This window comes from Ursus americanus, chromosome 36, assembly GCF_024610735.1.
Source record: "Ursus americanus isolate L20-20 chromosome 36, mUrsAme1.1.p, whole genome shotgun sequence".
NCBI lineage: Eukaryota > Metazoa > Chordata > Mammalia > Carnivora > Ursidae > Ursus > Ursus americanus.
In genome coordinates, this window is record NC_142162.1 from 19,706,540 (window position 1) to 19,994,897 (window position 288,358).

General features: G+C 35.8%; 1 protein-coding gene across 2 annotated transcripts; it reads right to left on the bottom strand.

The window, feature by feature from the left end:
- Positions 1 to 235: 235 nt before the first annotated feature.
- Positions 236 to 165,779, bottom strand: DPH6 (diphthamine biosynthesis 6). Of its 2 annotated transcripts, none has more exons than XM_045815932.2 (9): positions 165,689 to 165,779; positions 162,120 to 162,214; positions 149,358 to 149,551; positions 73,719 to 73,792; positions 69,409 to 69,527; positions 35,852 to 35,913; positions 18,704 to 18,798; positions 11,768 to 11,855; positions 236 to 3,560 (listed from the first exon to the last, which is right to left on the bottom strand). In XM_045815932.2, exons 1-9 carry the CDS (start codon positions 165,709 to 165,711, stop codon positions 3,531 to 3,533), a joined length of 780 nt encoding a protein of 259 aa, XP_045671888.1. In that variant the 5' UTR covers positions 165,712 to 165,779; the 3' UTR covers positions 236 to 3,530. The 2 variants fall into 2 exon arrangements, with proteins under 2 accessions (XP_045671888.1, XP_045671881.1); XM_045815925.2 differs by having other exon boundaries at positions 236 to 10,429.
- Positions 165,780 to 288,358: the final 122,579 nt, after the last annotated feature.

Below are 288,358 nucleotides of genomic sequence, written 5' to 3' on the forward strand. Positions count from 1 at the left end.
TGCTACAGTAGTTGGATTATTTTCTCCATTATTTTTTTATTTTTGTTGAGTCTTCTACTTTTCTTAGTCTAGCTAAAGGTTTGTCAATTTTATTGATCTTTAAAAAAAAACACACCTTAGTTTCATGGCTTTTTTCTATTTTTTCCTAGTCTTTCTTTTGTTTAGTTTTTTTTTTTTCTTTCCCTGCTTTATTCTTTATTATTTCCTTTCCTCTGCTAGCTTTTGGTTTAGTGTGTTCTTTTTCTAGTTCCTTGAAGTATAAAGTTAGGGTGTTGATTTGAGATCTTTTGTTTTCAATGTATCTGTTCACTTTATAAATTTCCCTTTTGGCACTGCTTTTGCTGTATCCTATAAGTTTTGGTATGGTTTTGTTCTTTGTCTTAAGATATTTTCTAATTTCTTGTGATTTTTTTCTTTGACCTATTGATTGTTCAAGAGTGTAATTTTTGACAGATTTATAAATTTTCTAGTTTGCTATTGATTTCTAGTTTCATTTCATTGTCATTGGAAAAGATACTTGATATGATTTCAATCTTCTTAAATTTATTAAGATTTGTTTTGTGGCCTAACAGGTGATCTATCCTGGAGAATGTTTCTTGTGTGCTTGAGAAGAATGCGTACTCTGATGTTATTGGGTAGAGTGCTATTTTTATGTCTATTAGGTCCAATTGGTCTATAGTATTGTCCAAGTCCTCTGTTTCTTTATTGATCTTTGAACTGGTTTATCTATACATTATTGAAAGAGAGGTACCAAAATCTCTACCATTATGGTGTTACTGTCTATTTCTCACATCAGTTCTCTCAGTGTTTGCTATATATATTTGGGTACTCCGCTACTAGGTGCATATTTATTTATTATTGTACCTTCCTTGTTAATTGACTTTTTTATCATATTATGTTCTTCTTTGTCTCTTGTGACAATTTTTGACTTAAAGTCTATTTATCTGATATATATGGCAACTCCTGATCTCTTCTGGTTACCATTTTCATGGAATATCTTTTTCCATCCTTTCATCCAGTTTATGTATGTCCTTATATCTAAAATGTGTCTCTTGTATACAGCATATAGTTATACTTTATTTTTTTTTTATCCATTCAGGGACTCTATGTCTTTGATTGAAGAGTTCAATCTATTTACATTTAAAGTAATTACTGATAGAGCAGAATTTGCTACTGTCATTTTGTTAATTGTTTTATGTCCTGTAGTTATTTTGTCATTCCCGTCTTGCAGCTGTCATTGGTGTGTTTTGTTAATTTTGGGGGGCTGGGGGACATGCTTTGATTGCTTTTTTACTTTTATGCATCTTCTATAGGTATTTTCTGTGCAGTTACTATGGAAATTACATGAAACATCTTACAGTTATTATAATCTATTTAAACTGATAACATCAGTCACATATAAAACTCTACTCTTTTACAATTTTCCCCTTCCATTTTTATATTACCAATGTCACAAATTACACCTTTGTATATTTTGTATTCTTTAACAAAGTGTTATAGTAATTTTTTACTTTTATTTGTAAAATTCCACATCAGAATTAAAAGTAGTTTATACACCACCATTACAGTTATTATAGGATTCTGTATGTCTATATATTTACATTTATCAGAAGGCTCTACATTTTCATATGCTTTAGTGTTGCTGTCTAGTGTCCTTTCTTCTTCTTTTTTTCTCTTTTCAACTTAAAGAACTTCCTTTAGCAATATTTTTAAGGAAGGCTTGTCTAGTGGTAATGGACTCCCTCAGCTTTTGTTTGTCTGGGAAGGTCTTTATTTCTCCTTCCTTTCAACTCTTCTGTATGTTTAAAATTTTCCTTAGTAAAATGTTGGGATAAAGCAAAAATGAAATTAAGAAAGTTCCAAATAAAAACTAAGAAAATTTATTACTAGCAGACCCACACCAAAGGACATTAAAGACCTTAACATGAATGTTATTAGCTAGAATTAAATATTTGCTTATTTCTTGAGGAAACAAATTATAGTGAAATGGACAAACCATAAACATACCATCAATGAATTTTGATGAATCCATTACCGTCATCCTAAAAGTATCCTCACTTTTATGTCTGAGGAATATTTTTGCTGGGTACAGAATTCTAGGATGACAGTTATTTTCATTTAGTATTACATAATATATGATTCCATTGTTTGGTTTCTTTTCTTTTTTTTTTTCCTGTTTAAAAGTTAGGTTTTATTCTAACAGTTGGTTCTTTGAAAGTAGCCTGTTTTTAACATATTTTAACTGTTACCAATTTTTTTACCTTTCGTTTCTAGCAGTTTCATCATCATATGCCTAAATATGGATTTTTAAATTTAGCTTAGGGTTCATTAAATCTCTTGAATCTGTACCTTGGTGTGTTTCATCAACTTTGGAAAGTTCTCAGCCATTATCTTTTGAAATAGTGCACCTTTCCCATTATCCCTCTCCTTTCGTTCTGACACTAATTACATGCATTCTAGACCACTTCATTGTTTCTACTTCTCTTAATCTCTAATGTATACTTCCTTTGTTTTTCTCCATATTTCATTCTTAATATTTTCTTTGGAACTTTTATCCAATTTACTGAATCACTCTTTGGCTGTATCTACAGGCTTCTCACAAGCTCACTACCACTATCTCTCATATGAACAAAAAGTTTGGTCTTATTACTCTCAATCTGGGTTTAAATCTGTCACCATGGAAACCCAGGATTCTCAGGCTATGCTTACTCCATAAAATCTAATCCCCATTTCTATGGACAGTGAGGCAACTTTCTCACTGTCCCCTTTATTTTATACATTTATTTGTTTGTCTCATTCCATAAGATAAAAGGTTCATAAAGGAAATGATTTTTGGATATTTAGTTCACTATTGCATCCCTCGTGCTAGGCATATCGATGTAAGCACTCAATAAATATGTGTTAAATAAATGAACAGTATTCCACTTTTCTTTTATAAGAAATCACCAAAGCGAAACTTTATAAAAACATCAATTGGAAACTTTATTTTTAAAACAACAATGACAATAACAATAACAAGTTGCATACAAGAGCTTAACAACTAAATAAATAGTAGGACAAAATATATAGACAACTAGAATTTGAAAGCAGAGAAGAAAATCAATTGATTGGTTATTTTTATTATCCTCCCCCAAATTGATAGGTCCACAACAGATTTTTGGATTAAAAAACACTTTCCCACTGTTCAGTATGATCCTCTTGACAGAGTCATATGTTGTCGCTACTACTGAAATCCATGCATTAGCGACAGAAATGAGTCAAGTAGCTCTCTAAGTGTGAGTGAATGTGATGCTTGATTTATTACTCTGCTCCAATGACCACGTGCAGCAGCAGTGACTTAGTAGTACCCAAGGCTGAAATCTCTCTGAATCTCAAGTTGTATCACTGAGGTTTGTAGAATTAGGATTTAAAGCTTGTGAAATGCTTTGTTCCTTCTTACCAAATCATTTTTCTGCTCTTCAGCTTGAGGACAAAGGTGGGGGAGAGGGTGGGGTAGAAAAGCTGTACTCAACTCGAATGTTGGTAAGTCATCATTCATCTTCCTTCTTCCTTTGTCCCTTCTGTAAGGAAATATTTTTGAAGTAGCAAAAAGACAATGGCAGCATATCTCTCTGGATGGATCTTCAAGTTTATACATGTTGCTGTGAGTGGTGAGAGCAGATTCCCATGCATAACAAACTCAAGAGTCATGCTTTCGGTCCTCTTTTATTTATATACATATAAATATATCCTTCCCCCAGCATTCTCTGCGCAGACTTTACCATAGGATCAACTAGATTTCAATCCACATTGTAGGTACTGTTTTCACTTGAGTTCTATGGAAAATTTTAAAAGGCCCTTTTATGTCTCTTTCTACCTAGACTACAAAAGTGTTGCAGAATAACATTTACATATTTATTTAGCACTGGAACTCACTACACCCATCTTCACCCCCTGTAGTTAATTTTCTTAATCAAATATTTTAAAATTTGCATGTATATGCTCATTTTAAGAAATCACAAATTATAGATATGTAAATATTAAGGTTTTCTGTTTTTCCTCTTCAGGCCCCTTGCCCCCAAGATACCTAGCCAATATTATCACTCTGGTTATTATGTGCCCACCCTTACCATCCTCATTCAAATATAAATGAATAGATAAGCTCCTTGAATCCATCAATATTTTTCAGAAAAACAGGATCATATCCTACACATCACTCTAGATAGACTAGATATCTGTCACTGTAATCATCATGCTGGGAATAATGATTACCTGTAATAACTTTGACTTGAACTTAGATTTAAAATTACTCTGTAATTTATCCTTATTTATAGTGAATTTCACGGGGGGCTAATAGTTTTTTTTAACAGAGTAGGTGGTCATAGGTATTTGTTAGACTGAAGTAAAAGATAAAACCACAGAGATAGCTTAATGCTGTAAAGTTTTTCAAGGTATTTGATGGTATTTCTGAAATAAAGCCAAATAAAATGAAAAGAGCCAAGAATGGGCTATGAGACTATGATAGCCTTAAAAGTTACAACTTCTAGGAATGTGGACTTTTACAATTCTGTAAAATATATAATTGTCCCATGAGGTTATTTCAACAAAAATCGAAATTAAGTACTAAGCAATAGTAGTCCATTAATAAAACTGGGGCTAAATTTCTGTGAACCTGTTTCTTTAAAAATGCAGTGGCTTTGTCAACAATTAATTTGAAATATTATTCCTCATAAAGCTGTTTGGAAAATCTAAAACAACTATATAAGGAAGAAAAAGCTTGTGAATGGTGAAAAGTAAAAGTCTTGATTCTTCTGTTAAAGGTTATGCATTTTAATATGATCTTTTGGCTGATTTATGTAAAGCTTTGTATTTTTCATTTTCTCAAGCCTGTCACTGCAGTGATGAATGGTACATTTTAGCATCAAGTTTGCCATAAGCAATAAAGTCAAGGCCCCAAAGAAATTTTAATATATTTCCCCATTTTAAACCTGGAGCTTTCCATTATTCAGTTATTTTGTTTGGGATCCCCTGTTTAGTTGATACAATTTTATACTCACATAAATAGCTACAATTTTAACTTAAAGATAAAATTTAAATAGATTAAATATTAGACAGATATGTTTAAGGATCATCATATGTAAAGTGAAAATCTTAGTGATAACTTAAATTTTACACTAACAACCTGTCTAGAGGTTGTATTTTACATTCTAGTTTGCTTTAGGAGCATTTTTCTCTAACAACAAGAGAAAAGAAAAAGGAACAAGAAAGTGACTTTTGTTAAATGGTATGCAACATGAAAGGAAGCACATGTCTATAAAATTCTGTAAGAAGAAAAAAATGAAATAAGAAAATAACAACCAATTATAAATTCAAAAATCTTATTCCAGAACTAAGAGCTGTTACAGAGAGTATAAAAATGAAAAAGGAACGGTCCTCAAGAATTTTACAACTTAGTGGAAATAAGTCCTTAAACATAAAGCTGATTAAGTTATTTGTCACAAGAAAGGAAAAACAAAGCATTAGGACAGTATATCTGGTGTGGCTAAATGTATGAGTATTTGATTTCAAGCTTGCATCATGGGAAGGATGTAACAGTTAAAGAAAATGAAGAAGAAAGGAAGACATATAAAATCGAATAAGCAAAGGCAAGGGAGGAGAGCAAGGCAGAGTAAGGGAATATCCATCCATCCAATGGTTCTGTACTACTGAAGCAAAAGATACATGTAGGGGGTTTCTGAGAGCAAGACTGAGAAAGGATGTTATGGTACCATGTTAGACAGTCTTCAATTAATGGCTAAACATCCTGTTTATTTAGAAAACAATGTAGCTGTATTATGGTTTTTTGTGCAGAGACACAAAAACTAGGAAGAAAAATCAATATGGAAGTGGAATAGAATATGGGGATAATGAAAGCAAGGTGTTCACCTAAAGAAGTTGTATGTTGTCCAAGAGTTTGGGCAAGACATGACTTTAACTAGAGAGATGGGCATGGAGATGGAATGGTGTAAAACACATATTAGAGAATTAGCATGTAAAGAATTAGATAACCAACTGAATGTCATGGTAAAGGAGAGATAGCTGTAAGAGATTATGCCAATATTCTGTTCCTGAGTTACTAGGGGGACAACAGTTGTGTTAAGGAACAAAAACAGGCAGAAAGTACACTTGGAGAAGAAAATGAGTTAAAGGCTTGTACACAATGAACTTGATACATATTGGCAGTGATGTCCAGCAGCCAGTCAGAAATAAGGATCTAGAGATAAGGAGAAAGTGTAGATATCAGCAGGAAGACCAGAAAGAGAGTGACTTTAGAATCATCTGCATAGAGCTGAAAAGTAGATTGTGGGAGAAGACAAAATCCCAGAGACAGAAAATGGAAAAAGAAAAAGAAAAAAATGGAACCTTAAAAAGAATGTTGGGGTATATCACTTGTTGAAGGTAAGAAGCAGAGAAACTACTGATGGAGACAGAAGAAATCTTGAGCGAGCAGAAGAAGTCAGAATGGTACAGTGACATATAACCATTACAGGGGAATTTTTCAAGGAGATGGTGGTCAATATTATCAAGGAAAAGGATTAATTATGGATTATGAACATTGAGAAAAGATCAACAGCAGTTTATCAAAGTAACTGAGGTCAAGCTAGATTGCAAATGTGTTATAGAGTGAATTGAAATTAAAGGAATTTAGGGAACAGATACATATTTTCAGAGCAATATTCAAAGTCCTACATTCTACATCTCATTATTATTTGGGGTGGAATGTTAATTAATTTACTATGAATTTGCAATAGCAATGTAATTTTGATAAAACATGTAAAAAGTATCTGTAATTTTGTCCTCCAGCATTTATTTATCTTTCTTTTGGAAATTACACTTTGTTTTCCCACTAGAGCATACCCTTCTCTATTACCTGGGTGAGGTCAAGAGTAAAGATGGTGACTTAGCCCAATCTTTGCCCAAGCCACTGAGACACAACGGGATTTCTGGGAAAGACATTCTCACTGTTTCCCTCTGGTTCCACACTAAGAATGCCATATCAAAGCTTGCCATTTGCAAAATAAAATAAAATAAAATCCTAAATAAGGCAACATTTAACAAAAGTTATAATAATGAAGACAAGTAAAATGTCTTAGCAAAACTAATGAAAGAAATCACAGAACTAAATAAATAAATGGAGAGATATTCCAGGATCATGGGTAGAAAGACAATATTGTCAAGATGCGTTTTTTCTAATTTGATCTATGCAATACCAATCAAAATGTCAGCAAGTTACAAACTGATTCTAATGTTTATATGGAAAGACTTAGAATAGTCTAAAGACTTAGGATAGTCAACAAAATATTGAAGGAGAAGAACAGTCAGAAGGCTGACATTACTGACTTCAAGACAAACTATAAAGCTACAGTAATTAAGACATTGTGGTATTGGTAAAAGAACAGACAAACAGCAAAAGAACAGAATAGAGGGTTCAGAAATAGATACACACCAATACAGTTAACTGATCTTTGGCAAAGGAGCAAGGCAAATAATGGAGAAAAGATGGTCTTTTCAACAAATGGTGCCAGAAACAGCTATACTTCTACGTACAAAAAAATGAATCCAGACACAGTCCTTATACTTCTTTATAAAAATTAACTCAAAATGGAACACAGACCCAAATGTAAAATGTAAAACTATAAAACTCCTAGAAGATAACATAAAAGAAAATCTAGATGACCTTTGGTTTGGTGATGACTTTTTAGATACACTATCAATGGCACGATACATGAAAGAAAGAATTAATAATTCATGAAAATTAAAACTTCTGCTCTATAAAGGACAATGCCAAGAGAATGAGAAGACAGCCATAGACTGGAAGAAAATATTTGCAAAAGATATGGCTGATGAAGAACTACTATCCAATATACAACGAGCTCTTAAAACTCAATAATAAGAAAACAAATAATTAAAAAATGAGCAAAGATCTAAACAGACACTTCACCAAAGAAGATACAGGAATGGGCAAATAAGCATATGAAAAGACAGCCAACGTCAAATGTCATCAGGAAAATGCAAATTAAAACAACTATGAGATAACACTGCACACCTACTGGAATTGCAAAAGTCCAAAATATTGACAATATTGAAAGCTGGTGGGGATGTAGAGCAATAGGAATTCTCATTCATTGCTGGTGGGAATATAAAATTGTACAGCCATTCTGCAGGACGGTTTGGTGGTTTCTTATAAAGCTAAACATAGCCTTAACCATACGATCTGGCAATCACACTGCTCAGTATTTACACAAGGGAGCTGAGGACAAAAACCTGAACATGGGCAGCTTTACTTGTGATTGCCAAAACGTAGAAGCAACCAAGATGTTCTCTGGTAGGTGAATGAGAAGTAAACTGTGGTACATCCAGACAATGGAATATTACTCAACACTTGAAACTAATGAAGACATGGAGGATGTTAAATGCATAGTCCTAGGCGAAAAAAGCCAGTGTGAAAAGGCTACATATTGTATGACTGCAATTATATGACATTCTGGAAAAGGTAAAACTATAGAGACAGTAACAAGATCAGTGGTTACCAGGCGTAAAAGGGAAAGAAAGGATGAATAGGCAGAGCACTGAGGATTTCTAGGGTAGTGAAACTATTTGGTATGATGCCATATGGTGGCTATATGTCACTATGCATTTGCCCAAACCCATAGAATGTGCACTATTAAGACTAAACCATAATGTAAACTATGTACTTTGAGTGGTGAAGATGTATCAATGTGGGTTCATTGATTGTAATAAGTGTTCCACGCTGGTGCCAGATGTTGACAGTGGGGAAGGCTGTGCATGTGTGAGGGCAGGGGGCATACAGGAACTCTCTGCTCCTTCTGCTCAATTTTTCTGTGAATCCAAAATTGTTTTAAAAATATTAAGTCTACTCAAAATAAAGTTGTCTAAGATCAGCAGAGATACCAAAAAATTGTGTTTTTTTATAACTTGGCTATTGTAGATAATGCTGTTATAAACATTGGGGTGCATGTATCCCACTGAATTAGTATTTTTGTATTCTTTGGGTAAATACCTAGTAGTGCAACTGCTGGATTGTAGGGTAATTCTACTTTTAACTTTTTGGGGAATCTCCACACTGTTTTCTAGAGTGGCTGTAGCAGTTTGCATTCCCACCAACACTGCAAGATGGTTCCCCTTTCTCCACATCCTCACCAACACCTGCTGTTTCTTGTGTTGTTGATTTTAGTCATTCTGACAGGTGATATCTCATTGTAGTTTTGACATGCATTTCCCTGCTGACGAGTGATGTTGAGCATTTTTTCATGTGTCTGATGACCATCCGTATGTCTTCTTTGGAGAAATGTCTGTTCATGTGTTCTGCCCATTTTTTAATTGGATTATTTGTTTTTTGGGTGTTGACTTTGATAAATTCTTTATATATTTCAGATACTAACCCTTTATCAGATATGTCATTTGCACATATCTTCTCCCATTCCTTAGGTTGCCTTTTAGTTTTGTTCATTGTTCCTTTTGCTATGTAGAAGCTTTTTATTTTGATGAAGTCCCAGTAGTTTTCTTTTCCTCTTATTTCCCTTGCCTCAGGAGATATACCTAGAAAGAAGTTGCTACAGCCGATGTCAAAGAGGTTACTGCTTATGTTCTCATCTAGTATTCCTATGGTTTCAGGTCCCACATTTAGGTCTTTAATCTCTTTTGAATTCATTTTTGTGTATGGTGTAAGAAAGTGGTCCAGTTTCATTCTTTTGCATGTTGCTATCCAGTTTCCCAAACACCATTTGTTGAAAAGACTCTTTTTCCCATTGGATACAAAAATTGGATTTTTCAATGTTATAAAATAACCACTAAGATTTAATGATATTCTTCCTGATTGTCCAATACTATTGATAAAATGAATACTATATCAAAACAGAAATGACAAGTCACATCAGTAACATCTAGTAGAATAAACTTGATTGGCTAAGTAAGGTGATTGCCTTTTCATCCCGGTTTTCAAATGCTCTCTGCATCATTATATAATTAGCAGAGATGAGAGCATGAAAGAGAGAAGGAGGAAAATAAAACAGTGTGATGAAAGCAAAGGAATGTTACAGAAATGAGAACTGGAGATGAAGTAGAAGGGGGAAAAAGGGCACATATCATGTACAGGTCATGGATAGGACATGGTAACAAAAGTCAGAGAATCCTCAGAAGTCACCAATAATAATGACTGAGGCTTTCACATTTTCCCAATTAATCAATGTTTCTATTAACTTCTTCTGATAAAGATCTATATTTCTAAGAATAAAAATAATCCGGAGAAAGAACTGGATATAATAGTTGAGAAAATGCTATGTAGTTTTTTTCAGATAGAAATGGCAGCTTAGTAAACAAAGTCCAAAAATGTTCTTCAAGAATTATGTATATAATTAGATGTTCTGTAGTTGCCAGTCACTGGGGACACCTAAAAAAAAAAAAAAAAAAAAAAAAAGAGAAGAAAGAAAAAAAGAAGGAGGAGGAAAACACACCGTATTTATTCAGTGTCAGTGAATATTCCACCTTAAAAAAATAACATTCTTTTCTTAGAGAGGGCAAATGGGCTGTGAAAATAAATGAAATACTAAAACAACAAGGTGAACAATGACCTATTTGGGTAAAGCTGAACATAAAATGGCTGATGTGTCTAAACAAAAATTCAATGTTTTTTACTTTGCGTGTGTGCACATGGCAGCACTAGTAGCAGAGAACTAGAAAGTAAGAGGTTCCTTTCATTAGATATGAAGGATGTTTGAAGAGTAGAGCTTCATTTTCTCAAGGATTACCAACTTTTTGGGAAAAGGTCACCAATGTCATCTTCTAGCTTAATTCAGTGACCTACTTTCAATCCTGTCTATCCTAATTTTTCTAGACACTGATAATTATTTTCTTCCTTTGGAAACTCTTTCATCCTGATTTCTGGAGTTACTATTCTTTTCCTTCCTTTGCCAGTCTTCATTAAACCCTCTGGGTTCTACAGATCTCCTATCATAGATATAGACACAACTTGGGTATGCTCAAGACTTGTTGATGGCGCACCAAAGATGCAGAAAACTTCTTCTATCCTTTATACTTCAAGTAGCAGACTTTTAGAAAGTTTTTTGTATAATTCTAGTTAGTTAACGTACAGTGCAATATTAGTTTCAGGAGTAGAATTCAGTGATTCAACACTTACATACAACACCCAGCAGACCCTTTAATCAAAGGGTCTAATCCAGATCTTTACAAGACATCCTTAAATTGGCATTCTGTTATATCTTGACAATTAATGTATTTAAAATTCTGTATCACACTTTTGCTTCACTTTCCATCTTTCACTTGTACTTCTGTTCTCTTGGATGTTTTTGGAAAAGCTTTTATTTCTCCTTTTCCTCCACTCTTAAACTTTGTATAATGAAGCTCCAACTCATTCTCAAACCTTTCCCTTCGTGCTTATGTACAATGAACTAATTCTTATTTTACTAGGTGATTTAATATTTGTTATATACTCTCTTGTCTTCTCATTGCTTAATGTATATATGATTCCCTTTTTAACTGAATTGCAAACTCTTCAGAAATGTAATTTCTTAGGCATCATATAGAGTTCTCAAAACCATAAACATCTGCAAAATTCTTACTGACTGAAGATCTGGAAAAAAAATCACTAATGATAAAATGACTTTTTTTTTAACCCTTTTTATCTGTTATAGAATTATAGATACAGAGCCAATGCATATATCCCAATTTTCTCTTGAAATCACTGAAAGTGAATCTTAGATTTACTTGCCTTGTCCTCCAAGTGCAATTCCAAAAAGCGTAGATAAGCAACAGGTGCAAATGCATCAGCTGAATGTGTGACCACCTCTGATGAATCCCTAAAACACAAAAATTTTATAATGCGCTTATTTACTACATAAATTGTGGCAGACTGCTCTCTGCTAGTGACTAGAAGAGACCAAAAATCCTCCTTTTGTATTTATTTCCACTTAAAACAATATGTAGTGGTTAATATCTGTTTTTAATAATCCAATATTTAGTTGGGAAAAGGATCGAGAATGCTAAATTTACAAGAAAAAGTAAGGAAGCTTTTGTCTTTATAATGACACAGTTCAACTTTCAGGTTCACTAAAGCTCTCTGAACAGTTTTGAGACTTAAATTCCTATTCAATTTCATTTTCACAAATTTGCTTGGTAGGGGCTAACCATTAAACAATAGCGCTTTATCTTCATTATTCCTTTCATTTTCAAAAGGTAATTCATTCAGTGTTTCACACAAAATCTCAATTATCCTTCACAAAAGCAGTACTGGTGACGGTTTTAAGCTCTAGGTGAACTCTTCACACTGCAATATCATTGCTATTAAAATTGATTGTCTGACATAGTAATTACCACATTCAGGTAAAACGGTATGAACTGCTTGCTGGCACCATATGGATATATGTAAATTAACTCAACTTTTATCAAAGATACCCTGTAAAGCACATATGAATAACTAAGATTATGTGTGAAGTTCTAATAACTAATTATTTTTTATTGTTGTTTATTAAGAAAGCAATAGTGTTTTGCATTTCAACGGAAATTTTAAAAATAGAATTTCCCCATATCTCTTTAATGCCTTAGGAACTAGTTCTATTGTTTATATTAATACATTGTTAGCATTTTAACCTTTGTAGAATAGCAAAACAAACTGTTACTTTATTTGACTTTGCCATAATCTAAGGTATTTTTCAGTCAACTTTTGTAATGTAAAGTTATTTAGTGGCAATAAAAGGAACCTCAAAATACTTGGCTCCAAAATATTAAATTTTCATGGACAAATTCTGTTTATTTTCCCCTTTGAAAGATCAGAGATAGAGAAAAAAATGTTTGATGATTAAAAAAGTCAACTACCATTCATGAACCTTTAATATCAAATATGCCTCTGGTTAATGCTTAGGAAAAAATAACATTAAGAAGGGCTTCTGTGACATTACAAGGGAAGCAACTTATGTTATAAAAGAAACAGAATTATTAAAGAGTCAGGATCCTGACAGAAAAATATAACCTGCCTTCACAGACTACATCAACCAAAAGATATCTTTGGTATAATGAGGAGGAGGAGAAAGACAAAGTAAAGAGCCCTTGCTTTCTCACACCTGCCCCTCTGGCTTGCTAGCCCTAGTCTTGTTTTTTCTACTCACTCCAAAATTGCTTGTTCTGGTTGTATCTTGGCTAATCGATCAGATTCAAATTCCAATTCCTATGTACAACCTAACTCTTACATTAAATTTCAATCTCCCTGTTCCTGATCTCAGCCTTGGAAACTGTCCTTGAACCTTAATTATGCCTAATCTAGGCAGCCTGGTTTTGATATCCTTGACAATGGAGTGCACCAAAACTATAATTAACCTGGAACCAATGCTATGTCATTAGAAAGGGTTTCAGGCCCTCCCTTCTCATGCCAGTTATCTGCACTAGGAACAGAAGGTTGACAGCAAATAGCTCTTTTAATTAATGTAATTATTGCATTCTGAGTAAAGATTGTTATCCAGAGAAAATATAGAATATTCTAAGCACTAAATAAAGAAGAATATGATTTTTATGGATCCTATTAAACCCATAATCTCTAATTGACTAACACCATTTCATTCATTTATACAAAGCCAGACAACTGGAAGAGACTAGATCTCAAATGAACAGTTTTTTGTTTCAAAAAGAATAATGCCACTTTTGCTCTTCTTCTCCCTTTCAGAAACTCAACTGAAACTCAACTTTCAAGGATCTTCGGCTTCTGTCTGCTTCATGGATTTCTCTGAAACCTAGAGTAGGCTCTGTTGGAGTATCCTCAGAGTGACCCAGAAAATTAAGACAAATTGTGCCACGGCAAAAAAGCTTTTCAGCTGGCTACTCTCCTCCCCTTTCCCTGTTAATGCAAATAGTCAGTCGGGGCACTACCTCTTATTTAACCGAGGCTTCTCTGTAGCCAAGGGGGTTAGCCCATGTTCCCTTTCACTGCTGCATTAAGCTTACCCCTAGATACAACTTCAAAAGGACAGTTGAGTCAGGTCAGGGTCCCAAGGTGTGAGGTCAGGCCCTATCCCCCTCACTTAAAAACAAAAAAACCCTGATATTATCTCTTGAGACAGCCATGGTGTTTGTTTCTACCTTTCCTCTAAGAAGACACCTGTATACAGATATTCCCTGTGACTCACACTCATCCTCATAGACATCCCCAGTATCATTTCTGTGAAGCCTTCCTTGACATTTTCCAACAGTCCTAGTTTTCTCCTTTTATGTGCTTTCATAATGTGTTCACAGCCTTTTCATTGCACATCCACTACATTATAATTATGTGTTTGTAGGCTTGTCTTTCTTCTTAGAGAGGGACCAAGTTTTGATCACCTTTGTCTGACCCTCCCCCACCTCACCCCTCTCGGCTCAGTACAGAGTACATTGCCTGGTATTCATCAGACATTTGTTGAATAAATGGCTGTACAGTGAAACTTTGTTAAGTATCTTCATATTACACACTAACTATTGAACTCTCACAAAGCCACACTGATTTTTTAATTACCTATCTTCTCATGAATACATACTTCCTCATATGTGTACACTGCATGTATACATGTACATATACACATATAGACATGCTCACACACACCAAGAATACCATATGCTATCGCCAGCATAATAAAGATAACATTTAATAGGTCTAAAAATTTAAATATAAGGAAAATAGTTCATAAATTTCAATAAACCCCAGGTAATACAGGATAGATGTCAGAAGATAGATAAGCACTTGATTCATCCCCACTGCTAAATGCCACATTGTGATGCCCTGCACTGAGTTATGCCTTGAGTGGGTAGAAAACAGGAGTAGGTGGGAAAAATGAATACAAAGTGTTTAACCATAGAATTTAGTACTTCCTTCCTTCCCTCCCTCCTTCCATCCATCCCATGTATAAAAACTTTACATTAGTAGTATAGTAATATTGATAACTCAAATGGAAAGATAGGGATGTATCAAATACTGACATTTTGAAAATATGTTCATTAATAGAAATCACTTTCATTAATACATTAAGAGTTCAGTTCTTGTGTCTGATAAACACACATATGTATTTTAAAGTAAGAAGTAATAAGAAAGTAGGCTCTTTATTTGAGGACCTACAATTGTCCCACAATTATCCTCCTTTCATAAAGCCTAAGCTGTAATTCTTCTCAAGTCCTCTCAGAAAAAAATAAAATAAAACCCCAAAAACCTTTACTTTCTGATCTAAAAAATCTCTATCTAGAAGTGAGTAATCACACACTAATTGACATGAAAAGTGAATTGTAAAATGCTCTAGTTAGAAAATTTTTAAATTTACTTCCAGACAAAGACTGCTATATCAGTCTTCCCTACAAGATTTTAAAAATGTTAATTGGGGCAAAATGTGTCTTGTAATAAACTTCCAGAACCACCCCGATTTCTCTAAATTACTTCATTATACAAGTAGTATTCAATCTGTGTTTTTGGGGAAAAAAAGCCCTAATAATAATCAAGTCATTTTGCAAGTCAAAGTTTATTTTGTCTCCCCTTAGAGGTCATCTTCTTTTCATCCAAAAAATTTGAATCAGGGGCGCCTGGGTGGCTCAGTTGTTAAGCGTCTGCCTTCGGCTCAGGTCATGATCCCAGAGTCCTGGGATCGAGCCCCGCATGGGGCTCCCTGCTCAGTGGGAAGCCTGCTTCTCCCTCTCCTGCTTCCCATGCTTGTGTTCTCTCTCTCACTGTCTCTCTCTCTGTCAAATAAATAAATAAAACCTTTTAAAAAAATTTGAATCAGACATTTGAAATTGGATTCCTCGTAATCAATTAGTTTTATGCCAATTGTGGCAGACCATAGAACAGGAGAAATTTTAATTTGTCCAAAGAATGAATTCAAAGTTACAGGATCCAGCATTATTAATGGTCAATTATTAACAAACAGTTACAAGAACTAAACTTATCTTTTAATTGTTTCATCTCTAAATAAAATAACTTTCATTTATATACAGTTTTAGAATGTACAATATATATTGCTCTCGGTATCACATTTAGTGCTTATTAGGTAGCTATGATAAGGACATTTTCTATTTAAAAGAGGAGAAAAGATTTTATATGTAATAGGTGACATGCTTTCTCCACTAAACTAGGATATGTCCCACCTATAACCTCCAATTATAACCTAAAAAGGAACACATACAAGTAAGTGAAAATGGGATAAGTAAAAACAACTAATAAATGACAAATTAATTCAAAAATATTTAACAAATATTTATTAGTGACAACTATGTGTTCTAAGAGTTCAAGAATGAGAACATGCACTAGAGGGAATGGCAGCAAAAACCTTTAAAAATGGAGGGATTTTTCCAGCATAGGAAATACAGCCAGTAGTCCTGCAGTAGCACTGTACGGTGACAGACGGTGGCCACACTTGTGAGCAGAGCATAACCTATACACTTGTCCAATCACTATGTTGTAGACCTGAAAGCAGTGTAATGTAACATTGTGTGTCAGCTATAGTTCAATTAAAAAGAAAAGAAAAAAAAGGGAAGACTTAGCGAAGAGCAGAAAAACAGGAAGGCAAGCTAGAGAAAAGGCATCAGGTAAGAAAGTTATGAAGATAAGCTGAGGCATAGCCCATGAAGAAAAAAGCACAGAATATGCTTAAGCATCAAATTAGATGAGCGATGAACTGATAAATGAGTACGAATGAAAAGACAGTGCCTCCTCTGTGTTCTCAAGATACACACCTGTATGTTGGCACTTATTTAGTTGATTCTCCTGTCTCTCCTGTTACAGGAAGAACTTCTACACAGCAGAGCAGTAGCTTACAGAGTTCCATCCACATAACTCACCTCAATGAATGATTATTCAATTGAACCGAACAGCTCATTTCAGCACTAGAGGGTTCTAACATACCTCCCCCGACATCCTTCTCTATAATAGCATGACTAATTTCTCTCATGCCATTGTCTCGGCCAAACTTAGGTTTCCCTGCCTACAAATGATGTCTACAAAAGTTTTTGTTTTCAGATCTAAAGCACTACAATAAACAGACCTTCTGCTTATGTACTGTAGAGCAGTATAACTCTTATAATTCTAGGTTGGTCATAAAGACTTCTAGGACCTCAAGTTGTCAAGTAAATGGGAAAAGTTGTGTTCTTTGGCATTTTTCTCTTACCATGCCTTTTTTTTTTAAAACAACCAATTTAGTTAGTCCCACATTAATAAGTAAATATACTGCAAGTTCCCCATTATACTGTAATTTCACCCTTGCATGGAAACACTCTTCTTGAATAATGAAAACAGTATTTTCTTATAGAAGTAAGACCTAATGTACACTTTATTCATTCATTATTTTGTGATCACAGTAGCCAGAAGAAATATCTCCCACATATGAACTTATAACTTTTATCCCTTACCATCTTCTGTCTTCCACTCAACCTCTGAAGGCAGGAGCTATTTTTGAACATCAATGGTGCCCAGTAGAATGCTTTAGACACAATAGGTACTTGATAAATATTTGCCAAATAAATTATTCTGTCAATGATTATTAATGGAAAAGAAGTTAGAAGAACATGAAAGAAGTATGAGTGGATGAATATTACATATTTGATAATGAAAATGTCTTGGCCATGTTTCAGTATATAAATGTATTTTTTAGAAAATTCACCTAGAGTTGTCTTAATTTTTTTTTCTTTTTTTAAAAAAGATTTTATTTTTTTGTCAGAGAGAGAGTGAGAGAGCAAGAGAACACAAGCAGAGGGAGGGGCAGAGGGAGAAGCAGGCTCCCCACTGAGCAAGGAACCGGATGTGGGACTCAATCCCAGGATCCTGGGACCATGACCTGAGCTGAAGGCAGACACTTAACCGACTGAGCCACCCAGGTATCCCATTTTAATTTTCTTAGATCACTCCTCCTCTCATTATTAATAAGTACAAAGAAATCGCCCCTTAGTGGTGAACATGTTGAAAGTGTCCCCTCGATACAGGATGCCAATCTTTCATTACATGGAGTTCCTGAAGTCAAGCATATTTCTGCCAATTTTTCCCAAGAATAAGAGTTTAGGAAAAGTAGATAAAGTGCTCTCCTAGCATAGGAAAAGAGCAACACAAATTAGAGTACAGATAACAATGTTAACAGACTGAAAAAAGTACGTCTTGTTTTTCACTACACTAATTTTAACAATCTATGGCAAAGAAATCACAGTGCTTGCCATAAACTGAATTCACTCAAAAACAAAGTTTATATGTAAAAATAACCCCAAATAATAAAAGAGAAATGTTTAGCATTACTATTCCAAGTTTAAAAGCCAAGAAAAAGGAAAAAGAGGATGGAGTTAATGGAACCCACAGGCTACTGATGTGGCAGTTTATCAAATGTAGCTGTAATGAAAGATAAATAATACAGGCAATTCACGCTTCATGAAAGGATGAAAGTGTCAGTGTGTAGGTACCAGGTTTACTGCAGGGCATAATCAGCAAGTAAACGAAAGTGCAATGTCTAAAAAGTTTATAGCCTTCTATGAAGGCCTCGTCTTGTCAGGTATTGATTTAGGTATTCAGACGACTTCACTGGTATTAAACAAATTGAGTGTTTGTGAACTTAGAGGACACGTTCTATTTCTCCCAACAAAAGTTGCCTCAAGCTTAATGTTAAAGTTGTTTCCATCACTTAAATTTAAGGAAAGGGAAGAAAATGCCGAAATGATATCTTACACAATTATTTTCTTCTTAAATAGAGGGCAATCCAAAGTGAATGTTTCATACTCTCCACCTTCTCCACAAACATGGACTCCGTACTTCTTAGAAAGCTGGAAATAAGAGAACAACAACAACAAGAACAACAAAAACAGGAAACTTAAAATTAGACAGCAGAAATTCTCAATATTATTTTTTCCTAAAAAAAAAAAAATCCATGCAACAAACTTTAATTCCAAAGTAGATCACGAGCTACAGGAAAATAACTTTATATTTCTACTTAAAACATGTGTTTAAAGCCATTTGAAAAATGTTATCATTAAAGCACAGGAGTTTTAGTAATCCCCAAATCCTTATAAAAAGATGTAAAGGGCCAACATTTTATGTATAACGAGAAAATTTAGAGATTACCATAAATTTTAGGAATGACACTAGCTTTAGATTCAAAGAAGACTAAGGAGAGTCATTGGGTAGTAAATGAGGCTGTATGCAGCCAACTGTGCTTCCCACTGCCCTCTGACCTACATGTGAATGGGGGAAAATAGCTGTGTTAAGAGCATTTCTTGGAGACACAGAGAAAGCAATCTAAGGACTTTCCTTCGGCCTGTGAACAAAAGGGAGTCACAAATATGGTAATTACGTTTGAGGTTATTATTAGTGAAGTTCCAAAGGTACTGAGAACTAATGAAGTTCCAAAGCTGTAGATAAGCCTTAGGAAGGTCTAACTCTAAGAAAGGTTGGGCTAGCTTATCATGTTGTCTAATTAAACCTGAAATTAAAAAACAAGCAAGCAAGCAAAGAAACAACAAACAACCTGTAATCTGCATTAAATATAAGCTATATTATTTAAATAATCCTGAGACTGAGAGTAAAATAATTTCTCATTTGGCTGGTATACGGCTGGAATCAGTGCCGGGGAACACTCTCACTGACTGTGTCAGAGAATCTTCCTGTTCTTGTGTTGAGGCTTTATTACTATGTTCCATCTCCTTCATTCTGAATTTCATAGCTTCCCAGCTTACAGCCTTTCCTAGCCCAAAGTCCTCATTGCCCAAAGGAAGAGTGACTCCATTGATGTTCACTATTACTGCCAGTGCTGGCACTATGGCCTAAGTCTTCAGTTTTATTTGAATAGTTATGCATTTATTTCTCTGGTTATTTTTGTGGTTGTCCTATAATTCTGAATCCATTACATTTAAACTCTTGACTATGTGCCCTTAGGGACTTAAAGGATGGATCTGTGAGAATTCTACTGCTCTTTTCAACGATCAGCAGTAATATGAACGACACTGTAAAGCCAAACGGTAAGAAAAGTGAGGGAAAGAAAGCTGGGTGGCATTTTCTATATGAGTTCACAAGAGCAAAGCAGAAATTTTCACCATCTTGAGTCATGAAGTAGAGAAGCAACAAGACAGAATTATGGCAGTTGGTCCTTATGGGAGCAGATAACAGGAACAGATTACTTTACCATATTAAATCAAATTAAATTAATATCTGCTCTGCAATAAAAATGTAGAAATAACAGGATATGGGTTTCAGGGATGTTTCCTTGTTCTGCTAACTGGAGTTTGTCCTCTCTTTTGCTGATATCCCTTTCACTGGTCTTCCCATTCCAGCAACTTCCACCAAATGAACCTTCTGATCTCACCTTTATGGTTAGTCTTTTTATGAGGGAGTATACCTTGTCAATTATTAGCTTCCTTTTACTGGAAAATTCTTTACTTAAGCTTTGCATAATTTCTATAATCTACCACCAAAGAATAACTGGATATTTAAATTAAAGTTGGCATGGCTGTTATCCTACTGAAGTAGTTCTATTAGTCTCTAGTAAAAATAATATAAGCTGCTATGTTAAACCAACATATTATCATTATAAAAAGACTTCCAGTACTCAAAATCTAAAATTTGTACATATCCAGTGATATTTTCAGTTCACACAAAATATTTCCATAATATTAATTCATATCACTTCTTCAACCAGTATTTACTGAACAATAATCATTAGGCAGGTCGTGTGAGATGAGGAAGATCTGAAGGTAAGCAAGACAACCTCCCTGGTCTTTTGAAGCTTATCAAATATACTACACCCTATATTTCAACACCACGTGATAATGAAACAGTGATGTAGCTTCTATAATAACACAATCTCTTCTCCCTTTCTGTTTCGGATCAGCAAGAACACAGATTCTAGGTCAAGAAATCTGAATAAAAAGCTCAGTGGTTTCTATTGCTGATGAACCAAGAAGTATTCTGACTATGTATCCTTAGAATGTCTTTTGCAGCCACTCTAAACTCTACTAGCTTCAAGCTCTAATGGACGTAAGTCTTCAGAGAAAAATCCATCTTTACTGGCTTACTTTCAGCCAGCTTCAAGACCACCTGATGTTCTGCGAAAAGCTTCTGAAGAAGTGAAGCCCATGCTAGTCAACCACTTGCTGTAATGCATCTTCTGCTAAGACATAGCACTCTCTTAGAAATCAACATCCTTGTAGCACAAAAGCATGATATATGCCCGTTATAGAGAGGGTCCGTTTAGGGAAGTAGAGAATCAGATGTGCATATTCCAGAAACATGTTTGTGGTACAAAATATTCAATTTAGTTTTCTAAAGCCTATTAAGTCTGTGTTCCTAATACTTAACACTGTTCACAGAAAGTTGCAACTTTAGTCCTAACATGTCTCAGGTCTGTGTCTGGTTTCAACTCAAAATTGCCCTTATTGCATGCTAACACTTAATCATTACAAATACAGTTTTGCAATTCCCTTTGATAAGTTTCTCTATCAGTCTTAACTGTTATTGAAAATGCTAAATAGGTAAAAAAAAAAAAGAAAATGCTAAATAGGTAACAGTTTTTCTAAAGTTTAGTTTCTCACTGAATTGTCATGATTTTTTCCATAATTTAAATACACAAAATAGCAATCTATATTTTAAAGTAAGACACAAATATTTTTCATATTGTCTATTTCTTCACCAAGGTCTAATATTCATTAATGATTAAAATATACTTAAGTTTCAGTTAGTATGTAAAAAGTAGAAGTAGACAGTTATTCTCACTGTAACAAGCAAAAGTACGCCAGACAGGTTACAAAATAATGCTTTTTTCTTTTACATATGGAGAGCTGAGAATGCAAAGAAGTCTGAATGAACTGAACTCCAGATCAGGGTGAGGCTTTCCTAGGTGAGTTAAGATCAGTAGCCACCTTCCTAACGGGCAAACAGCATACTTCCACAGATGAGGGATTTCTATCAGTGTGTGTAGAAAGCAGCCAAACACATGACCATCTGTGGACTTCTGTGATGGCTTATTAGAGTCCTGAGGAGACCCGGAGAGTCTCTATAGCCTGCCAGTTCTTTCCCAAAGGCCTTAATCCAGTGCACATAGCGGCTACATGCAGAAAGCTGGGGCCAGGACAGAAGAGGAGAGAGAGATTCCTTTGGAAACATCTGCTCCTTGAGTCTTTTCTACTGAGCTTTCACGTGTCAAAGGCTGGAGACAGGGAAGAAGAGTAAGATCTTTTTCCAAGGCTTGGAAGGTCAGGAAGAAGGCAAGGAAAGGCTCAGAGCAATAAACCTGTGAAAAGGCACAAAACACTGGTGGCAGGATAGTAAAGCAGGGGGAGAGGGAGGGAGGAAAAAAGGAGAGAGGGAAAGGAAAGAGACGGGAGAAGAAGGGAGGGAAGGAAAAGGAGAGAGACAGACAGACAGAGACAGGGACAGAGATATCTAGACTCACTGAAGCATAGATCACAAGCCCTGATGAATGAAGAGACCTGGTTACTACTCTTAAAGCATCTGAAACAGTAGTAACCTGAAACAAAATACAACTCAGATCAGACCCAGTTCAACTGGAGATTAAACAGAATAGACACCCCCGAATAGCTGTCAGACAGAGGTAGGAATGTCGCTTTTAAGGGGTAAATGTTATTTACTTTAGTCTCTACTATTCTTTTTTATTCAGTATCTACCATAAAATACGTTAAAAAAAATAAGAGATGTCAAAGAGTGAAAACTGTGACGTATAACCAATAGAAAAACAGAAAAATAGAAACAGACCCAACATTAATCAAATACTGGACTCAGGAGGCAAGGACTATAAACAACTATTGTAAATATGTTAAAGGATTTAGCCAAAAAGATGGATGAAATTCATGAACAGAGAGTAGTTTCAGCAAAGATGGAAACCAGGGATAGACAGATCTAAGTTCATATCCTGGCTCCAACACTTATTAGGCATAGGACCTGGGATAAGTTACCTAACTTGTCTGAATTTCCATTTTCCTAGGTAATACCTACCCTTATGGGCATGTTGTGACTGTTAAAACAGATAAATGATACACGCAAAGCTTTTAACTCAATCCCTAGTGCAAAAGAAACACTCAATACATGGTATTTTTTCTCTCTTAGGTTAATTTGCCCTTCCCTTGGGCCTTCTGCTTTTTTATCTATGTACACCCCTCTTTGAGGATTATGACCACTACTGTATCTATTACTTCTGTGCAAACGGTTCTCAAAGCAAAAATCCTAGCCACTGATGTCTCTCCTATATATTAGTCCCCACTCAAAATTCTTGTCGAGTATTTTACTTGGGAGCCTTGTTGTTTTAAATTTAACATGAATAAAACAAAGATCTTGATTTTTTTTTTCTCATAACCATTTCTCCCTGATCAATTCTCTATTTCTATAATGGTTCAATCACACTAAGAGCTTGAAATACTGAAGCATTTAACTCCTTTCTTTCCTTCTGTCATTCCTTCTGCCACAGAGCCTACATTTTAAAATTTTTCATTAATTCATTTATTGAATCAACAAATCTTTACTCAGTACTTACTAAGTGCCAGATCCTATTCTATATACTAGTGACATGGCAGTAATTAAGATGGATAAAGTGAGCGGCTTCTAACATCCTTCATGATCACTTCACACTTGATCTATTTACAGTCATCTCTTGTCTTCCTGCTTAGTTTTCACACCTCCCAATCTATCCTACATATCATCACCACACTAACTTTCCTTAACTATAAATGACCATGGCACTCATCTTCTTAAAACTTTTTGGTGACTATTACCTATTCAATAAAAATCAAACTCTGTAGACTGACAGTCAAACACTTCAGCCATTTGGTCCCATCCTTTGCATGGCTATAAAGATATAAAGCCAATACAATAGATAAAATAAAATAAAAATTCAAAAGCATCTTGACTGGCTGAAAAAAATACTAAATCTTATAATATGAAATATAAAGTGACAAACCCCAACATTTAGTTTCCTTTTCTTCAACTTAAAAGGAATTGTCCTTGTTACTGTCTGTGGGACTATCCTGTGCTGCCTTGTGATATATTTCTGCACTGTATCACTATGTACCTCCTGAACTTGAAATTTTTCATGTATGACTTTTTCTCATAAAACTATTTTCTAGATCCCTTAGACGCTCCCCTAGTTCCTTCCTAGCAGTGTGTAGCACACAATACTTAGTGACCAACTGGGGGCCCTGCTTACGGTCCAGATACCCATCCATGCTCCCAGAAAAGGGCCTGATAGACATAAACTGATAGTTCTAATCTGAACCAGAAATAAAGCCACTCCTAATCAGAATTACCAAGTAAAAGGGCAGAGAAAGTTACTGACTTCTTTTTCTCCACCCTTAGAAATTGCATTTTTATCCTCTGGTGTTGGAAATCTGAAAGAGTAAATAAAATTCACACGTGATAGTCAGTATTTTCCTTATCTCATCAGCCACTGAACCTGTGATGTCACATTCTACCCCTCCCCCATTTTTAGCCATCTGGGGAATGTTATATAGAAAAAGATCTGGATCAGCTGACCGCTGGGTAAGATTAGCACACATACTATTTTGTCTGACATCCACCATTTGGTCCCAACCTTTGTATGAATACAAAGATATTAAGCTAGTACAATAGATAAAAGTTCTAAAGGATCTTAAACAGTTGAAAAGAAATATGTTGTTGTTTTCTAACCAGTTGGATTATTAATAAAACAAGATCATTTTTTTACTTATTACACAATATAATTTTCATTGCATAAAAGCATGTTCATTGCTTCACATATATCTAAATTGTGCTATGTTCCCTTTTAGATAAAGCTTTTAGGGAAAGTGAACATTGGTTTGCCATCTAACTGTTGTTAAGATAAGCATTTTAAAAAGCATTTTGAACAGATGTGGCTGACTTGGGTCATTTCATGAATTATAAGAATGCCTTGGAGTCTGAACATTTAAAAAGTGAATTCCTAGTAAATAAAAGGAAATTACTTATATGATTCTATTTTTTCTGGCATACTTATTTATATAGATGGATATTCATACTCATAATAATTCCGTTTGAATGCTACTGATTATTGAACTGAAAAAGTTAAGGGCATCTGGTTTCCGTTTAATTTTTATCCTTTTAAAAGATTATAATAAACCCAATTGTGAAAATTTCTTATTAAATCAAGATTTTTCTTCTTTTAAACCTGCTTCATTTATCTGTTAGTCATCTTAAAATTAGAATGAAAAAAAAAAGTCAAATTAAATCACACTTCATCCTTCTCACCACCTATAGAAAACCATGAGGTTTATAATAACTGCTAAAATTTCATTTTATAAATGATATGCTTAACATACAAAATAATTCATGCTGCATATAATAATTCATAGCACTTATTCACAAATATTTATTGAGTATCTACTATAGGTTTGGCATTGTTTTAGGTGCTGGGGATAATGATGGGAGCAGACATATAAATTCTGCACAGAATAGCTTATTGTCTGGAGGTACAGATAGAAAGTTAAATAAGAAATTACAATAATGGGTAGTGATTGCTTTGGTGGATGCATGAGATGCTGTGGGATTGTAAACTACAGTACCTAACCAGAAGGAACCCAAAGGCTTCTCAAAGTAAAACTTAAGCTGCTATCTGAACAATGAGTTAACCAGAAAAGGCTAAAAGAGAGAGGGAGAGGCGAGGGAGAGAGAGAAGGCAGGAGAGAAGGAAAGACTTTTCTAGAGGGAAGAGCATATGTTAAGTCCCAGAGCACATGATGGGTACTAGAAACCGAAGGAAGTATGGCATAGCTGGATCATAACTAGATGAATGGTGAGATGAGGCTGACTAGAAAGAGAACAGATCTTATGGGGCTACATAAGTCATGCTAAGTCATTATCCTAAGGTCAGTGAGAACCCATGATAGGTTTTAAACACAAAGCTGAACTGATCACATTTATCTTTTAGAAACAGTCTGGTTGCACAGTGGAGAATGGGCTGGAGGGGAGTAAATCAAGAAGCACGAAGAACTGAGAAGTTGCTGGAGTAATCTAGGCAGGATGTGAAGACTTCCTGAACTGGGCAAGTAGCAGTGAGGACAGAGAAGAGAGGGAAGATATTTTGAGAGATATTGTTAGGAGGCTGAATAAGTGATTAATTGAACGGAAGAGTGAGGAAAGTTAAAAAAGACTTAAGGAAAATTCCCAGCTTTCTGTGCTGGGAATCTGGATGGATGGTGGTTGTATTTATTGGTACCTCAGTATGAATAGCAATTTGCTGGGAGAGTCCAATGACCTTATCCTTTTCAAATTTTATGTGGCATGATACTATGATATATATACTATACATGCTTCTAAGCTATTGTTAAGCTACTCTGACTCCTTCCTGCTGCTCCTAAATTATAAATACCTCTCATGATTCTCTGTAATATATTCTTCTTAATCAATTTTTTCCCTTGGATATAGCCCATGCACTCCGTGGCTTCAACCATCACCTTTATGCTATTCAGCTCCTGCTAAAACCAACAGTATCACTACTATTTAAGACCATTTATTTTATGCCTTGAAGTTAAGAAAATGATATAATTATTTAATCCTCAAAACAACTTTTAAGAATACAAGAAAGTATAGGTTCTGAAATCAGATGGTTTAAGCACGTGTTCAACATCTGCTATGTCCCAGCTGCGTGACTGTGGGAAAGTAACCCACCCTCCGCATGATCCCTCATCTGCAAAATATAAGTATCAATGGTCACAACCTCTTAGCTTAGTTGATCAAATAAAATAATGCGTAAAAAGCACTCAGCACAGAGTATGGCACTTAGTAAGCGCTTACAAAATGCACAGCTTTACTATAAAAGCAGGCAAAGCACATATTTGTGGAAGACCGATTTAAGAGCAGGAACTTTAACAAACATTGTAAAATATCACAAAAATAAGAATACTCAACAAACATTTAAGGAACAGTTCTAAACCTTTAAAATTTGATGCAACTCTTATATTAAAACTCATCTACTTTTTTGAACAATGAAAAAATGGCCCTGGGGGGAAAACCCACAAAGGATAAAATACTTTTAGAATCCATTTGTTCACATATCAGATGATAATTTTAGGAAACTGCATAAGTGTAAGAAGCAATAACTATGATTATTCCATAGTTAATTTAGAGTAATAAATGCACAATCCTTAAAGTTGTATTTTTTGACCCAGAAATTACATTCCTAGGAATTTATCTAACGCAAGTAATAATCAGAAATGTATAGGAAGATTTATTAGGAAAGATCATAATCATAACATTGTTCATAACAACTTAAAAATAAGTAACACTGTTTATAATAATTTAGAAATAAGAAATATTTCCAACAAGAGGTAACTCACTGAATTTTTCATAATACATTCATATGTAGGATACAAATATGATGGAATCCACACAACCATTAATTAATGTATTTTCTAAGTATATTCAGTTATGTAGGAAAATAAATATGACATAATGCTAGGAGAACAAAGGACACATTGTATGTATAATCAAACCTAATGAAGTAAATAAAGTATGTACAACTATTTAACTATGTGAACTTGTGTGAAAAACAAACTCTGGGGAAATAAACCAACATGTTAGCCATGTGCATTACAGGACAGAAAAAACTATGCTTTTTATACTTTTCTATACTTCCTTATATCTCAAATTTTCAGCAATATGTAGGTATTTTATGTTGTTTTTTGTAATTATGATTTATTTGTATACTTTATCCCCCTTTTTTTCCCTTATCACAGGCAAACATTTTAAAGTATTTAATGTGTATCTTTTGTCTGTGTCTTTGCAAATGTATTATTATTTTGTGTGCCTGTATTTTAAATCATTTCAATGTTACTTTTATGCATTCAACACTTTGCTGCTATATGCACACTGAATATACTTTTCTAACTGCAGCCTTGTATCTCATAATGTGCACTCACTACATTTTAAGTATCTTTCAGGAATGGACATTCATATTGCCTCCAACAACCCCAACACCATCAAAAATAACCCTGCAAAGACTATTTTCACTAATGTCCCCTTATGGAATGATAGGATGGGGATATTTAATTTAGGAACTGCAATAATGCCCTTCAGAATGGTAGCACCAATCTACATTCCTAAGGTTCTCTAAATCCTCATTTATCAACAATTGGCATTATCCAGTTTTCTCATTTTTGCCAAAATGGTATAAGGTAACATCTCACTGTTGCTTTAATTTGTACTTCTCTTTTTTTTTTTTTTTAAAGATGTTATTTATTTATTCAACAGAGATAGAGACAGCCAGCGAGAGAGGTAACACAAGCAGGGGGAGTGGGAGAGGAAGAAGCAGGCTCATAGCAGAGGAGCCTGATGTGGGGCTCGATCCCATAACGCCAGGATCACGCCCTGAGCCGAAGGCAGACGCTTAACCGCTGTGCCACCCAGGCGCCCCTAATTTGTACTTCTCTGATTACTAAATCCATTTGAGCATTGCCTCATATCTGTATTTGCTTTTGAGTATTTCCTGTATAGTGGTTCTCCATAGATTTTGCCATTTTTCTGTTAGGACCGTTACCTACGTGCCAGATACTAAGCTAAGCACCTATTGTTATTACTTCCATTATATACATGGGAACCTAACTAAATCAACATTTGAAGTAAGCAGTAGCATCAGGATTCACACCTGGCCTCCTGAGTACAGAGTTAACTTGCTGATTGCTGTCCTGCCTCTTACCCCATGCAATCCGAATGAACTATGAAGGTATCATCTTTCCTACACCACCTCTTTCACCAACCTGTCTGTCATTCTCACAAATAATATTAATTTATTCAAGGGAAATCATTGTAATACACAAAAATTCCCTTAACCAAAAAAATATTAACTCTTGCATATAATAATATACTAAACGATTAATATATTAGCTGAAATAACTTACAATGTGTCCACCCACATTATACAAGGGGTACCTAACAGGTGGTTCAGGATATCTGAGGTAGGTGAACAAAATGGGTTCCTCTACTTAACCCCTTCTTTTCCTAACCCTACAAGTTCAAAGGTTTTGTTTTCTCTCTTTTTGAATTTCTTGACTATTCAGGAGAGTTTTGTCAACAAGTTGAAAAATGAATATGTGACTGATTTTTTTATCTCACTTAATGAGGTTAATGACATTATTCATAAAGATAAGGACATATATACAGTTCTTAAAATCTGATTTGTCTTAGGCAATGATGGAGAAGACAGAGTCCTAGAAAATAAGTTTTTAAATAATAAAAAACAGCCATACCCTCTAAATGCTGAAAGAAGAGGAGAGTTTGACAAAAGACTCATTTGCTTTTATATTAGAATCATTGTGCTCTGAGTACATCAGGCAATTGATTGAGTCTCCTTTATGAGCATATATAAAAATGAAAGGAAAAAGAGAAAGCAAAACCTGGGTTAAAATCTGGGATGTGTCAGATAACTGCTGTACATGTAGTGAGAAACAAATTGGTAATAAATTAGTGTAAAAATTTATTGGGCACTCACTTGATAGAAAGCTCATGTACACACAGACTAGACTATGCAGAACCAGAGAAAAAGACACTAGATTGTTTTGCATAATCTTCTATAGCCACAAGGAAAAGTAATTCCTGTTCAAAATGTGCAATTAGCCATTAATATTCAATCTTTCCCTTTTGAGTAATTTTTACCATTCTGAGAAGCTACTTGTCAAAAGCGACAAAAATAACTACAGCTAAATCCTATAGTAAAATCTCTTCAAACATTGCTTCTGTTCTTCTCTCTCCTTTACTCCTTCAACTCCAGGTACAGCTCTGACAAACTTCTCTCCCTCACATCTCTTACAGTCTTCTCTTTAGTTTCCGTCCTGTTTTCTTTGTGCTTTAGCCTGGATGCTTTATATCACCCTATCTTCCAGGTCTTTAATTGTCTATACAACTGTTTCAAATCTACTGGTAAACCCATGAATTGCGTATTGTGTTCTTAATTTCAGGTTTTGTATTTTAAGTTTCAGAATTCTATTTGATTCTTTTACATAGATTCCAAATTACCCCTAAAATAGTTCATCTTCTCATCCAATGCCACAGTCATTTTAATGTCTAAATCTGACAATCTGATCATATGGATCTTCTGACACTGTTTCTAGCGTGTGTTTCTCTCTCGCTTTCAGTTATCTCATCAGATCTCCTGATATGCTTGGTCATTTCTGATTGCTGAAAATTGTATGTGAAATATTTTAGAGATAATCTGAGGCTCTGAATCATGTTATCTTTTTAAAGAGAGAAATAGGCAATCTGAGGAGCACAGGATCACTTTAATCCAGTCTAGGACTGATACGATTCAAAGCTGGATATAAGTATTTGCAAGGGCTGGACTATTTCTGGTTTGCCTCTACCCCTAAGGTATAACCCATTCAGGAGTCTGGCTGAATACCTGAAGGGTTAATCAGGTCTACTCCACTTTGGTTTGCCTTGAAGTTCAATTTTTGTCTCTTAGCACTATGAAGCTGCTGAAAGCCCATTCAGAATCTCAGCTGGAGTTTTCTCCTCAGCTTCTTGGTATCCCTGTACCATTTTTTGAATTAGAAAATGTCTTAAGGGGATTAGAGGCTTCGTTCTCACTGAAATTCTGGCCCCTCAAATTTTCTCATTTTTTGTAATTCTCTAATGCCTTCCAACATTATTTTTGTTTTAATTCCATGCAACTATTCTAAGTGTTCTAATTGGGAGAATTGGTCTGATATAAGTTATTCCACCATAGCTGAAAATGGATGTCTTCAATGTCTATTGCAATTAAAAACATACACACATTCTGACCCTGTATTTCCATTCTAGGATTTTATCCTACGGATAAATTCATACATGCCCTAAAATATACGTACAGTAATGTTTATTCTAGCATTATTTGAAATAGCAAAAGACATGAAAGAAATCAGTAAAGGATAAAGCCCACCAATAAAGCAGCAGCTCAGCATTTTATCCACATAGGCTGGTCATGGAAACAAATGCCCTGGATCCTTACATGTTAAGATGGAAGGTGGGGAATAATATGCACAGTATGCTCCAATTCTGGTAAAAATGAAAAAAACACATGCATATATTTACATATGCAAAAAAAGGTTTTGAAGAGATACCTCAGCATAGAGAAGAGTGGTTGGGAAAGAAAATTGGGGGGTATTGGAGCCAGTGGAAGATTTTCCATTACTTGATAGTGTTTGAATTTATTTTTTACACATTATACACTTTAATGCTATCATAAACATTAGAAAAAATGTATAGCATGAGAAGTGCTATATACAGGGAGTCAAAGAAGAAAATGGCAGCTCAAAGAAGGCATATTTAAGCAAGAGTTTAAAGCTTAGACTTTAAGGACAGATTGGATTTAGTTGAGTGAAGGAAAGAGAAAGTCTGCAGAGAAGGGGAGGAGAACATGGAGATACGAGGGAGTACTCACTGTAGGGAAACCATTAATAGTTCCAAACTCATGAAGGATAGGGCGGATGTAGGGGACTGCCTATCTTACAAGCCTCTTTTTCCCCAAGGACAGATTGTGTTGTGTTAAGGAGTTTAAATTTTATTTTGAGGGAATGAGGAACAACAACATGATCAGATTTGCCCTTCACATATATGATGATGACAGTCCTGTGGATTGACGAGGGGTAAATTGGGGAGGAGACAGACTTGAGCTAGAAGACTGTAATAACCTAGGGGAAATCCTAATGTAGTGACAATGAGCATTAAATGGAACAGATTATAAGATATTAAGAAGGCAGAATTAAAAGGAGCTGGGGCCTTACTTATGAATAATGGAACGTATGAAATAATTTATTAGAATTCACTTTTTATTGGTCTTGGACAACTGAGTAGACAATGGAACCCTTCATGTCAGGGAACATAAAAATGGCATAGATATGTCAGGAAAGAAATGGTCAGTTCTGCACAGCTGAGGTTGAAGTGATTGAGTACATCTAAGAGAGGAAGGTGTCCAGCTGAATACAGATTTCTGGAGCATAAAAAGATGGTGGAGGAAGAGACTTAATTGTCATAAGAAGTCATGGGGGGTATTTAATATCACCACCGAAGGAAGGCTACGGATGGAACAACTTATAAGGGCTGGAATATATATGGTAAGCCCCAAAACGAAGCTAAGAAAATACTCAGAAAGCTTTCAGAAGTAGTGGAAGCCAATGGATGACAATGGTTTCAAGAAGGCTTACATTCTTTCAGAGAAACCTAGAAATACAGAGCCTAAAATGCGTTACTGGTATTGAAGAACTAGGGGATGATATATTTGATCACTGTGTTAGAATCATCTAGTGCTTGTTTAAAGATTAGATTCCTGGTCCTTCTGAACTGAGATTTCTTAGGGTGGGAAAAGAGTGTATATTTTAACAAGGTCCCCAATAAACTTCACCCTCAGGTCTGAGAGTAACTATGGTAGACTTTAAACTCCTTTAGAACAAGGATCTTATTTAATTCATCATATATACTTCGTGCTTGCCACAGCATTTGCCATATAACAGGTCCTCAATAAATATGTAGTAACTTAAGGATGAGAGCAGTGAATGGACACACAGACAGATGAACACACAACTGAATGAAAGAACTAGTGTCTTTGCCAAAATCTTGGTCGGGTTATTGGAGCTTACGTTCTGGTGGGGTGGGTGAAGGCGTGACAGATAATATACACATAAGCAGATAGATGTAGAGATATCTGTAGAGATCTGTGTTAGCTAGAGTAGTCAGGGAAAGCTTGTCTGAGGAGGTAGCATTTGAGCTGTCACTTAAATTACAAAAAAAGCATTAACCATGTGGTGGTCTGAGTGAAAAGACATTTGCGGCAGTACAAGGTCCTAAGGAGAAAAAGGGTGAATAAAGTGTGTTTAAGTAATAAGGCGGTATCTGTGACTCTGGCTCAGCGAGTGAGATAGAGGCTGGGGGAAAATGAGAATGCTGATCATACACGGCTTCATCAGTTGTGATCTCATAGGAATACGGTTGTTACTCTAACTGCAATGAGAAACTATTTAAATTTTAAACAAAGCAGCGATGTGATTTGATTTACACTTGAAAAAAATTACTCTGGCATCTGTATGAATAATGGATCTTAGCAGGGCAATGGTGGAAGTAAGCAGACCAGTTAGGGGTTGATGAAATATTCCAGACAAGAGATGATTCTACTGTGGTGGTAGTGACAGAGACAGTGAGAAGTGCTTGGGCTTAGAATATATTCTGGAGATAGAGAAGACAAGACCATGCTAATAGGTTAGCCAGAATAAGTAAGGGAAAGAGGAATCTAAAGAATTTGGATTTTAGCTAGTAAGCAATGGGAACTCAAAGTTTTGAAGTGAATGAGTGACACAATTACAGTAGAATATATTAGAACAGTTATCTTGAAGCAGCAAGCAAAATGAATTCCTTGGGAAATAAAATGGAAGGTAAAGACAAAATTGGGAGTTATTAATACTACTCTAGGTCTGAAGTGACAGGCACTGAACTACGGTGATGACAAAAGGAATGGCAAAAAGTGACATATATAAAGGCCACAATCAAGTTTATGGAGATTTAATTTGCAGTGCCTCTGGACACTAGGGCTTAGAAGACAAATTTGGGCTACAAATATTTGAGAGTCATGAGAATATAGCTAGTTTTTAAAGCCATGTGAGTGACTGAGATCATCCAGAAAAAGTGATAGAGTGAAAATGGAGCCTAGACTAGGAATTGGCAAAAGAGACGAAGACTGACCAGAACAAAAGGAGAAAAACTAGGAGAATGTGGCATCATGGATGCTGATGGAAGCATTTTAAGGAGGAGTGTTTATAACATTCAAATAAGGGCTAAGAAGTGTTGGTTGGGTTTGGTAAAATGGAGATCATGAGTGATCTTGATCAGAACTGTATCCATTTAGAGGTAGAAGGAGAAGCCAGACTCCAGGTACATGAGGCGTCTGAGACGTGAAGAAACACTGACCATCAGTACAGATAACACTTCTGAAATTTTTGGTTTTGAGGCAAAGAAGAGAAGTAGCTAGAGGAATAACTAGAGTGCAGTGAGGGAATAGTTAGAATGGGAGAGACAGTGGCATGTTTCAGTATAACATGAAGGAGACCGTAAAGAGAAACAGGAAGAAGCTACTGGAGGGGGTAAGTGATTTCAAGGTGAGTGACTGCTGCTAATGGGATCCAGGGCACAGTGAGGGGGTTAGCCATATGCAGGAGGAAGTCACTTCTCCCAGTTACAGGAAGCAAAAATATGCCTGGGTGCAGGTAAGTTAGCAGGGGTGGTACTCAGAGACAGAGGGATTTCCAGTATGATAGCTTCTATTTTCTTTGTGAAGAAACAAACCATCTACTCAAAAATGAGGGGAAAGGTGAAGGGGATTAATTTTGAGGAGAGTAGAGAAGGAATGCAATAGCCATTATGGAGAATGGACAGATAATTTTCCCAGAGAAATATGAGATTGCCTGGCCATGTTGAAGATAGAACAAAATGATGTCTGCAATTTTGTGTTGAAATATTCTATGATATCCAGGTTAACTCATAATCGACATCATGGCAATCCCAAGCCTCATATGCCTGTTCTACAAAGAACCTCTACATGCCGGACACCTGCATTCACGACTTTAAATTTATGGAGCAGCTTACAAAAAGCTCTTTTGCCAAAGCCCCAGTCTCTCATTTCTGAGGTTCTCTTTCTTTTACACCTGTAAATTTACTTTCGTTATTTATCTACATTGTTTTTTTCAGAAGAAAAATTTAATCTGACAATAGCGAATAGATGTGAACATAGATGCAATGTTGGCCACAGCATGAACTGCTGTGAGAAAAGTCCTGTCAGAGCAGCATAAAAAGCAACCACATCCGTTAGATCAACTTAAATAAGTGACATCAAATTATCTAGAAATCAAATATAATTTGTGACAATTATATGCTCATTTCATTTTTATTTTTATCTTTACTATTTGCCTCGCATATATTAGATGCTTACTGAAGCTTAGTGAAAAAAGGAATGAACATTTCAAAGATGTCTAAGCATTTGGTACATATTGATAAACCATAAAATAATCAAGTGCAAATAACTGAAAGAAAAATCCGAAAACCATAAAGTTAGTAAAGAAGGTAACTGCTAGCACATCTACAGCAACGGTATTAACAATGTCCAGAGACGGTGTTGATAAATTAAGAGAGGGGGAGGGGAACATGATAACCTATTAGAGGAGTTCTGTTCTTTCATAGAAGCAGGGTGATTTTCTTTTTCCATCATAATTGTGAAATGAAATACTCTCATCATTATACTCCTTTAGTTGTCATTGCCATGTGAATAACATTTGCCCCAAACTCTCATAAAATATAATAGTAATAGTTAATAGAAAGGCATGAAAAGAACTACATCTTTCTTTAAAGTTTAGAACACATTTAGGATTTGACAATGATATGGGTTAAATGGCTGTTACTTGAAACCTTAAAATAATTTTTTTTTTTGCTACTCTGCAAGTTAATTTCCTAATTGGTAAAAAAGAAGAGGTTAGATTAGATATCTCTGAAGGAAGTTCCTACTCGCATTTCTGACTGAAAAACATCTGATCACAGAGACTATCAGCTACTTTAGGAGTATAGTACTTCTTATAATAGCATACAATGTCCGTGGTAATAAAAGAAACCTGACAGGACGGTTTCGCTTTAGGTATAGCTTACTTCTTTATTCAGACCAACAAGCTGGTAATGATTTTCATAATTAATTTTAGATATTTTCTTATCCATTAGTTTAATTTTTTTCACAAAACTATGTCATGAATGTTATCAGAGTTTTTCTAAAATAAAATTAATTTTATAATCATCATATCATGGCCTTATTTTTTTCTTCCTTCAGATGCCTATATTTTGAGAAATAGTATAAATTCTTACCTCTAAGAGATAAGGTTCCATTTGATCCAGGGTTTTTCCAAGATGCTTATCTGGATCTAAACCTGCCAAGAAAGATTCAATTTTTTTTTTTTTTTTTTTAGATAACTATCAGATTGGCAGTCTAAAGATACATTCCCCTTCCCTTTGCCTCTCCTTGCCTAGGAAACCAGTATGTGTATATTTCAAATTACTTTGATCCTAAAGTAAAATGCATTTGGCTAGTATTTACTTTCCTATTCCCCTTAGGTAACTGGTCTTCTTGCTCCTGAAAAATAAGTTCCATACCGAATCATTTCATTGCACTGTGTTAACTTCCAGATGCATTATTTTAATTCATTTTTGTGCAACTGTAATTTGGATGGAAAAACAGGTATCACTTCAAAGATAGGACATTTATGTCCTCAGTATTTTAACTATTATGGTTATTTTACTCATGGACAATAGTGAGAATTTTCTTACGTATCCCTGTTTTACCTAAACTTTAAAATTCTTACTTAGAAAATGAGAGTAGAAAATAGAAGAGTGGTAGACCCTTATGCCTATATAATTAATTCACTTTATAGAAGGATGCAGATATGGACACAAATAACTGTATTATCAAATTAAATGACATTTCATTTCAATAACCACTTGTGTGATAATGTATTTTCTAAGCAAAAATAGAGACAACTCTGAAAAATCATTATTGTACCAACAGCATGTGCACAATCTTAGATAAAGATGTTCAACTATAAAGTAGAGTTTATGTAGGTAATAAGGTATAGGCAGACAACTACGGCAATACTCTTCCTACATACCAAAACTAACTTGCCAGAGAAGAAAAAGTCACATGCCACAAGTTTTCTATGCAGTGAAAGAATTCATTTTAGATATTACATTCATAATATATTTAGATATTTACATATGTAATACATGTATTGACTTAGCCTCATTTAAATAAGTTATTTTTTTATTGGCTTAAATTATTTAGCTTACTAACTACAAAAACTGATTAATAATTTTCTGCTTCTAGTTGGATTCCTTTTTTGGTAACATATTTCTTGTATCACATACCAGAAGAAGGGAAGTCAGACAAAGATTGAAAACTCTTCTGCCACTGAGTATTCTTAGGTGAAACAGACTTCTCATGTCAACTCCCTTCACAGCAATCTTATTCTCACGGTGTATTCATTAAAATTAAAATTTCAAGGAGATGGGTGAACATGTAGATGAACCAATCACTGACTTTGTCCAGTTCCTCTACTTCTACCACCATTTATCAATTCAGTATTTAGAATGAATAAGTAAATGAAATACTTTGAAACACCATGTAATCACCACGCAGATTTAACAAGCATTAACATCATGCCATATTTCCTCTACAACTTTTTTTAAAGAAACAAACACCACCAACACAATAGAATATCACGGTATATCTACTCTTAGTCTACATCCCCTATACTTCTACATGGTAACCACTATTTAGAAGTTGGTGAGTTACTAATTATGCTTTTATAATTTTACTACAAATGTATGTATCCAAACACTATTTAGAATTGTTCATGTATATTGAATTTTTACATGAATAGATATAATCTTTAATTTGATTTTTTCAATTCACATTATTAATGAGATTTACTTATATTGATTACCATGTCTCTGGTCTATTCATTTTTATTATTGTATCCTATTCCATTATATGGATATACCAGAATTTAATTCTACATTTTCCAGCAGATGGGTATTTGGGCACTGGGTTGTTTCTAATTCCTGTTTTGCCACAAGTATTTTTTATGCTGCAGTGAATATGCTTTTATGTGGAATTACTATGATAGAGGAAAATATATACATATAATTGTGTGTGTATAATCTTCAAGTCTATTAGATATTGCCAAATTGCTCTCCAAAGCAGTATTACCAATTTGTACTCCCACTATGAGGACACAGAATTCCTATTTCACATAATGTAAAAATAATTTAGTGGTGTCAGAATTTTAAATCTTTGCTAAGCTGATATATATTGTTTTAGATACTTGTTTTAATTTTCATTTTCTGATTATTATCAAAAGTAAGCACCATACCCAACACAGATGGTTTCCGAGGTGAATTCTACTAAATATTTAAGGAAGAGTTAATACTTACTCTTCTTGAACTATTCCAAAAAGTAGAAGAGGAAGGAAAACTTCCAAATTCATTCTATAAGGCCCACATTACCCTGATAATGAAAATCAGATAAAGAAACTACAGAAAAAGAAAACTACAGGCCAATATCTGATGAACATAGATAAACATCCACAGTAAGATATTACCAAACTGCATCCAACAATACAGTAAAAAAAAAAAAAAAAAATCATTCACCATGATCATGTGGGATTTATTCCAGGGATACTAGGGTGGTTCAATATTTGCAAACCAATAAACAGGATACACCAAATCAGCAAAAGAAAGGGTAACAGTTATATGATCATGTCAATAGATGCAGAAAAAGCACCTGACAAAGTACAACCTTCATTCATGATAAAAACTCTCAACAAAGTAGGTTTAGAAGGAACACAGCTCAACATTATAAAGGCCATATATAAAAAACCCACAGCTAACTTCATTCTAAACGCTGAAAAACAAAGCTTTTCCTCTAACATCAGGAAAAAGACAAGGATGTCCACTCTCCTTCCTTTTATTCAACATAGTACTAGAAGTCCTAGACACGGCAATCAGACAAGGAAAAGAAGTAAAAGGCATCCAAACTGGTAAAGAATAAGTACAACTTTCATATTTGCAGATGACATGATACTATATAGAAAACTCTACAGACTCCACTAAAAAACCTGCTAAAACTGATATACAGATTAAATAAAGTTGTAAGATACAAAATTCACACACAAGTAATCGGCTGCGTTCCTATACTCTAATAAGGAGATAGCAGAAAGAGAAATTAAGAAAATAATCCCATTTAAAATAGCACCAAAAAGAACAAAATACCTATGGATAAACTTAAGAAAGGAAGTGAAAGACCTATACTTCAAAAGATATAAATCAATGATGAAAGAAATTGAACATGACACAAACAAATGGAAAGATATTCCATGATCACTGATTGGAAGAACCTATACTGTTGAAATGTCCATACCATCTGAAGCAATCTACAGATTGAATGTAATCCCTATCAAAATACCAATAACATTTTCCACGGAACTAGAACAAATAATCCCAAAATTATATGGAACCACAAAAGACCCCAAATAGCCAAAGCAATCTTGAGAGAGAAGAACAAAGATGGAGGTATCACAATTCCAGATTTCAAGATCTACTACAAAGCTTTAGTGATAAAAACAGTATAGTATTGGTACAAAATAGGATTATATAGACCAATGGAACATAGATCTATAGTTACATAAATCAATGGAACAGAATGGAGAGCACAGAAATAAACCAACACATTTATGGTCAATTAATCTATGACAAGGGAAGGAAGAATAAAGAATCTACAACGGGGAAAAGACAGTCTCCAACAAATGGTGCTGGGAAAACCAAACATGCAAAAGAATGAAACCGGACCACTTTCTTATACCATATACAAAAATAAAATGGATTAAAGACCTAAATGTGAGACCTAAATTCATAAAATTCCTAGCAGAAAACAGGTAGTAATTTCTTTGACATCAGCCATGGAAACATCTTTCTAGATATGCCTCCTAAGGCAAGGGAAACAAAAGCAAAATCCAACTACTGGGACTACACCAAAATAAAAAGCTTTTGCATGGTGAAGGAAACCATCAACAAAACAAAAAGCAACTACTGAATAGGGTATCTGCAAACAATATATCCAGTAAGGGGTTAATATCCAAAATATACAAAGAATTTTCACAACTCAACACCAAAAAAACCCCCAAAATAACCTGATTTAAAAATCAGCTAGAACTTGAACAGACATTTTTTTTTTAAAGACATACATATGCCCAACAGACACATGAAAAAAATGCTCAACATCACTCATCATCAGGGAAATGCAAATTAAAACCATAATGAGGTATCAATTTACACCTGTTGGAATGGCTAAACACACACACACACACACACACACAAAGTAAGTATTTGTGAGCATGTGAGCACAAAGGAACCCTTGTGCATTGCTGGTGGGACTGCAAACTGGTGCAGCCAATGTGGAAAACAGTATGGAGGTTCCTGAAAAAATTATGCTTTACATATTTGAGAGCTGTGTTGTTATGTGCATACACACTCACAATTTCTAAAACTTTTCGATAAGATTATTCTTTTTATCAACAAGTAATGACCTATTCATCTCCATATATCTTCATATGTGATTTTTATCTTATACTCTATTTACCAGCATTTCAACGCCAGCTTTATTTTGTTAATATTTCACCGGCATATATTTTTCCATCATTTATTCTCAAATTTTCTGTGTGCTTTCATTTTAGATGCCACTTACAAATTACATATAACTGGATTTAAAAATTTTTTATCCTATCTTATAAATACAACTCTAAAGAATGGAGTTTAACCATTTTACATTTTTAATATTTTATGTTATATGTCTGGATCTGTTTCTATCATCTTATTACAGATTTCCTGTTTTATTAAGCTTTATACTTATTTGTTCTTTTGCTATTTTCTGCCTCACGCTGTACTGAAAGGATTTTTGTCTGTCTGTTTTCTCTGCTGATTAGGAAGCTGTAGACTGAATTTCTACTCTTTCAGTAATCACTTGTAATTTTTAACATACATTCAAAACCATACTTTTAAAGTCTAAAAGGTATTATCTAAGGGGGGGTAATCAGAAGGCGGAATGAAGCATGAGAGACTATGGACTCTGAGAAACAAACTGAGGGCTTCAGAGGGGAGGTGGGTGGGGGAATGGGATAGGCTGGTGATGGGTAGTACGGAGGGCACGTATTGCATGGTGCACTGGGTGTTAGACGCAACTAATGAATCATCGAACTTTACATCAAAAACCAGGGATGTACTGTATGGTGAGTAACATAATATAATAAAAATAGTATTATAATAAAAAAAAGAAATCAATAAGGAAATGGAAGACTTGTCTCTAGAATACTCATCCCCAAACAGAAAAATGCACATTCTTCTCATGTGCACATGGAGCATTCCCCAGGAAAAACCACATCCTAGGCCAGAAAACAAGACTCCATAAATTTAAAAGGATTAAAATCATGCAATGTATCATCTTTACCAACAGTGGAACTGAATTAGAAATCAATAATTTTATACATAAAACATCCAATAAAGTCTATTTTTAAAAGTAAAAAATAAAAAAAATAAAAGGTATTATCTAAGAGTTATGAATATTAGAATATAAATTTAACAATTTGTTTAGCACCCTTTTGACTGAGAGAAGTTAGCATGTTTTCACTAGGTACTAAATAAGCCCCACCATTTCAGTTGCTATTACTGTGTTAACTTTAAGTTGCATCATTTTGTCAAGAAAAATTAAGCCCGCCAACATATTTTACAATGTCTATGTTCCCAATTATTTCTCATTCATTTCTCCTGGAATTCAATCTATTTCTAACTGAAATTCATTCTTCACTTTTTTACTGAAGATCTGAGAGTGGTAAAGTCTCTGAGGTTTTAGATGTCTGAAAATGTCCTAGTTCACTCACATCATTACATAATTATTTAGTTGTAGTATATTACTTCTTTAGAAATTAGTCATTCTTAATAAGATTTATGCTGTCAGTCTAATAGTGGTTCCCAGATAAGAAATTTTTTTTTCTGTGCTAAATCGTAGTTTTAAATGTACTTGTGACATTCTGTAATTTTAATATAATGTGTGTGGGTGTATTTTTATTTTTATTTATACTTTATAGCACCTATATATATATTTTTAATTCTAAAACATTTTTCAAGTCTAGAAAATTTTCAGTCATTATATCTGTAAGTATTATTTTTCTGCCTTCTATTTTTTTTTCTGAAACATCTGTTACACAAATATTTCAATTTCTAATCTATCCTACATATTTTTAAATTGCTCTTAAATTTTTTTTTTCTCTGTCTATATTGCCTTTTGGGTCAATTATTTTTTTTCTGCTTCATTCATTCTCTCTCTGACTTGGCCCACCTAGAGTTTATTCTGCCCACTGAGCTTTTTGTTTTTTAAGTGACTATATGTTTCATTTCCAATATTTCTTTTTTTTTTCTTTTTTAAAGATTTTATTTATTTATTCGACGGACATAGAGACAGCCAGCGAGAGAGGGAACACAAGCAGGGAGAGTCCAATATTTCTAATTGGTTACTTTTCAGGTCACCTTGTTGCTGTTTCACTGTGATTTATTTTTCTATTTTTTAAAAAGATTTTATTTATTTACTTGACAGAGAGAGAGAGAGCACACAAGCAGGGAGAGTGGCAGGCAGAGGGAGAAGCAGGCTCCCCGCTGAGCTGGGAACCCCATGAGGGACAATGTGATTTATTTTTCTAATTGACTGCTCTTTTTTTAATGGATGTTTTATTTTTCTTTATCTCTTTGAGGTTCTCTCTCATATGGGGGACTTTCAATCTCTGTTTTCCCCCGGGATTATAATCTCCCCAACTGCTTTTGCTTGCTTCCTAACCCTTTGTATTATAGCCCCATAGTTCAGTTCTGCTTACTATTTTGTGTTTACTCATTTCTACTTCACAGAGATGTTTATTATGTTTTCCAGCACAACTATATCTTTCATACTTTTCCTTCACATATTCATATAAAGCACGAATGTACAAGGCTTGCATGAATGGAAGTCACTGTTTATCTTTCCTTCCAATTTGTTGATTCTTACATATTGGTTTAACAGCATAACCTATCTCACTCAGCATTTGTGCACACAACATTAAAATCAAAGTCTCTCATGATTGAATCTAATAATTTACATTTTGCTTCTTTGTAAGGATCTGGGAAAAAATAAATGCCTGTCTAAAAGTCATGAAGGGAATTTAAGAGCATATGGTTTTACACAGGTAAGCCTGGGAGATCAAACTGATGATCTTCCCATTTTTCTTGTAGTCTTTTAATTCATTATAGAATCATCAAGTCTCAGCTCTGAACTGTAAATGTATAGAAATAGCTGTTGCACCTCATTTCAGCGACTGCTGCATTCCATGATGTAGATAAAGTAATTTGGTTTGCCTTTAGATAAGAGTCAGTAAAATACATAAACATTAGCCACAGAGGGCACAATTTTTTCCACATGAATCTGTCATCATCACACAGGCATACTATGTTAAAAATTAGTTGATTATTTCAAGATTTTTCTTCTGTATTCGTGGAAGTATTTTCAATTTATTTATTCCTGGGCTAAGCAGTGAACATTCTATGGCACTAAAAATATTAATTCAAAATTTAAAACTTAGAGAAGATTTTCAAATATTTTCCTGAAACACATTATAGACCATTTCACTACAGTAGAAAATCATTGTAAAGTTATAAAATAGCTAACATAAAAGAGCTACATTTCTTTTCTCTCAGAGTTAATAATGAAATAAGCTGCAAGTATAAGTCTTTACAGTATGGTAACGGGGTCTGTGTCATGTTCAGTGAGTGTGGTAGGTGCTGCTATGATTCATGGTCTGATGCTTTAGACATTTCACATAGGGAAGACGACCAATCAGTAACATTTCACATACACAAAGCAATAGAAGATTTCACTGGACATATAAAATCAAGAGAATTGCACAACCTGAGAAATAAACAATTTTGACACACTGTAAATTTATTGGAGGTTATATCTGGTGATTTTGGTAGGATTCTTTGGCATGAACAATGATTTAAAAGTTCTTATCTCATGATCTGATACTATTTGAATAGACTATAATTCTTTTCAGAAAAGCGTCTAAGTTTTATAATGAAACTGTCTAGATTCAGTATAATAGTCTACATATTCTCTTGAATGGGTTGTTCTACTTTAAATCAACAATGTATATGATACACACTTGTGTCAGGCTAACATATTCCATTGTACTTGATTATGACTACTTGAGTCCGTTTCTCCTGATGCTTTGCTGGGTACTCTAAGTGAAGTCTGTCTTTGCTTCCATTTTTCTTTTCATTAGAAAGTGACAAATCATTGGGGACCTCATCATCACTGCCCATATGACATGCCCATATGAAATTTCAGACTGTTTTTATAAAATATTTTCTTGGATAAGATCCAGAGATCATTAGAATTCAAGCTACTCTCTTGGCCTAAAACCACCCTGATCTCAGAGATCTCTTCTAAATCAGTTGACACTATTGCATGTGGGATGATATTACTCAGGGATATGGTAGGAAAATTATTCATCCTATCCCAGAATATATTCAGATATGGAACTTTTCTTAAGAAATCTTTACTGCCTAGAACACTTATGATTCCATAAATATTAAACTACATGCAAATGAACTCTTTGTAACTTATTTTTATAAATATAATGAAAGATTGAATATTTAATTTTCTTACACTTTCACATATTTTTTCACAAGTTTCCTCACTTAGAAACATTCTAGCATTGTATGTACAGTCTTTATGATATTTAATTTCTCTAAATGGAACAAGAATATTATTTAAAAAATTTTAAAACGAGGATCTGGAGAAACAAATCACTTTAACATGAAAAACCTGTTAACTTATCTATAATTATGAAGCTCAAGGATGTCAGTCTTTTATCTCATGTATTTTTGGTTTGGGTATTTTTTAAAAAGATTTATTTATTTATTTTAGAGAGACAGAAAGCACAAGCAAGAGGGCCAGAGGGAGAGAGAACCTCAAGCACACTCTGTGCTGAGCATGAAGCCCGATGGGGGGCTTGATCTCAGGACCTTGAGATCACAACCTGAGTTGAAACCAACAGATGTTCAACAGACTGTGCCATGCAGGCACCCCAGGTTTGGGTATTTAAAAAAAATATTTTATTTATTTATTTGACACAGAGAGAGAGAGAGAGAGAGAGAGAGAGGGAGGGAGGGAGGGAGAGCAAGCATAAACAGGGCGAGCAGCAGAGGGAGAGGGAGAAGCAGGCTCCCTAGCAGGGAGCCTGATGCAGGGCTCGATCCCAGGACCCCAGGATCATGACCTGAGCCTAAGGCAGACGCTTAACCAACTGAGCCACCCAGGCACCCCGGTTTGGGTATTATTTAACTAGATGATATGCATGGAGAATTCTGAAGTTCTTGAATGTCTCTCCTAACTGAGTCCTTCATAACTGAAAATGGAAGGGGTCAGATTAGTATCAAAAAATATTTTTATCATTGGACTTATTTTTTAACTTTTGTGCTTTAAATGGTTTAAAGAGAAACATTAAATAATGAAGTCAATGTTTGAGTTAAAATTTAACACAAAGGTTAGACAACATTAGTAACTTCTCAGTTTAATTTCTTGTTTTACCGATAAGAATCCACTTATATTTCTAAGTATAACCAAGGATGCTAATATACCAATATATCTGTATTACATAGAGTCATTTTATGTATGTATGTGATCCCCCATACCCAACATGGGGCTTAAACTCACAACCCTGAGATCAAGAGTTGCACGCTCTACCGACTGAGCCAGCCAGGCACCCCATATATAGAGTCATTTTAAAATATAAGAATATATAGGGGCGCCTGGGTGGCTCAGTCCTTAACGTCTGCCTTCAGCTCAGGGCGTGATCCCGGCATTCTGGGATCGAGCCCCACATCAGGCTCCTCTACTGGGAGCCTGCTTCTCCCTCTCCCACTCCCCCTGCTTGGGGTCCCTCTCTTGCTGGCTGTCTCTCTCTCTCTCTCTGTCAAATAAATATATAAAATCTTTAAAAAAATATATATAAGAATATATAACAATACCTCAGTAATTTTTAAAGCTATCTTATACATTCATTCTATTTTCAATTTTTAAGCAATAGCCATTTAACTTGTATATGTCGTCAGTCCAAAAGGCATATAATCCTCTCTTTCTTTAAATAAACCCTCTATCTAGACCCAATACAATTTCAGTATAATTTGAAAATTTCTCTCCTAATCTTTGTAATGTCATCATTCCCATTTTATTTTATATAAAATCACATTACGTTAAAACCCTTTGAGGGGCTGCGAAAAACCTATGAAAAAGCCACAATGGTTCATGGGCTTTTTCAATGAAATTCAACTTTATCTAAAAGCATTAATTTATCCCAGTCCTTGAAAAAGATGTTTCTTTTTTAGATTCATTCCATTTAGGTGTCTCTTGTGAAGCCTGGGTCATGAATGGACATAAACTGTGCTTCCCCCAAATCGTAACAGTCTGTTGAATTTACCTCCTGAATCAGCGAGTGGTAGAATGCGAGACTCAATGTATATATCTCCTCTATGAAAACCTTTTTAATCATCGAGAAGGTTATATTTATTGTTAACATACATAACAATATCAAGAAATATCAATATTAATAAAGAAGATGATTATAATCCATAAAACCCAGGGTACTGTTATGTTTAGAGTAAATTTTAACTCAAATACATAAATAAGTTACTTAAAAGTTACTAACAGATTTTTCTAAAAAGTGGAGAAAAAAAATTTACTGTAAATCCTGACACCTAACCATTTAATCATGTCTTATAGACATTCCTTGATGGAAGCTGGGTGGATGAATAAACCCACAACAAGACCTAGGCACTGGATAACTCCATGCAGAATTAAGAAATTAATTAGGAGGAAGAACCATAATTTGCAGAGCTGACATCTACTTTACTTTACTTTCATGTATCAATGGGAAGCAATTACAATTCAATTAAAATATTCAATTTTATTACTTTACTGACTGACCTTGAAGTTAATGCCTGTTTTATTTAATTGCATCATCTATGAATAAATGTTAACCCTACAATGTTATGCCCCATTATTTTCAATGCATTTTTCAACTTCTCAACTGAATTATATCAGTCAATTTATTATCTACTGTCATGAAAGCAAGTGGAGGTTTATTTCTTCACGACAGCCCAATATATGATATGAGAGAAACATCACAAAATGTTTGATAATGCTATTTTTAAGAGAGTCAAGTAAAATGAATTGTGTTCTCATCTTAACATTCGTAGCCTAGACTTTTACTGTAAAATCAGTAGATGGTATTAGAAGAGGTATAATCACTCTGAGAAGCAATTTCTGGTTTGCCTATAACTCTTGATAAATTCAGTACAGACAGCAATGGAGCATCCCATGTACCTTCAAAAGCTAAGCGTGTGCGCGCGCACACACACACACACACCCACACACCCACACCCCTAATAATCTCTTCCTATTTCTGCCACATTGACCAGCCACCAGAATAAGCAGATCCCATTTAAAAAACTTTAATGGTTTTGTCTGTAAATACAACTTCTTTTTTTTTGTTGTTGTTGTTGTTCCTAGACTACAGTTGAGCACACCATTATTCTATAATTGAGCATTTCAGAAATGAAATGACTAAATTTATGTTATAATGAACAGATAAGAAAGACTGATTATACAATCTCCAAAGTAAAGATAAACTCACGTATTCTGAAAGTTCAATACTTGGGGAAGGATTTTATTTATTTCACTTTCCAAATTTTCCATTTCTACAGTTAGACCATTAAATGCTTACCTTAGAGGTTGTACTGGAACTCATCTCAACATAGCTTCTCTCTGAAATCTATTACTTGGTACTTTACTTCAGTGTAAGTAACATAAAAGAGACTCAGATACTTTATGGATTCACCTTTAAGATCCATGACGTCCATAAAATGAGTGACCAATAAATCATATTAAGTATAATTATGCAGTTAATGATAATCAATACTTGCTGTTGATCCCACATGGTCCTTTTTTCTACCTTTAAAAATATTATACAGTTACCATGTAAAAAATGGATCAAAAGTAAAAAATATGAGTTTCAAACAGGGGGATTTTTTTTTAAAGGGGGGATTTGAAATTATTTCTTTCAGAAATATCTTTCTAACTTTTCATAGTGGTATTTAACATGATAAGTACTGGAAACTGAAAGAAGCTCAATATAAGTAGGGAGTGTTTGAAGGAGTAAAAGTTGAGGTTAAAAAGGTAGACAAAAGCCAGATCCTATAGGGCCTTGTGTTTCATCTTAAAGAATTTACACTTGAGTATCAGATCATACAGAAGACAGAGAAATGCTAAGCAGAGGAATGACATGATCCAATTTGACTTTCAGAAAGATCATTCTAGCTTCGGTCTAATTCCTTGGCAGGAAACAAGACTGAAGCCAAGAAGGCAAATAAAGGGGCTGCTGCAATAGTGAGAGAGAATATAACTGACAAGGCAATTGGTATGAAAGGAAAAGAACAGGTTTGAGACCAACATATAATAGTAGGATATATATAGTACTTGCTGATGAACTAGGTATGGGAAATACAGGGAAGAGAAGGCAAGGATGATTTTCAGGTTTCTGACTTTGGATAAATTTAAAGATGGTGGTAACATTTACTTCAGGTAGAGGACAATAACTTTTGGGAAGGTAAATAAAGGCAGAATCAATTTAGACATGTATCTGAGGCTCCAGAGAATCACCCAAGAAGAGATATCTAATTTGCAATCAGATATAAGGGGTTAAAGTTCAGCATAGACATCTGGGTTAGAGATAATAATGTAGGAATAGAAGCTGTGAGATAAAAATACTCAAGGAGGATATGCAAAGTAAGAAGAGAAAATATAGGAAAGAGCTTTGAGGAATATCAAACTTTGACACTGTAGTCAGAGAGCAGTCCAAAATGCAAATCTGATCTGGTCATTTTCATTTAAAAATCTTTCAGCCATATTCTGGGAAAGATGTTTATATGAGCACTGGCTTCTGATTCTTTCCTTTCCTTCTTGTGATGGTTAATTTTATGTGTAAACTTGAATGGGTTATGAGGTCTCCAGATTAACACTGTTTCTGGGTGTTATCTGTGAGGGTGTGTCTGGATGAGACTGGTATTTGAATATGTGGTCTCAGTGAAGTGGACTGCCCTCCTCAGTGTGGGTGAGCCTCAACCAATACATTAAGGGACAGGGTAGAACAAGGCACAGAGGAAGGAGGAATCTACCCCCCTTTTCCTGCCTCAGTGCTTAAACTGGGACATAATCACATCTTCTTTTGCCTTGGGCTTGGATTTACATCATTGGCTCCCCTTGTTCTCAGGTCTTCCAACTTGACCTAAATTATAGCACTAGTTTTCTTGGGTCTCCAACTTGTAGGCAGCGAATTGTGGGACTTCTCAGCTTCCATAATCACGTAAGTCAATTCTTCATAATACATTTCCTTTTACAACCTATTGGCTCTGTTTCTATGAGGAACCCTGACTAAACATTTCCTAATACATTTCTCCATTCCAAACTCCACTAAAAAAAAAAAAAAAAAATCACTGAATAAAGGAAGAAAACATCAGGATTGGAACTACCCAGAACTTTAAACTCTGCTTGAGTGAAGATGGAATCAAATTCAAAGGAAAGTCTGTCCTAAGACTTTTCTAGTGAAAGAATAACCTGTTAGAAAAACAAGCAAAGGGGACTCTAGAGAATCCTGATAATAACCCCTATTTCAGATATTGCATTTTGAGATGCAATTCCTCATCTGGTTCCTAATGTAAGTTTATCCTGACGGTGACCTATATACACTTATACAAATTTGAGACATCAGCCAATACAATTGTACCTATCTGAAGGAGAATTCACCAAAGGACAAGCCCTACAAACTTTATAGCATATCCTTGCTCCAAGCAATTTTAATAGATAAATGTTGGGACTCTAACTAAGATACGATAGCCTCACTTTCCAACCATGGCAAATACAGAATAATATTGGTTTTAAGGCACTAAACACAAATATCTGCTTGGACAGTATAGTTATTAAATAGTCTTACAATTGAACAGATTAATAGAAAAAGATTAGTGGACTTACTTTCCAAGAGTTTTCAGTTAACTGTTACATATTATCACGGAAGTTGTTTTAGTGTAAGCTGCCTGACACAGACATAAATGTTACTACAGAGGGCTAACTTTTTAACAGCTGCATTAAATAAGATCTTATTTATGTGTGAATATTACATTCTGTGTGTTTTTGATTTTTATAGAATGAAGAGAATTGGAGCTACTGGTTGAGATGAAGGTAGAAGGATAGGGTTTAGAAATATAGTATATATTTCTTAAAAGGCAATATATTATATATATTAATACACATAGTAGATATGGGATGGACAGGATCTTAATCTATCAAAAAATTCAAAGAACATTTGCATACCAGCACCAAATAGTAATAGACATAACTTATTTTTAGAACAGCCTGCCCTACCTAGAGGAAAAAAAAATGTTAGCCATAAAATGAACAAAATCAGCATTTATTTCCTCTGCTCTTGATCTGTTATTCCCGTTTACAGACTGAGCAAAGGCACTCTATTCAGAGATGGGTGCCTGTGGGACTGGTAGTATTTGTATTTGAATCTTAAGGAAATATCATATCACATATACTCCAGAATTTGATATTCAAATCTTGATTTATTTCCCCCTCAATTTAAAATAGTAGGTAATTTACAATACATTTGGGAAATGTTAAAGGCCTCAACTTTGGATGTTTTAATACTTAAGTCAGAAGTTTAAAAATTCTGTGTTAAAGTATTTGTACAAAGATAGAAGTGTATTTCTAATAGCAATTTAACTATACTTGAATGCACATTAAGTAACCTTTTTTTAACAAAATAATTATTTGAACAAAGTTCAGGTAAAAAAATGATATGTTAACCATCGAATATGAATGAATAATGCAAATTGCTTCTAACCTTTACTGTTCAGCATTATCTCCTAGGAAGGCTATTGCAATGAATGGTTTTAATTATGTCCATTATTATCCAAATGAATGACAGAAGAGCACAGTGTGTAGGAGCAACAATTAATATGCCTTATCTTAGCCTATTTGGGCAGTTATAGAAGAGAAAATAGATTAAATGACACCCAGGAATTACCACAGGTGAGTATGTGTAGGAGTGGAACTCAGGAACCGGGAAGGTTGTACAATTAAAACTCATGTTCTGATTAGTATGAGCGTCTCTGAATGTTAACCCAAAGGGGTAGACCTTAAGAAGTATATGCTAAAAATCTGAGGAGGGAGGAAAAAAAGTCTAGCAGATCTCTAGGAGGCAAGTAAAGGGCAAAAACTATCCAGGCTGCTTGGAAGACAGATAAGGACGCTGGCTATGAGAGACGTACGGACTATGCCATTATCTGAAAGGTCAAAAGAGAAATCTGTGGATAGTTTTAAAAAAAAACAAACTAGAAATAACTCCATACAGACATTTAGGAACACACTGAAAGTATTTAGAACATTTTTTAACACTTAACATTTTTTTTTCTGAAATACTAAAAATATATTGTCAAAGAAAGGGAGAATCTGAAAAATAAAAAGATAAAAGTAACATGAGGACTAGACAGCCAACATGAGTAGTTGGACCAAGTGCTGACTTTCTCCCCATCAATGAGGACTTCCAATGAAGACAGCAAGTAAGAGGAAGAGAAGCAGCCGAGAAGTTTAATTCAGTTTTATCTGGCATTGACCTTGTCTGTACAAGATACTAGGGAAACGACTATTCCAAGGGCACGTTCTGAGAAAATCAGTGGGGCAGAAACAGAGAGCAATCTCCTAGGAGGAAATAATAGAGCAACTTGAGAAATTCCACAGCAATAAATCACCATGACCAGATGGTATTCAACTGAGAGTTTCTGAAGTAAATAAAGTGTGAAATGGCTGAGCTACAGATGAGGATATGCTATGTATCTGGAAAGCCAGAAACTGTTTTCAAATATTACGACTTTGCTAATATGGTCGCTTTTCTATAGGAAAGAAAAAAACAATCAAATTAAGATTTATAGAATTACAGACCAGTGGCTCTCTTGGTGATAATGGAGAAACTGATAGAGTCTAATTAAGAATAGCTTCCTTCGACATCAGGATAAGGTTAACCTGCTAAGGTCAAATCACCCACTGAGTCTATAAAGAGAACACTGTTTTTCTCCATCCTATTAAACTTATCTGGAAATGTCAATAAAATACTAGATAGAAGTAAACCAGTAAATGTAATTTATTTGGGAATTACATGAAGCTTTTAACAAGGTCACATGAGACTACTGGGGAAAATAAATAAGCACAGTCTTTGGGAGGAGAGGCCACAAGAGAAACTTCTGTCATTAATTGTAAAACTTGCTAAGTATTGAAAACAAAGTTTCAGGGACAATTTCTCTTTTCTTCCCTAACACTAAGTTACCTCTTCCGAAAGTATGAATCACCTTCAAACTAAAAAAATAAAAAGAATAAAAAAAAATAAAAAAAATTCACTATAGACAAGATGCAGAGTAACAGAGTAGGGAAGAAAGGTATGCTTTGAAATCAAGAAGAAAACAAGAGACCAAAAGACAACAGCAAGATAAGCATGTAACAAAATTTTTACCTATCCAATGGATAATGAAAACCATAACTGGGTTTAAGTTTCTCATCACCATGCTCTCTGTAATCATCAGAGTTTAATAAAAACTAACAAGTAGTAAAGTAATGAGATGGACTTTGATGTATTCAAATGAGGGTTGTCACCCTCAAAGTGGCAGTCTTCGCACACTATATGCTTATTCCAATAGTACTATATATTTGTCATTAAACCATTTCTAAAATTTTCTCTACAGAACTGCCTTCAGAGCCAGTGGCATACTGTCCTGAAATTACCCAATGGTGACAAAGCTTCATCTTCAGCAGTGGTGCCAGACGCCATTAGGGAAGGATAGCATTTCCCCCCAAAAGCAACCTTTGTTAGCCCAATTCTACAACCTCTGATTACTATCTCCGTTACATACACCACAGGGGAGCCATATTAAATGGGAAAAGGCAAGGGCCATACAATAGAGGGTTGAAGAAATCACACAAAGGCCTGAGGCAACCTCCTATGCCATTATTTGAGAACTCTCCAAATGTTAGAAAGTTCTCATACCAAACCAAGACATGTTTCACCATATAACTTCCACTTATTCTTAGAATTGTCCTCCGAAACCACGAAAAGTACCAGCAGCCTTTCAAATATTGTGGGTTGCTACAAAAATGTCCATTCTCCTTGGCCCAATAACCTGCTACACCTTCACTTCAGGCTAAATATATAGTTCCTTTCAATAGTCCTCCTATGGCCCCACTGCTTGTCCTTTCATTGTTCTGGTCACTCTCCACTCACTGAACTATAGCTGCTTCTGTGTCCCATTTTAATGCAATCCTTCCCTCTGCTTAAAAAAGCAATTTCTGTTCATTTTAGGAAATATAAAAAACATTAGCAAAAAATTAAAAATTTTCATTTAAACAATTTCTGGTGGTATCTTCTGCTAATCCATTGTCATTTTTATTTTCAGGGTTTGTTTTTTTTTTTATAAATACCTTTTGCATAGATCTAAGATTCAATTATTTATCCTGCTTTTTTCTTAAATTGCTATACCTGTAAACTTCTTCAGTGAAGGTGCTATAATGAGACACAATATTCCACATTAACTTTGTTAATGCAACCCCTCAGATCTCTTTAGCTGCTTTGGCAGACACAGTGTACCACTGACTGACACATACGTGACATCATACAACCTCAAAGGTTTTTCTCTCAAGTGCTAGTGGTAAGCAGTACCTCACCCATCCTGTATTGTGGAGTTGGTTTTCGGGAATAACATTCAGAACTCTTTATATTTACTCCTACTACACTTTACCTGGTCAGATTTAGTTCCTACTCCCAGCCAATGAATATGAATCAGTATTCTAAATGTATCATTCAAAGTATTAGTGATCCCAAGACCCTCTGTGTTATCTACCTATTTTAAGAGCATGCCATTCAAGGGCTCATTCAAATAACTGTTTAAGGAAGAAAACTATAGGATAAAGAAAGAGTGATACAGGCCTTCCTACATGTGATACTGACTTATTATCAACTTCATATTTGTTTTGTTTAACTAAATATGAATTAACTATTACATCATTTGTTTTTATCTTACATTACTTACATACATATATTTTACATATATAATCTGGTATCTTTGAAAATAAGTAAATTAAATCGAATTTTAAATATCAACAGAATTCAATATTGAAAGGACCTGTGTAATGAAAAAACCTATTCCAAATATGAGTAATACTAATACTAATACTGCTAATGCTGTTTTATTTTAACTGTATATTGATGTGTAGTATTTATGAGTTAGGAGTGGTAAAAATAAAAACAGTGATTGAACAGGAGCTAGATCCTAGGAGATCATGGACATAATTGCTAAAACTAGTCTGTGAGGGGAAAAGGAGGGGATCAATTGTTAATGTGGATCTGTGCCTTGAAACACGGTTTACCTTGTTAATATGTAAAGACTGAATTAAAAAAGAAAGAAGCAAAATATGATATCTACTTGTTCAAATATATGTTAAGTGAACCTTGAACCTTTCCAGGGAAAGTGCATAGAGAAAGGGGAACAAAGATGAAAGTAGTTTGAAGTCATGCTAATGCTAATGAATTAGGGACACAGATATAATAATTGCATACTATCAGCTGCATTCACTTCTGACTGGAGTCTATTATTTGGTAATGCATTCATTACCGCTTGGTTTATAAAGTACTACAGTTATTTACCTAAAAGATAAATAGATAACCTGTAGTTTAACTTTTTTGCTACTTGATATGTTAAACAACCTTCATACTTAAAAAAAAAAAATGCAATTATCGAAGCACAGCTGAATGGCCCCAGAGCACACAGGCTCCATTAAATTTGCTTACATCTAATTACTCCTGCCTGAGGCAGGTGAGAAATTTACTCTTATAAGATCTTTCTTTATCCGGTAGCCAAAAAATAGAATGAAATAAAATCAGTGATTTTCAATCTAATTACTATCTAAAACTATTTGTAGCACTTGCTCTTTCAGACCCTATAAAGCAGGGCTTTGTGCAATAACCGTTATAATTATGTTTTTAACTGCTTAATACAAACATTTCCTCCTAGAAAAATTAGTGTAAATCATCATCAATGTCAACTATGAATTCATTTCCTGTATCTTTCAAATTAAACATTTTAGGGTCATTTAAAAACATTGTTATTTAGAAACTGATACTGTTCCAGTTTCCCAAAACATATAACTTTATCTGATCTTAAATATTTTTTAAGAACCAAATAAAAATGTGAGATTAACAAGTACAGCATAAGAAGCCAGAAAGTTCCCAGATTCAATCAACCATAGTTCAGACATTGACTTTTCTGGACCTGTCAAAAACAGAAAAATACATCTCTTAGCTCCATTTCCATTGCAAACCATAGGTTTTAACTGTCTTGTCTGTATTCCATCTTTTGCATGGGAAACCTCCAGTGATTTTTACTGGTGGAGATAGAAAGAGAGGTGTACTGGATTTATGTTGCAGTACAGTTACACAGCACCCACACTTCTTTTCTGCCAAACAGGAAAATGAAACAGCAAATGAAATGCATGAGAAAGCACACCACAAAGTATATTTGTTCACATATGTCACTGCATATCAAAAGTCACTCATGATTACCCCTAGACACATCTAGCAGTAATAATAATGTGTGTAACATGTTAAGCTGTTCAAAAAACTTTCATAGATAGAGTCCCATTTTAGTAATAAATGTTTAGTAGGACAGATGCTAAAACATTTGTTTTACTGATAAGAAAATGGGAGCTGTGAAAAATGGAGGTCCTGGGTATAAGTGGATTCTCTAGACTGCAAGGCTAAGACATGATAAAATCAGGTACTGAAATGACATATTTTGATTCTGAGTCCAGGACTCTTTCTTAAAGATCAAGTTAAACCATAATAAAATAAAAAAAGGTGCCCCTTAAACTATAGTGCATAGGAAGCAACGTGCCACAGCCTATAACAGCCCATATTAACATGGCATACATTCTTAGAACAATTTTGTTATAAGAATTAGAGAAATAAATACCCAAAACAATGGAATATAATGAGGATGAGCATTTTGATATTAGCCATACACTGAAAAGTCTAAGAGGTAGCACAACAGATTACTATAATAGGCACAGAGTAGTCCTCAATCTTGGCTGCCCCTTAGAATCAATCACTTGGGAAACTTTTAACAAATACCAATACCTATGCCTTACTCCAGAACCACCAAATCAGACTATCTGGGAGTGGGGCCTACACATAAGTACTTTTTCAGTCTCCCCAGAGGATTCTAATGTGCAGCCATGGTTGAGAACTACTGATAAAATTTTACACAGGTGGGTGAACAAAATATGGACAAGGCTCTTCCATTTAAATACAAGGGAAAGAAGTACATGAAAGAAGAATAGAAGGAAAAAAACCCTACATGTTTGAAATGAGTACGAATGGGAAATACCTTACAGAAGCGTATACTGGTGATTTATACTCCTGAAAGAGATACAATCATCCAGATACAGTGTTTGCTGCAGTTGAGTTTCCTATCATCATTCACTATCCTCTTGGGTGGTTTTCCAGACTCACATATTTAACAGAACTCTCAGACTCTGCAAAGTCTTACCAGAAATTAGCCCAATGAGCACAACTAGAAAGAGAGAAAAGGGGCCTGATCATAGGGGAGGAAGTGAGAGTAGTTGTTTAATCAAATTGAAAGCATTTCCTGCATCCCAGGGGAGAAGGGAATAGGTACATCAATAGAAAGTGTAGAATTATTGCCAAAGCAATCTCGAATAAGAAGAACAAAGCTGGAGGTATCACAATCCCAGATTTCAAGATATACTACAAAGTTGGAGTAATCAAAACAGTATGTTATACTGGCACAAAATAGACACAGAGATCAATGGAACAGAATACAGAGCCTAGAAGTAAACCCACGCTTTTACAGCCAATATATCTATGACAAAGGAGGCAAGAATATACAATGGGAAAGAGAGAATCTCTTCAACAAATGGTGTTGGGAAAATTGGATGATGATATGTAAAGGAATGAAACCGGACCACTTTTTTACACCATATACAAAAATAAACTCGAATTAAAAGACCTAAATGTGAGACATGAAATCATTAAACTTCTAGAAGAAAACATAGGCAGTAATTTCTTTGACATGAGCTGTAGAAAGATCTTTTTAGAAATGTCTTCTCTGGCAAAGGAAGCAAAAGCAAAATTAAACAACTGGGACTACACCAAGATAAAAAGCTTTTGCACAGTGAAGGAAACCATCAACAAAACAAAAAAGCAATTTACTGAATGGGAGAAGATATTTGCAAATGATACATCCAATAAGGGGTTAATATCCAAAATATATAAAAAGCTTATACAACTCAACACCAAAAAACCCCAAACACCTTGATTAAAAAATGTTCAGAGGCCCTGAACAGACATACAGATGGCCAACAGACACATGAAAAGATGCTCAACATCACTCATCACCAGGCAAGTGCAAATCAAAACCACAATATCACCTCATACCTGTCAGAATGGCTCAAATCAAAAACACAGGAAACAACAGGTATTGGCGAGGATGTGGAGAAAAAACAACAACAACAACAAAAAACCTTGTGTACTGTTGGTGGGAATGTAAATTGGTGCAGCTACTGTGGAAAACAGTATAGAGGCTTCTAAAAAATTAAAAACAGAACTACCATATAATCCAATAATTCCACTTCTGGGTGTTTATCCAAAGAAAATGAAAACACTAATTCAAAAAGAAATATGTACCCCTATGTCTACTGCACCATTAATCTTATAGCCAGGATATGGAAGAAACCCAAATGTCCATTGATAGATGAATGGATTAAAAAAAGATGTGGGGTATGTGTGTAATTCCAGACACAATGGAATATTACTCAGCCATAAAAAGGAAGAATTAAAATCTTCCCATTCACAACAACATGGATGGACATAGTGGGTACAATGCTAAGCAAAATAAGCCAGTCAGAGAAAGACACATGATTTTACTCATATGTGGAATTAAAGAAATAAAGCAAAGAAAAAGACAAACAAGAAAACAGACTCTTACGTACAGAGAACAAACTGGCAGTGGCCAGAGGGGAGGTGAGTGAGGAGATGGATGAAAACAAAACAAAACAAAACAAAAGTGCTGAATTATTATAAAAAAATACACACATGAATAAACAAACAGGTAAGTTACTTACAGAAGTTGAAAACTCAAGTTATACATTAACATGTGTAAGCTTTCATATGTTAAGGCAAACGAAAGATAATCTGGGGCTCAAGAAAAAAAATTGTTTTTGAGATACAGACAATTCCTGAGACAGGTACTGAAGACATTTTCCACTTGAATGAATTAAGGAAAAGATGAAGAGATCACAAATAGGGAAGTTGTAACATAAAATAATTAGTGGGGAGCACCAAAACCTGGTCAGATATATAATTGTGTCAAAGAAGTTTTACAAATCAGACTGTTAAATGTAAATGTCAAATTCATTTTTTAAAGAAAAGCAATATATATAACTAACAATAATTAGTAAAAATAACAACAACAATATGGGTTCAAACTTCAGGGTCTAGAAAATGGTGGGGGTCCTGGATTGGAAAAAGTAAAGGATGACAACAACTAACATATACACCAAAAGGTATAAGCAAAGGATCCGAATTCCTTTAAATTAGAAGAAATAAGAACTGTATGACTGATATCCTTTCAATGCAGAAAATCAATGGCATTCTCCCAGGCAGAAAGGCAAGATTCGAAGTTAAAGCCCTCAAAGATACTCAGCTCACAATGAAACTGCCAGACCAGGGTGAAAGTCCATTGGGTCTCTCTAGACTTGAGTTTGTAAACTTTTCCTATACAAATATACAGTAAATGCTTTAGGTTTTATGAGCCATGTGCTCTCTTTTGCTAATACTCAACTCTTCCACTGTATCATCACAGCAGCTATAAATAAAAAATGAACATGAAAAAATGAGCATGAGTATGTTCTAATAAAACTTTATTTACATATTCAGGTGGTGGGCCTGATTTAGCCTGCAAGTAGTAGTCTGATGATCTCTGCAGTAGACCAGTAGTTCTTTACTTTAGCTTCATATTAGAATTACCTAAGGAGCTCTAAAAATATACATGTGCCTCAGTTCCATCCCGAGATATTCTAATTTAATTGGTCTGGGTTACAGCTTGGGTACAGGATTTCTAAAAGGTCAACAGTTGACTCTGATGTGAAGCCAAAGTTAAAAACCATTGTTCTAGAGACTTGACCTGGGTCCTTCATGTATTTGTCTATGGAAGGGGGGAAAAAGGAGGGAGAGATGTCTTTATTTGGCTGTGACATTCCCAAATGTACTGCCTCAGGCTCTCCTGTACAATATATAAATTAACTGTGAGAGTACCAGAGCATGTAGTCCCAAAAATATTCATATTCATCTCTATTACTAGCTTATAAACCAGTGCATATCAGACCCAACACAACAAATATATTTCTGAAAAAATGCGGCAGGTCAGTTTGAATCAAAGGCCAATCCTTTGCATCCCTGTGATCTAAGGATCCCCAACAGGACTATGTTTTTGGCCTTTCTATGGGCCTAGCCCCTTAAATTTCTTATATTGATTAGGAAGGACTGAAAAGATGTTATTGCATTTTTATATCGATATTTAAAGGATAAGTTAAAGAATGCTTTTGTAAAGATTAAGCCATCCCTTCCCAGAACAACAAAAAACATTAAAATATTCCATATAGAAAAAGTAAAAAATAAAGAGAAAAGCAGTAAGTCATGAAAAACTGATGACAAACTGGATAAAATAAAAAAAATTGAGAAATAACTTATTAGATCATAAACTAGGTTATAAAACAGCCTCTCAAAATTTCAAAGAACTGAAATACTCCTGAGTGTATTATCTGAACAAAATGTGATCGATCTAGAAATCAATTTTATAATGATAAATACAAAACCCTCATACTTGGAAACTAAGTAGTGTATGAAATTAAGCAATGCATTTCTAAATAACTTATGGGTTAGAGAATAAATTTCAATACAAAGCAGAAAATATTTTGAACTAACTGGTAATGAAAATACAACTACAGCAGCAATTAAAGGAAAAATTGTAGCTTAAACATAGGTACTAGAAAACAAGGGTAAAATTTAGTGTATATGTATGCATCAAGTAATTAGAAAGCATTTCATAACATATACAAATATTGAATCATGTTGTACACCTGAAACTAGTGTAATGTTGTTTGTCAATTATATCTCAATTAAAAAAAAAAGAAGTTAGAAATGACGAACAGCAAATTAAATCCCAAAAGAGTACAAGGGAAGGAATAATAAAGATAGCAGAAATTAATAAAATAGAAAACCAATATGTAATATAGAAAACCAGCAAAATCAAAAGACTAATAATAAAATTGATAAGCCCCTATAAGACTGACATAGGCAAGGAAAAGAACAAATTACCAACTGGAATGAAAAAGATGACATCACTACTGATCCTACAGATGAAAGGACAATGAGAAGACATTAGGAATTATTTTATACCTATTATTTTCACAACTTAGAGCAAATGGAAAAATTCTGGGAAAAACAAAATTTATCAAACTGAAATAAGAAATAGAAAATCTAAATAGTCAATCTAACAAAGAAATCGAATTTCTAATTGAAAAGTTCCCCAAAAGATAGCTCCATGTCCAGATGGCTTAAGCAATAAGTACTTCAGAACACTGAAGAAAACATTAATACCAATCTTACAGAAAAACTTCCAGATAATAAAAAAGACGAAACAATTACAAAGCTTTATGGAGCCAGTGTAACCTTATTATCCAAACCTGTCATTACTAGGAAAAAAAAAAATTATAGGTCAATCCCTTTTAGGAACATATATGCAAAATTCCTAAACAGAGTAATAGCAAATTAAATAAAGCAATACATATAAAAGAAAATTCATCACAAAACATTGCATGGCAATAAAAAGAAATCAAATACTGATTCATGATTTAATATAGATGAATCTTGAAAACATTATTCCAAGTAAAAGAATCCAGTCACAAAAGACCACATATTGTAGGATTCCATTCACATGAAACAGGCAAATGTATGAAGATATAGATTAGGCAAATCCATAAAGACAAAAAGATGCCAAGTATCTTCGTGGGGCCTAGGACTAGAGATGCGAGGGGAAGGTTGGGGAAAAATGGGTAATGATTGCTAATGCATGTAAGTTTTTTTTTTGTTGATTATGGTGATAATTGCACAATCATGTGAATATACTAGAGAACACTGAATTGTACACTTTAAATGTGTGGATTACATATGTTAATTATATCTCCAAAAACTGTTAAAAAAATAGTGTACAGTATATAATAGCTTTATGCTCAGACCAAATAGATATAGAACTAAAAAAAATGGTAGAGGAAATTCAGAAAAACAAATGTAAAAAGTTCTTTTTAGCTCTTCTCAACAATCGTATTGGTGGTAGTAGTAGCAGTATTCTTATTCTGAGATTGTTTCATATATTGCTACATTTTTAATATCTGTATTTATTAATATACTGAATGCTAACATGAGTTTCTTGGAGCAGAACAGATGATTATTACTACTTACATATAGTAAGTAGATAATATCATTCTGTGTCTTCTCTGCCCCAGCTCTTACCCCAGGAGCAAGGTGATGAGAATGAGATGTAATCTTTCAAGTAATTGCATCTACAGAAGGTAAGGAATCCCCCGCAAAATAAACCTGCATGTTTACTTAGGAAAAAGGAGACAGTTGTTTCCCCTCCCTTCTGAGTTTTCTTGAGAATACAAAGGAAAAGATTTGTGTCTTCACACTTCAGAATGTAAAACAAAACAAACAAAATCCCTGGGGGGGGGAATAAACTAGTGTCTTCAGTTTTATAACCCAGATGTCTCCAAGATCATGGCCTCATCCCCCCATCCTTGAAATGCAAACATATACCTCCAGAGAAGTAAATCCCTCTGGAGTTCTCATTGTTCAGTCATACACTACATTTTAACGCTTGTCTTTTAGCTTAGGTCCCAAGTTTCTGTTAAATTTGCTCAGAAAATCCTAATGGTGCAGACACATTTAAAGAACAGAAATCACGAAAAAGCACAGCAAATCAGGGAGAGGTCCAGGACCACAAGAACAGCTTTCCAGGTCCTTTCCTGTTACAGTGGATACACTGAGGCCCAGATTAGCATGCAAGGTAAATTAGAATCATAACATTCTCCATATCTTGCCCAACAATAACAACTCTTCTCATGCACATTCACATTCACATTCACAGCGATGGGTGTGACCATGCACACTGTTCAATAAAGTCTTGATTCCATCTGGTTTGAGAATATAACTATCCCAGACATTACAGAAAAGGCGGTAACAGTCATTGGATTCTAGATGTCATTATGCAAGAAGCTCTCTTCAGGACGACACAGCGTCGTTCCATTATCTGTCCAATCCCAAGCAATGTACCGTGGGAAGGACAAATCCCCTTTATATGTGGTACCTGGGCCATTAGAAAACAAGCATAAGGGCCACACTGCCCAGTAATGTCCCACCATAATCAAGACTAACCACAGTATTCCCATAGTTGGCATCCTTAGCTTGGCTTCTGATACTCCTGATCATTTATCTCTAAAAACATCAACTGCCATAATGATTAAAATATTAAATAGTCTTTCCTGGGCAAAGATACAAGCCCTCCTCCTGTACTGTTGACTGATACGATGTTCCATTAAAGTAAAATACTTTATTAGTCCAGTCATTTAAAGCTTTGTTGTCCCTCCAGGGCCATTTCCAGATGCAGCCAGTCTCCTGGAAGAGAGCTCCCTCTAGTGTCCCTATTTGGACTAGCAAGTCCTCTTTATCACGATGAGCTTTCAGGAACATTATTTTGGTGTGATGTAGTACCCCAAATCCCTACAGAATATATGGCACAGAGGAGGCAAGAGCAATCAAGCTACAACATGGGTTATTACCACAGTATATTAATAATATCTGTGCAATTTAGGAAAATGGTTTGCACACAAAAATAACAAGGTCCAATGAGGTCATCAATTGGTATGTTATACCAAATACAGCTCTGCCTGGGTGTCATAGGTTTTCCATAAATGTATTTTGCATAACTCCAGAAAGGAGTTATCAGTAATATTGATTCATTATATCTCCTCCAAATCTAGCTCCCTCAAGGGTGGTGTTTCCTTAAATAAATTCCACTTTCATTGACACAGTTGGTATTCAAAGGACTAGACCAAACTATGGCAGGCAGTAGAAATCTGTTTTCCATTATACCTAGGTAGATGTCTTAGCAACATACTGTTTTGATTTATGTCCACAAAGAGAGCAAAAGCTCTACTGTTGAGAATCTCCCACTATATAAGTCATTAGTAATTATCAAGTCAGCAGAAACATGATCAGAATGGTAACTATTGCCTTTAAACCAATAACTGAGTGGTGACTGTAATAAACTACTCCTACATTGAGACATCAAGTAGACACTCTGTCATTTAGTTGCTCTAAATTATCCAGGAGAATCTTTAAGTAGAGCTTGTACATCAGAAACTTCCGTTCTCTGCAAAACAGCTCCCGAGTTTCTCTTGACATCAGTTAAGTAATCAGCATCAGATCTGAGAGGGATACCTAAAATTCTCCAGCTTGAGGTCCTGGCACAGAGGTCACTTAACCCCCCTCCCCATGGAATTGTAATCCACTTATAGGTGCCTTTCTATCTCCTAGGATTCCCTCCATTTCCATTTATTACCTGTTTAACCCATATCCTTTCCCCTATGATTGGTCTTTCTGGCTCAGTAGATGTATTATAAAACCACAGGGCCAGTAAAAACAGCAGTCTTGTTAATACATCTCCTTGGACTTACTCCCAGGCTGATATTATAGAATTTGACAGATAAAGAATCACAGGATGCATGGCCCTCTGTTTACAGACAGACCTTAATTTGCCTACACAGATGAAGCTATGACACACCCGAGTCTTTAAGAATATATGTACTGTAAAACTTAGCGGTATTAATATTGTGTTTAGAGTATTGATGATACTTTACTTTGGTACATGTAACTTTAAAGTCAGCCCTGAGATCACCAGATCAAGCAAGACCAAAGAAAAAGTTTGTGAAATAGGACAAATAAATAGTTGTGCAACTGCACTGTACCCCATTACCTCATTCCTACCTCCTAATCCTAGAAACCTTTCCAGTCGAGTCTTGGCATTACTTCCTTTTATAGTCAATGTTAGTACAAAATCATTTAACTAGTTAAGCTAACCTTTAAATCTTTTTTTTTTTAAACCAGTCATTTTAATTAACTAGTGCATCAATTGCCCATTCCAATTTTCAGTGACACCACTGCTCTGAGAGTGTTAATAAATATAGTATGTCCATGAAATGTATTTGTCCATTTCTGTGTATTTGTAGCAGTAAAATATATTTCTCTAATTTAGTTTCTGTGGTCAGAGAGTATACTTTGCCTGATTTCAGTATAATTACATATACTGAGATTTGTTTTATGATCCACAATATGGTCTATCTTGGTGAATGGTCCATGTGCACTTGGAAAGGATATGTAGTTTGCTGTTAATGGATGCAGTGTTTTATGAGTGCCCAGTAGGTCAAATTGGTTGGTAGTGTTGTTCAAACTTCCAATATTCCTAACGATTTTCTGTCTACTTGGTTTAACTATTACTGAAAAGATGTATGTACAATTGTGGATTTGTCCATTTCTTCTTGTATCAGTTTCGTGCTGTATATCTTAAAGCCCTGTTATTGGTATATAAAAATTGTTATGCTCTCTTGATAAACTGACCCCTTTATCATGATGAAATGCTCCTCTTTATCCCTAATAATATTCATTGTTCTAAGGACTACTTTATCTGATGTTAATATAACCAGTGCAACTTTCTTTTAATTAGTATTACCATATCTCTATCCTTTTCTTTTTAACCTATCTATGTTTCTATAATTAAAGCACATTTCTTATAGAGAGCATATAGTTGTTGGGACTTAGTTTTTGTTTTTTGTTCAAATCTGAAAATCACTCCCTTTTGTTTGGAGGTGTTGAGATCATTTACATTTAATGTAATTATTAAAATGATTAGGTCTTAATCTACCATCTTACTTTTTGTTTTCTATTTGTCTCATCTGTTCTGTGCTCTTTTCTTTTTTTATCCTTTCTTGCCTTCTTTTGGATTATCTTACAATAATTCAATTTATTCTCCACTATTGGCCTACTACCTACACTGCTTTATTTTTTTAATAGTTTCTTTATAGTTTATGTTTTACATCTTTTAAGTTACCACAGTCTACCTTCAAATAATATTATAGGACATCGTGTATAATTTAAGAATCTGACACACTATCCTTTCCCCCTTATTTGTGCCACTGCAATTATATATTTTACTTCCGATTTGCTATCAACCCCACAACACACTATTATTTTTGCTTTAAATAATTTTATACATTGTTTAAAGAGATTCAGAAAGTTAAAATAGATTTAGAATTTATCTGCTCTGTTTATTATTTACACTGTTCTTTATCCTTTCATAAGATTAAATTTCATCAATTATTGTTTTCCTTCTGTCCAAAGAAGTCTTTTTAATATTACTTATAATGCAGATCTGCAGGTGATGAATTCTCTCAACTTTTGTACATCTGAATTTTCTTCATCTGATCTTCATTTTGAAATTTATTTTTACTGAACATAAAATTCTTGGTGATTTTTATTGATTTTCATCACTTTAAAGATGTCTTTTCGTCATCTTCCAGTTTGCATAGTTTCTGAAGCAAAGTCTGCTGACATTTTTATCTTTGCTCTCTGTACAAAATTAATCTTTTCACACTGGCTGCTTTTAGGATTCTTTCCTTACCACTGGTTTTTAGCAATTCAATTATGATGTGCTTTGTGATTTTCTTCATGTTTCTTCTGTTTGAGGTTCACTAAAATTTTTGATCTGTAAATTTACAGTTTCCTTCAAATTGGGAAAATCTTTTGGCCATTATTTCTTCAAATATTCTCTCCATTCCCTCTCCTGGGACTCTACCACTTGTTAGGCTGCTTGATACAGTTTAATAGCTTGCTAATGTTGTCTTAATTATTTTTAGTCCCCCTTTTTCCGCTCTATGCTTCATTTTTGACAGTTTCTATTTGTCTTCAGGTTTACTCATCTCTTCTGCAATGTCTAATTGCTGTGCATTGTTCATTTCAGAAAATGCATTTTTGAAGTTGTATTACGTGCCTTTTTATATCTTTTATTTTCCTTGTCATAATTATAATTCTACTTTTTTTGAGCATACTGAGCATATTTATAAGAGCTGTTTTAACTTTCTTGCAAGCTAATTCCAAATCTGGGTCTATTCTGATTTTCTCAGTATCAATCAAATGTTCTTGCTTCTTTGCATGCCTGGTAATTTAGATGCAAGGCATTGTGAATTTTATATTACTATGTATTAGATTTTTTACAGTATTCCTTTAAATAGTTTAGGATTTTGTAAAATTACCATATGATCCAGTAATTGCACTACTGGGTATTTACCCAAAAAATATGAAAACACTCATTCGAAGAGATATATGCACCCCTGGCTTATTGCAGTATTGTTTACAATAATCAAATCATGGAAGCAGACCAAGTGTCCATCCATAGATGAAGATATATACATACATATATGTGTACACACACACACACACACACACACACACACACACACACACACACACAATGGAATATTACTCAGCCAGAAAAAAGAACGAACTCTTGCCATTTGCAATAACACAGATGGACCTAGAAGGTATAATTCCAAGCAAAATAAATCAGTCAGAGAAAGACAAGTACCATATGATTTTTCACTCATATGTGGAAATTAAGAGACAAAACAAATTAATAAAGAAAAAAAGAGATTAAAAAAAGACTCCTAACTATAGAGGACAAACTAATGGTTATCAGAGGGGAGATGGGCGGGGGTATGGGGTAGGACAAAATAGGTGAAGGGGATTAAGAGTACACTTATCTTGATGAGCACTAAGTAAGTATAGAATAGTTGACTATATTATACACCTGAAACTAATATAACATGGTATGCTAACTATCCTGGAATTTAAAAAAATATAAAAAAATAGCTTAGGATTTTGTTCCGGCATGAGTTAAGTTATTTACTAGATCAGGTTCATAGCAGCCTTTACTCTAATACTCATGACTACTAAGGGCTAGCTGTTTGAGGACTCTACTTGAGCTAAATTTACATTTACTGACATGGAAAAAAAATCCCTAAGACACACTGCTGAGTAAAAAAGTTAAGTTGTCAACCAATACAGACTATGATACCATTCATGTAATATTAAAAAACCCATAAACCAATCACAGTATTTCTACTCATACACAATACACATACCAAACAAAAATGTGATCTAGAAAGATGATCAGGTATTACTCTGGGCTGTATCTCTGGGAAAGGAAGTGGCTGGAGGGAAAGGAGAGAACAGAAACACATGGAAACTTTATCTATAAAAATTTAACATTATGTGGCAAGAATATTTTCATGTAATACTCATAAATTAAAAAAAGGTATTTCTAAAAGTCAGGATTGTTCTTAAATACAACGTGCACAGGGTTCTTTAAATTAAGTCTAAAAATCAGAAACTTCTTAAAACACTAAGTTGTTAATGTGCAGATTTCACGAGTTCACTGATGACTACAAGAGACCGAGGTTATGTGACACAATTATCAGACGTACATTTTTTAAAAAATATTTTACTTATTTATTTGACACAGAGAGAGAGAGAGAGCACGTGTGCATACAGGCATGGGGAGCACAGGCAGAGAGAGAGGGAGAAGCAGGTTCCCCGCTGAGCAGGGAGGCCGATGCAGGGCTCAATTCCAGGACCCCGGGATCATGAGCTGAGCTGAAGGCAGATGCTTAACCGACTGAGCCACCCAGGTGCCCTGAGAAATACATTTTTATTCATCCATGTAGAACTGACCCTTTTCTAAGACCACTCTATGATCTAATGGGCCACAAAATTTTGCTGAATCCCTCTCCCTATGGAAAGGTCCTATTGTCCCACTTTTTGATTAAAAATCTTCCTGAAAATGTAAACAGGTAGGGAAGAAAGCCTGGAAACCTATTTCCCATCATTTATGTTATTGCATCCTTAGAAATAATGTCCCACTCAATAAACCATTCCTTAACGCTGTTCTCAAGAATAACTTTTATCTTTGCACACCTTTAGGTAATCAATAGAAGCTATGTGCTATAAATGTTAAAATCAGATCTATGCTTTTGTCATTGGAAAGCTGAAGACAAATTAGCTCAGTTTTATACTTTATCCAAAAGTTTAATACAGTTAAACACCATCTCTACGCCCTCTGTAGAGGCACACACATCCACACAGACAAAAGAAGAAAACACACAGTATTGGTTATACTATAGTGAAGGGTCAGCGAGGTTATATCTTATGGCTCTTTCTTTCTAATGAGGTAGGTTGTCTGGGTTCTAATCCATTCCACTTTTCACTCCATTCCAGTAAAAGTGACAGAATGTGCACTGTCCAGTAAGGTGTCACACGAACTTCATTACAGAAGTAGGCAATCTTAGAAAATCCAAAAGAGGGAGCAACAGACAAAGAGAAAGCAAGAGAGCATACTCTGTATAGATTTATATAGAAACTCATAGGATAAATATATCTATAGCGAGAACTTCAATCATAAGGGTTGCTGAGCAACCTTTTCTCAAAAATGAGAATACCCCACCTCGATCCTTCTCTTGTTAACAGCTGAGGAGATCAACTTTAGGTTCTCTATATAACACTTAACACTGAAGACAACATTTCACCTTCAACAAGGAGAGAGTGGCTTTGTGTTTACCAAGGGGAAGTATTACAGGATCTTTCTTTTAATGTTGTTTAAAATGTGAATTTGTCTTTAAAATCTTCCACAGCTTGAGACCTCGTTATTTCAGAGATCAGCAATGTAAACTTGCAAATGAGGTACATGATTTAGGTTTTGAGAAACCTGAGGCTCCAGGGCATTTACTGTAATAGGTTCGTGAAATAAATGCATTGAGCTCAAACCCTATGGTTTCTTGAAAGTGAATATAATTATAAAAATTCTAAACAACAAATTAAGTGTGTTCGTATGTAATATCCATATTTGAATCACATTACCACCTGCCTGTTGTGTCTATGCTAACCGATCAAATGACATTCTCTCAAATATAATTTTCTTACCATCCCCAACAAAAACGTACTACTCTGCTTATTTCTGACACCACAAAGCCAATCATTCTATTTTAGCAATTCAAAATATGTTTAAAAAATATATGAAAAATATCACATGTGCCAAATACAGATTTTAAGAAGCTTCAAAAAAAAAGGAAAGAAAGACATCAACCTACTTTTCCTGTTTCCTATGATCCTGGGTTCCAAATCCTATAAAGAACTTAAATCAAAGGACCAAAATATAATAACAATTTTAGAGGCAGTTATACATTTAAAAAAGAAAATGATGAGGCTCACTTGTGATCGCTTTGGTAAATGGTCAAAAGCCCATTTTAAACTTCCCCCTACTCAATTTGTTCAGTTGTGACTCCACATTCTTACATTCTAAATTATTCCTCCTTTTCTGTTGTAACTGCTTATTAGTGAACACAGATTATCTGTGTAGTAACAGACAGCTCCCTTGAAAGTCTGGCTACATACCCAAAGCTGCTACTTTGATGATGATTGCTTGAATGTTAGATGATATCATCTCTCGGAGCAAATCTTCCTGGTTTCTCTGCCAAAGGTAAGCTAAAGGCTGGAGATTAAGCCTTTTACACCTATAAAATAAAAAGAAAAAAATCAGATGATATCTTGATGTTTTATACTTGGATCCACAGCAATTACTTTGATTTTAAACATAATGCTTCTCTCAAGGATTTTAGCATTTAAAATGCTTTAAAAAACATGTTTTGCATAATGAAGTTTATATATACAACATAAACATATTTAATTTCCACAGGCTATGCATAAACAGATAAAAATGAAATCTCCAGGCAGATTAGAAATATTAATTTTAGTAAGACTCTAAGTTTAGAAATCTATGCTAAAAAGCTTCCAAATGCCGATGAATGATTATTCTTGTTCTCAGAACTTCCTTGGGTATCAAAATTGTGAAGCATATGCAAAACAGACAAATCAATTTATCCTAATAAAATGATCATATATTAAGTTTACAATACCTATGGTTACATGAACTATTCTTCTCTACTAACTTTGACATTTTTAAAAAGAATTTGACTTCAAGTGAAAAATAATAATAGAACAAAAAGTACAATATATTGAGCACCAAATATGCTCTAGGCATTATATTACATATTTTACATTACAGTGCAATAGAAAGAATATAGGTTTTGGAGTCAAGACAGATCTGGATTTGAAACCTCCTCTGGCACTCACTAGGTGCATGACTTTGACGGGTCAACTAAACTCTAGGACTTTAGTTTCCTAGTTCATAAATAGGAACAAAAATATTTCCTTTCAAAGTTCTTGAGAAGATTAAGAAATTAGAAAGTGAAGTCATCCTTTACTCCTTTTTCCCCCCTTCACATTTCTCATTCAATCTACAATAACACAGAATGTGATCATTCCTCACCAGTACCACTGTTAACACCCAGGTCTGAGCCACCATTATCTTCCATGTCAATATCTCCTTAACTTCTTTCCCTGCTTCTATCCTTGTCCTTTTAAAATCAGTTTTCAATGCAGCAGCCAGTGTGATCCTTTTAAGACATAAAATGGATTTGGGATTCCTTGGCTCAAATTCTTCCCATCACTCCTTGTAAAAGTCCTTGCAATAGACCAACACGGATCTCACTCTGGTTAGCTCTCATAGCTAATCTCCTACTACTTTCCCTTCACTCCAACCCACCACCACTGGCCTGCTCACTCTTGTCTAATATACTAGCCATGCTTCCTATCCTCTTCACTTGTTTCACACCTTTGCTTAAATGTCACTTTCTCAAGCAGGACTACACTTGATTAAAGTAGCATACATAAAAAAAAAAAATAGTACAATGCCTGGATAATATAGATATTCAATAAATGGCAGTCAAAGCCAAGTGACTTGCCCAAGTCAGAGTAAGTGGCTGAGATCAGATTTCAAATTAAAAACATAGCTCTAAAACCCAGCATCTGTAAGTTTGCTTGGCTGACTACTCCAGCCCACAATGATCTTTCTCTCAGAAAACCCCAATACTTAGTATACATACCACATATTTGGTCATTTACTCATACATGGCCTTAAAAATATCACCCTTTTTCCCCCATGTATATATATCCTGACTTTCAAAGACACCAAAATCTTCCTACTACACTCTGTTTTACATACTTTCCCGATGTAAAATGTCTCAGGGCATCTATAGCGATGTTGAGGTGGTTAATAAATACAAAAATAATAAAACTGAAAGTCGCCATGTAACAAAAGCATTATAATTCTAGCTGTCTTCCCACCAGCATTTAACGCCTACCAATCAAACTGGTCTCTCTTTTTTAGCTAAGATTTTTTTTTTTTTTAAGATTTTATTTATTCATTCGACAGAGAGAGAGAGACAGCCAGTGAGAGAAAAGCACAAGCAGGGGGAGTGGGAGAGGAAGAAGCAGGCTCCTAGAGGAGGAGCCCGACACGGGGCTGTATCCCAGAACGCCAGGGTCACGCCCTGAGCCAAAGGCAGATGCTTAACGACTGAGCCACCCAGGCGCCCCTTAGCTAAGATATTTTAATTGAAAAAACCTTATGCTCTTCCTATCTTTATTGTAAAATTCTTGGTTTTGCTTTGATAGCCATAATCTTTTGACTATTTCTACACTTAAGCTTTTCTGCGTATTTAAATTCTTTAACAGTTCAAAATATCATATGGCTCAAATACGTTTCCTCTGTAAGTCACTATTGCATTTGAGCTTGTGACATTTATTAAATACTTTATATCTTGAAAATACACAGATGCAATACAAACTACAAATTGAAGACAGTCTAATTCAAAACTGAGTTTGTAAACCAATGGACTCCCAGTAACACTGCTTTAAAATTTTCAAGGATAAAATTATTGGAGATATGCTTTATGCTATAAAATCTGAGTATTTTAACCATGTGTTAAAGTGCACCTGAACAGTTTTAAGAAAAATCTTATCTATGGGTATGCTCTGGAACCGTCTCTCATATAGATACAAGGCAGCCTCCTAATCAGGAGCACATTTTCATTTGGCTTTTAACTTTCATAAATAAACGTCAGCCCCATCTACAGTTTGGCTACCTATTAAACCATGTGGGCTTGAACTTATTAAAAAACAGAGATTTGTAAACTAAATAATTCTCAGAGAATATGACCTAAAACTTGATGAAAATAGTATTTTTAACATATGGTTTAAGGGATATGCAATCCATCTCCATCTGTAGATCAGTCATTCTCAAATGTAGGCGAGCAGAATGTAAGGAAATCTTTTTCAAACTACACATATGACCTCCCCTCACTTCTACCTCCACTCTCTCTTCTCCAGAGATACTGATACCCCCAAAATATGAGATCATCATATTCCCCTTCATTTAATTTAATTATGCTTTGTCCTATACTTACTTCATTTATTTAAAAAATTTTGGATTTTTAAAAAAAGTTTACATTTATTTATTTATTTATAGTAACTTCCACACCCAACGTGGGTCTCAAACTCATGTCCCTAAGAGATCAAGAGTCGCATGCTCTTCTGACTGAGACAGCTAGATGCCCCTAAAAATTCTGGATTTTTAACTGCCTTAAATTCACTGTAGAATTAGAGGTAAAATAAATGCAATAAAAAAAACAAGTTTTCAAGCCAATTAATATATGTTTTTGATGTGATAGTCAATATGAACATTTCTTTGTTAAAAATATAAAACTATTACACAAATACAACCCTTATCTGATTTCCATTTATCCTTTTGAATGGCCAAATTACTTATTTCTAGGTCAAACTGTGCTCAAGATTAATACTGGAGTCCACATTTTCCTTTTTGCTAGTATAATTATATATAAAGTCTCTAGACAGTATTTTATTTATCCAAATAAAATTAAAGTGAAAAATAAATACAGGTGATGTTTCGCCAAGCCAACAGTAAATAATATTATCATCAGACTTTACAGTTTTTGAGTAGATCGATGGAATTGATTGTTTTGGTATTTGGAGATACAATGTTTTACCAGTGCTACATCTTCTGGAGGGTGAGGAAGATGAAGAGAACAATAATCTAAAAAGGACTTGAAAGTTCAATGGCTTTGTTATATAAGTATTTTAATCACATGAATATTTTTGGCCAAGAACTGAATTCTAAAGACCAAAGAAGGAAAGATTCCTTAAAAAGCTTTTTTTTTCTTTAATATATCACTGTATTCCTGGGGCGTCTGGGTGATGCAGTAGGTTAAGCACCTGACTCTTGGTTTCAGCTCAGGTCTGATCTCAGGGTCCTGAGATCAAGCCCTGCATCGGGCTCTGTGCTCTGTGAGGAGTCCGCTTGGGTTTCTCTCTCCCTCTCCCTCCTCGCTTTCTCTCTCTTGTTCTCTAAAATAAATTAATTAATTTAAAAAATACCGCTGCATTCCTTTTATTAGCTCCTGATTTTTATTACCAATGATGATGAGTTAAAGGGGGTTAAAAAGGTATACGGATTCAAATAAGGAAACACTAAAAACATACTTTTGACTTTAAAATTCTTTGTCTTGATTTTTTATTATAAATAAATAATTTTTCCTTATGGTAAGTAAGTTGGAGTTTTCTCCATGTGTGATATCAGGATAGAAAAAAAGTAAAAGTACAACTTTCATTACTTAGGTAATATAGGTAGTTAGTTTCATGAGGCATGTAGAATATACATTCTATTTATTATTTGGATACAATTATATTTTTAATTTATTCCCATTCTTAAAATACATGTAATTTTAAAATATAGGACAAATTTAAAAAAATAAAATAAGATATAGGACAAATTAATGTTCTCTTACACATTTTCTACTCGAACACGCTGGTAGTCAGAAAGTATAGCACCTACTGATATCCCCTCTACTTCTTCTTTTTCCTGAAAATAAAAGAAAAAAATAACTTCAAAAATGAATAAACATGTGATTTGCATCATACTCTGAAAATTATTAAAGAACTGTGTCTCATCTAGAAAACATCTTGAGGCAGAATAATTTATGAAAATGCAATCCACATTCAGAAAAAATAAATACATAGATTTAAGTCATACTTTCAGCTGTGAGAAAAATATTCTTTTTACTTAAAATCTAAATAACTAGAGACTATTTTCTATGGAGAAGGCAAACACTTAGATAGTACTTTCAAATGTTTTCTCACTTAACATATTTTTAAAGATTCAATGGTGTTCAGTAGAAATTTTTGAGAAATTTCTATTTAGGGACAATATTTTCTCAGACTAACTTAAAAGAAAATAAGCAATGGCGTAAGTAGAAAAGGGGACAAATGATTTTTATTTGTATCCCAGAAAAGGTGATTAACAGGAGCATCCAGGAAGCAGAGATAGTACAGTCATTACCTGAATAACAGTATAGCACAGTGGATAAAAATTCTATGATGAGAAGGAAGCAATGAATCATTATCAATAGAGTTACAACTGAGACTACCCAGCACTATATCCAGCAGAGTCTCATAGGGAAGAGGACTAGTCTACCCAGTGTGTTCACTAGTGATGGTGGAGATGTAAATTCAAATACGATTAGTTTGCAAATGATACAAAGCTAGGACAGATTAAAAAAAATAAAGAAGAGAAGATCAATCAAGTACATGGATGGATACGGAGAACTTGGGGATTTAGAAGGACAAGTGTAAGATGAGATTTAATGTAAAGAAGTGTAAGATAGTACACTTAGGGAAGAATAATATACAATACAGGTATACACTATGGAACTGTTATCTAGAAAACAGATATGAAGAAAGCGACTGGGGAATAATTACTAATAACAAACTGAATAGAAATTCCCTGAATAAGCATAAAGGAAAATCCATCCCAGTCTATGGAGTATAGAAAAAACTACTTGAGAGAGATGACTTCATTATTAATACCCTTTCCATACTTGGCAAACTACAAAGAAAAGCAATAGTGTCTAACATAAAAACAAATGTAATATTTCAAGACATACTGAAATACCGAGTGTGTCCTAATAGGGTGCCATAATACATAAACAACTAAATGCACAACAGGACTCTCTCAGGCCTTTGGAGATAAAGCCAATTTAAAGTTTCCCCTCCAAAATGATAAAGAAATATCTGCCCAAACATCCCCAAAATAAAATGATCCTATTTGATCAGGATGACAGGAAAAAAGCGATTTCCTTAACTTCCCTAGTTTAGCAAATCTGTGAGAGCATTTGCTTATAACCCTCCTCTTCATTTCCTAGTCATTTTCTTTTCATAAAAGTCATTGACTAAGTAAAATAATCCTGATAAATAACAGTGTCCAGCACCTAGTAAATACTCAGTAAATATTTTCTTCTGTCATTATCATAATCTTCTTCATTATTACTGCTACTTCTATAACTACTTCTGTTACTACTTCTGCTACTACTACTACTGACTACTACCACCACCACCACTACTATTACTACAATGAGATGAAGGCCTAACTTGACAGACAAACCCTTCATTCCTGGGCATTAACTTCTTGCTCATTATCACTCCTCAACACTAGCCTACTAACCTGTGATGGTTAATTTTACTTGTTAACTTGAGTGGGCTGGTAAAATATTATTTCTGACAGGATTTTTCTGGAAGAGATTTTTATAATTTGAATTGGTAAACTGAATAAAGATAACCCTAACCATTGAGGTGGGCATCATCCAATCCACAGAAGGCCTGAGTAGAACTAAAAGGTAGAGGAAGGATGGATAAATAAAATACTGTCTAGGGATAAAGGATGAATTTACCCTCTCCTTTAGCTATGATATCCACCTTCTCCCACCCTCAGACATTGGCACTCCTGGTTCTTGGACCTTAGAACTAGCACTGAAATTTCTACAATTGGCTGCCCTGGTTCTTAGACCTTTGGGTTTGGACTGGAACCATACCACCAGCTTTCTGGGGCCCCGAGCTTGCAAATGGCAGATCATAGGACTTCTCAGCCTCCATAATCAGATGATAATCTCTCATAATAAATCTCTTTCTGTACATCTTTATATATCCTTATTTCCCTTTTTTTCTAGAGAACCATGACCAATATATAACCCTTAACACTCAACTCTACAGTCCAGTTACAACAAACTTTTCCAACATAGTGAGTCCTGAATACACCAAAGGTTAGTAAGACTTCTGTTGAATCCTTAACCATTTAGAACATAGTACTAACTTCAAAGAAAGGCAAAATAGACCTCTAAAAGATAAAGATCTAACAGGGTCAATCTATTCCATAAAAAATGTAAAAATAAGCTCAGGCCCTGACCTATAACCTATACCTCCTGGGGAAAAAAGTTACTAAATTAACAATAGTAGCAAAATAACAGCAGTGGAGGTGTCGACCAAGAAACAAAGAGAAAATGACTATTAGAATCAAAGATAAACTGAGACTGCATTAAGACAGACACCCAGTGCCATAAGGGAAAGGAAAAATGAATGTGTTAGAGAAAATAATTAACACACTATCTGGGATCCATAAATCTGGCCACATTCAAACCACCTTCCTATGATACGATTCTATGACCACTGAGCAGCCTTTAGCAGTCTAGAGAGACTGATAACTTCTTGGTACATCGTCAAAACCAAGTTTCTAGTCTGGAGAACTATATACCACAGTGCTCACCAAAGTAATACTGCCAAGCATAACCAGTCATATAACCCTTTCCAACAATAATGCTAATTGTCATTGTTCTTTAGTTATTTACTTAAGCAACAAAATAAGGGGCTTGACATATAAGGGATGGTCAACAACAGTATGGAGTAGCGCAGTGGAAAGCATGCATTAAGAAATGGAAGGGAAAAAAAAGAAATGGAAGGAAAAAAGGCTAGAAAAGGCAGTTTGGGATCAGACTGTTCAGAAATGTGGCCTGCAACCTGAAAGGAATGAAGAGCCGTTCCCCATACAAATTTTTAATAACTCTACTGAGGCACAATTTACATATAATAAACTGTATCCATTTAACGTACACAATTCATTGAGTTTTAACAAATGTATATTCCAGTGAAACTACCACCACGATCAAGGTACAAATCATTTTGATTTTACCCAAATGATACCTTGTGTGTCTCTGCAGCCCAACCCTCCCTTCACTCCTGGCTTCAGGCAACTACCAATTTGTTTCATGTTATTATGCATTAGTTTGCATTTTCTCAAATGTTATCTATATAGTATGATACAATATATACCCTTTTGTTTCTAGCTTCTTTCACTCAGTATGATTTTGAGATTGATCCATGTTGTGTGTATCCATAGCTCATTCCTTTGTATTCCATTTTAATCCATTGTATGGATATACCGCATCTGTTTATCCATTCTTTTGTTGATGAATATTTGATTTGCTTCTAGTTTCGGGGTTCTTGTGAATAAAGCTGCTATGAATTTTCCTATATGTCTTTTTGTGACTATATATTTTCATTTCTCTTGGATCATGCTAAGGATTTTAAGAAGTCAGATATGATCATATTTACAAATAGAAAGACAAGACTGTGACAGTGTTAAGGGTAAACTAGAGAGTAGACAAAAAGAAGGGCTTAGTCTGAAAGATTTCAAGGATGGAGATAAGAAGCTAAATTCCAAAAACAATTTAAAGACAAAATTAATAAAACTTGGGAACCATCAGCACAGAGACCAGAAGCATACCTAGAGGGTGGGACCAAGTGACTACTAGCTAGGAACTACATGTCTTAAACAAAATACTGAGTTTATTTAGCTTTGTTTTCTCAGTTTGCTTGCTCAGTTTTCTCAGTATATGTTTTCTCAGTTTGCTTGCTAGGTATCCAAAGTAGAAAAGACTGTTAGGTATATTGAATACTCTGGTACTCAAGAGAGTATAGAAAAAGATGTGGGTGTTATCAGCATGTAAGAGAACTTAAAGCTGCAGGAGCAAACAAGAAACCCAAGAAGCAGGACACAGAGGTGAGAAGAGGGCTCAGTGTAAGACTGTGAGGGTACAGTAAAATATAAGGACTGTAAATGTAAATATAAGAAAGAGACTTCAGTGAAGACACTGGAAAAGAGTGGTCATGACAATAAGAGACACAGCAAACACACAGTAATGGCACGTGCACAAGTACCATTCTGATGAAAAGGAAAGATATTACCAAGTGCCTAGTATATACCAAAATCTGTACTCAGTAATTTGTATACCTTGTCGTGTTTATTCCTTATAGCAATCCAAAATACTGTTAAACTGATTTTATATGTGAAAAAATAGGATCATCCCATTCAAGTTGACAAAGCTGCTCAACAGAATTAGCAGCCTTTACACTGAGGCCTGTCTGCCAACCATACCTGTGCTCTTGCTCATAAACAGTGTCACACGCTGTACAAAGTTCAACAAAACCACTGTATTCTCCAATTAATAAGTTAGTTATGACCACTGTGGGGAAAGCTGCAGTCACGTTCGATGAAAGCAAGAATGAAATATTTGACACGTACCATTGCCAAATTCTTCAAAAAATGAATCTCAGATCCTCAGTAAAATAAATGACGAATCAAACAATGAATATCTATCGCTAAAATCAACACAATTCATAGAAATCTGAGAGTGGGCACACATTAAATTACATTCTTGTCATCTAGATGAACAAAGGCAGAGAAGATAAAAATAAAAAATAATACTGTCAGTAATAAGTTAGAGACAAAGACTGGACCCTCCAGAGCCGGGCATATTGCTGAGCCACAGGAGCTCTCAGACACAAGTGGACACTACTCAGCTTAGAACATCATCACTGTCAATGACAGATGTGTTAGTTCAACTCGGGAAATAGTCAAGTCAGCATCACTGAGTACTAAAAATAGCAGCACGTAATACCGTTAAACATTTATATTAGTTACTGCTTTCAACAACGCTCTAAGGTAGACTATCATCGTTGTCTTTGTTTTGTAAATATAAAATGCTAAAAGATATTTACAAAGTCAGCTACAAGCCAATTAGCTAAACACACATCACAGGGCCATTTGTTGCCTAGAACACCCTTTCCCCCCAATCTTTGTCAATGTGAGACACAAGCTGAGAAGTGAGTCCAGGCAGCTATCTGACCAATATGGCCAGACACAACAATAGAGGGGACATTTGCAAAAGCAAACACATAATCACAAACTGGTACAAACACAGCTTCATTATTACCAGCATGTGGTATTATGTATATAAGAAAGAACACAGGTATGGTTGATACACAGGCCTCAACAAAAACAAATTAGCAACGTGGAGGACATACCAAAGGTCAAAATCTCCACCATTCTAAGGAATCAGCAAATTGTTTAATATCATTTTTTATGTAGAGAATCCTCCCCACCAATTTTCACTGTCAGCTTTATCATAAACCACATTCCTATACACGTTTAAGTCTTCTGTGTACATTCTCTTCTGTTTCACTGATTTGACTATTTCTGGGTCAGCACCACATTGTTTTAATTACAGCACCTTCAGAATATGTCTGAATACCTGTTAGTGCATGTCTAATCCTTGTCTTTTTAAGTTGGGAGATATTAGTGAGCTTCTTAGACTTTTTTGCAATTATATTTTACAAATCTGTGCTGTGCTCTTAAGGCAGAGGATTGCGGTTTGACCTTCAGCATGTCTTTCCTTTTGAAACAAACTGTATTGTGTTTTTAATTAAGCATAACCATCCAGAATACATAAGTGTATTTTTTCCCTGCTCTTGAGAAAACATTCTAAACATTTAGAAAAGAAAGAACATACAAGCCTGAAAGATCTAGGATCAGCAACTCTATCAACCTACGGGTATCTGCACCTGTAGATTCTAACTCCTCCTATGAAAATGGTCTCCTAAGCCCTAAGTGCTTCCAAGCATCCCCTTGCACGAGATCCCAATCCATCTGGACAGCTGAAGGACTAATCTTGTTTTTGTTTCCCCGCACCATCAATTTTTACTCCTGGTTCATGTTCATCATTGTATAATATGCTGTGAAAGCTGCCAAAAACTCATGTCCTCTTCCAGGTATCATTATTTCTCTCTATTAAAGTAAGACTCTTCAAATGAGCTTATATGTTTTTCTCCATTTCCTCACCATCCATTCTCTTTTAAACCCACTCCAGGCAACCTTGAGTTCTCATCAGTCTATTAAAACCTCTCTTACCATGTTAGTCAGTGACCACTAGGTTTTCCAAATTCAACGGTCAATTCTCTGTCATTACCTTACTTGAATTCTTCTTCCTACCTTAATGGCTATTTCTCATTCTCCCTTACTGGCTCTTTGTCCTCTTCATTATCTCTAAAAATTAAAGTGCCTGGAGTTCAGTCCTTGGCTCTCTTCCCTTCTCTAGCTATATTCATTCCCAGTGATTTCATCTGGTTGTATGGTTCTAAATACAATCTGTAAGTTAATAACTCCTGCTTCTCTGAGGTCCAGAATCCAAATGTCTGCTCTAATGCCTATCTGATTATCTACTAAGTATCTCAAAAGAATAGATTCAAAACAAAACTCTTGACTCAGGCACATATACCCCTCGCACCTAGAGGTCCTTCCATACGGCTCCTCATCTTAGGAAATGACATTGCACATATACTATTGTTCAGACTAAAAATCGTAGAGTCATTCATGATTTCTCTTTCCCTTATGACCTACATCCAATCAAGCAATAGTTCTATTAGCTCCATCTTCCAAAAACTTCCAAAATCCAACCACTTAGTCCTGTTTCCCTATTATCCTCAGCTCTAGAAAAGTACCTGGGACAACACTGAATATTCAATAAATATTTGTAATTGAATGAAGATGATTAAATAAAATTACAATACTTCTATACTTCAACAATTATCCAAAACAAAACTAAGGCAACAAATAAAAATAAAAATACCATTTTGTAACATATATGACAAAGGGTTAATGTCTTTGTCTTTCAACTAATAAGGAACAGGTTAACACCCAACAGTAAAAATGAGAAAAGATATTACTAGGTATTTTTAAGAGAATAAATACCAATGACTAATTTCAACTTTCAGAAGAACAAAGAAAATACAAGCTAGAATTATTTTTTTGTCAAACAAATATATACGTGTGTGGGTGTAATTTGATTAAAATCTGATTGACTCTCAAAGATCAGAATATGGAGAGTCACATAAGCTCATGCACCACAGATGAAGCTGTTACTACTGCATCCTTTCTGAAAACCGATTTTGCAATATGTATCAAGAAGCCTTATTATGTATATTCTATTAGACCCAGCAATTTCATATTTTACTTCCAGAAATTTAGTCTATAAAAATAACTAACTTTGCACAAAAGTTTATTTATAAAGATATTCATCTTATTTACATTCTTCATGTTATTGGAGCAGAAATCTGAAAATCCTGGGGCGCCTGGGTGGCACAGCGGTTAAGCGTCTGCCTTCGGCTCAGGGCGTGATCCCGGCGTTATGGGATCGAGCCCCACATCAGGCTCCTCTGCTATGAGCCTGCTTCTTCCTCTCCCACTCCCCCTGCTTGTGTTCCCTCTCTCGCTGGCTGTCTCTGTCTCTGTCGAATAAATAAATAAAATCTTTAAAAAAAAAAAAAAAAGAAATCTGAAAATCCTAAAATCTCAAATAATAGGATGGTTGAATAAACCATAATACACTTAGAAGAGTGGAAAAAAAAGCAGTCATTAAAAAAATATTTTCAGGGGCGCCTGGGTGGCACAGCAGTTAAGCGTCTGCCTTCGGCTCAGGGCGTGATCCCGGCGATCTGGGATCGAGCCCCACATCAGGCTCTTCTGCTATGAGCCTGCTTCTTCCTCTCCCACTTCCCCTGCTTGTGTTCCCTCTCTCGCTGGCTGTCTCTATCTCTGTCAAAAAAAAAAAAATTTTTTTTCAAAGGATATGTAATATAAGGAACTATTTATGACATAAGATTCAGTGAAATAAACTTCCACAGGTTGTATATTAAAATATATGGATTTTTTTTGAAATATCCATAGGCATGGAAAAAAGAGCAGAAATGGACCAAATTATAATAGTGCTTCTTTCTTTCTTTTCTTTTTTTTTTTTTTAAAGATTTTATTTATTTATTTGACAGAGAGAGAGACAGCCAGCGAGAGAGGGAACACAAGCAGGGGGAGTGGGAGAGGAAGAAGGAAGCTCATAGCGGAGGAGCCTGATGTGGGGCTTGATCCCATAACGCTGGGATCACGCCCTGAGCCGAAGGCAGATGCTTAACCGCTTTGCCACCCAGGCGCCCCAATAGTGCTTATTTCTAAATAGCATTTCATGTTTCTATTTTATTTATAACTTTATACCTTCTCAAATATTTTTATACCATGTGTATCACCTTTTCAATCAGGGGAAATATTATTAAAAATACATCTATCCATATGTGTATTCATCTTGTATCCCATGTGTGGATATAATGGCAGGCACAATTACTCATGTATTTATTAAACATTGATAAGTAAAACCCTACTGTGTGAACAATCCTATATTAGGAAGGGGAAAACACATTTGAGAATAGCATGGTTGCTGACCTTAAAAAATTAAAATCCCATGAGGGATGTAGGAGAATGGATATTTTAAATAAAATAAGTGACAGAAGTCTATACAAAGTATAATAAACTACAAAAGAAGGAATTCATATCTGAGAGGAATGCCATTAGGAAATACATTTAAAAAAATTATATTCCAAGTACTGAACAGTCAGAAATACCAATTCTTTGCACTTCTTGACTATAGGGAAACAGATAACCTCTCCTACTACTGTCTTCCCACATCTTCCTTAATACACCATTTATGTACAAAATCCACCAAATATTTTTCTTCAAAGAAACAACTCTGACTCTAAAAAGAAATATATATTACAAAACTTATCTGCCACCTAACTGACATAATCCTAATTGCCTATCTTCATTTGGTATCTGATTGTATGGTTGGATCTTCTATAATTAAACAACCAATTAATAAGGGCCTAATATGCCATTAGTCCTACTCTAATCACCAAAAGAAATATGAACATGGACCTGCCCATAGTCCTAAAGCCTTATTAATACCTACTCTTACAATCAGCACCCCAAAGTATCAACACTGACACACAAGGATGGAAAGGAACTTCTACCCTGAAAGGTACCAGATCTGATCTTCTCATTGATATGTGAAGCTCTACCATATCACAACTAAAAGGCACCCAACACAGAGGTTGGGATGGTGAAGGCATTCAGCGATCTGGTATTAGTGGTAATTATAAGTTTATAAGGAGGATTTCATGGTAGAAATCCAGATCCAAATTAGATTCGTTCACTCAATATTCACTTGTCCCCATACGAAGAAGAAGTTGGTTCAAAGACAACAAGATAAACTGAAAACAAGCTGTCTTTTTTTTTACAAATGAAAACTAGACCTACTTATTCTAAAGATAAGAAGATATGCAGCTTGCATTTATCAGGGAAATTATTTTCTTTGAAAAATGCTTCAGTTACCAGTATTATTCTGTTAATGAGTTCTTGCCTGTTGAGAAAAAAATGATCTGCTGAATTTAAAGTGTTTTTCATCTGAAAAGCATTCTAACATTTTTAATATGAACCATTCATTAAAGAAGCGCACTTGCATTAGAGCTCTGAGTGGTGATATTTGGACTTCTGGCAACATGACATTATTAAATAAGAAACATTTGTGAATGCCAATGATGTTCTAGGGCTTGGATAACTAAACAAGAAATTAATATGGCCAGTAAAGCACTAGATGCTTTTCCTTAAACTTCCAATTCTTCACTTGAGTAGAATTACACAAGTTCAGGTTAAAAGAAAAATAACCAGAGAAATGAGTACTATTTTATATGAAGAAATTCTGAAAGTAACATTGAGAATTTTCAAATGGTATGATTTCAAACGATACATATTCCGACTAAAAGTTGTGTTTGACTTGTTAAAAAGGCTTTTGTTTTTCTTAGCATCATCAATAGAAGACATTTCTGAAATGGAGAATGATCACTGTCTGGGGCTCTTCCCTTAAACAGTGAGCTCATGACAGAGCATTAGGTCACTAATCCGTAGGATTACTGTCTCCCTTTCTGAGCTTTCTCAGTTCAACAGGGAAAAAGTTGTTAAGGCTGAAAATTAAATGACAAAGAAATTGGGGAAAATCATAATCATTTGTCATTTATTTCCGTTTAAAGCTAGAGTATTATTTTACTTTTGACTCTCCACAGTATGACACTCCCAGTTTTGAATAAATTAACAACAAAAGATTAAATTGTTAATCCTTGTTGGGAGAATAAAGCAACAATCAAAAAGTATTCAATTCTAAGCAACAGCTTGGTAGAAAGTATCTAATCTGTTTAGAAGCTGCTTTCTATACTTATTTTTTAAGCTTCTAAGGAAATTGTCTTTGATTCATTTAAGATAACTTTGAAAATGCAACTCATATAAATGAGAATTATTATTTTTATATGATTGAAAAATTATTCCAGCTTTATTGAGTTATAATTGACAAATGAAATTGTAAGCTATTCAAAACGTGCAATGTGGTGATTTGATATACACATACATTTTGAAAGAATTCAGAATTCTTACTATCAAGTTAATGAACACATCCATCACCTCACATATTTCCTTTTTATTTTTTCTAGAACATTTAAATTCTACTCTCAAAGCAAATTTCAATGATACAATACAGTATTATCAGCAATAGTAACATGTTATACATTAGATCCTCAGAACCTTATTCACTCTACAACTTAAAAAGTTTATACCCTTTTACCAACCTCTCCCTATTTCCCACATCCCCCAGCCCTGGCAACCACCTTTCCACTCTATGAGTTCAACTTTTTTTTGTTTGTTTTTTTAGCTTAACATGTAAGTGATACCATGCGGTATTGGTCTTTCTCTGTCTGGCTTATTTCACTTAGTATAATGCCTTCCCAGTTCATCAATGTTGCAAATGGCAAGATTTCCCCTTTCTTTTAAGGCTGAATAATATTCCACCCTATATATAATCCTATATCTTTATGTTCTATATGTATATGTATATCCTATAGATGGATAAGTACATATTATATGTGTACACACACACACATTTTCTTTATCATTCATCTGTCAGTGGACACTTAGGCTATTTCCATACCTTGGCTACTACAAATGTTGCAATGAACAAGAGAGTAGAGATATCTCTTTGAGATACTAATTTCATTTCCTTCGGCTATATACTCAGAAGCGAGATTACTGGACCATATTGTATTTCTATTTTTAATTTGAGACGCCTCCATACTGTTTTCAACAGTGGCTTTATCAGTTTATATCCCCAGCAAAAGTGCACAAGGGTTCCCTTTTCTCCATATCCTTGTCAGCATTTATCTCGTCTTTTTGATAATAGGCATCCTAAGTGATATCCTATTGTGGTTCTGACTTGCACTTCCCTGATAATTAGTGATTTTGAGCACCTTTTCACATACTTGTTGGCCATTTGTATGTCGTCTTTGGAAAAATGTCTATTCAGGCCATTTTTTAATTGGATTGTTTTATTGCTATCGAGTTTTATGAGTTCCTTATATATTTTGGATATTAATCACTTATCATATATGTGATTTGCAAATTTTTTCTCCCATTTCATAGGATGTCTATGAATATTTTAACAACATGAATTCTTCCAATAGATAAGCATGCAATGTTAAGGACATTAACATTGTTGTATCATTAGACTTACATTTTTTAAAAAATTACATGGGAGTACTGATCAGAAAAGCATAAAGTTAGAAGCAGAACATCTACTCAGGAAATCCTAAAACAAATCTAAGTAAAAATATGACGAAAGCCTAAGCTAAGGTAGTGGTTATGATGATAACAAGGAATGGCAGATCTGTGACATAAGAAAAAACCGACAGGTTTTACTGGCATGTGGCTGAGAAAGGAATCCAGAATGCTCTCAAGTTTTTGGCTTGGTCACTCAATGGAGAGCAACGGCTTTGATTTTATAAGAACTACACACATTTGGGGAGGAATATTATGAGTACTATTTCGGGCACTGAGTCTTATGTGCCTTTAGTCATTCAGTGAGAACTGTCCAGTAGACAGTTGGGTATGGAGCTCAGAAAACAAGTATAATTAGGTGATATAAATGTGAACATCAGTGGTAGCTGAAGCCATGAGAAGAGGCCAAAGAGCAAAGAAGTGTAGACTAAAAGAAGATGAAGAATGAAGCTGTGAGGAAACATAACATTTATAAAGTGGGCAGAGAAAGAAGGGTCTTCAAAGAAAACTAAGGACAGAGAGACAGATGGGAAACTAGAAGGGAGGAATATCACAGAAGTCAAAGTCAAAAAGGTGTTAAAAAGAAGGAAAGCCCACAGTTCTGAATATCACAAAGAGGTCAAGGAAAGGAAATATTAGGGGTAATGGAAAAAAAAAAAGCCAAAACAGAATAAAATGTGTCCATCTGACTTGGTTGTTACTGACCTTAACAAGAGAAATTTTAATAAAGTGATGTTGATGGAAATCAAACTGAAGCAGGATAATAAAATGGGCAATGAGAAAGAAAATAAGTAAAAATCAATATTCTAAAAAGGCTTGTTAAGAAGACATGGTGCAACTGCTAGAAAGGAATGTATACTCAGAGGGGAGCGTAGTGTGTTTAGTACCTAAAGTTCACAGAACATATTGGTGGCACCACTATGGAAAAAATCCGGTACGCCATTTTCCAGTTCAGTCTTACTCCTACTAACATACAGAAACATGATCCAGTTCAAGAATGACGATCATGAGAAAATGTATCCAGCTTCATAATCTCTTAAAGTATGGGTGTCCTTCAAAAAACAAAACAAAAGAAAACCCCTTGTCTTTACTTCAATTATAAATAATAATTATGCTCTAAGATGTTTCCTTTAAAAATATGCACAAAATTAAATTTGCCATGATTACTACAGAAAACTTATTTATAGTGAAAAGAATACATATTAAATGTAACCAAGGAAGCTAATAAAGTGAATTATTAAAAAAAGAAAAACAGGAAAAGGGAAGACCTGAATTAAATGCTCGGCTCCACAGCACCCCCAAAACAGAATTTTGTACACGTCTAACTCTGGTAAGTATAGTTTCTGCATGAAATACAAATGATAATATCTAGTTCGCGGTTGTGTGAGGCAACTAAAAGAACATAAAAGATAGCACTCAAATAAATATTCATAAAAGGCAATACAAATATTGGTTGCTTAATTAACCTCCTTTACTTCATTTCTCTATTTTTGTCACTAATTTCACCCAGCCTCAAAACAGACAAGTAACTTTAGACTCTCCACTCTCTGTGGGTGCTTGCTTGGAGCCGCATAGGCATTGAGATAAAAAGACCCCCCATATCTAGTCATTAATAGGATAAATTAGTCATTTCACCATAGTACTCCCAGTTCAGATCCTCTCAGCTCTCCCTAAAAACATCAGTGGGTCCTCCACTGCTCTCTCCACCTCTAATTTCTTCTCCCTTCAACTGACCCAACTAACAGGTTTATCTTCCCCAAATCAACCCCTTTGTATTCCCCGTCTGCCAAATAAATTTCTCTCTCTAATCTACATTTATTTTCATTAATCCTTTACATAATATCTACTAATTAGGCTGAATACGCTAATTTCCATCTCCCAACCTTTGTTCTTACTCAACTTTCCATTTGCAATTTTTTATCCCGCCTCTGGCCCCAATCTCCACCAAATACAATCCTACTCATTCTTTACAATCCATGAAGCCACACCTCATTCCTCTGATCAGAAATGATCCCTCCCTCCCTTAAACCCTTTATATCTCTTACTCTCTACATTTCTTGAAGCCCTTTACCTAAGTTATTTTATATGTATGTTCTAAATTCTATTAGATTCTTTTAGCCACCACGCAGCACCCAGGATAGTGTCTTCTATTCAATCACCAAAAACTGCATGAGAAGAATTCAGTCCTTTTAAGGGATCCTATAGTTATTAATAAATGTTATTAATAAATAAAGGATGGCTATTTTATTAATTATTTAGCAATATTAAAGTTACACAAGATTAGGACTTTAGTGACTATATCAGTCAAAGCCCAACTAGAAAAACAGAAACCACTCTAAGAATTTAAAGAAAAGTACAGGGAATTGATTACGCAGATGACAGGACTGAGAAGGCAAAGAAAGCATGATAAGGTAACCCAGGACCAGCAGTAACAGAAAGCAGTTACTGTCCCTAAGCTGAAGGGACAAAGGACTTCTTTAGAGCCCAGGAACCAAGAAGTCCGGCAGCAGCTGGAACCTCGGTGATTGTGTCCAACAGGAATTGAAGCAAGAGGCAAGCCAGCCACAGCAGATACTCCACCCAGGAAGAGAAGAAAGAGTCAGGGTTTTCCCCTTCCTTTTCATGGTCAGTCTCCCCAGTGGCCTGCACAGCCCAAATCCAAGGGAAAGCCAGATAAAAGGAACAAGGGAATCTAAGCCCCCCACCACCCCCAAAGGAAACTGAGCTCCCTTGGTATACCAAACAATGCTTAGAGTGGGCAAAGAATGGATATGAAGACAAAGAGGTCCAGGACCAACCAGTACAATGACCTTAACAATATGTAATTATTTAAGAAAATTTAAAGAAAGGGGGGAAAAAAGTACTTACCAAAGTAAAATGTCTAAAAATCAGCAACAGACAAATCCCAACATTTTTTTTTAACTCCGTAAATTATTCATTGAGTTTCTATATGCATTCTAGATTAAGCAATATACAGGCAGACATCACCTGCACATTCGCGGAGCTTACTGTCTAATAAAGGCATTCCAGAATACATCAACCTTTTAAAGAGATATAGAAATATCATAAAATTCAGTGGTTTTCAGCATCACCACATAAAAGGTTAAGAGTAGAAGGTCATCAGCTCTATTTTAAATTTTATTTTTTTCTTAGTGCTAATCTGGAATATGACAGAAACAATTTCACTGACTATACCAAAAATCGAAATTTAGGAGGAACAGTCTTTAAGATGCTTGGTTTCAAATTAAGAAATATTTTGCTAGGAGTCAGGCAGGGATAGCAAGAGAATCTATGTTTATGTGTGCTCATTAATAAATGCCACACAGATTACTAAACAAACAGGAGTTGTCTCATTTTTACATGAAGTCTGGTGACAATCCTGGAAAAGAACGAAGTCATGGTGCCAGCTTTAAAGATGAAGTGAGTGTTGTGATTTTCATAAGCTCACCAAATAAATCAGAGGCATCATTATCAGGTCAAAGACTTAACATTGAGTTATGTGTTCCTTTCATCAAAAAAGTAAAAATAAAAGCCTAGATTAAAAATAATAATATTCATTGTATTAGGAAAAGCCCAGTTCCTCCTGTGTTTCTCCTTCACGCTCACACCCACAACTATCACACCCACAGTACTTCTGATGCCAGATGTACGAGGGTTTTTTGCCCCACACTGAGCAATTCTGCAATACCAGTGTCCTACAGCTTAACTTAATTCTAATACTAGCTGTCTGGAGTTAACATCAGATCCCACAGGTTAATGGCTCAGTCCTATAAGACTGCCTCCCCCCACCTTTAACATGCCAAGTGCAATGCAAGTGGTAAGTCCCTAGGTTACCCACAACTTCTGTCCAACTTCACTACAACCTGGAGGTCCCCAGAAACATTTTGAACATTTTGAATTCTGAACCAGGTGAATGCACTGCCTCCTCAATAAACAAATAAAATTAGCAGCAACATCAACAATAAAATCCTCTAAATCTTTGCCCTTAGCAAATTTGGCAGGAAACTGATTACTAAACCAAGTTAATTTTTTCCCCCTCTCTCTGAGAGAGAGAAAAATTCAAGGGAAAAATTCCAATTAGCTCTGATCTGCATATTATTGCCTGAAGTGCTGTTACAACTACAGAGTCACTAGGTTTAAAACTCTAGCAGAATGCTGCCACATAAACATATGGAATTGCACAAAGGAGAAGCAAACACTGAAGACCAGTTACAATCTTAACAATGCTTTGCCCTCGATAAACACACAGACACGTGTGCATGCACACACATGCGCATGCGCGCACTCACACGCACATTCCCCCCCCACCCCCACCCCCACCCCCCACCCCAGCAATAACAGTGAAGTTTCAAGGCAGAGACTGTACTTTTCAGAATTATTTCAAGGTTAAACTGCTGATGGCCTGCACAGGGTTAGGCTAATTATGACAAAACACTGATCTATTTGCCAATTTTTCGTGGTAGATCATCTTTTAGTTACTCATTTTAGCACTCCTGAGGAAAAACAGTGCTGACCGCTCGCCAAACAGTGCTCTTCTCAAACCATACTGGAATATTATATAAATGTAAAAAGTTAAAATAATTAAAGGATTTTTAAGATTATTGGTCAGCATCACCAAATTAATGAATATCAGCTTTATAACTGCACTAAAAAGTATTAAGGAAATGCATGAAATGTCTTCATTCAGATCTTTGGTATCAAAAGTTGGGACATAAAGGCCCAGTCCTATGAAAGGGGTAGTGAACTGCCCCTCATGCTACCTGCAAACTATCACAATTGAGAGAACTGAAGGCAGCTTAAACAGCACCATTCTTGATTTTCTCTCTCCTTCAGGCTTCACCTCTGCATCTGGATAATGAAGCAGATGCAGTAAAGTACATTTAATCTAAGTGCACGGTTATCTTGGTTCCAGCTTGCAAACACTAGATATTGTATCGAACGGAGATAGGATGGAGAGCAAGAATTAAACGAAACTTGGAGATGGTCTTTTTAAGTCTTCTTTCCAAGTATTAAACTGCACAGACATCCAAGAGACCACTGGTCTGATTTTCTAGGTCAGGGTCACATACCAGCTGTGGGGCAGATCTAGAAATATACCCCAGATCAGTAATGGTTTCAGAAGCTATAAACATCAATATTCATTTAGTTTCTCCAACCTTTTTCTGCAATCAAAGGCCCTCAGAAATGATAAAACTGGAGAACCTAATTGGAGCCAGTATTCCAAACTTGCCAAGGTCTTTCCAGACTGAGAACTGACTGAGATGACATCCGGTTACAATTAATGGAATGCAATGCTATTGGGGACACACTGATTAAGTTGAATTATGTATTTCTTAGGTCAAGTCTTTGATATTCTGTGGTCAATTTTAGAGGAGCAAACTTTTCTGATACAGATGCTAAAGACATGGGGGATTTTAATGTTGTTTTGAAGCATTCTGTACTTTGCCAATGTTATGTTAACATTCAGTATCATTAATTTCTGGACACAAAGAACCAGAGGAACCTGAAATTAATGTAAAAAGACTGGATTTTTAAAAAAAGCCAAGAAGAGGGGTAAGGGTAGCAGAATAATAATAATAATAATACCACCAACATAAATAAATAAATAAATAAATAAATAAATAAATAGGAAGAATATTAAAAAGCAATAAAAGCCACAGTCTCTGCCCTCAAAGCACTTACTTGTGGCTGGAAAAATAGATATATAAATAGAGAATTAATAAAAAACAGTAAATGAAAAGAACAAGAATTTTTATAAAACAAAGCATCAAAACATTGCTGTAAGAGGCTACAAAGAGTACAGAAGAAATGAAAAGGAAAGATTTGGGATGAGAGAAGGCTTATTACTTTTTAACAAGAAGCTTTAAAAATATACAGCCATTTTCAATGATCAAAACTATTAGATGATTTGTAAAAGCAAGAAATATTCCTAACTGACTGAGTTCCCGTAACAGAAATGGTATCTTATAGGATATATATTTCTGATAATCACTAACTATGGATCTTCGGCCAAGATTCCTAACTTCTCTGGATCTCAGTTCCCTCAGTGGTAAATGAGAGGCTTAGATTTCTTTTCATGTCTATTATTTTGATATTGAGCTGTTGAGACTAATAAACATGGTTGCATCTAAAGAAAGGATGATGGAATAACACATGATCTGAAGAGGTACATTGTGACTCAGTCCTGCTGTGTTAAATCAAATAAATGAAACACAGGCTCACTCTTTCTAAAGCCTACCAGAGGTTATCAAAGAAATTAGTATAAATAAATGCTAGCAATGATCTTTAATTTTGAAATACCAGAAAATTAGAACACTCATTTAAACACAATCTAAAAATCTTGATTTTTTAAAAAAGTTCACACAGAAGCACAAAGCTTCTGCTTATTCTGATGATTGTAGTTTACTGCTATCACAGTATACCCTATATTCAATTTATAACAGCAAAAATACCTGAAAACTTTGTGATTACAAAGTCTTCAAGACTGATCCTATGGGATTACTCGGAGGTGAAACTTCTTTAAAACAAAGGACCTATGATTAATCAAGTACAACAGAGAGTGACTAGACTGAATCCCACTTGCCATAATAATGTGTATTATAAGAAATCCCAATGTATTGACTTAGTGTTCAGAACATTCATTATAGAACAATTACAGCACACTAAAAGTGTTAAGAAAAATAATCTATGAAATGTAGGTAGCAAAAGACTACACAGATTTTCAGTTAATAAAACTTCTTATTTTTCATAATGTTTTCTTTCCATGGAAACTACTAAACTTCTCTGTTCTAAAAATGAACATGAGACTTTGAAAAACCAAACCAAACCAAAGCAAATAAAAACAAATGCAATTGTAAATTATGACAAAAGACATTTAGAGGTAGGCACAATGCTTTATCATATCTACAAAGATAAGACTTCTTGATTATAGGTTTTATTTTTCATACAAGCTGAAGCGATATTATTTTAGCTTTTATTATACCCTATGCATATCACTAATGAAAGTGGCAAAAAACCCCTGGAGGCTTACTGCTAGATTAAAATGTACAATTATACAATAACTATATATCAAAGTATAACATTTATTGTCTGAATTACATAAAATTTTAAATAAATCCTTTTTTAGATTTTTTTGTTGTTGTTTTGTTAAGGGGTCTTTGGAGGGGAGGGAGGTTTCTCTTAAATATTAACATGGAGTTACTATGCTTTGTTATACAGCATAAAACATTTTTCCAAGTTAAAAATGAATCATGTTAAGAAGTGTTAAGAGCTTTGTAACAAACAAAGGTGCTGCAAAGGCCCCATAGCATCAGTGTACTTCATCAACCCAGCATATTCATTCAGTAGAGTGGTGCCATCATACACTTGGATAGTAGTGATGTAGTGGTTCCTGGTAGATGTATTACTTTTACAGGTCAGACCAGTGTAATATTTTATAAACTATAGTACATAGTGATTTCATTCATTTAGAAATTTCATTTCCTTGTCACAGCCTAAAATGAGTTTTTCTGAACATTCATAGTAGTTTCATTTTCCGTTTCCAAAATGTCTTAACCGGCCAACTAACCAATTGTTTAAATTAGTGTGACTTACATGGGTTTTCTTCAATTTCACATTCTCACTTCTTATCTAGCCATCTTAGGGTTCAGCAAAAAGAAAATTAGTGATAATGCTTTCAATTTAATTAGTATATTACATGCACTGTAATTATTAGCGGGAAATGTTATATTAATGAATGTAAAAGTTAGCAGTAAATTACCTTGTAGCTATTATCAATTTCCCAAGCTACCGCTCCTTAAGATAACCCTCTCCCTATGGTCCTTCCGGTAATTTTTCTTTGCCTGATAAACATGATGATTAAATAGCACACAGAGCAAACCTTTGATACTTTTTAAATTAAATCCATGCCCAGCCTAAGGGCTGTGTCTGATTTCAACTAAATGTGTCAGTTAATCAGATAAAAAATTATCAGTAACTCAAAGAAACAGCAGCCTTAGGCTTCATCAGTGCCAGGGAAAGCTGAACAAAATAAGACATTCAGACAATATCACATTATGTGTAAAGGTTACTGATAAGCCTATAACTAAACAGAACTGCTTACCACTGTAACAATGTCTGTCTGGAAAGAAATGTTATAGTCAACATTCAAATTCCTCTAAAATTTTAAAGAAAAAATGTAATTTAGAAAAAAGGCTAGGGATACTTTATCCATACATGCAAACACACATGCACATGTATACATATATAAACAAATCCACATAAAGATAGTAAAATTATGCAGTGGGTTAGGAAGTGGAATTCTTAAAACTAGATTCTTGGAGAATTGAAGAAGAACTTATTATAGAACTTACTATTAACCAATACTCCTTCTCGGATACTTCAAAAATTATACCAAGTAAACCAAATAATTCATGGTTTGTTAGGGGAAGGTATATATAAATTCAAGATTATTTACCCACAACAGTTCTACCTAGAGTCTACAATAATGAAATTTCACCATTTTTTTAAAAAACCTGCAGTAGTCTAAAACTATAGCAAAATCCTAAATTAATTAAAAAGCAGATCATTTTTAACCTATAACAATGAGCACCAACAGTCATTTATTTTCAATATTACCAATTAAAATAATACATATTATCAGGATCCCGATTATTTTAATAAGAGGATTTAAAAGCTCCTACAATTATAAGAGAGGCTGGCAAACCCTTAAACTTTCAGAGCATATTATGATTTTCAAAGCATTCTCAGATTCCTAATTAAGATTGCTTTAACTATAGAAGGCTATCTTATAAACTGATATATCAGTAACAACTGCAAGAAAGAAACTAAATCTGAAAAGAGTAGAAAATTATCACTGAAAGACATAATGGGCAGTAGCTATGAAAAATCCATTTATAGAGCAGAAGAGAGTCCCAAACCTTCCGACAAAGAAAATTTCAAATTAATACTCCATTATCTTTATTCTTCTCTTCTACTATAATCAGATAATGTATTCAATGCAACAAGATTCTCATTCCTCTTTATCAACTGCAATTTTTCAGTAAGTAGACCTATGACAGGAGAACTGGGCCAATTCTACACAAAATAAGCTGCTAAATATCAAAGACCCATACAAATTAAAGTTATTCAACAAAATTTCACACTCACTACCCACATAAAAATATAAGATTATTATATCTTTAAGTCTGGATTCTCAATACAATGAAACACTTAACACAGACCCTCTGAAACCACTACTTTATCTAGAAGGGGAGAGGATGGGCAAAACAGGGAAAGGGGACTAGGAGGTAGAAACTTCCAGTTATAAACTAAATAAGTCATGGGGATGTAAAGTACAACATAGGGAATATAGTCAGTAATATTGTAATAACTTCGTATGGTGACAGACGGTAACTAACTACACTTACCATGGTGAGCGTTTAGTAATGTATACAATTGTCAAATCATCATGTTATACACCTGAAACTAATATAAGATTGCATTTCAACTATACTTTAATTTAAAAAAAAAAAGAAAAAGAGTTATCTGAAGTGCAGAGGAAGTGGTTTTGCTTTCCTAACTGCTCTAAGCAGCAACGTACACCCTTTAGGAAGAAACGCTTTTGACGTTGGAAGTCCATCAAGGACTAAAACTGCTTAAAATTAACACAGGCTAATGCTTCTCCAAGACATCTACACATTTCAGAGTTCACCAAAGAGCAACTGAAAAATTATCTTAAGGTTACAAGATGAAATTTGAACTGGTTACCAAGAGGTGACTTGATTTAGATGCTCCTAGCAATCCCCAGAGCTCTCTGGTCTCTTCCCATACTACAAAGTTTGTTAGCGCACGATCCCTTTGACCTCTGCATGTCTCACATTAATGGTCACAACACTGTCCCTCTGAATGTTCCACAACTTCAAATGTAAGCAAGAGTGTTAACAACTTGTTTAAATAAAAAACATAATGACTTGTATTTGAAATTCTAATTGAAAAGAAAATTATCAAAAGTTTAGTTGAGACTCTATAATTGCAATAGTAGGTCCACCTTCTACAAGTGACTGAAAGGAAAATAAGAATAATGTCATTTATTAAAATAATATATTTGTTATTGGATTCTAAATGCATTTTACTGTTTTTAAACGTATTTTCCTAAATAGTAAAAATGTTAAGTCTTTTAAAAAATTACTCTAATGATAATATTTATTTTGGTATGTGATGACTGATGTAAACCACGTTAATCTTAAATAATTTTTTAAATTTTATAACAATAATCAAATTTTGCTCCTAGGGTGGGTTCAAATCAACAAGAAGACTTTATAACAATATTATGTAAAAAAATCTAATATCAGGTAGATGATTACTGGCAGCCCAATATATGCATTTTGTTTTTCACTTTAAAAGTGCAGATATTTACAGAACATTTGCTTATAGATAAATCTTTCAGGAAATCCTATGTCAGGATGACCTCCATCAGAGACCCGACGATGACTTACATTTAAACCTGAATATAAGCTTCTTGAGACTTAATAAACTAAAATTATTCTGTAGTGATGAAGTGCCAATGAGCAACCACAACAATTAAATATAAAGGCTAAAGGTTTTTATCCAATACCACCTACATAAATAGCAATGCCTACAGAATGCCTGTAAAACCTACAGTAGTTAATATTTTTATTCTTAAACAAAATATTTAATGTTTAAAACAAGCACTATCATACTTTACATATACCACGCTAATATTTAACTTAAGAATTCCACTAAAATAATGGAATAAAATGTAAACCACTTTATATTTAAGAGTGGGCACTTTCTTTAAGAAAATATTATTTTTAAGATAAGAAATTAGAATTTGTCCTATTTTTCCCATATAAACTCTATCACTGGGTAACTGCTGGGTAACCAAGCAATAGGCAAAGGAAAGACTCTCTTTATAGAATATTCCAACTAATAAATAAAGAAAGAATGACAGAATCACTAATATCACCATTTTGGAGCATCCTTTTAAATAAATAAATCTAAGTAACAATCATCAACAGTTGTTAACACCACAAAAAAGAGACATAATTAGACATTATATGTCTCCTGATGGAAGAACATAAAACCATTTGTGAGGTACTCTTAAAAGTAAAAAATAATTAAAAATCAAACCTGAATTTGAAGACAACCTACACACAAACTTTTATATTTATGGCCAATTGATTTTTGACAAACTTTCCAAGGCATTTCAATGGAGGAAAGGATAGTTTTTTAATAAATGGTACTGAGACTATTGGATGGTCATACGCACAGTGATTAATATGGACCCTTACCTCACACCATACACAAAACAATAACCAAAAAATATATTTATATCTCAAACGTAAAGGTAAGAGCTAAAACTATAAAACATTTAGAAATAAATGCAAGAGGAAATCTGAATGGTCTTAGCTTAAAAACAATGCCAAAAGCAAAATTCATAAAAGAAAAAAAATACAAATTAGACTTCCTCATATTTTAAAATTTCACACTCAAAAGATAAGCCATGGACTAAGAGAAAATATTTCCATACCATATATCTGATAAAAGATTTGTATACACACTTTATAAAGAATTCTTAAAACTGAATAAGAATACAAACAACAAAAAAGTGAGCAGATTTTAATAAATATTCTATGAAGAAGACAAATGAATGACTACTAAGCATATGAAAAGATGCTCAGCAACTTTAGTCATTAGAGAAATGTAAATTAAAACCACAATGAGATTCCAGTCATACCCATTAAAATGTCTACAGTCAAAAAGAGAGACAATAACAAGTGGTGAGGAGAATGTGGAGAAACTGAAACCCTCATTCACTGTGGGTAGGAATGTAAAATGGTGCATCATGTTTGAAAACAATTTGGCAAGTCCTTAGAAAGTTGAGCATAAATTTACCCTATACTCAGCAATTCCATGAGAAATGAAAACATTATGTATACAAAATTTATATGTGAATGTTCATAGCACCATTATATATATATATATGTATGCCCCAAACTCGAAACAATTCATTTTCCATTAATTGTTGAATGGATAAGCAAAATGTGGCATACCTATATGATGGAATGCCATTCGGCAATAAAAAGGAATGAAATAATGAAACATGTACAACATGGATGAACCTAAAAACCATCATGATAAATGAAAGAAACAGAACACAGAAGATCACATATTAGATTTCATTATATGAAATGTTCAGAAGAGGCAAATCGATAGAGACAGAAAGCAGATTAAGATTAAGTAGGTTTCCTGGGGCTGAGATATGGGAGCAAGGCCTGAATGCAAATGATACAGAGAAATTCGCTGGAATAGAGATGTTCTAAAGCTGGATTATGGTGATGATTGCACAACGCTGCAGATTTACGAAAATCATCATACTATACAGTTATGGGTAATTTTATATTACACAACGGGTAAATTTTATAGCATATTGCAAATTATGCCTCAATAAAGCTATAAAAACAAATCATCAACAAGGAATAAGGAGTAGGGAGATATAGATGAAACAAGTTTGGCGATATCCTGATAATTTTTAAAGTTGGTTATATTAGTTTTCCATTGCTGCATAAGAAATTACTCCAAAACTTATTGGTTTAAAACAAGAAGTATTTATTACTTTGCAGATTTTGTGCTTTAGGAATTCAAGTACAGCTTAGCTGGACACCTCTGGTGTAAGGTCTTCCATGAAGTTGCAGTCATGCTGTAGCCAAGGCAATGATCTCATCTGAAGATACAACAGGGGCAAGATCTGTTTTCAAGCTCACTTACATGGTTACTGGCAGAATTCAGTTCCTCATGGACTGCTACACCAAAGGTGCCAGTTTCTTACTGACTGCTGCCAGAGGCTTTCCTCAGTTCCTTGCCATGTTGATGTCCCTCAAAGTGAGAAAGAGAGCAGGAAAGGAAGCATACAAGATAAGCAAAACAAAAACAAAACGATATATTTGTTTAAAGATTTTATTTATTTATTTAAGAGAGAGAGTGACAGAGACAGCACGAGCGGGTGTTGGGGCAAAGGGAGAAGGAGAAGCAGGCTCCCCGCAAGGCAGGGAGCCACACGTGGGATTCAATCACGGGACCCTGAGATCATGACCTGAGCCAAAGGTAGACACTTAACCACCTGAGCCACCCAGGTGCCCCCAAAACCAGTCTTTTCAGAACCTAAACTTGGAGTGACATCCCATCACTTTTGCTGTATTCTTTCAGTTAGAAGTAAGTCACAAGGTCCAGCCCACATGCAAAGGAAGAATATTACATAAGGCCACAGACACTAGGAAGCACAGATCATTCAGGGCCATCTTAGAGGCCGCTAAATGCAATAGGCGACTGGTAATTGGGTAGTCACACTATTCATTCTACTTCAATGTAAATTTTCCATGACAAAAAGCTCCAAAACAAAGAGAAAATACTATTTTCAGAAATAAAATATAAGGAAGTTTCTACAAAGTAGCAAGATAATGAAAATATCATTAAATGAAAAAAACCTGATCATTTTAACATTTATTGACCACTTAATCACACAGGCACAATGTTCTAAATGCTTAACATGTATTAATGTTAATTTAATTTCACAACAATCCCCTGTGGTAGGTATTGCTATTATCACAATTTTAAACATGAGAAAATTGAGGCACAGAGAGGTTAAATAATTTGTCCAAGGTCACATAGCTAGTATGCAGTAGAACCAAAGAGTTCCATGGTGCTAGGGAGGGGTATGGGGATTGGATGGCACATAGAGAACACATCAAGTTTATAGTTTATAATTAGAATTCTTGGTGAAGGGGACTTAGATTTTTTGTGTTGTCATACTAATGTTTAAATCATTACTATACAATTCATGTGTCATTTTATGTTACTATCAAAATAACTGAATGGTCTTAACTCTCCTTTGTCAATTCCATTACAAGATCAGGTCATTATGAAGATAAATTTATTTTGTGGTTCATCTTCTGCTCAAAACATCAGCATGGATATCTTCAGATATAAACAATCTTTAATAGCCAATCTAATTTCACATTTATACATATCATAATGTGGCCAACTATTCTTTTCAACTATCTTTTGTTTTTTTACCAAATCACATGCCTTCATCAGGCTCTGATCAGTTGGCAAGATAAGACTTCCTTTTCCCATGCTTCACTCTCTCTGTGTCAGAGTCAAATGTCTAATAACTTGTTTGGATAGGACACCTCTGAATTTATGAAGTAAGCTCATACATATTATCTTACTCGATCCTTCTCACAGTAGCCTGTGATGAATTTAAATAGTTTACTATAGGACTGCTAAATTTAGATCCTGCTAAATTTAGATTATAGTGATAATGATGAGAAGGTGGTGAATTCAAAGCTCATCCCCAGACTACTGCTTCTTAGTCCAGGGCCCTTCCCAGTACCCACTGTCCTTCTTTAGATAGTTTTGGAGTTCAGGAGATCACAAATCACTAGCTACCTTAAGTAATTAAATATCAGAAAGAAAGAAAAAGAAGTACATTTCACATTGTATACAATATAGTTCTATGGAACTATAAAAGGGAAAATGATAAGGAAAGGAAATTATAATAAAAATGGAATTAAGAAATCTGGTTGAGCACCATAGACACTGTAATTCAGAAACAGTGAGACTTGAATTTTACTAAATTTCCTAAAAATACAAGATTAATACTGCGACTTTGTGCATAGCAAGATATAAAATCACTTAAAGACTTGTAATTTCAATGAATGTAGTAAATACGTATTTATTTGCCTGTCCAGCATCTCTCTTCTGCAAACTGCACACCCACCACCAATGTGGTAACCACAGTGATTTTATTTTTTTATTTTTATTTTTTTTTTACAAGATGATTCAGTCCCCATGACAAGATAACTAATTGGTTCAATAATGGGCACGCCAAGCTGGGCAGCAGTTGATTTCTCAGAAATTTGAAATTGGAACTAAGAGATTTCAATCTCAGCCTAAAATGGGCTCTTGAAAAGAGAATTATACCCTGGAAACTATTAGCAGCCATGTTTTCTACTACATGACCTGTGGATCTGAGAAAACCAATCTACTGAGAGAAAATAGAGTGGATAAACAAAGAAACAGAAAGTTTTGAAAATGCTCCAAACCCTAATCCTAGTTTCATGAGATTCCCTTCTCTCCTTAACTTTTTTTCTAGTTTAACCTAGCTTAACTTGGTTTCTGTCACTTGTAACCAGAAACCCAACTAACATATTACATACACAGAATATTATGCATATTAATAAATATTGACTATAGTTACAACCAAAACTTATACTCAATTCCTGCAGGAAAGGGCCTGTATCTTTCTCATGCTTAAATTTCTCCAAAGAGATATCAAAAGTATCTACCCCAGAGCAAATATTTAGAAAGATCTCCTTAATATATTAAGTGGGGGGAAAAAACTGAGGTATTTAATAGTACATAGAGCGAGATCCCTTTTGTTTACAAATTAAAAGATTAAATATGAAAACCATTCTTCCTAGTGCAATATATAAAAACTATTAAATGTTTGGCTCTGGGAGGATGGAAAACAAAGTCTATCCCCTCATGTGTAGTTCTATCGTCTAATAATGCATCTTTTTAAAAATATATCAACAAGGGTTATCTGGGTTATGGGACTCCAAGATGTTTTTTATCCTCTGATTTTAAAAACCTAATAATGATTACTTTTAAAAAACTGCAAAAAAGAAACAAAACTATTTTTGGCAAATAAACAATTAGAAAAAACGGTTGAAAATGCATAAGCCCAGAAGGAATGCCCTTCATGCAGAAGGGCCACCCAAACTTAAAGAAAACAGTCAATGCTAAGAGAAGACTGGGCAATTATTTCTCTACTTGGACTAAATCTATTCCAGGCTCACTAGCCCCTTTTCAACCCCACCTCAATTCTTGGGTTAATTGGCACTTCATTTACCAGTCAAGGCTGAGATTTGTGTGGCTCCTTCTTAGTCCTCTTAAAGAAAAACAAAACTAAAAAACAGAAAAGACAGCCTGAATTGCCAGTCATGACGAGAGATGTGCAGTAGATCAAATGAATGTGGAATGTAGCTAATAAAGGAACTATGTTCCATCACTATAAAACAAATACCTGCAGTATATCTGACTGAAAAAGGAAAAAAATATGAATTATTATGTATATGTGATCACATGGAGCCATATAAGGATAGCAATCTGTTGTGTCAACATTTCCTCTTCTTTAGGTCCAGTATTATATGAAAGAATATTTTCTCATAATAAATTCTTGTGTGCCACTTCATTCATGCTATTTTATTTAGAATTTCTCTTTTCTAAGATAGCCTCCTGGGACATGCATCTCATTTTCATGAGGGTCCCTGAGAGACTTGAGCATACAGTATTTACTTCAGTACAATGTCAACAACATATTGCAGAACATTTCATCTAAAATAATAATAGAAAATGTTGAGCCATCTTTCCATTTGGAAAAATATAACTGGAAGAATGTGATGTCTGACGAAATCTACATTGTTTAAACACACTGTGCCATCTCAGCTTGCTTTGGGAATTTAAAGACATTTATATATATATATATATATATATATATATATATATATATATATATATACACACATATTTTTTAAAAGAATGGAAGAATGCAGACAGATAAAAGTCTGTACAACACTAGGGAAGAGAAAATTAATGGATATCTGCATACTGTTCCTGGCACAGAGTAAACAAGAACACCATAAGGTTAGCTGACTATCTGACTTGGCCCAAAGTAAAATGACTAGATTTGCAGATAAAGAAAAATTTTCTACAGAGTAGACTGTTTCTGAAATTACTGTCCTAAACCAAGTTCTTTAAAGTTCTTCCTATAATCACTTTCTCAGTCGCATTATCAATTAATCATCCGGCCTACCATGGTCAACATCAAACATGAGGCCACTGAAAGAAGATAATTAATTCACCTATTAGGTTACTCAAGTTTTTCATTCAGACATGAGAATATTTGCTAGGAAACAAACGAAAATTATTTATCATATGGGTGCTAGGAGGTAATCCATAAAATTTCCCTCCCTCTTACCAGTAATAGCAAACCACAGGAGTAAGATTTCCTAAGATTCAGAAACATTTTTTCTCTCACAAAGGATACTTCCACTACCACCGACAGATTTTCAAGTTTAAGAGCACTGCTAACAATCAGAGTTGTTAAACAAAATGCATGCCCTCTGCTAAGAGTTTTACATGTATTATCTTATTTAATCTTCATTATAACTTCATTAGGTATGTTCTTTTATTTTTAGTTTTACAAATAAGAAAACTGAAGCACAGAGGGCTAAGTAACTTGCTCAAGAACTATTAGGTCCATATGGCACCAGGATCTAAACCCTGGCAGAGGGGCCTGAGTCCAGGCGTATAACCACTACACTAAAACACCTGAGTAAAGGTACTGAAAAAAATGAATACTTAATTCCAGTATTTCGGTTTCCTAGACAATACACAGAACTTTACAAATATAGATCCAAATGTGTAAATTACTTTTATCTCATTTTTAGTGCTATCTTTAACATTAAAAAAAAAAAAGATGGTTCTATTTCCTACCATGAGAAGGCCATTAACTTTAAATTCTTTACCCAAGAATAGTGGATTCATGCTGATCTACCAACATTCTCTCATTTGCAAACAAAATAAAACATATTTGAGATAGTTCTCCTTGGTTAAATTTAATCTATAGTCACCGACAAAACAAAGCTAATTGGCTCACTCACTATTTCTAAATATATGAATTAAACAGCCACAAATATCAAGTGTGTGTGTGTCGTGTGAAGAGTGTATGCAAACTTCAACCCACAAAAAAGTTACACTTTACAAATCTATTTTAAATAATGGTTAGACTCCCAGGCTCATTTGCTGAACTAACAATAATATTCCCACAGATACATGTAATGAAAAAAAAAAAAAGAGTAGAAAGCAGTAGTTAAAATTTTAGTAATGAAACAATAACAAAAAGAATTGGATTTAAAACAACACAAAAAAGCTTTTATCTCATACATATAATGCTTGACGGAAAACACATTTAATGGGATAAAGAGGCGGAAGCAGAATGGGACATTCTGGGATGCCTGAAGGGTCATAACAGGCATTTTAAGAGTCTTACTAGGTTAGATTTAGTCATTCTAGAAATTTAGAGATTAAATTACTCAATTCTATTTTATCATTTGGAAACTTATGACTATGATTCTTCATTATATCTAATTTCACTGCATGACAGCTTTGTTGATATCGAGAGCATGTGAAGTAGTTTGGTGTAGGAAGAGGAGTGTTGGGGCGAGGGTCAGACTAGATGGTCTAGGAAAGACAGGAAGGAGGAGCAGTGTACACAGCACACGCCTGGGGGCAAATAATGACGTCTTAATGTGAAGAGCTCTTATATTTCATGTGGAAGAATTTTAATAACATTTTTGTTGCTCCTGCTGTATTTTTTGAGTCTCAGATTAAAATGTGCTATTATCCAACTATTTTAAGATTCTATTAAAATTAGGGGCGCCTGGGTGGCACAGCGGTTAAGCGTCTGCTTTCGGCTCAGGGCGTGATCCCGGCATTATGGGATCGAGCCCCACATCGGGCTCCTCTGCTATGAGCCTGCTTCTTCCTCTCCCACTCCCCCTGCTTGTGTTCCCTCTCTCGCTGGCTGTCTCTCTCTCTGTCAAATAAATAAATAAAATCTTTAAAAAAAAAAAGATTCTATTAAAATTAAAGATTTCTATCCCAGCATAACATACAACAGCCTTCTAGAGAAAGCTCTGGAGACAACTTTCTGGGGTCGAATCATGACTCCATAATTTATTAGCTGTGTGACCTGAAGCAAGTAACTTATCTTTCTGTGCCTCAGTCTTCTAATCTGTAAAAAGGATGGATAAAATAGTATTGTGAGAGTTATTGTAGAGACTTCATTAATGCATGTAAATCACACAGAACAGTGTTCAAAAGCCGGCAAATTCTTTTTTTAAAGACTTGTTTGTTAATTAATTTATTTATTTGAGAGAGACCAGGTGGGAGGGGCAGAGGGAGGGGGAGAGAATCTCAAGCAAACTCCCCAGAATGGAACCTGCAGGGCTCAATCTCACGACCCTGAGATTATGACTTGAGTGGAAATCGAAAGTCAGATCCTCAACCGAGCCACCCAGGTGCCCCAAAAGCAGGCAATTTTTAATTGTTCAAAAACTATTACCTTTAGTTATTACTACTCTTACTACTCTTATTATAGCTACCATTATGACTACTCCTTGTTATGCATCTATTATCAATGACCCAAAGCGCAGTCTGTGACATACTTTATAATGATTTCCAGATGGCTCTAAATGATAACAATTTGTGCAATGCACAGTTTAACCTTTTGTACATTCTCACTAAGCTGCAATAATTTAAAAAGTGTTCTAGTGAACCCATGGTAGAAATCAGTGAATTCAGAAACAGACTGACACATATATGGTCACCTGATTTATAACAAAAATGACAATGGGATATAATGAAGTCTTTTCAATATACAATACTGGGACCAATGACTTTCCATTTGGGAAAAAAAAAGTGAATCTTTACCCCTAGTTCACACCATATACAAATCAATTTCAAGTGTACATCTAAATGTCTGAATAAACAATAGCTTCTAAAAGACAGTAGAGGAGAGTGTGTTTATGACTTTGGGGTTGGGGAAAGATTCTGTAAACAAGGCATAAAAACACCTTACCTAATCGTGGGGAAAAAGAAAAGAACTACTAATTTAAAATTAGTTTAATCAAAAAAATAGAAGATACTTTTCTACCACAGACTAAACGATATTTGCAATACAGTAGTCCCCCTTTATTGGGATTTCGTCTTCCTCGGTTTCAGTTACCTGCAGTCAACCACAACGTGGAAGCATATGATCCTCCTTCCGACATATCGGAAGGTCAGTAGTAGCCTAATACCACATCACCATGCCTACGCCATTCAGCTCACTTCATCTCATCATGTGAGCATTTTATCATCTCCCACCATCACAAGAAGGGCAAATACAGTTTAATAAGATATCTTGAGAGAGAGACACCATATTCACATGCTGTTATAATTGTTCTAGTAGAAGTTATTGTTGTTACTTTCTTACTAGGATTAATTTATAAATTAAACTTTATCATAGGTATATATTATAGGAAAAAAACCCACATGTATAGGGTTCAGTATCCTCAGTGCCAGGTATCCACTGGGGTCTTGGAACCTACCCCCACAGATAAGGAGGTGACTATAGTACATGTACCTGACAAAGACTTGTATCAAAAACATAAAGAACTCCTAAATCAATATCAGAGAGAGAAAATCAAATAGAAAATTGGGAAACAGACTTTACTAGGCACTACCCCCCCCAAATATCAAAGTGGCAAAAAACAAAAAAACAAAAAAAAAAAGAAAGAAAAATTTTCAAAATCAACAGAGAACTGCAAATTAAAGCCATAACGCCCAACACTATACCAACCAGAATGACAAACTTTTTTCTTTTTAACTGTCAATGAAAAGAGCCGGCAAGGGTGTAGAACAAGTGGAACTCTGATACGTTTGTTGGTGGGAGTATAAGTTGGTACAGCCATTCTGGGAAACTATACGGTAGCAGCTGCTAAAGCTGAACATATGCATACCCTATAACTTAGCAATCTGACTTCTAGACACATTCCTAACAGAAATGGATACGTACGTAACACCAAAAGATACATACAAGTATTCACAGCAGCATGTTCTGTAAGAGCCCTAAACTGGAAATTACCCAAATGACCATCAAGAGTGAATAAACAAGCAAAGTAAGGTAGGTATATCCATACATTAGAATATTATGCTACAATAAAAGTACGCATTTTACCACCATGTGCAACCACAGAAGTATATCACAGCCATAAAAGGATCAGAAGGAGTCAGACGCAAACTCCTAAATGTTGTGATGCTGACTATGTGATATTAGGAACAGACAAAAATAACCTGTGGTGATGGAAGCCCTTGGTAAAGGGAGAGTTGTGACCAGGAGTGGATATAGAGAGTTCCAAGGTACTCTTTTGTATAAAGCTTTGCAGCCTTAAACTGTTCATTCAAGTGCACTCAAACCTCATTTTTGAAGTATAACACACATATAGAAAAGTGTATCCAAGGGGACAGCCTGATGAATACTCACAAACAAAACAACCTAGGTAACTGCTACCCAAATCCACGTCTCCAGACTCTTCACACATCAGTCTCAGCTTTCACTCCATATACTGTGGCCACACTGCCTTTCTCCCAGCCTAACGCTGCTCACCAGGCCGCTCTCCTGCTGCTAGGTGCCTTTGCCCACAACCATCTGTGGGATGGAAACACTTCCTTTCCAGCACTCACTCAGATATTGTCCAACTGAAGAAACCTCTTAACACTCAAGCCTCACTTCAAGAAAGCCTTTCCAGGGGCACCTGGCTGGCACGGTCAGTTTCGTGCCCACTCTTGGTTTCCGCTCGGATGGTGATCTCAAGCCTCACAACGGGCTCCATGCTCAGTGCAGAGTCTGCTTGAGTTTCTCTCTCCCTCTCCCTCTGCCCCTGCCCCCTGTCCTCTCTTTCTTAAGAAAGCCTTTCCAAATCTTTGACTAGTTTAAATTCCTTTTTATGGCCTCTTACACCTCTCCTTTGTAGCACTAATCATAGATGAAATTTTCTGTTTTAGATGGTTTATTTGATTAATGTGTATAGACACTAATAACTAATTATGTAATTAATTAGTAATTAACATAGACATTAATTACTAGACTCAAAGCAGATGCTCACCATTACATTCCGAGCAGTGAGCATGGGGCCTGTCACACAAGAAGTACTCAATGTTAAATAAAGGAATGAGAAGAAATACAATTAAATCAAACTATAAAATTATATCATGCAATCAGGAAATAGTTTTAGTGAGTTCTCCTTTATACTGATATTTTTATGTTTGCTGTTTTTCAAGAGTGGATTTCCAACCAGTTATACATTTTAGAAACCATCACTGACACCAAGATACAAAGCTATCTAGCCAAGTTGGAACTGACTGCTCTCTAAAACGTGTTCCTCTTTCATACAGCATGTGTGCTTGCCCCAGGAAGGGTACTCCCAAGGTTTTTATAACCATATCCATAGTCGGAAGGAAGAGCTCCGTAACATGGTTAACTCATTCCTAGTAAAAACAAACCAAAACAACAAAACCCTTTTCATCAGTCTCTACATTCTGTGGGGAAAAGGAAAAGAAAATGACTACTAACCCAGCCAATATATCAAAATTTCAATCAACTCTCAATAAAATGGAGAGAAAAGGATGACCCAAAAATCAGCTAAAAGTAATAAAACCAAAGCACAAAATGAACTAATTCAAACTTGGTTAAAATTATCCAGTATCATTTCAAAACTATTCATTGAAAGTATCAGATATTTAAAAAACAACTGCTATTCTACTAACACTGCCCAATAGCGTAAGCGTAATACAAGTAGAACAGTTTACAAATACCAAATACCACATGAACTGAAGATAACAGACCAAAAGGACCATCTGTTAAAATGGTGTATCATTGTTCATGATTGGGGAGCTGTGCTCTTCTTTTTTCAACACTACAATAAAGCCTATGCAATATTGGTTCATCACTCCGTAAGCCAAACTCTTTACTTTCTGTAGTCTGAGCAGACACGAGACCATAGAGTCCAGCATTGTGCAAGATCACTGCTGAACTTAACAGCACCTTCTCTCTGTTGGGTTTAGAGACATCTCACAATTCATAAGTTAAAAACCCATGCCCTTATATTATTTCAAATATCTTTCTAACTATGCTCCTGGATATTTGCAAGCTCTCAGGAGGCTTTTTTCAGATAAATCTAGAATGATAAAATATAAAAAGCAAACAAAACCCTCTCAGTTTCCGGTCCCTCATTTTTAACCGCAAGGTTATGAGCTGATACGGGTAGTAGTTTCTCTCTTTCCTGTTCCTCACCTTTCCTCTCCTCCCTATACTCTCAGTCTGAAAAATAAAATCACTTCTTGGGAGAGAATTAGAGAATCCCCATATTCCTTGACTACCATAGGGAACATATTTCTGCACAGGTTGTCACATGGTTATCAAAGCATAAGACTAAGGTTATTCAGGAATCTTCTTCTCATTCCCTCACTCCATTCCACATCTCTCCACTTCCCAAGAAGTACAGTTAAGAAACTGCTGCTAGCAGGAAGTACATGCTTCCTTGGTGATGGGAATGGGTCATTCTACTATAGGATTAGGCACAATATGATCCTTAATGATTTCTATGTAAGTCCAAACAACAGACACTTCCTGATACATTATCACTTTTTTTCCACAAGTCTTACAAATTACAATTTTCCACTCCGACTAACACAGCCCAAATTCTTACATCTTTGTTATCTTCTCTTTTAGTCTCTATCCGTAGTTGCTATTACATAGATGCTGTTAAAGTGTATGTGTAATTTGGTACCTTGTTATAGGCTTGTATATGTTAAAACAGAGGCTTCAGCACTTACTTTAAGGCTGCATAAAATATCCCACTTAATGGGATCATTTATTTAGCCATCCCCACAATGTTATACACCTCTCAGAATAGCAAGTTCCTGTAGTTTGCTATTCCTTGAGAAAGCCACTCTATGCTTATCAATTTTCCTAAATTTGTCTCTTTCCAACTCTAAAATACCAAATGCAGAATCAACTTGTTCATCCTTCTCACACTCCTTTCCAATTCCCTGTGTTATTGACAAGTTTCACTTGAGATGCTATAACCAGAATCAAATGAAATGGTCTAAGGGCAGGACTTTCAGAGCTTATCCAAAAGTACAATCTTTCCTCTCTCCCTTCATTCCTTTCTTCCACCCCCCAAGTTCTTTTCCTGATTATGAGATTTAATGTATCTTTTTGGCTATAAAAACATATTAGAGGGGTGCCTGGGTGGCTCAGTTGGTTAAGCGTCTGCCTCTGGCTTGCGCTGTGATTCAGGGTCCTGAGATCTAGCCCCACATCGGGTTCCCTGCTCAGTGGGGAGCCTGCTTCTCCCTCTCTCTCTGCTGCCCTTGTGCTTGTGCTCACTCTCTTTCTGTCAAATAAATGGATAAATAAAATCTTAAAAAAAAATATTAGACTGATGTCAATACTTCCCTCTGTCCCAACGTACCAAATTTGGGTCAAGTGCAAATTTTATTAATAGCACAGAATACAGAAATATCTCTGTCCATTACCCCACCCCTATAAAAATCTGGCAAAAGGTTTAGATTTGAAATAGGAATTTTCTATGGTGTGATTTGGGAGAGGGAAGATAAGGAGGAAAGAATTAAGAGAGACGGTCCCTGGCTATTACTATAGGGATAGAGGCCTTAAGCCCCTAATGTCAATAGCATGGGTGTTGCAGCCAAATCACTGCCATACCAGTAAGTGAACTTGCTTAAGTTTTAAGGGGAATACCAGTTAGAGCAGCAAAAGGAAATCACAGGTTATGGGTCTAGCAGTTGCTTGCTTTTTTACTTTCTGGAAACTGTTTGGCAGGTTTGCCTGTTGGTCATCGGTGCAAGGGCGTCATACCAGCGAGCTTCCCATTTAACTCAGTAAGTACCCTGCCAATAGCTGTAGCAGTGTCAACAGAAGGAGGAATGATGTTCCTGGCAATAACGTGCCCATAACAACCAGCTTGCTAAAGGGACCATCCAGTCTTCTGGGTGTCAGCAAGATCACAGACTGCAACAGTGTGAATTGTTTTCCATAGTGCCAAGAGGTCACGAAGTTGAGAGGTAAGAGGTGAAGCTAAAGTTGACATACTTTTCTAGGTTCACTCCTATCATTAATATGAGAAACACTGTGTGGTCCTACCCTTTAAGTAAACCTTCTATTTTTACAGGATAATGAATGTTTTGTTTACACCACAACATAATCAGTATCATAATTACCCCTTATGATGCTGATGGATCTTACCCTGCGAAGACAATGATGGGCTATTCTTTGATCAGAAGCTTCTTATTTTCAGTCTGGAACCTCATACTTTCCATAAGTAGAGTCATAGTGTTACGGTCAATGGAAGGGTGCAATATTCCCTACCTTGCAAATATTTTCAGCATTTTAACAAGGAGCCCAATATGATCCAAGTCAATTTAATTTGATATTCACTATCTTTTCTCAGAATTGTATCTGCTAGCAATGCAACCTGGTGATCAAGGAGAATGAGTGCCAGGGCTATTTTTTACAAACAAGTGTATATTGATTTGGGGATCCCTGTCATGATTTAAATAAAAATTCAACCTATCGTCCTACAAGTTATTTTACTACATACTTGTTCACATGAAGGCTAAACTCCGTGTTTTATTCACTAGCATTTATTTACTCACTTAACAAATAACTGGGCGACCCAAATATGGGCAAGCCACCATGCCCACACAAACCTGGCTATCTTCCAGCATCCTGTTTCTATTAGGAATAAACTCTTTTAAGCCAGCAGATTTTAACATGTACTTTTTGTGATAATTAACTTTTAACATTAAATAAAAATGGGTCTCAGTTTGAGCATGCATTGTATTAATTTCCCCATTCAGAAGATTGCCCATTTATTTCTCCCCTTTTCTCCCTGTCTCATTGCTCATTCTCTTTTCAAAAATTGCTTCCTCTAACTTCATAATTATCAATAGTAATAATAAGCAAAGTTATGGAAAAACATTAGAAGCTTCCTCTCACATTTATATCATGTTCTGTTGAAAACTATGCCTCTCATTAATATCACGTTTCCTTACCTTTGAGCAAAGTGGTGCTCATGAATGCCAGAGCAGCCTTGCTGCTGGCATTAATGTTTAGCTCAGTGAAAAACTCAATTAGTTCTCTAAACTGCTGACATGGGTCAATTTCTGACAACTGTAACTTTTTCTAGGAACCTTCATCATGTTTCACATAAAAGATGAAAAACAGAAAAATTAGTTGCATATTACTTTTCTGGAAAGTTAACCCAGCTATTTGTTTGGTTTCAAATAAATACAGTGAAATGTGTTCCTGAAAAATTAACCACAAAATAAAATTCTAATCATATTTTTGTTCCTTCATTAAGAAACTTCAGAAACTCAAACTATTACATTTACCTTCTGGAGAAAAAGTAGAAAGCCATTCTGATTTAAATTTTGTTCATACACTTTAAAGGGTGGCTGTATTTTAAAACAGTTCTCAAGAGTTTTCCTAATCAGGGTAAGAAGGACTATTCAATGGGTCAAAGATGCTCTCAAGCCAGACCTTAACCAATCTAAGTTTAGCATTGCCAAAACAGATTCAATTCTTATCATGTAGTTAGTAGACATTCTTAACTTGACTTTAATTTCTCATCTGATAAATAACCTAGAATTATGGTGCTGTAATGGCCCTAACAGGAAAACAATAAAAACAATGTGTTTTAAAATGCTTCCTAAGAGTATGAGGGAAGGGGGACTTACTCCTCCAAAGCCTGTTTATGCAAATTGATGTTTAATTTTAGATGCTACCATGGGCTTTTCTATGTTTATAATTAAGATACAGCTAATTATCATATCGGCACCAAGATACCACAGGAATCTGTATGCATTAAGTGAAGCATTCTATGTTGAAAATTACTGAAGCTGGAAACAGCTATGTGGGCATTCATAATGCTATCTTCTCTACTTTTATACATGCTTGAAATTTTTGTCAGTCAAAAGTTAAAAAAGAAAAAAAGTTAAGCATTAAATGAGACTTTGGGTAGCCACCACAGTGAGAGGAAATGAAACGAAATATCATCAGAGTCTCTGCATTTCTATTTCCAATCACTTTTCCTCCATTGGCAAATAATCTATTCAGAATTTTGATTGTTTTCTGTTTATGAATACAAATTATAAGCACTCATTTTTCTCACAGGTTAAAAAAAATAGTAAGTAGTTGACACTGGGGTATTTAATAATCCTTTGTAAAATAAATTAATGTATACTAAGTGAAAGTATTCTAAAGATTATTCTTCATGCTAAAAAAAATGGGAAAACTGTTTAATAAATAAAATATAGGGTCAACAGTTAAAGAAAAAAACTAATGAAAGAACTCTTGAAGCAACTTACATAATACAGAAAAACTACAACACTATGTTGTTATGCAGATATTTATTTAACTTTTTTATGGCTGTCTCATTTTGTTTTTAATTCATTTAAGTGGGCAGTCTAGGCACCCATGTCTACTTAGTCTCATTACTAATGCTAGGGTGGGAGCACTATTCGTTTGATTCTATAAATTGTTTTCTGGCATGTGAGTCTTTCATCACTGATACACTAAGTGACCATCATAGAGTGACTGCATCATCTGTTGTTTGTTGCCCAGAAAAGATTGTCTTTGAGCAGCTGTATTTGTTTAAATGCACACTAATGCTGCATTCTCCCCTCCGAAGTATGGAGGGTGATTCTCATAGAAATTTTACTTAGCAGCTGTTGTCCGCAATAATTTCTGAAATGTTTTATTTATATATTCCATAATAAAATACATTTTTTACTTACCTTTGATATAAGTAGCTTCCTAAAAGAGAGCTCTTACTATCAGATATGTTTAATTTTCTTTTCAATTTAACTGAAATTAAATTTGAAAGATTGTCTCCTTTTCAAATTTCTGGTTCCCAACCACACATGGGCTCTGGGCAGTTTGGCAATCCTCAGTCCCCTTTTCCTTTCTCCTAAGAGATCATCCAAATATTTAAAATGCTCTTCAAATCCCTTAATTACTTTCATCATCTCTATCCATTTGAGGGAGATGGCTTTGCCTCTAAGATCATAGAGAAAAATAGCAGCTGCTGGACAGATAGTCCTTTATCATTCCATTTCTTGTTTCTAAACGTATCTATATTCTTCTGTCCAGAGCTAACCCACCAACCTGTGCCCTGCGCACAATCATTCCCATATCTTCTGGATCTTATTCAATCACTTGTACCTTGAGTAACTTTTCTATTGGCTGCTTTTTCTTAATTGATAAACACAACCCAATCTCTCTCATCTATAGAAAACTCTTTTCTTCTATTGATCAGTCATTTCTTCCTCCTTAACAGAACATTTCATGGAGGGAAAAACAAAAAACCTATTCTCAACTCTAAATAAGAGCATGTAACAATAATAATAAGTAACACTATATTAAGTCATTCGATCCTCACAGCAACTCTATAAGGTTGGCAATTTTTTTTTTAAAGTTTACTTATTTAAGTAATCTCTACACCAAAGATGGGTCTTGAACTCACAAACCCAAAATCAAGAGTCCCATGCTCACCAACTGAGCCAGTTAGGCACCCCATAAGGTAGACAATTTTTATCCCCATTTTATGAAAGAAACTGAGGCACAGCGAGGTAAAGTAACTTGCCCAAAGTCACATAGCTAGAAAGTGGCAGCTGGGAAACCAGGTATCTGAGCCCATGTTCTTTCCCACTATGCAACCCTTTATCCCCATATTTACTCACATGATTTTGATTATTAATTATATGCTGACAATCACTACCATCAATTTATCTAGTTGATTTCTCCCTATTTTTTTCTAGTTCCTATTTTAAGATACGTTAATCTCTATATATCTGAAAGACCCAGTCTCTATCTCGCCTCTCCCTATGCTTCTCTACCCTACTACAAAATACAACTCTATCCATTTTGCTTCTTAACTTACAAACCCTCAATGACTCTCCGTTAGTTACAGAATGGGGTCTACAAATTCTTCATTAAGGCACACAAGGTCTGTCATAACCTGTTCCCAAATTACCTTCTTACTCCTACTCCTGCCATTCCTTTACATATCCTCCAGTCACCAAATTTTGAGAAGCATGTGCCATACTTTGTCACATCCCACGCTCCACACGTAATGTTCTCTCAGTTTGGAAAATCATTTTTAATCTCCTCTTGATGAATCATTACTCATCTGTATTATCTCAACTGCCCATTTGCCCCTTCCCCAGGTAAAAGCTAATCTCTCTCTCCTACCTCTATGTTCCCAAAACATTTGTTAAAAAAAAAAAAAGTAACAACTCTATCATCACAATATAAGATCGTATTGTCATTAATAATCTAGACTATGAGCTCTTAGAGAGCTGGGACATTCTCTTATTGATATTTGTATTCAGTACCCAGAACAAGAGCAGTCACTCAGAACACATATGATGAATGAATAGATGTAGCTCTTCTTTAATATTCAAAATCAATGTGCCCTGGACATGGGAAGATAAATTAATATGTCATAGGAAACATCATAATCTTAATTAATCATTATTTGCCCATGAAATGCCTAAAAATTTAGCAACACACAGAGCATATTTTTGTTTAATATTAATACAAGTACAGAGTCTTTTTCTTGAAGTGCCACTGAGCAAAGATCTACACAAGCAATCTTTAAATAAATAATATAATACATGAAAACAGAAAGAAGCCATAAATGTTAGGTCTATCTCTAAGCCACAAGGCTTGATAATCAACAGCCATCAAATTATAAGTACCACAAAGTATCCCCATGAACTAAACAGTGAAGTGTTAAGTCTCAATAGTTTTCTCTGCTACACTAATTCCTTGATATATAAAATACTTTGACTCTGGTATGACACAGTCATGGCATTTACCAAATGGTTTATTAAATCATATTTATAAATCACAATATCAGCTTACATGCCTGACTAAATATAAATGTGGGGTGGACTGAAACTGTTTCGCTGAGCCTCAAGTGTGGGAAACACATTCCTCTTAAGTTTTACTTATAAGAATAAAAGGAAACTGCAAGAAGTATATCTTTAAAGAGAAATTCAACCATAAAATAATGTGATGTCCACTAGGTTTTTTAAAAAAGATTTTATTTATTTATTTGTGAGCAGGGAGCTGGATGTGGGGCTTGATCCCAGGACTCCAGGATAATGACCTGAGCCAAAGGCAACCAATTAACCTACTGAGCCACCCGGTCAACCCTCCACTATGCTTTAAATGGTTGTGTCCTCTGCAAGCATTTCCTCTTAATTTTACTAAGAAAAAAAAAGGTAAAGATTACAAAATAAGGTGACGAGAGGAATTCAAAGTAGCACAGAGTAGGATAGTGATGAAATACTCAAGCAGTTTGGTTATCTACGTTACGATGGAGTTAATTAAATACGTCTTATTTCTTTAAAAACTGATGAGTATCTCACTGACAGTTTTTTTTTCTAATTTATATTAAATTCTAGTATCAACATTCTTTGATTACATTTAATAATGTGAGTGGTATTGAGTGATTCTGATCCTAAAGTTACTGCGTTGTTTATATGCTAGGGTTCACATATGGGCTGGTCTAAGTTCAGAGTTCAAAATAATTCAACTTTTAATACATATAATGAAAAATTACACCTAAGTCACTCACCAGAACACAAAGGCAACATTAATATTGCTGCTGTAGACTAAACAAAAGCAGGAGTGATCAGTCTTTAAACTTCTACTGTTTTTCTAGCCTTAAACCGGAAAAGCATTTTGGAAATATAGGGCTCATTAAAGAACACCCTTTAAACTACTGTTGGAACTTAGGATTTTTGCCTTATAGGTGGAACTCTGAGCAGAAATTTATTAACCATTCTTATTTACACTTGTCAGAATTTTAAGATTTTATACTCTACAGAGAACAGCTGACGTTCAACATAGCAAAGTTCATTATTAAAACCATAGTATGCCAAGTCCAAGACACAAAAGAGAAATAAAACTTTGATTTGTTAAGAAAAACCTTATCGTGCATAATTCACTTTTCCTCCTACATCACCATGTTTATATTTTTATCTTACTTAGGATTGATGGCCTAAAAATACAATGAATTAAAATTAATTAATTAAAAATAATTTAATACAAATATTAAATCACCAAAATACCAGAACACAAACAAATCTCTAGGAATGCTGAAATTAAAATTCTGGAGCTTGAAAAAGAGCTATTTACATGCTTCCCTGCATTAACAAAAGGGCAGGTAATAATGACAGCTTGTATGACAATATTGTCTTTGTTAGTTTAGCCCCAACAGAACTAAAGATTTCCTGATTACAACTTTGTAATCTAAGTCAACTGAAAAGATTTCTGGGGAAGGGAAACAAAGAGGAGTCTGAGTGCTAGCATTAAAGTGGAATATATTACCTAAGTTTACTCTTCAGTGTGGGACACTGTAAATAAGAGGGGCTCCTACTTCGACAGCCCATACTAGGTCATGACCTGAACTCACTGTACTGGTGTAAAAGAGAAAGTTGTGCTAGAGTCTCACATTTGCACGCTTCTCTGCTTCACCTTCAGGATCCTGGAATCACATAGGGCCTTACAATGAATTGTTCACTCTGTACTGTATCTCATTGTCAGGATTTTTAAACAGTTGCTTTTTTATTGTAATGAGCCAATTATGAGCCAGTCACTCAAGCAGTCATTAACAATAGATTTTTTTAATTGCATTTTTAATGAATTTTATTTTGGATAAAAGCCCTTAAAAGTACCTATGGCAAAGGGTAATCATACATTGAATTAACAGCAAAATCTGTTTAATAATGACTTGTCTTTTATTTACTACAACAAAATAAATTCCGGTGAGAACGCTAACAAATTGACAGTGTCAGGGAAAAAAGGCTGGGGTTGGGGGAGGGAGTTGTATCTACACTGCTAAAAAAATTAAAATGAAAACATGCCTTTTTTGCATTTAGCTATGTCCTCGTTCTTTCCTCATTTTAAGGCACAAATAAAACATTATCTGATCAACATAGACCTTGCTCTATATTTAGAAAATAGTTAATATTTTATCCATAAGCTATTAATAATGTTTAATATAATTATAAAATAAGCTAAACTAAAAAAAACACCCAAATTTAATGTATTCATTCCTAAAGATGAGTGTAATATACAGGTAAGATATGTTAAAAGTTAAAACTGTTGCTTAAACAAAACACTGTAGTGTAAAAATCTTCAGTCATCTTGAAATATTTCTGTGCATGTATGGAAATGTCCCTGATGAAGATAAAAAGTGATCCTAATGAAAATCTGAATGAGCATGGTTTACGATCAGATACAAAAATGTATTTTTTAAGTTGACTCTGTTGAAATCTCCTAAATCTTAATGATAATTAAGAGCCCACTACTCAGTGTAAGTTAATAAATCATTAATTAGGAAGTTTCAAGGATGCACACTGCCACTAGAAAAATTCTTTCTTTAGGGGTTATACATGTCCTACTCTGCTTGGATTTTAAAGTTTTTAATCCATTAAAATCACTCACACATACAAAGAGAAAAAATCTCTCTCTATATATGTATACTATATATATATTCCAAGATTCCTAGAATAAGTGTCACTACACTGATTCTGTAAAGAAAAAAACTTTTTTTGAATGTTCAAGGTCTTAAAAACCTTGCATTATCTGCCTCAAGAATGGGCTGACTGAAAGCACGAGCCTCTGCAGCCTCTGGTTAATTAATCTGCGGGCTGAATGACAGTGCGCCTAGGGGCATGGCGCTGGCATCCTACACAGAGTCCCAACGTGCTTTAAGCCTTGGATAGCTACATTCTGCACGCCAAGACTTTGCCCAACAAATAGCAGAGAGGCCTATAGAGGCTTTCTTCTTCTGAGACATTCCATTTAATTAATGTAATCCCTCTTTATCTTAAAGTTTTAATAAATTTAGAAGGTGAGACAAAATCAACACATTTATGACACTGAATGCAGTTAACTAGTTGCTCTGACACTTTTTTTTATGTACCCAAAAGGCTTCTTTACAAGGCAAAAGAAAACGAAAGCAAAAAAAATCTTGTAACACGTTCAGAAATTTTCAAACATGCTACTCGATCTGTTAAAAAATATATTTGTACAACCCAATATTTAAGGATTCGATTAAATGAATCTGGTCATTTCCATTTTGCTGGGCTTAAAGATTTTAATGTTATAAAAATATAAATCATACACCAACCCAAAAACTCCTCAAAAATTACTAATACCTAATCTTGAGCAAGGTAAGGCTATTTTTTTTTTTTTTTGGCAACAGGATACAAAGGACATTCTCCTAATCCCTTTTACTGCCAGAACAAAACATCTCTCAAATCAAGATAAAATCGCTACATCATGAATGTTAATATCATTCTGAGAAAAATAATACCTTATGACTAGAAAAGACCATCCCTTTAGGGAGAAATGTTGTGTTAAAGTGGATTATTCTTTTAGTAGTGTAATAGAATGGCTTCTACCTAGTCCCAGATGGAAAATCAAAATCTGCATTTAAATGGAAATATTTTAAAACAGATAGGAAAAAGGCTAAAACCATAAGGAATACCTCCTTCCTTACATTTTAAAAATCCAAAATGCTTCATGAGAACTTTTCTGGAAGGTATGGCTTTAAGATTTTGTTTGTATGTTTGTTTCATTTTTATCAAGAGCTTGCAGGGCAACATAATTTCAGTTTTGTGATTAACACATATTATTTATGCCTATTTTATAAAATTCATAAATTGGATCAAGAAGTTGAGCTGCACAATTTTTAGCATTGCAAGAAACAGATTTACGGTTTAGGTTTATGCAAAGTTAATAAGAATGAGCCCTCTATTTTATTCCTATTTTTTAACCATGATGTTTTATATGTAATTCTTACAAAGCAATAGCAGTTTGTTGAAATCAAATAAAATCTGAGTTTCTTCTAGCATTTGACTCAAATCACCACCATGGTTAGAGTAAAAAGAAAGCAAAATGTTAGGCAATATTATAACAACTGCTCTTTGCGACCTGAAAGATTATTTTCAGTTCTTCAATAGTTGGGGCAATTTTCTTAAATCCTGAAGGAGCCTGACAGCACTGCACATTTCTTAATGCTTGCATTTACTTTTACATTATAAAACAATAAAACAGCAGGATAATGTTCATGCAGTTTAGAGACTTGTAACATTACCACAAATAATTCTACTGTATTATGGCAAAACATAAGCTTTTTAAATGTAGGCTGACTAAAGAAAGGGCAATCTATATTCATTGAAAGTACACCGACAAATAAGATTGGAAATATAACTTAAATGTGGTACCTAGTTCTAAAATAATGGTTGAAATGGTTTGAAAAAGCAAAAACCAATGCTAGATGAAAATTTTTTTTGGTCATAAATTAAAATACAATTAATTTTCAAGCACAGCACTTACTGGCAAGGGAAAGGCCTCCCACATTTCTTTCTTTGAGTTTGTAACAGACTACGTGGCTTCGGCAACCTCAGGAACCAACTACATTAGATAATTTGATCATTTTTCCTCAACAATGTTATAAATCAAGATACTTTACAATTACCCACTTTAAAGATGCAGGAGATTTGATGGTGACTAATGGATTGCAAATAATGGGCCAATCTGCAGAAGCTGGCCATACATTTCCTTTCTAAAATCAGCCCATCTTCTAGTCACTCTGTTGCAGGTTCTGATACGTCCATATTGCCAGAAGCTGTCCATTTTTGTACAGGAAATTGTGTGGATCTCTTTATTTAAAAGACATGAAACACATCTTATTTAAAAGCATAATGGGAACAACTCCTGTGTATGTTTTGGGTGATTTTCTCACTTTCAACAGGTAATTCGTTTCAATCCAGCTGTCCATAATTCTCCTAGTGCTAACCACAGGGATGAGAAAGAACAAAGAATTTCTCTGCAGTTCTTTACACTTGCGCCTCCAACCCGGTTCCCAATTCCCACCTCTCACCCTTACTTTCAAAACTTGCACAAGAAAAGTTTTTCAATGGGAGATGATATACCACTAAATTTCATCACCAAAAGAAACCTCAAGACACATCATCATTAGTCTGTACTAAGCAGCAAACTAAATCAGGGAAGCTGTACATGGGGCCATCCCAGAATATCCAAGACTTGCAGATCATTTAAATCACCAGGCTCTACAATTGCCTACATTAGAGAACTGTAGAAACACGGCAAATTACATTTTAAAAGAAAATGTACGCCCTCATCCTTGTAGATATTAGATTCTATAGCCAATGTATGAACAAACTGACCTTTAAATTCAAATATTTCTGTTCTAAATAAATGATACTTTCAGTTAGAAGGGAACCAGAGTCTAAAACCTCATTACCCACAGCAGGGCCTCAGACCAGCAGAACTGGTATCACCTAGGCACGTGTTAGAAGAATGTCAGGCTCCATCCAGACCAACTGAAATCAGAACCTGAATGTTTAATAAGATGCTCAGGTGACTCATCTACATATTGAAGGTTCAGAAGCTCTGGTCTAAATTTTGTTCTAGTTGCCCGTTTATTCTTCATTGAGAGACATAAAGCAGTTAAGGACAGAACAGCTTGTACTCATAAAAACACTTAAATGTTACAGATGACCACAATTTAAATAATGAAAGAGAAAACAGGGAGAAAATGTAAGTAAACTTCAGCAACTAAATTAGATCTAGACCCTGCAATCTTTGTTTTTAACACTTGGAGATTCACATAGAGGGAGGTGTGCAGGTGCATACCCAAATGCATGTGACAGATGAGAGAGAAAAATAGGAAAAACAGAATGAAAGTAACAGGAAAAAGAATCAGAAGAGAAGGGAACTACAAAGTTTGCACAGTGCACAGAGGCAGGTATGTTTAGAACCTGGAAGCAGAAGCAACGAAGTGAAACCCAGCTGCTTGGAGAGAAGCAGCAATACCTCCCTCAAAAACTCTCCCACATGCCCCCTCTTATACACACAAACCCAAGCCAGTGTGCTGGAATGCTGGTCATATCAGTAACAAGAAACTACCAAGAAATAAGTATAACATCAATAGAGGATGTCACAGAAGCCAATATCCCCTAATACTAATTGTACAACAATACAAGTAAACACAGAAAGAACTAGTTCTGAGAAAGCAAAGAGACAAACAGCAAAAGGTAGTTATAATACTAAAAATGTGATCTAATATTCTTTTTCCAAAGTCTAAATAATCATTTAGTTATAATTAGCATAAAATCAACATTATCTGTTTTATTCTTACAAATGAACTTACTATTATTGTAGCACTATTGTTATTATACTAAGTCCACTAAATTCAAAATAGTAGCACTATTGTTTTTAATGACATAATAAAAATAGCCAACATTAATAACACAAGGAAGCATAAGATATTTTCTATGGGATATTTAATGAACATAAAGTAATGGCTTACACCTGCAATAATAATTTGCAGAGCGTGAAATATGTCTAAAATATTATGCAGGATATTAAAAATATATACCCATAATGATTAATCTCCTATGATTAATCCAATAGTCTATCGGCATTTATTTAATGAAAAAATTAGAAATAATTTCTAAATACTGCCAAACTTAATGATGCCAATAGAAAATAAACCAGTTGATACCCAGAGAAGATGGTGTGGCTAGTCACAAAACAGAACCTGTCAGAAAAAAATGAGTTATAATTAACACTATATCTAGAACTTAAAAAAAAAAACCATATATGTTACTATGTGTTTATCTGTGTTCATCCACTCGGCACATTATTAGTATACAACATACTAAAATTCAGCCCACTTCGCAACTGATCATCTTCTGAATGTAGTCCCATTAAAACACTGGAAAATGACTTCTCACAATATGCGAGGAGAAAATCACCCTATGCCTTGCATTACATGACTGAGCTGCCCTAACACATATCTCTTTGGTTTTGTTCCAAGAGTAAAACGCAGTCAAAGATGGGCAGAATGCTACTCCCAGCTTGTATTCACCACATGCCAGGAACTGTAAAAATAGAATTCCAAGTTGAGGTTTCAGATACATTAAACAAAGACTTAAAATTTCAAAATATAAATAATGCATGCATAAATAGGTATATTATTTATGGAAATCAAGTAGGCAATATGTATCAATGGCCTTAGAAACAATCATATACTTTGATCCATTAATCATACATCTAGAAATCTGTCCTAAGAAATTAATATTTTTAAATGTAGACAATAATTGATGTACCCATATCAAAGTGCTATAATTTATAGTAAAAATTAAATTCAAACTAATTTACAAAATTAGGGAATCATTAAAGAAATTATTATACAGCTACATGATGGAATATTAAGTAGTCATTAAATTATGTTCATAAAGAGATTTTAATGGCATGGGAAAATGCTCCTGATATTTTAAGTTAAAAGAAAGCAGTCTACAAAGTTATATACACAAATGATTATACACGTGTGTGTGTATGTATCTATGACAGTATGTTGAATATATATGTGCGGAAATATGTCAAAATGTTAACTCTGAATGATTGAATTTTGAGTAAGATCTTCACATTTTTATACTTTCGCATCTTTTCCTTAATTTAAAAAACAGTTGTAAGTATCAAAGAGTATTAAGGAGTAATTTAGATAAAAATACAAGGCATGAAAAACAAGGGTGAGAACCCTGCAGAGTTACAACAAAGCTATTTCGCTAAATAGAAGAAGTGTGTGTCTGCAAGAGGAGTACCAAGAACTAGTCCCAGAGGAAAGAAGCTTTCGGACTACCTGAAAGGTAGGGAACAGATGAAAACCACAGATAGTGAGGTATAAAGACAATGAAAGTAAAATAAAAGAATGGAGAAAAGTCAAATCTATTAGAATCTAATAACTAAACGAAGAAAGCAAAGGGGATATCATCAATGCCAGTGTTATTTTTACTATGCAAAAGCATTAAATAGTTGCAGAAAGTAAAATACAACCATTTTAGGAGGCTTATTCCAAATCTTGGGTCAAATGTAAGAGACTGGCTACTATCAAATCATAACAAAACACAATTGATAGATCCTCATTTTGTTTTCTACAAAGACTGCTTTTTTCTTTTCAGAGTTAAAACACATCTTTAAACTGTGCAGATAATGAAAATTATATGCTCAAAAACATGTATAATCCACAAACTGCACCTTTTCTAAAACAATATTTTAGCTACTTTGCTAATTAGTAAGTTAGTTGTAATTTACTGTATTTTCCCTTCATGTTCCTTGGTTGTAAATGCTTCATAATCATTTCTATTTCAGATTGCTTGATGGATCAGCTGATTCCAAATCAATAAAAATATGGGGTAAAGAGTAGCCACACTAAAGGCATTATATAAAACAGGGAATTCAGTGACTGCAATGATTTTACACACAGTAGGGAATTGGTAATTATCAATTAATCATAAAGCGGAAAACATCAACATAAGTTTAGCATCTTCTAACTATGTAAAATCTTCACAAACTAGATTAGTTTTATCTAGATTCCATTGTTTTTTCTAAAATATACACAAACAATAGTCTGAGAAGAAACTATATGCATAATAGCATGAAGGAAAAATCAGGCTACTCAAAGATGAAGACAGAATTTCTGTGTAAGTATAAATGCTTAAAAACTCCATCTGAAAACAAGACCCACTGATACTAACCTAAAATTAAAGTTTATAATATTACCTAGCCTTTGACAGAATCTAGTCTATGATGGCCCTAAAGAATGCCTGAAATAAATGTGAAGACGCTTCTTTAAGTAATGGTGGGGGCAGTTACTGACTTTCCAAAACAATTAATTTAAAATTGGAAAGTAAATACTGTCTAATTAATGATCTCAGGATATACTGAATTGAAAGTCTGATTTAATTTTAGTATTAAATCATACTTCACATTTTGGCAAACACTTATGATGGAAGCATTAAAAAAACTATGTTAGTATGTAATTATTTGCTCTCTATTGGAGAGAACAAGGACAGGGAAGAAACCTACAGACTTTAAGACTGAATTGACTAAGAATAAATGATAAATTATTTCAAGGTATTAATCAAAAATATAAGCCAAATAAAGAATCAAAAGTATAATTCTCAAACAGGCACATATAGTGCAATACTGAGCCTTATATACCACAGGCTTCTTAGGAGAAACTCAGCAACAATGGCCAGACGAGGAAGGATGAATGCCAAGTCATGGAACAAAGAGGTACACTACAAGAAATATGGAATATTTTTAAAAGGGCAAAGAATTCACCACAAATAATAATTGTGATGAATACACAGCAGTAACCTTCTCCCTCCTCGAGACAGGCACTGCACCTTAATCATCTACATCTCCGGCAACTAGAAAAAAGCCTGCAACAAACCAAGAGAAAAAAAAAAAAATATTTTAACATTCTACAACTCATACAGCGTGTGTAAACATTATGAATAACGGTATAGTGCGTGACTTCTTATCTTTGCACCTCGAATATTTATCATTTTATTGAAGTTCAAAAAGCATATAGAATAAAATCATTTGACAAAGTTCCTCTTCATATTGTTTTCTCATATAAACTTTTCAAAATGTTGGTGATGTGTCCATTTTCTGCCCACAAAGCTTTCCCACTAAGAAGTTTTTAGTAGATGGGCCCCTAGAAGATGCTATAGAAAAACTGAACTGTGGAAAATATTCAATTAATTCCAGTTGGTGTCCAGCTAAAGTAAAGTTCAAAACAAACATATTGAAATGCACAAAATTTGACATGATATTTGCCAATGCCAAAGCAATTGATACATGAAAGACTAAGAGGAAAGACAATTAAAGACAAAAATAAGGAGCAGGAGAATTTCTAGCACACTATTCCTGAATTCACAGAAGGGCATGGTTAGCTTCTTCTAAGAACCAGATCAACAGAGAAACGATGGCAGATAAAAATGATCTTATTAAACTGGTTAAGTATGAGCAATGCTCCACTGCTCCCATGCAAGAGAAACGTTTTATCTAGTGACTTGGTATAATATTATTAATAATATTAACAATACTATTAACATTAGTTAACAGTATTATTATTATTATTAATGTAATAGTTAACATTTATTGAGGCTTCCTCTACGATCTATTTTACATGGATTATCCCATTAAATGCTCATGACAATCCTATGATGTAGGTACTATCGCTAGCCCCAGCTTTACAAACGTGAAAGCCTCAGTGTAGAGAAGTTTACGAAACCAAGGTCATATAGCTAGCATGTGGTAGAGCCTAGAACACAGACACGTCTGACTCCAGAATCCCCACTTATCTCTTGTAGGCAAAAAACCAAAAAAAAAAAAAAAAAAAAGCATTTCTTATTACACACAATATTGATTTCCTTAAATATATGGAATTATAAAGACATCACTGGACAACATTAAAGTAAGAGATGAAAATACACAGTGTAACAGGGGTTCTCAACCTTTTGGTCTCCAGACACCGATAACATGTCGCATACTGCCCCTTCTTACAATCCAGTGATTTAGTTGAGGAGGAAATACCATCCGGTTAATCCTGATATACCCAGAGCTGTCTGTCCCACCCTGAGAATTCCACAACATACACACCTATATCTTTACATGTAAGCATGCTACTTATGGCTCCACCCGAATCTTGCTTGTGGCTCAAAAAGAATGTATATTCAAAGATTTTGCCACGATTCTCTCATGCAAGACTCATGTTAAAAAAAAAAAAATCACATACTTCAATATTAACTCATAATAAAGAAAGCTGAATTAATAAAAAATGTTACTTTTTTCTTGGGTTTAATCTGTTTCATTCAGCAGCAATGATCTCATCTCATATTCTACCACCTTGAAGAAATTTAAAGGATTTCTTTGTAGGACTGCTATAAAATTATCATTGACATTTTAATTAAAAAAAGAAATGTATGTAGAATAAACAGGACATTTCCTCTAACAGTCGGCAGTGGCTGCTCCATTGCTTCTTTGTACAGTCTTGGTAAATTATGCAGGCTCTCACTAGACAGAGCAGCTGTATTTCACTGTCTTCAGTAATGTAATCTACATTTATCATTATTTTAATTAAGCAGATTCTTAATTTGGTACTTTCATTGCAAAGAAAAATACCTTATTCATTTTTTTTTTGGTAGACAGCATCTTGTCAGTCTTATAAACCAGAATTAAATTTTAAACATGATTCTTATTGCAACTGGTCACTATTTGAAAAAAAAAAAATGACCATATTTGGTTTCTTAAAAGCTTGCTCAGTCTCATTCTATTGGTTTAAAACACTGGTTCCTTCTTTATAATGTTCAAAAAAAAAAAAAAAGGTACTTTTACAGTTCTCAATTTTAACCCAAGTAATATACTAAAAACAATGTGATTTATTATACTATTAAATTCGAGATTATTCAAAATTAACATGAAGCACAAATAAGATTTTACAAGAAAAACAATGCTTTACTCAACGTTGAGAAAATTCAATTCACAAGTTCCTTGTGCAAGATTATTTTTATCATCAGGTCACTTGAAATGTCTGAATCTTTAGCTAAATTCATCAGTATGGAAAGCAACGGCCTTTAATCATCTGAAAACAAGTTCTGAATATTTTTTATTCATTTCCCATTATTTGTAGTCACAACAAGTTGATTTCTAAAAAATAAATTAAATTGGTGAATTACACTTGAAATGTACTTGCTTAAATGGTTCACATAGAAACAATTACTCTAATAGTATAATGCCACATTAAACTGTGCATTTTAATACATATGGTATCTCAAATCTTGTATGTCAATAAGGGAAGGCCTGATATTCAAAAAATTCTGTATTTAGCATATATTAATTGAGCATCTTTTATGTGCCAGGTACAGAATTGGCTGCTTTGAATTCAAACTAAGGAAGAACAAAGCCTTTGCACAAGAGAGAAAGAGAGAGAACATACTGTGTACACACACATATCCGTATATGGTACAGTAAAGTGGTTTTTTAAACTTTGTTACTTCAAAGAGACACTTTAGGCCCCCATCTCCAACTTCAACCAGAAAAGCTCCACTTTCATCTATTTTTATAAATCAGTCTTTTTTTGTAACTGGGTAGAGAAAGCAAAATCCACTTACCTAGAAAATATGAAGAAGGGCTCTAGACTACTACTGAGAACACAGGCAAATGAAAAGTATCCTGTTTTCTCAGATACACTAAGAGTGGAAAAAAAAAAAAAGAAAGACTCTTTTCTTGAGTTTCATTTATTACCGGTTTTCACATGTTGCCAAATATTGGTTTGTGGGTAAATGTCCACTACAGTTTATAAACATGGCTTATTTAAGAAGTTTGGGGATGAAGTGTGTAAAGAACTGAAAGTTAATGTGCACCTCATTTTATCAGTCCACATTACCAAGGAATGCCATGTCAGCTTTTAGACTCACATAAATCATCAGAAGTTATGAGACAGAAATTTTTGAAATATCTAAAGTACATTAAATGTGTTTTAGATTTTTATTAAAACTTCCTTGTATAAAATAATGCCATTTACCTTCACGCTATGATTTTGGAACAAAGTAGCCATTTGGGCATTTATAAAAACGTGGCCAGTTAATATACATTATATCTCATCCCTCACAAAAAACGTCAAATATAAGCTATTTTTACTCCCACTTTGCAGATAAGAAAGCAGGCTCAGAGATTTAGAAACGTGTTCACCATTTCTTAGTGAATACATGGAGAAGCTAGGATTTGGGCCCATGCTCTTTTTACAAAAACACTTTCAGAAGCAAAATAAACGTAGCCCATGGAATTATTCACTCCTCATCAAAGCTAAATACGATGCCTGCTTTATTATCATCTCATAACTTCACATAAAGTTGTGTTTACAATGAAAAATTTAGCTATCAATATATATAATCAAATAGGTAACCAATAAAGAAAGGAAGGCAAATCTAAAATGTAAATCAATGCTAATGAATGACAAATACTTTAGACATGGTGTAACTCCCTTGGTTTGAATTTAAATAATGTCCTGTAAAAAGCCTGGGTTGCCCAATTCAGGAACAAGTAAAAGTTAAGTTGTAGGCAGCCCACTTAGGCTCTAATTAAACAGAAGAAATGAGTACAAAGGAACTAAATTATTTTTTAAAATACTCCTATTGGAACTCAACTTCAAAAAGATATTTCATGAGGAGACAGTAGAGCTTGTAAGATTCCTTCTATCTCAAATTACTCTGATGAATGTCTGATAAAACTTGAGATTTACCACTGGGTAACAACAAGAGGTAGCCAATAATTCTAAATGAAAACTCAGAATGGTCCTTTGTTCCCTTTGTTTAAAGTAAAGCCGCTAGTGAAAAACAAGAATGTCTACTTGGGAAAAAGGAGTCTCTTGTCTGAGCAAAAATTAAATTTAAATTTCCTGCTTCCTACCTGAATATTCCAAATCATCTACATGTATCTCCTGTTCACTACAAGACTACAGAGGGCACTGTTGCATCAGCTTTGAAGCTTTACAATAGAAGCCCAGAAAATCTGTCTATAACATATAATTTCTTAAAGGGTCAAATGCATGGAAATCTACCAAGCTTAATATAAGGGATAAAACCAAAATGTACGTTAAAATAGGCTGGACTTCAATGGGGCAAAAAAAAAACTTAACAAAAACAACTGTCAAACTGAAAACACTGCACTGCACACATTTTGCATTTCCTTTTGTAGTGATTTCATGAGAAAGGTAACTAATCATAGCACCTCCTTATCCAATGGAAACAGGAGCCCACTGCAGAATCCTTTTTACAATCAATAGGAAAATGAATGTGGCACCTCATGCAATCCTTCCATAATTCTATCAACAGAAAGAATGCAGTCTGTTTGCATACTTTTGTCTAAAAGGCCAATTCCATTTGTCCCCTCTTTGGGTAAAATGACAGCTACAGATCAATCACTCTTGCATGAAAGTAAACACACTGCAAAAAAAACAAAACAAAACAAAAGGATCAAAACTGAAATCCTCACCGTTTTTAAAAGGAATTTTGTTACACACATAGGAACTCAAACTCAAAGCAAAATAGAAAAAGCAAGTTTTTCCTCATAGACATGCATTTTGTGCTATTGTGCAACAGTACTGGGATACAAAATTTAAAAGTTACAATATTCACAAATATTATAATTAGATATGAATAGCATTCAATTAAGCTTCTGTACATTTTTGGTTTTCTCACATCATTCCTGTTACAGTTCTTTGAAACTAAATTCAATTAAGTATAGTGCCAAAGGTTTTTTTTAATACATATGTTTGCAATGTATTACAATAAAACTAGTATATAAAATATAAAGCTTTTTATTACACTACCACTTAATTTTTTCCATTTGCTTATTCACCAAAAATTTAGATTTCTGATACTGCAAATATACAAAAATGAAAGGAAAGTTATTTTATTTTGGTAATTTAAAAATAATGTCTTGAATTGCTTAACCTCTGTAGATACACTAACATTAGCTGTAAGAATTCCGTCATGACCAGGCACCTAGAGATAACATGTAAAATGAGAAAGGAGGATACTCCATTAATTCATATCAGATCACAACACCGCATCACATATTAGATAAATCAACATTAATACAGGTGCCATCATAAAACTAAGGCCTCTAATAAAGAATCCCAAATTTCCTAGAAAAACAGTATATAACTCATTTTGTCACTCTGAAACTTCCAGAGAGATTAGCACCTTCTCTGAAATCAAAGTGCAGAACTGTGAAAGTGTTAAAAATTCTTCAATAATATGTCAACCTACTCATAAATCAAAAAAAGGGGAAGGGGCTTCAGATGGTATGTAGATTTCATTTTATGACAAAAGCCTCGGTTTAACAAGTTATTTTCAGCCAATAAAAGTCAAAAGTAAAGCACTGTTAAAGTGGGCAGCACTGACTCTAAGGCTTTAACTTACTAAGTTAACCAAAATGCTACTTGAGTATTGCTCCCTTAAATTATTAATTTATGAGTTTTGCTTAGTCTCCTCCTGACGCAAGGTAAGGTCTGTAGGTATGTTAAATGCATGTAAATAAACAGAAAGCTTTTATAATAGTCTAATAATACACCACACATAATAAAACAACCCTGTTTAATGAACACTGAACGCACAATCCTATGATCCAAGTTTATATAAATGGGCTATGTAATCTAATGAAACTGTAAGATCCTCTAGGAAGTAAATGCACAAATTCGGAAAATTAAACACAACCCTATTGGTTTTCATTGATCTGATAAAATGCTTACAACAAAATCAAAATGTTGCTGTGCCTATGAAGAGTATGCACATGCAATTGTGGAGAAATATAAGAGAAAATGTAGCAAACTGTTAGAAAATTTATTTGTAATACTGCTTTCCATCTACTTTAAGTATGATTGCAAAAAAAAAATCAGGTAATGTCTTTTTAATATTCAGTGTATTTAACGAGATATTTTAGTTTACTACTGCAGAAAGAAATGCAGCATATTAAAATCAATTTTAGTTAACTCTAATTTATGCAAAGCTTGCTTGTGAGCAATAGCTGCTAAAAGGATGCAGCATTGTTGATTCATATACAAGCATTTTACTTAACTACATTGGATAATAGCAGTGCTCCTAAAGGAGCATAAAAAGCAAAGTGATTAGCAGTCATTACTGTTAATTAGTGCTCACATTACATTCCTTGGGATGAATCCCCTTTAAGTTGAATACATGGGAAGTTTATTTTTTAAAGAACTGCCAAACCTTGCCTAGGTAAGTATTAGAATAAACCGTCAACTATCAGTAAACAGACTAAAAAACAGGGACAGATCAGCATCCAATTAGTATGTCTAAGTTTTTAAACAGGAAAAGGGTTGAGGGGAATGAGTAAAACTGGAAACTCATACTTCACATTCTGCAATCTCACTGATAAAAGGAGGAAATGTGTGTTTATCAAACTTGCTGTGAGTGCACAGTTCATTTGGAGTCCTGTAAACAATTGCCTGACTGCCCACTTCCAAATGCATGTGAAAATCTTGGGAGATTCGGAGCACATATTCAGCAAGCAAGGTCACTCTAGTGATGCCCTGGAAATGGGAAATTAGGAAAACGTGGCAATCAGAGGTTTAGGGCTGACCAGAAAAAGCCCTCAGGCGGGTTTACCATCTTTCACCACCAGTCAGGCTGTCTCTGCTTATTCAGTACTAACACGACAGGTCTGAGAGTGAATGAAAGAACTCCACACACCCAACTCAGACATTGGCTTTCTTGTTTAGAAAATGATAGGCATTTGTCATAGGAAAAAAAAAAACCCACAAAACACAACAACCAGAAAACTCAAACACGGCTTTCAAGAACAAGCTCTGAAAGAAAAACAGCCTCCTCATGAACCTTCAGCAAAGAACCTAGGGAATGGCGACATCCTGTTGATTCTCAGGTTTCCTCTCCTCCTACACCATTCTGTGCATTTTAAAATGGAGGCCAAACCTTCCACAAAGAAGCTTCAGATACAATGTATGGTCATTAGAGGGAAAACGTTTAAAAACTCTAATGTGCAAAAATTATACAAACATTCTTATTACCTTGTATATGCAGACCTAAAATATGTCCTTCAATTATTTTTCTATGCATATATTCTACAAATAAGTTTTACAAAAATATAATCATATACCATTCAGGGTATTTGGTAATCTATTTGCTTCTCTTAATAACATACACAGATGTATTTCTGCAACTTCAATTTTGATGCTATATATTCCATTATATAGATACACCATAATTCAGTTTGCCAGCCATTTCTAAATCTTTGAATACATCTTTATTTCCTTAGAATAAATTTCCCAGAGTGGAAATACTTGGTAAAGAGAGCCTATTTTTTGTGTCTGATGAGATCTGCCAAATTACCTCAGAAAGGCTGAACCAATTTATAGCGCTGCTGGCAGCACACAGGATACCCACTGCCTCAAAACCAATATCATTTCTTAATCCTGCCAAAGTGATAGCTTCATTTTTGAGTTAGTGAGGTTGCACATTTTTTGGCCATTTGGATTTCTTTCTCTATGAACTGCCTGTTCACATCCTTAGCCCATTTCTCTATTTGGAGGCCAGCTTTTAAAAATCCAAAAAATAGAGAGAAATTCTTCTCGAATGCTACCTTAGAGGATCCCCAAAAAGAGATTAGTTTGAAGAGGTAGATGGCAATTATATAGACATTCAAAGACCCTATTAGGGTGGGTAACTTATCACATGAGACTCCTTTACAACATGTTATATTATAGAAGGAGACTTTCCAACCTACCCAAGAAGAAAAAGAAAAATTAAAAACTGAACTGGTGTAAATACTATCTTATTGAAGCTCCCTTTATTTTCTATAAATAGAAAATCTATTATATTAATCTATTAATCTGGAATTAACAGTACTGTTCTGTTTTCTCTCTCTCTCTCTCTTTTTTAATTTTCTGTTATTCCAAGGAAGTTTACATACACAAAAAATGCGAACTGTCTTATTAGCTATTTTGATAAGTCATGGAGACAGACTGTAACTACGGGTGATGGACAGGTTCCTCACGCTATTATTACCCTGGATCAAGGACTTAATTAAAATGTGTCATTCTTGAGAAAAGTACTAAGCATAAGAAAAAAATGAAAAATGCCCTCTCCCCAAGTGAGCTCAATTAGGGTCTTTTCTCACAGAACCAAGGAACTGACAAAGTAGCCAAATATACTAATTCCTACTTCATCTTCAGAAACAGGTTTAGATTAGAATGTAATTTCAAGCTATAGATCATGTCTTTTCTTTTTCAAACAAACCATAGATTAAAGCTGTTACCTAGAACAGTGCTTCTCAAGCTGTGTTAAAGGGTTTTTTTTCTTTTAATTTCCAAAACTTTGAAGACAGAAATATCTGTAAAATACGATTGAAATGAATTACCAAAAAAAAAGAAGATATAAAATACAAAGCCATTTTTTGTTATTAGACTAATAGATACAAAATTACTCTCAAATAACTATAAAAGTTTCCAAATGCTTAGTTTCCATTTCTATAAATAGCTTACCTTGAACCAATAACAATCACTTCATGGACAAGCACCAGCCCCTAGACCACACTTTGAGTAGCAACAATTTAAAATAATTCTGAGAGCTCTGAAATATGATGAGATCAAACACAGATAGATCACTTTGATCCTTGACTCAATAATGTAACTTCCCCTTATCAACAATATGCCCGCCCTCTGTCTCACTGTTAATTCACATATGCCTGATTGGTTTATATATATATCCACTATATATGTACTATTACATAATATCTTCATGATAACATGCCATAGTGCTAGGAGGCAGAAGAATACAGTGATTAAAAGTACATATTCTAAAACTTTCTAGCTGTGTAACCTTGGACGAGTTACTTAACCTCTCTGTATCTCAGTTTACTTATCTGCAAAATAGAGAAAACAAACCAAAGTTGATAAAGAAAAATTAGAATATAATGTATATAACATATAACAGTGCCTGCCAGATAGTGCTACATAAACAACATCAATTAAATTACAATGCAGAAATAATTGAAAAAAATCACATGGCTCTGGGCTTTCTAACAATCAATATAAAAAAAAAGAACTAGAATGAGTTGCACGATTTACAGTGTTCACACAGTAAAAACTGTCCAACAGTTACAGTAAGGCAAAACTATTACAAAGACCAAGTCACATGAGAAATTACACCTCTGGAGTGTCATAACGTTGAATGTGTAATATGGTAAAAATCCGGGGCACCTGAGTAGCTCAGTCTGTTAAGCATCCAACTCTTAATTTCTGCTCAGGTCCTGATCTCAAGGTTCTGATCTCAGGGTCCTGAGATCAAGCCCAGTGTTGTGCTCCATGCTCAGTAGGGAGTCTGCTTGAGATTCTCTCCCTCTCCCCCTTGCCCCTGTGTGCACACACTCTCTCTCTCTAACAAATAAACAAATCTTAAAAAAAAAAATGGTAAAAATCCTCAATAACATCCTTAGAGGAAATACACAACAAAAATTCTGAGCATCTCATATGGACAAGGCCTCATGGTGAGCACTGCAGAGTATCCAAAATTGAAAAACACAACAGTCCTTGTCTTTAAGAGGTATAAGCTTACAACGAAGATATACTGTACATGCAAATAATTACATAAAACAAGGCATAATGTAATAACTTCCCTCAAAAGTCATTAAGAGAACAGAAATTCAAAAAATGAAAGCTACACTTAAGGAACTCGCCTTTTGCGTCCCTCTTCTCCTTCAACTCAAAACCCAACGGTCTATTATAAGCCAGCTAGACCATGTACAGGTCCCCAAGTCTATCGTTCCCTCTCTGGTCCCCAACGCTTCCTACCTAAAATTTTAAGATACCACTTTGCATTCTATTCTCTTTGAAATCTTAATATCCTTCTTGAGAGATGCATGTCATCCTCATCTGCTCTCAGGTGCTACCTCCTTTCTACTTTCCTCTTCACTCTTTGTAAGACCTAGAGGGCCCCTCAGACCTGGCAGCACCTAGCACAGTTATGTGCTACATGCTCAAAGGACAACTGATTCCTGAGTTGAATAGTCATAAATACCCCCGGCTACAAGGCCTTCTGAAATTGATGGTTAAAACAGTAGTTACTAGACTTTTGAAGAGAAGAGACCAATGTGAGAGTATAATAAAAACCTGGACTTCTCCCCAGAAAAACTGACATATACAAAAAATTTGCACAAAATTTCGGAGTTCAAAAACACCTCTCTCCCCTAGATTAAGAAATCTTATCTTATAATATCACATTATCCTGCACTGAATTCCACTATACTGATTTTTATTAGCTTTCTATGACCAAGTTCAGGTTATATGATCACTCAAAACCAGTAGAACTTTGGTGAGGGTTAAGAAAGTCACCAAAATGACTCTGAGTCCAGTAAAAATTATTAAAAGAGCTAAATTGTGAAAAGCTCAAAAGGGAGACCGTGAATTATTTATCAAATGACAATAATTCTCCCTACCCTCCTCACTTCCCAGCAAACTTACTATGTAGGAAAAAATCCATAAGGGAACTGTTCTTAAAATAGACTTGGGTCATTTCAATGGTTCTGGAACCAATCCTATAGTATGAAGCAAAGAATTCTGTACAAGAAAGGTTAACAAATGTCTGATAAATAATTTCTGCCTTTCTGATTTTTCCATGTATTTTTATAGAAATCTATAAGGAACAATATTAGCTGAATTTTTTCAGGGTTAGATGGGCTTAACTTTGTTCACTAAGTTTAATTTAACAACTGCTCGTTGAACACCCAATGTGTATAAGTATACAAAATAACAACATGACCCAGCACTGTAGATTATGAATAACTGTGATGTAATTCCATTGGCATTGACAGGTAACAGCTTTCACACACAGGACTACACATAATGGCCCTTTTCTATTGCTACTGGACATTTAAAGAACCATTTTAAAAATCTCTTAATTTTTCACATTCTCTTTCAAAAGTTCGAATTCTCTAAAGTCAGTTCATATAACTTTCAAATGGAAGTCTTGCTTGAGGCTTTTTATAAATGAGTTAATAGAAAATACACTGCTTAGATTTTAAAGATAAGCACAGAATTAAATCTTAAAAGAACATGCCAAAATAAGTTTTGATGGAAAGCAAGCATCTACAAATAAAAACCTTTGTCATCTTTGGGTTCACTTTCCTATCTTCTTTTGAAATGACCCATGCATCAGTTTATTCATGTAGGTAACTAGATAGAAAACATCAATTCCACATGTCCTTAGAAAGTTCAATTATCTGAATGAAAGAATCTGAAAAAGACTCAAGGGGGCCAAAAATTAAAGGCAACAAATGTAGAAAGATAAATTCAATCTAATATAAAATACAAATTTGCCTGCATTAAAACCTCTCACAATTTGAACAATTACCATTCTTTTTCTTCTCTGTATTAACTTACTAATAAAGTCAAGAGGAATAACACTCATCTCAATGCGAACTTGCAGCTACTACTTAATATTAATGCACTAACAGAACTTTGTATACAATGGAAAAAAAAAAAAAAACCAACAACCTGACTTTATTTAGCTTCACTGGATTATTTTAGTAAAGGAATAAAGAAGAAAGAAGACCTGGCACTAACATGAAGTTGGCAGGGTACAAAAACAACAACAAAAAATAAAACAAAACTAATTTATACAGCATCTTTCTTCCTAGAAACCTAAAGAGACTCTCGTATACTTTCACCTTTATTCTCAAAACAGATAAATAAAAAAAACCCCAAAAGATATATCCATAGTTTACAGATGCGATAAATGAATTCCGAGGAGTACAGTTGAACACAATGCCTGTGTAGTTCGACAGCTGTATGAAGTCCCATAAAAAATAAAAAATGAAATACAATCCCTGCTCCTCAAGGTACTTAAAATCTTTAAACAAAAACCCACAAAATAAAAAACAAAACAAAACAAAATCTTGGAGCTCTGTATATCGAGACAGATTAAGTACTATAAGAGAAATACAATGAAGGTTCCAGAGAGGAAGATAGTACATTCAGTAGGGGCATTTGAAGGAAGTTATCAAAAGGAAATGCCATGTGAAAGAAGCAAATGGAGAAGAAAGGTTACTTCTGACTATAACACAGCACTATGCAGGAAAGACACGGACTGCAGTTCATGAGTTCTGACATAGTCTAGCATAGATGGAAAGTAGGTTCCATGTAGGCGAATACTGGGAAAAAATGAAAGATAAGCTGAAGTCATACTATAGAGCACCTGACAGGTCAATGGTTAAGTGATGAAGATTTTTGATAAAGAGAAGAGTGTAACTGCATCTACACTTTAGTAAGACTAATCTGGCAGGAGTTTGAAGAATAAATTATAGAGTGAGAGGAAAACCATAAATGGAATATAAGGGGTCAATTAATTTACAGGCCTGAAGCCAGGTTCAATCTGACATGATGCCCAAAAGCCTAAATAAGTATGACAAAATCAAACTGCATAGCTAGAGAAATAATCAACAAAATGAAAAGACAACCTATAGAATAAGATACTTGCAAATCATATATCTGATAAAAGGTTAATACCTAAAATACATAAAGAATTCATACAATTCACTAGCAAGCAAAACAAAACAGCAAAAACAACAACAAAACCCCCCACAAATAAAGGGACAGTGGATGGAATAGGTATCTTTTCAAATAAGACACCCCAATGGACAACAGGTACACAAAAAAGTGCTCAATATCATTAATCATCAGAGAAATGCATCAAAACCACAATGAGATAGAACCTCACACCTGTTAAAATGGCTATTGTCAAAAAGGCAACAGATAACAAGTGCTGGTGAGATTGTGGAGAAAAGGGAATACTTGAGCACTGTTGGTAGGAATGTAAACTGCCGCTATGGAAAAATGATATGGAGGTTCTCGAAAAAAAATAAAACCATATGACCCTGCAATCCCACCTCTGGGTATATATTCAAAGGAAATGAAAACAGGATCTCGAAGAGATAATCTGCACCCCCATTGTTCATTGTGGCATTATTCCCAACAGCCAAGATATGGAAACAACCTAACCAACCAACAGATAAATGAATAAAGAACATATGGTATACATATATCTCATTATACTAAGTGAAATAAGTCAGAGAAAGACACATGTGGAATCTAAAAAAATCCAAACCCAGAGAAACAGAGTAGAGTGGTGGTCACCAAGAGCTGGGGTGGGGGGGGGGGGCGGTCAATGGGAAGATGTTGATCAAAGGGTACAAATTTCCAGTTATAAGATTAACAAGTTCTGGGGATCTAATGTACAGCATAGTGATTACAGCTAATAATACTGTATTATATACTTGAAAGCTGCTAAAAAGGTAGATCTTAAATGTACTCACTACAAAAAAGAAATGGTAATTAAGTGATGGAATGGCGGTGTTAGCTAATGCTAGGGTGATAATCATTTTGCAATTTATAAATGTATCAAGTCAAAGTATTGTACACCTTAAATTTACACAATATTATATGTCAGTTATATCAATAAAGCTAAAAAGACTATATTTTGCACGTAAAGACCAGTAATTTATTGATTTACCAGTAATTTACCAGCAATTATCAGTAATTTACTGGTAAAAACCAGTAAATAACTTTTCAGTGCAATTACTATGATAATTTAAATCCCACTTAAATGCATTATTATGTTAAACTCCATATCATACATTTTGTTTCCTTCTGTTAATTCACACTAGATGATTTTATTCAGAGTTGAGAAATAAGGATAAAATATTTTAGTTGATATGTATTACATATAACAATATGAAAAAAAATTAAATGTTCAATTAAAAGGACCATCAAGGCTAACATTAATTTATTTAAGTTTTTATATTAATCACTAGGTGCTCATCACAACAAGTACACTCCTCAATGTCAACTATTTCACCTGTCTCCCCACACCTCACCCTCACTTCCCTCTGGTAGGTAACCATCAGTTTGTTCTCTATAGTTAAGAGTCACCTGCTTGGTTTGTCTCTCTCTGTCTCTTTTTCCCTTTGCTCCTTTGTTTTGTTTCTTAAAGTCTACCTATCAGTGAGATCATATGGTATTTGTCTTTCTCTGATTTTGCTTAGCATTATACTCTCTAGCTCTATCCATGTTATTACAAATGGCAAGATTTCATTCCTTTTTATGACTGAATACTATTCCTCTGTGTGTGTTTTTGTGTGTGTATGTATATGTATAGATATATCACCTCTTTTTTATGCATTCATCAATCAATGGATACTTGGGTTGCTTCTATAACTTGGCTATTGTAAATAATGCTGCTATAAATATATTGGTGCATGTATTCTTTTGAGTTCGTGTTTTTGTACTCTTTGGGTAAATATCCAGTAGTGCAACTGCTGGATCATATGGTAGTTCTATTTTTAACTTTTTGAGGAACCTCCACATTGTTTTCCAGAGTGGCTGTACCAGTTTGCATTCCCACCAACAGTACAAGAGGGTTCTTTTTTCTCCACATCCTTGCCAACACCTGTTGTAAGACTAACATCTATTAAGAGTTAATCTTGATTAAATGAACCCAGCTTGATATGAAGCATCTTCTATACCATCCTATATCAGATTAAAGAGATGACAAAGATAGGGTGCTATAAAATTTAATATTACAATATTTGTAATATATAGCTATTGTAATTCACTTCCATTATCAACACTGCCCAGTGAAATCTGAATTAATTAGCCATGGAACTGTTAGTTTACAAAATACTTTATAGCGACTCCCTGTCACTTTTTATTTAAATACTATCTTTTTATTTAAGCCACTGTCAAGGCCTATCCACCCACCTCGGCAATGTCCTCTCTTCATCTTTCCCACTGCTACTCCCCCAGTGCAGGTCCTCAGAACTTTCAGCTAGCCGTGTCTCTCAGTTTTCAATTTGAACTCATCTCCAGAATTCCACTTCTCTAATTCATTTCTTGCATCATTATAGTGATTCAACTTAATGTCAAGTTTCCTTCAACCGTAAAATTCTATGTCATTCCTTTTGTAAAGTCCTTCAGGATAGTGGCTTTCAAATTTGTTTAACCATAACAATTTGTTTAACAGCCTAGAATACACATAATATACATGCATACACACGTGTGAATGCACATTTCACAAAATATAATTAACCTTACTATGTACAATGCATTTTGATATTTTCTATTTTATTCTAGTTTCTTTCATTTAAAGGGGGAAAAATGGTATGACTGAGTGTGGAAAATACCACCTTAGGGGCTTTCTACTGCCTAAATAATCCTTGGCCTAAAATTTAAGACACTCTCTTTTTGCTTCATCTTTACATACTGATTTTCTACTACTCTTTAAACTCTGAGCTCTAGCCACATTGAACTTCTTGCTATTTTCCTAATATATCTCATGATTTCCTGCTTCCATGGCTTTGGCTAAGCTCTGCCCCTAATGTGCAACATTCTTTTAGCCATTCGCCCATGCTGCCTTTGTCAAAATCCAAGCAACTTTCAAGGATATCAAATGTAACTTCCCCCATAAGGCCCTCCCGATGCCCCAACACAAGATTTTTTCCTCCACAGAATCCCCATAGCCCTTTAAATTGCATACTCCAATGGTAACTCTACCTTGTAGTAGTTTCTTTGTGTACCTGTCTTATCTCCTAAGGCTCTGTGAAGACTGAGACTGTCTCATACATCTCTTTACACTCTTTCCAATTAATGTTTGCAGAATGAAAGACATAAAAGAGTCTATAAATTGCAGTAGTATCAAGTTAAAGTTAACAGGAAAGGTCCAGATCAATTAATACATCCTTTTGATTCACTCAATTTTTTCTCGTAACAGCATGTCACAGAAAAGGCCTCTATTGAATCATCTCTTACCAATAATAATAATTTTAAAAACTCTAAATATTTACTGATCTTATCTTTGCTTTTTATGGCTATTATATGATTTAGGAACTACAAATCTGCTGAATGAAGATGTTCCCGATTTAAAAGGGAAAGTCATGGGCACCTGGGTGGCTCAGCTGGTTAAGTGTCTGACTCCTGGCTTCAGTTCAGGTCATTATCTCAGGGTCGTGAGATTGAGCCCCACATGGGATTCTCTCTCTCCCTCTGCCCCTTCCCACCCCTGGTTGCATGTGCATACACTCTGTCTCTCTAAAAAAAGAAAAAAAAAGGAGAAAGTAGATGTAAAAAGATCAGTTTAAGATCTACATATTGTTGCGTAACTACCAATAAACTCCTGTGTCACAAAAAAATGTTAAGGATAACAATAAATGAATAAAGTAATTTATATTTGTAAGTTTTGATGATATGTTCTCAGTCATTTAATAGACGATACAACAAACACAAGGTAAACTACAGGTCTAGAGATGAAGTAAAAGACTATAGGACAGAAACATACATCTAGTGTCCTAGACAACATGACTCCAAAGTAGACATCTACAAAGTTTCTTACAAAATAAATGGTAGACTAGTCAGGAAAAAGGACAAAATGTCAATAGGACACAGACAACAGAGGCTTGAAAGACAGGTCAAAAATACCCAACATACTCTAAAATATATAGAGTAGATGTTAAGATAGAAATCTATAGTTCGTAGAAGAAAGGAATATAGGGACATAAAAGTCAACTAGTGAATTTATAGAGAGGCACTGAATCAGGCAAAAAATAAAGTATACATGTGCATGTTTAATATACACACACTATCAGTGATACCAAGCGGAGAAAGGTGATCATTTTGCTACATGAGGGAGTCACATTTTCTAGGCTTTGGGGGAATCTACAGATGAAGACTCTACATCTGTAATAAGTTTACAAACTACAATAACTGACAAATATAATCCAACATTTTATTTCCAGACAGATCTTCCATCATGTGCTTTCTATGCATGCTTGACTTTATTGTCTGAAGGGCCGGTGACAACAGCCTCAATAAAATCGCACCTGGGAGTCGAAATGACACTTGTCTGTGCTAATTCCAACTCTTCTGTTTGGGGTCCAGAATCGATACTAGCAAAACATTTCTTGTGCCAAGGGACCAGGTTTAATGTCCAAAATCTTGGGAATTGACAGGGCTTGAGGCAAGCTGTGCAATGCTGAAGAGCCAGGAGCAATCTGTATAGGGCTATGTGCCTATTTAATTAGCAGTATGTCTGGGTCCTCTCTGAAAATCTTAAGACCCTCTTACATGTTCCTCACACTTCAAATCCTTTACATTTGCTTCAAGCCACCCAACCATCTAGGGTTTTCTTCACCAAGATCCAAGGTGAAAAGAGATCCAGAGAGCAATTTTTCACCATAATAAGCACGTTTTCTAACATGCAAATACCAAAAATAATTTGAAAAACTGTCTGTTCAGCATTTTTATAAAATATTCTGCAGCTGGAAATTATTCTCAGTACACTTAGTGGTTACACTGCCAAACCTGATAGAGTATCTTATTTTGCAAAGTTTCACAATGATGCCTATTCCATGTAAGCTTTTAAGGGGAAAAACAAAAACAAAATGAATTTACCAACGGTTTTACACATATTTTGTAACAGTGTTGTGGTTCCCTGAATTAGATAAATTATTATATAAAATATAATTTGTTAAAGTTTGGACTAATTTGTTCAACAATCCTTTAAAAGTCATCTACTTGCCAGAAATATTGCTGGACACTAGAGATATAAAAATGAAGAGTACTGCCTATTTCTTTGAGGGTCTTACGGTCTAGCAAAAGACAGTCACATAAGCAAGCCTACCAATGTCCTGAGAAAAACAGTAGAGGTATAGACAAGCAGAAAAGGAAAAGATAGGAAGTAAATAAATTAGAGACAATTTCATAGAAGGGTATGAGGTGAGAAGAGGTTCTTCAGCACAGAAATAAGAGTATGGAAAAGCACAGGCAAAGATTCAGACATGAAAAGCAATCTCCTAGAAACCTAATTAGTTCATTATAACTTGAACCCAGAAATTTGTGTGGGAACGACAGGATCAGACAGGTAAGAATGCAAGGGTCTCTTCTTGAAGAGTCTTTTGTGTCAGGCTAATGTGTCTGTAGTTTATCTTAATACTGGGTTATTTAGGTATTTCTAACAATATAGTAGAAGGGCTGAATGGTACACAAAGCAATACTGAAGGCAAGTTGACAAGTTAGGAGCCTCTTGCACACTACAGGTGAAAAACCAGTAATGGTGAGAATGAGATCAAAGGGTCAGATATCAGAAGTCATGGAAGCAATATCGACAAGTCCTAGAGATCTAATAGTGGTGGTTGGCATGGAAACTAAGAGAAAGTGGAAATCCAGTAGTGAGGCTCCAAGCTAGACTCAGGTGATAGGGTAAATGAGGATGATTTTAACTAAGAGGGAAATATAGGAAATGGAGCAAGTTTGTGAAGAAAGAGAATGAGTAAATTTTGAACTTGTTGAGTTTATCATGCCTATAGAATATTAAGGTGGAGAAATCATGAGTCACTGAATACAAGTCCCAGAGTATAAGCTCACTGTTGTGGTTCCGATGATCAACTATTTTTGAAAGAGGGTAAAAGGGAAGGAGGGAGAGAAGAGATGGAGGAAAGGTGGGAGGGAGATACTGAAAGAAGAGCCATTTAGGATGGTGCCCAAGTTTGTAAGCAGCTGAAACCTATGTATTTTTCAGGAAACCTGCTGCTTTTCACCTGCCTGACACAGTTTGCACTTCCACCAGCAACAGCCTGCTTTGTATTTGGAGACCCACTTTCCCCCAATGGATTCTATTCTTCCCACAGAACCATAGTAAAATATGGTTCCAGTAATCATGACTCCATCTCTTGCTCCAGGAATGACACATGACCTAAGCCTATCCAGTCAAATGAAATCATCTTCTCCCAACAAGTGGCTTACAGATGATACAAGTCAGGCCACTAAGTGACAATGAAATACAACTGGGTTTTCCTTCAAGTTATTTTAAAAGACTGGAGATTTTCCTACTAGATTTGAACCAGGAAGAACGGGACCAGGAGCCATCTTCTGACTACAAGGGTCTAGTCAGAGAATGGAATCAACAGAAAATAGAAGAGATGGAAATGGGTGGGGGAAAAGATTTTGATTATATAATTTGTGGCCTGTATCTAGTTTACTTGAAGCCAAACTTATCTTCAGGTTATTGTCAATAAATTCTCTTCTTCTTAAAGGAATGCTTGTGTACTGTTGGAGGGAATGCAAACTGGTGCAGCCACTGTGGAAAACAGTATGGAGGTTTCTCAAAAAGCTATAAATAGAACTACCATATGACCCAATAATTCCACTACTGGATATTTACCCAAAGAATACAAAAACACTAATTTGAAAAGATATATGCACCGCTATGTTTGCTGTAGCATTATTTGCAATAGTGAAATTATGGAAGCAGCTCAAGTGTCCATTGATAAATGAATGGATAAAGAAGAAGTAGCAAATATATTCAATGGAATATTACTCAGCCATAAAAAAATGAAATCTTGCCATTTGTAATAACATGGATGGATCTAGGGAATATAATGCTAAGTGAAATAAATCAGTCAGAGAAAGACAAATACCATATGATTTCACTCACATTTGGAATTTAAGAAACAAAACAAATGAATAAAGCAAAAAAGAGACAAACCAAGAAGGAGACTCTTGTAATCAAACTACATCTGACTAATACAAACAGTAAAGTGGCAACTGATGTTTTCTATAAATATTAAGTTAAAGTCTAGTTTAAAAAAATCAGTCAGTTATTTATAAACTTTTGTATCAATAGTAAACATTCTATTTAAAAAAACGAAGACAACTACTCATTTATTATTGTATTCAAATTACAACACAAGTGTCAATTAAGGAATTTAAGGTCAGCAACACCAAGATAAAATGCTTAGTGAGAAAAAGAATATGAGAGAAGAAAAGTACCAAGGATTAGAAGAGGAAGACTGAGGGGCGCCTGGGTGGCACAGCGGTTAAGCGTCTGCCTTTGGCTCAGGGCGTGATCCCGGCGTTATGGGATCGAGCCCCACATCAGGCTCTTCCGCTGTGAGCCTGCTTCTTCCTCTCCCACTCCCCCTGCTTGTGTTCCCTCTCTCGCTGGCTGTCTCTATCTCTGTCGAATAAATAAATAAAATCTTTAAAAAAAAAAAAAAAAAAAAAAGAAGAGGAAGACTGAAACTGAATATTCAACTTTGGGAAGAATATGAAATGAATTCCATTAGAAAGAAATTAACACAGATTTCTGGATGAAGAAAGTTCATTAAAATGAAAACAAAGGTATAACCTTTAGAAAACAAAGAGAATGTGGGGCAGGCAGGGGCAGACATCAATGGCAAAAAGACTTCAATAAATTTCTTGAGTCGGCAGATCAAGGAACAATGACTGATAAATGAGCATAAGAAACTGCAACCTATTATTTGCATTTAAGAGAAGAAAGCCAAGGAAGAAAACAAACTAGGCTATATTATCCTGAACTCCAGGTATAACAAGTATAAGATGTGGGGCTGAAAAACTCTAAAATCAAAATGTTCAGTCAGCTTTGCTCTTGCCTTATTTTTAGATACGAATAAGCAACCAAAACAGTTGAGAAAGGACTACAACATGAAAGAGAAAAAAATATGAGAAAAAAGACCCTAAAGAAAACATTAATATTTTAGGAAACAAAAGATAATGTTTATTTATTTATTTTTTTTTAAAAGATTTTATTTATTTATTCGACAGAGATAGAGACAGCCAGCGAGAGAGGGAACACAAGCAGGGGGAGTGGGAGAGGAAGAAGCAGGCTCATAGCGGAGGAGCCTGATGTGGGGCTCGATCCCATAACGCCAGGATCACGCCCTGAGCCAAAGGCAGACGCTTAACCGCTGTGCCACCCAGGCGCCCCCAAAAGATAATGTTTAAAACAACTAATTTGTATTTTAAGAGGGATATAAGGATCTTACACCTATAGAAGGAGAAATAAGCTGTTACAAAAAAGAAACAATCAATAAACAAGTAATGTTATTGAATACCGAAAACATGATTGCTAAGAAAGTAGGGTATTTAAAAAGGAAATCTCACATAATGTACAACAAAATGACATAAGGGTAGAAAATAATGTGAGAAAAGACAAGAGACATGAAGATTCAATCTAGGATCTAACATCTGATCAGTAAGAGTACCAGAAAAAGAGAATCGAGAGAATCAGGAGAGCAAATTATCAAACAAGTAAAGGAAGAGGATTTCACACAGCCATCCTCAAACTACAATTCTATTGGCTCTGCTATTTTTTGTGACAGATCTGACATCAGGTTTTCTTCCATCCGAAACCAAAAAGCCATAGCAATTCTAGGTCTTACATCCACACATCCTTCTATACTGAAAAAGTGTTTATCTTCTGCCAACCATCCATCATCCTAGGCTTCATTCTATTTGGTACATATAGGTCAACAAAACCATCACCGATCCAATCGCTATAATCAGGAGAATGCCATGTTGTGAGTGGCTTTCACCTGGAATTATGGGAAAGAGGACAGGACATGCTGCCACTCAATAGGAAGCTTCAGAAGGGATACTGGAGAAGCAACCTTCAATATCCAATGCATTGTTGTGACATTTCAATACACCAACCATTAAGACACAATCATAAAAGTTAACAGAGAGGAAAAACGACTCAGCTAAAAAGAACAAAAATCACATCAGCATCAAATTTCTCATCAGCAAAATGCTAGCAGACCATGGAGCAATATCTTCAATGGTTTGAGGAAAAACTATTTTTCAATCTAAAATTTTAAGTTCAACCAATGTATCCATCAAATGTGAGAGCAGAAAAAGAACATTGTCAAAATGTAAGGATTTCAAAGGAATTTTCTTAAAGATGGACTCTACTGAAAAGAGGAAATAACCAAGAAAAAGGAAGATACCAAAAACAGTAAGAAGTGCCTCCAAACCACTGAAGAAAGAATGAATGTGTTAGTCCTTAAATATATTCTCCATAGGGACATGGTGTTTACATGTATCCTTCAGTAATGATTACATTTCTTCCATCGCTTAAAAAGAAAACACAAAAAATTTGAAAATGACTGTATTTCCAGGAAATAATCCAAGTTATCTATATATATATGCCAAATTAATCCAGTTGAAAACCATGGGGACATTTTAATATTAAATAAATCCTAAAGAATAAAAAAAGGCTAGCTATATGAAAACCAGGTTATCTTGTAACCTTGAGATATACATATGTATCTACTTGTCATAACCACCTGGGAATCTGTGAGATATAAAGGCTTATTACATTTCCATTAGTTTTCAAAACTTCTACAAAATAATTAGGAAATTTAACTCTATAAATTCTTCCAAGTCATTGTGACTTCTTTTCAGTAATTAGTCAATTACACACTTTGCAAAAACTAACATCTCCTACTCAAAAATAAGCTCTAATTTTTTGGGGGAAAAAAGAGACATAAAAACAAAAGATTGACTTACATATAAAAGTCACAAAACTGCAACCTGTTATAAATAAACGTTTACATTGAAAATGAATCTAAATGCTTCCAATGCTCATTAATATTCAAAGGATTAAAAAACGCAATTCCATCTTTTCCTTAGAATGAGTGAACACTAACTTGAAGAATTATAGCTCTTCTAGATTCGTTTTTTTCCATAATTACTCAATTATTTGTCAGAATATATAAGACCTCTATTGGAATCCTTACCCCAGTGTTTCACAAATGGATTTAACTATGAAAGCCTGGTTATACAATATCTTCCACAAAAGCAATATATTTCTAATATTTATGCCCTTAAAATATCCTATAGTAAAATTAATATTTCTATACAGAAAAAGAAGGAACTATTTAGTTCCCGACAACTTGATAACATCTCTTTCAACTATAGTTATAATTATCATGCACGAACTTCCAAAGCAGTTGTCAAGATTTAACATTAGCATTAATTTATGTCGTAACTGACGGTTACTATAAAGATAATGGCAAAGCATCCATTTCTCCAAAGACAGCATGGATCGGAAGGAAAATTTCTTCTTAATTACTACTAATCTGCCCATTTTTAATTAAATTGATTAGTAATTTATTATCTTTCCCTTTCTTGGAAGGCTGTTATTATCACATAGCTTCTCCAAAGTTATCAGTTATCAGTGATTTTTAAGCAATCCAATTACTTCTCATGTGAGTCCCACCATTTTGTAATATCAGTTTATGCTAAAAACGTTTTACCCAATTCTTTGTACCCTGGAAAAGAAATTTTAAAAATGCAGACTTTGCACTCAGTATTTTACACCTTAAAGTGAACAATGTCAAGATCTTATTTGTATAGAGAAGACCATCTAAAGCGGAACTTTTATGCCTTTCTCCCTTGTTTGATAATCAAAATAGTTGTTACTAGTATGTATCTTCCCACAGGAAAGAAAGGAGGTCCCTGCACTTTCCTTTGAAAAATAATCTACTTCTTATGCTATCCATAACTAAACAGTAAATTATGGCATTATTCCAAAAATTTTTCCCATCAGTTTGTTTTTTAAGGGTAAATAAAAATGAAAATGTGCTGACATACAAAATGAGAAATATTTTAATCAAGCAAACTTTGAAAGAATTTAAGTCCTTCATATATTTTTCTTAATCAAAATCCTTAATTGGTATTAAGTTTTGATCAGCATCAAATTTAAAGTATAACACTGAGGTAGCTATTTGAGACCAGCAAATTTTCATGACATTAGTTCATAATATAACTTCTGAAAAGCTGAGCTTCTCTGAAGAATAAGAAAATGAAATGCAATGTCCCTTGGCAGAAAGGATAGTAATCTTTCTTTCCTTTGTGAAAATATCCTAAGACAAGTGGGATTTATTGGCTTAAAGTCTCTATTTCATTAGATATGTCTTGTATGAATTGACTGAATAACTGAAAAAAAATCATATTATGAAGAATACAGAATGTATTCAAATAGTTAACTATCAATGAGAATGAAAAGATAATGGCTTAATATAAAATAATCTCCATGAATTAACATGTACTGAATACAGTATCTATTAGATATATGAGCCCCATACTTTGCTCTCCTAAATTTTCTTTTTAGAAAAATTAACAATGAATAAATGCACAATGGCTGCTAAACTCTTATGTACTGGGACTTAAGTATTTAATTCATACCTCTCTTACTAGATTTAAGCAAGGCTCAGTCTCTCACTTTCATTAGGTCTATTTAAATTTCACCATACCAGAAAGGTTTTGCTTGACCACCCCTTGTCATCGCTCCTTATCACCTTGACTGTTTCATTCTTCTCCATAATACTCCTTACCACCAAGAATATGATTTTCTTGTCTGTCCATTGTCTACGTGCTTCCACTGGAAAGTAAGCTCCAGCAGAACACGGCTTTGTCTGATCTGTTCATTGCCCTATGTCCAGTGCCTAGAACTGTATACCATGCACATAGTAAGCATTCAGTAAGTATTTGCTTTAAAAAAATGATTAAAAGGTCATCAGCTACAAAATCCTAAGGAAAACTTAATTAAATATCATCTGACAATCCTGAATGCCAAACTGTATCAGAAGTTTTGTTTTTAAATCGTACTTAATATAAAGGCACAGTAAGTTTCCTTTCTATCCCAATAAGACAAAGTATCTTTTCAAAGAATAGTTGGGCTACTAACAGTTGTTAATTATGTATTACTAAATAATTCAGTTAATGCAATTGGTCACTGGGCATACCTTAACAAGTTTCAAAAGCTCATAGAGATCTTCCACCTCGTCACCTTCACATTTGGTGTACACTCGTCCTGTATCCACACTCCTTCCACGTATGGTGCGGCGATAGAGGGGAAGGGCCATCGCTTCTGCATACAAATCAATGGCATGATGACCCACTGTCTGATACATGTAGCTATCCAGTTCATCTGACCCCACTGCAACAATGAAAGTGGAAATAATCAGTAAAACAGAGTGAAAAAGAAAGGAGATTTGAAAGTCCACCTGAGTTTTCCTGCCTAGAGACTTACTACACTGTATCTCTCTGCATTTATGAAGTGAAATCAAGTGGAAGAGCTGCACATTTGTCCATAGCCGCATCCAGTTCACATCAGCTCCAGTCATCCCTACCGCTAATTACAAATACACATAAATTTTTAAAACTATATACAATAAATGTTTAAAGAGAATAATAGAGCCAATAAATTTTGATTAGTTTATTCAATTAAAGATTTTATTACATAAATGTTTCTCAAATCATTCAAGGTTATTTACAAAGTCATCTAGAGTTGTAGGAAAAAAACCTTTCTTAACTAAATAGCTACTTGGTTAACACGTGACAAATATTTGTAAAAATAAGTTACATGCTCTTGATATATTTTATATTCAGTATTTCAACAAGATCTATAAAAATATATAAATTATGAGGCAGTCCAAGATGGCTGAATAAAAAGAACCTGAACTCACCTCCTTCCTCAGATGTACTAAAACTACAGTTACATATGGAATAATTCCTGTTGAATTCTAGCTGAATAGCTCCCTCCACAACAAGGGATAAAAGGGCCACATCAAGGTGGGTGGCAGAAGCCAAGACTCAATCTCACCCCAAACCCCAGCAGTGACTTACAACGGGGAGGTATCTCACAATACTGAAGACTCTCTCTGAGGAATGAGGAGTTTATGCCATCTGACACCCCAACCCTGTAGGACCTGCACTGGAAAGACAAGCCCCCAAAACATCTGGCTTTGAAAACCAAAGGGGCATACACCCAGAGGGACTGGGGTTTACTGCAGGGATCTGAGACACTCCTTTTGAGGAGCTTGTGCAATGACTCACTCCTCCCAGGATGCAGCACAAAGCCAGCAGTTTGAGAATTGACTGGATTAAACGTGCAGATTCATTTCCTAATGTAAAAGTGTCTGCTGAAGGGGCAGGGACGAGTAGGGACTTTCTTTGGAGATGGAAAGCACCATTTTCCCACTGTCCATCTCTCTCTACCTTGCTAGTACTGGTGGCAAGTGCAGGTGTCTGGCCTCCAACACTTTTCTCCTACATGGTTAAAGTTATGGGCATGCCCCACCCTCAGTGCTCTTTCCTGGCCTTGGTAAATCCATGGGTGAGCCCCACCTCCAGTGCACTTTTCCTCCACTGCCAAAGTTGTGGGCATGTCCCACCCCAGTGCTCCTCCCACATCTTGCTAAAGCCATGGGCGTGCTCTGCACCCAGCACTGTTCCCCTGCCTCACTAAAACCATGAACAGCTCACCCTTAGCACTCTCCTGCAGCGTCACTAAAGCTGGCCACCAAGCACAGTTCACACAAGGGACATCCCTTGATTACCACAACCTGGTAGCCAGAGGGGCTTCTATTTCTGGGCCTCACAGGACTATAAAAATCAGAAAGACAGCTCTGCACAGGCTACCAAACCCACAGCACTGCACAGACAGCAGACTGAAACCCATCCCAAGTCCTCCTGTGAAAAAGGCCCATCTACTTGTCCTGGAGCTTCAAACTGAGGGACAGGCTTCATGTTAGTCACATATCTAGAGATTACAGAGGTGCTCTCAGGGACCACAGGCAAGAAGACACCTTCTTTGAACCCCCCCCCCCCTTGGCCTTGTCATAGCTCACTGGTACCTCCCGGAAAGAAGCTTATACACTTGCCTGAAGCCCTGCTTTTTGTAACTATTGTCCAGGGGACACCTCCACATCTCCTGGTCTGGCAGCAGAGTTTACACTTGTGGCCCCACAGAAATGTATATATTTGCATTCTTTAAAAGCTGCTGCCTGAGGATCTGGTTTCCAGTCAGCCTCAAACTAGGTCTTGACTGATATCACTCTGTTTAGAACACTGACAGGTCTTGGCACACCTTCAACAATGGAGACCTATCAAGAATAAATCAGTCTACTTAGACAATCACAAAAGCTCAAGCGACAACCAAGAGCGAGGGCAAAGCTGAACAACAAGGTTCATCTCCTAAAGAAGCCCACTTCTTAAAGGTTGGAAGAGGTAGCTGTTTCATCTAATACATAGAAACAAACAGAGGAAAGCAAAATGAAGAAACAGAGGAGTACGTTCCAAATGAAAGAACAAGAAAAAATATCAGAAAAACATCTTAATGAAGAGGAGTTAAGTAATTTACCTGGTGAAGAGTTCAAAGCAGTATTCATAAAGATGTTCACCAAACTCAAGAGAATGGATGAGCACCGTGAAACTTCAACAATGAGGCAGAAAATATAAGAAAGTACTAAACAGAACTCACAGAGCTGAAGAATACAATAACTGAATTGAAAAACACACTACAGGGGTTTGATAGCAAACAAAGTAGAAAAAGGGATCAGTGAACTATAAGACAAAGCAATGGAACTCACCCAAAAAGAACAGAAAAAAAAAAAATGAAGATAGCTAAAATGACTTACAAGACAACATTAAAGGTAATAACAGTCATATTACTGAGGTCCCACAAGGAGAAGAGAGAAAAAACAGAAAGCTTATTTAAGAAATAATGACTAAAAACTTCCCTAACCTGAGGAAACAGACATCCAAGTCCAAAAATCAAAGAGAGTTCCAAACAAGATGAACTAAAAAAAATCTGTACCAAGACACATTGTAATTAAAATATCAAAAGGTAAATATAAAGAGAGAATATCAAAAGCAGCAAGAAAAAAACAACAACTAGTTACATACAAGGGAACCCCCACACCCCCGCCCAATAAGACTATCAGCTGTTTTTTCAGCAAAAACTTTGCAGGCCAGAAGAGAGTATCATAATATACTCAAAGTGCTGAAAAGGAAAACAAAACAAAACTTCCAATCAAGAATAATCTACCCAGCAAAATTATCATTCAGAACTGAAGGAGAGATAACAAGTTTTCCAGAAAAGAGAAACTAAAGGAATTTACCACCACTAAACTGGCCTTATAAGAAATTTTAAAGGGACTTCTTTAGGGTATAAAGAAAAGGCACTATCTAATAACTAGAACACATATGCAAGTAAAAATCTAATCGGTTAAGGCAAATATATAGTACAGGTAGTGAATTAACCACTTATAAAATCAGCTTAAAGGCTAAAGTGCAAAAGTAGAAAAATTAACTATAATTATAATAGTTAAGGGATATACAAAATTAAAAGATATACAACATAATATTAAAAACATGAAATGGGAGGGAATATAGCTTTAAGAATGCATTCAAATTAAAGTTGCTATCAACTTAGAACAGACTACTATATATAGACTGTTATATATGGCAACCAAAAACTAAAAACCTATAGTAGATACACAAAATAAGAAATTAATCTAAATATAACACTAAAAAAAGGCATTAAACCACAAGGAAAGACAGCAAGAAAAGAGGATATTAACAGAGAGAAACTACAAAAAGACAGGAAACTTAACAAAATGGCAATAAGTTATATACCTATAAATAATTACTTTAAATGTAAATGGACCACATTTTCAAATCAAAAGACACAGTGTGACTGAATGGATTTATTAAAAAAAAAAAAGGGGGGCGCCTGGGTGGCTCAGTCATTAAGCGTCTGCCTTCAGCTCAGGGCGTGATCCCGGTGTTCTGGGATCGAGACCCACATCAGGCTCCTCCACTTGGAGCCTGCTTCTTCCTCTCCCACTCCCCCTGCTTGTGTTCCCTCTCTCACTGGCTGTCTCTCTCTCCATCAAACAAATAAATAAAATCTTAAAAAAAAAAAAGCAAATCACAAGACTCATCTCTTTTGCCTAAAAGAGACTAACTTTAGATCTAAGGACACACACAGAAAATAAAGGGATGGAAAAGATATTCCATGCAAATGTAAACAAAAAGAAAGTGGTATTACTACACTTACATCTGACAAAAATAGACTTTAAAACAAAGACAGTAACAAAAGACAAAGAGCATCATATAATGATAAGAGGGTCAATCCCAAAAGATGATATAAAATTTGTAAATATTTGTGCACCAACAGAGAAGCACCTAATTATATAAATATTACCAGATCAAATATTACCACACCCAAAGGAGAAATTAACAGCAATACAATAATAGTAGAGAACTTTAATACCCCTACTTACATCAATAAACAGATCATCCAGAGAGAAAAAGCAACAAGGAAACATCAGCCTTAAATGACACATAAGACCAGATGGACTTGATAGATTTAAACAGAATATCCCATCCAAAAGCAGCAGAATACACACATTCTTCTCAAGTGCACATGGAACATTTTCCAGGATAGAACTCATGTTAGGCCACAAAAAAACTCAATAAATTTAAGAAGTCTGAAATAATATCAAGCATCTTCTCTGACCACAATGGTATGAAAACTAGAAATCAATTACAAGAAGAAAACTGGAAAAATCATAAGAAGGTGGAGATTAAACAACATGCTACTGAACTAATGGGTCAATAAAGAAATCAAATGGGAAGTCAAAAAATACCTTGAGACAAATGAAAATGGAAATATAACAATCCAACATCTACAGGATGGAGCAAAGGCAATTATGAGAGGGTAGTTCATTGCAATACAGGCCTACCTCAAGAAACAAGACAAATCTCAAATACACAATCTAACTTAACGTCTAAGGAACTAGAAAAAGAATAATCAAAGCCCCAAGCTAGAAGTAAGGGAACAATGCAGAGTAGTGTAGAAATAAATGAAATAGAAACTAAAAAGACAAAAGAGAAGATCAAAGAAATTAAGAGCTGGTTCTTGGAAAAGATAAAATTGACAAAACTTTAGCTAGAATTCAGCAAAGAAATAAGAAGACTTCGAATAAATAAAATCAAAAATGAAAGAAGACTTGTTACAACTGATATCACAGAAATACAAGGGACCACAGGAGTTACTAAGAACAATTATATGCCAACAAATTGGGCAATGTAGAAGAAATGGATGTTTTTAGAAACATATGGTCTTCCAAGACTAAATCATGAAGAAACTGAAAATCTGAAGAGACTGATAACTGATAAGTAAGGAGATTGAATCAGGAATCAAAAACCTCCCAAAAAACAAAAGTCCAGGACCAAATGGTTTCACTGGCAAATTCTACCAAACATTCAAAAAAGATTTTATACCCATCCTTCTCAAACTCCTCCAAAAAAAACTTAAGAACACTTCCAAACTCATTTTACAAGGCCAGCTTTACCCTGATAACAAACCAGAGTAGAATACCACAAAACAGGGGTGCCTGGGTGGCAAAGCAGTTAAGCGTCTGCCTTCGGCTCAGGGCGTGATCCCGGCGTTCTGGGATCGAGCCCCACATCAGGCTCCTCCGCTATGCACCTGCTTCTTCCTCTCCCACTCCCCCTGCTTGTGTTCCCTCTCTTGCTGGCTGTCTCTATCTCTGTCAAATAAATAAATAAAATCTTTAAAAAAAAAAGAATACCACAAAACAAGAAAATAACAGGCCAAATATCCCTAATGAACACAGATGCTCAACAAAATATTAGCCAAATGAATTCAACGACACATTAAAAGGAACATATGCCATGATCAAGTACATTAAAAGGAACATACACCATGATCAAGTAGAATTTACTCCAGGGTAGTAAGATGGTTAAACATCTGCAAATTAATTAACATGAGGCACCATCTTAAAAATGAGGGCTAAAAATCATATGATCACCTCAACAGATGCAGAAAAAGCACTGACAAAATCTGGCATCCATTTATAATAAAAATTCTCAGCAAAATGGATATAGAGGGAATGCACCTCTACATAATAAAGGCTACATATGACAAGACCACAGCTAATATCATCCTCGATGGTGAGAAGCTGAAAGCTTTTCCTCTAAGATTGGAATAAGACAATGACACTCATTCTTATCACTTTTTAAAAAAAGATTTTATTTATTTGAGAGAGAGAGAGCATGAGCGGAGAGAGGGGCAGAAACAGAGAATCTCAAGCAGACTCCACACAGAGCATGGGGCCCAGCACAGGGCTTGATCCCACAACCCATGAGATCATGACCTGAGCCAAAACCAAGAGTTGGATGCTTAACCAACTGAGCCACCCAGGCACCCTGCCATCCTTCATCGCTTTTATTCAACATAATACTGTAAGCCCTGGTCACAGCTATTAAGCAAGAAAAAAAATCTACATTAGGAAGAAGTAAAACTGTCACTATTTGCGGATGATATGGTACTATATATAGAAAACCCTACAGACTCCACAAAAAAACTATTATAACTAATGAATGAATTCAGAAAAGTTGCAGGATACAGAAGTCTGTCACATTTTTATACACTAATGACAAACCACCAAAAAGAGAAATTAAAAAAACAATTCCATTTACAATTGCATCAAAAAGAATAAAATACCTAGGAATAAATCTAACCAAGGAGGTGAAAGTCCTGCACACTGAAAACTATAAAGATATTGGTGAAAGAAACTGAAGAGAACACAAATAAATGGAGAGATATTCTATGCTCATAGGTTGGAAGAATTAACAACGTTAAGATATCCATACTACCCAAAGCAATCTATAGATTCAATACAATACCTATCAAAATTCCCATGACATTTTTCACAGAACTAGACCAAATAATTTTAAAACTTATACAGAACCACAAAAGACCCTGAATGGCCAAACCAATCTTGAGAAAGAAGAACAAACAAGGAGGTATCAAGCTCCTGACTTCAAACTATACTACAAAGCTATAATAATCAAAACAATATGGTATTGCCATAAAAACAGACACATAGATGAGTGGAAAAGAATAGTGAGCCCACAAATAAACCCACGCATATACGGCTGACTACTTTACTACAAAGGAGCCAAGAATATACATTGGGGAAAGGATAGTCTCTTCAATAAATGGTGTTGAGAAAGCTGGACAGCCACTTTCAAAAGAATGAAACTACATATACCATATATGAAATGAATTTAAAATAGATTAAATATTTGGACAAATCAGAATTCAAAATGGATGAAAGACCTGAAATCACAATAATTCTAGAAGAAAACACAGATAGTAAGTTCTTTGACGTTGGTCTTGGCATTGAATTTTGGATTGGACTCCAAAAGCAAAAATAAGTGGGACTATACCAATCTCAAAAGCTTCTACACAGCAAAAGAAACTACCAACAAAATGAAAAAGGAACCTACTGAATGGAAGAAAATATTTGTAAATCATATATACAATAAGGGGTCAATAGCCAAAATATATAAAGAACTTATACAACTTGAGAGCAAAAAACCCCCCCAAAGAATCCAAATAAAAATGGTCAGAGGATCTAAACAGACATTTTTCTAAAAAAGACATAGAGATGACCAACAGGCATTGAAAGGATATTAAACATTACTAATTATTAGAGAAATGCTAATCAAAACCACAATGACCACCTCAACTGGCCAGAATGGTAATTACTAAAAAGGCAAAAAATAACAAGAATTGGAGAGGATGTGGAGAAAAGGGAATCCTCCTACACTACTGGTGGGAATGTAAATTGATACAGCCATTATGGAAAACAGTATGGAGGTTACCCAAAAAATTAAAACTGGCACTTATATGACCCAGCAATTCCACCTCTTAGTAATCATCCAAAGAAAATAAAAATGCTAATTCAAAAAGATATATGTACCCCCATGTTCACTGCAGCATTATTTACAATAGCCAGGATATGGAAACAATGTAAGTGTCCATCAATGGACAAATGGATACAGAAGATGTGGCATACATACTGCCACATACAAGGGCATTATGCTAAGTGGAATAAGTCAGACAGAGAAAGACAAATATCAAATGATTTCACTTACATGTGGAATTTAAAAAGCAAAACAAATGAACAAACAAACAAAAAACAAAACCAAAACCATTGAGAATAGATTTGTGGTTATGGAAAAGGAATTGAAAGGGGATGCACAAAATGGGTAAAGGTGGTCAACTGTATGGTGATGGATGGTAAGCAGATGTATTGTGGTGATCACTTTGTAGTTTAAACAAATATTGAATTATTATGTTGCGTACCTGAAACTAGTATGTTACATACCAATTTCATCTCATTAAAAAAATAATAATAAATCACCATGACTCAGGTGGACTCGTAAGTTTTGTAATACATTTTAAACAAAAGTGTTTATCTAAAAAAAAGAAAAGGAATTCAATTTTGTTAGAGCAGTTAAAAATGAATACAGAAACATAAGCTAAGCAATAACACAATCACTGGTTTTGCAAGATTCCACAAATATTGATACAGGTAAAATGATGAGTTACATCAACTTTTTGATGATATAAGGAATCTTACAAATATACTAGAACAGACTTTTGATCTTCTACATTTACTTTTTAGAACAAAAGAATCATGAATGAACAGAGTATTATTTGCAGATACCCATCATAGCATTATTTATAATACACTAAAAATTATAATGTATTCATATAATGAAATACTATGCAACCATTAATATTAGTTTCAGGTGTGCAACATGTTGATTTGACATCTATACATTGCTCAGTGCTTACCACAACAAACAGTCACCATCTCCCACCATGCAACAATATTATAATATTATTGACTATATTCCCATTGTTGTGCTTTACAACCCCATTTTATAAATAGAAGTCTGTACCTCTTAACTTACTTCATCTATTTTACCCATTCCCCCGCCCACTTCCCCAACAACCACTAGTTGTTTTCTGTATTTAGGAGTCTGTTTTTTTTTATTTGTTCATTTGTTTAGAGTCCACATATAAATAAAATCATATAATATTTCTATCCCTGTCTGACTTATTTCACTTAGCATAATGCCCTCTAGGCCCATCCATGTTGTTGCAAATGAAGAAGGAGCATTTTCTAAAGCATGTTCTGTAGAATAGGAATCCCATGAGATATTAATAGACCGGATGAAAAAAAGATTCCATGGTCAAATAGGTTTATTAAAAATGGGGATAAACACGGTAAGTAGGTGTCTTTGCTGAATTCTTCCTAGGCTAAGTATGAGAGAGTATAAACCATCTCTGAAATTTATGTACCCTTAGAAGACTTACATTTCATCAGGTTTTGTGTTTCAAAGAAGATATCTAGGAAATGCTGTGATGGGAAAATACTTAATGACATGGAAGATGTTCAGAATATGTTAGTAAGTAAAAAAAAAAAGGTTACAAAACAATTTGTTTGACATATATGTACGGGTGCGTATGTGTACATATATATGCCAAGAATATCCAGTGAATGTGAGTATGAAGGATAACCTATAAAAAGGGATGAAAAACTGATATTTTAAGGGCCTCTTCTGTAATCAAAACCATCATCATATCCCATCACATTTTGGCCAACAAGTCTGAACCCAACCCACACATCAGACTGGCTTCCATGTACTCACATTATTATTATGTAACTGTCTATTCCTGGTCACAGTAGGAAGTAGAGATATAGCCAAAGTCACCTAAAAACCTTTCTGCTTATCCTCATCTCAGACACACTGGATCTTTAAATGTATTACTTTTAAAGTATATTGATACAACTGAAATTATATATTTAAAGAACTCTGAGCTTCTTAGCAAGAAACCTCCTGATAGTAGCATAATAATTAAAACATTTTACTAACTGGGGTGCCTGGGTGGCTCAGTGGGTTGAGCGTCTGACTCTTAATTTCACCTCCTGTCAGCCTCAGTCTTGAGCCCCCTGTCGGGCTCGATGCTCAGTGGGGAGTCTGCTTGGGATTCTCTCTCCCTCTCCAACTCCCCCCATGCAACCCCCCCAGTCACATGCTTGTGCTCTCACTCTATTTCTCTAGAATAAACAAATAAATCTTAAAACAATAACAACAACATTTTACTGACTTCAGAAACCTAGAAAACAATTTTCCTTTAAGGCTCCATTTAGTCCTAACCACAACGGAACTCGTATGAATGGAACCTACACTGCAACAGTGGTATGAGATCAAACAAAACCAAAAGGCTCCACTGTTGCCTGAAGCACCTCAATTAACATGCCACAAAAGTTCCTACTACAAATTTAAAGAGATCGTTTTGTGAATTTTATGACAAGTTCACATTATCCCCACTGATGGGAATAAATTCCTTTCCAGACTACCCATTGAAAACCCGGTGCCATGAATTCACTTTAACCAGTTTTATACTAAAGTTCTCTCTACCAGTCATTCCTCATTAAGTTTCCTTTTACAACATGTTTGGGGGGGGAAAGAAGTCAATCAATGAAACATTCAATAATCACCAACTTCCTGCTGACTTTAAATCAAGATTAGCTAAACCCCTTCCATCTGCTAACCCACAGCCATCTATTCTCTTTCACTACAATTACTCTAGTTTAAGCTGATTTTCCAGCTTTTACTTCATAAGATTTTAATTCCATTTACTATTGAATTTTTTCTCACTAACAGTATTCGAAGTAAATGTCTCCATACCATTCTGAGGTATAATTTAAAGATACACTTTGCTTATCATCTTACCCATTCTGCCAGTGAACCATGAGCACATGGAAGATTATACATTAATGATTCAGTACAAAGTAACTATAATAATTCAAGTAGAAAAGCTTAAGACAAGATCGAAACTCCCGGGAGGGAAATTATATCATTGTATGTACTATATATTATATAAACTTCTGCTTTTTAAATACCAAGACCTCCCAGACAGAAAGTTTAAAAAACCTACTTGCCTGATTAGCCACAAGAAATAAGGGAATTTTTTTTCCTTTGATAACAGAACATAAGCCTACAACAAAATTCTGCTTCTTCTTTTATAATATAGAAGTTACAGTATAGTTCCCACTTGCCCTTAGTCAAAGAGTTTTCTCTTTATTATTTAAAGTCAGAAAAAGGAGGTCATTTTCCAAACACCTCATTTCTAAAATGCTATTATTATTCATCATTGAAATTCTAGTGCAAAATCATAGAGTATGTGTTTACCCTTGGCCCTCTATAAGACCTGTTTTCTATTTCTTCCTATAACATATTTCTAACCTCTATCTTCCCACTTCAATTCCAGCATTACCTGGGTCTTAACTGTGAAGGAAAGAAAATTCAAATATCTGACTGAAACAACTGCTTGCTCTTCCAGGCCTAATTCTAGTTAGGTCATTATTCATCTGTCCACCAGTAACTGAGTGAATGCCTATTACAGGCATAGAGCTGTTCCAAGTGCTGAGGTGCAATTAAAGAAACATAGAAGATATGACCTTCCTCTCAAGAATCTTATAAGCAATCTACTTGGGGATAAAAATCAAAGACAAAATAAATAGACAACAACTGTTAAATGATATAAAAACAAAAATTCAACGGACTGGCAGCCTTGAGGAAGGAAGGAAGGAAGAAAGAAAAAAAGGACATATTTAGCGCTAGATTCAGATTGAACTAAATTTACTGGATGCTTACTTCATGCCAAGAACTCTAATTAGCGTTTTCACATATACAACTCATTTAATTCATCCTAAAATAACAATAGGGCAAAAGCATGGTCTTGAAAAAAGCTGAGTAAAGGGGATGATAAAAAGATCTTACTAGAAGAGCCATGTGGAGAAACAGTTTAAAGTCAGACAAGTGTTAATCTCTCCCTATTATACTGTAACAGTTAATATCTATAGTTATAAGTGTAATAGAAGATATAAAAGGCAAATTGGTGAATAGTTTCCTTTTTTAAAAAATTCCAATTGGGAAAAAAAAGTATACCCAGGTGTGGTGATAGATGAAACTAAACTTATTGTGGTAATCATTTTGCAATATATACAAACGCCAAATCATTATGTTGTACAGATAAAAACGAATATAATGCTATGTGTCAGTCAGATCTCAAAAAAATAAAAAAAAATTGTTGAAGGTTGAATCCTAAATCCACAGTTCAAAATGTGATCTTATTGGAAACTTGGGTCACTGCACATGTAATGAGTTAAACTGAGATCATTAGGGTGGCCTCTTAATCCAATATGACTCGTGTACTTATCCATAGAGGAAACTTGGACACAGACAAGGACACAGGGGGAAAAAAAATTCTGATGGGGGAAATTTCATTGGGAAGAAAAGTGAAAAACACAGCTAAAATGATGTCTGTGAATTACCTGTGGATGCCCTTGTTATCACAGAAAAATAAAAAGTGGAAATGTGTTGCTTTATGCCTCTCTCAACTCTTACATATTTAGCTTACACCTAAGATGAATCATTTATCAATGTATGTCTTACTTCCCAAGCTCCTAGAGGTTGTATCTTATTTACCTGTATGTTGGTTACAACACTTGGAAACGTGTTAGAGGAACAGCAGTACACTCTGAAGTAAGGAGAATCAAGGGCTCAAGTCTCAGCTCTGCAAGTTTGTTCTAGCTATCTACCTTGGACAAATTTATAAAACTACAAATAAAACTCTCTAGGAGTTCTTACGAGGAATAAAGGATATGTAATTAAAAACATTTAGCATAGAACCTAGCATCTAATTAGGTGCTAAATATATATTAGTTCCATTTTTGTCTTTGCACGCTGCACACAATAGAATGCAATTATGAAGTTGGAGTTCCAGTCATTTAGAGAACTTCCCAATAAAGGAATACACTTACCTTGGTTTTCAGCTGGTCTCAGATTTGCTAAAGCAACAATCTGATGCCCAGCAGCAATGCACTGCATCATATTGTAACAGCTATCCTTCCCACCACTAAAAAAGAAATAGAAAAATATCAGGGTACTGACAATTATTAAACATAGAATCATTAGATATCAAAATATATTCATTCAACTTTTCCGAATATTTGAGGGACTTCTATACAATTAAAATACAAAAAAACAAGTAATTTCCATAGCATAACCAAATTGAGCAAATGAATCTGAATGTCTAAGGCTGCTACTCATAAGAGCTTATGGAATTACGTGCCATTATAACAAAGATCGCTCTAAACAAAATACGATAACTCTTCGGTTTATAATAGTGGCTTTCCTTTATATACAAAGTGCTTTGAAAATTTAAAAAAAATGATTTCATTTTAAATTCTAGCTAAACAGCTATTATATATATTCCTTAGATGAAATTCTCTATGGAAAAGTAGAAAAAAATCTCTTCTACTACAAGAAATCTAACAGTTGGCTACCATCACCAACTAAAGGCTCAAATTAAAGATATGAGACCCAATCTAATGACAAAGTTTGATGTACTTGGTGGGTTCACATTCTGTAGAGATAGAAAACAAAATGCTGAATTACACTGATGAAGTTAAAAAATATATATATACGATGGCAGGCTAAGGCTTGAGCCTTAATGCTAATAAACAGATTGAAAGGAACTTTTAAATTCTACAACCAAATCTACTGAAGGCAGGGGCAAATCACGTAGTCAAGACAAGTAGTTTCATCTATAACAAGGTTGAACGGCAACCTTTATGGAAAGTTCATATATAACAAGGTTGAATGGCAACCTCTATTTTGGATTAAACTCTATTGCTTCTCACCATACATATTTCTTCCTTTATCATCATTGCCTCTCTTTTTCCTCCCTCCTGTTCCATTCGTTCTAATCTTTGCCTAAAATCTGCAAGTGCACCTCCAGGCAACAGTCAGATATATTCATAGCCCAAGAAACTTTTAAAAAGAGACTGCTTGTCCTAGAAGCTGGCCCTTTTGCCTTGTATTTTAGTTCCCAACATTTCTCTGCCTCTACCACATCCAATCAGTAACTACCATTCTAGAACTTCTCATGGGGAGACCTCGAGAGGCACAGTGAAATTATACATCATGTTCCCTTTTCTCAGACTCTGATATTACCCTAATATGTCTTCCACAATTTCCCCTACTGAACTTCACTGCTCTATTTTCTCAGGGCAAAAAGATTTGACTAATTCTTTAGAATATTTAGAATATTAAAGATTAACAGGTATACAACCACAATTCTAATTCTTTAGAATATTAATGGGTATACATCCACAATCAGAGCTTAGCTTTATAACTCATCTGAAAATATGCTAAAATTTCAAACATGGTTATAAAATAGTATTTCCCAGGGGTGCCTAGGTTAGTTAAGCATCTGCCTCCGGCTCAGGTCATGATCCCAGGGTCTTGGGATCGAGCCCTGCATCAGGCTCCCTGCTCAGCCGGCTGTCTCCTTCTTCCTCTGCCTCTGCCCCTGCTCTCGCTCACTCTCTCTCAGATAAATTAAATTAAATTATTAGAAAAACAACCCCACAGTACTTCCCAAACTGTGTTCTATGAACACTAGTGTCCAGCAAAGATCGTAAGAACAAAAGATTTGGGAAATGCTGAGTAACTTACTCACCTCTCAGAACATTACAAAGTACATAAGCATATGTTAGATGAGAAGTCCTATAGAAGATTAGAATTTTAGTTCCCAACTCTGGTATACTAAGCCAAGTTACTCAATGTGCTTGGGTACATGCTTCATTATAAAACTAGAGAATGGTTTAGCTAATCCTCAAGGTGTCATTCAGCTGTAAAACTGAATAATTCTTTTGTGTATAAGGAGAATAATGTTCTTTATGTTCTAAAGATATGTGAGAATCTTGGTTTCACATATTCCTTAGAGCACACAAACATATTCCATCTCTCATTTTAGTATACATACACAACACAAGATATATTACAAATAGATTCACTGTATTTAAGTCTAAATTCATATATATTCAAATGTATATTCATATAAATGTATATTATGTATGCATTCATATTCATATATATAAATTGTCATATATTCACACTTATAGCATTCATTCTCCTAACATTTATACAGATCTTACAATTTAGCAAGAATATTCCAACATTGCCATTTTTAAGTGATTTGCTTTTTTATAATAAGAGTAATATATGCACATTACTGAATATTTACTGTAATGGATTACAGCAATCTTCTTCCTTCCAAGATCTGAATCTTAGTTGGTGTGTCTTATTTCAATGGTTAAACTTTTGGCAAATTGAGTATGACGTGAATCACTCATTTCCTGGACTACATTTTATTCTTGTCTAGTTGATCACATGAAGACCACAGTGGTCAGAGATTAATCGCTTGGTTTACAGAGGAAATGTACTGAATAACAATAATTATTCTGACGTTATAGTCCTAAAAATGGCATCGAAGTAAAATAAACTGGAATATTCCAGGGATTAGAATGTTACATCAATAGTTGTTAATAGGTCACTATTGTTAGTATCAATTAAATAGGGCATTAAACAAAAACGTTTACGAAATCTTCAATGGGCTTACAGAAGAAAACATGGTTGTGGTGTATCTCAGATATGCTCTACAGGTCCAAATCTCATCAAATACTCAAGTACCGCGGTCTAAATTCCCTTTCTAATGTTACTACGTTTACTTTTGCTTCAGTTTACAGACTGCATATGGAAACATTTAAACTGGCCTGTCTTTGGTTATCTTAGGACTTAACTTTAGACACCTAAATATCATGCGCTACTATAGATTTCAACCTTCTTTTGGAATAGACTATGTTACCGTAGGTCAATCTAAAAGCACGTAAGTGTCTGCAGCAAAAGCAACTGGGTTTAGGATAAAACTGACACAACTCCATTTTAACCCCGAGGGAAGCGACCCTTTCCTGTACAAGGTAAAACACACCTTTGCCCTAAGCAGGTGAGAGAGAGGCGGCATTAAGTGGGAGGGGCCTGGAGCTATTTACATTCCCGGGAGAAAGGCGGACCCCCGAGAACCAAGCAGAAAGACTGAAGGAACTACCGAGGAGGACTAGGTGGAGTGAAGCTGTGGCTCTCCAACGTCACTGCCCATTACACTTTTTTTAAGAATGCGACCCTGGGCCGTGTCAGAGTAATGAAACCAGAGCTCTGGCAGAAGACCCAGACATCGGTGGGTTTTAAACTTCCCCCGGTGAATCCAAGTTTGGGGGCCGGAAAAATCTGAGAGGCGGGGACAGGCACACACGGGGAGCGCGAGTCAGGGCCCCGGGACACGCCGGACCGCGCAATGGCCTGAAAACTCCGCCTCTTCCTGTGGCCCGGGGGGGGGGGGGAGCCGCTGGACCCCCCGACACGCGGTTCCCGCACAAACACTCTCTTTTCCGCGCAGCCGAAAGCGCGGGCTGCAGCTCGCACCAATCAGCAAGAAAGGATGAGAGGCTGGCAGGGGAGGAGGAAGGCCGCTCCGGCGCCGCGTTACCTGATCAGAGCAGCGACCCTCATGGCGGGCGCAGTGCGCGTGCGTGCGGCGGGCGGGGGCGGGAGCCGGGAAGTCGCCGCCGTAGCCGCCGCCGCGGCCGCTGTGACGCGCCCCGGGGCCTCGCGCGGGTGTTCGCCTCGCCGCCTGTCAGCGGCCGGGCGCTGCGACCCTTGCGACTGCCTGCAGGTCGCTTGGCCGGGGAGGATACGCCAAATCAGCACGCTGTCCCGGTGACAGGGACTTCGGGGCCCAGAAAAGAACGATGTGTAGGCACGGCCTGACCACCTAAGTGAGGGCACTGAAGCCGCTCGGGGAAGGGCAGGGTCGGCGTCGCCGAGCACGAGTGAGGCGGCTTGGGATTTGTTTCGGTAGGAGAATATTCAAAGTCACTTGTGCTGCAAATTGAAACACTTTGTTGCGGAGGGAGAAGAAGTTTGCTTTTACTTCCTTAGCCACATGCAAAAAACTAACTGCACCTTTTAGTGTTTTTTGTTTTTTACCTTATATCTCCTCTGTATTATAAATCTAAGTCTGGAACTAGCCCCCCTGACCTCGAAGCTCCTGGGGTTTGGCCCTTTGCGTAGCACAGAAGCTGAGAAGCCGGTTAAGGCACCTCACGGAAGAGCCGTGGCCTTGCAGAAAGAAAATCTAGTTTCCAAATTCATTCACTAAGTACTTCTTGAATGCCTGTGTACCAGGCACTGACTTAGGCTCTTTGGGATACATCCATGAATGAAACGAGGATCACTGTCCTGGAGTTTACATAGGGTGGGTAGAGCAGACAATATACAGGTTAAAAAAAAAATTATACAGTATGTTAAAAAGTGATAAGTGCTATGAAAAAAAAAATTAAGAGATTGAGAGGATTCCAAAAGTAGGGAGGATTCAGAGTAGGTAGAAGGGCAAGTGGCAGAATTAAAGGGTAAGATAGGACTTACAGGGAAGGTGAAAGTTGAGCCAACTTAAAAGAGGGCAGTTAGCTGCATCTAACTAGGGATGCGTTCCAGGCAGGTGGAAAAGCTAGAAGCCAAGGCCCTGGATCTGTTAGGTGTTTGTGTAAGAACAAGCCTGGCTGGCGTGGGAACCAGCAGGGTACAGAGTAGCAGGAGACGAGGTTCATGTTATGGAGGGAGGAGGAAGATCACATAGGATTTTTTTTTTTTTTAAAGATTTTATTTATTTATTTGACAGAGAGACAGCCAGCGAGAGAGGGAACACAAGCAGGGGGAGCGGGAGTGGAAGAAGCAGGCTCATAGCGGAGGAGCCTGATGTGGGGCTCGATCCCAGGACTCCGGGATCATGCCCTGAGCCCAAGGCAGATGCCCAACAACTGAGCCACCCAGGCGCCCCAGATCACATAGGATCTTGTCAGCCACAAAGAACTTTGTCTTTTATTTTGAGTGAAGTCAGTGACCACCTCAGGATTTTGAACAGAAGTATGACTTAAAACGTTAAAAAGACTACACTGTGCTGTTTTAAGAATACACCTATTGAGAGGCTAATGCAGTAATGAGGAGAGAAATGATGGAGCCTGGAACCAGAATGGTACTAGTGAATTTGGTGAGAAGTAGGAGGAGTCCAGGTCTATTTTCAAGGTACAGTCAATTGAATTGGATGGATTAAATATGGGATGTGAAAGAAAGAAAACCATGAAGGATGATAACAAAGTCATGAATTAAATAATATATGTAAGAAATTTATAATTATGTCCAGTATATAACAATCATTCAATTTAATTATACTATAATGTTCTCATTAACTCCAGTACTCTTAGTATGAGTGACTACATTGGTGACAGTCTGCATACTAGTTTCAGCATCTAAAATGATGCATTTTTAAAACTACGCATTTGTGAATATTTACCAAATGAGTCAAGTGTTTAAAGAGTTTGTACTCTAGTTGGGGAGATAAGATGAATACATTAACAGATATTCACAATACAAGAGGGCATATTTTGGAAGTAACAAGTTATGTAATGCATATGGCAAGAACCCCATGAGTTAAACTCAGCAGGGTAAATGCTAGCATGAGGACAGGATTTGAATGATGGGCAGAAATGAGCAGGAGGAACAATTGGACCTTACAAACAAAGGTAACAAGACAGGAGGAGTTCAGAGCATGTTACCCCAAAATTTGCTGCTTCTGTTTTACATTAAAGGCCCTTGAGAAACATCAGATACAGGAAGGGCACTCTGACCCTCCTTTTTATTCCTGAAAGGAGGGAGTAAACATCCCCTATAGAAGGTCCCCTCCCTGTACCTGGGATAAAGAAGATATTCTTATTGCCAGAGAAAGGGAATTGAGAAATAGAGGTGATGATGGCCTAAACATTCATTCCTAAGGGGTTGTAGACTTTAGTCATCATACCCTTCTTAGTCTGGGGTTGTTGCATGTGTCCATTCACAGTTACCATTGGGCAAGGGAATGCCAAGAGGCACCCAAGTAGACCACCTGGGCTCTACATGTATTCTTCCTTGTCTCTACTGTGTGAAAGCAGCCCCATTTCTTGCTAGTAAGAGTCAATTATCCTTGGTTGCTGGCCCCTGGGTGCAAAAGATTAAAAGTACCATACTGCTAAATATCTTATATTTCAATATATCACTGTTGTGCCTCCTGGCAAGAAAGAAAACCTTGAAGACTAGAACTTCTAACTGCTCAGCGCAGAGTCGTGGGAAGTGAAGCACAATGTTCCCCCGTGGGTCATTGGGAGTGATTGTAAATGAGACCATTCTTGCTTTCACCCCTTGGTTCCCAGATCCATATTTTTCCTATTGGAAACATAGTGCCATACAGAGATCTTTGATTTAGTGCCTATACTATATCCTGAGGGATGGTACACCATCGTTGAGTATCGTCTTTGAGCTGCTGATTTAGCTGTTACTTCAGTAGGCCTTTCCAGTACTCTATGAGGACAATTTCATGTAAATAGTATAGCATATGATACAACAGTTAGATCTCATGGATATTGGCCCACTCCTATACTTCATTCTCTGTGAAATGGGTATTTTTATGAATGCTGTGCTAGATGGGATTCTGTGCTTATCGAGTTAGCACTGCTAGCAGAGGCATTGCAGACCAGAAAGGCCAGTTAGTATTCCTTCTGTGTTCAGTTCATAGGCTGGGGGCAGCCTGGGGAGGCATGGTGTGCTATGAACTCCACAGTGGATCCAAAAGTGTGGCAGTTGAAAGGTGTCAGTCATCTGTGCTTCCCACAGGAATTGTTTTTGAAAGGATATCTGAGTGGGTCACCTGCATGGCTGCCACACTGTTGCAAAATGACTTTCACAGCATCACATGATGAGGAACAGGAATGTTTATGCTACTTGTTTTACATTGTGTCCATTTGGAGTAAGAAATGTCAATCTGAATTTGTAAAGTCAATCTGAATTTGTAAAAGTCTAAATAATAAACAACAGTATCTTAGAGATGCTTTAATTTACATCAAAACAAATACATTCATCCTGAACGTAGTAGCAAACTAATATTGAATCCTGACAAGTGTTTTTAAGAGGACTCATAAAGTAATAGGGAAAACTTATTTTTAATTAGTAATATCCATTGGCCTATAAGTAATTTGCTCAGAAAGATTTCAAGAAAAGTTGGCTTAGCAAGACCTCTATATGCGTAGTGTTCTGTATGGATAGTGTAAAAGTTACTGCGGACCAGTCAATGTCAACAAGTTAATAGATTTCATATCAGTATAAAGTAATTCCTTTTATAATATATTGAAATGACTTCCCCAAGATTCACATTTTAAGGCATTGTGAGCTCCCTTCCTGCAGTCTCAAGCTCTTACATATGAATGACTATGGATTAATTTGTAGAGCCAACAAAATAGGTGAATAGAAAATCAAACTCAAAATGATTTCAATCCCTTGACAGTTTACTTAAGAGAAATTCTCCATAGCCAAACACTGTTGCTGGTAATAAAAAGTTGCAAGCTGTCACTGAATTCTGCTTCCTTGGCAACACATCGCAGTGATGTACTGATTGATAAAGACTCAGATAATCAAATAAAAAATTCTACACGTAGTTATCTCAGAGACCTTGAGAGGATTTATATCTTAGGCCAGTACATCTCCCTGAAGTCATGCCATATATAGGAAGCCATCAGAAGACTGCTTGGTAAGAATTTAGGAAAAAAAGGAATTAAGTAATTATTTGCAGATAAATTTAAGGGCATCATTGTATGATTATCTGATCCATCTATGTTAACAATGGCAACTTATATGGGCCAGGCACTCTTCTAAGTGTTTTCTATATAGTGACTCATTTAAAAATCGCAGCAAGCCGATGAAGTAGGGTACATCATTATTCCCTTTTACAGATGAGGAAACTGAGTAGAAAGCTGTTAAATAACCTGCCCATCTTAGTCAGTTTGGGCTGCTTAAAAAAAAAATACCATAACCCAGTGGCTTAAACAACAGACATTTATTTCTTATGGTTCTGGAGGCTGGGAAGTCCAAGCTCAGAATGCCAACATGGTCAGGTTCTGGTGAGAGCTCTCTTCCTGGTTTGCAGACTGCTACATCCTTATAGGGTGGAGAGAGTCTCTTCTTATAAGTACTAATCCCATTCATGAGGGTCCAATGTCATGACCTAATTACCTCCTAAAGGCCCCTATCTAAATACCATCACATTGAGGTTTAGGTCTTCAACATAAGTCCATATCACTGCCCAAAGTCCGATGGTAGTAAGTGGCAGAACCAGAATTCCAGCCCAGGCAGTCTAGCTCTAAAGTCTATGCTCTTAACCTCTATACTATACCTGCTACTGAAATGGTCAGCTGGTTTTTTGGCTAAAATATGCTATTTCTAAGATATGTTTGGAAGGACAATGCCATCATTCACCTCCTGAATCTCCTTTTCCTATGCTTCCAAGGCGACCAACCCTTTTTCTGAAAGACACAAATTGTTGTATTATGTGAATTAATATATTGTATGAAGTTATTGTTAAATATTGCAGGCCTGAGAGTCATTCTCTTTTACATATCTTTTTTCTTCATAATGGGTAACATCACATTCAAAAGCTATAGGAACCAGGCAGGTAGCATAAATGAGGAAAATGGCGTGGTATAAGACAATACAGGATGGTGAGGTCTGTGGCAAACCACTACTCACTCATCACTTGTCCCCAGCTGCCCTGTGGAAATGTGGACCCAGTGTTACCAGACCTTCTGATGTTCCAAGAGATGACAGAAATCTTCATTTTAGTTAACTATTTTTTTTTTTAAGATTTTATTTATTTATTTGAGAGAAAGCGTGCCTGCACTTGTTGGGGAGGGGCAGAGAGAAAAGCAGACTCCCTGCTAAGCACAGAGCCCATCATGGGGCTCATCCCAGGACGCTGAGATCATGGCCTGAGCCAAAGTCAGATGCTTAAAAGACTGAACCACCCAGGCACCCCAGTTAACTCCTTTTTTTTAATGTTGGAAACCAATTTTTAAAATCGTGATCACTTGCACACCAAATAAAACATCTGCTTATTATTAATTTTATAATTCAGCTTTACAGAGCAATCTTTATTCCTTTATTCAACTAGCATTGGTTGATGACCTATTATGTTTATTTATCAAGATTTTAAATTCCTATATCCTCTCCTACAGAAATATTTTGTCTCATATATGTGTAAAAATGCACAAGAATGTCCACTGCAGCATTATTTGCAAAATGGAAATCTCATCAGGACAGGGACTTTGTATTATTCATTTCTAGAACAGTCCTGGAATTATAGTAGAAACTATACTATATATATATATATATATATAACTGAAACTTTATCAATAGAACAGGATAAATTATGGTGCCTCTATGCACTGAAATACTGTGTAACAGTTAAAGAAAAATGAAAAATTCTTTAAGACGTGTTTTCAGAATAAAAAGCAAGTTGCAGATGTTTCCATTTGTATTGAAGGAAAATTAAACATATATATGCATAAATATGTAAGTAGATATTAAAGGCTCTACAAAGTTTTATGCTAAACTGTTGTAATGATACTTCTGATGAGAATAATGGGAGATGGGACTTCTACTTTTCACTTCATATGCATCTGTATTGTTTCACTTAGATGAATATATGTGCATTACTTGTATATTTAAAAAGACTAAATATTTAGCCCCATTGTAATATCATTTCTTAACTTTCAGGTTAGCAAAGATTTCAAAAAAAAGAAAAACTGGTGAAGATACCAGTGTTGGCAAGAATAAGGGGAAAGGAACAGTCTCATCAGGAGAAGTAAGTACAACTGCTCCAGAGGGCAATGTGGGACTGCACGTTAAACCTTTATTGTGCATGCACTCTAAGCATTCCCATCTCTGTGAATTTATCTTAAGGAGATAATTGGACAATAATACAGAGATGTCTATACTAGAATGTTCCTTGTGATGTTGTTTATAGTATTAAAAAACAGAGGGGTGCCTGGGTGGCTCAGTCGCTTGAACATCTGACTCTTGGTTTCAGCTGAGGTCGTGATCTTGGGGTCATGAGATTGAGCCCCGCATTGGACTCCGCATTCAGTTCAGGGTCCGCTTGAGATTCTCTTTCCCTCTGCCTCTGCCCCTCCCGCTTGCGCTTGCTCTCCCTCTCTAAAATAAATAAAATCTTTAAAAAAACTGAGTATCAATAATTAGGAGATTGGTTAAATAAATGTACCATGGTAAATATACCATAGTATACCCACACAGTAGAGGATTATGCAGTCATTATAAAGGGTGACATTTATGTATATTTGTTACTATGTAAATGTAAGCATGAGATATAGTATGATAGCATTAACATACAAAAAATACACACATACACATATACATAGGCATATACATGGGAGACAGTGCAGAATCATGGTTAAGTACTTGCACTCTGGAGTCAGACTCCCTCAATTTGAATGTCAGAACTACCACTTACTAAGCTTTGTAATTTGAGACAATTAACTGAAACTTTCTTTTTTCAGTTTCATTATCTGTAAAATGGGATTAGACTATGACCTACCACACATAGTTGTTGTAAGAATTAAATTAAAGAGACCATCATAATCACAGAGTCTATTTTTATTTTACATAAAGAGAAATCTGGAAAAAATCATCAACATGGTGGTGGTCGTTGTCTTTGGGTGGTAAAATTGAATCTTTTTTTTTTTGTTTTGCTTTCTTATATATACCTTTCTACATTGTTCTGATTTTCTAAAATTAACGCATATTTTTGTAATAGAGTAAATGATAGCTGGAAGAAGAGATGATTGGTAGAATGGAAGGAAGGAAGGAAGAGAAGCAGGATACCTGATGGCTTCAGGATAGGTCTCACAGGTAGCCAATTCTCTGATGAAGTTACAGAAGAGTATACAGAATCTACTCTTCAGCTCTGTAGATTCCAAAAATCAGCTTAGCCATTCATCCAGTGTAGATCAGATTGTAGGGAACTGATGGAAGCTACATGGAACTACATTCATATATAGCTACATATGAAGCCACACACCTTCACACACATTAATACACATGTGTATGAGTCAGCTGATTCTTTTGCCAACAGGAGAACACAAATTAGAAATACTCTTTCATTGAAACATTGCTTGATATATGAAAACCACAATGAGATACCAGTACACACCAGAATACCTAATGTTATAAAGATTGGCAATACTAAGTGTTGACAGGGATATGAATAAACTAAAACTTTAATACCTTGTTGTTAAGAATGCAAAAATCGTACAGCCTCTTTGTAAACCAGTTTGACAGTACCTTATAAAGTTAAGCATACCGTACCTTATGACCCAGTAATTCCAGTCCTGGGTATTTACCCCAGAGAAATAAACACATATGTCCACGCAAAAAAAAAAAAAAAAAAAAAATGTTAGCGAATGTTCATGGCAGCATTATTTATAATAGCTGAAAACAAAAGCAACCCAAATCTCCATTATGGGTGAATGAATAAACAAATGGTATATTTATATCATGGAGTACTGCTCAACAGTACACACGACATCATGGATGAATTTCAAAAGCATGCGCGTGAAAGAAGTCAAACACGAAAGACTGCATTAAAGGATGATTTTGTTTGTATGAAATTCTAGATAAGGCCAAGCTACCACCGATAGGGGATCAGTGTTGTCTGGGGTCAGGGATGACGAGGGGTCATCAAGGGCAAACGGCCTTGAGGATACTTTTTAGAGTGAAGTTGCTCTTCTACATATTGCTGATAGCGGTAGTTAGTTACCAAAATTCATCAAACTATACACTTAAAATTGATTAAAATATTTATATGCAATTAATGTCTTAACAGTTTGTCTGTAAGTTATTGGTAAGGATGGAGCCAGTTTTTATTATTTTATAAATGATATTCCATTAATTCACTTTCTCAAAATGAGTATATGTATACGTACTATAGGAATTAAACTTTGAAGGAGACTAGACTATATGTAGCCATTGGTGGGATATTCCTTTTCTTTCATTCTTTTCCCCAAACAATGAAAAGTTCTGAAATTCTATATCCAAGATGTTCTAGGAGAGGCTATGTATTTAAAAGTGGAGACAAGGGGACTTGTCTTAAATCTGCATTTGTATGGTAAGCATATTATTTAAGTTGTGAATTTATTTGAGGATAGTATTAGACATTTTAGAGGAGCTAAAGCCTCCCAAACCATCTTTAGTTGCATTTACAGTTTCAAGTAGTGTATTAATTTCAGGCACTAGTCAGTTATAATATCTGAAAGGAAATTTGCATTACACGTTAATATTATCAACAATATATTTTCAAACTTTGCCTTACGGGTAAGATTTTACTTCTGTAGGTAGCTAATTTCTTCATTGTTCTGTGTTTCTTTTCATTGTTCTGTTTTACTATGTCCAATTTCACAGAGAACGATAACAGTACCATACTTGTTGATTTTATTTCCAAATTCTGACAACCTTTACATTTAGACCCTTTATCCCTTTACAGTCTCTATCTGTATATTCAATAATTTAAAATGTAATACCAACTCTGTTTTTAACTTGTGTCCTTTTTGTGGACTTCTGATCATATCAAAGATTGAAAAGTTATTCCAGTATTTTCCTAAAAATATGTTTTGGAGTTGGGTGTACTTGAGTTTGAATTCTGGTTCTGAGATATTAGTTTGTAATTTTGGCAAGATATTTTTCCTTCAACTGTAAAATAGGGATATCCATGCTTATCTTATGAAATGAAGATTAAATATATATAAATGCACTGGTCACAGTATCTGTCACATGCAAATTCTTAAGCAAACAGTACAAATTATAGAACAGGGATTTATAACTAATAAGACATAAAAGGATGGAAATGGATTCATATAAAAATATTCAGCCCCAAAGAAGGCAAGAATAAAAGAGGAAAAGGCAAAGAAAAAAAAATGAGCCAGAAAACAAATAAGCTGGTAGATTTAAATTTAGCAATATCAATAATCCCATTAAATGTTAATGTTCAAACACCTAAAATGCAGATTGAAAGATTCAACAAAAGAGCAAGACCCAGTTACCCTGTTTACAAGAAACACTATATAAATATGAAGTCGCAGACAAGTTAGAAGTACAAGGTTGGAAAAAAGATATATACTATGCAAACACTGGTCAAAAGAAAGCTGGAGTGAGTGACTATATACATATCAGAAAATGTAGTTTTCAGAGCAAGGAATAAAATTAGTCTCTCTGCTTCCTTAGACCTCCAGTCCCCCAGATCCCTTCCTGTGAGGCAACATATTACCCATTTTTCTGTATCTTTCCAGAATGAGTTTTTGAATATATAAGCATATATCACTTTTATTTTTCACCAAAGGGAGCATACTATATTCACTGTAGTGTACTTTGTTCTTCCAAACATATCTAGGACATTATTCTGTATCACTACATATAGATTTATCTCATTCTTTTTAACTACTGTATGGTAAAGAATGAAGTTTTTTTTTAAGGTCTCCATCAAGAACACTAGGACTCCACATTCTAGCTAACATGGCTAAATGAAACTCCTCCAAAATATGATTAGAAAGTTTAAAGAATTTCCAGTGCATTCAAAACTAAAGTCGATATCCTGAGATGTCATACTCCTACCAGTTACTCCCAAGTCGCACTTCCACCAGTGTGTTATTTTTTGAGGACATCATCCTCTACCTACTTATCTCCAAGCTAATTCTTAACTTCCCCTTCTCCCTTATGTTTCCCCAGTCTGTAACTAAGTCTTACAGATTCTACTCTCTAGGTGTCTCAGCAAGTTGGAGATGGATGATGAAACTCTTCTTAAAGTTCATTGTTACCTATTCAGTGCATTGGAGCTAAGGCTAATAGACGCATCCAGTTCCAAGCTCCACGGCCAGATGTTTTGCCTGTGAAATTGCATCATAGAATTTAAGAGGTTTTTTTTAAGTGATAAATTGATATTTTTCATATTCCCTATTTGAAAAGTTTCTTTCCAGATTCTTTCTGTATGATTGTATTCACTGTTGTTCTTGTTTAGGAAGATATTCTGGTCTGGTGGGATATATAGCTTTATAATTATAATGTGGAATTATGGATCATCTTTGACAAGCTCCAAGTACTTTAACAAGTTCTGTTTCATATATCCTAATAATATCCCTTTGAAATAGGTTGAAGAAAATATTTTTTTTCAATTTACTAACAAAAGAACAGACACATAGATATATCAGGTAATTAGTGCTTGACTGCACAGTGTGTTAGTGACCAAGCTGGGACTAGAACCCAGGTTCCTGACTTTCAAGCCAGATTACGTTTCAGAATCATAAAACTGTCTACTCTGTAATTTAGCAAAAGTAATGGTGTATACTCTCACACATCCTGAATTTCTAGAGCTGTAATAATAATCCATTAAAAAAAGAAAGCAAGTCTTCCTTAGAGAATCTCACTGGAAAAGAACATTTCTTGAGAAATGTAGAGAAGACCTGTTCAACCAGTGATTTTCTTCATTAAGTACTTCTCTGTAAAATAAGCTTAAAATGTGATGACATCAGGTTCAATGTTACACCTATTTTTATTCCTGTAAAATATTGTCCAAACATATAAATGCCCTAGACTCTAAATCAATCATTTGAAAGTGGTTGACTACAGCTTTGAGAATATTGGGAACATCGTAAACATCATGCCCATCTGTCATTTCTTTTTCATCATGGAACATATATAGCCTGCAGTCATTCACAGCAATATCTCATGGTTCTGGAAAAGTCTTATGAATAACTTTCTCTGTCCAGCTGTGTATTTCTGAGTAATTAGATGAATTCAAAAGTCTGACAAACTAAATTCTAAATGGTGACTCAATGGCAGGAGGAATAGTTATATAAACTAGTTTATTTAAATCAAAAACCCATATTTCTTTGAAGTAGAGCAATTTCCAAGAAGAACTGGAAAAACTAGCATATGAAAGGAGAATTTAAACTTGGAACATTTTCATTGCAATTATAGAATATATTAGAATTTGATTGAACAACATTTTATTTATGGCCCTTTTCTCTTTGAGCTTTATTTCATCAAGATTTCTGTACATTGGTGTTGCTTTTTTTTAAATAGAACCCAGGATATTAAAATTTTATTGTGTTTAGCAATGTGTATTTTGGATTATGTGTGTACATAATTCTAATATTTTTTTCATTTCTCATCTATTATCTGAAGATGTGCACATAGATGAAGAATAAGTGATATTTGAGAACTATTCATATGAGGAAGGAGAACATATAGTTGGTATGATTTAATTTATCTGCAATAAAAAAACATGACAAGTGAAATAGGTCATATTTTTAAGCAAGCAAAATTTAGTATATAAGCATCGATGGAATCAAAATAATGAGGGATGGTTCTCTTTTTTAAAGATTTTATCTATTTATTTGTCAGAGAGAGAGAAAGGGAGAGAGAGAGCACAAGTAGGGGGAACAGCAGGCAGAGGGAGAAGCAGGCTCCCCCCTGAACAATGAGCCCAATGCAGGACTCGATCCCAGGACCCTGGGATCATGACCTGAGTTGAAGGCAGATGCTTAACTGACTAAGCCACCCAGGCATCCCTTTAATGAGGTATGTTTGATGATAAATAATAGACAGTGAATACTTAAAATAATTTATCATGCAATTGGCATTATAATTCCAGAAATTAAACAAAAGAATATTCTTCTGTATCTCCTTACAAATATTTATTTTAATTTTTCCATATTTTTGTTTGTACATATACACACATAATTTTAACATAATTATTTTGAGTGGATGTAATTTTGTATTTTGACCTGGAAAAATGAATGGTTTTTGCAGAGCAAGAAATTCTTTGGAAGATTGTAGTGGATATTAATTTGATGCGACATTTTAAAATATTGATAATAAAAATATTTAGGAAGAATCTTTTTCTAAAATCCCCTCAAATATTTTTAAAAATAAAAAGTGAAGTTATAAATTAATAAATAACAAATAAATTAACCTACCTGATTTATTTATAGGATTTTCTTTCTTTTTAACACTGACTCCTTTGCCCCTCTCAAGCAAAAGAAAATTTATGTGTCCTTAATTCTGCTTTCTTTTAAAATGCATAGTAAATGTTGTCAATCAGTTGAAATATTCTAATGCTGTTAGTGTAGAATACTAATGAGTGTGAATGGATGGGAACATTTTGCCCATATAAATTAGACCTAATTTAATATTCAATATTAATTTTGTATCTCATGAAAAAGACTTTTGTTTCCTAAGACTTAATAAGACTTTTCAAGACCACCTGATTTCCATCCATTGGCAAGATTCCGTCTGGTAAATGTAGTAGCTTTTATTACTGTTCACTAAATTTTCTAGTTTCCTTCCCTATGGAATCCCTTGCTGAGAGACAGTCCATCACTGCCCAGTGATCATGTGATTTGTTTTGGCCAATGAAATGAGCAGGGGTGACAGAATTCACTTCTGGGAAGAGCCCTTAAGAGCCAGCACATGGTTCTTGATTCTCTTTTTCCTGTTTCAGAGAGTGGCAATCATAAGCCATTGCTCTAAAAGCCTAGGTCTTGAAACAGAGCCCTCAGTTGTTTGGACACTTACCACGATTGAGAAGTAAACCTTTCTTGTTGCAAACCATGGAGATTTTAGAGATCACTGAAATTAGGAGGCCACTGAGTTATCTCAGGGACGAGATAATCCTGCCAATATACGTGGGCTGCAACCTGGCAAGCATGTGTAGGAATGGCTTCTAAAGGTATTAGATCAAAGAGAATTAACTGTGAAATTGAATAAGGCAAAATTTACCTTATCTTAACACTTACAAAAATAGCAGATGTTTTTCCTTGAAGTCACTTTTCAAGATTCTCAAATAGTTTTAGTTCACAGACCTCTTTGATGCAGACACAGAAGACTCTATTTGCCAAAAGTTAAATACACACATACTTACCTCTCTATTCTTGGCTATGTGATATTTAACATCTCATACAATAAACTTCCTGGATATGGCAGGCTAGGTAAGATACCCCTCCCATTGTACCTTGTGCTTTTGGTTATAACATATTAAATATCTATATTCCCTGCTACAATCTCAGTTTCACGAAGGCAAAGAATGTCCTGTTTTATTGTACCAGTGAAGCTAATGGCAGGAAGTGGAATTTGAAAGAAATTGAATGGAAGGATTATTTTTGTGTGTGTCTTATGAGCAAGATTAAGTAATCACCCAGGGAGGTTGAGATACCCAGGAACTAGCAATACCAGGAAGTAGACAAGGGAAGAAAATGGTATTATCAGGTCTGAAGAGACAAGGGAAGAAAATGGTATTACTAGGTCTTTTTTAGAGACTAGAGCGATGGAAGAGGGGCCACTCAATAGGAGCTGCAATAATGGAGAGGTACAGCCACTACCGCAGTAGTGCACCACAAAAGGGAAATCCCTGGGGAAGAAATACCCTGATCTTTTCCCCCATCTGCTCTGCCATCTCCTGTGAGGGCCTCCCACTGGCTGACTCTCACAGAAAGTCAGAGGATGAGGAAGCCTGTTGATAGAGTTCACAGAGATCATCCCCTTATGGGCACAGAGCAAAGCAGAGAAGGATGAGGGATGAGTCTTGGGAGGGCAAACAGAAGAATGCACACACCTCTTTATTGATGTATTTCCCATTCCTGTTTGTTTGCTTGGTGCATAGGAGGTACTTAAAAATATGTGATGAATGAAAGGATGAATAGCATAGACACTAAAAACAAAGTAATCTGGATGTGTAGACACTAAAAACAAAGTAATCTGGCTGCTCTTCTTAATTTTTTAGGAAATTATTTTACTTCAACGAGTTGTCTTCTCATTGAATATTATCATAAGGGACTTTCAGTTATTGATATTAAATACTTCTAAACCACATTTTGAACTCCTATGAAAAACACTGAGAGGCAAAGTAACTGGGGAAGCAATTATGAAAGAAATCATATTGGTATGCAAAAATGAAGTTACTCAATTTGAACAAGTTTATTGAGTAGACAATTAAGTGAAGAAGGTAAGTCATAAAATGTAATTCATGGCATGCAGTGACAACACAAGTACTCAAATAATCACGGGTATTAGTACTGAGTGGAATGTCAACTGGGGAAAGGCATTAGAAGATAATGTAATTGTGGTATTTGATCACTACTGCAGCAATGATGATTAAAAGATTTAGAGATGGGTTGGCTATCTCTCTGTTGTAAAGCTCATAAGAAAGAAAAAAGTGAAGCTTAGTGCTTGAAATCTTAAACCAAAACATGAAAGGAATATCAAAAAGTTTCTATGGAAGTTTTAAGGAAGATTTTCTAACCTAGGGTCCACATTTAGAATTCATGTCTCTCATATTAGGGTAGGGGCATTTGTTGAGAAGTGAAACACTGAGATTTGAGATGGGACGTTTGGGCAGGTGTAGGTGAGGCTGAGAATTTGGGCAGGCGTAGGTGAGGCTCCAGTTGTCTTGAACCCGCCTTGAGAGTGAAAGCAGCTCTCTTCCATTGTCTGAGAAACCAGTTTTTCCTTGCAGAGAAACTTTTCAGTACCTTCTCCTCAAGACACTCCTCCCTCATTCAACACCCAGTATTGCCTTTAGGGCCATAAAGAGAATTAAATAACAGCGTAACCCTGAGGAAAAATTGCAAGGTCTGCTCTGGGAGGAGATCATCTTACCAATTTGTGTAAGCAAGAATCTGGCAGGCATGAATAGGTTGAATTCTGAAGAGATTGGGTTAAGGTGAATAAACTTAAGATTAAATTGGAACAGTGGTTCTCAAAGTGTGGTTGTTGGGCCAGCCAGGATCAGTTATCACCTGAGAACTTGTTAGAAATGCAAATTCCCAAGTCCTATCCTATACCTAATGAATCAGAAACTCTAGGGCATGAGCCTCGGAAATCTGTTTTAACAAATCCTCTGGGTGATTCTGGTACATGTTAAAGTCTGAGAACCACTGGAATATGCTAAATGTATGTATGTGACCTCTACTGGGGTTTGAGGTTTAGTATTTTAGCTAGGACAGTTGGGAGTGAGTCTTATAGTTGGCTGGTATGGAAGCCTGGACTTAAGAGTTGCCTGTGGTCAATAAGGTTGAGATTAAGACCTACCCTAATATAATGTAGGAAAGGAAATTTGATGCTTCAGAGAAATGAGAATGTTAGAACAGATTTAAAATGTGCCATTGGCTCTACTGTCCTTTCACCTTTACCCCCAGCACACCCTGAGGTCACTTCTTTCATTCAAAACATATTAAAATGCATTGGTGAGGGGAGTAGCCACATCCTTAAAAACCTCCGTGATGGCTGTCTCTCACAGCTAATGATGGATATGGGTAGTGATGGCATGAAAATTAACTCCCTGACTGGAACAGAAAAAAAAAATGAGATACTAGAGTAGTACGGCCAAGTGTCTGTTCTTAACTGTGAGACAGGGTATCACAGTTATCCTAAAAGGATGTAGTTTCCAGAATGGTAATCAGACTGTTTTGACTAGCATGGACATGTGCCAATGACTAAGTGATCAAAAGGTTATTGGGAATTAAACAGATGGGCAAACTTCTAAGGTGTTTCTTGATTTATCTAAAATAAAAACGGACTTAGAATGTCATAGAGAGAATTCATAGCCTCATACCCAGTTCCCAGACTTAAGGCAACATGCTGATCTGAAGCCCTTTAGTTAAGGAGCAGGCCAGATTCTTTTGAGGAAGAATGTGGCCTGCAATATGGCCACAAATGAGGTTCATGGCTTTTCCAAATAAACCTACTGAGTTACTTATCAGGGTAATTTGGGGAAAGTGGGGAGAAGGCAGAATTCCCAGGCCTTCTGGAGATTTTTGATAGTGACTCTGAGATAATGCTAGTTCTTAGGATATAAAACACCATCATGGTCCAGTAGTCATAGTATGGACTTAGGGAGGTAAAGTGATAAATGAAATCTTTTTTTTATTATTTATTATTTATTTTTATTTTTTATTTATTTGGGTTTTTTTTGATAAATGAAATCTTGACTCCATTCTGTCTGGTAGTGGCTCTAATAAATCTACAGACCCATCCTGTGGTTATTTGCACAGTTTCTGAATATATTCTCAAATAGACATTTTTCTCAGCTGAGGCATCAGCTTAGAAACAACCCCTGGTTGGGGTTCCTGAGTGGCTCAGTGGGTTAAGTGTCTGACTCTTGATTTTGGCTCAGGTCACGATCTCAGGATTGTGAGACGGAGCCCTACATCGGGCTCTGCATTGGGCATGGAGCATGCTTGGGATTCTCTCTCCTTCCCCCCACTCCCTTCCCCCCACCCCCAAAAAAGAAAAGAAACAACCACTGGTGAATTTAGGTTGCTGTGCTATAGAATGCAGTTGAGGAACCAAAGAGTGGAGGTGGAGCTATCTTTCTCACTTTTATATCTTATATGAAATGAAATCATTTAAGGGTTCAGAAGGTTTAGAAGTTCTAATTCCCAAGGTAGGACAATTTCTGCCAGGTAACGTAGTCACTATTCCATTAAATTAGAAGCTGAGACCGTCCTTTGGCTATTGGGGGCTTCTCATGCTGAAGAACCAACAGGAAGACCTTACTGTACTGGCTAAGGTAATTGGATCCAATTGCCATGGGGAAATTTGGTTACTGTGATACAATAGGCGCAAGGAGAACATGGTAGAACTAAGGGGTTTTGCTGAAGAACCTTTTACTATTCCATAAGAACAGTCAATGCGAGCATGTGGAAGCTCAATAAAGACAGCTCCACGAAGGATTTTAAATTGTGGGAACAAATGTTTGGGTCATCCTACCAGATACATAAGCCCAATCAGCAAAAATACAGGGCAAAACAAGTGCTGGGTATCACTTTAGGTCTCATGATTAGTTACAGAACCAGATATTATAGTGGCTCTGTCTTATGTTAATTATGTTTTCTTTTTCCTCTTTTTTCTGCTACTAAATATGAAAAGTTTTGATGGGAGGTTAATTATAATTTAAGTTTCAGGAAAGGGCATGAATGAACTGAAATGACTTCGTGATTATAGAATAGCTGATGGGATTTAGTTATCACTTTTGTGTGGAGTGCAAGAGTTTCTTCATGAATGGGCAGAAATAAATGCTGTTGAGGCAAAGGGTGAGCTGTGCTGCTTGTTCTCTGACTTCTCTCTCTTCCCATGTATCAGTTATCTGCTGCTGGATAACAAATTTCTTCCATATCCAGCAGCTTAAAATAACAATTCTTTAACATCTCACAGTTTCTGTGGGTCAGAAGTCCAGACATAGCTTAGCTAGGTCCTCTGGCTCAGGTTCTCTCAGAGGGCTAAAGCTTCGTCCAAAGATTTGACTAGTGAAGGATCCACTTCCAATCTCACTCACATGGATAGTGACAGCATTCAGTTCCTCGTGTGGTTGTTGGACTGAGAACCTCAGTTCCTTGCTAGGCTGGAGACTTTTCTCATTTTCTTGCCATGTGAGACTCTCCATAGGGAAGTTCATAATATGGCAAATGGCTTCCCATAGAATGAGCAAGTGAGAGGACAAGAGAATATCCAAGATGGAAACTCAAGATGGAAGCTCAAGATAGAAGCCAGGATGGAACCATATCATAGAAGGATATTCGAACACTTCTGTCATATTCTGTTCATCAGAAGTTTGTAACTATGTCCATCCCACCTTCAAGGGGAGGATATTACACAAAGGAACAAATACCAGGAGGCAGGGTTCATTGGGAGCTACCTCAGGGGCTGCTTCTTGTACCTCCAATTCATTCTCTGTCCTAATATGAATCTTAGTTAGACTGTATTAGCCAGGTCCTTGCCCACTAGCTTTCTGCTGGGTTTTGCCAATGAGAGTTCTAGGCAGGAGAGTAAAAGACAAAAGAGAAGTCAGAATATTTCTTTCCCTGCTTTCTGTCTTCTTTCTGTGTTTCTGGCTGTATTCTTCTGAGTGTGTGTGTGTGTGTGTGTGTGTGTGTGTGTGTATTCAGAATACTGTTATTTCCTCCCTTACCCATTTTAGGCCTGGTAATGGGTTAGGCTTCCCATAGTTGCCAGTCCTTGGACACCTCAACATCCCTTGCTGATTCTTCACTTGTGCACACACCTCTATAAATGGTCCTTTCACTGAATTCTTTTGTTTCCCTGCTAGCACCTTGAATGATACATGTCTCTTAGTACAAGAGATTGTATATTAATTTTTTTTTTAGTCTTAGTGCTTAACATGTTAGGCACTTAGTCAGGGTTGGATGATTAAGTGGATAGATGGACGGGTGAACCTAGTTTGAGTAATATGAAAGAAGAGAAAGAGAAAATATTTTAAATTATGTGAAAATTCTTCATTGACACAGAATGGGCCTAATGTGTTTTATCTGAGACCATAAATGAGAAAAGAATTAAGTGATTTCTAAAGAAAAATGGTAATTTTAAAGAAGTAATTTATTTTCTTCTGATAGAGAAAGAGAAACTAATAGAGAAACTTACTTAGATCGAGCCACCAACTCTATAGTAGTGGAGTATTTTCAGAGGATTATCAAATTTATGGAGGCAAAATACATACTGCATCGGCTTAATATGAAATAACCATAACTAAAGGATGTGGTTATTTTTATCCCATTCCGAAACAATTAAGATTATTCCAGCCGTATGTGTCATTAAAAAACTTTTACCAATGAGTTTTAAATTGATGCTAATAATCGAGGGCAATTTAGCTGATGTTAGTAAGTATTTAAGAGTTTTAGGCATAAAATACTTCACAACAAACCATACTGTGTTCTAAATATCAATGTACAAAAAGTAAGGAACTTTGACCCTTTGAAGAAAGACAACTAAGAGGATTTACTATGTTAGATGACCTCATTCTGCAACAGGTAATATTGTGGAAATCTGGCATTTTCACAATTTACTTGAGGGCAAAATACCATATCCTCTGAGATGTTGGCTTATGTCCCTTTGCCACTACAGTATGAAATACCCTTAGTATTCTGGGTTTTAATTTCCTTGTTAATATAATGCAAATCCTAAAGACCATCTGTTTTCATTTTGTAATGTGTGTTAAAGCAGCCTTGCAAATAATTTTCAGAAATTGACTTACTTAGTATTTTTCCTACCTGCCCTCCCTTCAGGAGACATTTGCTTGCACAGTAAATTCATAGTCTTTATTATTTCTAAGGCCCACATGGTTACTTTTAGTGGGCAAGTGAATAAGGGAATATTTGCAAGGCCCATGTAAAGACTATCAGGAAGAGCAAAATTTAAGGTAGACTCCAGGCAACTCAAAAACATTTTATTAACAGAAAATTTATTTTTTTAAATGCATTTTTATGTAGCCCAATTACATAGCTAATTTATGTTTTGAAAAATATCTAGGAGTACCTTTTCTTGTCTTAATTGGCAGTTTTCCTGGCACAGCGTTGACAACAGCCCTCATTAATACAACATTCATTGCACTTAAAGAAACCTAAGATGGTACGCTGTAGGGTGTAAAAATATCTCAAACAACTCTGCACCTTCTTCCCAACATTTGCAATCAGTAAAATCAAAAAGTTGAGAGAAATTAATAAAGTGACAGAAACCAATAATATTCAAAAAGAAACTCTAACACTAAAAACCTCAACTTCTTAATTAGGTCCTCTCTTCCATTTCAAACATACATATGCACAAGCCTACATATATCTTAATATCAGCGTATTCGAGGATATGCTCATTTTTGCAGACTTGAACTACCTTACAGATCCCAAAAGAAGCAAAAGGTCTAGGAAATTGTTAAGAGAGAACCAAGAATTCTTTTAATTAAAAATATTTGTAACCAGCCTCCCAAGTGGGTAATAAAATATGTGACTGAATGTGAAATAGGCAAAAGAAAAAAAATCACAAATCCATTTATTTTCCCCAAATCAAAACATTATATTGAGAAATCTGTTACTCCCTCACCTGCCAAGTTCTAAGATTAGAAATCTTTGTTTTTGCTGTAACAGTTGATGCTACTGAAAACTGCTAAGTCACTTGAGGAACCTGTTCCCTGTTCTATTTCAGATGTTTCTTCTTCAATAATTTTTTAATTCAAAAGCTTTACAGATCACTCTAAACTTAGAGTCATAAGAAGAATGCTTTCAGATTTTTTTCCCCCTCTCTTGTGTGTATATGTATACCAGAATTTCTCCAGATCTCTCAAAATAAGTACTGTCCTCCAGGCTAAAACAAAGCTACAAGTACAATCAGTGCCTGTCTCAGGTCTTATCTCTCATGGATTGCTACCATTGTATTAATTAGCTTCTAAACTTCTGACTCTGTTGACCATGTAGTTCCTTTTTTCAGTGTCATCTGCTGCCAGTCTTGTTCATAGTTAAAAAAATAATAATAAATCAACCTTTTTCTGTAGGTTTCATTTGAACATGACTTGACCAGTCACCACAGCCATCAATCACCCTTTCGTTAAGACATTGTTTCTTTATGCATAATATTACCATGGTATATTTGTTTCTTTGAAATAGAGAGAAATGTAATAAACTACTGAGACTATCATGTGTTAAGGGGTGCTACAAGGCCAGAGTCTGCTGAAAACTGTTCTTCCTACCTGGTGTGGTGTATGAGACTCTTACCATCGGGGGCACTCCATTTAGTTAAGCTAAAGGCATCAGGACAATTATGTATTCTGATAATGTTACAAGGGAAGTAATCTAACACAACAAATCATGCATGCTTAGGGTAACTTGAAACCTACCTAAACAAAATAAAACCCATAATCCTTGCCAGTGGGTTTGGATCAAATGTAACTTTTCACTGAGTCTTCAAATTCTACAACTTTTCCATTATTTAAGATACATTCTTCAAAACTCCAGAAAGAAATTCCTAACACACCACCATATAGCTGAGGTTTAAAGAAAGCTCCAAAGATTAAGGAATGTGTGTAAAAGATCTTAAACAACAGAGCTGTTTTTGTTCACTCTCCTCTCCTCTTCTACAAAGAAAAACAAGAACATGGGTGACCTATGAGGATAAGGGAAACAGATCTCCATCTGCAAGCCTGTAAGAGGCCATTGAAAACAAGAGTATGAAAAGAAGTTTTAAAAGTTATAAGGAACACATTCAGAGAAGATTTTCAAATGCAAACAAGCAATTAATGAATTGAGTAACAACAGAAATTGAGCATATGCCAAGGCTTGCCAAGGCCTGCTATCTCATGCTTCTTTGGTGGGAGAAATTACTTTCTTTTACTATGTAACTCTGTCCTGAACTTTGTGCTATTTGGAGGAAAGAAAGGTGCTCAGGAAATAGGATTATCATTACCAGTAGCAGAAGGAGAAACTTAGTGGGTTTATTGTTTAGAAGCCATTCCAAGTAAGAATTAAATTAAAGTTTGCCTGAAAATAACTTTATACAAAGAGCATATTGTAGCTGCCAGTCAATAAACTATAACGTATAGAATAACTACATAAGCAATACGAAATGATATTTTAAGCAGTTTGTTCGTATGTGCAAATATAGTTGACCCTTGAACAACAAAGGGGTTAGCGGGACCAGCCCTTTGTGCAGTTGAAAATCCATGTATAACTTTTGACTTCCAGAAAACTTAAGTACTAGGTAGCCTACTTTTGACTGAAAGCCTTACTGATAGCATAAACATTCAATTAACACATATTTTGTATGTTATATGTATTGCGTACTGTATTCTTAAAGTAAGCTAGAGAAAAGAAAATGCTATTTAGAAAATCATAAGAGAAAATACATTTACAGTACTGTACTGTATTTATCGAAAAAAATCCGTGTGTAAGTGGACCCATGCTGTTCAAACTTGTGCTGTTCAAGAGTCAGCTGTACTTAATCTGGATAATTTATGAAGTAGTTATGACCTTGGGCAAGTTTGATAATCTTACTTTGCGTGCCTCACTTTCACCATCCTTGAAATAGGAATAACAAAGGACCTATCTCATAATTTGTTTTGCTATTATTAACTTGTACAACATTTATAAAATATCTGGAGCTGTGCCTGGTACAAAGTAAGCACTCAATAAATATTACCCTTAAAAAACTATAGACTTTTGGGGCACCTGGGTGGCACAGCGGTTAAGCGTCTGCCTTCGGCCCAGGGCGTGATCCTGGCGTTACGGGATCGAGCCCCACGTCAGGCTCTTCTACTATGAGCCTGCTTCTTCCTCTCCCACTCCCCCTGCTGTGTTCCCTCTCTCGCTGGCTGTCTCTATCTCTGTCAAATAAATAAAAATTAAAAAAAAAAACCTATAGACTTTTTTTTAAATAGACTTTTGTTAAAATATCTGAATAAGTGCTTCAATTCTGTAGTATACCTTAATGTTATGGGTTTTGTATCAATGCCTATAATAGGCTAAAATATATACCCCAATGATATCCAGGTAAGTCAGTCTCTGGAACCTATGAATATTCCTTCAAACGGCAAAAGGATCTTTGCAGATGTGATTAAATTAAGAATCGTGAGATTGTGAGATTTTCATGAATTATCCAGGTGGGCTTTAAATGTAATCACAAACATTCTTATAAGAGAGAAGCAAAGGAAGATTTGCATATAGAAGAAGGCAATGTGATGACTAAAGCAAGATGCTATTGTACTGATTTTAAAGATGAAGGAAGGAACCAGAAGCCAAGGAATGCAGTTCTTGAGGCTGGAAAAGGCAGGAAACAGATTTTCTTCTAGAGCTTCCAGAAGGAGTGTCGTCCTGCTTGACATCTTGATTTTAGCCCAGTGAAACTGATTTTGGACAACTGTAAAAGAATAAATTTCTGTTATATTAAGTCACTAAGGTTGGGGTAATTTTTTATAGCAGCAATAGGAAACCAATGTAGTATCTTACTTTTGTTTAATTGATTGAATGTATTTATTACACATGTACTATGGAGTGAAGTAGTTATAGGAAAGTATTTAGACAGTCAAAATATGAATGTATTTGCTTGAATTTTGCAAACTGGTGAGATATCTCTAGCCTTTTGTTTTTCTCCCAGTGTCCATAACTGTTTTATTTCAACTATTTAGACAGAGCAATGGGCACTTAGTGGGAAGCCCTTTTAGCTTTCTTCCTATGCTTAAGTTACCACTTCAAACACGTACTCTTTAACTTGCTTATCTTGGGTATGATGACACTACTTTTTAGGTAGCTGTTGTAATATAAGCATATAGACCTGCCACATTTCACAAAGCAAGAAGTGGTTGGATGAAACAATGGTGGTGTTGTAAAAAATACTGGCTTTGGAGCCATGTAAATACAAGTTTGAATCTTGGGTCTATTATAAACTTCGAGACCTTTATCATCTTTGGGCTATAGTTTCCTCTTGTGTAAAAAGGGATTTTTTTTAAGTGCCATATATGGTTAAAGTTGTCACATTTACATTTAATAAACATATTACAATACTCCAAGTCCACATTGCTCTTAGTAGTGGGAATTCTAGTCATTTTCCCAGAAGTTCCTCTCATCAGATGTTTCTGAGAATGTAAATCTCTACTCTTGGCAGCAAATCAGATGATGCCTCTAGGTGGACTTCAAAGCTGTTGGCCCCATAAGAGACCTTGGTATCTATTGGTCACAGAAGCCCTGGTGCTACTTCTGCTGCCTGCTCTACCTCTGACACAGGCAGCAACCTACTCTGGTGCCATCTCAGAAGATCTACACTAAATCACCAGAAAAAAGAATGCCAAGAATGGATTCTTTAGATGAGTGGCCAGACAAAAGTGAAAAATGTCCTTTCTTCTATGTTATACTTAGGGCATATTCCAGAGTAGATAACTGGTCTCAAACCAGCATCATGGAGATTTTGTTTCAGCTCTTTTGATTCTCCAACGCGTTGATTGTTTTCCCCTCGGCATAATCTTCAGTACTGAATTTGATGAATCTAGAAGGATGGTGGCAAGAATTTAAATAAACCCACATAGACAAATCCAACAAGTATTTTTTGAGAGATATTAGTTTTATTTAGGAGATCTTAATCTTTTGTAGATGATATCAAGAAAGAACTGTGACCTTCTAGGAATCAGTATAGTGTCTTGACTAAGACACAACATTTGGCCCAGATTAAAAATTTAATCTCAGGCTCTTCTCTGCAGAGAATAAAATTCATTAAATTTGCAGATGTTTTCCTTAGAATTTACCATATTGCCAATCTTCAGAACTTACGTGATCCTTATGAGCCTGGACATGACAAGCCAGTAAACTGTCTCAGAAAACATATAACTTTGAAGGGGGGGGAAGGCTTATCTGGTCCTCTGACAAAATTTTCAAGTCCCATGACTTTCTCCACTGAGTCAAACATCTCACTATGGACTGACCAGATTATTCATTTGATGATAAATGATTATCCATCTAAACCTACTAATAAAAGTATGTAGCATTAAGTTTTATTTCCATTAGGGAATAATCTCTCTTGGCTACTGATTAATCAAATAGAAACAGTGTCCTAAGATTTAAGTGGTTCTAACTTTTGGGGATGACACATTCTCCCCATTATAATGAATATATGCAAAACCTACAAAATATGGTATTCAATAAATATTAAGAGGCTTTTTTTTTTTTTTGTGGTCTGTGGACCCCGGGTTAAGAACTCCTGAGACATAAAGAATTTCAAATATAAAGCAAGATTTTCAGATGACATCTGTGTGTGATAACACAGAATTTAAGAGTTCCGGCTGGATTTTTATTCTATCATGCCATTGAGTTGCTCATAGTCAGTTGGGTTGTCTTTAATGCATTCGAATGGTAGAGTTGGTCAAAATAAATACTATATATGATTTGAAATCACATATGGACTTTTAAAAATTCCCATTTATATCGCTTGGTACATCAGTTTGCTAGAGCTGCCATAAGAAAACAGCACAGACTGGGTGGCTTAAACAACAGAAATTTCTTTTCTCACAGTTCTGGAGGCTTGAAGTCCAAGATCAAGGTGCTGGCAGGGTTGGTTTTTTCCGAAGCTTCTCTCTTTGATTTGCAGATGGCTGCCCTATTGCTGCTTTTTCATTTGGTCATCCCTCCAGGTTTGCACCCCTGGCGTCTCTTCATGAGTCCAAATTTTCTCTTCCTGGAAGGACACTAGTCAGATTGGATTAAGACCCACCCATATGATCTCATTTAACATTGATGACTTCTTCAAAGGCCCTATGTCCAAATACAGTCACATTCTGCAGTACTGGGGCTCTAGGGCTTTACTGTATGAATTTTGAGAGAGGCACAATTCAGGCCATAACACAGTGTCTGAATTTAATTGCCTTTATTTGCCTTTAAAAGTATTATTTCACATGTCCAAATTTTCATAGTTGAATTATCCCTCAGGTTGTATATAAATTGCACCTTATTTTCGTAGGTTAACCTGATGTCAATAAAAATGGCATCATTAATTTGTGGCCCAAAGAAAACAACCATAGACAAAGGCTTTTTAAAGTAAAAATAGTAATAACTGGAGTTTGATGAACTTTTCATGATTATAAATGTCATCATGAAATAACAAATGTAAATACTTCATATATAGTCTTGAAAAGATTTATAATATTTGCTTAATTGTTGTGTTTTTTTTTTTTATGTAGAAGAACTGGTATACAGGTTGTTCTTGGCAATGCAAGGGCTGTACAAATGATATTTCAGTCCTTACCACCCTACTGATTTGGTTATGTTATAAGTACATCAATAACATATTTGCAAATCTTCCAGCGGAGGATGGAAATTACAAGGGAAAAGGAATTGGTGGGTTTATATTACAATAGGTCAAAAGATCAAACATTAGACATTTATTTACAAATAACGTATTTATTGTTAACTTTCACTGTTAAACTAACCTTCTCAAATAAAATATCTTATATTGGTGTGCATGCAGAAATGACAAAAGGTGAATACAAAGAGGGGAAAATGATATAGCTGAAGCATGGCCACAAATCCAAAGCAAATAAAATTAATATTGGATATTAAAATGGTAAATATTTAGGTAATAAATCTTAGTATATCAAGGTTATCAGTAGGTCAGCTTCCACATTTGTGAAAAAGGTATCAGAAAAGAGATCAGTCTCCTTAGTCCCTTTCCCTCACCAAAACAGGAAATCAGGATTTTGTGAAAATTGGGCTTTTTTTTTTTCCATTTTCTAGTTTCTGAACCAGTTTTTAGCAATATTAAAAGCATTTAAATTCAGGAAATATGCAAAATATCAACAGAATTTTAACCCTAATGCACAGTGCGTCAGATGAACGACAGAAATAATTGCTGTCGGTTTGTACTTTTTTGACCAATAATTCTCTGTATTTCCTGCAAGTAACTTGAGTGATGCAAATGACCTTATTTTTACAGCATGCTTTTATTAAATAGTTTATTATTTTGGCAGACTAATAAAGATTTTGGTATTTGCTTTTATTTGCAATAATATTACCACCACATAAAAAAGGATTTTATGTTCTTTTTGAGGAACAAGGAGGATAAAAGTGGTGATGGATAGCGCAACTGAGGCATCAGCAATGAGCTGGAAATGAGACACATAAATATGAAAGCAGAGCTAAGAAAATAGAACTGCACCCTTGGCCTTTCTTAAAAGAACATGCACACTTCATGGTTCATTCACACTGTTACAGAAACTCCTTTTGTTTCCAATGAGTCAGGGAATGCACGCAGTCTGAAACACTGTTCTCACTCCTAGCTGACTGACTCCTTCTATTTAATTAGACTCATTCCAGGAAAATATTTCCAAGCTTTCTGAGGATGTTTTGATTTGAGGGAAAGAATAATCGATTGACTGAAAAGTTGGTGGATGTAGGGGCTGAAGGCGAAATCAAAACAGATTTATTCCTATTTTCACCATTATTTAGCACAGAGCACAAAAATGAAAGCATTGCACACCGTCACATCTTTGTGATTGGGCCGGTGTGGAGTATTTAAGGATAGTCGGGGAAGGTAGCTACACAATTGAACGTGTCTTTAAGGAAAAATAATATTTAACATGTATATAGAAACATTGGACAGACCACATTAGATGGAGGCTTTGGGAATTATAGCATTATATCTTGCCAGCGATGGTACGTGTTTATTCAAAAATTATAATTGTTTGCATGTTGTGTGTTTTCTGATTTAATGTCGGTATGTAAATTTTGCATGTCAAATATTATATATTTATTGTCAGCAGAGTATGTTTGGCATTAATTTTTATCTTCTTCCATTAATAACTTGTTTCCTCATAGCAGCATTTAATTGTTACCACGAGTGAAAGCAGATTGTAATGAAGAAACCAAAGGGAAGGTAAATCTCTTATCAGGGCCAGAATCTGAATTGGCACATAGTAGCTCTTAGCTCAGTAATATTCATATGTAGAACTATTTTTCTTTGCACATGGAAGTGCAGCCAATAGATGAAAGTAGAAAGAAATAATATGTTGTGAACTGAGAAATCCACTGCTTCATTATCGACATAATTCGGATCTTACAGAGGGAGAAAGCTCTACCATTTGGACTCTTGTCTCAAAGGCTTACAATAGACATGATTCTGACAAGAGGTTGGTGGTAGCAGAACAGACTTAACAATTAATGGTATGCCAAGGCTGAGTTCAGAGAATTGCTTTACCCAATGCCAATCATTCATTCCTGGCAGTAGTACTTCACATCTTTCCTGGGATGCCATCCAACCACAGTGGCATCTAAAATATATCAAGCAGTGTTGTTACAGTTGGAGGTGAAATTGAAATTTGCGCCAAACAGAAGTGACAAATTCACATGGCTGAGTGTTGCCTAGCAATCAGGTCCAAGGGGGACGCAGCAATTCTGCCTTTACCCGTGGGGGTGTGTAAGGGGGGAAAGAAACATTTACATTAGAGCCTAGGTGGTCTCACAAGTACAGCCAGGTATATGACAGACTTCATTTCACTTCCAGGGTGTAAGGAGGTAAGGTATTAGAGCAGCACAGGGAAAGGAGGGCAGCAGCTGAAGTTGGTAGGGTAAGCAGCTTTCAAGGCGGAGATTCTCAGCAATTAACCTGGGGGAGGGGGAGAGCAGCAAGATGCCAAGATGCCAGACACGCTGCAGAAATTCATGGCAATTGGCCATCCTGCTGCCTTTTGACTGCAGGCCTCTGATGCACCTCTGTTCAGCTGACACTTGGCAGCTGTGTGGCCCCAGGGTAAACGGAGCAAATGGTGGCTTTCTCTTCCCAGAAATCCACCTGGGAGGAAAGCTCCGGGTGGGCAACCAGATTCAAGAGATTCCTGGAAGGAACAGAACAAGTCAAGCTGAAATTCTTGTCTTGTGCCCTCATTTACTCTTCCGATTTTGGGTTCCCCATTCCATCTATTTTGTACTGGTCTTCTCTTTACTTTGGAGAATACTACCCAAACTCCCCCTATGCTGTCCTCTAAAGTGTGAAATGATTATCAAATCAATGATTAACACACAAAACAGCAAGTGGATATACTAATATACTGAGTCACAGTGCTTGCCTCATAAAATGTTCTCAGGTCACAAACTGAGAAATTTTGCGCAAATACATTTTTTTTTCCACCACTCCCTTATTTGGAAGAAGCATAAACCTGGACGTTTGTAGACTGGATTTAACTGTTTGATGGAGGAATTTATGGAGGTATCACAGCGACCACACCATAGATTGTTTTCCCATTGCCTACATTTGTTGTTATTCTTTTTCTCTTTAACTCTTGGGAACGAGTTAACCTGCTGAGTCTAGTCTTCACTGTTTACGAGAGAGGAGACCAATCTCTCGGCTAAGATGGTAGATACTATCATTTCCTGGTGTGATCTCCCTACTTCACAGGCTTAGGCTTTAGGGAATTGTCAATGTTGCAAACCTTCAATACCATGTGTATGGTATTTGGCTGGATTTGTATGTAAACTGTTGTTTTTCTCAAAGAGACTATAAATTCCTAAGGGCAGGACCATTTCTTCTGAGTAGAGTCAGGTAAGATAAACAGGTGAAACTACAAAGTGCTATCCAATTAGATTTTGTTATTCCTATTATGTGTAGTACGCTCTCCATTTTGCAATGATGTTCAATAAATGGTGGATTGATGGATGGACTGAATAAGTGGATGAACTGGTAATGACTGAGGAATATATGAAACTACACATGAATTTAAGAGATTATATAGATCATAAAACTAATAATAACTAATATGATAATATAATAATGCAATAATAATAATTAATTATGTAGATGCTCATTTTGTGTCATCCTAAGTTCTTCACATAAATTAATTCATTTAATTCTCACAACAATATGAGGTAGATATTATGATTTCAGTGAGGGGATTGTTGCTCAGAAATGTTGATCAATTTTCCTGAACTGTAAGTGAGGAGAAGCTTTCCAACTGGACTTCAGAAGTAAGCTCCATTAATGGTATTAATTACCTATAGATGAAAATGTAAAATTTGGATCTATTCTGTTTGAGTTCTGTAAGCATGAAGAGCTAAGGCAGAATGCAGTCAGTACACTATTGAGGTAGGCAGAAGAGTGGCCCTTCAAAATGAGACATCCTAATCCCTGGAACCCCAGAATATGCTAGTTTACATGGCGAAAGAAGAATAAGGTTGCAGATAGAATTATGGTTGCTGATCAGCTGACTTTGATCTAGGGGAAAGTTAGCTTGGCTTATACACGTGGGCCCACTATAATCACAGGGTATTAAATCTGAGAGGGAGGCAGAGGAGGCAGTGTTAGATGCAATGTGAGAGACTTGACTGGCTGTTACTGGCTTTGAAGATGGAGGCGACCACTACCCAAGGAATGCACACTGTCTCTAGAAGCTGGAAAAGGCAAGAAAATGGACTATACCCTATGCCCTACCAATACCTCAGATTCAACCCGGTGAGACCCATTTTGGACTCCTACCTCAAAACCGTTGGATAATAAATTCGTGTTGTTGAAGTCATTAAGACTGGTAATTGGTTATAGCAGAAACAGGAAACTAATAAAGCTTTCAGATTTTAAGGTTACAGAACAAATTCTGACTCCTTGCTAATCCAACACTGAAATTTAGTGTCATAACTTCTGAGAGTTGAAAGTTGGAAGCCTTGGCCTGACTTAGCTTCATTATTAATTTCATTTTCGTTTGAACTATGTACAAGGAAAATCTTTCCACTTAACATTGGAGAATTCCTCAACACTTTTCTTCTCTAAAACAAGCAATGTCTATTTTTATTACATTTTAATCATATCATATTTCAAATTAGAAACATAGTCATGCAAAATTACTCAGGAAAGAGAGATGTGAAGTGCAATGGACCGTAATTGAAACTTTTCTGTCCTGTTGTTTCACGTTCCTTGCTCTTGTTTTCTCATCTACCTCCACCTGTCCTTTGTTAACTCTCAAAACGATGATCACCTCAAATCTGATAAGTCTCTGGCTAAGGATCCATAAGGATGCATCCTTTTTTTTTTTTTTAAGGCTCAGTATCCTAGTATCTTTATTGTTTTTATTTTCCCATTTAATAATAGTAGTAGTAATAATAATAATAGGTGAAATTTATTAAGCACTTTCTGATGTAGGAAAGAACATTAGGTTTTGAAGCCGATGGCCAAGAAAGAATTCTTGAGACGTCCTTGGCGCAAAAAAGTGATTTCATTAAAGCACGGGGACAGGACCTGTGGGCAGAAAGAGCTGCAGTGGTATCATGAGGGGTGGTGATTATATACCTACAAGTTGGGGAGGGGGTTTTGGGATAGCATAAGTCTCTAAGGAATTTTGGAAACAAGGTTTTCAGGACCTTGAGGGGACTTAGGTATTGTCAAGGAAAGGTCATTTATAACCATCTAATTAAACCTTAATCACGAGACCCTTCAGATGTATATTGGTGGGCCGTATGCTTGGGTGGTGATTGCCAACACATATCTTGGGGGTTTTTAGATGAAGGATAATTTCTGAAGGAATTTTTATGTGTTAAAGCAGATTTACAGGATTGGTGGGGGGGGGGTGCTAAGTGGGCCTTTTCCCCTTAGTAAGGTGTCGACATCGAGGCAGTTGAGTCCCTAGAGGAATGTCACTCTCCCTGTTTCAAGGACTTGTCAGTGGGCTGTAGGTAGAAAGGAAATTTAATAATTTTTCTTCTGCCTTTGTTTCCCACATCACTTTCTACGTGCCATTATTTTGATAAATGCTTTACAGATGTCATTTAATCCTCATAAAACTTTAGGAGGTAAGTACTTTTGTTATTTCTGTTTTTCAGATAAGAAAAGTGAGACATAAAGAGGGTTAGAAACTTGCCTAGTCCCTTAGCTCAAAAGTGGAAGAGCTGAGATTCACCACCAGAGGATGGTCTACCTTCAGGTGAGTGATCATAACCTTACACTCTGCTACCTTATTTCCTGTCACCAGGGGAGCCGCTGCTAGCCCCCCTGCTGGGCAGGAAGTACTTGAATTATTCGCAGTGCTTAAGATAACAAAAGATAACTGTGCTTAAGTGCTCTGTCCTGAGGATAGCCCTGGTGGTGAAGAAATAAATAGAATAAATACGGGGGAGATGGAAATCCTGGCAGGTGTTGTGCACTCAAAAGCCTGCCGAGGTTATACGTATCAGAAAGTAGACCCCGAGCATATCAGTGAAGGACCCTTGGCTTATTTAATGTCATATTTTGAGCATTTAGCATCAAGCTCAGTCTGTAGTGTTTCACTAGTGATTCTAAATCTGGGTTTGCTGGACCACCAGGAATGTGGCGATAATATTGGAGAATCCATGTGTTTTACAGTCACTATTCCAAAATGTCAAAGGAAATTATCCATCTACAATGATAAGGCTGCACAGACTGTTTAAAAAGATGAATTTTTCTTGGCTGTTGGCTAGAATTCTACCAGTTTAGTGAGATTATATACTGGTTACTTCATGATGACCAGAAGCTTTGATTAACAGGTGTGTATGTACAATAAAATGGGAAACCAAATATGGCTTTAAATGAATTTTGTTTGAGAAACAAAAAATTATATATGAGTACAATGAATTATGAACACTTAATGGTGGTGATGGAGGCAGCTGAGTCTGAAAACCTAGCGGTGAGGCCTACAGGACCCTCCAAGAGGGTCCTTGGCTTCATGAAGGATACAAATCCGATGTGAGCCAGAGAACATGCAAACAAAGTTTACTGAATAGTGTGACAGGTAGAGACTAGCAGACAGCATGTCTGGGAGACTCAGGAAGGAACAGGAGAATCTCATTGTTTAGGGTTAGGGATTTATATTGGAAAGTGGTTCTAGGGTTCGTGTTCCTTTGGGAATCCAGGGTAGAGTCTGATCAAAGGTGAATGTCAGGTGAACGATAGGTGTTATTTCATGAATTACCAAAGGTATTGATGCCAGCGTCAGCAGAGATTTGCTCTAAGCGAATGCCCTGGAACTTGTTCGAGATCTGGCTCTTCTTAGATGTTATCAGTGTTTGGGGCCTAGGACGAAACTCAAGAGATTCTAACTTTCTTGCTTCTGCCTTGAAATGGGAACATAGCTTCTTTGGCTTATTCAGAGGCAAAATATGGATCATGAGTAAATGGAGCCTAGCAGAAAAACAGCAGAGATGGAGCCTTTCTAAAATGGAGTCCCTTCAGTTTCCCTGCTTCAGTGGAAACATTGAGAACCATAATGCGTACTCAAGTGTTAGTCACCAAAAGTTGAGTGAATAGGTTCAAGTCTTGTGTTTCCAAATATCTGCATTATACCTGATGCTTCTGTTAATAAATTACTTTTTCTAGTTATCATACTTCAGTGCTAATTACCTCAACTTCGGTGACCACTAACATGTATCTGAGCTTAGGCCACACAGACAGACTGTAAGTTTTGATTAGAGGGAAAATAGTTTTCTAGAAAGAGCAACTTAAGTTTATCTATTAGGAAGTATTAAGGGGCTAGTTTCTTTTGGGTTGGCGTTGTAGGCATAGACGAGAATAACATAAGGAGGAGAAAAGTATTGAAAGAAGAGATGAGACAGTACAGCTAGAGACAAACAGTGTCTACTCTACAATTTGCCTACTGTACAATTTGCCTATTCCTGGCACTTTTAGCCAATACAAGAGCAATTAATGAATACTTTCTGACCCTCTACTTTAAAGGTCTGTGCTATACAAAATAAGTTTCTTTATCTTTGTTCTCAAAGGGAAATGGGACATGCACACAGAGCTGGCACTAGGATGAGGAGAGGAAGGCACTTCGTCTAAGCATATGAAAATATAAATGATGACATAAACCATAATTTTATTCAGCAGTACAGTAGAGATCGTGAGGTAGTACCAAAAGAATTAACCAGAGACAGGAAATGATGCAAAATTTAGAGGAAGGAGCCATCATTATTGCCTGGAATCAAGAGGTTCAGAGCTGCGATTTAGAGGGGGCATCCATCTGACTTGCCCACTATTCCGAGACATGTACTACACTGGATTACCCTTACTAAAATAGAATTTTTTTCACCCTCCTCTTAATAAATAGAAGAGAGCAGGTGAAGCTCAAGGGACTTCTTTTTTCTTTTCATGACACCCTAGTATCCTCAACCTAGCTGGTCCATGCTGTAGCACTAATCAGAGTGCAGGGCCCATTGATCCACTTGATAGATACCTTCTACTTATAAGGTAAAACATAAAAACATTTAACTTAGAGAAGATCTCACTAAATGTTAGCCACTTCACCACTTCCTTGCAGTATGAGCTTGGAGTGGTTATTGATTTTATTTTCCTTATCTGTATAATGGGACAGCTAACTTCTACAACAAAAGGTTAAGTAAACCATAAACATAACTGAAATAACACGTAAAAGTGTCTGATACCCATCAGACCCTCAAATATTAACTGTAATTTTGAAAAGTGACCATATGGGTACAGGCAGATGGAAGCTGACCCCTGTAGTTGAGGGGAGTTGTATGGTGTTTAGAAATTGGGTTCTGCTGGAAATTTGAAGAAATTTCTTGTCTACAAAATGAAGGGATTGAACGAGTGGATTTGGAAGGTTGAGGAAATTCTAATGGTCTCTGTTTCTGAGAAGCAAGATGTTAATGAACCACCCTAATCAAATTCTTTCTAGGCCCCAAAGCATTGATACATTATTGAATATAAAAATAATGAAAAACTCACCACTAACTAAAAAGACAACATCTGTCTGCTCATTGGGCATATGCTCATGGCTTGGATATGTATCAGTTGGTGGCAGACAGTGTCGATATTACTGGGTTGCAAAAACAAAAAGTAGTGAGCATTTTATTAAGCCAAATTATTCAGCTTGATAAGAAGCTACATCTTATTCGGGGATTCTTCCCACTACTTTGGTATCAAATTGTCTTTTCACGATAGGATAGAGATAAAGGATAGTAATTATTTATTCAGATTTCTGAAAGGGAAAATGGAAAGTTGGCAACTATGTCAGTTTCCCAGTTGTTTTTTATTGTTGATTAATTTTCAGGTTCATAAAATTAGAAAGTCTAGAAATCACTGACCTGGACCACCTCCCAATAAATAGTTTTTATTTTTATCATTAGCACTGACATTATTACTAACAATGTTGAGAACAAAGTTTCTGAAAACAATGTTTGATTGTTCATTGAAAAGTACCAAGTTTTTTAAAACCTCACTAGCCTTTCTCAGCATCAAAGCTTAAAAACACATCCTCCCCCTGCCTCCACTCTGAGGAGAAAAAGATGTTAAGAAAGAAGGGGCAAGAGTCAGATTTTTTTTTTTTTCCTGCTCCTGGGGGATCCTACCCAGTGAAATATTTACAAGTGCGGAAATGGCACAAAGGAAGTCCACTTATTGCTGGAGAGGAAGGTCGGAGCAGGCAGGCGGCCTCCTCAGTGAGTCAGCTCAGAAGGCTCGTCTGTTCTGACCTAGCTTCAGGCGAGTAGCTATCGGGACTGTTTGGGGTAAGCGATACAAAGAAGATAAAACATCAACAGCAGTTTTTTGTTTGTTTGTTTGTTTTTTTCAGTAGCAGTTTTAATGTCAGAGCTGTTGCTTGAGTTTCACGCTCCCAGAATAATATAGTCAAGTTCTGGAGGATTTTCACGAGGTGATATTTTAACATACATTAGAAAAACTGAGGGAAGTAATTTTATAGAAGTTGAAAGTTCTTACGTAGTGATAGATTTTAAATCCATAGTAAAGGCTTGGTTTTGACCACCTTCTGACTGACTTTTGAACACATTTCTATTGTAAATTAATAAACTTTTATAATGACTAGAGACATTTTCTAACTTAAGAACTCAATCATGAAATTGTTAATCTATAAATGATTTATCAAATGTAAAAAACTGCTATTGTTGCTACCATTCTTCTGACTTATCAGCAATATTTTTTGTATTCTTATTGTTGTCTCTCTATGGAATTTGACTTGAAAAATAATGTTTACTTGTGTATGTTAACCTTGAGTGTTACATTGAGTTATATCAGACCTGTTGTTCAGACATATTGACATTAAGAGAAACAAAGGGAACTCAAACTGACTTTGAGAGTTCACCATATTAATCTGTTATCAGAACCAAGGACATACATTTAGAAATTTGGTTTGCTCAAACTGTCTCAGACCCAATGATAGTCCGAGATACTTATTTAGTCTGAACATAGATTTATATATAAGGGAACATGCCAAACAACTTGAAGTCAGTCGATGACAGGAATGGCTGCAATAATACGAATAGATTTAACAACAGCAATGATAATATCCTACAAACACGTATTCCCTAGAGAAAGAACATGCCATCCAACACGTCAGTATCCGGTCTTCCGTTAGGTTTGATATTTTATTGCTCAGTAAAGGATCCCACCCTTTGACCTCTTCTGAACTGATCATTATTGATTGTGATTCAACTTGTCTATTCAAAAGTACAGAAAGCAGTTTTAGCTCTTTCCCGTTCTTATGCATCATCTGTGACTTGCATCAAAATACCATGAATGTGGGGCACCTGGGTGGCTCAGTGGGCTAGGCGGCTGCCTCCGGCTCAGGTCATGATCTCAGGGTCCTGGGATCTAGCCCCACCAGGCTCCTTGCTCAGTGGGGCATCTACTTCTCCCTCTGCCTCCTCTGCCCTGCCCATGCTCTGTCCCTGTCTCTCTCTTTCTCAAATAAATAAATAAAATCTTAAAAAAAAATACCATTAATGCATGCACCTGTCTTAAGTTTTATTCTGACTGTGTGTGTGTGTTTGGTAGTGTTGGAAGGAAAAGTAATAATACAGCCAGTTATATTTTAACAAAACACTTGAATGTCATAAAGCAAAATTTATATTTAGTATTTCTCTTTTAAGCCAATAAAAGACCGTACATTTAGTTCATCTATCTCAAGGTGAACTGACTTGAGAAATGTTTATTTTCTTTAGCTGTTTACTTTTGTATTTTGAGTTTGAAAATTATTTTTAAATTCTTTCCCTATCCTCATATGCCTATAATTTTTAAAGATACTCATCAGTATGAGTAGAGCTCCAGGTATGTATTTGTGAAGGGTAGGGAAAGGGGGCACATGCTACCTTATCATCTGTCTAGCCGTTAGACTTACTAAAAAAATCCTTTAAAGGATATAATATTATGTTTTAATCACATCATCAACAAAATTCAAAAACGGAAATTTTTTTCCTAATTGCTTCAAAACTAGAACAGTATGGTCTAAAGAATATTTGTGACCTCCTGCTACCTCAAGAACATAGGTCAGCTATGGTTGTTCAAGTGTGGTTCCCTGACCAAGTCATACAAGGTAGGACTTTTTACTTCTAGACTTTCAGACAAGAAGTTTTAAAGAATAAACACATAGTTTGCCTCTAAATCACTTTCCTTTGGAATCAGTATGAGTTCTTCTGGGAACGTGGGGGCATAGATGCACTACATTTGTGTGCAGGATTTGTTTTTTTTTTTTTTTTTTTAAAGATTTTATTTATTTATTTGACAGAGATAGAGACAGCCAGCGAGAGAGGGAACACAAGCAGGGGGAGTGGGAGAGGAAGAAGCAGGCTCATAGCAGAAGAGCCTGATGTGGGGCTCGATCCCATAACGCCGGGATCAGGCCTGAGCCGAAGGCAGACGCTTAACCGCTGTGCCACCCAGGCGCCCCTGTGTGCAGGATTTGAATGACCACTCTGGGAACAAGCTATATATTTACATGTAGGAGTGTGTGTGTATGTATATACACACATGTTTAATAGTCTAATAAAAAAGAACCCACAGGCCTATATTCAAGCGTAGATGCACATATTCATATTTTATGCTCAAGCACAATTCTGACATCATTGACACTTTGTGTTGGGATAGGACAAACTGGTGTCACCAAACAGGAAAATTAATTCACTCGATCCTTAGTATGCTCATGGAAACCATACAATTCATTATAAGCATATTGCCAATACAAAGACAAACAAACTGTATGTGTATCCTATTAGATCTAAATCATAGAAGGGAGCTGATCTGGTGGAAAATATAGTGCATCCAGCCTTGAGCATTCTGAGTTGTACTCATGAATTACGCACTGTATGCTTAGGTTCCACTCTAGTTTCATATAATTTACACAGGGTTATTATACATTGTGCCTCTTCCCAAACCAGCTATCTCTGTAAGAGGCTCATGCATATGGAGCCAGGGGAACACTCAGGACCAGTCCAAGAATGCTGTGTCCATCGGGGAAAAGACAAAGTAAAGATCAGTCCCTACCTAAATGCACAAGAAACATCAGATATTCCTGAAACCCCACCTGTGAAAAGTCTAATGGCTGATCTCAAGAAGTATGTCACGGAGAGTTCGGGTAGATAATTTAAGCTGTCATGAAGTCGGGGAGAGTGGCTGGTTAAATCTTTTGTGAGCTTGCTGCTTCTTCAAACACTGTACAGTGTCTAACACACAAACACACTTTATTGAGCACCAGAGGATTTTCACCCACCCCTACTACATTACTCCGACAAATATAAGAATTAAAACCAATGAAAGGGAAAAAAGTAAAAGCCTAGATGTCTAAAAGTGCTTTGCTCAGACAAGTTTTTTTTTTTTTTAATTTTAATTTGGATATTGCTGCAAGTCGTTCATGAATCCTTTGCTTAAAACCTATGTGGAAGGGACATTTTGAATTTTCTATGATACTAGGCTAACCATTTGAAAAATAAAATGTTCAGTTAATGCCACTCTAATCAATGAGCATGTCTCTTAAAAAAACAAGATTTTTTTAATGGAAACTAGATGTAAACTCAACAGATGAATTTTATATATTTTGTTCCCTAGTGTATTGTTAGTGACTAGACTGTAGTAAGCATTCAATACATATTTATTGAATGGGGGAAAGAAACCCACTCATGTGACATGTCAGGGAGAACACAGCTCTGAGCAGGTGATATGTTCATCACATGGAGTTTATTTCTCTATGTGTGTTTTGTCAGAAATCCAGAGGATACTACTTAAAGCAAGTTTTAATAAAGGATGTACTGATATCTCTTCTGATCTGTTATCTGTGTATGGTCAGAACAGGGTCAAAGGAGGCCTGTTAGGGGATGTATTTAACTACAAATAACAGAAAACTGCCGCAGTGGCCCTGGCAGGCAGGGCTTTGTCTCCCGTGACAAGAAGTTTGGAGTAGGTAGTCCAGGGTAGGTATGGCAACTCAATAATGCCACTAAGGAATCTATTTTTGTCCGTTTTTCTGTTCTGCCAGACATAGTTTGTAGGCATTTGCACTCAAGCTTGGCATCTTGTGATTGCAAGAAAGATGCTTGTTGCCATGTCGTATGCTAATATTTCATCAAAGAACAAGCAAAGATAAAGGAGTGAAGAAGGAATCAGGAATGGACGGTGACTCTATCAAGAAAGCAACAGCTTTCCCATCAATCCCAGCAGACATGATTAGCATGCCACAGAGTCTGGAAAAGCAAATGTTTTAACTGGACAGTTTGCTGCAGCTTCAAAAAGTCAGGGTCCTATTGAGAAGCAGAAGTGAAAAAGGATATTGGGTAGGCAACTAGCCATGTCTGCCCTGGGGGCTGAATTTAGGGAATTAGTTTAATTGCCAGAACATAAAATCTGAGCGGGGCTCCTCTGATCTCACTCTTCTAAAAAATAAATTCAGACCAGAGTAGTTCTATGAGGCAATTTAAGTGGATTTTCCCCCATGATTGAGTTAATTCAGACCTTGTATTCATAAATAACTGAACTAATAGGCGAAGATTTCTTGATGGATTTTCATCCTGCATTTGTGCCTTAGAATAAAAAAGTTATTGCCTTTGTACTGCCTATATTTAGGGTCTTCTAGTTTCTGGATCAACGTTTTCCTTATTTCTCCTTTCAAAACCATTTTTCCTAAATAGGAAAATAGAAGGAGTATGGTAAAGAAATTCATACCAAAACATGAATGGTGGACAGTGTGTTTATATATTGTCCTCTTTGGAGGCTTTTGGAAGTTTAATGGGCTAATTGCCCAAAAGTTCATCTCTTATTTCAGAAGCGTCTGAAAGAGTGGTTGAGAAAAACATTTTTGAATAGAAGAATCTTAACCTTAGCTATGTAGTCACCCATGTGGGCAGTTGTCTTTCTTATCTAAATATAGGACTTTGTTTTCATTTACCAAGACTGGTAAAAAAAAAAAAAGTAGGAATAATCTTCCTCTCTTTAATGCTTTGACAATATGCCAATAGAACAAGGATTTCTTTAGTAGATGACCTATATGAATCATATCATTTCATATTTCTTTGTTAATAGAAATACGAGAAATTTAATAGTAGTCAGGAGTTGGAGATGTTCACATCTTTAATAAGGTTTTAGCCTTTTTTTGAATTTATGATTTTTTCATTAGGACAAATCTTTTATTAATATAATGTAGAGAGTTATTTGGTAGAAGGGTATAATGTAAACTGATTTTTGTAAATTTAAGAAAACTAGAAGGAGAGGATGAAAAAAGTCATTTATGATAATACGATGGAGACTGTTGTTGCAAGTATTCATGTGTGTTTTATGTGCATCCAGAAAGTCTTTACGGTCTTCAAAACAATTTGTCTGCACCTACAGACCACACAGCCTTGTCATGTATTTATTGCTCACCACCCTACTTGCTGCTATGTTTTCCTTTTCTGCCTGAAGACTTAACATTCTTGGAGAAGAAGCCTTATGGGAAATAGTCGTTGACATCTTACTGAAGCAGTGTTGTTTCTGCATGGGAGCCAGGCTCAAGGAGTATTGCTGCAGATTCCAGAATAACTTCCTTGACTTTGCAAGAAGGACTCAGAGGGATCCTTATACCTCAATAATATGAGCAGAAAGTCTCATTGTAAGGTTTCACAGAAATGCACACACTTCTCTTTACTCATATCACTTGGAAATCTTGCTCCTGGAGAATCAGAGCCTGGGTTCTTGGTATAGCTGTATAAGGGACATCTGAAGAGGCATCATCTTGACTGTTACTTGCTCTAGGACACCCATTCGTCCCCATCCCATTATCTTCCATGCAGGCCTCCTTCTAAAGCTGTGTAGGGCCTTCCTCTCTGTGGGACTATATAATGGCTTCAAACTTTCTGTTCTAGGACAGGAGTGGGGTATGAGGATGTATACCTGAAGTGTAAATGGATCTTTTTTCAATAACCGTCAAGGGACAAGGATCATTAGAGAAGGATTTTTTTGCCCACACATGGAGTACATTGTCCCTGGCTATTCAAAATAAGCCTCTCAGTCTCAGAGAATCCTATCCCTCAGGAATGCCACAAGAATAGCCCCAATTAGCAGAATGTAATTACTTGAGTGGGAATCATATACTTAATGATGAACCTCTCCTCCCAAATGGCATAAGCTCTTGAATAATTTAGAAGGCGAGAACAATTCAATAAAAGAGAACCTTCTTTAGAGTTAGGGGATGTTTGTGTTCATGCCCGTGCACATGCGCGTCATAAGTGAGGGTTAGAATGAGAGAAGTTTAACTAGCTTTAAAGTGGAACAGAGTTGGTATTTTTAATCTATGAAGAGCTCATTGAAATACATGGAATGATTTCAAGACCCCAGATAGATAAATGGACTAAGGTTATGAAGAGGCAGCTTATCCAGGAGAGAATAAAACCAGTAAACAAGAAAATGTACATTTTCATGAGGAATCCAAGGCAATGCATATTAAAACAACTATACAGGCCCAATTTATATCTATTAAAGTAAATAAAACTTAAGAATATGTTATATAATGCTGGTGAGATTGTGGGGAAGCCAGTATCTGTATTTATTGCTGGCTGCATTGTAAAACTTTTGGAGACAAATTTGATCATTTTATTATATCAAAAACCTTAATAAGTGACCAGTGATCCTGAGAAATGATTCAATAAAATCATGAAATTGCATGAACTGAAAGTAATTGCTATATTTCCTATTATAGCAAAAATTAGAAGCAAATATTTAAATAAACACAATAGTGGGGTGCCTGGGTGGCTCAGTCAGTTAAGTGTCTGCCTTCTGCTTAGGTCATGATCCTGGGGTCCTGGAATCAAGCCCTACATAGGGCTCACTGCTCAGTGGGGAGCCTGCTTCTCCTTCTCCCTTTGCAACCACCTCCCCCACTTGTGCTATCTCTCTCATTTGATCTCAAATAAATAAAATCTAAAAAAAAAATTTAAAAAAAGAAAACACAATAGTTACAAATTATAAAATAATTCAATGGAATGGAATATATTTTTATTTTACAATGGATGATTAAAATGTGCTGGGATATGATACAGGAAACAAAAAATACAAAATTTAAATTATACTATGGATGTAACTAAAATTTGTAACTGTATGGGCAAGCACTAAAAAGGAATTTATGAAATAGTAGCAATATGTTAGTGTGGTATGATTTTCAGGGATTGGTTCTTATTCTAAAATGTATTTTAATATGATACAAATTTTTAAAAATCTGTAATGAGTTTGTTGAGGACCCTCAACTTGTTAGGGATAAACATGAATTAGATTTATTTCTCTGATAACTCTGCATTATGCTGACCTTTCCAATTTTTGCTGAGGGACTACTTCCAATTCTATGACTTTCAAGTCTTTTCAGTTATCAGAAGAGTAGCTCCAGTTTTGTTTTTTTTTTTAATTTGTTTATTTATTTATTTTAAGTAATCTCTATGCCCAATGTGGGACTCGAACTCCTGACCCTGAGATCAAGAGTCATGTGCTCTACTGTCTGAGCTAGCCAGGTGCCCCTCCAGTTTGTTATTTTTTTTAAAAAAATACTCAGTCCTGTGTGTTTTGTAACTTATCTCACATGCAATTCAAAACTTTCCTGTTCTCCCTCCAACTTCAATTAGATTTATGACTTGCTGTGGACTGCATGTTTGTGTTCCACCAAATTCTTGTGTTGAAACCCAAACTTCTATTGTGATGGCATATGTAGGTGGGGCCTTTGAGAGGTAATTAGGTCTAGATGAGGTTATGAGGGTGGAGAGTTCATGTTGAGATTAGTGCCCTTATTAGAAGAGACCAGAGAGCTAGCTCTTGCTGCATGTGAGGATACAGTGAGAAGTGGCCATCTTTAAATCAAGAAAGGGGTCCCTCAACAGACCCCAACCATGCTTGCACCCTGAACTCAGATTTCTCAGCCTCCAGAGCTATCAGAAATAATTGTTTCGTTGTTTAAGCTACCCAGGGCATGGTATTCTGTAATAGCACCCCAGACTAAGTAAGACATGACTCATTTCCCTTTTCTCTTTCCTGTATTTCTGCTCTGTTGGACATGGCTTCTGTTCTGATTTTCCCTTCAATAAGTCTATTCTGCATTTAATGCTGACTGTCCATTATCCTTCTTTGGTTCCTCAGAGGGTCCCAGGATTGTCCACTCCATAATCTCCTGGAATGGGAGATCAGGTTAGCTTTAATCTTTTTCTTCTAGCCTCAACTCTTTTCACAAGACATCTACCTTACAGCTTCTTACTGCTGGAGTCCCCTTAGTTAGTAGGCAGTCTTCCTGGGAATGAGTTGATACCAGGAATACAACTCAAGCACAGCCATTCTATTCAGGATTTATATAGGAAATCATGGATCCTGGTTTATACCTAGTAGTGGAATGTGGGTTGTTTCACTGACTTCTCTCAAATATCATCTTCCTCTTACCCTTCATCCATACTCAGCATCAGACTTTCTGCTAGCCTAGTATCCTGGAAACTTTTTAATAATTTATCAGCAATTGCCCATTTAATGGGGGACAGGACTGTTTAGACAGTCACTGAGACTAATTCTCCTGGAGACTTCCTTTCAAGAATTACTCTATATATTTTCTTCCTTGATTTTCAGCTTTATAAGCCTTGCACTCTCCAGGAAAGCAATTCCTCAATTCCCATATCTGGTCTTTTTCCTATGTTAATCAGAGTGCTGGTGGTGGAGGAGGTCTTTTTGGTTATGTAGAGAAAGTGTCTCTCTGTAAGCCCTAGAGGGGAGATGCTGGCTCCAATTACTGGCATTTCTTTGAACTTAGAACGTGAAGTATTTAGATGCCAGTTCTGGCACTCAGCTTCTAACATCATTTAAAAGCAGAGTATTATCATTAAATGGTAGTTTGAGTGTAGTTAATTTATAGAATCAGGGGACTAAGCTAGATATGCTCTAGCTAGTAAATATAGTTAGTACCACCAGTAGTTGTTGTCTGAATGATTAAATCCTTTTTGAAAAGGGCAGGACAATAATTCAAAATATTTTAGAAAGCATTCCTAAAGCGTCCTAACCCAGCCACACAGACATTTTATTTTGAATTATAACCCCTAAGTAGTATCTGCTGAAAACCTGCTGAAAATCCTTTCCCTCTCTCTAAAATACTTGCCATGCATACATCTTCTACCTGGGTTAAAATTGTCACAATTATGGGTAGAGGAAGGGGGTTGGGGTGAAGAACCCTGGAATGTTGGGGCCAACGGGGAGATATGGGACTTCCAAAGCAAACTACTTCCTTTCTTTTTTACCAGGATTAGCACCATCACTCATATGAGGAGGAGGAATTTTATGTTTTCTTTTTAAATCTATTTGTGAGTAGTTATTAACTCATAGGCAGTTAAAGGGCCCGAGGGCAGAAATCCTGTTTCCTCTGTGAAATGCCCAGGTATTGCCTAACACTAAATAATGTGGATACTACTATTTTCAATCTTTCCTTGAATTAGAAGACAATGGTACAGCTTCAAATCAATCAATTTCTCATAGTTAAAGATGGAAATACTAGTTAGAGTTGACAAAGGAGAGAAAGAGAGAGATTTTCTTTTTTTTTTAATGAACTTTTTAAAAGTTAGAAAAATTTCATCTAAACTTAAGTTTTTGGGATGCTTTTAAATTTTACCCAAAACGTTATTCTAGTGGGGTTGTTTGTCTGGTTTCTAACACTGTCCATTTTTTTTTATGGATTTTGTTTGAGATGAGCATCATAGATGTATTTTTAAATTGATCAATTTGACATAGTAGTTTAAAATACAACATGTCCCTTAAGACTCAATGTCTTTGAAAATGGGAAGCTTGAGGTTGAAATAGCTGAAGGCAGAGTTAGAAAAATGGCCTATATTAATATCAGTAAGCTTGTTTTGCTTTTGATCATGCACAGACAGAAAAGCATGTCTCAGAGGTGAAATTGTGTATTATCAACATGCCTTTCCATTGTTCTTATATTCTGTAGTGAAAGTTGCTAATGATGATTCTTTATTTAGAATTATGTGTTCAGTTTTACCAGACTATCCTTAAAATAACATATAATTGGATATAACAGACTCCATAAAATATGAAAAATTACATGTTAGGTGAATCTGTGGCAGCCGCTGTGGTAAACTGACTCCGGAAAGGTAAGAGCTAAAGGGTCTGTTGACTGTCCTTTGGTCTATACATGATGCCTACATGAGTTTCAGATGGGCCAGTGAACAAATATTTGACCTTTCTTAAAAATTATATAGGCTTAGTTATATATGCTATCACCATTCATTTAACATTTAACTGCAAACTGTCTTGTTTTCTATTTAACTTTATATGTATGTAAAACTTTTCTTTTTCTGTTATTTCTTTTCTATTTCTACCCTGTGATCACTTTGGACCATAACAGGAAGATAAAGAACATGGAAGACAAGGGGGCCCCTGGGTGGCTCAGTTGGTTAAACGTCTGTCTTGGGCTCAGGTCATGATCCCAGGGTCCTGGGATTGAACCCTGCATCAGGCTCCCTGCTCAGTGAGGACCCTGCTTCTCCCTCCCTCCCCGCCCCTCCCCCTTCTGCTTGTGCTCACTCTCACTCTATCTCAAATAAATAAAATCTTAAAAAAAAAAAAAAGAATATGGAAGACAATCCCCCTAAACTACAGGATCGATCTTTCCTTGTGTCGTTCTGCTTATTTTTGTTGTATATTGAACTTGGTACAACACTTGGATTCCTGACTTTTCCCTCCTGCAAGCTTGTGATATCTAGTTCCAACTTTGCTGAAGTTTTGGTACTCAGACATGGCCGGTCTCTGAGTTTCAGTCTTACGTTTTCTATTGCCCACCCCATACCTTAGAATTAACAAGTAACAGCTTGGTAACTTACTCATTATGGATAAACACTGGTGGTCTCACTCATGCTCCTTTTACTGAGAGTTAGTTGTCAGAAGGCTAGAAGTAGCTCAGTTTTGTCAAAATGATTTGAGTTGATTCATGGCAAATGAAATGAAATTTTCTCACTTCCTACATGGTTAGGAATTTTGGTTCTCAGAAGGTATGGAATTTAAATAGTGAGAGCTAATGGAAGCCACATCTGTAGCTCTGAGAACAATAGCTAATTATATAGGTTCTTGAAAATACAATTCCAATCTATGTTACTAAAGAAATCTGCTGAAATTGGATTTTTTTCTACTTCAAGAAATCAGTTCAGAAATTCCAAACTTTTGTAAGTCATGGTCTTCTTTGAAACCGCATTGCTCATATGTTTTACATTTTCACTGCATGAGTTCTCTGTTCTTTTGATGTACTCAATAATTTATTACTTTTCGCATTTTTCTGGTGACACAGATCCCAGAGCTATAAGAAACTGGCCATTTAGTTCATATGATTTGGGCTTAAAATATGATAAAAAAAAAGTAAAAATAGTTAATGTATCAAATTGCATTACAAAAGGTGTTCTGAATAACAAAGCTTATTCCATTCAGTGAGTTTTTCTATGAAAGAATGATCTTGTCATAACAAATTTTATGTAACTGTAATAAAATTCTGCTTGTGTCTGTCTTATGATCATTATCACTAAGCAACAGACTTATTTGCTGCTTACAGGAATGATCTATAGATGAATTTATTAGAATTGCTTCATTCTGCCATCAAACACCAATTACACATCAACTCCCCTGAAGTTTTTACTCCTTTATCACTAAAACCAATTCAGACAGAGACGAAGACCCAAATATCTGAAGTTTGATATCACTATCACTGACCCCAAACAATTATAGTATCTAAAGCTTAAAATGATAGATATTTCATAGCATCTTCTATTTTTCCTGACCACAAAACGTTTTTTTTTTTTCCTCACAAGCTAATTCTAACTAGGAAAACTATCAGATTCTTTTCATCTGTACCACCTGCATATGGCAAATCTAATTTCAAGTAAGATGCCATTATGAAACGATTGTAATGCTTCATGTAGTTTGTTACAATGCTTTTGAACTACAGCAACCTGGTAACATTAAGTGAAAGCCCCTTATAATTCTCTCTCTCTCTCTCTCTCTCTGTGTGTGTGTGTGTGTGTGTGTGTGTGTGATTTTGTGGTCCATGGGGAGAACTGGGCAAAGATACTGTGTTTTTCTCTCCACCAGAAGTCAGAAATACAACACCTCTCTGCAATCTCAAAAACATTCATACCTTCTATGAATTGTTAAAAAATAATCACTCACTTGGACTAATACAAAACATTGTAAAAGATTCTAATATTGGAAACCAAATCAGACCCTATTCTCTTTCAGCACTTAAAATAAATGGGATGGAGGGAATATACCAAGGCACAAAAAATCGTGTTTTTATCAAAGCCAGCCATAACTACCTACTTGGAGATAGGCATTAATCTATCATTCTTGAGCCTTTTTGACCCTCCTAGTACTTTCTAAATCTGAAATCCCAAGCAGTAGAAAGCAATCATGATAAGGGTCCTAGTATCCTTCAACTACTCTTGAACATTCTCTCCTCTCTATTATAACATTATGAAGTTTTATTTTTGCCTTTTAAACATAACTTATTAGTCATCATTACTTTTCTATGGCCAGTAATTATTTCTCATAACTAAGATTTTATTGGTTTTTGTCCTCACACATTTTGTAGCATGTATGTTGCCATGTGGTTCACTTTTCTTTTTGCTGAAGTTCATCCCCTAATGTTTATGGTGAGAGCTGCTGTGTGGAAAGCTCTGTCTTTGTAGGTCTGATAATATGTTTCCTTTGTCCTCATTCTGAAGTAATAATTTAAGCAGATGTAAAATTCTAAGTTGAGATCTCTTTTTCCCAACTTTTAAAGATATTGGTCTGTTGTTTTCTGGTTTCTATTGATTTAGAGGAGGTATCTTTGATGGCCTATTTTCATTCCTATGTATGTAAGATCTTTCTATAGTAGATTATTTTAAGATGACTTTAAAAATTTTTGATACTTTACAGTTTAACATGGGTTTGGGTGTGGGCTTTTTTAAAAAAAATTCTCATTATTTGGAGTACATTCTCTATTTCATGTTTTTCTTCAATTTTGGAAAATTCCCAGAAAATATCTCTTCAAATATTCCTTCTCTTCCATTCTCTCTATTTTATCCTTCTGGGGCTTTTATTAGATGAATGTGAGAGTCTCTCAATTTGTCTTACATTCTCAAAATTGCTCTTCCAATTTTAAAAATGTCATTGTCTCTGGCATCCTGAGTGGCTTCTTTACTCCTTCTACTATTGCTAATTCTCTCTTCAGTTGTTTCTAATTTAGTTTCATCAACCCATTGCATTTTTTATTTAGTGGCTATATTTCTAATGGGTCATCTTTGATATAATTGATTTCTTCTTTTTTTAAAAACTAATTTTTAAATAGAAGTTATTAGCCCACTTATCTCCATGACCATACAGCTACCTTTTCTATAAAATTCACTTCTCATGAAGGAAATTCATGTTCTGATTGTTGTTTCATAGTTCCCTTCTTATTGGTAGGCTTCTTCATATGTTTGGAAACATTAGTTTGCAATTTTAATTTGAATGAGAAGTTGTTTGTTCTCTCTCTCTCACTTTTGGCTGACTCCCTTCTCTAAAAAATTTGAGGACTCATCCACCTAGATCCTGTTCAGCACATGTTAATGTACTCCCCCACATTTTCCAGCCTTCCTTCTATTACTTTGGGGTTATGAGACTAGTTCTGGCAAATGGATTGTGAGTGGAAGTAATATGTATCACTCCTAGTCCGAAAGACCAGTAAGGACATATGCGGAATAGCCATGTTTTGTACCTTATAGATGGGTCTAAAGAACACTGGATTGGTAGAGATGCTGGATGGGATCATCCCAGATTCCTCATCACTGTTAGGAGACAGCTGCCAAGCAGAGCCACCCGACCTGCAATGGACTGTGATGTGAACATGAAGTAAAATTTTATTGTATAAATCTGCTAATATTCTGAGTTTGTTTGTTACTGCAACATAAGTTAGCCCTAACTGTTACACCACATGCCACTCTATTCCCTATTCCAGCCTGTACCCGAGAGCCAGGTTATAAAATGACGATTTTAAGTTCCTATGCTATTTTGATATTTGAGATATGATAATTCACCAAGCTAGCAGGCAGATTTCAGTCCTTATTATAAAGCTGGTCTCTACATTCCCAATACCTTATGTCTGAGGTTCTCTTTAGTCTCAGGCAGCAATCAGCAGAAGTTCCCCTAATGTCTGGCTCCCAGTTGTGTCACTGAGTCTTTGTCTGGTATCTTATGCTTATGAAGCTGACCGGCCTGCTGCCAGTTCCACTTCTGGGACTGATGCCCAGCAAGCCAGGAGCTTCAGCCCCGCTCAGCCCTATGAATTCTGGTTTATAGAGATGCTTCTCTTTTAAAAAATATATAGCTATGTATTTTTTTTCCCTTTCCATACTTGCTGTATGTTTGGAGTAGAGGGGTGTGTTGAGGTATAAATTTACTTCACTAGCTTAAATAAGAAGACTTTCAGAGCACAGTTCTCCAATCTGGAGTTTAAAGATTAGCATACATGAAAAGCCATAGTGGTTCATGCAGGCCATCTTAGAGCCCCGTAGGGGTGAGAGAACGTGCAATTGTTTTCAGCCGTGGCTTCTGGAGTCCTAATGGGCTTTATGAAGTTCTTGGCTTTCAGTATGCATTCACTATCAATTGTCCATTTCACACTCTGACAACTTTTATGGTGCTTTTCAGAGATGTTTTGGAAGCTGTGTTGAAAGCAATAAGCTAGGCTAGTGATTTTCAAATCTGAATGATATATGGCCTTTTTTTTAAGGACCAAAGAATTCAAGACCTCCTTAATGTTGATTGACAATATTATTATTATTATTTATTCATTTACTTAAATATATACAAACATAAACTAGATATATGCCTCTTATGATTAAAACTCAGATACAACTAAAAACTAAAACAAATTTATAAATTAAATACAAACAAAACTATAAAACCAATAAGATTCAGAGTAACACATTTATTTTAATGTGACAGATGATGTTGCTTTCCTGAAACCAAATTGATGCTTGTAATACAAACATTGTAATGACCATTGAGATTCATTGTATCAGACAGATCATGGCAGAAAATGAAACACATTTATTTCAGGAGTATTTGAAGAGGGTTTAATAAAGGAAATACATACAAGGTAAAGACAGGGTTGAGTATAGCAATAGTGAAGAGCTATTATCGCCCATGAGACTGTAGAGGCAGATGAAGGAGTAATAATCAGAACCTGGAGTGTGGCTACAGATACAGGAGCAGCATGACTTAGAGAAGCTGTGCTCTTCGTTCGAAGGATACAATCAATTTGTAGGAACCCAGCAGGGAGGAAGCCATCAAAATAAATACCCTGACCTTACTCTTCAACCTCCTGCTATCAACTCCCATTTGCTGACCCCAACTAGAAGCCAGAGGGCAAAGAAGCCTGGGAATGAAGGTTATAGGACTTCTGAGTGGAAAAGAGTAGGGAGAATAATCTGGAGAAGCAAAGAAAAATATACATCCAAGTTCCTTGAAGTGCAGTATGTACTACCAGGTACTTTGTGATAATATAGTTCTCCCATGACTTTTTTTAACAATTCAAACTGGGAAAAAAAAAAAAAAGCGTTTGACTTTCCCTTGGCGTGAATACAACTTTACATTTGAAGTACCCTTTATTCTTTCTTATTAGTTATGACAGTTTAAATTGTAATTAGTACCAACACAGAGATAAACAGAAAGAAGGTATAAGCACTGAAATTTGTGGCAATATTCAGTTATAATATGAGCATCTAGCTGGTCCTCAGTTGCGTTTAAAAATTGTCATCAAAATAGATACATAATATTTTTAAATGTTAAAAAAACAAAAAAACAAGCAAATAACAGCAATAACAAAATCCCCAAAGAGAACTTCAATTTGTGCCTCTGGATCCACCTGAGTTAATGGACCTCATTTGACAATCACTGAGCTAAGCCATTTCATGCTTCAATTTGGATAATTTCTCCCTGTTCCAAAGCTGCTGGGAAAACTACCTGCAGCTTTGTTGTGATTCTGTTACTCTCTTCATAAAAAACCTTTAGTGGCTCCTCATTTCCTACAGAATTAAGTGTAAGGTCCTCAACCTGGAATTCCAAGCCCTGAACTTACTTTTCAAGCTTTATCTTCCATGACTGTTCCCTTAGATATATTGTATACTCTATAGCCAAACTGGGATGTGTATTATGGCCTAAATATCCTCTGTTTTTTTAGTTTCTTATCTCTGTACCTGTTTTTTCTCTGCTTAAAAATGTCAGCTGCCTCACTGCTGCCTTTTGAAATCCTGCACCCCTCTATAAGCCCATTTCAAGTTCCACCTGTTCTCTAAAGACTGAACTAACACTAAATATCAGATTGTCAAATCTGACTCACACAATTTGGAGATCTTATCTGGTATCAAGCTTTCCAACCAATTTTAAGAATACAAGCACTCAGAAGTTACAGGCAAGGCAGAGAGAAGGTTGACACATCCCATATGACTTCCCACATCCTTTTTTTTTTTTTTTTTTTTTGGTACACATGTGCTCTCCATCCCACAACAATAGATGAGGTCTCTAATTGAGGATTGCAGGTTACCTTACACAATGGGGAGAATTTAAGTTAGGAAACATCTCTGCATCATGCTCCAGAGAGTTGTATGGCTTATGTTACATTCTACAAGGAGCCATACATCATAAACCCATAGACTGTAGGCTTATTTACCCTAAGCAATCATAAACCAGAGACATCCTGCATCATTAGTCTATTTTCCAAGAATTCTAGTTATCATATTTGCAAGGATATTAAATTGAGTCACTGCCTACTTCCTTTTTCTGGAATCATCTCCATGGTAATTGAGAAAGGAATGGCTCACTAACCTACTGCTTTAATGCCTTCCTCCACAAATACTTTCTTGATTACTCCAGTCAATATAATCTTTCCCTTCTATCTCTTGTGACTCTATCATAGCACTATTTTTCTGCCTTGCATTGTACTTATTTAAATTATGTTCTCCCCTCTTGCAACTCAGCAGAAGGGACATGATATATTCGTTTTGGGGTTACTAACAATACTTTGCAAAGTGACTTGCATACAATAATTGTTTAATAAATGTTGAAAGGAATTAGGAGAAAGAGAGAATTTTCTATCTTATTAATTTCTGCAGATACCACTGTTGAGTCCTGGACAGTGGAGAGGAATAAGACCAAATTCAAGTGAGTGTAAATACCAGCTTATGTAAATAACTTAATAACAGCCCTTTAAAAGATTGTTGAAAAGGTGCATTATGCAAAAGTCTGCATTAGGTGAAGTTGTTTTCATGGTCTTTGCTTCTCATTCCTGAGCATCTTTCCCTCTCTCCTCAATGCTTATCTGCATCTTGTTTGTAGGGATGAACTTTACCAAGGTGAGATGCTGGCTGGAAGAGTGATTCACAGTTACCAGGGAAAGTGTTAGAGGATGTTATCTAGAAATTCATCCTTAGAGTATCAGAATCAGTGGTAGGAACGATAAGAGCCATGATGGAGTCAAGCTTGGAGGTGGGGAAATTAGAAAGTAGTCAATCAGTCCATCAACTGGAAGGAAAAGGCAGAGACAAAAACCAGTGAAATGCAATGAGGAAGACAGGATAGGGAAATGTGCTAGCTGTTGAAGTGAGTGGCTCAGTATCCAGGTCTCAAAACCTGGAGCATCCTTGGGGTGTTGCTGTATGTAGGTCTTAGAAAGTTTTCCTGGGTGAAAGGCAGATACTTAAAAGGATAGAACTGGCCTCACAGACAGAGTTCCAAATGAGTTCTCTCTATTCATATAAAATTTTATTCTCAGCACAGACATACCTCATTTTATTGTGCTTCTTTTCATTGCACTTTGCATATATTGTGTTTTTTTACAAATTGAATGTTCGTGGCTACCCAACATCAAGCAAGTCTATGGGGCCATTTTTCCAACACCGTTTGTTCACTTTGTGTCTGTGTCACATTTTGGTAACTCTTGTAATATTTCAAACTTTGTCATTATTATATTTGTTATGGTGATCTGTGATCTGTGATCTTCGATGTTACTGTTGTAATTGTTTTGGGGCACCACAAACCGCACCCATATACGATGGCAAACTTTGTAAAGGTGTGTGTTCTGACTGCTCCACTAACTGGCTGTTCCCCCATCACTCTCCCTCTCTTCAGGCTTCCATATTCCCTGAGACACAGCAATGTGGAAATTAGGCCAGGTAATAACCCTACCATGGCCTCTAAATTTTCAAGTAAAAGAAAGAGTCACATGTCTCTCACTTTAAATTAAAAGCTAGAAATGATTAAGCTTAGTGAGAAAGGCATGTAGAAAGCTGAGATAAGCCAAAAGCTAGGCCTCTTGCACAAAACAGCTAAGTTATGAATGCAAAAGAAATATTCTTGAGGAAAATTAAAAGCGCTACTCCAGTGAACACATGAATGATTAGAAAGCAAAACAGCCTTATTACGGATATGGAGAAAGTTGTAGTGGTCTGGATAGAAGATCAAACCAACCACAACATTCCTTTAAGACAAAGCCTAATACAGAGCAAGGCCCTAGCTCTCTCCAATTCTGTGAGGGCTGAGAGAGGTGAGGATGCTGTAGAAGAAAAGTTGGAAGCTAGCAGAGGTTGGTTCATGAGGTCAAAGGAAAGAAACCATCGCCATGACATAAAGTGCAAGGTGAAGCAGTGAGTGCTGATGTAGAAGCTGCAGTAATTTATCCAGAATAACTAGCTAAGATAATTAATAAAGGTGGCTATACTAAATAACACATTTTCAGTGTGGATGAAATAGCCTGATACTGGAAGAAGATACCATGTAGGACTTTCATAGCTTGAAAGAAGTCAGTGCCTGGCTTCAAAGCTTCAAAGGGCAGATTGACTCCCTTTTAGAAGCTAATGCAGCTGTTGACTTTAAGTTGAAGCCAATGCTCATTTGCCATTCCAAACATCCTAGCGCCTTAAAGAATTATGCTTAATCTACTCTGGCTGTGCTTATTAATGGAACAACAAAGCCTAAATAACAACACATCTGTTTACAGCATGGTTTACTGAATATTTTAAGCCCACTATTGAGACTTACTTCTCATAAAAAAGGATTTATTTTAAAATATTACTGCTCAGTAGCAATGTATCTGGTCACCCAAGAACTCTGATGAACTTGTACAATGAAATTCATGTTGTATTTATGACTGCTAACAACCTCTACTCTGCAGCCCATGGATCAAGGAGTCATTATGATTTTCAAGTCTTATTTTTAAGAAATACATTTCATATGGTTATAGCTGCCATAGATAGTGATTCCTCTGATGAATCTGGGCAAAGCAAATTGAAAACTTTCTGGAAAGATTTCACTATTCCAGATCCCATTGAGAACATTTACGATTCATGGGAAGAGGTCAAAATATCAACATTAACAGGAGTTTGGAAGAAGTTGATTCCAACCCTCATGGACGGCTCTGAGGGGTTCAAGACTTCAGTGAGGGAAGTAACTGGAGATGCGATACAAATAGCAGAGGACTAGAATTAGGAGTAGAGCCTGAAGATGTGACTGAATTGCTGAAATCTTATGATAGAGTTTTAATGGATGAGGAATTGCTTCTTAGAGACGAGCAAAGAAAGTATATCTTGAGATGGGATCTACTCCTGGTGAAGACATTGTGAAGACTGTTGAAATGATCATAAAGCATTTAGAATATTATATAAACTTAGTTGATAAAGCAGCAGCAGGGTTTGAGAGTAGTGACTCTAAGTTTGGAAGAAATTCTACTATGGGTAAAATGCTATCAAACAGCATTACATGCTATAGAGAAATCATTTGTAAAAGGAAAAGCCCGTCAATACAGCAGACTTCATAGTTGTCTTATTGTAAGAAATTGCCACAGCCACTCCGACTTTCAACAACCACTACCCTGATCAGTCAGCAGCCATCAACACTGAGACAAGATCCTCCGTCGGCAAAAAGATTACAATTTACAATTTACTGAAAGCTTAGATGATGGTTAGCATTTTTTTTAGGAATAAAGTATTTTTAAATTAAGGTATATACATTGTTTTTTAGACATAATGGTATTGCACATGTAATAGACTACACTATAGTGTAAACATAGTTTTTATATGCTTTGGGAAACCAAAAATATCATTTGACTCACTTTATTGCAACACTTGTTTTATTGCAGTGGTCTGAAAATAAACCCACAATATCTCCAAGGAATTCCTATGTGAAAAGGATCGATAATAGTTTAAATGTCCTTCTGAGGACTATATACATATGCCTAGAACCCTAAGCCATAGGCAAAAGTGGAGAAGGGTGCATTTCTGTTCTTGGAATGAGGAGAATTGGGACCATAGGGACTTTCCTAATATTTTATTAACCCAGATGGATGCCCTGTACAACACTCCTCTTATTTGGCTCCCTAACATTGACAACTTAAAAACAATCTCAGCCTAACCTCTCTAACTGATAATAAAATATGAAGTTTCATGCCTTCTTCCCTGAAGAGAGAGGGAAAAATCCCATAGTTATACTTCCTTAATTTTATCATTTGAATAGCTGTTTTTCCTTATCTATTTTTTTGGTAATTTTAGATTCTTTTTTTTTATTATGATATGTTAGACACCATTAGCTTTTGATGTAGTGTTCCATGATTCATTGTTTAGCATATGACACCCAGTGCTCCAATGCAAAACGTTCAATTAATACCCTTCACCGGGCTAGCCAACCCCCCCAGTTTGTTTCCCGGAGTCCATAGTCTCTCATGGTTCATCTCCCCCTTTGTATTCCCCCCTTCATTTTTCCCTTCCTTCTCCTAATGATCTCCCTGCTATTCCTTATGTTCCACTAATAAGTGAAGCTATATGATAATTCTCTTTCTCTGCCTGACTTATTTCACTTAGCGTAGTCTCTTCCAGTTCCATTGAGTAATCATTCTTTCTAATGGCTGAGTAATATTCCATTGTATATATGGACCACATCTTCTTTATCCATTCATCTGTTGAAGGGCATCCCAGCTCCTTCCACAGTTTGGCTATTGTGGACAATGCTGCTATGAACACTGGGGTTCATATGGCCCTTCTTTTCACTACATCTGTATCTTTGGGGTAAATACCCAGTAGTGCAATTGCTGGATCGTAGGGTAGCTCTATTTTTAATTTTTTAAGGAACCTCCACATTGTTTTCCAAAGTAGCTGTACCAACTTGCATTCCCACCAACAGTATAAGAGGGTTCCTTTCTCCACATCCTCTTCAACATTTGTTGTTTCTTGCCTTCTCAATTTTTGCCATTCTAACTGGTGTAAGGTGGTATCTCAATGTGGTTTTGATTTGAATTTCCCTGATGGCTAATGATGTTGAACATTTTTTCACGTGTCTGTTAGCCATTCGTATGTCTTCATTGGAAAAGTGTCTGTTCATATCTCCTTAACTGTTTTGAACAATGTTCTTCTTGGAGATTATTTTTCTATTACTACATAACAAATTATCACAGACTTAATGGTTTAAAGCATTGCACATTTATGATCTCCCACAGTTTCTGTGGTCGAAGAGTCTGAACATGGCTTGGCTGGGTCCTCTGTTTAGGGTCTCACGAAGCTACAGTGAAGGTGTTGGATAAAGTTGGGTTTTCACCACCAGCAGCTTGACTGAGGAAGGATCTATTTCCATGCCACTTAGGTTGATGGTGGATTCATTTCCAAGCAGCTGTAGGATTCATGGCAGCTTGTTTCTTCAAAGTCAGCAACAGAGAGACTCCAGAAAGTTGATGCTATGAAACCATGTAATCACATACACATAATCATGTATACCCTACTACCTTTGTCATATTCCATTGGTTAGAAGCATGTCACAGGGAAGAGGAGATTACACAAGGACGTGACTACCAGGAGGTGAGATTCATTGGGGGGGGGGCACCTTAGGGTCTGTCTGCCACAGAGGTATAATGCTATTTATATAAATTCTAAGTACAAATCAGTCTATACTCATGTAGATCTTTCATGCATATGTAGTAACAGTGAGTCTAATGATGATGAAGATCATGGTGATGCAGGGCCAGATGTCAGAAATTTGTGCAAGGGCTCTAAGGAAGAAAGAACAGCTTAAGGTTAGAGGCCTTCTCAGGCAACATTCAACTTGATGTATGCCATGTTTACTGATGAGATGTTTTCTAACTGGGAGCTAAATATCCATCCTATGCATTACAGAAACTTGTAACTCTTAAATTTTATATTCCCTCCACAGTATTTTCTGGACCTAAGGTGTCTATATTCTCTGCTGTGACTTAAATATATGAAGTAAATGGTCAAAATGTATAAACTCTGAAACCACGGGAAGAAAAAGAGCCAGTCTGGTAGCTTGTGGCCGTTTTGGGTTTTGTAACTAACAAAGCTACAATAGGGAGGCTGATGCTACTTGCCAATGCTGAAGAATTTTATACCCAGCAAAGGACCTGTGTGGGAAGATAGAACCTAATTTCTTCGCTGCATCAAGAGCTTTACATGATTAATTGTCTTGTTTGTCCTAAATCTATCCAAGATAAAAAAGAAATATGGGGAGGAAGGGCATAGAAAGAACATCTAATTTGGACGTTTACGTGGGAATCATTTCAAGCATCTGCAATTCAGACTGCCTCAAAGAATGTCCTGTCACTGCTCATTGCCAAGAGGAAATGTGCCCTGTAGAGGAAGAGAGCAGAGAGGCGTGCCTGGGTGGCTCAGCTAGGTAAGCGTCCAGCTCTTGGTTTTGGCTCAGGTCATGATCTCGCAGTTGTGGGATTGAGCCCCACGTCGGGCTCTGTGCTCAGTGTGGGTCTGCTTCAGATTCTCTCTCCCTCTCCTCACTCATGCTCTTTTTCTCTCTCTCAAGCAAATAAATAAAATCTTAAAAAAGAACTAAAGGAAGAGAGAGCAGACTTGATTCTCCAAACTACATGAGCCCACTTTTCTTTTTTCTTTTACTAATGTTTTCACCCATCCTGTGACTACTAATCAAAGCTGTGAACTGCTCTCTGAACATGACCTATACTTCGCTGCCCTTTCTTGCTCCACTGAAAGAGTTCTCTCTGCTTCTAGTATCTTCCTCTAGTCAATCCTTAAGGCCAAGCTCAAACACCATCACCTTCTTTAGTACTCTGATCACTCTATCCTCCTTTATATTCTTGCAGTGCTTGGCAACTTTCTTATGGTTCATCATATTGTATTCCATAGGTTTTTATTTTGTGGTAAAATTCATATAACATAAAACTGACCATTTAACTATTTTAAAGGTACAATTTACACTCACATGTATAATTTACACTCAAATATATAATTTACATTCGCAGTGTACAACCATCACCATTATCAAATTCCAAAACATTTTCTTCACCCCTCTCCCCTAAAAAAGCCCCCCTGTACCCATTAAGCTGCCACTTCCCACCCCTCCTACCCCCAGTCCCTGGAAACCACCAACATGCTTTCTGTATCTATGGATTTGCCTATTCTGGATATTTCATATCAGTGGAATCATCATACAACATGAGGCCTTTTATCTAGATTATATCAGTTAGCATAGTGTTTTTAAGATTTATCTATGTTATAGCATGCATATATCAATACTGTTTATGACTGAATGGTATTCCATTGTATGGCTATGCCACGTTTTGTTTATTCATTCATCAGTTGATGGACATTTGTGTTGTTTCACTTTTTAGCTGCTATGAATAATGCTGCTCTGAACTTTCAAATACATGTTTTTATTTGAATACCCGTTTTCAGTTCTCTTGGGCATATACTCAGAAGTATAATTGCTAGGTCATGTGGTAACCCTGTGTTTAACATTTTGAGGAATTGTCACTGCTTTCCATAGCAGCTGCACCACTTTATGCTCCCACTAGCAGCATGTTAGGGCTCCAATTTCTTTACATTCTCATCAACACTTGTTATTTTATGAATGTGTGTGTGTGTGTGTGTGTGTGTGTGTGTGTGTGTTTGTGTGTGTGTGTGTTAATTCTAGCCATCCTAGTAGATATGAAGTAGCACCTCATTGTGGTTTTAATTTGCACTTCCCAAATGACAATGATGTGGAACATCTTTTCATGTGCTTGTTAGCCATTTGTATATTTTCTTTGGAGACATCCCACAGATTTTTATGTTTATTTTTCATCTTTCCTTTGAGACTACAAGTTTCTTGAGGACAGGAAATATTTTATTAATATTTTAATCTCTTAGGGGATCTCTTAAATTGATCTGGGCACACTAAATGCTCAACAGATGCTTACTGACCTGAATGTAGAAGTCATAACAAAATGTTGTATTGCCTGAGTCAGCCCCGAACTAAAGTCCTCATATCATCATTTTTGTATAAAACTATTCTTATTCAGAACATCAGTAAACCCTTTGTTAATAAATCTATTGGGTCTTTCAGTGACATATGAACTTTTGACCACATATCCCTTGAAATATTTTGTTTCTCTTTCTTTAAGATACCACATTTCACTAGCTTTACTTCCTGCTTCTTAGAAGCAGTCTCCTTTGTGGACCCCTGTCCTCTGATGAACACTTGAAGATGAGCATTGCCAGGACATCTGGCCTTGGTCTTCTCTGTTCATTGGTACCAGTGTTTCCCAAACACTGGCCTCCAAATGGTGTCATTTCATGATAAAGTCACTTTGTGGTAAAGGATGATAAGTTAAATATTTTACATACCTTATTTGGTTAATTAGAAGGATTATCCTTTTTAAGATGATATCATCCATATTTTTATAAGTTAAAATTTCTTCTCCTTCTATGAAATAATAATGATAGTATATGGCTACTAATATATACTTTTAATGTCCATGAAAAAGTAAAAAATGAGCAACCCTTTATTGAGTTACTATTCTTAACCATTTAAAAACGTACTGGACATAGATATTCTATTCTATACTTATTCCCGCAGTAATTTCATTTATGGATAAAACTTTAATTATCACTTACATGATGATGAAGTCCAAGTAAAAAATATCTCTATTAAGCTCAAATCTATATATCCAACTTCTTATTGAAAAATTTCTCTTGATGTTCACAAGATCTTTTGATTTAACACATCTAATCTTTTTTTTAATAATATTTTTTTATTATATTATGTTAGTCACCATACAGTACATCCCTGGTTTTTGATGTAAAGTTCCATGATTCATTAGTTGGCGTATAACACCCAGTGCACCATGCAATACGTGTCCTCCTTACTACCCATCACCAGCCTAACACATCTAATCTTGAACTCACTGTGTACCTACTCACCTCTTTCCCACTTCTCCATGTTTCCTATCTCACTGAATTTCATTATCTCATCACTTAAACCAGAAACAAGGAAGTCCCTCTGAATTCCCCCTTCTTCAACACATTTTTTACACCCAATTATCAACTTCTTTCATTTTTATCTTTATAGTATTTCTATAGATCATCCACTCTACTCAATCCCCCATCTTCTTGCTGCTACCTTATTTAAGACTACAGCCAAGCAACCATCATCCATTCAACATACATTGACAGAGTCTATACTGTGTGCCAACCCTGGGGATATAACCTGAAATCAGTATGAGAGCCTATTTTGAGGAAACATTCTTTAGCATTACAGCCTAGTCTAGGTAATGGTTGATTTTCAAATCATGAGTATTTTGAAATTTTCCCATGCTTGGTCAGTGCTGTGTATATTTTAGAGGTTTACATTGGAAATATTTTGGTTTGGGGAGATTTAAAGTAAATTATTTATATTTAGCAAAGAAGTTATTCCCTAAACCTGGACTGCAGCCTAAGGAAAGTTCTAGTCTCTATTCCAGTTTTCCATTTGGAAAATAGGATAGTTCTGTAGGAAGCTAGGGGAAGTTGTTTGTTATGATTCAAGAGCTCTATGGATAAAATTTTAAAGTACAGATTTCTTATTTATTCATTAAAGATAGTTTTTGCTATGAGTTCCATGACTGAGGTATAATGGATTGTAATCATTAGTGCATATTTAAGAGCATTCAGATGTTGCCAATTATTATCTTACCAGTCAAAAAGAAAAGAAAAAAAAAACCCCAGAAATCAAAGCATGAGACTAAAGGGGATTAAAGGGATTTGACCCAGGTCTATGAAGAAGTTGGGAACAGCATCTCCATCTTTTATATTGTGGTTCAAAGCAAGGGCTATTAGAATATGCTACTTATCCTAAGTAGGGCTTGCAAATAAAATGGTGGTCCCAGGGCTAATAGGGGAAGGGTCAGTGCCTTGAAGGAAAATGAAAAGCATCTGACTGGTTCTAAGGAGGCAAGCATGAAAAGAAGAAGAAGAAGAAGAAGGAGAAGGAGAAGGAGAAGGAGAAGGAGAAGGAGAAGAAGAAGAAGAAGAAGAAGAAGAAGAAGAAGAAGAAGAAGAAGAAGAAGAAGAATTGGCTTTCTGGAATGGGTTACATCATCTGCTTTTGGGCTGTGTCCAGTACTTGATATTTCAGAACAAAAATATCCAACACCTTTTATACTTTTCACTTGGTAGATAATTAAAATCTGAAAACTATCCTTCCTACTACCTTTATTTTGGCAATTTTTTTTTTCCTTCGAGACTTGTTTCTTTTTGATTTCTTAATTGGACTACAGCTTGAAAAATATTAGTGATAATATTTTTTTTAAGAGGCTGGGATGCATGAGTATTGCAGGCTTGCTGGCAATATAAATGCTTTGCCAAATTTAGTATCATAGGGAGTGCCTAGAGTTTCTAGAAAGGTTTGCAGAAAGAGAGCAAACACTTTACATGTCCTAGTGTTCTTGAGATGTACCACTAGGACTTACATTTTTGGATGTGTCTTGATTTTTATCAGTTATTTCAACTATATTTTGGGTAAAGAAGTGAGAAATCAAGGAGCAGAATAGAGGAAATACATGCTTGTTTTATAATCCTTATTTCTCAGGGTTGGCAAGCAAGAGATTGCTATCATGATAACCAAGATGTTACAGATTAAGAAAGTAATCCTTAGTTACAGCATTTGTTTCAGGTTCCCAAGGGAATGTTTTACTCATGAGTTGATGGTCTGGGACAGCATGTTTTTGAGCAATGTTCTCCAACCAGGAACAAAAGATCAGAGTTCATTGTCAATAATGTTTGAATATTTCCAGGTATCCTCCTCTGCCGCTTTTGGGCCATTTTTTAGAATCATGGAATTTTTGTGCCTAAAGGAACTCAGAGATAATAAAATCAAATCTCTTCGATTTGGAGTACAATCATTGGCTTCAGAAGTTTCAATCCCGCAATTTGTTCATAGTTACTAAGTTATTAATGGCACAGTGTAACTAGAACCCAGACCCCACTCCTTGTCCTGTGTTCTTTCCTTTTACCTGATACCCGATATTCTCCTTTCTTTGTTGATACTTTTCTTCAAAACCTCCTTTGAAGAAACTGAACAAAACCAGTTTAGAATGACTGCTGGCTTCATGTGAACTCATTTTTTGTTCTTTCACAACAGTAAGTTCCTCTGATGAAAAGAATCATGGAATATAAGAGCTGGAAAGTGTATTTGTGGATTCTAATCTCCTTATTTTATAAATATAAAAAATCAAAGCCTGCAGAGTGCATTTGCCTAAGACCACACAGGTATTGGTAAGCCTAGAATATGAACTTAGAGTTCCTGTGAGTTTAGTGACTTGCAGAGAACTTCACTACCTTGTGGGAGTCACCTCTTTTTCTGAGCCATGTATATACTGGTTGAATGCGTTATAGCTATTCATTAAAATCAAAAACTAGGAAGACGTAAGACTTCCCATTCTGAGACTCCGTTGTCCTAGTATACCCTGTGTCTTGGAGAATTAGTGAAAAAAAAAAAAGAGCAAAATGAAAATAACAAAAACAACAAACCGTAAATAAAATCAACATTTAAAGGGAGCTTAAAATGAAAATGCAGAGATAATAAAGAATTATTTGTGCTTTTAACAATTATAGGTCAATTAATTAGCAGCTTTCCTCATTTTAAAGACTGGTGTCCAGTGTTTTTTCCTCTAGAAAATACAAAGATACCAGCTTGTTTTAAGTCTCCAAGCCATTCCCTGTGGACTGTTCTTGGCCTCTGCTGTCACAGTCTATAACTAGAAAAAGAAAATTGACAGATAGAAAGAAAAACCCTTAACAGCTGGAGCTTTAATTTACCTACATGGGAAAAAAATATTTCAGTTTCTGAGATTTCTCTTGGGTTGCCTGATTTGGAGGTAGAAAGAGAAGCCAGAGGAAAAATCACCAAAAAAGCTTTTAAAAGAAACACTATGAAAAGAGCAAATCCTGAGAATTGTGTTTAATAACAGAAGTGATGAATTTCCTGGCAGTCTATACCGAGCAGTTAAAGACCAACCAGCATGTGAAAGAGGCTGAATTAGTTAGAATGGTCTACAGCAGCTTAATAAAGAGTGCCAGAGATTTATTCTCTCATATGTATAATTTTAAGATATGAATGATTCTATATTTAAGAAATGTATTACACCGTCAAATTAATTTTTACTAAGAGCTTCTAGTTTGACTCAAAGCAGGGTCTGAAAAATGGAAGAGCAATGCTTTGAGCCACCAAGTTAGTACCCCACAGAATATTTTAAAATTATTTAACACACATCATCTCAGTGTCAACAACTCATCACAGATAAACTATCTAATTAACAGAACCCTTCATAGTAATTTGATAACTGAGTCTTGGCTCAGTTTTTATACCAGAAGGGCAATCCTTGATAAGCAGAAATTATAAAAGCAGATTTAAAAACCATTAATTCAGAAATAAAATCAAATTGGTCTCAAATTAACCCCCTATTGGTATTTAAACTTATTTAAAAGCACTTGGCTTAAAGATAACACTTGGAGAGGCTGCCTTTGACCAGAATCAGGCTTTGTCTGGATTGTCAGCCTCTGTATTTTAATTCCCTTTGTTGTATACCTTTCTCCTTATGCCCAGTGTAATTGATGTGGGTCCTACAGTAGGGACAGATGAGTTTATCCTGTCATTGAAGCCCTTCACAAGATGCTTTAATTATTAGAACTAATTCAAGGATTTGCGCTCTGTATTCTACTTAGGAAGCTCAATTGTTTTCTCTTTCCAATTCCATGTTGGCACCATTTCCAATGACAAATCCAATAAAGAATTCATAATTTGGCTCCCTGTGGTTATGGAAAAAGGACAGCGAGAATGCGCAACAATAATAATTTGTATGGTATTTTTTTTTAAATATGAGAGTTATTGCTGCTGCAGTTTGTATGGTATTTTTTTTTAAATATGAGAGTTATTACTGCTGCAGTTTAGGGACAAAGACCCATGAAAAAGTAGAGAAGGAATTTAATTCTACAAGGATTGTAAATTTTGATCTTTTTATCTCTGCTGATGATATCCATTTTGCAACTACATGGGGAAAGGATAGTTTCCGATAGAGAGAATTGGAGATAAAGAAAAAATAAGACATTTCCATTAAAAATGGTATTCCTCTATTTAGAGTTCAAGGTGACAAGCAAGAGGAGATAAAATTAAATTGTGGTTGTTGCAATCAGGTTACCAAACTCTCAACATAGTGATTTGGTAGAAGTGAACTCTTTTGGCTAGGAATCTACTCTTATAATTCTTTGGGACCACATGTTTAATTAAGGCTTGCTGAATCTCATCCTGCATAATAGCTGGAACAGCAGAGGCATCCATATATTAACAGAAGAATGCACTTCCCAAAAGCTCAAAAAATGTTCACTTCTTGCTTTCATTTTGCTGTTTTGGATGGGTTGGTGCATAGATGGTTAATACCCCAGCATTAATTGTAATTATCTCTGGGGGGCGGAAATATGAATAATTTTTCTTTGCTTTTTTGTTTTATTTTGTGTGTATGTGTTCAGCTCTATTTTCTAAAATAAGCATACATTACTATTGTAATAGCGAAATAATCATTTCTAAAGTACTTGCTTTGTGATATTCCTTCAGAAGCATACACCCTGATTTCCAACATTCAGTTGGGGTAAATCAGGATATGCTATATATACAAACCCTCAACTATTTCATTCCTGCTAATACACTGGTTCTGGGGTTGATTATTATCTAGATTTTAACATAGGTCTGGAAACCGTTTTCCAGACAGAGCAGACAGACCTGGAGCATACTCTCGGGACCTGGTGGATTTTATTTCTGATACACATAAATTCAAAGTTTAAAAACTTTCCTTATCTCCATTCTTATCTACTACTCTTTATTTGTAAGTAGACTGACAAAGAGGAAACTGTTGTAGTTTTTTAATATTACATTAACATAGTACGATTTAGCAAGGGGACAGAAGATATAGGTTGGGTTTGTGTCAGGATATTCTTGACACCCAACTTGAGAATGGGTACTTCCTGGCAAATGAACTTTGATGTTACTATTGTCAGCTTCACGGAGTGGCCTTCTTGTGTCTAATCCCTCAGAGAGAAACTTAAATTCCCTAGTTTATCTCCTTGGGGTTAGGATCATTTTACCTACTGTGGGATGGCTTATCTTAATGAACATTTGAGAAGATTCCACAATCTTGTTTGGAAGCCAGCTATCAGAAACTAGTTCTTATTTTCAGCCTAAATTTCTCATATTTCATTTTTCCATTCTTTTAATTTCTGGCATTTGTGTCCAGATCACTGCATAGAGATCATTCATATACTTGCAGAACAATATATTAATCCCTGAACCTTCTCTTCTCCAAGTCAAATTTCCTTATGTCCTTTAGAAAATATATAACTTCTATTTCTCCATATGGCTCGTCTTTGGTCCTACATGAAGGCTACCAATATGGTATAATGAATTTCTCAATTTTTTGTCTTTGAGAACTAAAGGTAGTAATTCTCATTAGCCATGGTTCAAATGACATGTGGAACCCCATCTCTGGAGATACCGACTTTGTAGATATGGAGTAAGACATAAGCTTACCCTTACATTTAAAATATATATATATTTAAAAAAATTTATTTATTTAAGAAGAGAGAGAGCATGCAAGTGAGCATGAGCAGAAGGGGAGGGGCAGGCAATGGGAGAAGCAGACCCCTGGCCAAGCAGGGAGCCCAGTGCAGGACTTGATCCCAGGATCCTAGGATCATGACCTGAGCCGAAGGCAGATGCTCAACTGACTGAGCCACCCAGGCGCCCTACCCTTAAATTTTTTAGCATTGTCTTATGAGGAAGAAATTTTTAATTTTGATCAAGTATGATTTATCAAATTTTTTATAGTCTGTAATTTTTTAGTCTAAATAAGAAAATTTTGCCTGACTTAAGTGACCGTGGTTTTCTTTTAGAATCTTTATAGTTTTAGTTTTCAAGTTTGGGTCTATGATACATTTTGAGTTGATTTTTGTATATATAGGTAAGGATCCATTGTTATTTTTTGTTGGGTTTTTGTTTTATTTTATTTTTTATTGTTGTTTTTAAAGATTTTATATATTTATTTGACAGAGAGAGAGAGCCAGAGAGCACAAGCAGAGGGAATGGCAGAGGGAGAGGAAGAAACACTGGGTCAGAAGCCTGATGTGGGGCTCAGTCTTAGGCCCCTGGGATCATGACCTGAGCCAAAGGCAGATGCTTAACCATCTGAGCCACCCAGGTGCCCCTGTTTTTGTTTTTTGCATGTGAATATTCAACTTCTAATTGTCCCGGCACATTGGAAATCAATTTTGTACATTGAATTGCCTTGGCACTTTTATCAAATATTAACAGACCATATATGTATTGTTCTATTTCTGGACTTCTGTCCTTTTCCATTTATCTATATATTAATTTTACTTCATTATTTTATTTTTTAAATACTTTAACAATTTATTTATTTTTAGAGCAAGAGAGAAGATGGGTGCATGCATATGAGCAGGGGAGGGGTAGAGGGCGAGGAGAGAATCCCAAGCAGAGTCCCTGCTGAGTGCAGAGCCTTATGCGGGGCTCCATCCCACCACCACGAGATCATGACCTGAACTGAAACTGAGTTGGTCGCTCAACCACCTGAGCCACCCAGGCACCCATCTGTACATTAATTTTATATAATATTAATTGATCTATATACCAATATTCAATATATAGATCAATATAATATAGATTGATATATAGATTGATATATCAATATTGATCAATGTATTAATTTTAATACCAATATCTTGATTATTATAATTTTATTATGTCTTAAAATCAGGTAGCGTAAGTTCTCTGACTTTTTTTTTTTCATTTTCAAAATCATTTTGGACATTCTAAGTCCCTTGCATAATTAGTCTATTAATTTCTGAAAACGAATCTGGTTTTTGAATGTATTGAATCTATAGATTATTTTGAAGAGAACTGACATTTTAATATTGATTCTTTCAATCCATGAGCATAGTGTATAACTATTTAAGACATCTTTAATATCTTTTAATAATATTTTTTAGTTTTCAGCATAAAGTCTCATGCATATTTTAAATTTATCCCTTTCATATTTCATATTTTACATGCTATTTTAAGTTATTTTTTCTTTATTTTTTATCTCCTTCAGTTATTTATGTTCACAAATTTATTGAGGTATAACTGAAAAACAACCAATTGCAAATATGTAATGTATACAATTTGATTGGTGTGAACCTATTTATATACTCAGGAAACTATCATCACAATCAAGACAAAGAACATTTCTATCACCCTTCAAAATTTCCTCATGCCTTTGCAGTTGATCCCTTCCTCCACCTCTGGCCGCAGATACCCACTAACCTGGCTACTGTTATAATACGTTAGTTTGTATGCTCTAGAATTTTATGTACATTGAAGCAACCAGTATTACTCTTTTTTGGCTTCTTTTGTAAAACATAATGATTTCAAGATTCATCCATGTTATTGCATGCATGATAATTGTTTTATTTTATTACTGAATACCAAATCTATTTTATGGATATACCGGGATTTATTTCTGTCTTCACCCACTGATGGACATTGGGTTGTTTCCAATTTATGGCAATTACAAATACAACTGTGATGAACATTAGTGTAGGAGTCTCTGTACGGACATATGCTTTTGTTTCTCTTGTGTAAATACCCAGAAGTGGAATGGTTTGGTTGTATGGCATGTGAATGTTCAATTTTTAAAGAAAATGCCTAACCATATTTTTGTGATTTCAGATTCTGATTGTTCGTTGCTAGAATATAGAAATGCAATTGATATTTGCATTTGCTAGTATACAGAAATACAGTTGATTTCGCTTTGTTACACTTACTTAATAGTTCCATAGCTTTTTTATAGATCCCCTATGGTTTTTCAATAAAGGTGATCATGCTGTCTATAAACATAGACAGCTTTATTTCTTTTTCCATTTTTATGTCTATTATTTCTTTATCTTGCCTGTTTGCTCAGCTAGGATCTCCCCTATAAGATTCAATAAAAGTGGTAAAAGTGGACATTCTTATAATTTCTTTTTCTGTTTTTTTTTTTTTTTTTTTTGTACAAAGTAATGATGGTCAAATACAAATTGAAAAGAATTCTCTTCTCTTCTACTTTTGGGAAGAGTTTGTGTAGAATTGGCTTTATTTCCTTTTAAATGTTTGATAGAATTCATGAATAAAGCCATCTGGGCCTGAAGTTTTCTCTGCAGGACCTTTTAAAGTTATACATTCACTTTCTCTAATAGATATAGGAACATTCAACTTAACTACTTCTACTTTAGGGGATTTTGGTAGTTCATTCACTCAAGAAATTGCTCATTTTATCTTTGTAATCAAATTATTTGGCATATAGTTGTTCATAAAATTATCTTATTAATCTTTAAAAGCCTGTAGAATTAGTAGTGACATCCTCTTTCTCATTCATGATATTGGTAATTTGTGTATTTTCTTTTTTTCATGATTAGTATAACTAGAGCTTTATTCATTTTTTGGGGTTCTTTTCAAAGAAGCAACTTTTAATTTCCTTGATTTTCTCTAGTGTTTTTATGTTTTATATTTTATTGCCTTTTCTCTGATCTTTATTATATTTTTTCTTCTGCTTGTTGCAGTTTAATTTTTTCCTCTTTTTCTAATTTCTTAAGGTAGAAGCTTAGATCATTGATTGGATATCTTCCCTTTTCCCCCCTTTCATAATTATTTAATGCGATCCTTCAAGCATTTCACATATCTTGTTATATTGCATTTCTATTTTCATACAGTTAAAGATATTGTGATTTCTTTTGTGACCTGCAAGTTACTTGGCTGTGTGTCATTTAACTTCAAATATTTGAAGATTTTCCAGATATCTTTTTAAAAATTGATTTTTAATTTAAATCAGTGTGATCAGAGAACATACTGTGTATGTTTTCAATTTTTAAAATTTTATATTTCATTGAGTCTTGTTTTAAGACCTAAAATGGTTTATCTCCTTAGATGATTCATATGCACTTAAAAAGAGTATGCATTTTACTATTGCATGAGAGCTTTCTATAAATATATATTTGGTCAAGTTGGTTGATAGTGTTGTTCAAGTCTTAAACAGGCATACTGATATTCTCTCAAATTTGTTGATTATTGTGAGTGGGATATTGAAATCTCTACATGTAATTACGTATTTGTCTAATTCTGCCTTTAGTTTTCTAAGGTTAATCTGCATGTATTTCGAATCTCTCATATTAAGTACAAACACATTTAGAAGCATTAATGCCTCTTGAAAAATTGACCCCATCATCATTATAAATTTATCCACTCTATCCCTGGTAATATTCATTGTTCTGAAATCTACTTTGTCTAAAACTAGTATAGCCACTTCTTCTTTCTTTTGACTACTGTTTTTCTGGTATATCTTTCTGGTGTCCTTTTACTTTTAACATATTGTATCTTCACATGTCAAGTGGATTTCTTTAATGCAAGATAGAGGTTATCATTGTTTATGTTTCATGTAACTTAAAAATGTATACCTTTTACTTGAAATATTTGGAAATTTATTTCCAAGTGTTTCAAATTTTTGAGACTATTTTAAATTGTATTACTTTCTTTCTTTATCTGTCTTCTTTGGTTATCTATTTTACAAATTTATTCAGGCATTACTGAAGTACAAAAAAAACTGTACATGTTTAAAGTATATAATTTGATCAGTTTTTGACTTATATATGCATCCATGAAACTACTACTGCTGCCAAATAATGAATGTTTCCATCACTGAACTGGTGTATTACAGACATTAAACCATTATATAAATATTGATATGGTCACGTTTAAATGTGCCATCTTGTTATGTAGGCTTAATTTGTCCTATCTGTTCTTTGTTCTTTTTTTGTTTTTTTGGTTTTTTTCTGTTACTTTTTCTTGTCATGTTAGTTTTTTTAAAAAAATTCTATTTTGTCTCCATTATTAGTTAGCATGTTAGCTATACTTCATTATTTCATTTTCTATATGGTTGATGTAGAGTTTATATTACATACTTCTAACTTATTACAGTCTATTTTCAAATAATATATCACTTTGCATATCGTGTAAGAAATCTATTAACCATCTATTTCTGTTTTGTCCTTCCTAGGCTTGTGCTATTTTTGTAATAAAGTTTACTTCCAAATCTACAAGCCACATAATGTATCGTTATTGCTTTTGCTTTAAGGAGATAAAAAAATGAAAAAAATGCCTTTTATATTTCATCACAACTTAACCTTTTCTGTGATCTTCATTCCTTTGAGTAGATCTACATTTCCATATACGCTTATTTTACTTCTGCCTAAAGAACTTCCTTTAATGTGTTCGATAGTTCTGTTCTGCTGGGAATGAATTCTCTCAACTTTTGTAGCCAAAATAAGTATTTATTTCACTCTTAGTTTTTTAAAGATATTTTTGCTGGGTATAGAATTCTAGGTTGACAGTTCTTTCCTTTTCGTTCTTTGAAGATGTTGTTCCATTGTCTTTGGCTTGAATGGTTTCTTGAGAAGTCTACTTCACTCTTTTTTGTTATTGTTGTTTATAATGTGTCATTTTTAATCTGTGTTGTCAGGATCTTTCCCCCAACTCCCTAGTTTACATTAATTTTATTGTGATATGCCTTTGCATAGTTTTCTTTTTTTTTTTTTTTTCTTCTGCTTGAGTTGTGGTGAGCTTCTTGGATTTGTGGATTTCTATATTTTATCAAATTTGAAATATTTTTGGCCATTATTATTTCAAATATTTTTTCCACCCCTCACCTTTCTGGGTCTTCAATTATCCTTATGTTAGGCTTATTGTTATTTTCCCACAATCCATTGATGCTCTTTTTGTTTTAATTTTACTCTTTTTTTTTCCTGTGTATTTCATTTTGTATTATTTATATTGCTGTGTTTATAAGCTCACTGACTTTTTCTTCTGAAAGCTTCTTCTGTTTTTGATCCCATTTGGTGTGATTTTTATTTCATGTATTATCTTTTTCAGTCCTAGAAGTTCAGTTTTCATTTTTTATTTTCCACTTCTCTCCTCAACATTTCATGCTTTCCTATATGTTCTTTACCATATAGGGTATCTTGATTTTAACTGTTTTAATATATTATCAACATATTTGAGTATGATTCTAATAATTAATTTTTCTCTTGGTTTTGCATCATATTTTCTTCCTCCTTTGCATGTTTGGCAATTTTTGATTGGATGCTAACATGTATGAATTTTAGGTGGTTGTTTTCTGGATTTTTGGGGAGAGTAATATTTTAAATATTTGAGAACTTGGCTCTTGGATAAAGTTAAGTTAGTTGGGTCCAATTTTATCCTTTGGGTTTTCCTTTTAAGGTTTGTTAGCAAGGGTCCAGATATCCTTTACTCTAGACTAATTTGCTGACAATACAGTACGGTACTTCTGAGGACTCTACCCCATACCCCATGTATTAGGAGGACTTTTTACTCTAGCTAGTGAGAATAGAACCTATTTGTGCACCAATTTAGCCTTTAAGGATTGATCTACCTCTTTCTGGTGTTCCTTTCCTGGCCTTTCACTCATGTGCAGATCAGTACCCAGCCACAGACTCAAGGGGAACTCTTCTGCAGCTTTCCTGCATTCTTTCTCTTGGTAGCAGCCTCCTCTCCTCTGGATAATTTGCTTTCAAGATTGTAGTCACTTTGGCCTCTCAAAATGTGAATTCTTTCTCTGAAAATTAGCAAGGTTGCAGTCTCTCTTTAGATTCCCCTTCTTATGTTATGGCTCAGAAAATCCCCTCACATAGTGAGCTCAGGCCCTCATAGGGATCAAATCATTTGCTTTTACTCTCCGAGATCACTGCCCATTGCTTTCTGTTGTCCAGTGTTCATTTTATTCCCTCTCTTTTGTCTGTTTTTAATATTTTTTAAGGGTGTAGGGTAAATCTGGTACCTACTTCTTCATCATGGTTGGGCATATGATTTAAATGCAGGAAAAAAAAGAAAAAAATTTATTGTAAAGATATGAGCATATCACAAAACTGAGGGCAAGAATACAACCAAGATTTAAGAATAAGTAATTTTTAATCTTCAGTAACACAGGTAATACTTTCCTTTTCTCTCTCATCGCTGCATCTGTCAGTCTCTATTAACTGGCTTTCTGCTTCTCCAAGCTGTATGGTTCGATGTGTCCACTTCATTGTTGCCAGATTTCCATATTATTGTTCCATTAACTTACAGAAACTTCTTCTTGAGGTATTTTCCTTTACAACATTAATTCGTTTGCAAAACAGTTTGAAATTACTAGAAAACATGTTATCAAATAATATTGTAACATTATTTTACTTACTTTTAAGTACTAAGTATTATGTTAAGTAATATGCTTAATGTTATTAAACCTTGATGAACTTTGCACTTAGTATGTAAGAATACTGATTTGAATTTACAATTTAATATGTCAATATAGTTAATATCAAAATATTCTGCACCTTATTTTTTTACCTTTGCATAATCTAAAGTTTCATTCACTTTTAAAAACAGTTGCTATAGTTTGGTTGATTTACTCATAATGATGTCTCTATTTGTTCTTGAGTTAGTACAACTGATTGAGAACCTATATGTGTCTATAAGTAATTTAAAATTTTCTGCCACTGCATATTTTTGTTCATGTGTACTCGATTTTATATTTCGTTCCTTTGATTAATATTAAGGTTTTCCTGGAAGCGATTATATCTTTTCCACTTTGCCTCAACTAAATTGTTCAGTGCTATCAATAATTTTTATATTTGAACTGTTTACTAAATACATAGCATATTAATTTTCTTTGTAGCGAATTATTCTATCATTAGACACTTTACTACTGACCTTTTTCCCACCACAAAACAGATACCACAACTTATCTTTAACAAATTAAGAGCTGATTTGGAATAAAACTGAAAGTTTATAATTTTACATCTTCTGCCAGCTTACAGTAAAATGTAAAGAGTATACAAGAAATACCACTGTTCTAAGAATCAACGTAAAGCTACAATATTAAGGGGTTTTGCATGAAAGTGAGTGATAGGTTATGTCAAGTATGCAGTTCAGTTCAAGCATTGTTCAAAATATTGGTTGAACAAATAAGTGAATAAATATTGAATGTAATGTGAGCTACCCACATTCATAAATTAACTATGACTTTCATTGAATTGAGAAGAAACAGATCATCTGCAAATATTGTGTAATAAAATATGTGATTATATTCACTATTACACAACCCGGTTGTCTTTCTTAATCAGAATAAAAAAGTCACAATAAAAAAATGATTACTCAAACTTGATACCAAAAGCACAATCCATAAAAAATATTGATAAATTGGACCTTACCAAAATTTAAAACTTCTGCTATGCCAAAGATGAAAAGACAAACTGCAGAGTAGGAGGAAATTTTGTGAATCACATATTTGTCAAAGAACTTGTATCTAGATTCTATTAAGAACTTTCAAAACCCAACTATAATAAAGCAAATAATCCCATTACAAAATGGGCAAAAGATATAGACATTACACTGAGTAGGATAAACATATGGGCAAAAAAAGATGTTCAACATCATTAGCTATTAGGAAACGGCACATTCAAACCACAGTGGGATGCCATGCACCCCTATCAGAATGGCTAAAATACAAAAACAAAAATGATGAAATGAAATCCTGGTGATGGTGTTGAGAAACTGGTTCACTCATACATTGATAGTGCAGATTTTAAATGGTATAGCCACTTCGCAATTTCTTACAAAGCTAAAATGTGTTTACCAAATGATCCAGCAAATGCACTCTTGGGCATTTATCCTAGAGAAACGAAAATGTACATCCACACAAAACCCCTACATGAATATTCAAAGCATCTTTATCTTAATAGCCAAAAACTAGAAATAGCCTAAATATTCTTTGACAGGTTAATGGTTAAATAACCTGTGGTACATGCTTTCTGTGGGATACTACTCAGCAATAAAATGAGAACTATTGATACGTCCTTTGATGGATTTCAAGGGAATTATATTGAGTGAAAAAGGACACTCTCCAAAGGTTATATGCTGTATGATTTCATTTATATAACAGTCTTGAAATGACAAAATTATAAGAAATGGCGAACATATTAGTGATTTCCAGGGGTTAGGGAGAGGAGGTGGGAGGAATGTTGCACTGTGGTTGTAAAAGGTAACACCAAGAATCCTAGTGATGGAACTGTTCTGTGTTCTGTTGTGGTGGCCACACCAACCTACACATGTGATAAAATTGTATGGAATTACATACACACAAAGACACAAATGAAGGCATGTAAAACTAGTGATATCTGCATAAGATCAGTGGATTTTATCAATGTTAATTTCTGGATTGTGATACTGTGCTATGGTTATGCAAGATATTATCATTGGGTGAAATTGGATGAAGGATCTTTGGGATTTTGCCGTATTGTTTCTTGAAACTGCATGTGAATCTAGAATTATCTAAAAATAAATACCTAGAAAATGATTATTTACTGCTATTATGAATCCACTCTTATAGTCTGTACTTACCATTTGTGTAGACATTAATCTGAAGAATGATATCAAGTGACTGATTGGATCAGGTGAGAAAGTTTTGGGGAAAAGAAAAGTGTTGGAGACTCTCCTGAAAGGAGTGATTTAATGACTCCTAAAGGGGATGCTAAGATGAGAGGCTAGTGTAACTTGATTAATTGGAGAACATGGTCAAGTCCTAGCATTCATGTCATAGGTCCAGAATAGGTAGAAGGGCACTGATAGAAGCTTGACTATAGGCTGTGTTTTCTGGAAGCAGATGATGAGACAGAATTTAGGGTGTTTATTGGGGATTAACACCTATGAAAGAAAGGTGATCATAATAGAGCTCTAAAGGGGGTCTGGCTTTTCACAGTCATCCTGAGCTTTACCCAATGGCCTTGTTCAGGCATTAGATGTAGACCACTCTAAATGAGCAGAACCCCAGGTGAAGAGGCTCTTTGCTACTAAAGGCAGATCCTGAAAAACCTGACAGCTGGAGACTGTCTGCTGACTGCAGTTCCCATAGCTGGGCAGCAAATCCTGTCTGGAAGGGGGATGCAGACAGTGTATTTTTATGTCTATCACAGTTGGCATACAAAGACCTAGGTCAGTGACTGAGTTAATATTGAACTCAAGCAAATAGTTAAAAAAAAAAAAAGGAATTTGGAGAATGAGATTGGGAATGAACATGCAGGTCTTCTTAACATGAGTGCATGTAACTTCATCTAAGAATGGGAGTGATGTTGGAAGGCTTTCTCTTCTCTCTGTAAATTGATGGGAATATGCAATAAATGTGGCATAGACTTTGGTCTTTGAGCTCTTATTTATTTATTTTTTAATATCCCATTCTAGATAGTGTTTGCAATTGTTGGATTACTAAGAAATACCAGTTGAAATGATGCAAGGGATTTTATTATTATAATGGATATTTTGGCTTTACAGGAAAAAAAATGTTTCAACCCACCCACTTCCTGACCTAAGGGACAACCTGCTCCCTATCAGTCAGTTGCAGAAAATGTTAACAAAGTCTCACTCACTGAACTGATTTCACCCTCTATTTGAGGGTGATATTTTATGGATATGAGAAGCTGCTGTTTATTCTCCATTTAGGACTCCCTCAATGTGATCATAAGGAGATGGTTAGAACTGGCAGGTAACTTAGGAAAAGCTCTTCAAAAGAGCATCTTAGCATTTTCTTATTCCTGCTCAATGGAACCTGAAAAAGCTATTGTTGCATTTCTTATGGAGTTCCCCAGCGCCTCTTAGAAATGAACCATATTTAGTTTAAAACAAATTTCCTGAAGTAAACAGTATATTTCCCTGATTTTCATCTCTCTTGGTGAGCTTCCAAAAAACTTGGAAGTGAATTAGTGTGCAATTTGCATCCAAATCTTAGCCAAGGGGATGTGGTTTATTATAATACATGGTCCTCCTAATTATTGAACAGCCCAAGAAAACTCGGCCCAGTGTGCATCTGTTCTTGCTTGACCACACTGCCAAACATAATTTGGCAAGCACAGAAATGTACATTGAGCAGACCTACAGTCTAATTTGCATTAGAGTTTGTGGTAATTATATGAAAGCTATAACTGAATGAGCTTGTCCTCTCTTTTTAGATCACTTCATTTCTAAAAAATAAACAAGAAGCAAACCCCTCAAAGAATTTCCTTTTTTATGTGTCTTTGAGGTTTCTCAATGTGATTTAATCATTGCCCAAGTGTTAGTTCTGCTTATACATGAAGAAAAAACATCTTTCCCACATATTTCATGCAGACTTTCTTCTATTATCCTTGATGTCTATGGGTCGACTGTGTATGTTTCAATATATATTTGATATCATTGCTCAAGAGAGTGAATTAGGCTACTACTGACCAGATGTCTACATTATTTGGGAACTTGCATCCAAGAATCAACAAATAGGTTCATCCTCTAATTGCTTTAAGGAGTAATAAGGAATCATTGAAAGAGCTGTGAACTAAAAATCACAAAGATCTCATTGAATTATTATCTTTGCTGGGCAACCTTAAATAAATCACTAATCTCTCTGATTCTCAGAGCTTTCTTATCTATAAAAAAATCCCTCTGATGCTCAGTTTTCTTATCTATAAAATGGGGATATTGATGCCTGCTTTATCTACTTCACATAGTTCATGTGGGTGTCAACGAGACCCCTTATACTTTTTGGTAAAAGTATAAGTGACAAAGTTGTTTAAAATGATATTATTATTAGCCACATACCAATACATACACAGAGCCTGTAGAAAATAATGTAGCCTACTGCACAAAGTACCCTCAGAGACCATTAGGGAACCTGAAGCTTTAGCCTGAGTGGGGGTTCTGGGATTTGGGATGACCATGGTGCAGGTGCTGTAGAGCTGCACTGTCCAGTATGGTAGCCACTAGCCACCTGTACCCATTGAGCCCTTGAAATGCAGCTCGTTCAAGATAAGGTATACTGTAAGTATAAAATATACACAAGATTTCAAACTTAGCATAAAAAAGTGTAGCAACCTTATTAATAAATTTATGATCATTACAGTACATTAAGTTAAATACATGTATTATCAAATTGTCTCTATTGTTTTTACTTTTTAAATTTAGCCTCTAAAAAAAAAAAGACAGAGAGAGAGATGCAGAGAGCAAAACCATGAAATTGACTCTTAACTATAGAGAACAAATTGATGGTTACCAGAGAGGAAGTAGATGGTAGGGATGGGTTAATTAGGTGGTGGGGATTAAGGCGTGCACTTGTGATGAGCATCAGGTGTTTATGGAAGTGTTGAGTCACTATATTGTACACCTGAAACTAATATTACACTGTATGTTAAATAACTGGAATTTAAATAAGAACTTAAAAAATAAAAAATAAAAACATGGGGGAAATAATAAATTTAGCCTCTAGAAAATTAGAAAATAAATAAATTTAGCCTCTAGAAAATTAGAAATTACATGTGTGACTTACATTATATTTCTCTTAGACAGTGCTCCCCTAGGGCATGGAGCTGTGGGGTATCTGAATTATATCCAGGGCTAACACCAGAATTGGGAACTAAACAGGCAATTGAAGCATAAAGCAGGTACAAAGAAATAGGGTAGTGACTAGGGACACCAAGCCAGAATTTGTGGATTTGGAAGGGTGAGCAGGAAGTGGAGCTTAGAGGTATTTTTTGGAACGTGTATTGGAATTACACTTACAGAAAGCACTTGGCTTTGTGGGTGGAGAGGGAGCTATTAAGGACACCAACCAGTTCAGACATAGCAGTATTATTCTTCAAAAACGATTATATTTAATAAAACCACAACAGTCTAGAGCCTTCAGGGAACGCATTTTTGTTGTGCATGTTTGACTATTCTTGTTATTTTAGTGTTTATCCTTTAAATATCAAAGCTAAGGCAAAATTTGAAGCATTTCGTATGGAACTATTTCTTAAAATATATTAGGAACCTTTTGCCTTCTTATACAAAATATACTGAATGTAATTTTTGTGACATCCAATTTATACAAAGTAATTATCATGGATGCAAATGATAATTTTCTATAATGTATTAATGATCCATGAAATATTGTGGGGTTTGATTAGAGAGTGGCTGTTTGTTCCAACACTAAATGGCCCTAGCTGGGAATATGGTTCAAGTTATGTCCATTTCTATATTTCTCCACATTTCTGCTTGCTACCACCAGCACATTCTTGTACTCTCAATGAGTCTTCAAATAGAAGTCTTCACTCATTAATTTGTTGTATCTAACCTGTTGTGGGGCTGGAAGTTGGGGGAAAACACACACACACACACACACACACACACACACACACACACACACACACAAAACCTAACAGGCTCTTTTGCAGTGTAGAAAAAGCAAGTGTAAATATATTCTGAGTGAGAGGACTTGAAGATGGTTCTCCTATGCACAAGTTATGATGATGGATTTTGTGACATTTTGCTAATCACAGGCATTTTTGTTGTTGAAGTGTTCTGAACTGTAATTTAAGCTTGTTTGCTTGAGAACTAAAGTTTCAAATATTGAGATTTAAATATGATACATTTCACTGTGATACAGAGTCAGGAATAATAGACCTGTTCTGGCCTGCCAAACAGGATACATCTCTTCCTATCAGGAAGGGGCATAATGCTTTCAGCTTGTTGGGATCCAACATTGAACTGTCCCTTCTTTAACACCAATCTCAGATCAATTTAGAACTCAGTCGTCTTCTATTATTCATATGCTATTTCTTTTTTTTTTTTAAGATTTTATTTATTTGAGAGAGAGTGAGATTGAGAGAACAAGTGGGAGGAGGGGCAGAGGGAGAAGCAGATTCCCTGCAAAGCAGGGAGCCCCATGTGGGACTCAATCCCAGGACCCTGGGATCATGACCTGAGCCAAAGGCAGATGCTTAACCGACTGAGCCATCCAGGCACCCTCACATGCTATTTCTTAAGAGGGCATTCTGTGCAAAGTAATTGAGAGGAGGATGAGGGGAGAAATAATGGCAAAATAGCTTTGCCAAATACTTAGTAATGTTATTTACAAACGTATTCAGACTAGAACTGTGTTATACCCATATTGAACGTGTATTAAGTTTAAAATCAGAAAGTCATATTTCTGGTAGGTCAGTTATCTTCAATGGATATTTTTATCTATTTTATCATTAATTGCATGCTTAGTGAGCATAAAGGCATTTCATCTAAACTTTATGGTAACCAAAAATAGGGACTCAACCACTGTAGATTTAGTGAAATGTGCAAAAAAAAAAAAAAAAGTTCCAATGCCCTGATTTCTTTCTGTCTGTGAAACCTGAACTTTTTGGAGCTGCACATGCCACAAGTTGTAATCACTAATTGTTGAATCTGAAAGAGCAGCCAGTTGATTATTGCTAGGAGATGCCCATTTGTTGTTTAGCTACACAGGACTGTGATCTCTGTGAGGTGACAGCACACATATAATCCCAGGAGGCAGTGCAGCTGGAGTTAGGGGCATGAGAAACTGGAACTGATCTTGTCTTGTCCAGGTAACAGCTGTATCATCCTTCCTTTCTGTACTAAACTCCTCTCTACTCATCTGTGATGTAGAAATGGTAATAATACCTAATTTCCTGGCACCTTATTAGAATAGCTGTTATTATTATTGTATCTCATTCCAGTGATGGTTTTTAAACAAAGCTGAGGAGAGAAACACAATTTTTTTCTCTATGGTTTTTGCTCCTGAGACAGAACAGCATACGTGTTTATTTAATTTTGGGTTTCAAAGTGATTCAACCAAGGATAAGGTGACCAACTTTACAGAAAGACATGTATGGCCTGTGAGGAAAACAGTGCCAGCATACATAATGAGAAACCCCACAAAGAACTGATAAAAGTTTACACCAGAAAACAGACTATTGATTTGGCCAGTATGGAGAGCTGCATATTCGTGTGCCAATAAAGACATGTGTAGGTAGAAGACCATGATGTAAATATGAGCAATCCAGCACTTTTTACAGGAATGCTATTGGATCAGTAGAAATGATCAGTAAACTTTCCGCCACCATTCTTAACTTTCCCTGACTAATATACCATCAAAACTAAAGAAATAGTTTCCAAAATTGAAAAAGAAGTATTTCACTACAAATCTAATGAAACATTATTGAATTGTTCTAAATATGTTGTTGGAATTATTCTTTAAATTAAAACGTTATTTCAGCATTGTTAGTTTAATATGTTGAGTGCCTTCTTCTTGAGTGTTTATTCTTGTTTAATCTTTACAACACCTCCTTTATTATCCCTGTTTTACAGATGAAGAAATGTTGGCACAGAAGGACTTACTAAATTGTGTTAGTTTACTTAACTAGTAAGAAGCACAGGCAACATTTGAACCCAGGCGAGTTGCTCTTAGTGTATCAAGTAAGGGTAGAGTGATTCTGACAGCTGTTTTAGCTAAAGCAACCAGCAAGGATCAATTTATATGGCAAAGACTCAGAAGTGATAATTGTATTAATTTCTCTGCCTTATAGAACACACAGATTGATCAGCTTGACACAAATTATTCTTAAAATGTTTCTCAACATCATCAAATACCTACATAAAGAAGAATTCAAATCATTTTTGTATTGTTATTGAGATTCACAGAAATTATACTGGAAAATATAAGTAGGCACAAATTCTATCCAAAGAGCCAGGGTACTTCCAGAAGATTGTCCTTTGAATGAGTTCTGTGTAGCATGTACACCAGTCATGCCAGATCGTTCTCTCAGGTTGATGTCTCTCAGGTTTAGGCTGCTATAATTAACTGCCGTAGACTGAGTGGCTTATAAACAATAGGAATTTATTTCCCACATTACTGGAGTCTAAAAGTCTGAGATCAGAGTGCCAGCATAGCTGGTACTCTGATGAGTACCCTCTTCCCATTAGCACAGAGCCAACGTGTTGTACCCTCATAAGGTGGAGAGCAGAGAGAGGAATGAAGCTCTCTAGGGACTCTTATAAGGGCACTAATCCTGTTCATGTGGGCTCCACCCTCATGACCGCATCTAATCCTAATTACCTCCCAAGGCACCACATCTTAAAGCCATCACATTGGGAGTGGAGAAGGATTTCAACATATGATTTTTGGGGGAACACAAATGTTCGGCCCATAAAAATTAAATGTATAATCCGTTCATTAGATCCTAATTCTAACTGTTCCATCAAAAGACCAAATTCTTTGACATTATCAGGGTAAATCACCTATATGAAAGCATTTTGAAAACAACCACTATACAATTATTTATAACATTAATTTCAACCCCTACTTTCCATGACCACGTACTCTATTGGTAAAGGTGGCTGTGTTTTAATTTAAGGCTTCCATATAGGTGCTCTGGGACTCCAGATCCATCAAATCTCTGTTAGGAGATGTGTATCCTTCTGTTCAGTGAGGCATACAGGGTGCCATCAGATAGTATAAGCTTCAATGGAGGTGTGAAGGCTTGAGATCTCAAGACAGTAAGAATTATCCTTGCCTGGTACTTTAAATTACAGTAAGCTCCTTGAGAGTAAGAGCTAGTCTTATGTAACTATGCATCCCCAGCATCAAGCCATGGTAGGCACAGTAAATGTTTGTAGAATTGAATTCCTTGTGGTGACTCCATAGGTGTGGTGGTAACAAGGAGGGAGAAACTATGTGTCAAACACTGTGTCCCAGCCTGGCCACTGCTAGAGCTGTCATTCTCGTATCCTGCAGAGTATAGGCTAAGTGATTCTGTTTTGGTTCAGGGTAAGATGTTTATGTCCCATAAAGGTGTATAAAAAGCCTATAACCCACTATGTGAATGATGGTAACTAGAGGTCAGTGGGTTTGGTAAATAATTCCAGTTGCTCTTTACATGTAACTCCTTGGATTCCCCCCATCCCAGACTCTCAGCAAGGTGGGGCAAAGAAGGATCGAGGCTTATCGGTCCCAAGGAATATCAAGTAAAGACTTCAAAGCTGTACAAGATAAATGTGAATAATAAAATTCCAATCTGTGCTATTATTATTTCTATCAATAATAATACTTTCTATTTCTCTATGTGAATTTATATTAAAGATGTATATGTTTAAATTAATAGGAGTTCTAGTTATTCATGATGTATTACTATGCTCCCTGTGACATCATTTTGGTTTTACTGTTTGTCTCGTATACACAGTATTTTATGGTGCTATAAAATCTATACTGGAGACACACCATGAAGTCTAGATGACTTAAGGTCAAATTCTATTATTAGTCCCATAAGTGTTTAGAAAATTGAGATGAAAGAGGCTGAAATCTTGGATTTGATATCACTCAGCAATACCTTGCAATGAAATAAACTTTCCTTTGTGAAGTCCAAAAGTAAACACTAATATCTGAATCTTACACTGAATCTAATATCAAAGTAATACTTAGACTGGGCTTGAGGCTGGAGAGGAGGGAAAGAGAGAAACTTCTTTATATACAGACTGTAACGCTCTAGCATTTCACGCATTTCTGGGAAGACTTATTTAATCTACCTTGTCATGTGCTGACATTTAATAAACACCTCACTTCTTTCCAGGTATTTTTAACAGTGAGCCGCAGAATAGTAAATCCCTGGCCGGTTAACAGTATCGAAATGACCAAAACAGCTTCTCTCTTGAAAAATAAGGCTAATGAAAGAATTTCTATTTTAGTATGGTCTTCTTCATTCTGTCAACTGTATACATATACATACCTGCGATGCACATTGTGTGCTTGGAATAAACATATTTTTTGTCATGGTAATGACGCTTCTATAATATTATGCGTATAGATCCATTTGAATGACACATAATTCATTACTCTCTTTCTTTGGTTAATATTTTCATGAGGATATTTTTCCCCAGACCAATACAAAATGTGCCTCCCTGTGCATAGCACGCATCCTCAAAGAATGCTAACACTTTCCAAATTTGCTGGCTAATGTATAATCTGCAGAGACTATCCGCCTCATCTGACAAACACCATCTCAGCTCAGGAAGCCACGTTCAATCCGTCTATCAGATCTGACATTGGTGGTATCCACACAGCCCTTCCCAGCACACACCCTGCCTTTAAAGGCCTTCCCATCCCTGTTATTGGTCTCACAGATGATAGAGTATGACACTCCATAAACAATGAGCTAGGCCTTTTGTAGGCTGCTTTGCTTTTCTTGGCTTCAAACTGCCACTGAATGTCAAATCAATTTGGCTCTCATTAGAACAGCTTTATATGTGCAAATGTATTTGGGTCTGGTTGCCACTTTTTTTTCCCTATTTTTTTTTCTCCTTTCTATTCCTCCTCTTCTCTTGAAGATGATGTAATTTTTCTCTAATCCATGCCAACACCTGTTTCTTTAAAAGAGAGAGAGAAGAGAGAGAAGAGTGAGAAAAACTGCTCAGTGTGCTGCTCTTTATCACAACCAGCACGAACACCAGGCTGCCACATTATGGCTCAAGTCTCCCCAGAACAAAGAGAAAAGGCCTTGTTGCCATGATATTGTACATCACGGGGGCCCAGATAAAGTCAGGAGTCTATGTAAACCTTGGTTCCTGGTGTCTGGAGAGACGGCTGTCGAGATAGAACAAGGTGTGGAAGCTGGTTTCATTGATAAGTGATGAAGCCAGCAATAAATCTGATGCTGTGCTTAAGGAAATCTGAGCCAGAGCACCATGTTTGGTGGAAGACTGTTTTCCTCTTGAGTTGGGAGAAATAGAGGGCTACACCTTAGAGAAGATCACAGACTTAAAGAGGCATGGGAAGCTGAACGATGAACAGACAGCTGGAGAGAAACAGATAAAAACACAAACTAGAGTCTGACCAGTGTTTTTATGTTGACGTGTATACACTTTTTGGTTTATGTGGGAGTATTTTCACCTTGATACATGGACTTTGAGGCCTTTGATTCAAATAAGTCATTTTACCACTAAAAAGAAAATACACAAGTATCTGATTGCATTTTAAAGAAATGTGTGCAGCTGGATCTTTGACTTCAGTGCTACAAATTCTTGTTGAATTTATTGATGCAAGAGAAATATGAAGTAGGGTGAGTTGAATCTAACTTCATAAACTAGGTTATTACTATAATTCTTAATATTGTGTGATACCCTGAGAAATTCAGGTGTTTGAGAGTTCACAAATGGGTATGTGTTTACATGCATATTTATTCATTAATTGAACACCTATTATATGCACTGTTTCTAGGTGCTTAGGATACATCCATGTATGAAATTTAAAATAATCCCTGTCTTTATGAAGACTATGTTCTAGTGGGGGTAAACAGACAATAGATAATGAGCCTAAGAAACAACTGAAATATAAATTCTGTTAGAAAGTAATAAATGTTACCAAAAAAAAAAAAGCTGAGTAGGGTAAAGAAGATTGAGAACTCTTGCTATGTTTGGTTATAATTTTTAATAGGAGAATCAGGGTAGATATCATTGAGGGGGTGACTTTTGAACAAAAACTTGAAGGAGGGGCGCCTGGGTAGTGCAGTCGTTAAGCGTCTGCCTTTGGCCCAGGGCGAGATCCCGGCGTTCCGGGATCAAGTCCCACATCGGCCTCCTCCGCTGGGAGCCTGCTTCTTCCTCTCCCACTCCCCTGCTGTGTTCCCTCTCTCGCTGGCTGTCTCTCTGTCACGTAAATAAATAAAAATCTTTAAAAAAAAACAAAACTTGAAGGAGGTAAGACAGAGAGCTGTCTGTAAATCTGGGGAAGAAGACATCAGACAGAGAGACCAGACAGTGCAAAGGCTCTGATGTGCGCGTAATACTAGAACACATGAAGGACAGTGTGGACGGAGAACATGAGAGAAAACAGTAAGAGGGTCCATCAGAAAGATAATGCAGGAGGGCCGAGGTAATGTAATACCAATGGAAAGGCCAAAGATTTTGTATTTTGAGCAAAGTGGGGATTTATTGGAAGATTTTGACTAGAGGCCTTATATGTCTTATATGATACATAAGCCGTGCATTTGTTTCTGCAACAGCATATTTGCTGAGATTGTTACCAGTTTGGAGTTTGCAGAATTTCTCAGGAAGCCCAATATATGAAGAAGAGTTAGAGCAAGATATTTTAGGCATTTTGTGGACTTTTAGAAGGGACTGCTGATAAGAATGAAAATTGAAACCACACCAAAAGAACTCCCTTAGGGTGTCAAAACCAAAATCTGGTGGGTAAATTACCAGAGAATTAACTGGGGAAATTAGAAGTAATGACCTATTTATGATCCTAGAAGTAGGAGCACAGGATTTGTGTAGGTTCAAGGAAATTAATGTAAAAATAATCTTCCTGTGCAGCGGACATTGCAATTAGACAGACTTAGGTTTATACCCTAGCTATGTTACAGTCTATCTGTGTGGTGTTAGGCTAGTTAATTAGTATCTTTGAGCCTTTGTTTCCTCATTGTAAAATGGGAATAATAATAATAGCTTTCTGTACAATTGTTTTGAGAGTTCAATTATATATCCTATGTGTGCTTGGTGTAAAGTATCCTCCATGGAATTCATACTCAACAAATATTTTCAAATTATTTGAGAGATGTTAGTGACTGATTGGGCAGTGGAGGAGAAAAGCACAATGAAATGGAAGATGTCTGATTAAATCAGGCTCCTATACCTGCCAGGCAGGTGATTCACTCATCTATACATTTCTAGGCATCACAAACCCTACAGGTCATGATGCAAATCAAATGTATTAGAGATACGTAACAAAGGGGGTTTCTTTTGGTGGCTGTCTGTCTGGCCAGTTCATAGATTGAACCCAGCAAATATTTGTTAAATGCAGGTATGTGGTCACTGAGGTAGCATACAGCGTTGTCCTTGCCCTTCAGAAGCTTCCGGTCTGGGGGAGAAGCTCCCAGTTAGCTGTGATTATCTGATTCTTTCTCCTTAAACATAGAGTTTCAACTCATTAAGTTTTTGTATTCTGAATAAGAATGTTATCTACTCCTTTTAGAAATATTCCTTGGGGCGCCTGGGTGGTGCAGTCGGTTAAGCGACCGACTCTTGGTTTTGGCTCAGGTCCACATATCAAGGTCATGAGATTGAGCCGCACACGCCTTGGGCTCAGAGCTCAGCGCAGAGTCTGCTAGAGATTCCCTCTCCCTCTGCCCCACCCACTTATGCGTTCTCTCTCTCTCAAATAAATAAATAAATAAAAGAAATATTCCTTTTGTGTACTAGTTGACAAGGAGTCTCCATTACGTAAATAAGCAGGTATGAAAGGATGGGGAGAAACTTTGCTGTCGTTAGATCAGTTCATAACTGCAGAATTATCATGCTTCAGAAGATTATTTTTTCAAGTTTAGGGTAGTTATACTCAAGGGTTGTGTTTGGATGGTGGGGGCAGGAGTTAAGAAACTTATTCTGTCAAAATACTTTAATTCATGAATTTGCTGGCAGATAAAAGCCACAATCCTCCTAGAATTGCTTTAGTACAACTGAAGAGGAAAAATGAAGTAAAACTTTTAAGCCCGAAGATTCTTAAAAATAGTCTTTAAAGGATTGAAAAAAAGAACAGAAAAATTCCTTTAAATTCCTGGGTCCCATAAATGAGATTTTAGTAGTGGCAAGTAAAACATATTGATTGGCACCAAAGTATAAGATCTTTGTCACCATCTGTTTCCTGATTGTGTCAGCAAGTATTTTTTCCCTACGAGAGTGTGAGAATACACCATAGCCTAAAAGTATCAAAGTGTCAATTATGCACCACATTTAAAAGTTGGAAGCCCAGTTCATGAAAGTCAGTGACAAAAGTCCTGATTCCTGTTTCTTCCTAAAGTGAAATCCTTGCACTTCATTCATTTTGCAACCTACAAAAAGACCGATGGCTCCAGGGCTCAGAGGGGTGGGGAGCTGTGGCAAAGGGAGGGGGGGAAAGTCATCTTAAATGAATATTTATTGAAATCCTCCCCCATGCAAGTCACTTTGCTAAGATATGAAGTTATTATGAATGCTATATGCAAATAATTTTTAACAAGTATGGAGTGACAGGGAGGAATAAAGAAATGAAAGGAAAGGGTACAGAAGGAAAGAAGTAGGAAGAGAAGAATGCGTAAACAGGCAAATATTTGGGAGTCTGGGCTAGAAAAATGAAAATAAGAGACACTGATGGAACTAGTTGAAAAATTAGGCCACAAACAATGGGAGCTGGAAAGGATGGGAATCTTCAAAAAGGTTAAAAATCCAGCATTTTCAAGATGAGATAAAGATTATCCACACCTGCCTTCTCTTTTATCTAGTAATTTTCCTGTGGTTGTTTTTCTTTTCAATTGTGATATCCTTTTTTTGTTTGTTTGTTGTTTTTCTCTATTATGATCACTGCTATTGGTAATCACAGCTAGTGGCTAACTATGCTGATTTTCTTTGAATTTCTGCACATGTCACTTGGAGTTCTGGGTAGAGAGAAGAATTTCCTTCCTCTGTCTGCTCTGATTATTTTTTCACCTATAGCCAATAGTTGGTGGGGTTATCAGTTTCTACACATTCTCTTACCCAATAGTGTTGCAGTAGTGTGCCATTTCTGCAGGACTGGAGGAAAGACTTCTGCTCAGGTCAGGTGGTCACAGATAACCATGTGTCTGCTCAAGTTTCTTGCTTTTGTGGTAAATCCTGAGAAGTTGGTTCTCTGGATTGGCAGAAATCCTTTCTTTATTTTGAAGATGAGAGATAAGGGTTCGCATAGCATACTTGATGCTGTTAAAAGAATAGCTGAGGCGTATAACAAATTTTAAGAGTTTAATTAAGTAAACATTGATTTACATGAGGCCGCGCCAAACCAGAAGTGGCTAGGAACACTCAGCCAATAGGACCTAGGGAAAAGACTTATATGGAAAAAGTATGGAGCAAAGAAAGGAAATTATTTGATTGGGTATAGCTTAAAGCTTAGTTGGCTGTGATTGATTGTCCTGTTTTTGATTCTATATCCTTGAGACTTTTACATGTTCAGATTTTGTTTTGCTTGCATAGGCTGTAATGGCGTTACAGCCACCTCAGTCTAATGGCTATCTTTTATTTTTATTTTTATTTTTTTGAAGATTTTATTTATTTATTTGACAGAGACAGCCAGTGAGAGAGGGAACAGAAGCAGGGGGAGTGGGAGAGGAAGAAGCAGGCTCATAGCAGAGGAGCCTGATGTGGGGCTCGATCCCAGAACGCTGGGATCACGCCCTGAGCCGAAGGCAGACGCTTAAGGACTGCGCCACCCAGGCGCCCCTAATGGCTATCTTTTAGTTCCTAACATCAAATACAAGGATTTGTATTCTAACCAAGAGATGTAGAAACTTATAAAGATAGTGGCCTGGCTAGAACAATCAAAACTTGTGCCGAACAGAACAAAGACATGCCACTCTGCTCCCTTGTTCTCACCTGGGCTAACTTGTGGTGTGGGAGGAACACCTTACCTTATGGAAGGACCAGCTCTGCACTGCAATCAGCCATGCCCTCAACCAAAGTCTGGGGCTTCAGATGTACCAGTAGAATAAACATCCAAATTCTCTTTTCAGGTTTGATTAAATAGAGTATTGGAGCCTGCCAGATGGGTCTCTTGGCACACTCTCAAATCATATAGAGCCATAATTTTAGTTATAGTTGTTTGTGTGAGTTTGGGAACCATAGGATACTTTAAGTATTGTGTGTTTGATTTGTGTTTGAACACACTGATTGTATAAGGAGAGGAGAAAGTGAAGAGCCTTTGTCAGAGAAATATCAGATGAAGTGTCAGGACCACCAAAAAACATGATCACTTATTCATTTATTCAACAAAACTTAAATTGAGCACTTACTATTTTCAGGATGCCATGAAAAGCACTGATACATTAAGTAGGTTTCTTGGGAACCTACATTTCACTAAGGGAGAGGAAAAAATAAGTACAAAAATTAATAAAAACAACATGGTATTATAATAATACTACGAAAGAAAAAAGCAAAGTCTAGATAGAGGGAGTAATAGGGACATTGGTGTAAGGGGGTAAAGGTAAATGTACCTAAACTGATAATAAGCTGAGACGAAAAAGATAAAATATTGCTATGCTTTCCAAATAATTTCAATGGCAGGCCATTGCTTTCTCAATAAGCTACTTAGACTGAAAATCGATGATCTGACAATATCCTACCTTTTCTTCTTTATCTTTCCCTACTTATTCTTATTACCTAGTACTGTTCTTAGAACAAATGGAACTACTCACTGTTTCTCATATATACCCTATGCTTTCCTGACTCAGTCTTCACTCATCTTTCCTTTTGCCCAGCAGACACTTTCAGGACTTTTGCATGCCCTTATCCTGTTGCACGTCAAGGTCCAGCTCCAGTGTTACCCCTTTAGTCCTTCTGTCCTGGTCTCTGAGCTCTTTCTTTCTATCTCATACATTTGTAACTTTCTTATTACTCCTGTTAAATACATTCTAATATAATTTTTGAATTTGCAACTCTTATTTCTCTTTTTTATTTTTTTTAATGTTTTTTTATTATATTATGTTAGTCACCATACAGTACATCCCTGGTTTCTGATGTAAAGTTCGATGATTCATTACTTGCGTATAACACCCAGTGCACCATGCAATACGTGCCCTCCGTACTACCCATCGCCAGTCTATCCCATTCCCCCACCCCCCTCCCCTCTGAAGCCCTCAGTTTGTTTCCCAGAGTCCATAGTCTCTCATGCTTCATTCCCCCTTCTGATTACCCCCCCTTTCTTTATCCTTTTCTTCCCCTACCGATCTTCCTAGTTCTTATGTTCCATAGATGAGAGAAATCATATGATAATTTTCTTTCTCTGCTTGACTTATTTCACTTAGCATTATCTCCTCCAGTGCCGTCCATGCTGCAGCAAATGTTGAGAAAATGTTATTTCTGATAGCTGAGTAATATTCCATTGTATATATGGACCACAGTTTCTTAATCCAGTCATTTGTTGAAGGGCATCTTGGTTCCTTCCACGATTTAGCTATTGTGGACAATGCTGCTATGAGCACTGGGGTGCATATGGCCCTTCTCTTCACTACGTCTGTCTCTTTGGGGTAAATACCCAGTAGTGCAATGGCTGGGTCATAGGATAGCTCAATTTTTAACTTTTTAAGGGACCTCAACACTGTTTTCCAGAGTGGCTGTACCAACTTGCATTCTCACCAACAATGTAGGAGGGATCCCCTTTCTCCACATCCTCTCCAACAATTGTTGTTTCTTGCCTTGTCTATTTTTGCCATTCTAACTGGCATAAGGTGGTATCTCAGTGTGGTTTTGATTTGAATTTCCCTGATGGCTAATGATTTTGAACATTTTTTCATGTGTCTGTTAGCCATTTGTATGTCATCATTGGAAAAGTGTTTGTTCATATCTTCTGCCCATTTTATGATTTGTTTATTTGTTTCTTGCGTATTGAGTTTGAGAAGTTCTTTGTAGATCTTGGATACCAGTCTTTTATCTGTAGCATCATTTGCAAATATATCCTCCCATTCCGTGGGCTGCCTCTTAGTTTTTTTGACTGTTTCCTTGGCTGTGCAGAAGCTTTTTATCTTGATGAAGTCCCACAAGTTCATTTTATCTTTTGTTCCTTTTGCCTTTGGAGATGTGTCATGAAAAAGTTGCTTTGGCCAATGTCATAGAGGTTGCTGCCTATGTTCTCCTCTAGGATTTTGATGGATTCCTGTCTCACATCGAGGTCTTTCATCCATTTGGAGTTTTTCTTTGTATATGGTGTGAGAGAGTGGTCAAATTTCATTCTTTTGCATGTAGCTGTCCAATTTTCCCAGCACCATTTATTGAAGAGACTGTCTTTTTTCCACCGGATGTTTTTTCCTGCTTTATCAAAGATTAGTTGCCCAAAGAGCTGAGGGTCCATTTCTGGGTTCTTTATTCTGTTCCATTGGTCTATGTGTCTGTTTTTGTGCCAGTACCATGCTGTCTTTGTGATCACAGCTTTGTAGTACAGCTCGAAATCCGGCATTGTGATGCCCCAGCTTTGTTTTTCCTTTTCAACAGTTCCTTGGAGATTTGGGGCCTTTTCTGATTCCATACAAATTTAAGGACTGTTTGTTCCAGTTCTTTGAAAAATGTCCTCGGTATTTTGATCGGGATAGCATTGAAAGTGTAGATTGCTCTGGGTAGCATGGACATTTTAACTATGTTAATTCTTCCAATCCATGAGCATGCAATATTTTTCCATCTTTTTGTGTCTTCCTCAATGTCTTTCAAGAGTGATTTATAGTTTCTAGAATATAGGTCCTTTACGTCTCTGGTTAAGTTAATTCCAAGGTAATGTATGGTTTTTGGTGCTATTGTAAATGGGATGGATTCCCTAATTTCTCTTTCTTCGGTCTCGTTATTCGTGTATAGAAATGCAACTGATTTCTGAGCATTGATTTTGTATCCTGCCACATTACTGAATTGCTCTATAACTTCTAATAGTTTGGGAGTGGCTTCTTTTGGGTTTTCCATATAGAGTATCATGTCATCTGCAAAGAGAGACATTTTGACTTCTTCTTTGCTGATTTGGATACCTTTTATCCCTTTTTGTTGTCTGATTGCTGTTGCAAGGACTTCTAGTACTATGTTGAATAATAGTGGCGAGAGTGGGCATCCTTGTCGTGTTCCTGATCTTAAGGGAAAGGCTTCCAGCTTTTCCCCGTTGAGAATGATATTTGCTGTAGGCTTTTCATAGATGGTTTTTATGAGATTGAGGAATGTATCCTCTATCCCTACACTCTGAAGGGTTTTAATCAGGAAAGGATGCTGTATTTTGTCAAATGCTTTTTCTGCATCTATTGAGAGAATCATATGATTTCTGAATTTTTCTTTCTGGATAAAATCTAAGACACTGATTGACTTGCGAATGTTGAACCACCCTTGCATCCCAGGGATGAATCCAACTTGGTCATGATGGATAATCCTTTTAATGTACTGTTGGATTCTATTAGCCAGGATCTTCTTGAGGATTTTGGCATCCATATTCATTAGGGAAATCGGTCTATAATTCTCCTTTTTGATGGGGTCTTTGCCTGGTTTGGGGATGAAGGTAATATTGGCCTCATACAATGAGTTTGGTAGCTTTCCTTCTGTTTCTATTTTTTGAAATAGCTTTAGGAGAATAGGTATTATTTCTTCTTTGAATGTTTGGTAGAATTCCCCAGGGAAACTGTCCGGGCCTGGAGTTTTGTTATTTGGAAGGTTGTTTATCACTGACTCAATCTCTTCATAATTAATTGGCCTGTTTAAAAAATCAATTTCTTCCTGTTTCAGTCTTGGTAGTTTATAGGTTCCCAGGAAGGCCTCCATCTCTTCCAGATTGCTTAATTTATTGGCATAAAGCTGTTGATAAAAGTTTCTAATAATCCTTCCAATTTCATTCGTGTTGGTTGTGACCTCTCCTTTTTCATTCATAATTTTATTAATTTGGGTCCTTTCTCTATTCTTTTGGATAAGTCTTGCCAGTGGTCTGTCAATTTTATTGATTCTCTCAAAGAACCAGCTTCTAGTTCTGTTGATCTGCTCTACTGTACTCCTGGTTTCTAATTCATTGACTTCTGCTCTAATCTTGGTCAACTTCTTCCTCGTGCGTGGATTAGACCTGTCCCTCTGTTGCTGTTCCAGCTTCTTGAGGTGAGAATATAAAAACTGCATTTTAGGTTTTTCTATTCTTTTGAGTGAGGCTTGGATGGCTATGTATTTTCCCCTTAGGACTGCCTTTGCAGTATCCCATAGGTTTTGGACCGTTGTGTTTTCATTCTCGTTGGTCTCCATAAATTGTTTAAATTGATTTTTGATTTCCTGGTTTATCGAGTCATTCCTGATCAGGATGGTTCTTAGTCTCCAAGTGTTTGAGTTTCTTCCAAATTTTTCCTTGTGGTTCAGTTCCAATTTCAAAGCGTTGTGGTCTGAGAATATGCAGGGAATAATTTCAGTCTTTTGGTATCGGTTGAGACCTATTTTGTGTCCCAGAGCATGGTCTATTCTTGAGATTGTTCCATGGGCATTAGAATAGAATGAGTATTCTTTGGTTCTGGGGTGTAGTGTTCTATATATATCTAGGAGGTCCAAGTCGTCGAGTATGGCATTCAAAGCCCTTGTTTCTTTGTCAATTTTTTGCATGGGTGTTCTATTTCTGTTAGTGGAGTGTTGAGGTCCCCTACTATTAACGTATTTTTATCTATATGTCTCTTTATTCTGGTTAAGCGTTGGCTTGTGTATCTTGCTGCTCCCCTGTTGGGGGCATATATATTTATAATTGTCATATCCACTTGTTGGATACATCCTTTAAGAATAATATAGTGCCCTTCTGTGTCTCTGACTATAGTCTTTAGTTTAAAATCCAATCTGTCTGATATGAGAATTTCTACCCCAGCTTTCTTTTGAGGTCCATTGGCATGAAAGATGGTATTCCATCCCTTTACTTTCAGTCTGGATATATCTTTAGGTTCAAAATGAGTCTCTTGTAGACAGCAAATGGATGGGTCATGTCTTTTTATCCAATCTGCAACCCTGTGGTGCTTTATGGGAGTATTTAGGCCATTTACACTGAAACTGATTATTGAGAGATATGATTTTAATGATGCCATGTTGCCAGTAAAGTCTTTGTTTGTATCGGTTGTGACTTTCTGTTCTGTATCACTCTTGGGGCCTTTTTACCTTTATAGAACCCGCCTTAATATCTCCCGTAGGGCTGGTTTCGTGGTTATGAGATTGGTTAATGACTGGCGATTCTGGAAGGTTTTTATTTCTCCATCAATTCTGAATGACAGCCCTGCTGGATAAAGGATCCTTGGCTGCATGTTTTTCTCTGAAAGAGCTTTAAAAATGCCCCCCCCAACCCTTTCTCTCATTCCAGGTCTGTGTAGACAGGTCTGACGTAATTCTGATACCTTTGCCTTGGTACATGAGAAATTTCTTTGCCCTGGCCGCTTTCAATACTGTATCCTTGGATCTAATATTTGCGAATTGCACTATGACATGATGTGGCGTAGGTTTGTCGTGGTTGAGCTTGGGAGGGGTCCTCTCTGCCTCTTGGACACAAATGTTTGTTTCCCTTGCTAGATTAGGAAAGTTTTCAGCTACAATTTGTTCAAATATCTCTTCTAGACCTCTGTTTTTCTCCACCCCCTCAGGGATGTCAATGATTCTGACATTGGAATGTTTCATTGAGTCAGTAATCTCCTGTAACCTACATTCTTGAGCGTGGATTTTTTTAAGTCCAGATTCTATTTTTGCTTTGTCTTCTACTAACCCATCCTCCAATTCACTGATACGTTCTTCTGCCTCATTCACCCTGGCCGTCAGAGCCTCCGTTTTGACTGCATTTGGCTCATGGAATTTTTAATTTCTGCCTGATTCGCTCTCGTTTCCGCCCTTAGAGATTCTATATTCTCATTAACATTTTCATTAATACTTTTTTCAAGTCTACACATCATCTTGACCATTTTTACTCTGAATTCCATTTCTGATAATTTGGTTATATCCATATCCATTAGTTCTGTGGCAGAGGCCACAGACTCATTGTCTTTTCTTTGTTGGGGGGGCTTCTTCTTCTCGTCATTCTGATGTGGAGGGGTTGCGGGGTTTTCCAGAGCCCAAATTATTGACCGGGACCCAGGCTGTGTGCCCTTGTTTTATAGGGATCTTAGGGATGTGGGCTTCTTGATTTTTCAGCCTCCCTTCTGGGGGGAGGGGCCTGCCGCACTGCTACTCAGGCAACCCTGTTTGGGTAGAGTCTCTATGTCCCCTGCGAGGGGGGATGGGGATGGGCACACTGTGAGCTGGTATTTCCAGGCTTTTGTTCTCTGGCGGCTTTCCCTGGCGGTTTGCTGTGCCTCTTCTGAGAGTCAGAGCAGCAGTGGCCGAATCTCAGCCTCTGTCTCAGAACAGAGGGATTGCGGACCCTTCTCCACTGATGTTCTGGCCACTGTAACTCTATTTCTGTTGATGCTGCTCAACCCTGCAGCGTCCCGGGATGTGTGCCCCACACCCGGAGTCCCAGCCCTCACTTCCAGGGCCGGCGTGTCTCTGTCCTTTGTGTTTCTAACTCCGCCAGCCGCCAGCCACCAGCTGCCAGCCGCCCCCACACTCCCAGAGCTCCCGGTCTCAGTCTGGTTCCAGTGAGCACACCGGAGCTCCGTGAAAAGTCTGGTGGCGCGCGTTCCTGGCTCACGGTCTGTCTGCTCTCTCGTGGGTGCCGTCCGCGAGCCCACCCGCTCCCCCCCCCCCAGGTGGCTACCGCTTCCCGGCAGCTGAACACGGCAGCTCCCTCCCCCTTCCATTTATCTTCCGATATCTGTGTGCGGTTTCACATTTCCCCGCTTTGTACCTCAATACTCAGCGCTGGAGATGTTCATTTGTAGAGATCCAGATGTATCTTCCTGCGTCTCAGGCTGATTCCGTGGGTGTTCAGGCTGGTCTGGTACCTATCCAACTCGACTCAGGGGACCGGCTGAAAACGGGGTCCCCTACTCCTCCGCCATCTTAACTCCCCTCCTCTTTTATTTCTCTTTTTAATCTAAGAATTTCATAAGTGTGATGTCTTATATGATAATATTAAATTGCTTGTTGTCTTCTAGGGATTCAGTAAATATTCTTTGAATAAAAATAAATCAAGTCTGACTGGCAGGAAGCCTGGCAGATTGAAATCACAGAGATTTTATATCTGAGTCACAGACATAGTATTATATTGGGTTTCCCCCAAAACAAATCCTCTGACAAGGATTGAATATAAGGATTTTTTTTATTTTTTTGAAGATTATGTTAGGAAGCATTGTGTGTGAGGAAATGAGAGAAGGAAGAAAGGAAAGCCAATAAAGAGTATATTATATTGATGAGTGGGTTTCCACTCTGGGCAACTGGGGCTCAGTTTTGCTGGGGAACTCTGAAACTAAGTGAAATATGATTCAGAATTTTCCCTCTGAAGGGAGAGGAAGGGTGAAGAACCACCCTTCATTGGTTAAGGATTGCTCATGGGATGTTTAGCATTAAGTTTACCCTAATTTTGTCCATTTGATATCCTGCCACTTCCATGACTGTTGTGCTGATTTTTCAACATCTGGGCTGGTAAGGTCCTAAAAATTTAGGAGTCTGTTTTACTATGAGTGGTGAGGCTCTAAGAATTATCCCAAACTTGTGCTCTCTAGTTTAAATTTTTTGTTTCATGTTTCCAAAACAATTCTCTAATTGTTAGGCTATAGCCTGCCAGAAGTAAGAGTCTGTTAAACTCCCAAAAGACTGTGACTGAAGGTAATTAAGTAAACCTTCCTCAATTGACACTGAATTCTTTAAGAAAATGGGTTTGAGATAGTGCTTATATGAATATGGCAGTAGTACTTGAAGAAGAGGGGAAAGGTAGGTAGTACTTATATGCTGGGCCTCCTTGATATAGTGGCAGTCCCAGCCCAAAGCCCTGGAACAGGTGTTAGAGCTCCCCCCTATTGAACCCAGTATCTATAAAAGAAATTATGTTCCAACCTGTTTTTGTTCCTTGAAAGGAAGTGTTTGAACCTTGAATAGCATGCTTGGATGAGATGCTTTAGGAGGGGCAAGTGTCCATCACATAATATCTGAGATAGCCCACAGAGAGCCTGGGGCCATTGCAATAGATGTTACACATACTGTTATGCTTGTTCCAGTCTTCCTTAAGGATGAGTGCTTCAAGGCCTCTGAGGGATCATGGGGAACATTGAGCATACCAACACTATTATGGTTCTGATTACATTTCAATAAGAAAGTCTCCAGCTGTGAATGGCAATAAGAGAAATTGTAGATAGCAAAGGAAACTGACTCTGGTTTTAAGATATATTGATCATGCCTTGAGTCAAAGGAGCTCTGCTTAACAAAGAATTGTGGAAGTTCTAGCTGCCTGCAAAGAAGGCATGGCCGCTGAGATGGTAACTTTTGATTGATGAAGATTATGAAAGACTAGGAAAAAACCTTCCAAAGAACGAGATTTTTGGTAAGGCTTACCCAGAGTCAGGCACTTAGCTATGAATGTAGCATCAGAAGGCAGTCACAGAAGATGTATACCCGTGTCCCCTACTGGATCCCAAACTGCAAAGGAAGAAAAACTGATAAATCAGAAACGTGATAGTGTTGTCAAAAATACATGAAGCCAGCTGCATGAATTGTGAAACGAGTCATTGTTGTATTTGTTCTTTGGCAGTGTACAAATATGATCATTGTTTCCATCAAGATAAGAAATAAAAACACAGAGAAGCTATGAAATCTGGATGAAATTGGACTCTTTACTAGTTATTAATGACCTAGAGTTAAGAGAAAATATTGTGACCTGGGAGTCTCCTAAGTTTGGCCACCCTTATCAACAAAGTTGATACTTTGTGCCTGTATCTTTTTAAAAAAATATGTTTTATTTACTTTAGAGAAAGAGTGGGTGTGAGAGTGGGGGGAAGGGTGGAAGGAGAGGAAGAATCTCAAGCAGACTCTGCACTGAGCGCAGAGCCTCACCCCCTCCCTTGGCAGCCACTAATCTGTTCTCTATGACTATAGTTTTGTCTTTTTGAAAATGTCATGAGTGGAATCATACAGTATATTATATTTTGAGATTGATGATCTGGATGGAATAGATAATACAATGCAATTAAAAGTACATTGTAGATTGTGTGACATAGAGAAGTTTAATTAAGGCAATATTATTGTTGGACTAGGGTTGGTCAGAGCTTGCTTCATGGAAGAGGTCAAGTGTAGAGGTTGGGTCTCAGAGAAGAACAGAATTTGCATTAGTGACAATACAGGGGATAGCATTTCAGGGAGCAGAGAATGATAATAAAGAATAGTTAAGGAAGTAAGGAGACCAGTGTTATAGAAAGGAAGACTCCAGGCATCATTGTAGGCTCTTAAAATGGAGAGCAACGTAAACAAAGAAGTGGTATTTGAAGATTAATTAGGCAGAAATGTATGAGATGTGTTAGCTGGCATATAATATTTGGAAGATAAAGATGGTGGTTGAAGCCTCAAGAGCTCTTTGAAGGAGAGAAAACAGAGGCAGTTAGCATAGGGTCAAAGACAAACTTAAGTGATAGCTGGGGGCTAGGGGAGGGGGACCTCTAGAAGATTTAAACAAGATTTAAACAAGAAACAGATAAAGAGCAATTACAGAGATTAGATGAGAATGAGTTCTTAAAAGGGAGGCAGGTAATCAAAACATTATATGTCATACAGAATTTGAAACAGTATGAAGTAGAAGAAATCATTGATGAGGTTGGAGAAATTTTGTTGCAGTGAAATTAAGGGGCTAAGGGCCAGATTGCAATGCAGTTAAGTGGTTACATGAAGATGAAAATGAAGAAATCAGGGCAGATTTGATTATGAATTGGCCCCATACTTAGAAGGAATGGCAAAAGCAAGTGAAGAGTTTACAAGTTGAATGATAAGCATAAGCACTGAGGGCAGAAAGGAGACGTAGTGATGAATACTGAGTAATGTATAGAGTAACTGAATCATTGTATTGTACACCTGAAACTAATACAACACTGTGTTAATTATACTTCAAACAAAGAAACTAAAAAACAAACAACAACAAGAAAAACCCCAACAGAGCTAAGAATCTTCCCTCAGGATCCAGAGCTATGAGGAGTTAGCTACTTTAGTCAAATTACCTTTGTGATTACTTTATCTGATCAGGTTCATGGGTCCAGTGGACTTCCAATAGTCTCCATCTGCTCCTCTCATCATGACTAAAAGCAGTTCTAGTTGTTGTCTGTTACTTAAAGTTTTTTAGTTGTCACAGAATTTGCTCTCACCTTTCACAAACTCTGATTGACTTAACAAGAGGACTCTACTAATTTTGAGAAAATAAATTAATACTGAAATAAACTGATAGCAACTATTCACCAATATCAGTGCTATAATTTATAAAAATTTTCATAAAGAGTTTTACTTCACCTACTAGTAATATTTAGTGATAAAAACTGCTACTCTAGTGTAGCAGTCTGTGAAGATTTCCTAAACCTCATTATAAAGACACCACAATTCTCTCCTGAAACTCAACCACGTCAATCACACAGTAGTATCCCAAAGCATTTGCCTCCAATTTTCTTGAATCGAAAAATCTCTCATAGTTGTTAGTATCTAGCAAGCTGAAATTTTAAACAAGGCTTTGCTTGCAACCAAAATTGATTTCTGTAATTCTCTCTAGCATGGCTTTTCTGACAAGGCTATTTCTAGATTACCCAGTGTTTGGGCTTAGCTCATGTTGCTTATGCAACTTTAATTCTTGCCTCTAACCTGCAACCTGGTCCCTCTGCCAATCACGGCTGGAAGCATCTTCCCATGTTATGGACCTTTTCATCAACTGAGCTCTACCAATCACTACTATCGACCTCCTACTCCTCATAAAATAAAAACAGAGATTTCGAGGGCTTCTTGACATTTTGCTCTAGTTCCCTAAAGACCCATCCAGGACACCTCCATGGATCTGCTTTACTCTGTAAGGATGATCTATTTCACAAAGACCTTACCATAACTCAAAGTAATCTTTAAAATAAACCTTGCGGGACAGGCTAGGGCATATTGATTACCTCTCCTCTACACTCATGTCCTGGATAGAAGCCCACCAGACTCCTGTGAATTCTGGAAACTTAAAACTTTCTATTAAAGAAGGATGGCAGTATGGTACTGCTAATACCTAGGCCCCAACCAGAATTTAAAACTGTTAATCCCTGAGACTCTGCTGATGTCATTCTTTCTTAGGCTAAACATCATGTAAATTCAGTTCTTAATATTTGAAATAGGCAAGGATTTTTCAAAAACCTATAAATCTTTATTGTATTCTGTCTGGAATTCACCTCCCTTTTACCTTAGTATGTTTTTTTAAAATTTTTCAAATATTAAAAATGTGGCAGAGTTAATAATCAGTAACTATGTTAGTCAATTCTCTGTAGTTGATTTTTGTCTACATTTAAAGATCCCAAAGTATGTGGTGTTACTGGGCTCTGCTTTTATTTTTGCAGAGAGGCGATGAGCAATGGGAAACGGGCAGCCTTTGCCTGACAGGAGATGTGAACTTTCTAGAAGAAGAATGTCTCTATAGAGACAAAGTAAAACAAGAATTTTTCCAAATTGGGCTCTGACTCAGACCTATACGAAGATGCAAAAATCAGTCACCTACATGGTACAATTTGCCAGTCACCTCTGCTTCCAGTTTCTCTCCTGAAACACATTTCAGAGAGCCTGAATTTCCCAATGAAATTAATATATTTGAATTACATATTACCTTCTTTCAGTAGGTTCTCTAGTGAGACGTAACATGTAAGTCGGTACCATAGTAGTACAAATTAGGCTCTCAGATTTATCTTTTGCCATATCCAGAGTGATCTTAGGTGTGTGAGAGCATTGGGTTTGAGGAAACAGCGCCCAGGCCAAGGGGATATAGGGTTCATTTAGAAAAAGGAGGAAAGTGGGAGTCAACAGTTTGGTAAATTCTGCTTTGGATTACTTTTCCTAAGCGGGTGGTGATTCTGTGCTGAAATGTCATTGACCCCTTTGCTGACAGAGCCATTGCAGTACTCAATGGCATGTCCCAGGGAGAAATGGAAAATAAAGCAATACTTTGCTGTGTGAAGGCAGAATAGCCTTTCAAAAATCATTAGCATTTTTTGCCTCATGTAAAGGAAAAAATGATAAGAATTCCAAAATTCATCAAATTAGAATTAATTATACTACAATTTACTACTACAGTGAGAGAACCCAGTTTTATTACACAGCGACTCCCTTGCTCATTACCTTGTAAAAAGTGAAATAACGTCAGGGATAGTGTTAGTATCTCAGAATATGAAGAAAACTGTCTTCAAAAAGGTCTACTTAAACTAGGTCACCATTTTTTTGGGAAGCAAAGAGGTCAGTAGAGAATAATGTCAAGAGAAAAGCTGTATAATCTATACTGGAATCTGAAGGAACTGTTATGCAAGGAATAGCTACAGGGCTTTAATGCTCAAATTGAACTGAGGAAGAAAGAATCATGCATGGATGCCAAGGGAAAGGTCAAGTGAGGCAGGAGAAAATGAAGGATTTTACCAAAAGGCCAAGAGCATGCCCAAGAATGAAGAGAGTGGACATTTAAAAAATAAATTAGACCAGAGGTCAGTGGAGAATAAAGCTGTAGTGGTGTGGTAAGAGATTTGTTGTAGTAATGTCAGCGAGATATAGCCGTAACACGTGGATACATTGGAAAACTTGGATTCAAGGCTGCTCAGCAAAGGACCCTCAAAAAGATGGTAACAAATAAAACCATCTGCTGGTATGAAATTGTAAATGACAAAGAGGAATGGGCAGAGAGCTAAATAATTTACTCTTGCTGCATAAGAGATCCCAAATGAATCCATCTTTCCAACAGTCATTAGCCAAATGGAAGAAAGATTACATGACTCAGGATTGACATTAAGATCGACACAAATCAATTAGAATGGGATCAGGAAAGCAAAGGCAGAGGGAGTGGAGTCAAATGAGGAGCGGGTGACCAAAAAAAAAAAAGAAAAAAAATTAAAATCTTGGCTTCAGTTATTCTCGGAACAAGAAAATGTAGAAAGAATGGGTCTTCTGCTAGAAACAAATGGAATAAGGATAACAGATAAAGTAGAACCACTTAATCCCAGATTTGTTTCTTCTCTGCCAAGAAGGGCTAGACGTAGCACAACTAAGAAAAATTTTTGCAAATGTTTAGGAAATACTTGGATGCTGTCAGGATCTACCTAACATACTTAAGAAATATATTTTTATAGATATGATTCTATGCTATAATCACGATGATTACTAATATTTTCTTATTTTGGCATGACTATTTAAAATTATATGTTTTTTATAATGCCTGTAAGTCAGTGATTTTTAACTTCTTGATACTAACCTGCAGTAAGAAATAATTTTACATTGCATCTCAAAATATACACACACATAACTAAAACAAAATTTTCATAAATATCTGTCTTTACTACTTGAGTTGTTTGGATCTATGCCATGCTATGTTGTTCTGTCCTGTTCTATTCCTTTTCTCAACACTGTAAACGGCAACCTACTAAATTGATGTCAGGCTCACCAATTGGGTGACACCCCACAGTTTGAAAACCACTATTCTAGATTATGAACAGGATATTGGCTAAATGGATTCAGGCCTGTTATTTGTTCATTACTGAGACATGTTTTGTCACCTTCTTCCTACTGAAAATAATTGTTAGTTTTTCATTACATAAAATAAGTATTTGTATGAGATTCAATATCATGTGGTTTGATTACAAATGTCTGAGCTAACCCCTCAACTTCCAACAAAGTACTTACCTGTTTTAGGGTTAATAACATGAAGCTGAACAATGTTGACAGTGATCAATTTTGCAACCAAATGCTTGCAAACTACATATCACAAAGATCTTTATCAGATATGACCTTTTTCTCTATTCAAATCTTTACCATTTCTACAACCAAGCCCCACCATCTTTTTTTTGTTCTTCTAAGCTCTTTTATTTATTTTATTTTTTAATATTTCACCTTAATTTTATTTTTTTTAATAATTTTTTATTCTGTTATGTTAGTCACCATACAGTACATACTTAGTTTTTGATGTATTGTTCCATGATTCATTGTTTGTGTATAACACCCAGTGCTTCATGCAATATGTGCCCTCCTTAATACCCATCACCAGCCTATCCCAGTCCCCCACCCCCCTCCCCTCCAAAGCCCTCAGTTTGTTTCCCAGAGTCCATAGTCTCTTGTGGTTCATTCCCACTTCTTCCCCCTGCCCCCGCTTCATTCTTCCCTTCCTTCTCCTACCGATCTCCCTGCTATTTCTTATGTTCCATAAATGAGTGAAACCATATGATAATTGTCTTTCTCTGCTTGACTTATTTCACTTAGCATAATCTCCTCCAGTCCTGTCCATGTTGCTGCAAATGTTGGGTAATCGTTCTTTCTGATGGCTGAGTAATATTCCATTGTATATATGGACCACATCTTCTTAATCCATTCGTCTGTTGAAGGGTATCTTGGCTCCTTCCACAATTTAGCTATTGTGGACAATGCTGCTATGAACATTGGGGTGCATATGGCCCTTCTCTTCACTGTGTCTATATCTTTGGGGTAAATACCCAGTAGCCAAGCCCCACCATCTTAAAACAAAGCAAAGCAAAGCAAAGCAAAGCAAAACAAAACAAAAAACATTTTTGCCTCTTCCAGTTCAAGGTGGTTGCTCACATCTCTTAAGTACCTGTTATCCTTACAACTTACCTGCCAGTTAAGGGCAATATAAAGTGGTACAGTGTTTGTTTCTCTTGTATTTTTTATTAAAGATTTATTTATTTATTAGAGAGAGAGAGAGCGAGAGAGCACACAAGTAGGTAGAGCAGCAGACAGAGGGAGAGGAAAAGCAGACTTCCCGCTGAGAAGAGAACCAATGCAGGGCTCAATTCCAGGACTCTGGGATCATGACCTGACCTGAAGGCAGATACTTAACCAACTGAGCCACCCAGGAGCCCCTTTCTTGTATTTTTAAGTAACTCTTCACTTATGCTTATCTTTGATATTTGTCTAAATCATTTCTTCTGCTACATCATTTATTCTTTGCTACAAATATTCCTAAGAAATGTATTGAGTGCCTGCTGTGTATAAACCACTATGCTAGAATTAGCTTACATGTGGACATTAATAATCTACATATATTTCAAATATGAACCAATATGATACCCTAGGACTTGTTCATATTTCTCTTAGAAGACTGTCAATGAATGGTGGTATTCACTCAAATTTCATGTGCTCTTCAGTATTTCCCAGCTTCCATGCATTTGGGCTTATGTGACTAATTCTCACTAATATAATAGGAACAGAAATAAGGTGTCATTCTGGTTAGAGGCAGGAGAGAGTAAGATCTCATTAAATTACTGTGACTGGAAATGAAAGACTTTGAGATGACAGAGTTTTAAGTTGAAAGCAGCCTGGTTCTGAGTCTCCAGTTGGAGAGACTGGTACAGAATAGCCATGCAAACTATATCAGATTGTGACATAAATGAGAAATACACCTTCATTGTGTTAAGCTACTGCGATTTGCATTTTTATTTGTTACTGAAGCATAGCCTATCCGACCCTGATTATGACAGAGTAATAATTTTGTGTATGTCGATGATCAGATCATTAAAGATGTTTGAAGTATGTTAACTCTGACTCAATTATAGGATCCTTCAGAGTAGAGATGTTGTGTTCATCTGTATCCTTTTAGTGTCCAGACCAGTGCTAGGTACATAGCAGGCTCTAAGTAAATACTTGTTGGATGGATAAATAAACAAACTCAATGTAGTTATAAGGATAAAGCATTAGGACAGAGCCAGAGGAAATAACTGGTGATGAAAATTTAGAAGTACCTAACACACATTTCCAGAGTGAGAAGCAGAATTTAGCAAAGAAAAGGAAATTAAGGATTAGCAAATGAAAATTGATATCGAACTATCAGAATTTCTGCATTTTGAACTCCCTTGCTAGTACGCAGTGGTAACTGTTGTCTGTGATTTATTGGGAACAGGAGAGAGGTGTGGGCTAATGAGAAAATGCTGTCAGTCCTTTAAACACATTGATCTTTACTCTCTAAGCTACTAGGTTTCTCTATTGGAGGATGATATGAGTTTTAGCTTCTCAGTTATAGTTCTTCGGGAGTCTCCTGTTAGGCCAATACTTCCTGACTCAAAGGGTATCTTCACCATAGAGTTGGTAGAATCATACTAAACAAAGTGTAAGGAAGAGAAGCATTCTCCCTATTGAAAAAGTAGGAATTATTCTTCTAATTATTATTGGCTTCCATGCTCTGTCATGTGTCCTGGACCAATTTTTTCCATTTGCCCTGTGGCAAGCCAGCATTCTGCATCCTTGATAAAGGTTGAGAACTGTGGCCTGTGGATGTTAACTACGGCATCAGACTGGGGAAAATGTGAATACGTTAATTATGTGTTTTTCTTTTTAGGAGGTAAAATGAAAGAAGATATCTAACTATGGATGAAACTGTATATAAACAGATATCCCCTGTCTTTTAACTTAGTACTCTTAGTCTTGAAATTATCAGACAGAATAAATTAATGATACTACACTGAAATGCGAAACAAGCATATATATGCCTAGTATCTAGATCATCCCCCCCAAAGTAAATAAAAGAAAGACAATCCTTGAGCAAATATTTTTCTACAAGAAGAAACTATTATTGAATGATATGCTTCTTACATAAGTATGAATAATTCAGACACAAAAATGTAACTGAGTTAAGAAAGTAAATCCAGCCTCAAAACAACTTCATCCTCTGCTTTTTGCACAGTCTGTTTATTTATTATAAAGTGCTCTCTCTTTACATCTTTTCAGCAATCCCAGAGATGTAGAGGGGAAGGTTTTATCATTTGCAGATTGGAGATGAGGAAACTTCAACCCAAAAGCATGATGCTGCTTGCTCAGGGCCAGTCAGCTGCTCCATGGTCAGGCAGGCCTGAGCTCAGTTCTGCTGACTCCGAGTCTGGGGCTATTTCCACTCCATCATACTTTAAGATCTGAAGATCATTACTGTAAGGCCAGCCATAGATATGACAGCTCAGTGTGGGGGAGGGGGACAAGCCAGCAGACTTTGCCAATGCAGTTCAGTGATGGCCAGAGATACCCTAATATCTCATTCAGAGCTGCACACTTGAGACACAAAGAAGCACAGTTCACATCGTTTTGATGTCTTTGGGCATGGCCTTCCCAGACAATCAGGTACAGCACCCTCCTTTGCATAGTTGATGGTCTTTCCTGAAGGCTATCAAACATATCTGCTGAGCTACACTAAATGAAATGGCTGTCACTAAGCCATCTGGTGCATTTGAGCTTTTTTCCCCCTCTAAGATGCAAGTTTTCAGTTTGCACAGCACTTCAAATTCTTAATACACTTGACTAAGTCATTAATATTTCACTTTCATTACCATGTATTAATAACACAAGAATTTAGAATGATCTTGTTCATCTAACTCCTAGAAAACAAATAATTACATTCGTGCATATTGATTGTCAGATAACTAAAGATGTTTAGCCCGGAGCTATGAGAAATCCACCAGCAGGCCCAGTTTTGGTTCCTAGCCATGTTCAAAGTATATCAAGCTGATATCTCTGAAACACTAGAGATAGCAGGAGAGAAGTTCTGGGAGTTAAAAGGGGGAGCCCTTGAATGGACCCCATACAGGTCCGGACAATCCTCTAGGAGGTGATTTCTTCAGCAGGGGGTTGAAAGTCTTAAAGCATACTAGGGAAAAAAAACTTTATCCTGTGAGGTTTGCTCTTGTTTTATTTTTTGATGTACAGGGCTAGGGCTCATTATCTTTCCTTTCCTCCTCTTTGTCTTGATTAATGGTGATAGGTTCTAATGGGGGAAAAGTAGCTTAGACCTTATTCAGTGATTTAACATTCAATCAAATATAGAGTTAATACGTGTCTTCCAAGAGCTGGAAACTTGACTAGATCATTGACAGTTTAACATGGACAAAACAGTGTTGTTTCCTGCTTACCGGTAGGAGAGACAGACAATATACAAGTAAACTAACTTAAAAAAAAAAATTTCTATGACAGTTTCTCCGCCAGCTTTATTTGGATATAATTGACATATAACATTGTGTAGGTTTAAAGTGTGCAGTGTGATGATTTGATATATATTTATATTGTGAAATGATTACCAGGTTAAGGTTTGTTAACACATCCATTACCACACATAGTTACCTTTCAAGGTGTGTGTGTGTGTGTGTGTGTGTGTGGTGAGAACATTTAAGATCTGTGTTAGTAACTTTCAAGTATACCATGCAGTATTTAACTATAGTCATGCTACACATTAAATATGTCCCTAGAGCTTATTCCTCTTATGACTTTGACCACCATCTCCCATTTCTCCCACCCTCCCAGTCCCTGGAAACTACAAATATACTCTTTGTTTCTGTGAGTTGGTTTGTTTGTTTTAGATTCCACGTATAAGTGATGTCATATAGTATTTGTCTTTCTGTCTGACTTATTTAATTTATGTAATGCCTGTCCTCAAGGTCCATCATGTTGTTGCGAATGTCAGGGTTTGCTTCTGTTTTATGGCTGAATAATGTTCCATTGCATATGTATACCACATCTTTATCTACTCATCCATTGAGAGATACTTAGATTGTTGTGGCTATTGTAAATAACACTGCAATGAACATAGGAATGCAGATATCTCTTTGAGATAGTGATTTCATTTCCTTCAGATATATACCCAGAAGTGGGATTGTTGGATCATATGGTAGTTCTATTTATTAATTTTTTTGAGAATCTCTATATTGTTTTCCACAGTGATTTTTCCAGTTTACATTCCTACCAACTGTACACAAGGATTGTCTTTTCTCCACATCTTCAGGAGCACTTGTTGTCTTGTATCTTTTTGGTAATAACCATTTTAATAGGTGTGAGGGGATATCTCACTGTGATTTTGATTTGTATTTCATTGATGATAAGTGGAGTTGAGCACCTTTTCATAGGCCTGTTGGTCATTTGTATGTGTTCTTTGGAAAAATGTCTATTCAGGTCCTTCGCCCATTTTTCAATAAGATATATATGTATATATATTTTTTGCTAATGAGTTGTATGATTTCTTTGTATATTTTATTAACCCCTTGTCAGAGATATGGTTTGCAAATATTTTCTCCTATTCCATAGTTTGTCTTTTTATTTTGTTGATTGTGGAAATTTTGTTTTTGTCTGTTTATTTGTTATGATTTTGTTTTGGTGTGTGAATACCTTTTAGTTTGATGTAGTCCCACTTGTTAATTTTTGTTTTTGTTGCTTGTGCTTTTGTTGTCATATCCAAAAAATTGTCAACCAAGATCAGTGTTAAAGAGGCTTTTCCCTATGTGTTCTTCTAGGAGTTTTGCTTTCAGGTCTTATATTTAAGTCTTTAATCCATTTTGAGTTAATTTTTGTGAGTGATACAAGGTAGAGGTCCAACTTCATTCTTTCGCATGTGGTTATCCAATTTTCCCAGCACCAGTTATTGAAGAGACTGTTTTTTTCCCCATTGAGCATTTTTGGTTTTCTTATCAAATATTAGTTGACTCTGTATACATGCATTTATTTATGGACTCTTGATTCTGTTCTATTGGTCTAGCTGTCTGTTTTTATGCAAGAGAGCTAACTTGACAAAGAAGATAATTTCAGACTATGATAAGAGCTGTGAATAAAATAAAACAGGCTGCTGTGATATTTGTGTGTGTAGAAGGAAAGAGACCCTCTTTCGACGAGGGTCAAGGATGTTCTAGAAGATGTTGGGGCTAAGATACAGGATGAGAAGCTAGGCATATGAAGAACTAGGGGAACACATAATGGGCACAGGGAACAGTGGTGTAAAGGCCATGAGGCAGTTAAATGCTCAACTGATTGTAGAAACAAAAAGGCCAGATGGGTGAAGAGAAAAGACATAAAATGACATCAGGTGAAGTTCAACAGGAAGGCGAGGTGTAAGATCATGCAAGCCTGTAATAAGGACTTTTCGAAGAGTGGGTATGCTTTGAAACCTTGAAGGGTGTTAAGCAAGGGAGAAGCATCAGAGGGGAGAGAAATGTAGGAATCAAATTTCTAGTTTTTGTCACCTGGTAGATGGTGACACTAACCATTAACTCAGGGAAGTGTGGGGAATAAGAGAGGGAAAGCTGAGAACTCAATGAAGAGGGATCAGTCGGAAGACAGACTTCAATCTGGGTGTCTTTTAAATAGCATGATAATTTGTCCTGTTGTGCCCAGGACAGTCTAATTTATAGCTATTGTCCCCAAATTATTAATTATGTGGTTTTTTTACTCAAAAATATATCAGTTTGGACAGTAAAGCATTAGGGCATGTTAACTACAGATACTTCTCCAGTTCCTCTCCTGTCTTTATTATATCTTCGAGGTAGAGAGGAGAGCTCTTGCACACCAGAAGCTTGCTTTCTCTGCCATTTTCTGGCCATGTCTCTCCTTCCAGAGTGGGGGTTGGTAGTTCAGTCTAGAGGAGATATGTTTCCCTTTCTTGCCCTCCCAGGCTGTTCACCACTGCCCTTTCCCCATTACTAACTCCCAATTAAGTCATGAAGATTCTTTCAAATACAAGTGGAAATGGTTTCACTGGCAGAAAAGTTTACTGCATCACACTATGAAGCTTTCTTTCTCAAACCCACCCTCTTCCAGGCAATATAGAGTAGGGTTGTAGACAGCAGCTGTACTTTAGGTGGAAAAGACTCCACGAGGCTGATAGCAGCCGAGGTTTCCAGGACTACTGTGCTCTTGGATACACAAGCCCAAAGAAAGATCTCATGCCAAGATTATTCTCCTCTGAGTCTCCAAATCAAGGCAACTGCAACAATACTTGCCCTTTCTATTTATTTATTTTTTTAAAAGAGGAATTGAGAGAGAAAGAGAGAGGCAGAAGGAGAAGGAGAGACAATCTTTAGCAGGCTCCGCACCCAGCCTGGATCCTGACATAAAGCTCAATCTCACAACCCTGAGATTATGAACTGAGCTGAAATCAAGAGTCATACACTTAACTGACTGAATCACCCAGGCATCCAGCCCTTTCTAATTTTTTGAATTGAGGTCAACTCCCCCAGAATCAGGGCATCAAAATTCAACTTCAGGACTTACAAGCCAAATCAGCTTTAAATAACTGTGAGGTTTTCATGCTCGATATTTTGTCTTCCTCTAGTTCTCCTTCATCGTTTCTTGTTTTTCCTTTAGACATGCCCTGAGTTTTAAAAATACTGAGCAATTGGGGCACCTGGGTGGCTTAGTCACTTAAGTGTCTGCCTTCAGTTCAGGTCATGATCCCAAGGTTCTGGAATTGAGCCCTGCATTAGGCTCCCTGTTCAGTGGGGAGTCTGCTTCTCCCTCTGCCCCCCACCCCTCGCTCATGCTCTCTCCTATGTGCTCTCTCTCACTCAGATAAATAAATGAAATCTTAATAAAAAAAATACTGAACAACTTGTTCTACTATATATCACGTGCTCTTACAGTATGTCTCTGGACGTGGAATTTTTTCTGTCTGTAACTGTTACCTGCTTGACCAATTCCTACTTAACTTTCAAGGTTAAGTGTATTAGTTCCAGGGAAATCATCTTATTATCATAGTATTCCTGAGATTGACCATACGTGCAAAGATAGAAAATAAAGAACCATAGGGCTAGGTGGTGGTGATATAGGGGAAATAGAACCCTCCGGCTTTATCCAGAGGCTATATATGCAGAAAAAGCACAGCTTCAGGCCCCCAGGTGTGTGATACCTCTCTTTCTTGGAATTCACACAAGCACCCCCGACTCCTTCTACAAAGGCCACCTAAATCCCCAAACCCTCTCATTTGGAACCGGAGTCCACAGCATTTTCTCATTCTCCCGAATCTGTGGAACTGGCAGAGAGGATTCACCATGCAAAAAAGCTGGCTAAGAAGGGAGGAGAACACTCTTTTTAATAAGCAGATGGTCTCTATAGATGAGGGAGTGTTAACATTAAAAACATATGCTCAGTACCAGAGAGGGAGAAACACAAAAGAGGACCATGAGGCACATGGTCTCTGTAAACAAGTAGTCTTTGTGGAAGTTTCCCATGTGAGGGAAACAGCTTTACAGGGTATGAAGGAACTTGCCTGAATAATTCTGACTTCATCTGCAAGACTGTTTACCTGACATGAATTATAATAGCACATTAACAAGAAACGACATCTGCAGAGATGATAGTTAGATGAGCTTGTGTTTATTTGTTTGGTTTTGTTTTCCAACCCATTTGATGAAATAAAAGCATTAGGAAATAGTCACGGTGATCTTGCACTTAATCTCTGTGTTTGTAGCAGAGAAACATAACTGACTTTGTGCCAGCATTTGATATGTGCTGTGTAGCTATCTAACATATACAGGAGGAAACAGAAATAGGTATAAAGACAGTCCATAGTTGTTATTACTCTAATGATGTAATTTCTAATTAATGTGCTACTTTGATTTTAGAGCAGGAAATTATATCAAAGATAGAGAGAATTGAATAGACAATAAAACACCCCCATGTCAAAAAAATACTTGCTTATGGGTTAAATTTAGCTAGGTTCATCTTATTCTTATTTCAGTAAGTGGAAATTGATATAGAGGCATCACTTGTGTTACAATCAAGCTAATGTATTTTTTTCTCTTTTTACACTAAAAGAAAACACATATAAATGATGAGAAAGATGATAAGCTAAAACTACCATGTAATGAAATGAGCACTGGATCAGGAGTTGAAGATCATGGTTCTGCCATTAACTAGCTAGCGACCTTAGTTAAGGTCATGGTATTACTATTGACTTCATTTCCTTGACTATAAGACAAAGTGGTTAATCCAAATCAGGGATCACAAACTTAAATTTCTACATGGTCCAGGCTGGTATTGCACACGACTAAATCTGCCCAAGTGTAAGACTACAGGGAGTGGTAGGGCTTGTGATGAACTAGAGAGAACATGTTTCCTTTACAGGGGCAGCTGCAACTAAGCTCCAGCCAAATATTGCTGTTTGGGAATGGAGGAACATGTGTCTCTAGAACTTCTAATTTTTCAGGTTTTCAAGTTGATAATCCAGGTTTTGTGTAAAATAGCTTAGTTTTTCAAGGTGAATAATTCATTTAAATTTAGAAGAAAAGAAAAAAAATGTATGGGTCAAATAATCATGTCAACAGGCTACATAATGGTCCATGACATAAATAAAAGTGAGAACTCTAGCCTGAGTAATCTCCAGGGTGTCTTCTGGTTTTAAAATTCAAGAATTCTAGTGTAGAAAATAAAGCAAGAGGAATTCACTTCTGCTTAAAACAGACCATGTTATTTTTTAATCTGCAAAGGAAAGGGGCTGCCAGAGATGTAGGTGTGTTAATTCAAGGATGGAAGTGCTAAAGAAGAGACTGGATGGTCATTGGTGGGGATACAGTAGAGGGGATTTCCATATTTGGGGTGTGTGTGTGTGTGTGTGTGTGTGTGTGTGTGTGTGTGTTAGTGAAAAGAGTGAAATAAACTAGATTATTCCATCAGTTGTTTTTCACTCTGTAAATCTGTGACTCTAGCTTTGTACTCATTCTCTTCCTTTTCCACTTTTGCTCTTCTATTGTTATTCTTAGTTATTTCACTGTGATTTTTCAAGAAAAGGGTCTGGATATTTAAAAATCTGTGTAGAAATAGAAGAAGGGCAATGAGTTTGAAGGAAGGTGTAAAGAAGAAGGGGAAGGAAGTAAAGGGAGTTGAATTACCTAGAGATGGTAGTTGGGAAAGTCTGTTATTTCAAGCTTGACTTATCTTTACTATGGACATAAAATATGATCAGGGAGTATGATGTCAGTGCATCCACTCTCAATAATTGATATGATGAATAATCTCAACCTTCCAACACCTTCTGTATCTCCCCACATCTCAAGAAACTTCATTCATCAGCCACGTTTGAAATGTTTAAGTAATCTCGGTGATGTATGGAACCCTGACACTCCCTTGTTAGAAATTCGTGCTACTAACATTCTATCAAATTAAAAAGCCACTGAGCTCTTGTGCATAAAATTATCATAAATTACCTTCTGAAGGTTCATTGCTGTTTGGAATGTTTAATTGCTCACTCAGCTGAACTTTAACAGCTCAGTATTATTAATCAACTTGTCAAAAGGTTTTTCATTATGTAGTCTTTAGATAGAATTGGGCCAGGTACAAACTTGTGCTTAAGTTGGTCTGATTGTAGCAAATTGCCAACAAATCTTGATAGAGTTTAGCATCTTTTGTTCACTAATTATGATTTTTACATAAGATTCTTAGGGAAACTGGGTTCTTTTATAGTTTTCAATAAAGACAATGAATTCCTTTTGAAAGTAGAGACTTCTACTGATCATTTAAGAGCCAAAGAAGGCAGGTGAAAATGATGACACTCTACTGATGAGCGATCTTACATGTTCCTATTCAATTATGATGGGCATGATGGATAAACTTCAAAATCTTATCTACATTTCTAAAATGGCTTCTAATGTGGTTTTGTAGTATTCTCTTATTTAAAAACAGTGTTTTGAGAAATAGGACATTTTGGATAATTGAATTGTGTTCAGTACACCTTTATAATGAGGCCAGGGCTGTCTTATTCCCAAAGAAGTATAGATTTTTCTTCATCTAAGATGGCAAAGCCATATCACAGATTAAGAATATCTACTGAGTTCTAGTTCCTTCAACTTTTTTGAAGTCCTAAAAAACTTATTTATAGCTCAGCAGTCATAGTACTTTCATAAACTGAGGAATATTGAAAATTTCAATAAAAACTAAAATAATCAAGAATTTACATGGTGCATAATTTTCCCCGGTTCTCTCTCTCTTTCTCAATCTCTCTCAGTCTTTCTCAATATCTTTCTCTCTGTGTAATTTTTTAAAGAAAATTATACAAATATCTGAAAAAAAGTAGCATGGAAAAACATGTTTTTCCATTAGCCATGTATTTTCACATCTATAAAGTAAGTTTTTTTCTGGAAACCCAGGAAATAAATAACATCCACCAAAGGAAGATACCATATCAATTGGTGGTGGTGGTAGTTGTGGTTATGGTATTGGTGGCATTAAGAAGGGTAATACTTTGAGGTTACTGATAGCAATGCCATATATAAAATTTGTGAAAATGTCTGCCTCCTATGGCCATAATAGTAAAAACTGGAATTTCATTATGATACTGGAATTGAAGCGTAGGGCCACCCAATGGATTGCTAACTTTGTTAAAAGAACTTTGGTACTGAAAACTAATCCTTCTTTGTTGGGAAAGAAACTGACTTTGCCAGAAATTCTTCTTTAAGGAAATAATTTTGATTGAGGTTTTAGTATATGTGCCTTATTACTTTTCATGTGGAAAGGAATGGAAATAAGATACCCACAAGGGGGAAAAAAAACAAACAGAGGCAACTGGATCCTGAGATGACTAAGGATTCTTCTCCTTGCCCATATCTGTCTCCACCCACTCACCCAGTCAGCATGACATAATTTCATTCAAAATCCCTGTGACTAGCATGTGGTAACATTAAAACCAAAGACTCCGTAATTTACCCTGTGCCTTCTCTCTCGCCATCTTTGGTGTCATCATTTTCTACCCTCTCCTGAAATGAGAAGAGTGGTACAGTCAAGCCGTCAGGAAGGGAAAACAACTTACAGAGTTTGAGAAATATTTTGTATTAATAAAAATGGTATAAATGGATACTAGCAGACACTGACTAAACATCTACACTAAGAAGGGAGGACTGGTGCTGGGATGTACATCATTTGTAGAAGTGACATAAATATCTCATCATCATAATCATGGTGTCAGTTAAGATTGTGCTGGGCTGCAAGTAACAGAACATCTAATGAATAGCAACTGAAACAAACTTTTATTATTTTCACATAACAAGAAGTCAGGAAACAGACTTTAGCTCTTGTTTATTCAGTTATTCAAAGATGCCATTGAGGACACATGCTCTTTTTCTATATTTTTGGTCCGTTATCTTTATTGTGTTGTTTTTCTTTGTTTAGTTTTTTTATTTTTTTGTTTTTTGTTCACTTGCTTGTTACCCCACAGCGGGGGATGAGGATTTTAGTAACTCAATCGTGTCAGCCACAAATTAATCGCTTTTCTTTAGTAGTCATAAGATTAAATGTCATTGGTGAGGACTCTTTACTAATTTTTATTCAGTAAGTCAATTTTTACTCTAATGCCTCTATATTTAACAGGAAGATTTAGAGTTCAGATGAAAGCTTGGAAAACAAGATATAATGACAGGTTAAAAGAAACTTATTAAAAAAAAGTTAAAGCAGTCTTTTCTATTCTCCAAGTATAGCAAGATAAGTAGGAAGAAGTTGGCCAAATACATTACTTATTCAATACAGGAAAATGAAGAAAAATATTACATGCAGAAGAATTTATCAATGAAGATTTTGAAGTCCTGGAATGGGTATATTGTTTGAAAGCTGTAAGAACACTTTACAGAATAACATATTTGAAGTAATCCAGTGAAACCTTGCTTTGAGTCAGGCTGCAAAAAGTGATCTCTTGAGGTCCCATTCAATTTGATGTTTCTCTGGTTCTGTGATGCTAAATTTTGGTATGATTGACTAGAATGCCTTAGGACTAAATTCCACTTAGTGATTCCAGTATCATATAAGGAAAAAAACCAGAAATTACCTCTTTATGTACAAGTTGCAGCAGCTGGTCTTTTCCCCCCAAGCTTTGTAGTGATGCATATTGGAGAGAGAAGTGGAACTCATAGTGTAAATTTTCTTTAGTGCATGGATTATTGATTTAATAGATCATGACAATCTATTTTGTCAGACCTGCTACCACATGGGTTCTGAGTCAGCAGGCAGACGAGCCTTAGAAATATTTGTTGTAAAAAAAAAATCCACTGCATAAGGTGAAATTAAAGCTCGATAGTGTTATAGTCAGTTTTCTGAGAAGTGAGGTGATCATAACCCAAGAGCCAGAATCATTAGAGGGAAAAAAGTAGTAATTTTGCTTTCTTGCTTTTGCTTCTGTCACCTGAATGACAAATTTTAACCCAGAGGAAGGAAAAAAAAAAAAAAAAACCAACAAGTTGTGGATCATTTAAGCATGTATAATATAAAGGATAAGATGATATCCAGTTGGATTCTTAGTTGTCAAAGGTGAGGTACCCTGGGAGACAGACTAATTTGGCCATTTGGTTGTAAGCAGTTTATTGAGTAGCAAAGGAAAGTGGGGCTGGACAGAAGGAGGACTCAAACTGTGATAGAGTTGCAGTAGTAGCTTCCACCAGCTTGCAGGGAATTCTGAAGTGGTGTTGCAAATGGGGGCAAAGGGGTTGAATCTTTGTACCCTTGCACTGATCAATCACTGGATGTGGTCTGTCCCTGGGGAAAGGACTTGGTCAAACAGCTCTCTATGGCCAAGGGCAATTCTTGAGGAAATAAATGAGTTGAACCTCAGAGAGGTCTGGGGGACATACCACAGAATCCAGTATAGTCTGTCCCTCTGCCACTCAAATCTGCTTGCTTCATATTGTAAATTCACCCCATCTGGGAAGAGCTACTCCATTTTGGTTGATTTCTTTTCCTGGGGAAACTTGCAGGAGAAAGTTTGGAGAAACTCTCGTGCCAGTCACAATAACTGGTTTCAAAGCTGTACCAAATAGTCATCATTTCCCTTCTTAACCATGCATTGGAGATTTCCCCTTACCCTTGGTTAACAACTTGGCTGATCCAGATGGCTTACCTGGAAGAATGGACAGACTCTCATCTGTCAGCCTATGGTCACCATGCTTTTCTCAGTCCAAGGCTGAAGTACTTGTCCATTTACTATTAAAATTGTCCACTAGATTATCAGGGGATGTCACAGTGGATCACCTGTGTCCCAAACATATTCTTCTTTGTCCTTTCTGTGTAAAAATAGACCTACTTCTCCCTGAATTATTAGGGCCAATTGTTACTGTTAGGAAACTGACTCCTTTCTTTACCTGTTGATCTCTTGATCAGAGGAGCCCAGAGTGACCAAGAGGCACCTGAAGCTTAAAGTTTAAATGGGACTCTAGATGTATCCAGAAATGAATATCTCATTTTAGATTCTGCCCTATAGGACTCTGGTACCAACCATCACAGTTCAGGATCCTGGGGAAACAGAGGTTTGGAGATGTGGATGCAGATGTGTTGAGGAGCCTTAGGAACAACACCTGTGAGGGAGCAAGGGAAGCAGATCTGGGCAGCTAAGATGCTCAGCCGCAACATGGTTGCAAGAACAGCCTCAGATGATCTTACTGGGAGTGTTAAAGTTTGAATGATCCTTCAAAGATTTCCCAAATTGAGGCAGAGGGCCCGAGCTTTGGAACCTTGTATTTGACTAGTCGTTGGATACAGGCTGTCCCCAGGAGGAAACATAACCTTAGGCAAAACCATTTCATTTGGACAAGGGCGATTTCTGTAGGGGGACACAGCTGTGATCTGTAAGTCAAGAGAATGAATGCCTCTGTCTTGAAGGGAGAACCTAGGTGCTGCACCTTGGCATTATCCACTTTGATTCTGAATTTACTAATCTACATTTAAGATACAACTCTGGTCTTAGGTCAGATGACTTGTATTCTTCCCTTCATTACAGATACTCATAAATCACTTTCAAATAAATGAACGACTGAAATGATTGAATATTTATGATGTGCCAGCACTCTGCTACGTATGTTCTGGTGAAATGGATAGAGGAGGCAGGCATAAGTCTACCTTCGATTTTGTTGAGCACCATCCTCTCTGCGCCTAACTGAAAGAAGATGTACTTGGGCAAGCTATTTAAAACCTTGTATTTCCATTTTCTTGTCTGTAAACTGAGAAAATCAGTGTTTGCCCTGTTTCACCTCAAGACTTTGATTACCAAAACAGTATGTGGAAAATCTTGGGAGATGTAAAAAGTATTTCATGACTCTGTATATAGAATCGTTATTATAAAAGTTAATATTTAACATATAATTAACACATACGTGCTTCACTTGTGTTGGCTGGACTTATCCTGCAGCAGACCTTGAATACTACCTAAATATTCTGGGAGACATCCTGTTAGAGGTGCCCATCTGGGAATGAACGTTGCAGTTTCATGCCCTTGTAGCCTACTGGATTTCATTCCAGTGTTATTCTTATATCAAAACAATGTACCAAAACAGACATTTGGATGGTCTGAACACTTGGATAAAAATATATAATTAACTAAATTTAACTGGATTACTTTTTTTTCATCATTTTAGCAGGTAAATGTATTATTTCTTACTATTATAATATTAATCACTTTATTTCCCTCCATTCTTCTTTCTAAATAGTAATTGTTTTGATTTTTTCAAAGTTAAAGCAAGACAAATATATTTTTATATCAGTATGATAAATGTTAGTTGAGAATTTCATCTGAAAACTGAGGTCTCTATACTTATTAATATGCAGAGAGAACTTGTACTTATAGGGGTTTTGGTACAGCTAGATTAGACCACACCTGTCTTTATACCATAAGACTGACCAAATTCAAGGTCAATAACAATTATTAGACACTTAAAAACATGCAAAGCCCTGGACCAGGTGATGTGAAGACAAATAAAGATGAATAGGATGTAATCTATGGTCTTCAGGGTCTCATATTTAGTGAAATATGTTCATTTCATATTCGGTCAGGCATAAATAAGAAAAATGCATTTACCCCATATCAGTCTAGTGGAAGGGGGATAGAAGTGAATGGCTTATAATTCTGACTAGAAGAGCTATTTCAAAAAAACATTAAAAATTTGGATGTTAACTAGATTTATCATATGATCATTTCGCAATATATACAAATATTGAAACATTATGTTGTATGCCTGAAATTAATATAATTTTATATGTCAATTATCTACAAATTCAAAAAAGATACCATCAACAATATTCTGGCTTTTTCTCTTCCAAATTTTAATATTTTCAGGAAGACTTGGTATTTTAGGACTTTGTTTCCCATCATCTATTTTTCTTTCTTTCTTTCTCTTTCTTTCTTTCTTTCTTTCTTTCTTTCTTTCTTTCTTTCTTTCTTTCTTTCTCTCTCTCTCTCTCTTTCTTTCTCTCTTTCTTTCTTTCTTTCTTTCTTTCTTTCTTTCTTTCTTTCTTTCTTTCTTTCTTTCTTTCTTCTTCCTTCTTCCCATCCATCAATCCATCCTTCCATCTATCTATCGTCTATCTCTCTGATTATTAATTAACACTAATTATAGACTAAGGCACAAAGTCATCCTGGTCCAGATGATTGCCAAAAACATCTGATTTTGAAAATTATACTTTGTCTAGATTTTTTTCTGCAGCTATAAAAGACAGAGACAATTTCTCTGTAGCTTGGAAGGTAGTTTGATTTCTAAATCACCTTGTTTGCTAAAGATTTGTCTGTGTTCTGTTGTTGAGGCTTTTGCACATATACCAAGTCCAAACATGGAGCAGCAACCAGGACTGCCAAGCCTACCCTCACTGTGTATAGTAACATGGTGATTCAGAGGTTCTTTTCAGTTTCATAGACCTTACAGGGTTTGGAAAAAATAAACTCTCTCAGAGGTGGTAAGAAATGAATTAGTGCACGGGCAAAGGAAATGCCTGTCATGAATACATGACCCTCAGAGGACTAAGCAATATTCAATCTTTGTCCTTAAGTAAGTCTTGTAAAAGTCAAAAGGCAATAAAGTAAAAATCTAGAAGCAAAGTCTTGGCCACCCATGCCATTCATATTTCCCAGTGTTTCTACGAAGTAGTTTAGTGGCATCTATTAAACTGACAAAGAACAGGTTTTATTTTACCAGGCAGAAAAATTTTGTAAGGATATCAGCAATGAAACATGCATTGTAGAATTAAATAGCTTAAAATGAGCAGTTGGAGGGCAATGTAGAACACCTGGTAGACAGGTAAATCAGTGTGTAAAGATGTATAAGGAATCTTAAGCATCTACTCTACTAAGCAAATCCAAAACCTGGACTGGAAGAAGAACTTAAGGACAAAACTCAAATATTTCATGGGTTGTGATGATGAGTATATTCAATGTTCTAAGAAAGTTCAATATTTATAGAACTGAATATTAGTTATAGGTTATTGACATTGCATATGATATTTAACATTTATAAATGAGAACCTGTCAACCCCGCATTGTCCACATGAATAAAAGGGAAACTTAGACATTGATGATTTCAGACTTTAGAAAGTCATACTTGATTTTAGCAACTATTTATTGAATGCCTACTTTGTTGAGGTCACTGTGCTTGGCCTGTTAAGGTTTTTCTTCAAAGAGTAGGATAAGATAAAGTCAGTCAACTAGTGATACATTTACCAGGTACAATGTAATGAATGCCACAAAATAAATGCAGAGAGTTTATCCAGAAAGGCAAATTATAGGAAACTTCATGAAGGAGGCAGTAGTAGCATTTTGACAATTAAATGAGAGATGGGGTGGGGTGGTGAGGAAATGTTCCTGGCTAAGAGAATAATAGTAAAAGCAAGATTGTTAAGGTTGAGAATGAGAGATATATTTGGGAAATCAGGAATAGATCATTTTTGCTTGGTCTATAGAATACTTATAGGGCGATATATATTTATCCTGGAAAGGAATTGGGCAATATTTTCAAGAGCCTTACATCTCAGGGTAAGAGATCCATTTACTGCTGTATAACAGAGTTTCTCAGTGGTGGAACTATGGATGTTTTGAACCGGATAATTCTCTGTTGTGAGGGGCTGTCCTGTGCATCTTTTCTGTGCCCTGACCTAGGGGCATTCTGCTTCTCCTTATTTCCCCTCTTCTGGCAACCAAAAATGTCTCCAGACTTTACCATATTCCCCGAGGAGCAAAATCATCCCTGGTTATAAACCACTACTGTAGACAATGGGAATTAGGAAAGGTTTCACCAAACCTTCATATAACCAAAGACATGCTTTTCCTTACCTTCCACATGTAATCCATCACCAAATAATCTAAAATTTTCTTCCCAAATATCTCATGAATCCTTTCGTAGTATCTCTGTTGCTCCTAACAAAGGTCTTCACCATTCCCACAGAGATCCCTGCAGTAGCTTCTCACTGTCTCCCTGCCCCAGACCTTGTCACTTACAAGACATTTTTCATATCCTTTCATTCCTTTTTCAAAATACAAATCTGATCAAGACTCTCCATTGCTTTCATGGTAGAAGCTAAATTATTAAAGTGGCTTATGTGGCCCTTCCTACCTGTTACACTTATCACCTCTTTTTTTAGCATTACATGTTCCCTACCAGTTTCTTCAAAGTGTCACATTTTTTTAATATTTCCATGTGTTTACACATGGTATTATTTTTGCCTGGAACTCTAGTCTCTCTGCTTAATGGCTAACACTGATCTGGTTAAAACTCACTTCAGGTGTCATCCCATCCAAGCATCGGAAAACCTTTTCTACCACCATCATCCATACCCATAACATACTTCTCTAACAACTGTACTTTGTGCTATTGTCTGTCCTAGGGCTGGTTACATTCTTCTGTAACCATATATTTCTGCCTCCTCCATTGGAATGTACTTTTCTTGAGGGCAAAAATTAGTCTTATTATTTTCGTATATCCATGGTAGACACTCAGTGAAATGGTTAAATAAGAAAGGAGGTTAATGCAGCCATGATGTAGATGCACTGTAGTGGCAGAAGAATAGACGTGGGGAGATGAATTTGAGGCTAACACAATTAATACAGGAAAGAGATGATGAGGATCTGAGCTAGAGTACAGGGAAAGGAAAATGAAAGAATGTAGTGAATGGGAAGGTATTTAACAGGTAGATATACAGGATTTAGTTAACTAAGTCTAGGACTGTGGAAGAAGGGAAAAAGGGAAATAAGAGAACAAACAATGCTTTGCTATTTGGAGGTGTGTTGAGATGTTATTAAGGTTTTGTTTTGTTTTGTTTTGTTTTGTTTTTAGAGAGTGTGCATGCAAGGGGAGTGGGGGCAAAGGGCAGAGGCAGAGAGAGAATCTTAAGCAGGCTCCATGCTCAGCATGGAGCCCTCCACTGGACTCATCTCACAACCTTGAGATTATGACCTGAGCCGAAATCAAGAGTCCAATTCTTAACCAACTGAGCCACCCAGGCGCCCCATTATGGGGTTTAATGAATCCATTTCTGACATAAGGCTCAGTTGGCATCAGGAAAAAGCAGTCTGAAATTAGAATGAATAGCAGTGTGGATTGGGGAGTTGTTAGTAAAGCTATTGAAGTAATGAGGTACATGAAAATGCATGGTGGGAAAGGATGAATAGACAAGATCGAGGACTGAAGACCGTCAAATACCCAGATTTAGGGGTGAGAGAAAGATGAACAAAGACTTTGTGAGCCGAGGTTAAATAATTGGGGGAAAAATGAGAGTGATAACTATGAATCTCTTATCACTTTGGCTTGCTTTAACTACTGATAACCCAAGAGTGCACTGCAGTAGCTCTGCGAAACCTACTGGTAATTTGCATTACTTACTTTTTAGAAAATACTAGAAATCTAGATCTCACTGTCAGGAGTAGCCAGTGATCTGGCTGTGAATTCTGGATCATGATAGGGTTGCCAGCTAAAATACAGTTAAATTTGATTTCAGAAAAACAATGAATCATTTCTGGTTGTAAGCATGTCCCATGTAGTATTTGGGATATGCTTATGCTAAAAATTATTTATCATTTATCAGAAATTCAAATTTAACTCCTTATTCTGTATTTTATTTACTAAATCTGGCGACCCTAGTCATTGTCACTTTAAGACTCTGCCTGTGTATTTCCTAAAAGAGAAGTAATGTAGTTTTGACTATTGGCCATTGGAAACCAGTATACTCTCTAAGAAGCTGGCCTTCCATGGGAGACTTACACATAAGGGCTTGCTGGCCTTTGGGATAACCTCTGCGTTTTACTGCCTTCCAGGATTAGAAGAATCTAACAACTCCTAACAGCTGCCTAAATTATATGGACTTACCAGTATTTATG

Coding starts and splice junctions, on each gene's coding strand:
- DPH6 (XM_045815925.2), bottom strand. CDS start 165,711: ATGAGGGTCGCTGCTCTGATCAG. Junction 162,215..165,688: donor AGGGTCGCTGCTCTGATCAG/GTAACGCGGCGC, acceptor TTTCTTTTTTAG/TGGTGGGAAGGATAGCTGTT. Junction 69,528..73,718: donor CGTGTTCGAGTAGAAAATGT/GTAAGAGAACAT, acceptor TTTATTTTATAG/GTGTAAAAGGCTTAATCTCC.